The sequence below is a fragment of the Lygodium microphyllum genome, chromosome 29 (assembly GCF_053477565.2).
Source record: "Lygodium microphyllum isolate KBCC chromosome 29, Lygodium_microphyllum_v1.1.10, whole genome shotgun sequence".
NCBI classification, from domain to species: Eukaryota; Viridiplantae; Streptophyta; class Polypodiopsida; order Schizaeales; family Lygodiaceae; genus Lygodium; species Lygodium microphyllum.
The window spans coordinates 123,306,717-123,595,074 of record NC_141163.1 but is presented as its reverse complement, the minus strand read 5'-3'; the positions used below and the strand labels follow the sequence as shown (position 1 = coordinate 123,595,074).

Here is a 288,358-nt window from a genome sequence, read left to right as displayed (position 1 = left end):
ACACACACACACACACACACACACACACACACACACACACACACACACACACACACACACACACACACACACACACACACACACACACACACACACACACACACACACACACACACACACACACACACACACACACACACACACACACAGAGTTATATTTTGCATAGTGCAATACACGTGTGTTACATATGTGTGTACATATTATCTCTGTACATACTTATTAACTATTAGCATTCAATTATTTATCTCTAATGTATATCTTAATTGTAGATAATAATAACAATAGCTATATGAAAATTATTATTATATGTATATATTAATTATAATATAAATTATTCATTATTGATGTATTATTATATATGTATTTTTCTAACATAGTTTTAATGCTAGTTGTACACACACGCACACAAGCACACATGCACACACAGAGTTATATTTTGTATAGTGCAATACACGTATGTTACATATTAATATATAAATTTATTATATATGTAATTATATCTATATGATATATATGCATAATTTAATTATATACATGTAATATTAACTTTATATCTTTATCTTTATATGTATAATTTCTATTTGTGTATATAAATAGATTTATATATTTGTATGCATTATTTACGATAATTAATTTTTAGAATATTAAAATGAGAATATGAGAGAGAGAGAGAGAGAGAGAGAGAGAGAGAGAGAGAGAGAGAGAGAGAGAGAGAGAGAGAGAGAGAGAGAGAGAGAGAGAGAGAGAGAGAGAGAGAGAGAGAGAGAGAGAGAGAGAGAGAGAGAGAGAGAGAGAGAGAGAGAGAGAACCTAAATACAATACCTTTGTATGAACCCTCTTACCTTATGTCCCATATAAGCAAGTGCATGCATTTCAGTCGAGGTAATATTTTTAAATGATATAGTAATACATAACTTTCTTTGATAATATAAAATCTATTCATATAAGAGTAATTATCAAAGAGAGTGGTGTTAGTATTCTAAAATTTTTGTAAATAAAAGAGAAAGTAGGATCTTAAACATAAGTAGAAATTATGGCATCAAAATTTAAACTTCAATGGTAGAAACATGATTCAAATACACACTTCTAATTTTATCAAAACCAAATAAATGATGAGATGCAATAATTTCCATTGGCCTATGACTCAATGTATCTACAATCACATTGACATGACTTGGCTAGTATGGAATCATTAGATGAAAAAATTAAATTAAAATTCCCATTCAATGTGTTGATAAAAAATTAAAGATTGGTTCAACAAATGTTTTATGGCCTATTGTTCATGTTTTATGAGAACCTCGGAGTCCATAAGGTAAATTTCCTAAATATCCAAAACATAAACTGCAACCAATAATTCTTTATTATAAGTACTATAATTTTTATAAAAAAAGTTTACAATTTTCATAAGAAATAGGATGATCGTTTTGCATTAAAACTATGCATGTACCTAAATCTTTAGTGCTAAAACAAAGAAAGATTTGGAAAAATTGGGCAATTGATGAATAGGTGCATGGGTTAAAAGTTATTTCAAAGTGTCATGGTTTTTGCTAACTAGGTTCCCAATGAAAAATAATATTTTTATGCAATCGTATAGTCAAAGACAAAGCAATCAATGAAAAATTTCTAACAAATTTGTTGTAAAGCACATCTAATCTTAGAAAAGATTGAACTTCATACACACTCTTGGGATTAGGCCAATCTTTTGTAGTTTGAATTTTCTTAGGTTCAACTATGATACATTTAACAAAAACTACTTGTCCCAAAGATTTAAATTGATCTTAAAAGAGTGAGCTCTTATCAGGATTCGCTTACACGTAATTATTATGAAGTAAATGAAATACAATGTGAAGTTGTTTCTTATACTCCTATTCTAACTTATTGAAGACAAGTACATTATCAAAGAAAACGATTACAAAGCCTTGATAATCTAAAAAAATTCTATTCATCATCCATGTAAACATAGCTGGTGCATTATAAGACCAAAGAGCATAACAATAAAGTCATAGTGACCAAATTGTGTCCTAAATGCAATGTTAAATACATAAACTAAATCCATGTGAATTTGACGATATCCTAACTTGAGATCTATCTTGCTAAAAATTTTGGCTACTAGTCCATATCTGGCTAGCAAATATATTTTTCAATTCAACTTTAAAATTTACAATTCTATATTCTTTAGGTTCGATGAGCAACATATCATCCACATAAAGAATGATGAGCAGCAAGTCCTACCCTTCATTCTTAATGTATAGAGTGGAAGCAATTGGACCGTTCTTGAACTCTATGTTGTTTAGATAAGCATCTATCTTCGAATACCATGCACAAGGAGCTTGCTGTTTCAAGCCATACAAATCCTTGTTTAACTTGCAAACCAAGTGCTCTTTACCTTTGACTACAAACCTTAGAGGTTGTAATACATAGACATCCTCATGAAGGTCACCATTAAGAAATGTTTAGCAAAGCATATTACTACACAGTGAGCATATATAAAAGTAGCTCACTTTTATTAGCTCATTACATGAGAGTTATGAACTTAAAGTCCTGCTAAGCTCACCTACACTTGTAGAGCCTTCCTACACCATGGGGGCACTACCATTTTGGGTTAATCAAGGGTGTATCTCCCTTTCCCCATCTTTAGAAATACTTCTATCTATTTGGCATTGTTCTTACTCCTTTGGGAGCATACACATAGGTTTTAGCTTAGATCCTATAATTGCATTTCTTTGGTGACGTTGGCATTGTGAGATTTACTTGTTTCAAGAGATCTTTATAGTAGTCCCTATGTGATTGTTATAAACATTAGGATATTTGGACCAACACTAGTACTTCCTCCCTTTTTAGTATTTGTAACTTTTCTTGTATTTCACATTGAACAGGACTATTATTGTAACATTAATAAAAATATTTTAATATGATAATTATAGAAGCAAATTATGCGCATATGTGTGTGCACATAGAAACGTACATATATCTATGCATATCTAATGATATTCCAAACAAAGACACCCAAGACCCTACCTCTTGGAGTTTCGCAAACATCAAGACTCGTTGGTCCATCCATGAGCAATAGTAAGGTATGGGTGCATAAGACATTAGATGATAGCCATTCACGGACTTCAATAGGACCATAGTGCAACTAGCATAAAAGAGACCATTAGTAGAGCCTCCTGCTAGTAACAAGCTAAATAGGGTGACTATAGATAGTATTATAGAGCTGTGAAAAACTAGGACCCTTGAGCAAAGATCCCTACATAATGATGTTGTGTTGGATCTTTCAAAATGGTAGAAGAGCATCTTATTTGGTCTATTTTATTTCTTTTTGTTTTCCATGATGAGGCATTCAATGGACCATTTATAGGCATCATGCTGGTCTCATAGGTCACCTTCGTTCTAATTAGTTATTTTGGTCTCTAGTAGACATTATTCTATGTGTGGGGTGTGTGTGTGTGTGTGTGTGTGTGGTGCAAAAATCATATGTCTGCTATAAGTCTAAAAAAGAAATATGAGAAACTACATAATATTAGAGAGCCAAATCCTCCCTTGTATGAGATCACATAATCCATAAGAAACTGCCAATGAAGTAGGCCTCACGAATGCCCAAGATGACTATGCACCCTACATGCAACATAGCAAATTTAATTATTTTTTGAAGATTCAATTATGCTAGCTACCCCCTAAAGCATAGGAAGTGAATGAAAAGTTGTACATGTGGTTGCATAGAACTTGCTAGCTTGGGTTTTCCAAAAACCTAATCTCATTGATTCATGCTCTTCACCCAACAATGACACTCTTAACCTAAGATAGAAAGACCATATAAACCTTGCCATGAGACAAAACAAAAATCTATGTGGGTAGGTCTACTAAATTGTAGTGGTGAAAAAGCATAAGTCATTGGAAATGTTGTAAGTAGAAAGGGTAGCAATAATAGGAAGACCATCCACTACCTTCACCTAACAAACATCTTGCATATGAAGGGGCGTTATTGACCCATATCACCATCATTGTCCAACGGGTTTTTCATTTTTTGATATCCCATAAAGAATTACACTTACCAACCAACCATGATTGAGCTTTGGTAAGAAAAGGATATATTTGAATGATTAAGGCATGCTCCAAAATCAACTTATCCTTAATTCTCCAATCGTGCAAATTTCCCTCCTTACCTCCTCTCCCTCTCACACACACACACACACACACACACACACACACACACACACACACACACACACACACACACACACACACACACACACACACACACACACACACACACACACACACACACACACACACACACACACACACACACACACACACACACACACACACACACACACACACACACACACACACACACACACACACACACACACACACACACACACACACACACACACACACACACACACACACACACACACACACACACACACACACACACACACACACACACACACACACACACACACACACACACACACACACACACACACACACAAGGGAAACTATATTAGTAACTATGTGAATAAAGTACAAGAGTCACATGACTACTATAAGTCTAATGAAATTGAAGAAACTCCATTATACTAGAGAACAAAATTGTCACTAATAATAGACCTATGCACTCCATGATGAATGGTCAATGATAAACCTCTCAAGTGTCCAATATGATTGTGAACCTTGCATGTAGAATAGAACATGAATACGTTTTTATAGATTCTCAATAGTTGATCTAACTGGTTTTGGTGGTTAAAGTTGACAAACAATCTATATGTTGTATTATAAATGCATGCAAATGCATGTGTGCCATAGTATATTCTTTACAAGTTTGTGTTGCTATATTTTAATGATTTAATGGTTGATGGACACCTCTATTTTTCTTTCATTTCATTGTTAGACCTAGGTTCTTTTGATGATATAGTTGGGGTTTTGTCTTTGGTGGTGTTTGCTTTAGTGCATTGATGAAGTCAAGACTCAAGATGGAAGGATGACTAGCTTAAAGAGCATTTAAAATTCTCTCTCTTTCCAAGGTCACTAGGATGCTCTCTTGCTAAATGTGAGGATATATTGAGTGCTAAAATGATTTTGGTTTTTTTGATATTTTTTGGAGATTTCTCAGAGTTTGAGAGGTCCCCATGCCTACTCCACAAGTATCTATGGGTCCCTCTTGTTGGAGCTAACTATATATAGCTCACCCTATCTAGACTAGGTCTCACCTATATATATGTAGATTGTGATCAATATGAAATAGTCTTTGGGAGTGTACATGGTGTGTCTCTTCTCTCCCTCTCATGTCTCTACATATATTCTCTCTCTACATCTCAACTTTTATCAGAGTAGAAAGAACATATCGACGAGTTGCTTTGTTGCGTCTTACCCACTCATCATAAACAGTTTGCCATTCTTCAAAGATAGATCCTTCAGTTACAAGGGTATTATCATGAGATTGATCAATTGATTGAGGTGGACATTCATAATTACCAATAACAATATCATGTAAGTCATCGCCTTCAAGGATTAGCAGCATCTTTACTTGCCATCCAAGGAATCATTGTCCTCGAAAGTGAGGGATGGAACGTTGTCTAGAAGGAAATCCATTGATGATGATAGAATTTGACATATCTAGCTGAGAGAATATGTACAATATGAGATCATAGAATCTGCACACCATATACGAAATGACGATGAAAGTACATCACAACAAGTCGTACGCAGAAGCTATGCTGTAAAGAAAGATGTTTAGTTCAAAAAGCATACTCCAAAATAAAGAGACCCAAGATAGACAAAATGTGGGAAAGAATAGAGCGACCTAGAATAGATGATATGTGTGAGAGAATAAATCGGCCTAACAAGGGCCTAACATAGACGAGAATAAATAGGCCCATTGTATAAATCTCAACCATGAGCTTTAAAATTTCAATATCACTAATTGGGGTGACTTTAAGGTCAAGTTGGCTAATTATTGGTGACCTCTCATTCACTGAATTCTCCACTATAGGGACTCCTAAGTCCCTTGATGACCAGGTCACATTATTTTTAGAAAAATGCCTCAAAAATACTTCCATTTATGCAACAAGTGATCTCATAGCCCACCATGCCCATGCTCTATGAATTTGAGTATCACCTGCTACATTAGCTTGATTGTTTGATTAAATTTGTAGTGCTTCCTCTATAGATGCGAGGCTCTTGTCTCTTCTTAGAAGGGGCAATAAGGACGAGGTAGGAATAATCCAAACTAAACTCAAAGATAAAACCAAAACCAAAACTCAAAATCAAACAAGTGAGACATAAGGAAACTCCTAGTCATCCTTAAAACCTAAGTGGCAAAATGTACTAAAGAAGAACTAGTAATGCTATCCATGAGTATTAATCAAAGGTAAGAGGAAAATGTCCCAAACAAAAGACTTAGAACCTTGCCCATGTATTGACTAACATACTCTATTATGAGCAATATGAGCATGATAATGGGTAGCACAATCTGAAGAGAACTCCTAACTAGTGACAATATAAGAGGATTGCATGCTTAAGACTTATGCTATAGATGTGTTGAACCAATGTCCTTTGATCACAAAGACAAATGCAAGAAAAGAAATTCTAAACTAATACTTGTTATAGAGTTTCAAGATGAAGAAGAGATAGATGAAGAGGAGCAAGATGAAACGGCTAATGAAAAGCTTAATGAGGATGCACATCAGCCCATCCTTGATGAATGTATTCTTGTACCTAGGGAAGAATATCATGTTACACTTCATGTAGTTGATCATGGATTCTCATTTGACTTGGATGTTTATGATATTGATCTTGCAAATGATGGGGACATATTTTCTTTTAACCTGGGGGAAGTTGTTATGATGTATGTTTCTATGGAGTATACCTATGAAGATGACTTCTTTAGCATATTACCATTTGATCCAGGAGGATTTCATGCTATCACTTGGGTACATTCAACCATCTTAAAAAGTTGTATCGTATTTTCTTTCTAAAGTTTCAAGATTTGAGGACAAAGCTTTTTGAGGCCAGCATGGCTTGTAATGTTGGGATAGTTATCCTTAGTCTTTAAAATTAGGGTTAGCCTTTAGGGTTTTCCTATAAAATGGAAAAGTATGCCAAATGTAGGGGTCTCTTATCACTTTGATCATTTTCAAGTTTCAATGACCTTTCAAGGTTCCTTCCACTATGGCATGGGTGTGTTCATGTCCCATCTATGCAGGCAGTGATTATCTAACCCCACCATTGCAAGAGGTGAGTTTCTTGTTCATCTTCCATATCACATCCCCATGTGCTTCTTGATTCATGACTATGGTTTTTTCTTGGTCATGTGCCAATGATATCTGATTATGGTTCCATAGATATTTTCTTGGTTCATTTGCAAGTATTCTATGGTTAGATGCTCCCTTTCTTAGATTTGTATGATGGGTTTATAGCTTGACGATATTTTCCTTCCTTGGAAGGAGAGGAATAGAATCTCAAGCTCTCTTTTTTGTTAGTTCAAGTGAAGAAAGAATTAGTTGAAGACTCGAATTGAAGACTTGGAGCTAAGGTTTCAATAGTTTATTGTGAAGGGACATTGTAGTGGTCTTGGTACCTCTTCATATCAAATATATTCTTTGGAGGGTGGTCCATGATCAACATAGGATTGTGGATGATTATTCCATCGTATCTTTATATGAGAGCATATAAGAGACTGATTGTGAGAAAGAGATAGCTTTTTTCTTTGATCAATCTTTTGTATATTTGAGAGATTGGAAGATTAGGAGAGAAGAAGACTATAGATACATTGTTAAAGATATGCTTTGAATATTGTGTAATCATTTTCAATTTATATAACCTTGTGGATGAGTTCTTCTTCCTTTTTTGTTGTTGAAATGAAGAATACGATGTGGCTTTTTGAATCTATTACCATGAGAGAGATATTCTATGATGTTGCATGAAGTCTTGTTTCTATTTTCCTTGTGTGATTCTGCTATTACAATATATATATATTCTCATAGAACGTTCCTCCTTTCCTTGGTGTTCTCTCAAGAGCTCCACTAGTGAGACCATTCACCTCTTTAGAAAAGCACTAACTTCAAAGATCCTAATAATAAATCCCCCAAACTGAAGTCTCAAAAGAGGCCACTATAGCATGTAACCCCCTTTCAAGCTCTTAAATTTTCTTGCTCCACAACCTTTTATAGTAGCCAGTGGCTTTATTTTATAACTTCTTTTTTGATTTGCAATAATGGAACAATAATGTTCTACTTTGTTCATTGTTCATTATTAACTTACATTCATTTATTATTATGATAGTGTTGTTTTTCTGGTCAAGGTACATATGTTAACTTTAGTTTTTTTAAAACCTCTAGTTTTTGAAAACAAAGGAGGAGGTAGGCCTAGGTGGACACTCTTGAAGTGCATGAAATAATTGCCATAATAGGTATATTGAAGGTTAAAGTCCAAGAGGCTTTTACAATATATTTGCATCTCTAATGTAGTTTACTTCATTGAATAATTCAATATAGTGGTTAAGTTTATGGTGTAAGTTTCAATGTTTCTCAAGGCTTTGTATACACATAATTTATACATTGTAGAATTGGACTAGATAGTAAAGATCGAAGAATTGGAAGATGAGATAGAAGTACCTATCGATTATAGTGGAAGAGATGCCCAAATAAAACTAGATGAAGTGAAGGAAGATCCAGGTGTTGCCCATCTCGTGATCGAGGAGATTTCACTAAAGTGGTCAAGATGGAAGCATGTGGTTCAAACTTTTGTAGGGTCAAGAAACTTATCATTCTTGATCTAAATGAGTTGCTAAATCAAAATAGATATTTCAAGGAAAGATGAACAAACAAGAGCAATTACACACCCTAAACCTCCAGTCTCAAAGACATTGGATTTGCAAGATTGACAAAGCGGATGTGGACTTATTCACAGGTGGGGTGCACAACAATTTCTGTGGGATTTAAGACAAATTGTTGATGTGATGAATTGGAGCTCTTGCTCTGTGCAAAGCATTGACTTCATCATGAAGACATGTTGGCTACGAGTTTTCAATGATAGACCTTATTAGTTTCTAGATATTTTCTTAGAGTGGAATTATGGAAAATGTAAATTTTTGGAGGCGACACTTGATATGCTTTGAAGGATATTAGAGATAATCCAGTGCTTCTTTTTCAACTCTCTCAATATGATGGTAGTCACACACTATTGGTTGATGATTGTAGGTACAAAACCCTCTATGATGTGAGTGGGAGAACTATATAATCTCTCCCACTTTTGATCCATTGATGTGGAGCATGACACATACTACCTTACCTGCATACTTTGGTGTGGTTGTGTAGATGGGAAATAGCCCTACACTCCTTGCAATATACAAAGAGCAGCCCCTCAAAAATCCCAAGGATCATTTTCCTACTCTAGTTTACAACCACTTACTATCATGAGATAGTGAATGAATTATGCTATGTCCTCTAGATAGCCTAGAATGTACTATGACCTCTGGATAGCCTAAAATATGCTATGATATGTGGATTCTTTGATGAAGTTCTTCATCACCCTTGCTTCTATGCTATGCAAAGTAAGTTAAAAGAGTTGGAAGAAATTAAATTGAGAAATGTCTACAACATGTTGAATCATGTGAAGATTCCAAGATCTTCAAGTGTGTTTTTTGTGAAGAAATCAATGATGTTGATATTGGATGAATGAAGAAAGTGGGGGGGGCGGGGGAGCATTGACATCAGCATATCTCAAGCTTCCAAGCTTATGGGAATCTACAAAAGAAACCTATATACAGCTAAATATCACTTGGCAATGGCAAGTGAAGCTGATGGTTTGCACCCTGCATTTGCATGTCATACATAGACAAGATAGACAGAGAATCCACATCTCTCAAACTGTCAAATACTTAAGTCCTTTAGTTTTGGATGGATGAGACAAGGATGTATCCCAACAAAAAGGATGTTTGTACCAAACAAATCACTAGATGTTCACATATGTAACATCCAATCCACCTTTTGGAGGAGTCTCAGGTAGTGATTTGTTTTGTAAATATTAATGTTTATTGGTACTACAATGTAATTTAGGTGTTTTGCACCACTTACTAGTCATACTATAATGTTAAGAAGTTTTGAAACTTTAACTATACTAGCTTCCAACAATTTCGAATGTAGTTTTTCCTTTAGTATATCTTTCTTTTTAAAGCAATGATGTTGATGAATGGTGAAAGTATGGGTGAAGCTCTGACATGAGGATAGCAGAAGCTACCAAGCTTGTGGGAATCTAGAAAAGAAATTATATACAACTAAACATCACTTAGTAGAGGCAAGTGAAGTTGATGGTTTGTTACTTACATTTGATAATTTAGTATAATGGTTTGCAATAATTTAAGATGTTATTTTGCTTTAGTATTTCTATAGATTTCTAAAGCACTTTATCCTTGTACTTACATGATTTTTTTTTCTTTGAATTGGTTTTTATTTTATTGGAACTAGTTACAAGTTGTGCACTACAAATCTTTTCTATCTCTAAATTAGCATTTTGTTTTATAGAATACTCTTCTATCTATGAACCAAATTTTCATTTTGTTGGAGCTAGGTACAAGTGGTGTGCTACAACTCACAAGTGGTTGTAAACACCAACAATGTTGTGCTACCACTAACAAGAAATGGATCACCAAAGACAAGTGATGATCTACCACTTACAATTGCTATGCTACCAATCATGGGTTTTGTAAACCATAATCACTTATAAATGCTTTGCCACAGTGTGCTACCATTTATAAGCCATGTGTCTTCTATTGGAAAAGGTGTGCTATAACATGGTGCATTACCCCTTGTAAGTTGTCCCCTCTACAACTTGCACAACTAGAACACTACCGCTTAAATGTGGGGCACTATCATTCATAAGTGATGAGCCTCCATCCCCTACAAGTGGTCCAATACCACATAAGAGTATTGCAAAAAAATTTCAAGAGGTTTGGTACCACTTACTAAAGGTCCAACACCACTACTTAGTAGTATACCCCTTGTAAATATGTTCTAAAAGACAATCTAAAAGTGATTCCCTACCACTTACAAATGCTTCTCTAAAATTTACAAGTGGTATACACCACTTGCAATTGGTCCCCTTTCACTTACAACTGGTTCTCTATCACTTGTAAGTGGTATGCTACCACTTGCAATTGGTCCCCTATCACTGAGAAATGGTGCACTACAACTCCCAAGTGTTTCTGTAGAACTTATAATTGAAGTACTACCACTTCTAAGTGGTGAAATACCATTTCTAAGTGATCTCCTTCATATTACAAGTGATGCATATAACTTTCAAGTGGTCTTTACCACTTATAAAAAAAAGATCATCATCTCAAGTGCCCTACTACCACTTACAAAGATTTATGCCCATAGTGCAAGTGCCTTTACCACTTATATGTGGTGTACCACCATTTAAAAGGGGTTCCCTACCACTTCATAACTCCAGCCCGTAGGTAGTGCACCATCATACCCAAGTGGTTTGCAATCTTCCAAGTGGTCCTCTACGACTTCAAGGTAGTGCATATCACTCCTAAGCGGTATGCTACCAAAAGGTTTGTCACCACTGATCAATACTAAGCCACTTACTAATATTTGTTGGCTAAATTCAAATGGTTTTAGATCACTTGTTTATGCCCGTTGTTTGTTGATGGAGGCATATCCTTCGTTTGTGGCCACCACTTTCACGTTTTGTACTACCATGGACAAGTTGAAGGGAGTGAACCCTGAAGTGGAAGCATGGAGCGAAAGCAAGAGCTATGGTGGAAGGAGAAAGAGCTATAGAGAGAGAGAGACACACACAAGATGTGGGAACTCCAACATTCATAATGTGTGATTGGCCTTCCCTTATTCAAATTTCACTAACAAGAGGTGCATCGCCACTGATGAGTGACGCTCTGCTAGTTACAATTGCTATGCTACCAATCATAGGTTATACATCTAACCCATAATCACTTATAAAAGCTTGCCACAGTGTGCTACCACTACTAACCTATGTGTCTCCTATTGGAAAAGGTGTGCTATACCATGGTGCACTACCACTTGTAAGTTGTCCCCTCTATGACTTGCACAACTAGAACACTACCACTTAAATGTGGGGCACTATCATTCATAAGTGATGTGCCTCCACCTCTTACAAGTGGTCCAATACCACATAAAAGTATTGCAAAAAAATTTCAAGAGATTTGGTACCACTTACTAAAGGTCCAACACTGCTATTGAGTAGTACACCACTTGTAAATATTTTCTAAAAGACAATCTAAAAGTGGTCCCCTACCAGTTACAAATGCTCCTCTAAAATTTACAAGTGGTATATATCACTTGCAACTGGTTCTGTTCCACTTACAACTTGTCCTCTATCACTTGTAAGTGGTATGATACCACTTGCAATTGGTCCCCTACCACTTAGAAGTGGTGCATTATGACTGCCACGTCTTTCCATAGAACTTATAATTGAAATACTACCACTTCTAGTTGGTGAGCTACCATTTTCAAGTGATCTCCTTCACATTACAAGTGGTGCGTATAACTTTCAAATGGTCTTTACCACTTACAAAGATTTGTTGTCCCCTTTACGACTTGCACAACTAGAACATTGCTGCTTAAATGTGGGGCACTATCATTTATAAGTGATATGCCTCCACCTCTTACAAGTGGTCCAATACCACATAAAAGTATAGCAAAAAAATTTAAAGAGGTTTGGTACCACTTACTAAAGGTCCAACACCACTACTGAGTAGTATACCACTTGTAAATGCTTTCTAAAAGAAAATCTAAAAGTGGTCCCCTACCAGTTACAAATGCTCCTCTGAAATTTACAAGTGATATACACCACTTGCAAAACTGGTCCCCTTCCACTTAGGACTGGTCCTCTACCACTTTCAAGTGGTATGCTACCACGTGCAACTGGTCTGCTACCACGTAGAAGTGGTACAGTATAACTCCCAAGGTGTTACCATAGAACTTATAATTGAAGTACTACCATTTTTAGGTGGTGAGATACCATTTCCAGGCGATCTCCTTCACATTACAAGTGGTGCATATAACTTTCAAGTGGTCTTTACCACTTACAAAAAAAAGATCATCATTTCAAGTGTTGTGCTAGCACTTACAAAGATTTATGTCCATTGTGCAAGCGTCTTTACCACTTATATGTGGTTCACCACCATTTAAAAGGGGTCCCGTACTGCTTCACACTCGAGCCTACCATTGGTAGGTAGTACACCATTGTTCCCAAGTGGTTTGCAACCTTCCAAGTGGTCCTCTACCACTTCAAGGTAGTGCATATCACTTCTAAGAGGTATGTTGCCAAAATTTTATCCCCAATGACCATACTAAACCACTCACAAATATTTACTGGCTAAATTCACACGGTTGTTTGCAGATCACTTGTTTATGCCCATTGTTTGTTTATAGAGGCACATTCTTTGTTTGTGGCCACTACTTTCACTTTTTGTGCTACCATGGACAAGTTAAAGGGAGTGAGCCCTGAAGTGGAAGCATGGAGCGGAAGCAAGAGCTATGGTGAAAGGAGTAATACATACATACATACATACATACATACATACATACATACATACATACATACATACATACATACATACATACATACATACATACATACATACATACATACATACATACATACATACATACATACATACATACATACATACATACATACATACATACATACATACATACATATATATGTGTGTGTGTGTGTGTGTGTATAGAGAGAGAGAGAGAGATAGGGAACTTTAACAGTCACAATGTGTGACTAGCCTTCCCTTATTCAAATGTCACTGAAAGGATAAAGAATGAAGTGACAGTGATGGGCACCTGCCACTTGTAGGGTACATGTGTGCAGGTATCTAATACATGGTGTGGGTATTGTTAGTGTAACTAATACATTGGTGGCTAGGCACAAATGCCTTTACCCTCAACAACCTTCCGCTTAAAGGCAAATGTGTCCCGATGAGGAGAGAACAAGAAAAAGGTAACAAAGTACAAGTGTACATAGAGTATAATAGGATGAGAAAAGATGCTATCTGATCCAATGCCCATCAGCTTTCTTAGAAAGGAAAAATGCTTCCATGAGAGACTTTTAGTGAGCAGATATGCAGGATTTTGATTAGTTGAGATCTTGACAACAAGCTCAATGGACTCGTCCTTACACAACGACCTCTCTGATAAAGTGGTAATGCAGCTTAATGTGCTTTCTCTTCACATGGAAGATCGGATTCTTAGCCAACTAAATAGCACTCATAGAGTCCAAATGCAGTGTAGGGATCACATTAGTAATGTCAAGGTTAGACGGCCTAACCAAAGAGCCTCCTTACAAGCCTCAGGTGGCTGTAATATACTCAATCTCATTGTAGTAGATAGGACCGTGCATTTTTGCACCATGGACATCTAAGAAACAATACCTCTAGCAAAGGTGAAGACATAGCGGGGAGATGGACTTCCTACTGTCTACATGTCCTGCGTAATCACAATTAGTGTATCCCATGACTCATGTATCTTGTCTACCATAAGATATACACATAGTTGCTGTGCCCTTCATGTACCTCACGATACCCTTGGTAGCATTCAATGTCGTTTGCTAGGTGTAGCCATATAATGTGCCACAACTCCCACTACAAATGTTATGTCTCAGGGCAAGTGGCTATCATGGCATACATCAAACTATCCACTGCAGATGCATAAGGGATCTTGGTCATCTCAGCCTTCTGGTCATCATCAGACTACTGACAATCGGCGTGATTAAGTTCACATGAGAAGGTAAAGAACAACCAATAGGCTTAACATTATGCATATGAAATTGCTCAAGGACCTTTTGGATGTACTCCTTTTGTGACAAGTAAAGGAGCCCCTTAGAGTGATCATGCATAATGTGCATCCCAAGAATATATGAGGCCTATCCCATGTCCTTCATCTCAAAGCTCTTCTTGAGTTGAACTTTTAAGGCATCCAACTCATTGTGAGCACTCCCAACAATCAATATATCATCCACATAGAGTACCAAAATCATAAGGTTGCCATCATGAGCCTTCTTCGTGTATAAACATAGATCCACATCACTACGAGAATATCTTTGTGAACGTATAAAAGCATCAAACTTGTGGTACCATTCCCTAGGTGCCTGCTTAAGGCCATAAAGGATCATTCTCAATCTACGCACCACATGGTCCTTGCCACGTTCTGCAAAGCCCTTAGGCTTCTCCATGTAGATCTTATCACATACGTCCCCATGGAGAAAATACATCTTGACATCCATCTGGTAGATATCCAAGTCAAGCTGAGCACCCAAAGCTAGTACCAAGTATAGGGTAGTTATCTTCACAATAGAAGAAAAAACTTTATCAAATTCCATACCATGTTTTTGCTTGAAACCCTTAGCAATCAATCTAGCCTTGTATGCCGAATTGGGGTATCTAAGGGTACTTTTCAACTTGTACACCCACTTGCATGGCAAAGCATGCTTTTCGCTTGGCAAAGAAACCAAATCCCATGTATGATTTTTCTGCAGTGAGTCATACTTTGACTACATGGCCCTCTCTTAACAGTGACTATCACCTCTACATATGGCCTCATCATAACTAAGAGACTCACCAACATCTATCACAAGAACATAATCCATAGAAGGTGCAAATCACTCATGCTATTATCTATATGTAGTAGAGCGCCTCAAAATAGGTTGTGGGGCATGTACATCTTGTGGAGCATCATGGACTTGGGCAATTGGAGTATGAGTCGTTGTTGTAGACTATTTAGGTTGCTATATAGTAGTAGGAGGGTCCTCCTAAAATATCACACTGTGTACCTCAACGACATGCTTAAGCTGCTTTTGCATTTTCTCCTAATGAAAAATAACATCATGGCTGTGGATAACCTTTCAAGCCTGTGGATTCTATAGGTGATAGCCCATCTGACTTGCATCTCCATAACCAAGAAATATGCATTTCACAGACTTAGGATTTAACTTATTTTACTTATCCTTAAGAACATGGTAGAAAGCCTCACAACTAAAGACATGCAAATGAGCATATGATGGAGGCTTTCCAAACCATACCTCCTTGATAACCTGATAGTCAAGAGCAGTACATGGGGACTGATTGATCAAGTGTATGATAGTAGTAACTACCTTAGTCCGAAAATGCTATGGTAAGCTTGCATGGCTAAGCATATTATGGACTCGCTCCTAAATTGTCCAATTTATGTGCTCATCCATACCATTTTGGGGTGCAGTGTATGGGGCGGTCAACTGACGCTTAATATCCATTTTGTCACAAAACTACTCAAAGGATTTAGAGACATACTCACCCCCATTATGTGACCTTAGAAATTATAGCCAATACCTAGACTGGTTCTCAACAAGAGCAAGCTAACATTGAAATGTAGATACGATATCTGATTTTTACTTGATGGGATATGCCCAGATCATATGCGTATAGTTATCAACGAAGGTAATGAAATACTTTGGACGTCCTAATGACTTGCAAGGCATGGGACCATATGCATCCAAATGAACAAGAGGCAAAGGTTCATCCATGTATGTCATACTAGAATTTTTATGCATATTACATGTCTGCCTACCATGTGAATAATGATCACAAGACTCAAAACACTTATAGAGTCGAGGGAGGGAAGATATTGCAAATGGATAAGCATTTTCATTCCTTTCAAAGACATGTGCCCAAGGTGACGATGCCAAAGAGATACATGTGGAATTGCATCCACTGCTAAAACACGGTCATTTGACCTAGATACTAGTAAGGGATATAGAGTATTGGACTTAGCACCATGTGCAATGACAAAATTCCCATGGGTAATCTTCCATGAGGAATTACCAAAAGAGACAACATAACCTATATTATCCAAAGTGCCAGTAGAGATAAGGCTCTTTGTGAGAGCTCGTACATGACATATATCATGAAGAGTGTATGTGCTACCTAAACTAAATTGGACATCACCAATACCAACTATCTCTAATGCTAGGTCATATCCAATCATATTGCAGTAGGAGTGAAACCACTCTTTATGAGGGGTCACATAAAAAGAAGCCCTTGAATCTATCAACCAACATTGAGTATATATTCGCGAAGTATCAGTCACCTGTGAAGCATCAAAAGAAAAAGTTGATGGTATGAAATCATCATCAGAATTAGTCTGCGCATGGCATTGATCTCTTCAATCTTGATGTTGGACTTACTAGGGACAATGTTGTAATCATCATTCTTGTCTTGCACTTTACCCTTGCTCTTTTCCTTGCGGTTGTCCTCGCATATTTTATGGCACTGTGGCCAAATATGATCTACTTTCCCACAATAATGACAAGTCAGTGTGAGGACTTACAACCATGGGTATTACTGCGAGACTGTCCACATGACTGAGAATGAGATTGCTGAGAGTCTCTCCCATGGTGGTTATTACTATTCCTACCATTATGGCCTCTAATTGTCAAAGCATGAGAGCTGTAGGAAGCATTGACATTCTTTTTGTTAATCTTTTCATTCAAGAGTGCATCCTCTATATCCTATAACTTTAACCCATCAGTAGGCATGTTTACACACATAGCAGTATGAAATGTATGCCATGATTTAGGCAGTGTAATCAGAGGAACAATGGAGGGAGATTACCCTTTAATTCAATCCTTTACGAAGATAGATGACTAAGAATGAAATGAAACTCATTTAAGTGGGCTAACATGGAAGCGCCCTCCTTTATGCAAAGGTCCATGAGCTGCTTCAACGAATACAATTGAGAAGTAGGGCTTTGCTTTTCATATACATTGCGAATCTTATCCCAGAAGTCCCATGTGGACTGCCCATTAGAGATAACATTATAGAAAACTTGCTTAGAGAGTAACAAAATGATTGTGGACTTACATAGCTCATCCAGTTTAGCCCAATCATCTGCATCAATATGTTTGGGCTCGACACCCTTATGTTTCAAAGGCTTAATCTACATTTTTTGCACTAAAACTTGCTAGATTTGGGCCTTTCAATAGCTGCAGTTGGTGCCATCCAACTTGCCAATATTAAAGATAGTAGTGTCATGAGAACCACTAGCCATATTGGGACCAAACAAGTGCACAAAAGGGTAAAGTAGGCTACTATAATAACCTACAAATCAACCCCAAAACTATTGCCAAATCAAGCTGAAAATAAGAGGTACTATTAAAGTAATTAGCTATCCACAGATTGTAGGTAAGAAATTGTCAAATCCAAGTGACTGCCCTCAAATAGAATGCATAGAACTAAAATGATAGATTGTTGTAGTAAATTGTAGAAACATGCAAACAAGCAAATATTAATAATTGAGAAAAGAAAAGGGAGGAATAACTAGCACTAAAGACTATCACAACTATAGTGTGTTAGTAACTATACATGCAGGGGGCATAAACATCATCCACAAGGTAGGTCTCAAGGTAAATGAAGAGAATTACCAAATACATAACCCAGTGAGCAAGGCTCAATACATAACCCAAAAGCATATAAATACAATTGACAACACTCCGACAGACATAAGTGCGAGGTCAAAGACAAAAGATCAAATTAGCCCACGATAGGGAAACTACATCCAATGAGTATCAAGAGAGCATGTACATGTCACAAGGAGTCCCATTGTCTCACTCTAATAAGCTCAAGCTCAACTACATAAAACAAATGCTATGTAGTACATCCAAGTGTCAAGTAGCAGCTCCCATAACAAGTCAAGCAAGCAAAGCTCAAAACCTTATGTGAGTAGCATCCATACATCCAAGATCCAAGTAATAGACATTAGGAGCATCAAACCCAATGTAGTTAGCAAAGCTTTTACTATAACATGCAATGAGGTAAATGACAGCCAATGTCAAGTGTCCAAGCTCCAAGATAGCTCAAGTGCAAGTCAAATGCGAAGCTCAATGTCCATCATAACACAACCAAGAATGTAGCATCCACATCTAAATACATCTAACAAATGGCTTATGTATCATCCAATGATAAGAGGCATAAAGTGCCTCAAAATGAATGCTTGCTATGAGAAATGACAGTCAAAGTCAATGAGACCAAGCTTCAAGCTTAGCTGAAGATCATTCTAGAAGCATAGCCTAGTATGTAGTATCAACCATTAACATTAGTGGAGCATGCTGAGTAGTTGGTAAGCATCAACGAGTAATAGGCATGAAGTTTCTTTGACAAAATGACATTAAGCCTTGCTTATTATAGCAATGAAAGCCTTTGTAAAACTGAGTAAATGAGTGCTCAAATCAATCCAATAGCATGCTAAGACATTGACATAGCATCCCTAAGTGATCAGGCATCAGATGAACATCCCGAAAAGCATGAGTGACCTCGAGACAATGAGGGAAATGCTATCCAAAATTGTATTACATCAAAATGTCACAAACTATGAGTGAATGGGTGAACTTAGGAGCTCAAAATAATGCACAAACTCGTGTCAAAGGTGCTAGGTATGATGCCAAGTGATTGCCCAAGGTCGAAAGCAATGCCATAAGCTGCAGATGAGGTGGGATGGAACAAATCTGATCAGGAAGGGGGCAGCCCAGTTAGTGCGAATTGCGCTTGTTGTCTTAGGCCTACTCTACTGATTGTGTTGATGCCAATGGGGCACAAGGGGAGCTCAAGGGTAGTTCAATGAAGCTCTAGAACATGGCTAGATAGGCTGAGAAGCATGTGAACCATAATACATACCACTTTAAGTTAAGCCATGGCTAGCATGAAAACTGTGAACTGTAGGTATTCTCCACAAGCTAAAGCAATGCCCGGTGAGGCTCAAGCTCTTGGGGAAGATGGATTTGATACTAGTTGAATGGAGTGATCCCTAAAGTGGAGGTAGAGAGTGGAAGAAAGAGCTATGGTGGAAGGACCAAGAGCTATAGAGAGAGAGAGACACAAGATGTGGGAACTCCAATAGTCACAATGTGTGACCGGCCTTCCCTTATTCAAATGTCATTGAAAGAATAAAGAATGAAGTGACAATGATGGATGCCCACTACTAGTAGGGTATAGATGCGCGGGTAACTAATACTATGATATTGGTTTTAATGTTGCCACATCACTCTCTTGTGGTATGAAACTACTTGTTGGTAGTGGCATTGTAATAATTGTTAGTGGTGCCTACTTACTTTTATGTAGTGTTAGTTTATGAGTAGAACATTTGTGATAAATGTAGTTCTTAAACCTGTTGACTTTTTTTAGTTGGTGATCTAGAATTAAATATCATTAATTTTATTGCTAATAGTAATGTTCTTGTATATTGTAGGTTGAATTCTATATTAGATTCAAGGCAAAGTATATATATATCCAAAATTTTGAGCATTGTTTTGAGTCTCTGAAACTATTATTTGTCTGGAAATTGAGGGAACACTATAGTGTTGCTATATTGTACACAGTCAAATGATTTTCCTCATAGAGGTTGTACATCACATGCAAACTCAAAGTTTTGATATCCATGGTTCTTGCTACATATGGAGTTGTTTTTTCTGCAGTTATCATGATGGAGTTGTTAGCAATGGATGTCTTGCATCCAAGAACACAAGTAATAGTACGGATTCACTTTGGGAGTCTATCCTTTACTCTATTCCTTCTTATCATAGTCTCCATTGCCATAAATGTTCAATGGAAACATGTAATGGATGTGGTGTAAGTAAAATTTAGTTTTGTCTAAGAGAAGATACTTGAGTAGAGTGAGTAAGTACCTATCAAGGTTCTTTCAAAATATAGTGCATACTAGTGGATTAGAAAATAAAGTCAAGGTCTTTCAAAATATAGTGTGTGTACTAGTGGATTAGAAAATGAAGGCAAGAAGATCACCATGAAAGACATTTTCCAAAAAAAAAAAAAGCTACATGTAAAACTTTTGTAAGTGTATTAAGACCACTTGAAGAACTATGTCATCCACAATTTTGTATTTAGGTGCCAAGCACAACAATTTAAAGGCAACATTTCTTTGTTTCTAGTTGAGAGAGTTGTCTTTGTTGTGGACTTTGTAGAAAACTACTCCTTCAAGGAGATAAATGAGATCCAGTCAATGCATTGGTACACTAAGCAGGTCAATAGTTTTGTTGTGATTACTTATTTCCATAGTGCATCGAGTGCAATAAAGAAGACCATGCACCTTTTTGTCCTAGACAATAAACAACATGACACTTGATAATTGCTTATTTTGTGCCATTTTCACACTATTTTTTGGTAAAATTGAATAAAAATTAATTAAAAACGAGGTTGTAAAGCCATATTTGGGCTGTGCTAAGGTGGAATTAGAAGTTGAGAGTCGGGATATGTTTAGATGAAGAATGTAGGAAGCAGAATAATAATAAATGATAGAAGGCGGATGCAAGAAAATTTTTAGTGAAAAGCATAGATATTTTGGAGACAAGTAGAATTATAGGTATAATTTAGCATGCATACATGGAGTTTGGATCAAAAAGCTATGGGCATGGACAAATTAGGTCCAGAGATGTGAAGAGATGTCAAAGGAACTAGTTCAGGTGGGAAAACTATCACATTTGAAAAGAGATTATTCAATAAGTTGAGGGGGGGCGGCTGTTATGTGAAGAAGGGAGTTGAAGAGAGAGAAAGAATACAAGAAAAAATGGGTGCCATCATTGGGGAGTGTGTTGCTGATCTTGCTGTAGATGTTGCCTCATTTCCGGCATGGATTGGCTACATTTGATCCTCTCTTACATCTCCTCTAGCCTCATACCATTCTTGATCATGATTCTTGAGTGTAGAGAGAGAAATTTTTAGCAAGATTAAGGAGAGATTAGTGCATATTAGTGAGAGAAGCAAAAGATTAAGGATTTTCAAGATTACTGGAAGTGAAGGGAGAGAAGGAGAAAGTACCAGCACTCTCAAATATTGGTGGATCATCCTTACTTATCTTCTTAATCACATGTATGAATGTTTTCATTGAAAAGTGAATAAGAAATGGATAGAATGTATGATTTATGGTTGTATACATTCATTTTATGATCTCTGAGGGTGAAATGGAAGATAAGAATTAAAGTTCTTGCAGTAGTTGCATTGAAATGTAGAGAAATGTATGAAAATAGGATAAAAACTATATTTTTAGGCCATAATTAGGTAAAATTAAGAGTTTTGTATAATGTTGATAAGAAGTAAATTAAAAAAGAGTTAGAATGCATTGAAAGAAACCTAAAAATGAAGTTTTATATATTAGAGATGAATCTACTAAAAGATATATGTGATTTAGTATAACAAATGGTAGTTTTTGATTGTAATTAGTGATAATTAAGAGTATTAATAAAAGATTAAGGATGAGGATCCATAATAGAGTTAAATTAGGTCATTATGTATTTATCTATTAAATCTTAGTTTAAATAAAAATTTAAATTTAAATTATTAAAGTTTAACGATAAAAATAATATTTTAAAGGTTTTTTGATAGTAATTAGTAAATATTAAGAGTAAATGAAAAATTTTATGGATAAAATTTGTACTCAAACTAAATTTAGTATAAGGATTGTCTGGTCAATATGGTTTTATGTATTATGATCAGATGTAATTATTATAAATATTTTTATTTTTCTAAATAGTAGTAATGAAAAATCAGTAACTTTGATAATGAGTGAGTTAGAAGAAAGATTGAAAAGAGACTATAGTTTATTTATTGTCTAGAATATACTCATAATTTTTTTTAAAGAATGGACTTCATTTGTATGTACTTCCTTTGTTAAATATAGTAAAGGATTAAAATAGCAATTAGTAAATATTAGTGATAGTATTAAGCTATTAGAAAAAATTAAGTATGGATTAAGAGTATTTAAGTAAGTTTTTTCTATGGTAGAAATCTTGAAGATAATGGAATTTATATATCATAGGTTGTAGCTCAAAATGAAAGTTAAATAGTGATGTTTAGTAAATTGTAAGTATGCAAAGAAAGTTATTAGTTGGACTACTAAGAAAGAGGATAATATGAATTTTATGCTAATAATTTAAAGATGAAGAATATATAAATATCCACTTTAAATCTTAATTAATACAATGGCTTTACACATAGCCATTTTACCTGCATATATGGGGGCTTTCTACGGGGCCGTCAACGCCTTATTTGTGCAGCATTGTTTTCTCTTGTATGTGCAATGACTTAGAGACCACAAGCTCCGCTTTATAAAACATTAGGCTTGGTTAGATGGTGCAACTTCACAATTGAAAGCAAAGTGACCATTTTACTTTCTTCCTAGATATTGAGGTCTTACAAGCATGGAAATGCTTGGAATTTTTTTTGCTCAGGACATGGGAAGGGAGAAAATGATGGGGCTAGGGCTATCATCAAAAGGGCTCTTAATCATAAGAAACTAAAGCAAAATAGTGTTTGCTTGACTTATGCTAGTGAAGTTGTAGATATATAAGTTAAATTTATGTAAGAAATGTGAAAAATATTATCTATTTCTTTCTAAATACTGTAGTCTTCAAAAAGTGAAACTATACTTCCCCCATTTAATGCATGCAAGGTTTGGCATTATGAAGCACTTACTGAATCTAGAAGCCGAAAAATGTGTGACAAAGAGTTTAATTTTAGATGCATCCTAAAATCATAATGAAAAAAATATTGAAATATATTGCTACATTTATAAAGAAGTGCTTTGAGCTTTAGTCCAAATCACCAAGAGAACAACTATGATGTTTCAAAGTTTGGCATGAAGCACCAAATATTAGCTAGCGTGTAGCGCTAGCCCTGGTGTGAAGTGCTAGGAGGAGACTAGTCTTTGTAAATGATATGTGGATAAAATCCAAAGAAAAGAGCATCTCTAGAAACTAGGAGTGTTTCAGAGGTACATGGCATATAGATTATCACTATAACCCTTAAAATGCCAATTTTGGATGAAGCACTAATGCAGTTTAGTGTGGCGTACTTTGTCTAAGAATAAATTGTCACAAATGTCATCAAGGTTAATTGATTATGGAATTATCCCAACCTTTTAATCCCAATGGGATTAGGTGCTTCTTAGGAGACACTAGGTACTATGGACACTTTGTTTTAAATTATGCAATCATCACAAGACCTTTATACAAGCTTCTTGTAGTGTTCATATGCATTGTAGTTCATGAGTCCACATATTAACCATGCTAAAATAGAATGCTTTATGAATGGAAAGGAACTATTGTAATGGTTTAAAGTATCAAATTTGGCACTACCTATTAGCTATCCCATTGATTTTCTATGTTGATTATCAATCATTACTTTATCTCCTTAGCAAATCATGCACATCAAAATTTTCACAAGGGCTTTTCTTATTGCTTAAGTTTGAATTCTCAATAGTGGTGCATAAGCAGAAAAACATCGCATGGTGAATCACATGTTGTGAATGGAGAGACTACCTTGGGTATTGATGACAAGCCTTCTAGTCCCCACTTGTTCAAGATTGTCTAAGAAGAGCCTAAGTTACTTAGGTTTGAGAATGTACATTGATCAATTGACAAAATAATTTAGATCTTTGTTGGATTAAGGGTTGCATAAATGCACACACACAACTTGGAGAAGAGAAATCTGGAGAGCACACAACAAAAAGTGTATTGAGTGGTATTAGTAGAGAAGAGTTACAAGCCTACGCATGCCCTAAAAATGAACATGCATATATACAAGTTGGGGGAACAAAATGTCCTAGAGAGGAAAAACTCAATAGTCCTAAATGGGCTCACACACATCACTATCATTGCTGGGATTGGTGAACATCGCCAACCTTGACCTCCCAAAAGACCCTACTAACTTCACTCTTTTGCTTGTCATCCATAGTAATTACTCCTATAACACATGAACATAAATATGAAAAGAGTAAGTTCAATTCATATTTTTAAAATTCAAATTGTATCCTTGACAACATGTATACATATATTGACATTTCCTCACACTTTCATCTTGTGCAAGACCTAATACTTTATTTCAATGATTTACATCCCCCCTCTCTCTCTCACATGGCCAATGGACAATGGGTGTGGGTGCATGGGAGACATGTGGGTCATGAGGCATCGGGCTCTTCAAGGGGGCTCCCTGCATTTGGTGGGGATGCTCTACGAGCACCATGTGGTGCCCCTCCACACATGCCACGTGTCCCCCTGCTCCCACCTTTGCTTAACAATAGTATAGATACATTATTCTATAAAGTAAACACCCAGTAGAGTGAGAGAGAACTTGTTTCTTGGGAAACACACCAAGAGCCCAAAGAGAATTATCATACAGATGGATTTCTAAAGCTAACATAAGCCCAATTGATGGGACAAATGGATGGGTAGTTAGGTTTTCAAAGTGACTTTAATGGCCCATTTCATCCAAGAAAAATGAGTTTTTCTCAAGATGGAAAGTTAGCATTGAATAAACCATTTCTCTCTCTCTCTCTCTCTCTCTCTCTCTCTCTCTCTCTAAATACACATACACACATTAGAAATGAATATAAATACGTATATAACTTATAAATGTATATAAAAAATATATATCAATAATTATATAACATGTGTACTATAGTAATAATTAATACATAACATGTTATATGTACACATATAATAATTATATGCATAATACCTACATATATAATTTATATATAGTACATATATTTATATATTATAATATGTACATAAAAGTTTGTATATATGTTAAAATATATATGTTAATATGTTTTAAATATACCTATTATTACATTTATATTATGATAATTATTATATACATAATACATGTGTATATAATATGTATATTTATAATATATGCGTGTGACATATATGCTATAATAATTCATATATTTAAAACATATTAACGTATATTATGTGTGTGTGTGAAATGTATATATTTATATATAAAAATACATAATATATATGTATTTATTTTAATGTATATATATTTGAACATATATACACATTTATTTACTTATTTTAATGCATATGTATATAAACATATATAAAAATACTGAATGCATATACTTGCAGTAATTCCTTGATTAAGCACTTAGCTATAGCAATCAACAAATGAATATAACTTGAAATGCACAAATTACCTTAATAAGCTCGGACATTGGATACTTTGTTGGCCCCAAAACTGGTGTCCCTTTTGGTATTTCTTTAACTTGATTGCTAATGGAATGAGTACAAGATGAGATTCACAATCTCCTTTGCTGTTCCAAAAAACCTCTTTACTATAGCAACAATCAATAATCAATTCATGCCAATTTTCCCTTTATTTTTCACCCAAGACTTACACAAATGGAACCACCACAACTGGCCAAATGTTGCCCCAAATTATAGTGAATGGGCAAGCATATGAATTCCCTAACAATTACATAAATTTCAGGTGCTGAATGCAATGTATGATGCGATGGCTTCACCAATTGGCATGAGTCTCGAGGTGGTTGGTCAAACCCTAATTTAGGATTTACAATAGAGATATCCTTGTGTTCCACCAAATTTAATTGAAATCCGATCCAAGAGGCTTAGAAATGCTGAGATTGATTGAGCATGTAATGGGCTGCCAGGATCCTAATTTCGTAGATGGCAGATTAAGGTGGAGGTGAGAGAATGCTAGAGGAGAGAGAAATTTAGGAAATCTTCATAAGAAAGGTCTTCAAATTGGCTACAACATGTCAAATACTACCAATGAGGTGAGAGAATGCTAGAGGAGGGAGAAATTTAGGAATTCTTCATGAGAAAAAGGCCTTAAAAGTGGCTACAACATGTCAAATAGTGCCAAGGTTTATTTTTTTGGGTTAATTTTTGTTGTTTCTATGAGCCAAATGGTTGATTTTGTGGATAATTGATTGGCTTTTGATAATGTTGGAAGTGTTTTGGAGAGCTTTGGATTAGGTTGAGTAGGTTTGAGAAGCTCATGATGATTTTTAATTGAGATATGATGTGCTGATTGGTTCTGTATTGTGTCTATTTGGGTCTTATAGGTCTATTTTGCCTTTGATTTGATTTGCTTTTTTTTTTTGTTTGTGAGGTTGATATTGTGAATGAGTGTTTTCAAGAATTATTGAGAGTGTGTTTGAATGTTTTTGATGGCTTGAGTTGATTTTGGTTTAAGCTATATGGTTTTTAGGCCTTATATAGATTTTCTGTAGTATATTGTTGAGCTTTTGTATGTGGTTTGTAAGTCTTTATTTGCCTCTGTAAGTGTTTTGTTTGATGGATGTTTAGCTTGGGGATATTTTGCAATCTTAGAAAGAGATGAATGAAAGCTCTTTGAAGCTCAAAGAAGCAGAAAAAGTAGCTGATGAAGACTTGAAGTGAAGACTGAAGTGATAGTGACATTGATGAGCTTTGAAGGGTCATTGTAGTGTCTCTAGTGCCCCTTCATATCAGACATACCTCTTGGGAGGTGTAAACATGACTAAGGGAGGATTATTGAGAATTATTATTTTTTATTCTAGTGTACTATTGTGAGAGAGCATATGTGAGAGATATTGTGTATGAGAGATAGCCAAATTTCAATGAAAAACAATGTATCTATGAGTGAGATTATGAGAGAGATTGAGAGAAAGCCTACAAAGACTATGAAGATGATGAAATATGAATACTATATGATAAAATTCATTCAAAGTTAATCATTCCTTTGTGTTCTTTTGGTTCTTGGATGGTTTCTATGAAGAAATATGTTGAAGATTTGTTGTGATAAATTCGTGGGAGATCCATTATATGAAGATTTGTGGTTTTTGGTATTCTTTTTCTTCTTATGGTTGATTAAAGTGTGAAGAGCATCCTTATTGGTGTGAAAAAATAGATTTTCATGTAGTAGTTTTTTTGTTTTCTTGGTGTTCCTCTTGGGGCTCTATGCCAGCTCCGAAGCCTCAAAATTGCTGTCACTTGCTTTGCTGATTGGTCTTCTCTTGCCCTTGTCTACCTCAAAAGGTCCTCTAATGGTTGTAGATCAAACCAACAGCATCTCCTCCCACTCTTTTGTAGGTGAATGCACTGAATGCCTCTCTTCAGCCTCCAAAGACATTTTTCAGTCTTGCATGGGCATTTTTACCAAGTGGTAGCCTTCTAAATCAATTTTCTAGGATTATCCAATCATTTAATTAATATTCAAAATTAAATAATTCTAAAAATTAAATTCAATCATTTTGACCATGCCCAAAATTAAATGTGCCCATCCATAATTTAATTGGCTAGGCCATTTGTAAACTGAAGTGGTCCCCGATCTTTTTGCTAACGCTTAGACTGATATTAATTAATTAATTAATGCTACTCCCTAGTGTCATCACAGACACTTATTGGTCAAACCACTGTCCTAGGGTCACATCTAATATCAACAACTGACCACCAAAATCCAATCGGCATAACTTATCACAAATTTTGCCTTTGATACCCAATGCATCTTAGGGGTCCTTAGCCATGAAATAATTGACATGTGCAACACATGTGCTAAACAACCTTGCACATCTGATTAATAACTTAATCAAATGTTATTGACAAGATTAAAGCATCTCAAAATTTCATGTCCTCGTGAGACAAACCTTAACGTAAATGCAAGTAAACATATAAATAAATATATAACACATATATATGTTTTAATATGTGTGTGTGTGTGTGTGTGTAAACATATGTATCCTCATGTTTCTTCAGCTTTCTTAATAAATTTTGGAACAAAAGATATACCATTAAGGTGCCATATCTTTTAGGGAGGGGAGGGAGAAGTCGAGATGGTGGGTTCTTATTTGCGCTTTTCTACTTGTAATAGGCAAAAGGGCATAGACAATGTTGGTAGCCCCACTTTTGTTCAAATTTTTGCCAACTAACATTGGCAATACTCATTGAAGCCCATTCAAGTTGTTTTTGTAACCTCCATTTACCATCTCTCGATTGTTGGTATGTCTACGGCCCCAACCTTTGCAAGTTCCTTAGCAACATATAAATTTTTAGGTGGTCCTCTCCTTGCTCTATTGGGTCTCAGATTTCAACATAACTTTTATTAGTACTATTTGTGTTGGACTTGGATGAGTTGGTGGAAGAATCATCCTTTGAGGGTAGCTTACTTGCCTTACCCTTCACATGAAAGAGAAGGATTTTGTGTCTATTGTGATTTATTCCCAGCTCATTGTGATCTAATTTTTCCATCAAGATCTAAGTTTAGCTCTATTATCCCTCGGATGGACAGGTTAGGAGTATCATTTCATTGAGGATCCAACTTGAGTTTGCACAATACCATGGTAGTTCATTATCATAGTCAATGATTTCATAAGAAGGTAAGAAATCTACTACATATGATGGTGATTTTTCCATATCATTTTGCCCCATGAGAGGAGAGTTGAAATGAGATTTGAGGTTATGGACCCTAGCTCACTCCCATTTATAAACCTCTAATAGGTTTTCTAGTGGACACAAGTCATCTAGGGCATTCTATATTAGTCTTTGCTAGGGTGGATCATGTACGCAATTCATCACTCGGATGAGAATGTTCTCTCCCTCACTTTTCATGTCTACACCTTTGCTAATTGTTGCATGCGACTAGATATTTTGAACTCTTCCTCATCCAAGAATGGCAAGTTAAACATTGCAAGGATATACATCCAAAGATTGCATCTTGGTCCACAAGAGAAGGCTTCTGTGTTTCCACTTTGACTCCAAATTCTTTCTTCCTATTTCCAAAGAACAATAGTTTATATACCAATACTCTACTTGTCAAACATCTCTTATTCAAGGTTTTTGAGCAAGTCATAATCAACCCCTTTTCATGAAAATGAACTTGATCAAGAATTGCACATTTGCATCCTTGACAAGCCGATATATGAAACAAATTTGATACCTAGAAATAATCATTGGAGATGTGTGAGTGAGTGAGTGAGTGAGTGAGTGAGTGTGTGTGTAGGGACACTCTATAAGTAAAATTATATATCTACCAAAACCCTTCAAATCAACACTCTACCTCTTTCTATTTCATCTCACAATAAAATTATATTTGAGCATTAAAACAAATAGAAACACACATACACAAATGTTCTCTCCATCTCTATTTTTAGCAATTGTTTAACTAAAAATGAAATAAAGGGAAGGAAAGGGAGTAGAAGAAAACATTTTCTTACAACAAATCAAACTTTACTACAAATCAATATCAACATGTCACAAAGTTCATTTTTACCAATTGGAAACCAATTTACAACCTATTTCAGACGCACAAATGTAAATTTAAGTGGATGTGTCTATTCACATTAGGACCCCATCCTTGTATTTGTACAATGATCATATTTATGCGTGAGCAAATCCATGAAATCCAAGCTCAAATGTTTCCCACCTTGGGATTCTCCTTAGGAAGCCTCGTGTTTATGCATATACTCGTTTCCAGAAAGTGAAGTAACCACAATACCTCAAAATTCTACAACCCAAAGACAGAGATGGTGATAGATCATCCATAAATCTAGGCTACAATAGGGATGCGTTGCAAAGATTAATTATAGCAAAAATTTTGATGCTATGCAATTCCCTTGGGTTTACTTTTGTCTTCAATATTCTCATTGGACTATTTTTGTATCATGCAAACATTGTCCACATTGTCCATTGCTTTAATTTCTATTGTGTTTTTTCTTGTGGTTGTTTTTAATTTGATTCATTGGATCACACATTTTTCATTGCATCTCCATACATCATTACACCTTTGACTTGCCTGTCTTGCGATGTGGAGTTTCATTTTAGTGATTGGTGGATACATGTTTTATTAATTACTAATACCTCTAATGATGTGCCTCTTTTACCCTTATATTTTGGCTCAATTAAGAAATGTGCACTCCTACATATTTAGTGGTATCCCAGCTACTTAGTCATTAGACACATTTGTATGAGGTTTTCACTACTATTACTAACCCCTTTATTTAACGAACCATTTTTGGGGTTTTGGAGTGGTTGCCAAGGGATATGAACCTTGATATATTAGATTCTTCTATATTAGGTTCATGCATGGAGTTTATACTCAATGCTCATGTCATGCATGATGCTATTGATTCTATAATTGCTTATTCTCATATGGCATATTCTATTTGTGTATGTTGAGATCAAGGAGAATCATCAATGCTTGATATTCTTGACTTCGTAGTCAATAATTCTCATATGGGTAGGTCACTGCATTCTGAGGAGTTGCATGACCTATGCTTTTGGTGATATTGCATTATCTTTGAATGGGTTCTTTTTACTGAATCTTCTACAAATGCAAAGCCATGTAGTTTTTGTTAAGTTTGTATTTGTTGTGTTTTGTATGTTTACACTAAATACTTAATATTTGAACCATATTTGTTGTAGGGAGTGAGACAACATTTAATCTTGCTACTAAGAGTTATATTGTAAGATTTGCACTACTTCCTTTAAACACTTATTGCTTGAGGGAACCAATGAGTCACAATGGCCATCAAGAAAGTGAAAAAATTAGTTCTACTTAGAATGCCTCACTTCTTTGTGCCTAGTTGATTTCCTATTATTTGTTTTGATGACACAATCTCTAGTTGAACACTCATCTTTTCTTGCATGGTTTTCCATGTGATGGTGCTAATTATATATTTGCATGGCAATTAGTACCACAATGATTTTTACTCGTAATATCCTTGACTTGAGTTGAGTGCAAAGTGAGATCAATGGACCACACATGAACTGAGTTTGATTATATGGATATTCTCTAGAGTGCATTTTAAAGCACCATATAAAAGTAATATTTCATTATATGAAGGTTTTTTTGAATTTGTCAATCGTACTATTTATAGTGTAACATCCTTACATGTTTGTCACAATCAACTTATCTTTGGTACGAGGAAATCAAAACTCATACCTAAACTTAAGGCATGCATTTGAGATTATGGTTTCTGTAAGTTGTGACTATGTCACAAGCGTAGGGTAGTCGTTTTGGTTTTGTGAATGGGAAGGGGAGAAGTTATATGATAAAATGAAGGTGTCCATCTTTGAAAATGGTTTCTGTAAGGCATGGTTTTGATATAAGTATATCTTACCCCTATATGTTTCTGTGAGAAAAAAGGGAGTAGTTAGACAATATCAAAGTTGCTTCTCTTTGCTCACAGAAAATCCATTGTGATTGAGTGTTGCAACCTTGTAAGCTTCACAAGCTTGGAAACTTTGTCAAACTCAGTTAGCATGTCTCACAAACAAGCAAGCTAGTATTCTCAATGTGATCAGGAACATGCAATTTCTAACATATATTCTATTGTTGACCATAGGCAAGGGGGATGATCTAGTTCTTAGCATGCTTTCATAACTTGACTTCTTTAACCACGTTGAGTTTTATTAGTTTGTATAAGAGAAAAATGAAGATTTATTGCATTCCATCATTAGTATGTTAAACTTCAAGAATAACTATGGGTTTAAAATGCCAAAATGGTGTATGATATATGCTTTTAATACATCTAGTGAAGAATCCTTAGTTTGTCTCTACTCTCTTATTATGTTCCAAATTTATTTAGGGAAATGTAGTTGCTCCATGTTGACAAAGGGAGGACATAAGTCCTTGCATTATGAGTGCCTATTCTATGTGTTAGAATTTGTACTTATACTTACAATCAAAAGGACCTTGGATAATATAGATGATGTATGGAATGAGCATTTCATAACCAATCAAACACTCATAATAGTTGACAAACTTCACACTAATAGAGGTAGAATGCATGCTTGCTAAACAACTCCCATTAAAATGATAAAAGTATTGCTTGAATACTTTGTTAAGAGTGATGATATTAACAATGCTAGAGTGATGTCAAGAAGATGATGAAAACTACTAGATTACAACAAGAAATAAGCTCCAAACAAGCGCTTTTTGGTGATTGGGGCAATATGAATGAATAATTCTACAAAATTGGGCAACCAATTGCACATTTAGGGTCAAATGGAACTACAAGAACAAGATCCTTTTCGAGAGAGCTAGGACCCTCATTCAATTTGTATCTTTGTAGTCAATCATCTTAAGGATGATTTGTATTCAACTAATATTTTGGCCAAAAAGACTAGTCTGTTTGCTCTAGTAAGAAAGAAGCTTTCTCTATTGAGTTCATCTCTGAAGAAATGTTATATATAATATAGTATTATTTTACATTTAGAAAAACAATAAAGCAATTAGCTCCAAGTGGTTGTTTGAAAGATTTTATTAGAGTTGCAAGACAATACACAATAGCCTAACTTAACAATTATAGACTTGGATTAACTAGCAAACTCAAGTATTTGGCTTTAGTTTGCACATTCAACTTTGCAAGGCATAATTTTGGATGTCCACAAATATATTGATAAAATACAACATACTTATTTAGCTTCAAAAACTACTAGTCTTTTTGACCAAATGTTTACTTAGAGTTACATTTTGATTTCTCAACAAGTATGCAAATGTAAAGACATAGGTGATATTTGTGTGACTCACATGCTCCTTTCCTCGAGTACACATAATGTTTGCAATATGAGACCTTTACACACGATGACTCAACCTTTGTCTCTGAACTCTTGGCCAAGTTTTGCACAATGTATATTTTATATTTAAACAACATATCTTTAACTTGATTTGACTTTGATTTTGCTTGAAACTATGCTATGGGGTATGCAAGTGTGGTAGTGGTGTCCAAGAAAAGAAAATATGACACTAGTTTGTTTACAATGTCTTTGATTTGTTACACATAGAGGAAAATTTAAAATGTCTATTGTTAAATAATGGTGGTACCTCTTGCCACAACAATTTGCATTTTTGTATTCTACTACTCAAATATTGCAAAGGAAGCAAGAGTTTGTTTGTTCCACCTTTACCCCTTCCTCTCCTTGTCCCCTGCTTTACACAAACTTTTATCTAGATTTTTGAATGTCATGCATTGTGTTTGTTAATATTGCCTATAATGCATATGCTCTATGAATGGAACAAAAACCTAAAGGTTATCTAAACGACTAATGCATATGCTCTAGGGATAGAACAAAACCCCAATGGTTCTCTACATTATGTAGTTCAATAGTGCACCCGATTGGTTCTTGTCTTAGAAAGTGTGCATATTGATTTTGGCTTTAAGTAATAGAATGTTGTGCTTGTAAGCATTCATTCATAGTTATAGTGATTTGGGGGGGGGGGGGGGGGATGTATGTGTGTGTGTCCAAGATGGGATAATTTGATTGTTGAGTTTTATTCAACATTTTGGACTCATGTGATGGATATTTGGTTGATGATAATAAATTAGGCTTGGCAACATCAAAGATTGCTCGATTAACGAAAACACGTTTAATTAGACTTGCACCAAAAAAGCAATTATTTGAAACATTCAATGGCTAGAGACCAATTACACTTATGCATATGTTCTCTGGAAGCTTATTGTAAAAATTGTTGATTTATCAAAACAAAAATATTTTGCACTAAGGGTTACATCTAAGGTAATATTTTTTAATTTCTAGTAGAATATAAATAATAATAAAGAAAATATAACGATTACTTTTGAGTATGCAAAATATACTCAACAAGATGTGTTAATAACATGACATGATGTGGTGAATGCTTCTGATACAATACATTGGGATTTCATCTCTAAGACTATGATTAGATTAGGCTTTGGCTACAGGTTGGCTTATCTCATTTTTCTTGTTGCCTTCAAATGAAATTTCTTAATTGGGTGATTAGCTAGAGATGGTTGTTCTTTGAGAGGATGCAAGTAGTAAAGACATAAATAGATGACCCATTTTTAATGCCTTGAAATGGCCTTGCAAATGTTTCTATGGTCATGGATATATTGTCTCTATTTGGGCTAGTTGTAGGATTACATATGAATTTTTTGCAATTAGTTGAAATAGGAATATGACACATTGATGATGTAGTTGATGAGATCAACATGGACTGCTATTCATCATAAGCATATTTGAAACAGGAATATGACACATTGATGATGTAATTGATGATATCAACATGGACTTCTATTCATCATAAGCATATTTGAAGAAAAATCATGATAGAGTATCTTTTCAACCAATTCCTTTTCTAAATGAGATTGACAAACTTATGGCTGGAAAGTAATACTCTTGGCATTTAGCCACTCACATTTCAAGGTATGCCATCTATAAAAATTTGAGAGAAAAATTCAAGCATGTTCATATCCCACTAAATCAATTTAGCATTGGAAATATGTGTTCTCATACTTGATGTCCAAGAACCTTTGAGAGCTTATAATGTGTTGAAATGAGGAATATGACACATTGATGATATGATTGATGAGAGATGGACATGTACTTCCCTTTCCTAGAATTGGTATGCAAGATGGACTTCCATTCATCATAGACATTTTTGGAAAAAAATCATGTCTTTAATATAGTATCTATTCAACCAATTCCTTTTCTATATGAGGTTGCCAAAAGCAATAATCTTCGGATTTGGCCACTTACATTTCAAGGTATGCCATCTATGCATATGTTAATTTTGCTATGTATTAATTAGCATGGTAGGCAATTAAATAATTCATTCAAAAGGTGGAAATGCATTCTCATTTACATTGGAAAAGTTGAACTACCCTTGAAGTAAATGCTATTTCTTGGGAGATGTTTAATGGGAGTATTACCAATAGGCCAAAAACCTAAATGCCACATTGCTTCTTGTTGCTTGAGATGGTTGAATCTCACTGAAACCATTCTTCACTTTCTTTGGCGTTGCTCGATTACCAAATATTTTGGATAGAACTTTCTAAACATAATTCCTACACATAGATTTGGTATATTGTTCGGTTATTTTGAAAATCATATTTTTTCTATCAAAATGTTCCAAAGTTCATCACAATTAGGTTAGATTTTGAGTGCAATACTCATTTGAACTATAACTTCTTAGGAATTAATCCATTTTCAAATGATCACTGTGAGGTGGCATGGATATTACTTATGTAGATATGATTTATCATCATTTTTATGTTTAGAAGAAACTTTTTCATGAAGTCTATTCCTCTTAACATTGTAAGTTATGATATAATGAACATTAGTTTTATGTGTTTTTGCAAGTGTATGAATATAGTGCTCACTATTAAAATAATAAAAACAATCATTTGTATTCAATATTGTTTACTGCAGCATAGAGGAGCGGGAAAATGGAGTAGAGGAGCGGAAAAATGGAAAAAGGAGATAACCGAAAGGGCACAGGACAAAGGAAGGAAAAGGCGCCCCGGATGGAAGTCAGACCCTGAAAAATTTGAATGATGACCTCTCTATAAGGCCTCAATGTCGCCTCAAGAAAAGAGAAGAGTAAAAGTGCACCATTAATTGTGAAAGTGCTCCCGAATCCTTGTAAAAGAGTGCCATGCTCACTCCTGTGCAAATTGTATGCACTAGTTGGGAATCGGATAAGTTAGAACGGTGGGAAATAGGAAAAGAGGGCCTAGGCTAATGGCCGGCCATGTAAAAAGTGGGGATGGCCGCCCAAAAAGTAAGGCATGTATATAAAGTTCAAAAGTGAATGAGAAGATCATTCTTGTGTGTGGCCAAAGCTTCTTCTTCTTCTTCTCTTGTTTCTTGCCTTCTTGCTTGTGCTTAAGTGAGGGATTGAGGGAGTGTGAGGGAGTGAGGGAGTGAGTGTGTGAGAGTGAGGGATCGTGGAGAAGAAGCTTCCTATCTTCTCTCTTCATCTTCTCTTCTTCTCTTCTCTTCTCTTTTCTCATGCGGCTATGGAGGATGGAGCTTGACGGAGAGGGCTTGAGGTTGCTTGAGCTTGCCGCAAGGATCGTGGAGCTACCAGAGTGCAAGAGAGAGGAGGGAACTCGATTGAGCATCAATGTAAGCTCACTACACCCGTAAGGTAGGCGTGGCGCGTCGGCTATGTGAGAGGTAGCCATGGCCGCTCGGCTTGAAACGCTTGATCAATAAGCGGTCCGTAGGTCTCGGGGTAGAGCTTCGTAGCTCCCCTTCAAATATTTCTCTCACAAATCACAAGAGCATAGTTGTCTTTGACTTTGTATTCCAAATGGGACTTGTAGCACTTGATCCTTGTGTTTCTACATCCTCCCTCCTCTACTAATAAGTGCCTTTTCCACATACCTAGTTTATGGGCAAAGCATAATACTACAATTTAACAAGTGCATTGCTACCCACCATGGAAGCAAGATAGTCAAGGAAGATGCCATGATGAAATGACTTAAGCACTACTAGTCCTCTTTAAATATTGTAGCTATAGGTCCTTGCCTTCGTCTAGTGCCAAGATAATTGTTAGGCCGTCTCCCTTTTCTAAGGCTAGCTCCCAACATATTGATAAGTTGCTTTGCTAGTTCTACTTCTGTTCTCTTTGTTTACTTCTCATGACTTAATTCATTACATCTCATGGACAAAGGTCTCATTGTTACACTTTCCTTTATCCTTAATAGTTGCAACTTAAGCCATTGGCACTCCATGTTTGTAACTAGTTGATGAAGAGTGCCGTGGATGTTTAGAGAAGACCAAACTAAGGCAAATGCTAGAAGAAAAAAAAGTTGAATTACAGAAAGGCATCAAGAAAGGAAAGAATCAAGTACATTTGGAGTTTGGAAACATACAAGATAAAGTTGAGTATTTAAGCAATCAAAATGTTTCAAGGAAACCAAACTATGTATCATGGATGAACTTACATCAACATACCTCAAAGCGCAACTACTTGAAATTGCCAAGATGAAGGTAGTTGAAGCACATCAAATTGATAGTTTATTGAGGTGGCCAAATCATCAAAGAGGGGATTAGAAATCCTAGGCACTAAATTACTTTTGGACCATGATATATTAGAAACTTTGATAGCTTTAGTTGGTTTTCTTTTGGGTGCTAATGGTACCTTGGTGTGGGTTTCTTTTTCTGTCAATGGCTCCTTGAAGTGGATTATAACTAGAAAGTTTGATTTATGTCTCTTTGTTCTATATGCCTTTGAGGTATCTAAAATGATGTTAACTCTTTTTTTTCTTTCTTTTCTCTCTTTATTTGGCATGAAGTTATTTGCAAACTTGGATGTGGAACAAAGAATGACTAGATTATACTTGATAAAGATTGGGTTATAAAGGTTTAGACTAGTCAACCTTTGACTCTCTAAGGGCAATCCGTTTCCTCTTCTTGAACATCCTTCGCATCCTCTTCCATGCTCGATATTCTCCACTCCTCTAATCTTTCTTCTTTTGCCTCATAGCTTCTTCCAAAGGGCCTTACTATAGATGCCTTTTTATACCCCTAAATTCTCATCACATCTTTATGGCCCTACTACACAAGCCCCACGTATTGGCTAAATAGCAATGAGTCATTATAGATTTTGAGAGTGAGTAATTGACCCATGTGATGGATGGATGGTTGATTGCTTTTTGAACTTGACCCTCCTTGATGTACAATGTCAAATACTTTAAAACTAATTTGTACCTTATTTATCATGTGGGATCATCCCACTACTAATTCAACACCTCAAGTTTTGGATTTTGTGATGATAATGGTCCTATAATAGGCCTCACAATTACCTCACAACAATGTGTAGCCACTTCTGATGTTTGTGTCATGTCAAAGTCAATCATTGTTTTGAAGTTTAATAAGGACTCTCTAAGGTCCTTTGAAACCTCTCTAAAGTCATTCGACTACCATACCACTAGTTTGCCCTAAGTTAGCTTGATAATGTGATAAATCAATTGAGGGGGGGATAGGGATGACCTCAAGCTTCTATTTTCCTCTTATTTATAGGACTAGAAGATCTACTTGCCATTAGGGTTTCAATCTCACATCTTCTCTGAAGGGAGTGAGCCCTGAAGTGGAAGCATGGAGTGGAAGCAAGAGCTATGGTGGAAGGAGCACGAGCAAAAGAGAGAGACACAAGATATGGGAACTTCAAAAGTCACAATGTGTGGCCTGCCTTTCCTTTATTCAAATGTCATTGAAAGAATAAAGAAAGAAGTGACAGTGATGGGCACCTGCCACTTGTAGTGTACAGGTGTGCAAGTATACAAGTACTATTAGTGTAACTAATACATGGGTGGCTAGGCACAGACGTCTTTACCCCTAAGAACCTCCCACTTAAAGGAGAATGTACCCCTAGTGAGGAGAGAACAAGAAAAAAAGTGACAAAGTACAAATGTATATAAGTACAACAGGATGAGGAAATATGTCATCTCATCCAACACCCATCAACTTCCTAAGGAAGGCAAAACGTTGCGTTGAGAAACTTTTAGTGAGTAGATATGCAGAATTTTGCGTAGTTGAGATCTTGACAAGCTCAATGGACTTGTCGTCAACGAGATCTTGAATAAAGTGGTAACACACCTCAATGTACTTTGTATTTGTATGGAAGACCACATTCTTAGCCAACTGAATACCAGCCATAGAATCTGAATCCAGTGTAGGAACCACATTAGTAATACCGAGGTCTACCACTAGATGGTCTAACCAAAGAGCCTTCTTGCAAGCTGTAGTGGTTGCAACATACTTTGCTTTTGTAGTAGATAGAGCTATGCATTTTTGCACCATGGACATCCAAGAAACAACACCTTCAACAAAGGTGAATACATAGCTAAAGGTGGACTTCCTACTGTTTGCATGTCCTATATAATCAGAGTTAGTGTATTCCACGACTCTTGTATCCTGGCCACCATAACAGATGCACATAGCTACTGTGCCCTTCAGGTATCTCATGATACCCTTGACGACATTCCAATGCTGTCGGCTAAGTGTGGCCATATAGTGTGCAACAACTCCCACTGCAAATGCTATGTCAAGATGAGTGGCTATCATGGTATACATCAAACTGCCCATTGCGGATGCATTAAGGAATCTTGGCCATCTCGACCTTCTACTCATTAAACTACGGACGATCGACTTGACTAATATTCACATGAAAAGGCAAAGAACAGCCAATAGGCTTAACATCCTATATATGAAACTGCTCAAGGACCTTCTCGATGTACTCCTATGATAAGTAGAGGAGTCTCTTAGAACAATCGCGTGTAATGTATATCCCAAGAATATATGAAGCCTGTCCCATATTCTTTATTTCAAAGCTTTTCTTGAGTTGACATTTCAAGGCATCCAACTTATCATGAGCACTCCTACTAGCAATCAACATATCATCCATATAGAGGATCAAAATCATAAGGCTGCTATCATGAACCTTCTTCGTGTATAAAAACGGATTCATATTATTACAGGAATATCCCTGTGAATGCATAAAGGTATAAAACTTGTGGTACCATTCCCTAAGTGCCTGCTTAAGGCCATAAAGGCTCTTCCTTAATCTCCACACCAAGTATTCCCTGCCATGTTTTACAAAGCCCTTAGGTTGCTCCATAGTCCCCATGAAGAAAACCCGTCTTTATATCCATTTGATAGAGATCAAAGTCAAGTTGAGCAACCAAAGCCAGTACCAAGTGTAGGGTAGTTATCTTCACAACAAGAGAAAAAACTTCATCAAAGTCCACACCATATTCCTACTTGAAGCTCTTAGTAACCAATTTGGCCTTGTATCTAGGCTTGGGGAGTCCAAGGGTATTTTTCAACTTGTATACCCACTTGCATGGTAAAGCACACTTGCCACTAGGCAAAGGAACCAAATCCCACATATGATTTTTCTTTAGTGAGTCATACTCTGATTGCATGGCTCTCCCCCAAGAATCCCATGTATGATTTTTCTTTAGTGAGTCATACTCTAATTGCATGGCTCTCCCCCAAGAATGAATATCGCCTTTGTGCATGACCTCATCATAAGTAAGAGGCTTATTATCATCTGTCACCATAACATAATCCATAGAGAGCTAAAACTACGCAGATTGTTGTCTATCTTTGGTAGACTATCGTCTCAAAGCTAGTTGTGGGACTTGTACATCCTCTGGAGCATCAAGGACCTAGGCCACTGGGGCTCAACTGCTACTGCAGGTTGTCTAACGGGCTGCACAATAATAGGTTGCACCTCCTACAATATCACCTTGCGTACCTCAATAATATACTCAGGCTGCTTGTGAAATTTTTCCTTATGGAAAACAATATCATGATTGCAGATAACCTTTCGAGCCTGCGGATCCCATAGGTGATAGGCCATCTCACTTGCATCCCCATAACCAAGAAAGCTGCATTTCTTAGAATTAGAATCTAGCTTATTGTGCTTGTCCTTGGGTACATGGTGTGAAAGCATCACAATCAAAAATACACAAATGAACATATGAGGGAGGTTTTCCAAACCATATCTCCTATGCAATTTAATAGTCAAGAGCAGTACATGGAGACCAATTTATCAGGTGTATGACGATAGTAATTACCCTAGCCCAAAAATGTTGTGGTAAGCTTGCTTGGCTAAGTATATTGTGAATGTGCTTTTGAATTGTTCTATTCATATGCTCAACCATACCATTCTAGGATGGGATGTATGGGGCAGTCAACCAATGCTTAATACCCCTCTCATCACACAAAACTACTCAAAGGCTTTAGAGATATACTCACCCCCATTATTTGACTTTAGATATTTCAACCTATACCCAGACTGGTTCTCAACCAAAGGAAGCCAATGCTGAAATGTAGCTAAGACTTTCGATTTTTGCTTAATAGGATATACCCAAACCTTATGTGTATAGTCATTAATAAAAGCAATGAAGTACTTTGCACCACTTAACAACTTATAGGGCATAGGACCATATGCATCCAAATGAATAAGAGCCAATGACTCACCCATGCATGTCATACTAGACTTTTTATGCATATTATATGTCTGTCTGCCATAAACAATGATCAAGACTCAAAGCACTTATAGTCAAGGGATGGAAGATACTGTAAATGAGTAAGCATTTTTATTCCTTTCAAGGACATATACCCAAGGCGATGATGCCAAAGAGATACATGTGGAACTACATCCACTGTGAAAACATAGTCAAGTGACCCAAATATAAGCAAGGGGTAGAGAGTATTGGACTTGGCACCATGTGCAATGACAAGATTCCCATGGGTAATCTTCCATGAGGAATCACCAAAAGAAACTACATAACTTTCATTATTCAAAGTGCCAATAGAGATAAGTGCCGGTATATGATGTACATTATGAAGAGTAAATATGCAACTTGAACCAAACTGCAACTGGACATCACCAATATCAACTATCTTGAGCGTCAACACTAAGTATACCCTGACAAAGCATTAGTTAGTTGGGAAGAGTGCCCATCACTGTCGCTTCATTCTTTATTCTTTCAGTGACATTTGAATAAAGGGAAGGCTAGTCACACATTGTGGCTGTTGGAGTTCTCACATCTTCTGTCTCTCTCCTTTGCTCTTACTTCTTCCACCATAGCTTTTGCTTCCACTCCGTGCTTCCACTTCAAGGCTCACTCCCTTCAACTGTTATCAGAGTCATTACATTGGCATTAAGGAGCTCAACCCGACATTACTTCAGCTTACATTCAAAAGTTCTCATTGGCAGCCATGGCTTCTTATTCGAATGTATGATTTTGATAGTCCGTGTCTTCTAGGCTACTTGCAATTGCATTGGACCTCTTCAAGGCTTTTCTTCGCAAACCCTGGAGCTTGCCTTGTCCCCCATTTTCCTCAACACACCCAATAGTACCTCCAAGATAGGCAGTGTGATTTGCGCTTGTTTCTAGCGTGATCTCTCTTGCTCAACTTGGTCACTCCTCCAACCTCTAACAAGATCCTGGCACTCTTTGGCATACCTAAGGATGATTGGCAATACCTCCCAACACTTGTATTTGGCATTGGGCATCAATTAGAGCTCTTGGAATCAGTCATTGATTCATAGTTTGTGATAGTTTGCTGCCATATAGTTCAGTACATCAATTCATTCATTGTCTGGAGGTCACATATACTTCTTGAGATGTCTATTTGATGTTGAATTATCTAGGGATGTTATGCCAATGTATTAGAATGCTAAGGGATTGATTTGAGTACTCTTTTGCTCAATTTCACAAAGGTTTTTTACTACTATAATAAGCAATGCTGAATGCTATTTTATGAGTGAAAGCATATGCCTATTACTCTCAGGTGCTTATTAACTACCTAGGTTGATGTATCGATGCTTATGGTTCATGTTATATGCTTGGGTATGCTTTCGGCTTGCTTTTGAGCTGAGATTGGAGCTTTGAATCTTGACATTGATTCACTCACTATTATATCTGATTATTTGATGCTTTAGTAAGAGCTTTGTAAGTTACTTGGGTTGGATGCTCCCGAATATATGCTACTTGGATCTTGGATGTATCAATGCCTTCCACATGATGCTTTGAGCTTTGTTTGCTCGTCTAGCATTCGACTTTCGTTCCAGTGGGAGTCACTTGTTGACATTTGGATATTAAATTGAGCATTTGGTTACGAAATCAAGCTTGAGGATCTTACAATGAGATCGTGGGACTTGGTGACATATACATGCTCATATCATATTTTATGTATGCAATTGATGCTTAGTGGGCCGATGTGATATTACTTTTGGGCCAGCACCTATCTCTGTCATGATGTTGTCAATGATGTATATATCTTAGCTGGTTATGTACTGAGCTTTCGCTACATTGCTCAATCCATTGTGCCTCTAGTTGGTCTCTTTAGTTACCCGTGAGATCCACTCTATACATGATGGTTATTTCTATGTGATGTATCTCAATCTGACACACTGATCCTTTGATATCTCTCAATGCCAGTTGCATCTTCACTCATTGCTAGTTGGAGCTATTCCCTCGCAGTTGCAATTTGTCTTATCTCAGTTGTGATTGCCCCTCTTTTGACATTGATTTCTTATTGATGTGCTTTATTTTCAGCATGCTATAATTGCAGTTTATTGCATTGTTTATACGAACAATCACCTTCATTTGATAGTTCTTTGCATTGAGTTTGTGGATAGTTCATTATTTGGTCAGTACCCACTGTTTTTAGCTTGATTTGGCAATGATTTTAGGATTGTTTGCAATAATTACAGTAGCCTTTTTTGACAGTTTGTGCACTTGTTTGCCTTTGTTATGGCTGGTGACTCAACTAAAAGTGCTATCTTTAATATTGACAAGTTGCATATGGCACCAACTATAGCAACTGGAAGGCCCAAATCTGACAAGTTTTAGTGTAGAAAATGCAAATTAGACATTCTGAAACATAAGGATAACAAACCTGAACTTATTGCTGCAGATGATTGGGCTGAATTAGATGAGCTATGTAAGTCCATTATATTATCCCTTTAAGCAAGCATTCTATAATGTTGTCTATAATGGGTAGTCCGCATAGGAATTATGGGAAAAGATTTGCAATATTTATGACAACCAGAGCTCTGCTTCTCAGATGTATTGGTTGAAGCAACTCATGGAGCTATTCCCTGGCAGTTGCAGTTTGTCTTATCTCAGTTGTGATTGCCCCTCTTTTGACATTGATTTCTTATTGATGTACTTTATTTTCAGCATGCTATAATTGTAGTTTATTGCATTGTTTATGCGAACAGTCACCTTCATTTGACAGTTGTTTGCATTGAGTTTGTGGATAGTTCATTATTTGGTCAGTACCCACTGTTTTTAGCTTGATTTGGCAATGATTTTAGGATTGTTTGCAATAATTACAGTAGCCTTTTTTGACAGTTTGTGCACTTGTTTGCCTTTGTTATGGCTGGTGACTCAACTAAAAGTGCTATCTTTAATATTGACAAGTTGCATATGGCACCAACTATAGCAACTGGAAGGCCCAAATCTGACAAGTTTTAGTGTAGAAAATGCAAATTAGACCTTCTGAAACATAAGGATCACAAACCTGAACTTATTGATGCAAATGATTGGGCTGAATTAGATTAGCTATGTAAGTAGATTATATTATCCCTCTAAGCAGGCATTCTATAATGTTGTCTCTAATGGGCAGTCCGCATAGGAATTATGGGAAAAGATTTGCAATACCTATGACAAATAGAGCTATGCTTCTCAGATGTATTGGTTGAAGCAACTCATGGAGCTATTCCCTGGTAGTTGAGTTTGTCTTATCTCAGTTGTTGTGATTGCCCCTCTTTGGACATTGATTTCTTATTGATGTACTTTATTTTCAGCATGCTATAATTGCAGTTTATTGCATTGTTTATGCGAGCAGACACCTTCATTTGACAGTTGTTTGCATTGAGTTTGTGGATAGTTCATTATTTGGTCAGTACCCACTGTTTTTAGCTTGATTTGGCAATGATTTTAGGATTGTTTGCAATAATTACAGTAGCCTTTTTTGACAGTTTGTGCACTTGTTTGCCTTTGTTATGGCTGGTGACTCAACTAAAAGTGCTATCTTTAATATTGACAAGTTGCATATGGCACCAACTATAGCAACTGGAAGGCCCAAATCTGACAAGTTTTAGTGTAGAAAATGCAAATTAGACCTTCTGAAACATAAGGATCACAAACCTGAACTTATTGATGCAAATGATTGGGCTGAATTAGATGAGCTATGTAAGTAGATTATATTATCCCTCTAAGCAGGCATTCTATAATGTTGTCTCTAATGGGAAGTCCGCATAGGAATTATGGGAAAAGATTTGCAATATCTATGACAAATAGAGCTATGCTTCTCAGATGTATTGGTTGAAGCAACGCATGGAGCTATTCCGTGGTAGTTGAGTTTGTCTTATCTCAGTTGTTATGATTGCCCCTCTTTGGACATTGATTTCTTATTGATGTACTTTATTTTCAGCATGCTATAATTGCAGTTTATTGCATTGTTTATGCGAGCAGACACCTTCATTTGACAGTTGTTTGCATTGAGTTTGTGGATAGTTCATTATTTGGTCAGTACCCACTGTTTTTAGCTTGATTTGGCAATGATTTTAGGATTGTTTGCAATAATTACAGTAGCCTTTTTTGACAGTTTGTGAACTTGTTTGCCTTTGTTATGGCTGGTGACTCAACTAAAAGTGCTATCTTTAATATTGACAACTTGCATATGGCACCAACTATAGCAACTGGAAGGCCCAAATCTGACAAGTTTTAGTGTAGAAAATGTAAATTAGACCTTCTTAAACATAAGGATCACAAACCTGAACTTATTGATGCAAATGATTGGGCTGAATTAGATTAGCTATGTAAGTAGATTATATTATCCCTCTAAGCAGGCATTCTATAATGTTGTCTATAATGGGCAGTCCGCATAGGAATTATGGGAAAAGATTTGCAATATGTATGACAAATAGAGCTATGCTTCTCAGATGTATTGGTTGAAGCAACTCATGGAGCTATTCCCTGGCAGTTGAGTTTGTCTTATCTCAGTTGTTGTGATTGCCCCTCTTTGGACATTGATTTCTTATTGATGTACTTTATTTTCAGCGTGCTATAATTGTAGTTTATTGCATTGTTTATGCGAGCAGACACCTTCATTTGACAGTTGTTTGCATTGAGTTTGTGGATAGTTCATTATTTGGTCAGTACCCACTGTTTTCAGATGATTTGGCAATGATTTTAGGATTGTTTGCAATAATTACAGTAGCCTTTTTTGACAGTTTGTACACTTGTTTGCCTTTGTTATGGCTGGTGACTCAACTAGAAGTGCTATCTTTAATATTGACAAGTTGCATATGGCATCAACTATAGCAACTAGAAGGCCCAAATCTGACATGTTTTAGTGTAGAAAATGCAAATTAAACCTTTTGAAACATAAGGATCACAAACGTGAACTTATTGATGCAGATGATTGGGCTGAATTAGATGAGCTATGTAAGTCCATTATATTATCCCTCTAAGCAAGCATTCTACAATGTTGTCTCTAATGCGCAGTCTGCATAGGAATTATGGGAAAACATTTGTAATATCTATGACAAACAAAGCTCTGCTTCTGAGATGTATTGGTTGAAGCAACTCATGGAGCTATTCCCTGGCAGTTGCAATTTGTCTCATCTCAGTTGTGATTGCCCCTCTTTTGACATTGATATCTTATTGATGTACTTTATTTTGAACATGCTATAATCGGAGTTTAGTGCATTGTTTATGCGAACAGTCACCTTCATTTGACAGTTCTTTACATTGAGTTTGTGGATAATTCATTATTTGGTCAGTACCCATTGTTTTTAGCTTGATTTGGCAATGATTTTGGGATTGTTTGCAATAATTACAGTAGCCTTTCTTTGATAGTTTGTGCACTTGTTTGCCTTTGTTATGGCTGGTGACTCAACTTAAAGTGCTATCTGTCATATTGACAAGTTGCATATGGAACCAACTATAGCAAGTGGAAGGCCCAAATCTGACAAGTTTTACTGTAGGAAATGCAAATTAGACCTTTTGAAACATAAGGATCACAAACCTGAACTTATTGATGCAGATGATTGGGCTGAATTAGATGAGCTATGTAAGTCCATTATATTATCCCTCTAAGCAAGCATTCTATAATGTTGTCTCTAATGGGCAGTCCGCATAGGAATTATGGGAAAAGATTTGCAATATCTATGACAAACAGAGCTCTCCTTCTGAGATGTATTGGTTGAAGCAACTCATGGAGCTATTCCCTGGTAGTTGCAGTTTGTCTTATCTCAGTTGTGATTGCCCCTATTTTGACATTGATTTCTTATTGATGTACTTTATTTTCAGCATGCTATAATTGCAGTTTATTGCATTGTTTATGCGAACAGTCACCTTCATTTGACAGTTGTTTGCATTGAGTTTGTGGATAGTTCATTATTTGGTCAGTACCCACTGTTTTTAGCTTGATTTGGCAATGATTTTAGGATTGTTTGCAATAATTACAATAGCCTTTTCTGACAGTTTGTGCACTTGTTTGCCTTTGTTATGGCTGGTGACTCAACTAAAAGTGCTATATTTAATATTGACAAGTTGCATATGGAACCAACTATAGCAACTGGAAGGCCCAAATCTGACAAGTTTTACTGTAGAAAATGCAAATTAGACCTTTTGAAACATAAGGATCACAAACCTGAACTTATTGATGCAGATGATTGGGCTGAATTAAATGAGCTATGTAAGTCCATTATATTATCCCTCTAAGCAAGCATTCTATAATGTTGTCTCTAATGGGCAGTCCGCATAGGAATTATGGGAAAAGATTTGCAACATCTATGACAAACAGAGCTTTGCTTCTCAGATGTATTGGTTGAAGCAACTCATGGAGCTATTCCCTGGCAGTTGCAGTTTGTCTAATCTCAGTTGTGATTGCCCCTCTTTTGACATTGATTTCTTATTGATGTACTTTATTTTCAGCATGCTATAATTGTAGTTTATTGCATTGTTTATGCGAACAGTCACCTTCATTTGACAGTTGTTTGCATTGAGTTTGTGGATAGTTCATTATTTGGTCAGTACCCACTGTTTTTAGCTTGATTTGGCAATGATTTTAGGATTGTTTGCAATAATTACAGTAGCCTTTTTTGACAGTTTGTGCACTTGTTTGCCTTTGTTATGGCTGGTGACTCAACTAAAAGTGCTATCTTTAATATTGACAAGTTGCATATGGCACCAACTATAGCAACTGGAAGGCCCAAATCTGACAAGTTTTAGTGTAGAAAATGCAAATTAGACCTTCTGAAACATAAGGATCACAAACCTGAACTTATTGATGCAAATGATTGGGCTGAATTAGATTAGCTATGTAAGTAGATTATATTATCCCTCTAAGCAGGCATTCTATAATGTTGTCTCTAATGGGCAGTCCGCATAGGAATTATGGGAAAAGATTTGCAATACCTATGACAAATAGAGCTATGCTTCTCAGATGTATTGGTTGAAGCAACTCATGGAGCTATTCCCTGGTAGTTGAGTTTGTCTTATCTCAGTTGTTGTGATTGCCCCTCTTTGGACATTGATTTCTTATTGATGTACTTTATTTTCAGCATGCTATAATTGCAGTTTATTGCATTGTTTATGCGAGCAGACACCTTCATTTGACAGTTGTTTGCATTGAGTTTGTGGATAGTTCATTATTTGGTCAGTACCCACTGTTTTTAGCTTGATTTGGCAATGATTTTAGGATTGTTTGCAATAATTACAGTAGCCTTTTTTGACAGTTTGTTCACTTGTTTGCCTTTGTTATGGCTGGTGACTCAACTAGAAGTGCTATCTTTAATATTGACAACTTGCATATGGCATCAACTATAGCAACTGGAAGGCCCAAATCTGACATGTTTTAGTGTAGAAAATGCAAATTAAACCTTTTAAAACGTAAGGATCACAAACGTGAACTTATTGATGCAGATGATTGGGCTGAATTAGATGAGCTATGTAAGTCCATTAGATTATCCCTCTAAGCTAGCATTCTATAATGTTGTCTCTAATGGGCAATCCCCATAGGAATTATGGGAAAACATTTGCAATATCTATGACAAACAGAGCTCTGCTTCTCAGATGTATTGGTTGAAGCAACTCATGGAGCTATTCCCTGGCAGTTGCAGTTTGTCTCATCTCAGTTGTGATTGCCCCTCTTTTGACATTGATATCTTATCGATGTACTTTATTTTGAACATGCTATAATTGGAGTTTACTGCATTGTTTATGTGAACAGTCACCTTCATTTGACAGTTGTTTGCATTGAGTTTGTGGATAGTTCATTATTTGGTCAGTACCCACTGTTTTTAGCTTGATTTGGCAATGATATTAGGATTGTTTGCAATAATTACAGTAGCCTTTTTTGACATTTTGTGCACTTGTTTGCCTTTGTTATGGCTGGTGACTCAACTAAAAGTGCTATCTTTCATATTGACAAGTTGTACATGGCACCAACAATAGCAACTGGAAGGCCCAAATCTGACAAGTTTTAGTGTAGAAAATGCAAATTAGACCTTCTGAAACATAAGGATCACAAACGTGAACTTATTGATGCAGGTGATTGGGATGAATTAGATGAGCTATGTAAGTAGATTATATTATCCCTCTAAGCAGGCATTCTATAATGTTGTCTCTAATGGGCAGTCCGCATAGGAATTATGGGAAAAGATTTGCAATATCTATGACAAATAGAGCTATGCTTCTCAGATGTATTGGTTGAAGCAACTCATGGAGCTATACCCTGGCGGTTGAGTTTGTCTTATCTCAGTTGTTGTGATTGCCCCTCTTTGGACATTGATTTCTTATTGATGTACTTTATTTTCATCATGCTATAATTGCAGTTTATTGCATTGTTTATGCGAGCAGACACCTTCATTTGACAGTTGTTTGCATTGAGTTTGTGGATAGTTCATTATTTGGTCAGTACCCACTTCTTTTAGCTGGATTTGGCAATGATTTTAGGATTGTTTGCAATAATTATAGTAGCCTTTTTTGACAGTTTGTGCACTTGTTTGCCTTTGTTATGGCTGGTGACTCAACTAGAAGTGCTATCTTTAATATTGACAAGTTGCATATGGCATCAACTATAGCAACTGGAAGGCCCAAATCTGGCATGTTTTAGTGTAGAAAATGCAAATTAAACCTTTTGAAACGTAAGGATCAGAAACGTGAACTTATTGATGCAGATGATTGGGCTGAATTAGATTAGCTATGTAAGTCCATTGTATTATCCCTCTAAGCAAGCATTCTATAATGTTGTCTCTAATGGGCAGTCTCCATAGGAATTATGGGAAAAGATTTGCAATATCTATGACAAACAGAGCTCTGCTTCTCAGATGTATTGGTTGAAGCAACTCATGGAGCTATTCCCTGGTAGTTGCAGTTTGTCTCATCTCAGTTGTGATTGCCCCTGTTTTGACATTGATATCTTATTGATGTACTTTATTTTGAACATGCTATAATTGTAGTTTATTGCATTGTTTATGCGAACAGTCACCTTCATTTGACAGTTCTTTGCATTGAGTTTGTGGATAGTTCGTTATTTGGTCAGTACCCACTGTTTTTAGCTTGATTTGGTAATGATATTAGGATTGTTTGCAATAATTACAGTAGCCTTTTTTGACAGTTTGTGCACTTGTTTGCCTTTGTTATGGCTGGTGACTCAACTAAAAGTGCTATCTTAATATTGACAAGTTGCATATGGCACCAACTATAGCAACTGGAAGGCCCAAATCTGACAAGTTTTAGTGTAGAAAATGCAAATTAGACCTTCTGAAACATAAGGATCACAAACCTGAACTTATTGATGCAAATGATTGGGCTGAATTAGATGAGCTATGTAAGTAGATTATATTATCCCTCTAAGCAGGCATTCTATAATGTTGTCTCTAATGGGCAGTCCGCATAGGAATTATGGGAAAAGATTTGCAATATCTATGACAAATAGAGCTATGCTTCTCATATGTATTGGTTGAAGCAACTCATGGAGCTATTCCCTGGCAGTTGAGTTTGTCTTATCTCAGTTGTTGTGATTGCCCCTCTTTGGACATTGATTTCTTATTGATGTACTTTATTTTGAGCATGCTATAATTGCAGTTTATTGCATTGTTTATGCGAGCAGACACCTTCATTTGACAGTTGTTTGCATTGAGTTTGTGGATAGTTCATTATTTGGTCAGTACCCACTGTTTTTAGCTTGATTTGGCAATGATTTTAGGATTGTTTGCAATAATTACAGTAGCCTTTTTTGACAGTTTGTGCACTTGTTTGCCTTTGTTATGGCTGGTGACTCAACTAGAAGTGCTATCTTTAATATTGACAACTTGCATATGGCATCAACTATAGCAACTAGAAGGCCCAAATCTGACATGTTTTAGTGTAGAAAATGCAAATTAAACCTTTTGAAACGTAAGGATCAGAAACGTGAACTTATTGATGTAGATGATTGGGCTGAATTAGATGAGCTATGTAAGTCCATTATATTATCCCTCTAAGCAAGCATTCTACAATGTTGTCTCTAATGGGCAGTCTGCATAGGAATTATGGGAAAATATTTGCAATATCTATGACAAACAAAGCTCTGCTTCTCAGATGTATTGGTTGAAGCAACTCATGGAGCTATTCCCTGGCAGTTGCAGTTTGTGTCATCTCAGTTGTGATTGCCCCTCTTTTGACATTGATATCTTATTGATGTACTTTATTTTCAACATGCTATAATCGGAGTTTATTGCATTGTTTATGCGAACAGTCACCTTCATTTGACAGTTCTTTACATTGAGTTTGTGGATAGTTCATTATTTGGTCAGTACCCACTGTTTTTAGCTTGATTTGGCAATGATTTTGGGATTGTTTGCAATAATTACAGTAGCCTTTTTTGACAGTTTGTGCACTTGTTTGCCTTTGTTATGGCTGGTGACTCAACTAAAAGTGCTATCTTTCATATTGACAAGTTGCACATGGCACCAACTATAGCAACTGGAAGGCCCAAATCTGACAAGTTTTAGTGTAGAAAATGCAAATTAGACCTTCTGAAACATAAGGATCACAAACGTGAACTTATTGATGCAAGTGATTGGGCTGAATGAGATGAGCTATGTAAGTAGATTATATTATCCCTCTAAGCAGGCATTCTATAATGTTGTCTCTAATGGGCAGTCCGCATAGGAATTATGGGAAAAGATTTGCAATATCTATGACAAATAGAGCTATGCTTCTCAGATGTATTGGTTGAAGCAACTCATGGAGCTATTCCCTGGCAGTTGAGTTTGTCTTATCTCAGTTGTTGTGATTGCCCCTCTTTGGACATTGATTTCTTATTGATGTACTTTATTTTGAGCATGCTATAATTGCAGTTTATTGCATTGTTTATGCGAGCAGACACCTTCATTTGACAGTTGTTTGCATTGAGTTTGTGGATAGTTCATTATTTGGTCAGTACCCACTGTTTTTAGCTTGATTTGGCAATGATTTTAGGATTGTTTGCAATAATTACAGTAGCCTTTTTTGACAGTTTGTGCACTTGTTTGCCTTTGTTATGGCTGGTGACTCAACTAGAAGTGCTATCTTTAATATTGACAACTTGCATATGGCATCAACTATAGCAACTGGAAGGCCCAAATCTGACATGTTTTAGTGTAGAAAATGCAAATTAAACCTTTTGAAACGTAAGGATCACAAACGTGAACTTATTGATGTAGATGATTGGGCTGAATTAGATGAGCTATGTAAGTCCATTATATTATCCGTCTAAGCAAGCATTCTACAATGTTGTCTCTAATGGGCAGTGTGCATAGGAATTATGGGAAAATATTTGCAATATCTATGACAAACAAAGCTCTGCTTCTCAGATGTATTGGTTGAAGCAACTCATGGAGCTATTCCCTGGCAGTTGCAGTTTGTATCATCTCAGTTGTGATTGCCCCTCTTTCGACATTGATATCTTATTGATGTACTTTATTTTCAACATGCTATAATCGGAGTTTATTGCATTGTTTATGCGAACAGTCACCTTCATTTGACAGTTCTTTACATTGAGTTTGTGGATAGTTCATTATTTGGTCAGTACCCAGTGTTTTTAGCTTGATTTGGCAATGATTTTGGGATTGTTTGCAATAATTACAGTAGCCTTTTTTGACAGTTTGTGCACTTGTTTGCCTTTGTTATGGCTGGTGACTCAACTAAAAGTGCTATCTTTCATATTGACAAGTTGCACATGGCACCAACTATAGCAACTGGAAGGCCCAAATCTGACAAGTTTTAGTGTAGAAAATGCAAATTAGACCTTTTGAAACATAAGGATCACAAACCTGAACTTATTAATGCAAGTGATTGGGCTGAATTAGATGAGCTATGTAAGTAGATTATATTATCCCTCTAAGCAGGCATTCTATAATGTTATCTCTAATGGGTAGTCCGCATAGGAATTATGGGAAAAGATTTGCAATATCTATGACAAACAGAGCTCTGCTTCTCAGATGTATTGGTTGAAGCAACTCATGGAGATATTCCCTGGCAGTTGAGTTTGTCTTATCTCAGTTGTTGTGATTGCCCCTCTTTGGACATTGATTTCTTATTGATGTACTTTATTTTCAGCGTGCTATAATTGTAGTTTATTGCATTGTTTATGCGAGCAGACACCTTCATTTGACAGTTGTTTGCATTGAGTTTGTGGATAGTTCATTATTTGGTCAGTACCCACTGTTTTTAGCTTGATTTGGCAATGATTTTAGGATTGTTTGCAATAATTATAGTAGCCTTTTTTGACAGTTTGTGCACTTGTTTGCCTTTGTTATGGCTGGTGACTCAACTAGAAGTGCTATCTTTAATATTGACAACTTGCATATGGCATCAACTATAGCAACTGGAAGGCCCAAATCTGACATGTTTTAGTGTAGAAAATGCAAATTAAACCTTTTGAAACGTAAGGATCACAAACGTGAACTTATTGATGTAGATGATTGGGCTGAATTAGATGAGCTATGTAAGTCCATTATATTATCCGTCTAAGCAAGCATTCTACAATGTTGTCTCTAATGGGCAGTCTGCATAGGAATTATGGGAAAATATTTGCAATATCTATGACAAACAAAGCTCTGCTTCTCAGATGTATTGGTTGAAGCAACTCATGGAGCTATTCCCGGGCAGTTGCAGTTTGTGTCATCTCAGTTGTGATTGCCCCTCTTTTGACATTGATATCTTATTGATGTACTTTATTTTCAACATGCTATAATCGGAGTTTATTGCGTTGTTTATGCGAACAGTCACCTTCATTTGACAGTTCTTTACATTGAGTTTGTGGATAGTTCATTATTTGGTCAGTACCCATTGTTTTTAGCTTGATTTGGCAATGATTTTGGGATTGTTTGCAATAATTATAGTAGCCTTTTTTGACAGTTTGTGCACTTGTTTGCCTTTGTTATGGCTGGTGACTCAACTAAAAGTGCTATCTTTCATATTGACAAGTTGCACATGGCACCAACTATAGCAACTGGAAGGCCCAAATCTGACAAGTTTTAGTGTAGAAAATGCAAATTAGACCTTCTGAAACATAAGGATCACAAACCTGAACTTATTGATGCAAGTGATTGGGCTGAATTAGATGAGCTATGTAAGTAGATTATATTATCCCTCTAAGCAGGCATTTTATAATGTTGTCTCTAATGGGCAGTCCGCATAGGAATTATGGGAAAAGATTTGCAATATCTATGACAAATAGAGCTATGCTTCTCAGATGTATTGGTTGAAGCAACTCATGGAGCTATACCCTGGCGGTTGAGTTTGTCTTATCTCAGTTGTTGTGATTGCCCCTCTTTGGACATTGATTTCTTATTGATGTACTTTATTTTGAGCATGCTATAATTGCAGTTTATTGCATTGTTTATGCGAGCAGACACCTTCATTTGACAGTTGTTTGCATTGAGTTTGTGGATAGTTCATTATTTGGTCAGTACCCACTGTTTTTAGCTTGATTTGGCAATGATTTTAGGATTGTTTGCAATAATTATAGTAGCCTTTTTTGACAGTTTGTGCACTTGTTTGCCTTTGTTATGGCTGGTGACTCAACTAAAAGTGCTATCTTTAATATTGACAAGTTGCATATGGCATCAACTATAGCAACTGAAAGTCCCAAATCTGACATGTTTTAGTCTAGAAAATGCAAATTAAACCTTTTGAAACGTAAGGATCACAACGTGAACTTATTGATGCAGATGATTGGGCTGAATTAGATGAGCTATGTAAGTCCATTATATTATCCCTCTAAGCAAGCATTCTATAATGTTGTCTCTAATGGGCAGTCCCCATAGGAATTATGGGAAAACATTTGCAATATCTATGACAAACAGAGCTCTACTGCTCAGATGTATTGGTTGAAGCAACTCATGGAGCTATTCCCTGGCAGTTGCAGTTTGTCTCATCTCAGTTGTGATTGCCCCTCTTTTGACATTGATATCTTATTGATGTACTTTATTTTCAACATGCTATAATTGGAGTTTATTGCATTGTTTATGCGAACAGTCACCTTCATTTGACAGTTCTTTGCATTGAGTTTGTGGATAGTTCATTATTTGGTCAGTACCCACTGTTTTTAGCTTGATTTGGCAATGATTTTAGGATTGTTTGCAATAATTACAGTAGCCTTTTTTGATAGTTTGTGCGCTTCTTTGCCTTTGTTATGGCTGGTGACTCAACTAAAAGTGCTATCTTTAATATTGACAAGTTGCATATGGAACCAACTATAGCAAGTGGAAGGCCCAAATCTGATAAGTTTTAGTGTAGAAAATGCAAATTAGACCTTTTGAAATATAAGAATCACAAACCTATACTTATTGATGCAGATGATTGGGCTGAATTAAATGAGCTATGTAAGTCGATTATATTATCACTCTAAGCAAGCATTCTATAATGTTGTATCTAATGGATAGTCCGCATAGGAATTATGGGAAAAGATTTGCAATATCTATGACAAACAGAGCTCTGCTTCTGAGATGTATTGGTTGAAGCAAGTCATGGACCTTTGTATGGAGAGCATTTCTATGTCAGCTCACTTAAATGAGTTTCATTCCATTATCTCATGTCTTCGCAAGGGATTGAATTTAAGGATACTCTTCTTTCATTGTTTCTCTTTGTTACACTACTTGAATCATGGGAGACATTTCATATTACTATGTGTGCCAACATACCTAGTAATGGGTTACAGTTGCAAAATGTAGAGGTATACTCTTGACTGAAGAGATTAACAAAACAAATGTCAATGTTTTTCATAGCTCATGCTTTGATAGTTAGAGATAATAATGGTAATGACCGCCATGGGAAAGACTCTCAGCAATCTCTCTCTCAATCACATGTGGACAATTTTGTAGTAAGTCCAATGGCCGTAAGTCCAATGGTAATGGCCGTAAGTCCAATGGCCGTAAGTGCTATCTTTAATATTGACAAGTTGCATATGGCATCAACTATAGCAACTACAAAGGTCCAAATCTGACATGTTTTAGTGCAGAAAATGCAAATTAAACCTTTTGAAACGTAAGGATCACAAACGTGAACTTATTGATGCAGATGATTGGGCTGAATTAGATGAGCTATGTGAGTCCATTATATTATCCCTCTAAGCAAGCATTCTATAATGTTGTCTCTAATGGGCAGTCCCCATAGGAATTATGGAAAAACATTTGCAATATCTATGACAAACAGAGCTCTGCTTCTGAGATGTATTGGTTGAAGCAACTCATGGAGCTATTCCCTGGCAGTTGCAGTTTGTCTCATCTCAGTTGTGATTGCCCCTCTTTTGACATTGATATCTTATGGATGTACTTTATTTTCAACATGCTATAATCGGAGTTTATTGCATTGTTATGTGAACAGTCACCTTCATTTGACAGTTCTTTACATTGAGTTTGTGGATAGTTCATTATTTGGTCAGTACCCATTGTTTTTAGCTTGATTTGGCAATGATTTTGGGATTGTTTGCAATAATTACAGTAGCCTTTTTTTGATAGTTTGTGCACCTGTTTGCATTTGTTATGGCTGGTGACTCAACTAAAAGTGCTATCTTTCATATTGACAAGTTGCATATGGAACCAACTATAGCAACTGGAAGGCCCAAATCTGACAAGTTTTACTGTAGAAAATGCAAATTAGATCTTTTGAAACATAAGGATCACAAACCTGAACTTATTGATGCAAATGATTGGGCTGAATTAGATGAGCTATGTAAGTCCATTATATTATCCCTCTAAGCAAGCATTCTATAATGTTGTCTCTAATGGGCAGTCCACATAGGAATTATGGGAAAAGATTTGCAATATCTATGACAAACAAAGCTCTGCTTCTTAGATGTATTGGTTGAAGCAACTCATGGAGCTATTCGCTGGCAGTTGCAGTTTGTCTCATCTCAGTTGTGATTGCCCCTCTTTTAACATTGATTTCTTATTGATGTACTTTATTTTCATCATGCTATAATTGCAGTTTATTGCATTGTTTATGCGAACAGTCACCTTCATTTGACAGTTCTTTGCATTGAGTTTGTGGATACTTCATTATTTGGCAGGACCTAGTGTTTTTAGCTTGATTTGGCAATGATTTTAGGATTGTTTGCAATAGTTACAGTAGCCTTTTTTGATAGTTTGTGCACTTGTTTGCCTTTGTTATGGCTGGTGACTCAACTAAAAGTACTATCTTTGATATTGACAAGTTGCATATGGCACCAACTATAGCAACTGGAAGGCCTAAATCTGACAAGTTTTAGTGTAGAAAATGCAAATTAGACCTTTTGAAACATAAGGATCACAAACCTGAACTTATTGATGCAAATGATTGGGCTGAATTAGATGAGCTATGTAAGTAGATTATATTATCCCTCTAAGCAGGCATTCTATAATGTTATCTCTAATGGGTAGTCCGCATAGGAATTATGGGAAAAGATTTGCAATATCTATGACAAACAGAGCTCTGCTTCTCAGATGTATTGGTTGAAGCAACTCATGGAGATATTCCCTGGCAGTTGAGTTTGTCTTATCTCAATTGTGATTGCCCCTCTTTTGACATTGATTTCTTATTGATGTACTTTATTTTCAGCATGCTATAATTGCAGTTTATTGCATTGTTTATGCGAGCAGACACCTTCATTTGACAGTTGTTTGCATTGAGTTTATGGATAGTTTATTATTTGGTCAGTACCCACTGTTTTTAGCTTGATTTGGAAATGATATTAGGATTGTTTGCAATAATTACAGTAGCCTTTTTTGACAGTTTGTGCACTTGTTTGCCTTTGTTATGGCTGGTGACTCAACTAGAAGTGCTATCTTTAATATTGACAAGTTGTATATGGCACCAACTATAGCAACTGGAAGGCCCAAATCTGACATGTTTTAGTGTAGAAAATTTAAATTAGACCTTTTGAAACATAAGGATCACACACGTGAACTTATTGATGTAGATAATTGGGCTGAATTAGATGAGCTATGTAAGTCCATTATATTATCCCTCTAAGCAAGCATTCTATAATGTTGTCTCTAATGGGCAGTCCCCATAGGAATTATGGAAAAACATTTGCAATATCTATGACAAACAGAGCTCTGCTTCTCAGATGTATTGGTTGAAGCAACTCATGGAGCTATTGCTTGGCAGTTGCAGTTTGTCTTATCTGAGTTGTGATTGCCCCTCTTTTGACATTGATATCTTATTGATGTACTTTATTTTGAACATGCTATAATTGGAGTTTATTGCATTGTTTATGCGAACAGTCACCTTCATTTGACAGTTCTTTGCATTGAGTTTGTGGATAGTTCATTATTTGGTCAGTACCCATTGTTTTTAGCTTGATTTGGCAATTATTTTAGGATTGTTTGCAATAATTACAGTAGCCTTTTTTGATAGTTTGTGCGCTTCTTTGCCTTTGTTATGGCTGGTGACTCAACTAAAAGTGCTATCTTTAATATTGACAAGTTGCATATGGAACCAACTATAGCAAGTGGAAGGCCCAAATCTGATAAGTTTTAGTGTAGAAAATGCAAATTAGACCTTTTGAAATATAAGAATCACAAACCTATACTTATTGATGCAGATGATTGGGCTGAATTAAATGAGCTATGTAAGTCGATTATATTATCACTCTAAGCAAACATTCTATAATGTTGTATCTAATGGATAGTCCGCATAGGAATTATGGGAAAAGATTTGCAATATCTATGACAAACAGAGGTCTGCTTCTGAGATGTATTGGTTGAAGCAAGTCATGGACCTTTATATGGAGAGCATTTCTATGTCAGCTCACTTAAATGAGTTTCATTCCATTATCTCATGTCTTCGCAAGGGATTGAATTTAAGGATACTCTTCTTTCATTGTTTCTCTTTGTTACACTACTTGAATCATGGAATACATTTCATATTACTATGTGTGCCAACATACCTAGTAATGGGTTACAGTTGCAAAATGTAGAGGTATACTCTTGACTGAAGAGATTAACAAAACAAATGTCAATGTTTTTCATAGCTCATGCTTTGATAGTTAGAGATAATAATGGTAATGACCGCCATGGGAAAGACTCTCAGCAATCTCTCTCTCAATCACATGTGGACAATTTTGTAGTAAGTCCAATGGCCGTAAGTCCTCATTGACTTGTCATTGCTGTGGAAAAGCAGGGTATATTCAGTGTTAGAGTGTCACAAGATACGCGAGGACGTTAAGAAAATGGCAATGATAAAACACATGATAAAAATGATGATCGCAACATTGTCCCTAGGAAGTCCAATGTTAAGATAAAAGAGATTAATGTTGTAATTCTGATGATTATTTCATACTTGCAACTTCTTTTCTTGATACTTCACTTGCAATGTATAAGTGTGTGGGTATTATCAGTGTAACTAATACACGAGCAACTAGGCACAAACACCTTTACCCCCAACATTCTCCTCAAGCACAAAAATTAGCATAAGCTCTAAGTAACCAAGTTGGTTAGTAGAGTGTTGGAACCACAAGGTCTATAGCTTAAGTTGCAAGATGTATGATATATGCTTAAGGTCCTAATCTTGGCCATCCATTCTTATCAAAACTCTTTTGTGCCTAGGACACTCTTCCATGTTTTCTGGTCTTACGAATATCAAGCAAATTGGATAACTTATCTAATGTCGGACTCAGGCTTTGGGCTACTCTTGGTCTACTCCAAGACTTCCCATGATTAAATACTATTTGTAAAATCTCTAAGCAAGGGATTAGGGTCCTATTGGTTCCCCACACATTTTTTAAAAGGTGGAGTGCTCTTTAGTTTTGAAAGGAAATAAATGCTATGTGATGACACTATTATCAAATTTGTGCTTCTTATCATCTTGTCATAAAAGCAAAGGCCATTGCAATTTTTTGCCTTAAGAAGAGGATCTGAAAATTTTGAGATACAAAATGAAATGGATTAATACTTGTATACTTCCAAGCCATTATTGCTAGTGAATGAGTGATGGCATCAAAATGACCTCTTGCTATCCCTCCATGTGCTTCTTGTAGCACCTATTCCATCTCGTAGTCAAATGTATCTTCTCAAGGGACAATTCTACCCTAGCCTATATAGTTGTCTTGCCATCATTTGGAGAAAAATAATTTACCTCAAAACTTACATGAAGGAGCCAATGAGAAGGTGAGGTCCAAATGCAAGGCATGTCCACCCTCAATTTTAAGCCACAAACAAAGCATATTCCTAGATGTTACTTAGGTGTCATTTTTTCAATTTGCTAAAAAGTGCCACATCATTGCCTTCTAGTATTAAACTATTTGAAGCAATGCAAAACACACTATATAAAGCCCAATAAACATAATACCAGATATAAGGATTGGGACAATTCAATGCTTCCTAGTCTCATAAATCTAATCATATATTCAAAACTTTTGATTGGATATCAAAATGAGAATCCCCCAAGCTTTACTACTTTTTTATATGTGCCATAAGAATGGTCTCCTTACCAATTGTTCTTATTAGCTATGCCTTCAAGGAATATGAACGTATGATGGATAACACTTGCAAAAGTTAAAAGTAAAAGCGTTATTGTCATCTCTTCTCATCTCTTGCATTGGAGCTTTTTCACCTTGTTCTTATCCACCCATATAGTGTTGCATGAACATGTAGCTTCCATTATATGCTTCTCATGAAGCCGTTAAAATTTCTTTTTGGGTAAACCAGTTTTTCAACAAGGTGCCTCATATGGGTCGGAGAGATGAGTGCTGGCCCATCCCTGGGGACATATTCAGCACCTAAAAAAGGCTGCCCTAACGTAAGTCATTACAACTACTTTAGTATAAGGAGGTAATCAGGAGTAGAGAATAATGAATACATACCAAAATGACAAATCAAGGGTCGACTCTTGACACATGCCATCATTGTACCTCAATTCACTGTATAAGCTTGACACAGCCTGCAAACATTGCATGGTGGCAGCTGCTAAGTGCTTGCTGTATTCACAGATTGATGTTAACAGTTAGTGAGCACAAGATACACATTGCATATGTCTACACATTTGATTAATTGAGTTCTGTAGGAGCACCTGCAGCTTCAAAAATTTGATTATTTGAATTCTGCAGGAGCACCTGAAGCTTCAATGTGAGATCTATATGCCATATACAGAGCATCCCAAAATGCAGGGATAGACTGTTCTTTATTGACATCTTTGAATGTTGGAAAGAAGTTCACATCCACAATCACATGGTCACGAGTGCCCACTTCAACCTGTAAGGAAATCGCAGCATTCGTTACATCAATGATATTTTCAATGAGGATCTATATGACTGTATTACCTTGTATCAGGTACTGATAATACTTAAGGAACTTGTCTTTTCATATTGTTGGTCACAATGAGAACCATTTGGACAGAGTTTGGTGATAGTGAAAAGTTGAAAGCAGAATAAAGTCATCATGTTCCAATCGAAATGGAAGCTAGCAAGACTGTACCTTCCATCTAAAATATAACCCCTATGATTTGGATTTTGCAGGTCTGATTTGAGAGACTTGATGATGGCATAGATGGGAAATTTTGGATAAAAACCAACCTTGATAGCTGCCACTTCTGGCAATTATTGAAAAAAGAATCAACTAGAGACCTAAAATGTGGCCCATGGGATTTCGCAACATGCCCCTCTTATTTTGCAAGGAAACTAATGAAATCAATAGTCTCCTTTCTCAGGCACCTACTGCGAATGATCTCCAAATGAAGGAACTGGTAAGAAGAAAATTTCCTTCAAAATCTTCAATCCCTGAGGCTGATGCTGGGGGGCTGTGGCAGAGGCCGTGGCTTTTCCTGAGATTGAGGCTGAGACTTTGCTAGTCTCAGTCGTACTCATGATTAGACATCATGGTGGTGCTTGAAATGTCAGCTAGTCTGAGAAGTAGAAGGAAATTTATGAAATGTATTAGTTGAATCTAGCCTGCCTTACAAATCAAGGACCATCTATGTACCTGGGCATTCTGATACTAGGCTTCACACTGATTTACTAACACGAGATCACCAAGCCAAGGTAAGTGAAGATACCAGGCAAAGTGAACGGGATTGTTATAAAAGCTCAAGGATGATGGTATATTGCCAATAGACTCCTAAAGGAGACATAGAAGGCACAACTTCAACCACCATTAACAAAATTGAATAGAAGTAGTTTGCAGCAAGGTTCCATAAACTCCTATTTCCATCTCCCCTCTAAACCATGGTCCCAAGAATCTAACATTTTCCAATTAAGGTTATCTCCATCGCAAACCTCTTCTTGGTCTCAAGGCCCTTAAATTTTTGGCCGGAAACTACTCTAGGAAAACTAAATATTGCCAATGGTCTCCTGGAGGAATCATATAAGACGCAACATCATCCACCCCTTAACACAGTAAGATAAATTTGTTAACCTGTCTTATTTCAGTTTATCATCTCCTGGTTTTGAGCTCCCTCAGATTTTTCGGCCCTTTCTAGAGTATGCATTTCAGTGCATTACACTCTTTAGTTAGTTTGTGTGTTCACACTAGCTTTTTGAGAGAGCTAGTTAAGTGCATTTCTTTTTCAGTGACTTGAGGCTGCATCCATAGTGGGGCGACCAGCTATTTGCTGGCAATCAGCATTTCCTGCAGTAAATTTATTGGCAGATGTAGGTTGGCCAAACTTAGGCCATCCTTTTGTAGTAGTTGGCCAATTTTGGTCATGTTTGGCTATGTATAGCTGCTCCAATTCATTGGCAGCTACCTTGTTTTGCAGATTTCAGCACTCTCCATCATCTAATGGCATTCGTCCATCATTTGGTGCTTGTCTTTGTCATCAGTCTGATCTGGTGTCCTCACGACGCTTTGGGCTGCGTGTAGGGACTGATCAATCTGCTTTGTATTTAGCATTCTTTCGTGTTTAGTGTATATTTCTTCTTCCATTATTATTTTTTGGAATAGGTAATTGTATTAATTATACAAAAAAAAGTATCGGATTACAAGATTACAAGGTGTAGGGTGGCTTTGGGCCATCATACTACATAGACTAGATACAATAGATTCGGCAGATACAAAATGACAAATGTGCAAGAGGGACACTAGAGCTAGACTGGTTGCTTCACAAGGGATCAAGAGTTTTGATGAGATTTTGTTGCATGGGCCTAGGCCTTTGTTGCCAATGTCTGTAGTACTTCATCTTCAAAGAAGTATCCTAGTACTGCAAAGGGATTGGGTTGTTGAGCTAAAACATGCATTACATGCTAAATTAGCCTCTTGAACAGCCCCAAAAATGCTTAATTAATGAAAAACCCTAAAGCAGGGCTAAAACAGGGAGCGGTTCGAGAGTGTTAAAACAAGGAGAGGTTCGAGGTCCTAAAAATTTCTATAAATAGCTAGGCTGCCCTCCATTTAGTCTAATCTTGTTTTTGCATATCTCAGGTGATCTAGCTTTGCTGCCCACAACCCATTCCTAGAGGACATCTCATCTCAACTGAGGCTGCTTTTCACCGTCTACATTCATCTTACACATGTTTCCAGCTTTCTCCACACAGTTTACACACTTCATTGCTGCGAACAGCCAGGCTGATCTGTCCTACTGCTGTCTTTGCTGCAGCCAGCTGCCGACCTGCTGTCGACGACCATCTAGAGGCTGCGTTTGCTGCAGACCAGCTGTTGCCACCCTCCTAAGTGCTGTGTTTTGCTACTGTTGCTGCTGCCTGACAGTCGTCCTACAACTTCCCAAGGCTGTGTTTTGCAGATTTCTCTCTCTTCTGCTTGTTTGACACTAATCTGGCATCACTATTTGTTGTTTTTGCTGCTGTTGAACATCTAGAGGTTGCCTTGCTATGTTTTGGGATTTGTCAAGAGTATAACACACTCTCTAGCTCATTACCTCTGCCTTGGTCTTTGAGACACAAGAGTTTGGGGTGCAATTTTCATTCCCTGTATGGTTTGTTTGTTGCATGAGCATTGTATTATATTTATTCATTCATTCAGAATATCACTATGTTCATTGTCTCTGAGTTACCCTAACCCTAATTGCGTTTTGTTGAGTTTATGGTTTGTCGTACGCTTTCATTTATGTTTCTGCGTTAGGATATTTCTTTACAAGGTATCAGAGCGAGGATCTCTTTGATGAAACCTAGGCCTTTTGAAAGCCCTTTGCAAGAAGCATGAACAATAGGAGGCCAAGATGAATTCGAACACGTCTTCACCACATCATGATGCTCCTGAGCCTAGCACATTGAGAAATGAGATGGAATCGACCTCACAGCTTGCTCCTCCCACTTCCGACATGGTCAGAGAGACTTCGGACTACTAAGGAGTCCATAGACCATACAAGATCTCACTAGCTGAATATGATCTTATCCTTATGTATGAAGCTCAACAACAAATTGAACGTAAATTTGAGTTTTTCCCTTTAGATTCGACGCACTAGTCTAATGATTTTACAAGAAGGATAGAACGATGGAGGTTCATCCTCCCATCCACATACTTTTCGGATTTTCATGGCTGGAAATTCATAGTTTGCCTCCATGGCATTACCTAGTGGGCCTTCTAGTCATTTTGTTGTGCCCCGGCTGTTGCCGAGGAAATACTTAACATTGTTTCTTAACAAGCTACCGAGGAAATACTTCCATTCTTGAGGCACGTTCAGCTATTCAATCAATTTCATAGTCTTACCTCTATAGAGGGGGCTCTTGTTGCTTTCTCTCAAAAGAAGCACCAACAAGGGAAGGGTAAACATAATAAAAACTCAAATCAAAATAAAAAACAAAACCAAAGTCAAAATCAAAATCAACCTAGGTTGACCCAACTCCGAATCATCTCTAAAACTCGAGTGGTAAAATGTATCGAAGAAAAATTGGTATTGCCAACATTATCAAAAGGCTGACCACTTTGACAACTAGTATCAATCAAAGGTAAGAGAATAGCACCAAAAGCTAAGATTGAGGCCTCCACCACTTAGACAGGCAACCCCTAAACGACAGGGGACTTAGGGTGGCAACCCTTAGCAAAAACAAAAACAAAAGCAAAGTCAAAATTAAAATCAAACTAGGTTGACCCAACTCATCTCTAAAACTCGAGTGGTAAAGTGTATCGAAGAAAAATTGGTATTGTTAACATTATCAGAAGGCTGGCCACTTTAACGACTAGTATCAATCAAAGGTAAGAGGATAGCACCAAAAGCTAAGACTAAGGTCTCCACCACTTAGACAGACAACCCCTAAACAACAGGGGACTCAAGGTGGTGGCAACTCTTAGCAAGGGTGGTGGCGAGGCCAAATCCATGCTACCACTGGTTAGCTATCACATTCGACAATGTTCTCAATGCTAGAGAGCTTGTCTATTTAGTCTATTAAGGTTCACATTGTCTTTGTAGAGACATTTGAGGATGTGAGTCTCATCCACATCTATGAGTTACCTCCTGATGAGGTGACTTTGGAGGCCCACTTGTCACAGCCGAGTACTTTAACTACTCCTTGGATTGTGGACATTGGAGCTACTTATTATATGATTCCCATTGAGGATATTTTTATTTCTTGAGTCCCTTATAACGAGAGAGTCCAAGTTGGGAACAACTCCTCGATTAAGATTCAAGCTCATAGTTGCGTCAGTTTTGTCACTGAACAGATCTCGGATTGCGCAACACTGGATGATGTATACTATGTCCCCCACCTTGGGGTGAAATTGTTATCCATTCAACAGCTTTGCTAGTTGGAATGAGTAATATTTTTTTATAGCAACCATAATGGAGGTCCTTGACTCTCAGACTGGTTTAGTGATTGCTTGCAGTGAGGCACAGTCTAGTGGGCTGTACCACATGACACAGTTTCTCTTCGAGTTGATAGCTGAGGGTTCTCAATTCCATTACTTCTAGGCTTTAGCCACTGCATTGGAGTCTATGAGCGTTGAAATTCTTTGGCATTTTTACTTAGGATATCTCGAATACAACTCTCTTCACGAGTTGTCACGTTGACAGATGGTTGATGACCTTCCATAGGATGCACTTTCTCAAGCATAAGTCCGATGCCTTTATATATTTATCTGCTTAGGTGTTGCTGGTGCATAACCAGACTAGTCATCGTACAGGATGCATGAGGAGTGACAGTGGGGTGAGTTCATCTCCCACGAGTTTTTCTCATGCTAGCTTACCTCTACCAACTCTCCTTCACAGAATAGAGTCATAGAGCATAGGAACCGGACCATGAACATGGCACACTTTGTTCGCAACAGATCTCTTTAAGCACCTTTGGGTTGAGGCTATTAATACTTTGGTGTACATACCCAACTGGTGCTCGATTGCGGCTGTCCCTCAGAGGACTTTGTATTAGGCATTTTTTGGCTCTTGGGTTGTAGTTTCCCACTTTAGAGTCTTTGGGAGTTGTGTCTATGCGTACATCCTTGATGATAAGATAGGCAAGCTCACTTCCCAAGCTAATCTTTTGATCTCCATAGGATACTCCTTCAAAGCGAAAGCCTATTGTTTGTTCGCTCCTCAGACAAACAAGGTGATAATTAGGAGAGATATAGTATTTGATGAGAGGGATATTGTGCAATTTTCTACACCGTACTCTGAGTCATTTCCTCACATTATTCCCTTGGAGATCATGCCTTCTAAGCCAAGTCTACTGCTTGCCACCTGCAGATTCTTCCGCTTCTAGGAACTCTCTATAAGATCCGTTACCTCGTTGATACCAGTACACCATGTGGGATTCATGGATCCTTTCACCAAATTCCACTCCCGAGGGCCCTCAAACATCTGCTCGGCTTGCATCTCAAGTATCATTTGCGTCACTGTTTACAGATGATTACATAGCGCATTTTGAGCCGGATGGTTGGTAGGAGGCTCTTCAGCATCCCCAATGGTGTGAGGCCATGGAGAAAAAGATAGAGAATATTAACTGAAATGAGACTTGGACCTTGGTGGATTGTCCAAGCCACAAGAAAGTCATCGGGATGAAGTGGATTTTAAGGATTTAGCAAAAGGCTGATGGGACCTTAGACAAGTACAAGGCTCGCCTTGTGGTACAAGGGTTTGGACAAAAGCAAGGTATTGACTATGAAGAGACCTTTGCCCTTGCTTTACGGTTGATATCGTTTCATTTGTTGGTTATGCTCGTCATTCACTATGATTGGCTGATCTATCTTATGGACATCAAAAGTGCCTTTTTGAACGGTGATTTGGAGAAGAAAGTCTATATGGGACAGCCACCTAGATTTTCTTATGTTGACGGGAAAGATAAGGTATTTTGCTTGTGGAAAGCTCTTGATGGGATGAAGCAAGTACCATGGTCTTGATTTCAAAGGATGGATGAGTTCCTTCAAACTCATGGATAGCATTCTATCCAGGGGGTCAACTATATCCTGCTATATGTTGATGATTTACATATCAGTGGTTCATACTTTGCTACCATAGCAGAAATTAAGGCTGAGCCTTGTGCTACCTTTGAGATGATAGACCTTGGTTTGTTGTCTTACTTTTGGGGATGGAGGTAGTTTGATCTGGGGAAAGTATTTTTGTGTCACAATACAAGTATGATCTTTAGTTAGTGGACAAGTATTCCATGCCTCTTGATCCCACTATCCATCTTTCTAAGGATACACTAGGTCAGCCCGAGCATATCTATAAATCGGTGGTAGGGAAAATTCTTTGGTTAATTCATACTAGGCCAGATTTAGCTTACTCAGTTTGCTTAGTCAATATTTCACTGCATCTAGGGTGTTACATTGAATTGCATGTCTTTGTGTTTTGAGATATTTGTGGTGTACCTATTCTTATGGCCTGACTTATGGTTCTGGTTTATGTTTGCAAGGGTACACTGATAGGAGATCTTGGCATCCGGTGTTCCCATGGTGGCTACCTCTTTACATTGGGCATGACACCTATCTGTTAGGCTAGCCGTAAACAGGTGATAGTGGTGGCTTTCACAGCCGAGGTTGTGTATAAGTTTTCCTACTGTTGTCTATTGGGACAGCCAAAGTGTCATTGTCCTTGCAAGCAATCCAATTATCATCCCACGAATGCAGCATGTAGGAGTACACTTCCACTGCACCAGAGAGAAAGTTGAGCTAGGTACCATTTGTTTAGAGTTTGTAACTTCATCATATAACTTTACAGACATATTGACCAAGGCAGTCAATTGGTTGGTCCTTCAGTATTTACTACCCAAGATCGGCCTGGGCACACCCTCCCCTACTTTAGATTGATGGGGAAAATGTGATTTCCTCCAGCTCTCCCTTTCATTTTGAGAAAGGGATAGTGGTGATAGGATATTGTTATAGTTTTTTTTTTTTCAGACATAATGTATATTGCACTTTATATCTTCATTTACAACATTAAGATGATATGATTGTAAAAGGATGCTTGGGCAATTGAACAATTTCCCTGTGAGGACATTGTTCAAGTGGCATTGTTATATAGCATTTTGGATGAGCATAATCATACCCATATTGCCTCTCACATAATTCCAATGCATTGACATTCTATTCTTATAAACATGCATCTATGTACATTTATCTCTTTTCGGTCTTTTAGAGTGGTTGACTCAGGATCCACTATATTCGTGGCATTGTATATGGCAATCTCCCTTGCTTGCTTAGTTTTGCTAGCTTGCTTTTCGCACATCTTTTTTGCCTCTTCACATATCATCCATATTTGCTTCGCCCATCCTTAGCCCATTCCTTCGTCATCGACAACCAGTAGTGGTAGGGATAGCTTGCTTATTTTATGAAGGTCTTGGGTCGACCATTTGTAAGTCTCACATTAGTAACATACCCATTTGTTAGTTTCCCATCAGTAACTCAATCGATTTCAACCCATATTTTGTAAACAAACACTAAAAAAAAACCCAAAAAAGTTCGTTGTGATTCCATCTATCTTTGCAAGACTTGATAGGTCACTAGGTAGCCGATGTCTAGTTCGCCGATGTATTGGCCTCTCTAGGGTGACCACTTGGACTCCCTTGGTAAGATAATTATCGCCTTTGTAGTCTTGGTATGCAATTGGGCATTCGACATACACCTTTTGTCCAATGCCCTGGCTACTTTGGGGTGGGGTGCCTTGGGGTAAAAACACCGAAACAAACAAACCTTTGGGTACACCTTCCTTTCTAGCTCAGTTTTGGGCTTGAGAGGGGGTGTTGAGCTAAAATGTGCATTACATGTTGAATTAGTCTCTTGAATAGCCCAAAAAATACTTAACCAATGAAAAACCCTAAAACGGGGAGCGGTTTGAGAGAGTTAAAATGGGGAGAGGTTCGAGGTCCCGAAACTTTCTACAAAAAGGGAGATTGCCATCCATTCAGCCCAATCTCATTTTTGCAGATTTTAAGTGATCTAGCTTCACTACCCACACCCCGTTTGTTGCAGAGCACATCTCAGCCAAGTCTACCCATCACTGTCTACAACCATCAAGCACCTGTTTCCAGCCTTCTCCATGCAGTCTACACCCTTCATTGCTGCAAACAGCTAGGCTGATCTCTCCTACTGCTGCATTTGCTGCAGCCAGCTGCCACCTTGCTATCCATGACCATTTAGAGGCTGCGTTTGGTGCAGACCAGCTGCCGCTAGGCTGTTGCCGCCCTCTTGAGTACTGTGTTTTGCTACTGCTGCTGCCACCTAGCAGTCCTACACCTTCCTAGGGCTGCATTTTGCAGATTTCTCAATCTTCTACCTATCCGACACTAATCCAACGTCACTCTTTGCTGAGTTTGCTGCTGTTAAACATCTGGAGGCTATCTTGCTGCGTTTCAGATCCATCAAGAGTACAACACACTCTCCAGGCTGTCTTGCTACGTTTCAGATCCATCAAGAGTACAACACACTCTCCAACTCATTGCCTCTACATCAGTCCTTGAGACACAAGAGCTTGGGGTACAGTTTTCATTCCCTGCACGGTTTGTTTACTGCATGAGCATTGTATCATATTAATTAATTAATTCAGATCATCACTATGCTCATTGTCTCTAAGTTACCCTAAACCTATTTGCATTCTATTAAGTTTATGCTTTGTTGTATGCTTTCATTTATGTTTTTGTGTTAGGGTATTTCTTTACATGGGTCTTTGATGTTTGGCCCATGAGGAAGAAGGCACATCTGCAGAGTGGGAAGTAGAGCCTAGACATTGGTGATCCTATGGAGCGATGACTATAACAACAACATCAAAGGCTAGCTGAGCTAGAGGGCCACAGGCATGTGGCGAAGACTGGCTTGATCACTGCTATTGTAATTGCTGTTTGGAGAGCGGTGGATCCTTGGAATGAGTATGAACTCAAGTAGTACGCACATTAGAAGATTTATCTTGGCGATAAGAATAAGTACGGAGGGAGTTCTATAAAGAAGGCTCAATAGATGCTAAGGGCACAAAAGTCTCCTTCGCTTTTCCCTTATTGCATAGGGCTTCCGTCCATCCTTGCCTTTTCAAATTTGAAGAAGAAGCTATTTGCTTGCCTTTAGACTGTGACTCGACCAAATAATCTATTGCTGGGCAGAAGGTGGAGGCATGTTCAGTCCTTGTCCATAGGCTGATCCACCAGGGTACTCTTTTGGTATGGACATTTAGCCGTGAAGTGACCCTATTGATCACATGAGAAAGAGTGAGCGATGAAAGTACCCCACTTGAACTTGAACCAAAGAGGCCGCATAGCATTGCAATTGAGGCGCAACTAGTTGGGTATCTTTCTGGCAGTATCCCACAATATGCACAATCTATTTTGGTTGACTGCCTTCAGACTTGGGGGTACCAACACAAGGCCTATTTTTTGAGTAAACATTGGAAATTTGTGATTAGATGCCATGAGACAATATGCACCAATTGTTTATCAAAGAAAAGGAGCTATTTATTGAAGAGAAGATCCCACACCGAAGTAGAAAGGAGCAAAACCTCAAAATCGATATGGACCAACGACGGATCTTGGCTAGTACGAGGATTCGACCGATGAAGAAGAGAATAACACCTTGCTCATGAAAAGCAGAAAAGGAGTGAAGAACCTCTTGAGTATTAAAATGGGTATCCAAGATCTCCTCCTCTGCATAGGCAGGAATAGCTTGATGATTATGCTTGTCATACTCCTCCAAGAGAGAATTTGCAAACTCTAGCAACTGTTCCCAATTTGGTTCTTGCAAATCCTGCAAGGTAGAAGCCATCCAAGCATATGAGCAAGGCAATGAATTATGTGGGCCATGGGCCTTAGGAGTAGTAGTAGATTTATCGTGGAGATGCTGTGTTTGACAAAGTTGACAAGTGGCTGAACATAAGGGGGAGCGAACTATCTCATCGGTGAAGGACACCATGTCCATGTTTGGATCCAAGGCTGCAACAGCCTGATCCATATCATCAATACTCAGGCCCGCTATTAAGGAATGGGAGCAGTCAATTGTTCATTGTCTCCTGCTCTTTGTCGTGTTGCCGTGCCCCTGTGTTGTCGTGTTTGCATGCCTGCGGTATTGTGCTGAATAGGTTGTGCATTGAGCAACGGCCTTCAAGTCAGACCAGACTCTACCTTGCATGCTGCAAGGTCTTCCGTCCAGGCTGTGTCAAAGGAGGTGCGTACTGCAGGGCAGCAAGAGGGGGAGCTTCATTGCAGATTTGCGCTACAAAGATGGCACATAGGCACGCGTGATATAGGGTGGCACCTGCTACAGGGATGGACATGTACCTCTAAAACAGGCAGGGTGGACACTCTAGGGAGGGTGAAGATAGTAGACGTGCAGGGCACAGCAAGTTAGTCACTTCTCTCTCCTCCCCCCTCCCCCTCCTCTCTCTTTTTTTTCGTAAAACCACCTTTCTCTCTTTTTCTTTTTTTTTCGTAAAAGGTAATTGTATTAATTACGAAAAAAGTACAAGATGACTTGATTACAAGATACATGACGACAATCTAAGCCATCATGTGAAAAGGTTCTAAGTACTACAAGTTACAATGTTATGGCAAGGATGCAGATGAAATTGCCATATGCCAGGGACGTAAGTCCTCCCTAGAGAGCAAATCAGAATGCTGGAGAAGATCCAACTGCCAATACAAGAGGCCCTTAAGCCTCACAATATGCCACTGAACATTATATGCGGAGTCAAAAAGAAAAGCATTCCTAATGGTCCAGTTATGCCAACAGCCCCAATATCGAAGAAAATGATACATGAGCTTCATATGTGGCTGTGCAGGAGTGGGGTATTTGGGCTGCCCGAAAACCCAATCAAAGGGGCGCAGGGTGAATCCAACCACTCCTTGCCAAACAGCCGACAAAAATAACCAGACTTTCTTTGCAATGGGGCAAGAAATAAATCGGTGGCGGGCTAATTCCACAGCAGTGGTGCAAAAGAAACATTTGCCATTGGAGATTCGTCGCTTGGAAAGAGCCGACGCAAGCGGAAGACCACCAATCATCACTCTCCAAATAAAGACTTTACATTTGAAGGGTGTCTTGTTCAACCAGCCCTCCATCACTGTTGCCCTCCACCATGACCGGGATTTACGTAATCCCCATAAAGCATTCGCTTTGGTAACTAGCCATTGATGATCTTTAATCAGAATATAATAAACTTGGTTAGCAGAAGCATTGCTTAAAGTCAGCCGGCCTTGTAGGTCCCAATCTTGCCAGGGATGATCTGAAGCAAGGGCAGGAAAGGGTTGTCTGCTCTGGAGCATCCGCAAAAGCTGTTCCCATAAAGGCCTATATCCCCGAGGGATCCTGAAAAGCCTCCTAGCTGTACGAAAAGATATAAGCACATTGCGACTGGCAAGGGTGGCATCCGGAACCGAAGACAAGCCCAAACGGGCCATCCAGTTGAATTGTGGTCTAAGCTCATGTTTACCTTCCCATGCAAGTAAACGCGAGACTGCCAGCAATTCCAATTGAAAAGAGTTAGTAGCCAAGCGATCCTCCGCTGGATGCCACTGAGCCTTCTGGAGGACCCGTTTCCAGGAACATACCAAATGAGTAAGCAGCGACGAGGAAGAACTGGAGAACCGCGAATCAGCATTAAGAACATGCCACCAAGAACTCCTGATTTGGGTATTGCCATGTAGAAGCCCATGGCTCTCAAGGAAATAACGGGCTATATCGACCCATGGATGATGATCCGAGCACATGGCGCGGAAAAGAGACCAATGGAGTGCCTGCATGTGAGTTTGGGCATCCAAAATAGCTCCGCCACCCATGCGTTTGGGGGTGCACGCATGCGACCAAGAGATCCAGGAAATACTTGCATGCAATGAGTCCTTTTTCCATAGCATGAAGCGAATAGACTGAGTAAGAGCATTCAGAGTCGTAGTAGTCCAGGGCAACAATGGCAAGAAATATGTGAGCATTGGCAACATAATTGTCTGGGCCACTTTGAGGCGAATATGGAAGGGCTAGGCTTGAGATTTCCAATACATAAACTTAGCCACCATTTTCTGGGAAATCCACTGCAGAAGCTGCTTTGGTGGAACGTCAACACCCAAAGGGTACCCAAGGTGCCTAACAATGGAGCCACGAGGAACAACCAGACCCTGCCAATCCAAGGACTGCAAGTCCGACTCCGTGCAGCTGAGAATGGCTGATTTGAGCGCATTGATACGAAGGCCGGACGCCTGACCAAAGATGCCCCAAACATCCAACGCTCGTCGAAGGTTGTCCTTGTCCGCACGCAAAATCATAAAAGTATCATCCGCTAGGGATTGGCTAATGAAGTGCTGTCCTGTAGGAAGCGACAGACCGGCCAACTGAGAAGAGGCTGCCATATGGGATAACATGGAAATAACCGGATGTGTCACAAGGGCAAAGAATAGAGGGCTCAAAGGGCATCCTTGTCTGACAGAGCGGGCAAGTACAAATGGTTCAGTAACACCTCCGTTCAGCATGACTCGCGAAGACGCTACAGCGTTGATGGTGTAGATTAGACGCGACATCTGGGGACCAAAGCCCATAGCAGACATAAGTTCAGCCACGAAAGACCAATCCAGATAGTCAAAAGCCTTTTCCAGGTCCAGTTGAATCAGTACTACCTCCTAATTAGAATGCCTTGCATAACCAATAGCCAGTTGAGCATTCAATACATTGTGCGGAATATTTCGGCCCTTAATGAAACTATACTGTAGAGGGTGCACAATGGCCGGGAGATGCTTATGAAGCCGATTCGCCATTACTTTGGAAAAGATTTTGTACATTGAACCCATCAAAGAAATGGGGCGCCACTGTGTCAACTTAGATGGCGAAGGAACTTTGGGAAGCAGTTTAATAAGGCCTTCTTTCCATGAGGAAGGCATAATCCCCGTTTGCCACACCTGCTGAAACAACGCCTGCAATGGCTTCGCCAGTTGGGTAGCAAAAGCTTCAAAGAACTCATTGGTGAGACCATCCCAACCCGGACTTTTATCCTTGGGCAAGTGTAACAAGACGTCCATAACCTCTGCCTCACAAATATCGGACTCCATAGTAGCTTGCATGTCCTGCGGAAGCTGATTGCGGACCAGGTCATAAAAACCCAAACGGGCCTGAGTGATTTGGTCTGAAGGTGGAGAAGTGGAGCCGAGAAGGTCACGGAAATAATTCCTGCACATATGCACAATAGTCTGCGGATCCAGGATAAGGTGGCCTTCTGCATCCTCGAGTCTGGTCATATTCTCCCGAGCCGGAGAGGCATGGAGAGCTCGAAAGAACTTATGGGTCTGACATGCACTATCTTGCAGAGTCTCTGTCAGATGTTGCAGTTTGGCTTGCTGATATGATTTCAAGTGGAATTCTTTAATAAGATCAGCCATTCGCATGGCCAGTGCGAGCAGAAATGCATCATCCGGAGTGTCCACCAGCGGAGAACAGACCAAAGCCAGCATATCCTCGGCTGCCTTGCGACGCTGCTGACAAAGAGAGGCATGATAGATCCCATACTGCCGAGCAACCCGCTGCACATTAGAGAGCAATCTTTCAAATGACGCAGTGCCCTGAGAAGAGAAGTCCAAGAGGAATCTGTCAATCAATTGCTGCATATAGCCCTGAAAGATTGCATGCTTCAGGTAAGACGAATTGAAACGCAAAGGGAGTCTCTCCAGAAATTGCTTGAAAGGTGCAACGGGTTGTGCAAGCAGCTCAAGCTGCAGAGGGAAATGGTCCGACAAGGCATATTGCTGTAGCACTTTTATTTCGAGTAGCTCGGGAAGAAAATCATCATTCTGCATGATATATATACGGTCCAATCGCGACCATGTTGTTGCATACTGGGCAGAATGGAAAGTAAACCCTGTAGAAGACGGGTGTAGCCAGGACCAGAGATCTTGCTTGAGAACAGCAAGAGCCAACGCATGCCACATACGACTTTTCGGCGCATCCATCACCGAATGCTCCGATGTGGACTGGGAAGAATCAACACACATATTGAAATCCCCCATGAAGAAGCCCCGTCTGCCAAGTGACAAGGAGGTCTGCAAAGTCTACCAAATCGCCCGACGAGATAAGGAATCATTCGGAGCATAGAGGCCAAGTAGCCATAAGACTTTCCCTTCGAATAAAATTTCAATCACCAAAAAACGGCCATGAACATCATTTTTAATAAGAACCGGCTGATATTTGTTATGGACAATCATGAGCACACCCGAATAATGCATGGCCTGTGTCCCTGCATAAAACAATCGAAAGCCATGGCAATCTACCACTTTTCCGGCTTCACCGTGACTCTTGTGCTCAACAGCGCACAGGACATCCCACTGATTTTCATGCAATACAGTCCACATGGCATGTTGCTTGTATCGAGAACAAATTCCTCGCACGTTCCACGTGGCTATTTTCATGTGTATTCAAAACAAAATCACGTACGAGGCACAGCTTGCCTCGATTTGACTTTGTCAGCAAGAATGTCCAGGACGCCCTCGTCCAAGAAATCTGCCAACACTGCAAAAGAGTTCCGAGGACCAGATTTGGAAGTAGACAGCATATCTGCTGGCTTGGGGGTGGAACGGGGATAACGACGGTCCCACGGGGTAATGACATTACCTCTGGTATCAAATGCCAGCTTAGCAGGGGGACCCTTTGGACGATCCGAATACATTTTTCTGGCGGGCTGATGAAGGGGGGCAGAGGAAACCATAACAGGAGCAGAGCGCTCGGAAGACATTTCCTTCCTGTGCATATATGTACGCATGGAATCTTGTGAGGTAGCAGGCACAGTGTTCTCCATGCCAGCAACAGCCCTGTTGGCTTTTTTTGCACGTACTTCAACCCAATTAGTGGCACTGGAATCTAGACCCGAAACCTGTTGTTTACCTTTGGCCAAAGCTTGGGGCTGATGGGTAGCATCCAGTGACGGGGCATCACACACCATATCTTCCATGGGCGGCGCAGCATGGCCAACATCAGAAGTGTGTTGTTGTTCCGGGCATTCGGCCATAAAATGCCCCAACTGTCCACAGGAAAAGCAATGGCCTGCAAAATTGCCCCATTTCAAACGAAAGTGTAACGGGTGCATGCCAGAGCAATTGAGGCATGACCAGGCATGCCTTTTTCTTGCAGTGTCCCATAGCATACACAAGCGGTTGCGATTCACAGGCCTGAGACTGGGAGGGACCAGAACAGTGTCCACAGCGGCCATAGCATCCTTCAATAGTGGCCAATAAACAGCCGGACAATTTTCCACCTCTACCCACACAGGGCATTCACGTTGCAGCAAACGCTGAAAATCTGCCATTGGACGCCATGGAACCACATGAACCAACCGGCGTTCAAAAAACAAAGGCAGTTTAGACAGGAGAGCAGCGCGGTGCGTCTCAGATTTCAACAGGACCTCAAAAAAGCCCCGGGAGCCAACAAAAATCTCTTCAACACATTCCCCTTGTAGCAGACTGTGCAACCATTGGCGAATACGGGAAAGCAACGGGATTCGACCAATGAAGAAGAGTATCACAGCGCGATCATAAAATACCGAAAAGGAGCGTAGGATAATTTTTGGGTCCACGGTGGCGTCCAGAACATCGTCAGGTGCAGATTCAGAAAAGACTTCCTGATTATGTTGAACATAATCTCCAAGCAAAGTGTTTGCAAATTCTAGCAAATGCTCCCAGTCCACTTCCTGAGAGTCCACAGGATCCGAAGCAACCTGAGCATAGGACCGATCTTGAGAAACACCTATCTCTTCCGAAGTATGCTTGGTACGTTTACCCGCAGGCTGGATGTCGGGACCAGGGGGCATCTCTTGGTTGCACGGAACCATATCCTCAGGTTCCTCAGCATCAGAATCCGGGCCAAGTGCTGCCACTGTTTGATCTCTGAAATCCAGATCCAAACCAGCCATCGTATATGATGATTTTGAACTCGAAGGAGGACTGGCCCTCTCTCTTGCCGGCTCTCTCGCTCTCCCTCTTTTCTGTACAGAGACGCTGTCCAGGGGTGTACTCTGCAAGGACAGCGAATGAAAACGGAGCTTTACCTGTCACCGTGCAAGGGCAGAAGGGAAAAACAAAGGCTTGGCGGTCTCCACGGCAGGACGGGACAGGCTGGGGTGCCGGGCAGGGATCCATCAGCAGCGTCCGGGGACAGGGCATCAGTGGCAGGCGACTGTGGACAGGGCGTCGGGGACAGGGCGGCTGGCCGTGGACAGGGCGCCAGGAGTAGGACGCGCTGGCGGCTCCAGGAGCAGGGCATCTGCTCCTGACGGCGCCAGGAGCAGGGCGGCAGAAAGAGGGCGCTAGGGATTCCGCTGGCGGCGCAGGGAGCAGGCGCGAATGTCAGAAACAGACGGAGATGCAGGGGTCGACGAGGTTGAGAAAATGCGAACGACAGGCGAGCAGAGGCGAGGACGGTGCTGACGCGAACGGGGGGTGACGACAAGCAGATCTTCAGACTGCAACGACGCAAATCGAGGCGACAGCAGGGCGCGCCAGACCAGGCGATGGCTCTACCTCTCTCTCTCTCTCTCTCTCTCTCTCTCTCTCTCTCTCACACGCGCGCTACAATGCAATCTAATGCAGCCTGATTTTTTGACTCTCTCTCTCCATAACTATTATGACCACATTCTCTCTCCACGATAGCTGTAGTAAACAAAGATTTCTTCTTCTTCTTCCATTCTTTGCTTTCTCTTCAGTCTCTCTTTGTGTCCATGTTCTTCCGTTGTGCACTCTCACATGGTATCATTGCAAAAAGAGAGGACCTAGAGGTTCTACAAAGAGGAGACCACACTCTACTTGCAGATTCGTGCAGATTTATCACAAAGAATGCTGATTTTCTGCATTGTTTGGGCCTTCTACAAAGTGTGCAGAGCATCTACAACTTGTTTAAGTACATAGCTGATTTCTCTTCTGCTCGGGCAGCCTAGCATCAAAACATTGCACTTTGTTGTGTGTTTTGCAAATTCTTTGAAGGAAGATAAATTGCCACTTTCTTTGGTCTGATGATGAAGAGCATAGCAGCTAAGAAACACGTTTCTTTGAATTTGAAACTTACGAAACGTTTCTTAAAGTATGAAACGTTTTTGAGAGTAAAAAACGTGGGCATTTTTAACTTTTTAAATTTTTTTGGTGAGTTGGAACGCAAAACATGGTTTTTTTGACAAAAACTAATGGATAACGTTAAACATGATGATGATGGTGTGTAATGACTCATGAGGGCTCAAGATTTTGGATAAGAGACTGATTTTTTTGTGATTTTGTTCAATTATTGGACTTTGTCAATCTAGTATCTATTCTTGTCTTAAGATTTGAATATTATACGACTTTAGTCTCATGTATGAGTTATTTATGATATATTACGATCCATTCTTGATTTTGATATTTTGTCAGTTTGTTTTAAAATGAGAATCATGATGTTGCAACTTGACTCAATCCATATTATAGATAGGCTATTTACATGTTAATTTCAATTTTCTTTGTATGATATATATGAATCATAATGTTTGAGTTCTAAACCATAGTATGGCTTGTCCAAAGACTAACTTTGACATAAGTGACAAGTCAATATTGGATCATGGATATGTAACGTATAATGTATTATTCTCAATTGACTCTATTATCACTCAAGCTCAATTAGCCATTCTTTGTTTAAGAGAGAGTTCCATAGAGGTTTAGAACCTCTTTCCCCAGTCAAAACTATTAAAAATCCCTATATAAAAAAACCCGCGTTTCTTATTTTACCGCCTCTTGAAAGAATCTTAAGAAACACGTTTCTAACCTTTATTTTCTAAATGTTTCTGACTGCTATGATGAAGAGGACCACCATTCAAAAGATTGACACTCACATTGGTTTGATCGTTGCAATGATCATCACGATCATGAAGATTGCAAAGATCACTACGAAGATGACATTGAAGATTAGTTCCCCGATCCCACAAAAATTGACACTCTAACCGGTCTGAAAGATCGGAAAGCATCATTCCCCTCCACTCCTAGGCTACTATTAATGTACCTTGTTTGGCCATTATGGCATGATCTATGTAGGTGCTCGTTCTTCCATCTTTGCCCAAGGAGGATTGACTTGACGGCACTGACTACCCTCTTTGGTTTTGCAAAGTGGAGTATATATTGGGTACCTTCAATCTATGGATCTTTGTTACTACCCCAATACTCCACCAGTGGAGGATTCCCATATTGATTTCACTATTGATCAAGTTTCTCTTTGGGATTGGCTCAATTCTCAAGCTTGATCTTTTCTTTTCATGAGTTTGCACGATTTTGTCCCATGTTTGCAAGCTTCGGACTCTAGTGGAGGTTTGGATGAAGTTGCCTTCTCTCTATCAGTTGAAGACCTTTGCCCATCGTATTATCATAGAAAAGAGACTCTGGATGTTAGATAACTCTCCTTCCAACATGGATCACATCAATAAGATAGAGGAGTTGTAGGATGATCTTGCATCCCTCGGCAAGAGGATTTCATCTGAAGATATGGTGGTGATCCTTATCACCCATTTCTCATCTCCAAAGTATGATGCCTTCCACACTAGCTTATTGACCTATAGAGTTCAAGAGACCATTTTGTGGAAGGAACTAGCTCCGCTTGTTTTGGAGCACGAAGAACGACTCAAGGAGATTGGAGCCAGTGGATCCGACTCAAATAAGAATTTTTGCTGCAGATTTGGGAGGGGCAACAATAAGGACAACAGGGAGGTCCACAACAAGGAGCAAGATGATAAGAAGGATGAGAAGAAGTCAAAGGTGAAGTGTCCACATTGTGGGAAAGTAGTAGTATCTAAAAATTAGAAGAATCATAAAGCATTAATGTTTTTTAAAAGTTTGAAAAAAAATTATTTCAGGAAAAGTTTGCTTTACCAACGACATTAAGGACACACCAAGGATGGTGTTTTAAACACGTAGTATAGGTACATCTCCTTGCAGTAATCAGCCAGTTTTGGTCATGATCGGCTATGTATAGCTGCTCTGGTTCATTGGCAGCCACCTGTCTTGCAGATTTCGGCACTCTCCATCGTCGGATGGTGCACCTAGAGCACCACTAGGCAAAAGAATAGCATTCGACAAAGGCACTTTTTGCAGCTATCAAAGGAGAGCTTCATGATCAGATCAGGGTACATGGATTGACATAGGCTATTTGCCATGCATTGTGCTATTGGCCACCTGGGGACCTCTTGAATCTTCACATCTCCACATCAGCTCCAACAACAAGACAAGGAAATTCTCTGAGAAATAGCTGAGGTAGTGTCTAATCCCGTACCATGATTTTGGAAAGGAGATACATAAATGAGAGAGGTGCAACACGAAGATAGTCATAACATGGCCTACCGAGAAGCTCAGGGACCCAAAATAAGGCATGGTTTAGAGGTTCATGTGCATAGCTTAAAGGCTAATAAAAAAGGCAACATGGCTTCGAGGCACTAAGCATGTGACCAGAGACCAAGTGCCTAGGTATAGCCTTTGGGCTCGACTCAAAGGTCATGCGTTTAGATTCAAGAAGGCCCAAATTTCCGTGATTAAATTTGGGGAAATTTCAAGAAAAATCAAAGAAGCGCTGATATGACTTGAAAAATTTGAGTGATTTGAGATGAGAATTGATCATTGGTAATAAAACTTGATGAATTTAAGTGATTTGCGGTGAGAATTGATGGTTGGTGCAAAAAGCCTCAATTTTTCCCAATGAAAATTTGGGATTTTAAGCTTACATTGGAAATGCCCCAATCCCTAACAATCCAATGTTTGAACTTTAGTTAATCAAAGTTTAATTGTAACTCTAATTTAAACATTATTTGGTGGATGACAGGTTGTGTCAGGGTTGCCTCCGTACGTAGTACGGACTGATCGGTATGGTATCGTACATATCTGTACGTTTTAGTACGAAAAAACGGGCACTTTTTGGCCACTCTCCTTTAAGTCTACAACTTTCTTTTTTTCTTTCTCCTTTCTTTTTTTTTCTTCTTTCTTTCTTATTTCTCCCCCAAGCCTCTCTCTCTCTCTCTCTGTCTCTCAAGCTTCTCACACCCTCTTTTTCTCTCAAGCCTCTCCTCTCTCTCTCTCTCTCTCTCTCTCTCTCTCTCTCTCTCTCTCTCGTAAAAGGTAATTGTATTAATTACGAAAAAAAGCATAAGTTTACATGATTACAAGATACACGGTGGCTCTACGCCATCGCGTGCAAGAACTCTCTCTCTCGCTACAAGAAGTAAACAACTCAAGAGTTACAAAAAGTCATGGCAAAGAGGTAGCGGAAATTGCCATATGCCAGGGAAGTAAGTCCTCCCGAGGGAGCAAGTCAGAGAGCTGAATAAGATCTATCTGCCAAAGTAAGAGACCTTTAAGCCTGGCCATGTGTCCCTGAACATTAGAGGTGGAATCAAAAATAAAAGCATTCCGAATGGTCCAGTTGTGCCAACAGCCCCAATATCTAAGAAAGTGAAACAAGATCTTCATATGTGGCTGTGTCGGTGTGAGGTATTTGGGCTGCCCAAAAACCCAATCAAACGGGCGTAGCGAGAACCTGACCACCGCGCGCCAAACTGCTGACAAGAAGGACCATATTTTCTTAGCCAGAGGGCAAGAAATAAATCGATGACGAGCCGATTCCACACTGGTGGTGCAAAAGAAATAATTACCATTGGAGATGCGATGCTTGGAAAGGGCTGAAGCTAGCGGAAGATCACCAATCATTACCCTCCAAAGAAAGACCTTATATTTGAAAGGGGTCTTGTTCAACCAGGCTTCCATCACCGTTACCCTCCACCAGGACCGAGATTTACGCAATCCCCATAGAGTATTAGCTTTAGTGACCAGCCATTGATGATCTTTAATCAGAAGATGATGCACCTGGTTAGCTGAAGCCTTTTCCAAATTCAGGTGGCCTGCAAGTTCCAGTCCTGCTAGGGACGATCCGAAGCAAGGGAAGGAAAGGGTTGTTTGTTCCGTAGCATCATCAAAAGCTGTCCCCATAAATCCCTGTATCCACGAGGGAACTTGAAAAGTCTCCTGGCTATACGAAACGCTATCAACACATTGCAACTGGCCAGGGTGGCATTTGCTACTGAAGTCAAGCCCAAACGTGCCATGCGGTTAAATTTTGGTCTAAGCTCATGTTTCCCTTCCCAAGAAAGCAACCGTGAGACTGCCAACAATTCCAGTTGGAAGGAGTTAGTGACTAAACGGTCCTCCGTTGGATGCCACTGAGCCTTCAGGAAGACCAGTCTCCAGGAACATACCAAACGGGCAAGCAAAGATGATAAAGGACTAGAGAACGGAGCGTCTGCATTAAGAAAATGCCACCAAGAACCCCGAATTTGGGTATTACCATGCCGCAGCCCGTGATCCTCAAGAAAATAACGGGCTATAACAACCCACAGGTGATGATCCAAGCACATGGCGCGAAAAAGAGACCAATGGAGTGCCAACATATGAGTTTTGGCATCTAAGATAGCTCCACCATCCATGCGTTTCGGGGTACATGCATGCGACCAAGAAATCCATGAAATGCCTGCATGCAAGGAATCCTTCTTTCATAACATGAAACGAATATACCGCGTAAGAGCATTCAATGCAGTAGTAGTCCAAGGCAGCAATGGCAAGAAATATGTGAGCATTGGCAACATAATTGTCTGAGCCACCTTGAGGCGAACATGGAAGGGCCAAGCTTGTGACTTACAATACATAAATTTCACTGCCAGTTTTTGTGAAATCCACTCCAGGAGCTGCTTTGGCGGAACATCAACGCCCAAAGGGTACCCAAGATGCCTGACAATGGAGCCATGAGGAACAACCATTCCCTACCAGTCCAATGACTGCAAATCCGATTCCGTGCAGCTGAGAATAGCTGATTTCAAAGCATTGATGCGAAGACCAGAGGCGTAACCAAAGAGAGCCCAAACATCTAATGCTTTACGAAGATTATCCTTGTCCGCACGCAGAATCATAAAGTTGTCATCAGCCAAGGACTGACCAATGAAGTGCTATCTAGAAGGAAGAGCCAATCCAGCCAACTGCGAAGAAGCTGCCAGATGAGATAACATCGAAAGAACTGGATGAGTCGCAAGGGCAAAAAAGAGAGGAAAAGGGAAACCCTGTCTCACGGAGTGGGCAAGGACAAAAGGCTGGGTAACACCTCCATTCAGCATGACTCGCGAAGAAGCCACAGCACTAATGGTGTAGATCGACGAGATATCCGAGCACCAAAGCCCATAGTAGACATAAGTTGTGCAACGAAAGACCGGTCGAGATAATCAAAAGCCTTTTCCAGGTCCAATTGAATCAGCACCACCTCTTGATTAGAATGCCTTGCATAATCAATAGCCAGTTGCGCATTTAATACATTATGCAAAATGTTGCCGCCCTTAATGAAACCATATTGGAGAGGATGCACCACGGCAGGAAGACGCTTATGGAGCCAATTCGCCATTAGTTTGGAAAAGATTTTATACATAGAACCCATCAAAGAAATTGGTCGCCAATGTTTCAACATAGACGGCGAAGGAACTTTTGGAAGTAGTTTAATAAGTCCTTTCCATGAGGAAGGCATGAACCCCATTTCCCACACCTGCTGAAACATAGCCGTCAATGGTTTTGCCAATTGGGTAGCAAAGACCTCAAAGAACTCATTGGTGAGACCATCCCAGCCAGGACTTTTATCCTTGGGCAAGTATAACAGAACATCCATAACCTCTGCCTCACAAATGTCTGCCTCCAACGTGGCTTGCATGTCTTGGGAAACTTGATTGCGGACCAGATCATAGAAAACTGAGCGGGCATGGGTAATATAGTTTGAAGGTGGAGAAGTGGAACCAAGAAGGTCGAGGAAATAATTCCTACACATATTCACTAGTCTGCGGATCAAGGACCATTTGACCTTCTGCATCCTGGAGTCTGGTCATATTCTCACGAGCAGGAGAGGCATGGAGAACTCGAAAGAACTTATGTGTCTGGCAAGCACTGTCTTGCAAATTCTCCATCAGATTTTGCAATTTGGCCTGCTGATAAGATTTCAATTGAAACTCTCTAATAAGAGCAGCCAAACCCATCTCTAGTGACAACAGAAAAACATCATCTGGAGTGTCCACTTGCAGAGAACGAACCAAAGACAGTAAGTCCTCCGCTGACTGTTGATGCCGCCGACAAAGAGAGGCATGATGGATCCCATACTGTCGGGCAACCCGCTGCACATTAGAGAGCAATCGTTGAAACGAAGCATTGCCCTCAGAAGAGAAGTCCAATAAGAATCTGTCAATCAATTGCCGCATATAGCCCTGAAAGATTGAATGCTTCAGATAAGACGAGTTGAAACGCAAAGGGAGTCTATCCAGAAATTGCTTAAAAGGTGCAATGGGTTGTGCAAGCATCTCAAGCTGTAGAGGGAAATGGTCTGACAAGGCATATTGCTGCAACACTTTCATTTCGAGCATCCCAGGAAGAAAATCATCTGTCTGCATGATGTACATGTGGTCCAACCGCGACCATGTAGTCGCGTACTGTGCAGAGTGGAAAGTAAACCTTGTAGAAGAAGGGTGTAGCCAAGACCAAAGGTCTTATTTAAGAACGTCACGAGCCAACACATTCCACACACGACTTTCCGGAGCGTCCATTACCGAATGCTCCAATGTGGACTGCGAAGATTCCACACACATTAAAATCCCCCATCAAGAAACCCCTTCTGCCTAGAGACAAGGAGGCCCACAAAGTATTCCAAAGACCCCGGCGGGATAAAGGATCATTTGGAGCATAGAGGCCAAGTAGCCATAAGATCTCTCCTTCAAATACAACTTCAATCACCACAAAACGGCCATGCACATTATTTTTAATAAGAACCGGCTGATATTTTTCATGCACAATCAGAAGCACCCCAGAATAATGCATTGCATGTGTCCCAACATAAAACAAATGAAAGCCATGGCAATCCACAACTTTTCTTGCTTCGCCGTGACTCTTGTGCTCAACAATACACAGGACATCCCACTGATTCTCATGCAATACAATCCACATGACATGTTGCTTATGGCGAGAACAAATGTCTCGCACATTCCACGTGGCTATCTTCATGTGTGTTTAAAAGGAAAATCAGGTACGAGGCATAGCTTGCCGCGATTTAACCTTTTCTACTAGCATGTCAAGGACTCCCTCATCCAAAAAATTAGCCAACACAGCAAAAGAATTCTGACGGCTAGATTTGGAGGTGGACGGTACATTTGTTGTCTTGGGGATGACAACTTCTTAGCTATAGAAACTAGTCCTACAAATCAAGCCATGATTAGCAAGCTTAAGTTTCTCAATGAAGCTCAAGTATGGTGGAAATAGTGGTGCAAGGATCAAGGAATATCTAAACTAGCCACCACTTGTTGGGAGCAGTTAAAGGAAGCAATGCATGGGAGATACCTTCCACCAACCTATTGCACCATGAATATGAATGAATTCTTTAACTTTCACTAGCAAGGATTGATCTTAGAGGCTTCTCATTCAAAATTCATTACACTCTCGAAATATGCACAATCTATGGACAATGCTCAATAAGTGTCCAATTTTTGCCATGGGTTGAATTGGCCTTTGGATACTTGACTTGAAGCAATGTGATCTACAAATCTTCAAGATGCATTGCTTCACGCCAAGCCTCTCTACCAAGAGATCCAATCCAAACCAAAGGATGGAAGATATTGGAGGCAAGGTTTACCAAACAAAAGACTGTGTACCTTCATTAAGACAATTCAAGGTTAACAATAAACTCACCCAAGAAAAAGGGCCAAGGAAAGTGCAACACGAAACTTTGTTCCCACAATAAGAAACAATGATGCTTAACAATGCTATCACTATAATCAGCCTAGACATTTCAAGAGGGAGTGTCCAAAATTGAACCAGAATTTTTTTCAAGGGAAATTTTGCAGTCAGTGGTGTGCAAATCGGGTGCTAGATGCGCGTGTAGTGAATGCAGGAAGTCCCCAATAACAAACAACTCTACAAAACCTTCATAAAAGCAAAAAGAGAGTTTGCACGACATGAGACAAAAAGACCAATTGGATGCAATCTCCCCCCATGCCTTGTGTGAGTGCTTCACAAGGCATGTATTTATAGATTTATTTATCTCCAAGCTAAAAAATAGCCCACTTTACAAATAGCATGCTTTTGGCTTTTGTGTTTTCTTTTTCCCAAATATAAGGTAAAGCGTTTGGGCATCCAAAAATTGGGATGTGCCCACAATTTTCCACTTCAACCCACACCGGCCATTCATGTTGAAGCAGGCGCTGAAAATCTACCATTGGGCGCCATGAACATGGATCAAACGGCGATCAAAGAACAATGGCAGTTTGAACAGGAGATCAACACGATGCTTCTTAAATTTCAACAGCACCTCATAAAAACCTCTGGGCCCAACAAAAATCTCTTCAACACACTCTCCTTGTAGCAGACTGTGCAACCACTAACGGATACGGGAAAGAACTGGGATCCTGCCAGTGAAGAAAAGTATAACAACACGTTCATAAAATACTAAAAATGAGCACAAGACATTTTTCGGGTCCACAGTGGCTTCGAGAACATCTTCAGTTCCAGAGTCAGAAAACGCTTCCTGATTATGTTGCACATAATTGCCAAGAAGAGTGTTGGCAAACTCCAAGAGATGCTCCCAGTCAACATCCTGAGAGTCCACAGAATCCGAGGCAACCTGCGCATAAGAACGATCCTGATGATCCATTGTCTCATCCGACGTATGCTTGGTGCGTTTGCCCGCAGGCTAGAAGTCAGGACCAGGGGGCATCTCCTCTATGCAAGGAACCATATCTTCGGGTTCCTCTGTATCGGAATCCGGACCAAGAGCTGCCACCGTCTGGTCTATAAAAGCCATATCTAGACCCGCCATGCTGTATCACTACGTGGACCGGTCAGCGGTCGAACAAGGAGCTCACGGGGAGCAAAAACGGCGCCGGCCTTGCTCTCTCTCTCTCTCTCTCTTTCTCTCTGCTCTCTCTCTCTCTCTCTCTCTCTCTCTCTCTCTCTCTCTCTCTGTGTGTGTACAGATCAGTGGGCACGCTGTCTGGGACGCTGCCTCTCTGACGACGGTCAGGTTCAGGGTTTACAGGAGCTGGGCGCCTCTGCAGGAAAGGACAAGCACATGTAGGTCGTCAAGTTTAGGGTTTACAAGCGCTGGGCGCCTCTGCAAAAAAGGACAAGCACACGCAGGCGGAGCCTTGAATAGCAGCACAGGCGAAGGAGACGGGGCGGCTGCAGACGTGGCAACGCGACAGGCAGTAGATAGGGCGGGACGGAAGGCGGGACGAAACAGGGCAACGCTCAGGGCCGAGACATAAGAGACGCGGGGCCACGTGACGGAAGGGCGACGGCAGGGACCCCCGCGCCCAAGACAGGCGACGGACGAGTGACGCTTATGCCGTGGCAGACCATCCCGTCATCATTCTCTCTCTCTCCTCTCTCTCTCTCTCTCTCTCTCTCTCTCTCTCTCTCTCTCTCTCTCTCTCAACCTTCTCTCTCTCTCTCTCTAGCCTCTTCCTCTCTCTAGTTGCACTAGTACCACGTACGAAAGGTTTGATACTATACCATACTTTAGGTACCATACCTTACGTATTAGTACCATAAGGTACCAACTTAATGGATGCATCTTTCCCATTCGAACTACACTTTGGGACGAGCTAAATGCTCCTTATATTAATATGATTCTCCCATGAGATTAGGTTATTTGAGATTCAAACAATTTCTCTCAACCTTCTCTCTCTCAAGCCCACACTTCTCTTATTTGTATGATCATGCATGTATGATGTATCCACTTCCATCTATGTAGTTATAAGTTGTAGGTAGTAGCAGCACATGTTGCGCATTCCGCATTAGGTTTTGGCATGCTACCCTCAAGTAATCTTATATACTCTAATAGCATTGCTATTTATACTTGAAATATCTATTATATTATCTTTAGTCCAAAATAATCAAGTTATTTTTTTTGTCGTACTAATATCGTACCGTACCTTATAAAATCTTAAGGTACCATTTAGTATCGTATTTTATCATATCGTACTGTATCGTACCTTTCGTACCTAACAACTATGGGCTGTGTTGGTGACGGGTTGGGCAGAGTGACATGGCAGAACAGCAGAAGATGACCCACGGCAGCGTGATGGACACGGGCAGCTTGCCAACATGTTTGCAGGGACATGACTGTCGTCAGCTGGATGCAGTAACATGTCGGTGCTGAAGGACAGATGGCTAAGCAAGAAGCGTCGAGGGTGGGCAAGCAGGGCAGGTCAAGACTGGTGATCAAATTCTTCTTCTTCTTCTTCTTCTGTTCTTTCTTCTTATGTTGCTGCTGAAGACAAAACTGGCATACAATAGTCTTGGGCTGCTCTGCAGGTAGCTGATGAATGCAGGGTTCAGCAGGGCAACACAGCCATGGTTTGCCTTGATGGCTATGTGTAGGCAGAGAGCCGGTAGGCATAATGGGCAGCAGCTGGAGTGTGTTGTCACAGATGTTGGCACATTGTCTGAGCTGCAAGCTCAATGGTAGAGGAAGAGGGGTCAGTGGCTCTGATACCACTGTTGGGTATGGAGCTCACGTGTGTAACCAGCCGGCTATGGAGGGTGAAGCTACATGTTGGAGTGAGAAGAGAAGAAAGAGAGAGAAGTGAGAGTGAGTGAGTGAGAGATCTCTTACATGTACACCAAGACAAAATGATGTGATAGATTGATGAAAGTACAAAGCTTAAGGCCTCATTATATAGGCCTAGGGCTTCTCATAAACCTGACCCTTATTTAATGCTGGGAGGTGTAAAAAATGTTCACATCTTTAACACATCCATACACACACATAATGTGTGTCCCACATGGGAAAAAATAACTAACAACTCCAACCTTGGTATGAGCACCCCCATTTTATGTAGGTATGTTGGTTAGGGCTTCTAATTTAATTGGTTTCAAGACCAGGTTACATGTAGAGCTAGATTTTTCTGGTGAATACTAGTTCCACTCATCATCATCGATGCACAATCCAGTCAGGCCTAGTTTGACCTTCACATGATAGAAAGATGGATCCTATCTCCAGCTGGTGTTTTTCAACAGCACTGTCTCGTACTTCACAATATGACAGATTGAGATAGTAGAAGGTCACCCATCTCTGAATGGGGTCTCCTGCCTCATCATCTTTCTCCAAAGGTGCCACAACTCAGCTGAGGATTAGTTTATCCCTTGCGTTGTACAACTCTCGAATACGTGTGATTAACAGCATCACCTCTCAGAGATCCTAACCTCAACTCCACCTGTACAATCCTGTACAGTACAAAATCATCATATTTCTCGAAAAGCAGTACCTGTGTTCTTTCCACACTGTTATGTAATGTCTTAGAGAGACTTATACATTGTCATTGTGTACACAAATACAAGTTCCAAATTGGACCCTCGAAACTCTGCCTTACCAGTCCAGCCACTCCTGTAACCGGATAGGTTCCAAAGGGACCACTCTCAATACAGAAAACACTCCAATCCCTTTTGTACTTGATGATAACTCGTACATGTGTAAGGATATACTCTATGCTATCCTTTTGACTGGCCACAACTGGAACTCCAGTTTTAAATCATGTACTGTAGATCAAAACTCATTCGATTCTTTTACTCTATTACTCTATTCTAAACATGTGGTACAAGGCCCTCTAACTATTATAAACTATACAATTTTGTGTTGTACTAGGAATAAAATTCTTATCATTTTCTAGAGAATGTGTCTAAGATCATAACTGTTAAGTTCAGATCTCCAACCATAGTTGCCAAGCATTTCCAAAAAGGGGAAACAAAAATGTGTTTCAGAGTCGTGAAATAAAGTTTCCATCTCAGTCCAAAACAGCGAAATAGGAACCCAAAAAATGTACAAGTAAAATATAAATATATAAATGTATGCCCACATTTGTGTATGTGTAAACACTCGTAGTACACGCTACTACTTTAGCCTTTAAATAAGTAGATGCTTACATATCCAAACATGTACATTTGCACTCACTATTTAGTAGCTACTTGGTGCTAGCAAAGTCGGTACTTCTTTCATAGTTATGCAAATCTTATGTCATCCCGAGCATCCTCTCACTATAGATGGCTTTAAAGAAGAGAAAATGACACAAACACATGCAATAAAGGTAGAATTTGAAGGCTAGAAATGAATGTTGACAAACTAAAACACATTGCCTGTCGGCCAAAAACAGAAACATGATATGGGTAAAGTTTAGGGCCTCTCCACCTTAAACAACAAAACCAAAATCTAAAACAAAACCCCAAAAACAAAAAAGGTCATCCCAAAATGTGTTCGGAGTTCTTGAAACGTTTCCATTTTGGGGGACTTAAACATCATTTCCGCTAACTATGAATCCAACCCAATATCCATGGATTACTCAAAATCGACTCAATAAGCGACAAACTTATTCATAAACCAAAAGATTAGCACTATTCTTTTTGGTAGCATAAAACCAGCCATTGTGTGTTTGTCTACTCGCTATGTAATCTCATCAATGCTAACCCAAAAGGCTTGCTGTTTATAACACAACTATCACATGCGTCCCCCTTTGTCTTCCTAGTAAGTGGTCTAATCTAAATATGTGATCCAAGATCAAGTATTTATTATGAATCCTACCTGTGCTTTTGCTCCATGTCCTAGCCATGCATGTCCATTAATCTTGGACTCAAGCATCCTTTCTGGAATGACCATGCTCCAATCATCACCTCAAGCTAGTTATAGAGACATAAAGACTCTCCAACTTTACAGATAGAGTTGTTGGGAGGCCAGCATGAACAGATAATGGTGCATACTGTGAAATTGGATATAACGAAGCTAGTATGGGTTCAAGGACTGATTCAAATGATACTCTATTCTTTAATGGAGGTCGCTACTATTGTCAAAGCAAGCAAATAATACTTCTTAAATGTGCACCAGAAGTGTGGAACAGAAGAATATACCACAATAAATGTATGAGGCATGTGTTTAAAAACTTACAACAACATCAAAACCAAATATTGTAATATTGAGCTTCTCTTTTAACCATGTTGCGGCTGCATGCACTAGATCTAGGTCCAGCTCATCATTGTCATTACATGCAGCTGGGGGCATTCCACTATCATCAGAAGCAAATGTTGTTGGAAGAGACTTCAGGCTGATTCAAAAGATGCAAAACAAGGTGTTGTGAGCCGCCATCCACTCAGTAATAAAAAATGTACACTGCAACAAGATAAACATGAGGTTTCAAAATCATGCATAAGCTGCATAGCTCAGTTACTTAGAGAAACTCAGGAAAGTACAAAACAAATTCTGTTAGTACAGTAAGTACACGTGCATGCAGTTAACCTGTGTCTCGTAAAAATTCAAGCCTGAAATACCTGTCAAAAACAACTGCTGCAGGCACATGTAGTTCACCAGGTGCAGCATATAATTTCCTTGCATTGGGTGTTGATTTTCGAACAGAATAGAACACCTTGCTTCCAAGGACATAAAATTTGTATTGCCTTGATCCATGATCAATATATTCCTGGTGAGTGATTTGTTGCACATAAGAATCATACATGTTTGCAGAACCTGCCATCTTCAGTGATGCACACTACTTAAAGTGACTGCATAATCTCAAATAAGCACTGCAAGAAACACACTTGTGCGTGGGTATCACAAAGGAAAAAGACACTTGCCCATGGGTTTGTGTGCATCAAGACAACTTCACAACAACAAATGCCCATTCTTTGTTTATTGATACTTGAATGGATTAGATTTTAAACGTTGGGATCATAACCACCCTTCCTCATCCCAGTCTTGGCTTTTTGGGGATGGGGATGTGTGTATGGTGTGAATGCAGGTAGCACATTAATGAGATAATGAACAATGGTGTGTCGGGTGGGATGTTCAACTATAATATAAGAGGTCTTTATGATCCTAATAAAGGAAGGTGCTTTTTTGACAGTATGTACATACTATGAAGCCACATATTGTTGCCTTCGAGAACATAATCAGCATATTTGACTGGTCAGTCTGATCACTTTGCTGGTTATGGTATATTTATGGTGCATGATGCATTCAGTCAAATGGTTCATGCAGCGGTCCTTCCGCTACATGATCAAGACCATTAGGATGTGGGTATTGTTTGGTTTCATTTTGCCAGATGGATGCTAATAGTATTTCAAGAGAGATTGCTTATGGGTCAAGAAAAGTTAATGGTGCAAGAGCTAAACATGTCTATAAGTATCTGATGGCAGTTAATCGATATAGAGTTTTAGAGGATGTTGAGAATATTCTCGTTCATGCAAGCACACTATCACTAGAAATGATCCATGCAAACTTGAAAAATGGATGACCAGTGCACAGCAAAAAGAAAGTTTAGAGAAAGGATGCCCATCCAAAGAGTCCTAAAGAAAGAATGTGATGCACGAAAAGGGAACTATCAAAAGAGTTAAGAAACGGAATGGGCGAGCATCCTAATGAGGCATGAATTGGAACAGTGTTATGTGCATTATTTTGGAAACATGCTTGCAGACCCTTCTTGCCCTGTATTATTCTTGGTGCTACTCCCTTGTGTCATTCACCTACTTAGTTGGTTCTCTTCTAGAGTGTTGAAGGATCAGCTTCAGCCTTCAGGTTCTCCAATCACTTGAACTACGATGATGACCTCGGAGAGTCCCTCGCATAGATTTGAGGGTTGTAGACCATTCTCACTTTGACAGGCAGCTAGAGATTTAGATGAGTGCCTCTAGGAGACCAATTTCTTCTTCAAAGAGGCAGCCTTGAGGAGGAGAGATTTTTCCAGGAAATGAGAAAGTTGTCTAGTAGATTGGATAATGAGAAAGCATATATATGTGCATAGAGATTGTATTCCCTCAGAGGAGCAGGAATAGTACTAAATACCCAAAATTGGAGATTCTGTGTCTCTATAAATCATACATTCATACAAACATAGGGTTATTGTGGAGGAATCTCGGTACATGTAAGATGGCATCCCTTCAGGCGAGGCTTTATGAGAATGTTTGATGGTGTGGGATCCTTGATAATCTTGTGGGTGATGAATAGTGCCAAGGGAGCAAGGCTGCCTAGGTCTACATAGTTTGGTTTCTAGAGATGGAGAGGACTGCTAGAGCTTCATTGATAGAACTATAGAGGGAGGAGAAGAGACATCCAGGCTGTAAGTGGGTGGCTGAGACGATGCATAGATTGGAGTATAGGTTTGACTCATATCACATTGCAGGGGTAGCTGAGATCACATAGTGGAGGTTGATCACCTTGCTTTGGAACTGCCTTTAAAGACCCTTGCTAAGTGATCAGCCTTTGACTCCCCTTTGATATCAAATATCATCCCACCCTACTCAGACAAGTTTTGTTTGGGAGCGCAACATGTTGGACAACATTTTACCTTTTGGAAATCCACTAGTTTGGCCAATCAAGGCTTCATTGAGCTTCTTCTCAATTTCAAGGTGTTGACTGAGTAGATTGGGAGTTTTTGGAGGGTAGAGCAGTGGGCCATAGGTGTCAAAGCTCTCTCTCTCTCTCTTTTTTTTTTCGTAAAAGGTAATTGTATTAATTACGAAAAAAATACAAGATTACTTGATTACAAGATACATGACGACAATCCAAGCCATCATGTGAAGAGGTTCTAAGTACTACAAGTTACAATGTCATGGCAAGGATGCGGAGGAAATTGCCATATGCCAGGGACGGAAGTCCTCTGTAGAAAGCAAATCAGAACGATGGAGAAGAGCTAACTGCCAATACAAGAGGCCCTTAAGCCTCACAATATGCCGCTGAACATTATAGGCGGAGTCAAATAGAAAAGCATTCCGAATGGTCCAGTTATGCCAACAGCCCCAGTATCGAAGAAAGTGATACATAAGCTTCATATGTGGCTGTGCGGGAGCAGAGTATTTGGGCTGGCCAAAAACCCAATCAAAGGGGCGCATGGTGATACCAACCACCCCTCGCCAAACAGCCGACAAAAATAACCAGATTTTCTTAGTGACTGGGCAAGAAATAAATCGGTGGCGGGCGGATTCCATAGTAGTGGTGCAAAAGAAACAGGTGCCATTGGAGATTCGTCGCTTGGAAAGAGCCGAAGCAAGCGGAAGACCCCCAATCATCACTCTCCAAAGAAAGACTTTATATTTAAAGGGTGTCTTGTTCAACCAGCCCTCCATGACAGTTGCCCTCCACCATGACCGGGATTTACGCAATCCCCATAAAGCATTTGCTTTAGGAACTAGCCATTGATGATCTTTAATCAGAAGATGATACACTTGGTTAGCAGAAGCTTTGCTCAAATTCAGCCGGCCTTGTAGGTCCCAATCCTGCCGGATGATCCGAAGCAAGAGCAGGAAAGGGTTGTCTGCTCTGGAGCACCGTCAAAAGCTGTTCCCATAAAGGTCTATATCCACGAGGGATCCTGAAAAGCCTCCTAGCTGTACGAAACGATATAAGCACATTGCGACTGGCAAGGGTGGCATCCGCAACCGAAGACAAGCCCAAACGTGCCATCCGGTTGAATTGTGGTCTAAGCTCATGTTTACCTTCCCACGAAAGTAAACGCGAGACTGCCAGTAATTCCAATTGAAAAGAGTTAGTAGCCAAGCGATCCTCCGTTGGATGCCACTGAGCCTTTTGAAGGACGTGTTTCCAAGAACATACCAAATGAGTAAGCAGCGATGAAGAAGAACTGGAGAACCACGAATCAGCGTTAAGAACATTCCACCAAGAACTCCGGATTTGGGTATTGCCATGCAGAAGCCCATGGCCCTCAAGGAAATAACGGGCTATAGCGACCCACGGATGATGATCCGAGCACATGGCGCAGAAAAGAGACCAACGAAGTGCCTGCATGTGAGTTTGGGCATCTAAAATAGCTCCGCCACCCATGCGTTTGGGGGTGCACACATGCGACCATGAGATCCAAGAAATACCTGCATGCAATGAGTCCTTCTTCCATAGCATGAAGCGAATAGACTGAGTAAGAGCATTCAGAGTCGTAGTAGCTGTGGGCAACAATGGCAAGAAATATGTGAGCATGGGCAACATAATTATCTGGGCGACTTTGAGGCGAACATGGAAGGGCCAAGCCTGAGACTTCCAATACATAAACTTAGCCACCATTTTCTGAGAAATCCACTGCAGAAGCTGCTTTGGGGGAACATCAACACCCAAAGGGTATCCAAGATGCCGGACAATGGAGCCACGAGGAACAACCAGACCCTGCCAATCCAAGGACTGCAAATCCGACTCCGTGCAGCTTAGAATGGCTGATTTGAGCGCATTGATACGAAGGCCTGACGCCTGACCAAAGAGACCCCAAACATCCAATGCTTTTCGGGCATGAGTAGTTTGGGCTGAAGGTGGAGAAGCGGAACCGAGAAGGTCACTGAAATAATTCTTGCACATATGCACAATAGTCTGTGGATCCAGGATAAGGTGGCCTTCTGTATCCTCGAGTCTTGTCATATTCTCTGGAGCAGGAGAGGCGTGGAGAGCTCGAAAGAACTTATGGGTCTGACAGGCACTATCTTGCAAAGTCTCTGTCAGATGTTGCAATTTGGCCTGCTGATACGATTTTAACTGGAATTCTTTAATAAGATCGGCCACCCGCATGGCCAGTGCAAACAGAAATGCATCATCCGGAGTGTCCACTAGCAGGGAGCGAACCAAAACCAGCAGGTCTTCCGCTGCCTGTCGACGGCGCCGACAAAGAGAGGCATGATAGATCCCATACTGCCGAGCAACCCGCTGCACATTAGAGAGCAATCTTTCAAATGACGCAGTGCCCTGCGAGGAAAAGTCCAAGAAGAATCTGTCAAGCAATTGCTGCATATAGCCCTGAAAAATTGCATGCTTCAAGTAGGACGAGTTGAAACGCAAAGGGAGTCTCTCCAGAAATTGCTTGAAAGGTGCAATGGGTTGTGCAAGCAACTCGAACTGCAGTGGGAAATGGTGCAACAAGACATATTGCTGCAACACTTTTATTTCGAGCATCTCAGGCAGAAAATCATCATTCTACATGATATATATACGGTCCAACCGCGACCATGTTGTTGCATACTGGGCCGAATGGAAAGTAAACCCTAGAGAAGATGGGTGTAGCCAGGACCAGAGATCTTGCTTAAGAACAGCAAGAGCCAACTCGTGCCACATACGACTTTCCGGCGCATCCATTACCGAGTGCTCTGATGTGGACTGGGAGGAATCAACACACATATTGAAATCCCCCATGAAGAAGCCCCGTTTGCCAAGTGACAAGGAGGTCTGCAAAGTCTGCCAAAGCTCCCGACGAGATAACGAATCATTCCGAGCATAGAGGCCAAGTAACCATAAGATTTCCCCTTCGAATAAAATTTTAATCACCAAAAAGCGGCCATGAACATCATTTTTAATGAGAACAGGCTGATATTTGGCATGTACAATCATGAGCACACCCGAATAATGCATGGCCTGTGTTCCTGCATAGAACAAACAAAAGCCATGGCAATCCACAACTTTTCCGGCGTCACCGTGACTCTTCTGCTCAACAGCGCACAGGACATCCCACTGATTCTCATACAATGCAGTCCACATGGCATGTTGCTTGTGTCGAGAACAAATTCCTCGCACATTCCACGTGGCTATTTTCATGTGTATGCAAAACACAATTAGGTACGAGGCACAACTTGCCTCGATTTGACTTTGTCGGCGAGAATGTCCAGGACTCCCTCATCCAAGAAATCTGCCAACACTGCAAAAGAGTTGTGAGGACCAGATTTGGAAGTAGACGGCATATCTGCTTGCTGGGGGTTGGAACGTGGATAACGATCGTCCCACGGGGTAATGACGTTGCCTCTGGTATCAAAAGTCAGCTTTGCAGGTGGACCCTTTAGACGATCTAAATACATTTTCCTGGCGGGTTGAGGACGGGGGGCTGAGGAAACCATAGCAGGAGCAAAGCGCTCGGAAGACAACATTTCCTTCCTGCGCATATATGTACACATGGAATCTTGTGAGGTAGTAGGCACAGTACTCTCCATGCCAGCAACAATCCTGTTGCCTTTTTTTGCACGTACTTCAACCCAATCAGTGGCACGGGAATCCGGACCCGAAACCTATTGTTTACCTTTGGCCAGAACTTGGGGCGGGTGGATAGTATCCAGCGACGGAGCATCACACACCATATCTTCCATGGGCGGAGCAACATGGCCCGCATCTGAAATGTGTTGTTGCTCTGGGCATTCGGCCATAAAGTGCCCCAACTGTCCACAGGAAAAGCAATGGCCTGCAAAATTGCCCCATTTCAAACGAAAGTGTAACGGATGCATGCCAGAGCAATTGAGGCGTAACCAAGCAGGCCGTTTCCGTGCAGTATCCCATAACATGCACAAGCGTTTGCGATTCACAGCCCTGAGACTGGGAGGGACCAGAACCGTGCCCACAGCGGCCATAGCATCCTTCAATAGCGGCCAATAAACAGCCGGACAATTTTCCACTTCTACCCACACAGGGCATTCACGTTGCAGGAGGTGCTGAAAATCTGCCATCGGGCGCCATGGAACCACATGAACCAACCGACGATCAAAAAACAAAGGCAATTTAGACAGGAGAGTAGCACGGTGCGTCTCAGTTTTCAAGAGGACCTCAAAAAAACCTCGGGACCCAACAAAAATCTCTTCAACACATTCCCCTTGTAACAGACTCTGCAGCCATTGGCGAATACGGGAAAGCAGCGGGATTCGACCAGTGAAGAAGAGTATCACCGCGCGATCATAAAACACCAAAAAGGAGCGGAGGACAGTTTTTGGGTTGACGGTAGCTTCCAGAACATCGTCAGGTCCGGAGTCAGAAAAGGCTTCCTGATTATGTTGAACATATTCGCCAAGCAAAGTGTTGGCAAATTCCAGCAGATGCTCCCAGTCCATCTCTTGAGAGTCCACAGAATCCGAAGCAACTTGCGCATAGGAACGATCCTGAATAACGCCTATCTCTTCCGAGGTATGCTTGGTACGTTTACCCGCAGGCTGGAGATCAGGACCCGGGGGGATCTCTTCAGTGCACGGAACCATATCCTCCGGTTCCTCAGCATCAGAATCCGGGCCAAGTGCTGCCACCGTTTGGTCTATGAAATCCAGATCCAAACCAGCCATCTTGTATGACGAGCTGATCGCGAAGGAGGACTGACGCACAGGGCAGATCACTGTCGGCTGAGTTAGAAATTGGCACCCCTATAAGCCGGTTTCGCACACGGCGGAGGACGACCCTCAGGACGTCACACGATCAGGTTGCAGGCGTTAAAAGTCTAGGGCGACCACCACGGTGGCTGACTGGCGAGGGCAGCGTTCGACAGGCGAGGGGGGCGACCGACAGGCGAGGGCGGACAGCAGGCGTGGGCAGAAATCAGGCGTGGTCAGAAGCCCTGATGCACAAGGCGAACGGGCGTGAACCAGGCGCAGAGCCCGCAGTGCACGCGGGCGACAGCAGGGCTGGAGGCGCAGCTGACGGGTCGCGAGATGCAGGCGGCGAGCCTGTGGGAGACGACACGCGGGCGGGTACAGGCGACGACAGGGAGACGTGTCGGCAACAGACGTGGTGGCACGATAGGCAGCCGACAGGGCGGGACGGAAGGCTCGATGAAGCAGAGCGACGCGTAGGGGCGAGACGGCAGATGCGCAGGGCCACGTGGCAGAAAGGCGACGGAAGCTTAGTCGACGAAGGACAGATGCCCGCGACCACAATCTGCCATTGCGCTCTCGAGTCCGCCATCGCTTTCCGTAATTCTCTCTCTCTCCTCTCTCTCTCTCTCTCTCTCTCTCTCTCTCTCTCTCTCTCGTGAAGATAATTGAATTTAGTAAATATTTACATCAGACCATCAGGTCAGCATTCTCTCTCTCTCTCTCTCTTTTTTTCGTGAAGGTAATTGAATTAAGTAAATATTTTACATCAAACCATCAGGTTGGCTTAGAACTCTCTCTCCGAAAAATATATACATCAGACCATCTAGTCAAGATTCTCACTAAATCTCTTACATTCTATTACATCAGACCATCAGGTCCTCCAAGAAAGTGATGAAAGACTATCAGGACCCAATGAGCCTCTCTTTTTTTTCGTAAAAGGTAATTGTATTAATTACGAGAAAAAAAAGGTACAAGTTTACATGATTACAAGATACACGATGGCTCTAAGCCATCGTGTGTAAAATCTCTCTCTCTCTCTAAAGTACTAAACGACAAAAGAGTTACAAAAAGTCGTGGCAAAGACGCAGAGGAAATTGCCATATGCCAAGGAAGTCTGTCCTCCCGAGGGAATAAGTCAGAGTGCCGAATGAGATCTATCTGCCAATGCAAGAGGCCTTTAAGCCTAGCAATATGTCCCTGAACATTATAGGCTGAATCAAAAAGAAAAACATTCCGAATGGTCCAATTGTGCCAACAGCCCCAGTATCTAAGAAAGTGAAACAAGATCTTCATATGCGACTGAGCCGGTGTGGGGTATTTGGGCCGCGCAAAAACCCAGTCAGAAGGGCTTAGCGAGAAACCAACCACTGCTCGCCAAACTGCGGACAAGAGTGACCAGATTTTCTTAGCAAGAGGGCAAGAAATAAATCGATGACGGGCCGATTCCACACTGGTGGTGCAAAAGAAACAATTGCGGTTGGAGATTCGACGCTTGGAAAGGGCTAAAGCAAGAGGAAGACCACCGATCATCACCCTCCAAAGAAAGACCTTGCATTTGAACGGTGTCTTGTTCAACCAACCCTCCATCACAGTTACCTTCCACCATGACTGAGATTTACGCAATCCCCATACAGTATTAGCTTTAGTAACCAGCCATTGATGATCTTTAATCAGAAGATGATACACCTGGTTAGCTGAGGCCTTTTCCAAATTCAAGCGGCCTGCAAGGTCCCAGTCCTGCCAGGGATCCGAAGCAAAGGCAGGAAAGGGTTGTTTGCTCTGGAGAACCATCAAAAGCTGTCCTTATAAATCACGGTATCCACGAGGGATCCTGAAAAGTCTTCTGGCTGTACGAACCAATATCAACACATTGCGATTAGGAAGGGTGGCATTTGCAATTGAAGTCAAGCTCAAACGTGCCATATGGTTAAATTTTGGTCTGAGCTCATGTTTGCCTTCCCAAGAAAGTAATCGCGAGGCTGCCAACAGTTCCCGTTGAAAAGAGTTAGTAGCTAAGCGGTCCTTTGCTAGATGCCATTGAGCCTTCTGGAGAACCAATTTCCAAGAACATACCAAGTGAGCAAGCAAGGATGATGAAGGACTAGAAAACCGAGAGTCTGCATTAAGAACATGCCACCAGGAGCTTCGAATTTGAGTATTACCATGCACAAGCCCGTGATTCTCAAGAAGATAACGGGCTATCAAGACCCACGGGTGATGATCCAAGCACATGGCACGAAAAAGAGACCAACAGAGTGCCAGTATACGAGTTTCGGCATCCAAAATAGCCCCATCGCCCATGCGTTTGGGGGTACATGCATGCGACCAAGAGATCCGTGAAATACCTACATGTAAGGAGTCCTTCCATAACATGAAACGAATGTACTGAGTAAGAGCATTCAATGTAGTAGTAGTCCAAGGCAGCAATGGCAAGAAATATGTGAGCATTGGCAACATAATTGTCTGAGCCACTTTGAGGCGAACATGGAAAGGCCAAGCCTGTGACTTCCAATACAGAAACTTAGCTATCAGTTTCTGTGAAATCCACTCTAGTAGTTGCTTCGGCTGAACATCAACACCCAAAAGGTACCCAAGATGTCTGACAATGGAACCACGGGGAACAACCATTTCCTGCCAGTCCAGTGACTGCAAATCTGTCTCAGTGCAATTGAGAATGGCTGATTTCAAAGCATTGATATGAAGACCAGAAGCATGACCAAAGAGAGTCTAAACATCTAATGCTTTGCGAAGATTATCCTTATCCGCACGCAAAATCATAAAGCTGTCATCAGCCAAGGATTGACTAATGAAGTGCTATCCAAAAGAAAGAGAGAATCCAGCCAACTGAGTAGAAGCTGCCATACGAGATAACATCGAAAGAACCGGATGAGTCGCAAGGGCAAAAAAGAGAGGACTCAAAGGGAAACCCTGTCTCATAGAGCATGCAAGGACAAAAGGCTCGGTAACACCACCATTCAACATAACTCGCGAAGAAGCCGCAGCACTAATGGTGTAGATCAAACGAGCCATTCAAGTACCAAAGCCCATAATAGACATAAGTTCTGCAATGAAGGACTAGTCCAAATAATCAAAAGCCTTTTCCAGGTCCAATTGAATCAATACCACCTCCTGATTAGAGTGCCTTGCATAGTCAATAGCCATTTGCACATTCAAGATATTATGCAAAATGTTTCGGCCCTTAATGAAACCATATTGAAGAGGATGTACAATGGCAGGAAGATGCTTATGGAGCCGATTCGCCATTACTTTGGAAAAGATTTTACACATAGAACCCATCAAAGAATTTGGTTGCTAATGTTTCAACATAGACGGCGAAGGAACTTTTGGAAGCAGTTTGATAAGTCCTTTCCATGAGGAAGGCACGAACCCCGTTTCCCAAACCTGCTGAAACATAGCCGTCAACGGTTTCACTAGACTGGTAGCAAAAACCTCAAAGAATTCATTGGTGAGACCATCCCAACCGGGACTTTTATCCTTGGGCAAGTGTAACAAAACATCCATAACCTCCGCCTCACAAATATCTGTCTCCAAAGTAGTTTGCATGTCATGTGGAACCTGATTGCGGACCAAATCATAGAAAACTGAGCGAGCATGAGTAGTTTGGTTAGAAGGTGATAGAGTAGAACCAAGAAGGTCTAGAAAATAATTCCTACACATATTCACAATAGTCTGAGGATCAGTGACCATTTGACCTTCTGCATCCTGGAGTCTAGTCATATTCTCTCGAGCGGGAGATGCATGAAGAGCACGAAATAACTTATGAGTCTGACAAGCACTATCTTGCAAATTCTTAGTCAAATTTTGCAATTTGGCCTGTTGATAAGATTTCAACGAAACTCTTTAAGAAGATTAGCCAAACGCATAGCCGATGGCAGCAGAAATACATCATATGGAGTCTCCACCAGTAGAGAACGAACAAAAACCAATAATTCCTCCGCTGCGTGTCGACGCCAACGACAAAGAGAGGCATGATGGATCCCATACTGCCGAACAACCCGCTGCACATTAGAGAGCAATCGTTTAAAAGAAGCATTGCCCTCAGAGGGGAAGTCCAATAAAAATCTATCAATCAATTGCTACATATAACCCTGAAAGATTGAATACTTCAAATAAGACGAGTTGAAACGCAAAGGGAGTCTATCTAGAAATTGCTTAAAAGGTGCAATGGGTTGAACAAGCATCTCAAGCTGTAGAGGAAAATGGTCTGACAAGGCATATTGCTGTAACACTTTCATTTCAAGCATCTCAGGAAGAAAAGCATCATCCTGCATGATGTACATGCGGTCCAACCATGTAGATATGTACTGCGTAGAATGAAAAGTAAACCTTGTAGAAGAAGGGTGTAGCTATGACCAGAGATCTTGCTTAAGTACGGCAAGAGCAAACGCATTCCACACACGGCTTTTCGGAGTATCCATCACCAAATGCTCTGATGTGGAGTGTGAAGGATCAACACACATATTAAAATCCCCCATCAAGAAAACGCGTCTGCCAAGTGACAAGGAGGTCTACAAAGTATTCCAAAGATCCCGGCGGGATTAAGGGTCATTTGGAGCATAGAGCCCAAGTAACTATAATATCTCAGCAGATCGGCACGATGCTTCTCGGATTTCAACAGGACCTCATAAAAGCCTCGGGGCCCAACAAAAATCTCTTCAACACACTCCCCTTGTAGTAGACTTTGAATATAGGAAAGCATTGGGATCCTGCCAGTGAAGAAGAGTATACACATTCATAAAACATTGAGAATGAGCGCAAAACATTTTGGGAATCCATAGTGGCTTCCAGAACATCTTCAGTTTCAGAGTCTGAAAATGCTACATGATTATGTTGAACATAATCACCAAGCAGAGTGTTGACAAACTCCAGCAAATGCTCCCAGTCCAAAATCCACGGAATCAGAAGCAACCTGAGTATAAGAACATTCCCGATGATCCTGATGATCCATTGTATCTTCCGGAGTATGCTTGGTGCGTTTGCCCGCAGGCTAGAAGTCAAGACTAGGTGGCATCTCCTCTGTACAAGGAACCATCTCCTCTGGTTCCTCTATTTCAGAATCCGGACCAAGGGCTGCCACCATTTGGTCAATAAAATCCATGTCCAGACCAGCCATGTTGTATCACCACTTTAACAAGAGACCTGAAGCTATTTACAAGGCGCTCTCTCTCTGTGCAGGTTGTTGTACCTTAGGTCCTTTGCATAAATCTATACTCTGCAGTACTGTTTGTACAGACTTTTACACAATCTGTCTCCTTCTGGGATTAGAGCAGGCCGTCACAGACAGATCCTCGGAGTCAGACACAGGGCAGGGTGCCACAGGAATGTCAGGATGCAGATCAGGTCGATGATGATACACAGGTGTGCTGGGACAGAGTGCGAGCAGGACAGAAAATGGACCTCTGGAAGGCACGGGCAGGACTCGAAGTGTCAGGCAGGGTAGACGGGACCCTACGCTAATCTGCGGCAGGAACTCAGGCGGCACGCAAAGTAGGTGAACAGTTGCGCAGGTCAGGGGAAACACGTCCACAGGCAGGTAGGCATGTGCGCAGGTCTGCCATCGCGCTCTCTCTCTCTCTCTCTCTCTCTCTCTCTCTCTCTCTCACATCAGACCATCAGGTCAAAAGACTCAAGACTTTAACACAAAGAAATCACACAGAAAGGACAGCTGGAGTAGAGTGAACAATAGCCAGCTAGGGAGCAGCAATGTCAGGAAGAACTAGGTCAGCTGATATCATAGAAGAAATCTGCCATAGCACTAAACCTTGAACATGGGCCACATGACAATGGATGCCCGAAACTGAATAAAAAATAAAGGCATTCCGAGTACGCCAAATATGCCACAGGGCAGTCCATCTAAGGAAATGGAAAAGACAAGAATAATCAGAATGCAAAGAAGACACAGAGGGCATCTTTCCCATAATCCACGAACAAGCTGTTATCCGGATTTGAGTCGCCGAGAACTACGTGGGAAATAAAACTCCAGATTTGTTGAGCAACTTGGCAAGAGACAAAAAGATGAAGCAATGTTTTATCACATGTAGTGCAGAATACACAATGACCAGCAGAGATCTTTCAAGCACGCACTTCTCTTTGCCATCCCGAATATGCCATAATTTATTAACCTTTCTAGTGACCCATCTCTTGGCCTACAACATTTGATGATATATCTGGTTAGTAGATCTCGTCTTGAAATCATCAAGAAGCACAAACATCCAGTCATGCCATGGATACAATGGCTATAGCGCAAGCAAAGGAGAGAACCTTTGAAGTCTGACCTGTATGGATGATTAGATGTCACAATATCCATGGGGCACCTGAAAGTGCTGACGAATACGCCGAAAAGAATAAAGACGGAACTCCCCAAGAATAACACCATTAAGAACTGTCTGCAACCCCAAACGAGCCATCTGATAAAACTTGACTCTCTGCAAATCTTTGTCTAGCCAATCCAACAACTTGGAGGATGCCAGTACTTCTCCTTGTAGTGAATTCACATCCTTACGAATATCAGGAGGGTACCAAACTGAAAAACATAAGATCTCCTGCCAGGATGCAATCAAATGAGAAAGGAGAAAAGACTGGGAGACCTTAATAGGCCTCGAGGAATTAAGCACATGCCACCAAGAAGCATGAATAATCGCGCTACCATGAGGGATGCCAGTCTTTTCAATGAAAAAATTAGCAATATTTGACCAAGGATCTGACCAAGGATGACTCTATACACATAGAGCTTGCAAAAGGGCCAACCTCAAGGTTGCCATATGCAAATTAACATCCAACAAAGTTGCACCCCCCATCCGTTTAGGCGTAGTCACATGCTGCCACGAAATCCACACCTGTCCCAAAAGATTGCCTTTCTTTTTCCACAACATGAATCTGATAGCCTAAACCAATTCCAAAAGGGACTTCATAGTCCAAGGAAGCAATGGCACAAAGAACGATATCATACTGATCATAATACATTGAGCAACTTTAAGTTTGACATGTAAAGGCCAACCTTGAGATTTCCAGTACATGAACTTGTCATGAATCCGGGAGGCCATCCAATCCAATAAGGCACGGGGAGCTATCTCCACACGATAGGATATCCCAAGTGTTTGGTTATATTTTCCTTTGAGATCACAATTCCATGACAGCCCAAGGCCTACAGATCATTCTCCGTACAAGAGAATAGTGTAGATTTCTGAGTATTAATATGAAGACCCGATGCCAAAGCAAAAAGATTCCACGCCACCATTACCCAATTAACATTAGTGCAATCAGCCTTAAGGAACATAAAAGAATCATCTGCCAAAGATTGACCCACAAGTTGAGTACCACTAGCAAGAGACACGCCAACTATCTCGCCTTGATTAGCCAACTTATCCAACAATGAGAGCATCGGGTGAGTGACCAAAGCGAATAGCAAAGGGCTGAGAGGGCAGTCTTGCCTAAGGGACCGAGATAAGGCAATTTCCTTTGTGATTCCTCCATTAAGAGCAATAAGAGCCACAACACCTTGAATAATGGTATCAACAAGAGAAATCATGCGAGGACCGGATCCCATTGTAGACAATAATTGCCGCAAAAAAGACAAGCTAACATGATCAAATGCCTTCTCAATATCAAGTTGAAGCATAACTACCTGCTGATCTAAAGCTTTGGCATAGTCAATTCCCAATAGAACATTCAAAATGTTATACATTATATTCCGACCTTTAATGAAACCATATTGACATGGATGAACCAGGTGCGCAAAAACTTTCTGCAATCAATTGGCAATGATTTTGGAGAAGATTTTATATAGCGAATCCATAACAGAAATGGGTCTGCATTGTTTCAAAGTGGTTGGAGAGGGAACCTTGGGCAACAATCGAATGACAGCAATCTTCTAGTCTAAAGGCATCATACTAGAATTCCACACTTGCTAACATAGGCGAGTTAATGGGTCTTTAAGCTGCTCCACATGAGCTGAAAACAACTCATTAGGAAGCCCATCCCAGTTAGGACTTTTCCTTCAAGGCAGGCGGGACAGGACTTCTTCCACTTCATCTTCTGAAATATCAGCCTCCATTAAATCCACCCATTTTGGTTTAACCTCATTACTAACGAACTCGCAAATATATCAGCGAGTAGTGCAAACAACATCAGAAAAAATCTCTTGCAAACCTAGCAAGGAATTATAAAAGTCGACACTCATCTGAATGATGGAGGCAGGATCAGTCACCATAACACCTTGCTCATCCATTAAACACACAATATTTTCTCGAGCATATTTTTGGTGCAAACGAGCAAAGAATTGATGGGCTTGACAGTTATTATCGTATAAAGCTTCAACTCTGGCCAGCAATTGGTATTTTGCATATTCCTCTTCCTAAAGAGAATGAACCTTGCCTTTCAACCATTCAATGCATGTGAACAAGTCATCATTAGAATACCCTGGTTGACTCAAAGACAAGGAGTGAATCAATAAAGATTGGGCATGCTGCAATTCAGCTCGTAAAGAGGAAGCATGCTGAATACCATACTGAAGGGATAACTCTCACGCATTATCCCTAAAAACAGACCATGCGTCCCTCCCTCTAGATAGAACCTTCAAGCTAAAAGAAGCGATTAGTTGTTGAACACATTCTAGAAACTGATTCTGCTGTAGAAAAGATTGATTAAAAGAAAGAGGCAACCGAGCAAGGAGAGCCTTAAATACATGAACAGATCTGTGGGTCATTTCCAAGACCAAAGGGTAGTGATATGAGAAGACATGCTGTCATTCCACCCACATGTCAATGACTGCAGGAAGAAAGGAATCACTTTGGCAAATGTAGATCCTATCCAATCTGGCCCAGGTGTTTGGATGCTGAAAAGAACGATGGGTATATCCTGATTGTGATGGATACATCCAGGACCACCTATCCTGTTTCAAAGACACAGCTGCATGGGCATCCCAAGCCTGTCGCTTAGGACCATCCATGATTGAGTGCAGCGAAGTCCCCTGATCCCCAGATACACATGCATTAAAGTCACCCATGACAAAACCTTGACGTGCCATGGCAAGGCAGTGCAGGTCATCCCAAAGTTGACAACGTTTCCTTGCAGTAGAAGGAGCATGCACACCCACCAACCACAAAAACCTCTCCTTCATATAGTATTTCCAAAATCACAAACCGGCCATGAGGGTCTTGAGAAACCAACGATGGTTGAAGGGGGGATTTGACAGCCAACATAACTCCAGATTTATGTGGAGCTCAACCACTGAAAAAAACTACATAATTCTTATAAACATAAGAAGATCCAACCAAAGCGTGTCGTTTATGCTCCACAGCACAAAATACATCCCAATTTCCAGCAAACACAACTTTCCACAACCGATACTGCTTACTACCCAAAGAGATACCTTTCACATTCCACATAGCAATTCTCATGATAAATCAAAAATGAGAAAAACTACTGAATCACCACTTTCCCTTTTCCTTTTATATCTAGAGCTTTAGCTACCTGAAATCTCTCCATCTCATTTCGGATCTGCAAACTAGCAATCAAAGCACAAGAAGGAAACTGCAGTTGCTGTGAACAAAAAACATCCCTAGGAGGCACAAGTCTAGCCCGCGCATCAAAGCGCAAAGTAGAATAAGAAGTCCTTTTATCATCCACTGCCGGTGCACATGAAGATTGAGGATTCATGTAAAACCCCTTACCTCTGCATTGAAAGGTTTGAGTGATTGGGTGCAACGGTAGGTGGGTAGGAGTCGAGCGAGAAGCCTGTCTGGCATTACGTCTAGACACTGAGACCCAAGAAATCCTCCCAAGGAGACACATTCCGCTCAACCGCAAGCAAAGCACGCTCAAGACCAACTTGAGAAACCTTCTTCTTTCCTTCATCACAACCGTGTTGGGGAAGCATCTCAGGATCAGCTTGTGGCTACTAAAGTATGGGCTGAGGATGGTGGTCTTGCATATCCATGTCTAGATCTATAGTTCGCAGCAAAACCTCAGGATTTTTGTCACATTTTGAAATGAAATGGCCCAATTGACCACATTTGAAACAGTGTCTAGCAAAAGTATCCCATTTCAACTCATAAAGCAATGTTTGCAATCCTAGAACCTCAAAACAAATTTTAGTCGGGCGAGGTTCCTTGTATCCCAAAGCATGCATGCCCTGTTCCTATTGCGGAAGCTAGCTGAGGCTTCACCAACACCTCACCAAGGGTTCTCAAAACCAGAGGGAGGAGTATCCACAGATGTGCACGAAAATCAACCACCTCCACCCAAATTGGGCATGCTTGCCTCAACACCTCCTGAAACTCGGCCATGGGACTCCAAGAGACCATATGAACAAGGTGCCCATCCAAGAACAAAGCAATGCACTGCATAATGAAAGCCTGCACTTCCGAGGAACGAAAAAGAATCTCAAAAAACCCCTTCGAACCATCATAAATCTCTTCAACAAGAGGGGCTTGCACATGCCCTGAAGCATCATCTTTGCACTGTTCAATACTTACAAGCATGGACTGCAACCAAGCATGAATCTTGGTGATCAAGGGAGTCCTTCCTGTAAAGTAAAAGATGGCTGCCCTCTCATGGAAAGCAACAATTTGTTGTAGGACCAGTTCCGTTCCCATGACTGTAACTACATGATCTCCATCCGATAAAGAGTTAGCTTTACCCTAATTAACATGGACATAATCGGACATAAGATGATTGGCAATGGCCAACATGAACTGGAGAGACCCATCAGTTTGTGAACAAGAAGCATGAACCTCAAGCTCAGGCAAATTTAGGGGACATAATACCGTTTCTTCAACCGACATATTTCGATGTTTACCTATCTCATCCCCATCGCCGGGTCAATGGCCTGGAATCCTCAACCAACGAATCACCATGCAAGTCCGCTAGCAAATCTTGGCCAGATCTTGATCATTCCCATTTCCTATATGTTGGTCGAGAAAGGCCATACCGATACCATTTGACACCTGCAGATTTTCCATCACAGAACTAGGTGTTGAGCACGAACTTTTTTCTAACCCCTGTTGCACGCTGGTGGACCACAAGTTTACTCTCTCTCTCTCTCTCTCTCTCTCTCTCTCTCTCTCTCTCTCTCTCTCTCTCTCTCTCTCTCTCTCTCTCTCTCTCTCTCTCTCTCTCTCTCTCTCTCTCTGTGTCTGTGTTAGATAGTCGGCCCCCACAGGAGGAAGAGGAGGGCACATAACAGATCAATCTATGTGTGCAGCGTGGCCAAACGTTCTGGACCAGAGGGTCAACGTTGGAAGTTCCAGGTCAATCCGATGGCGTGTGTGCAGGTCCACCTAGCGGCAAGGAAGTCAAGACGCAGGTCCAATGGCGCTAGGGCCCAGACACATAGGCGACGAGGGGTAGAAGGTCGGCGCTGCCAGTCCCCGCCCGACCTAACAATCAGTGCAAATCCTCACGACAGGAAAAAAGGTGACACGCAGGTCAGATGGGCGGCGTTAGGGCCAGATGCATAGGCGACGGCATCCTCTCTCTCAACGTTCCATCCCTCTCTGACATTAATCTCTCTCTCTCTTTCTCTCTCTATAAAGCATAATTGTATTAATAACCAAAACATAATCTCAAAAAGACAACATGACCAATAGAGAAGCCGAAGAAACTGTGGTGTGCCAAGACAACTATCACTAGAATGAGAAACGAACATAATGATTTAATTTAACTTCATGAAGATTTTCATTTAAAATGAACTTTGATTCTAGTATCCCTAGGTCTTGGCAAGGTGATGTTGCACTAGCAATCAAGGATTTGACAATATGCTTGCAATGGACAAGTGTACATATTGTGTGGTACAAGCACAAGGCAAAAGTAACAAGGTACAATGTGAAACTTTCATTAAATTTGAAAGTTTGCACCTTAGAATTGAGTTACATTGAAAGTTTTGCCCAGTAAGCAGCTCACTTATAGCATTTGAGTTATAAAGCATGCCCCAAGCTAAGTTTGGTTCAGTAAGTCATTAATTATCCCTAAAATAAAAAACGAGATTTGATTAAGGAGTAGCTAGTTACTCATTTGGAAATCTTATCTTGGCTATTTAGGGATCCTTCTCTCTCATTTTTTAGTAGCCTAAGTTGGTAGTTTTCTCTTCTTTGCTGTAAAAATTGCAAGTTTCAACCATAAAATATGAGTTGACAGCATGGATATAGTATGGACAAAAGCCAATCTTCTCCTCTTGGCATGGGGATTCCACTGAGCGGCCTTTGAGATAGATTTTTTAAATTATAGCACTATGGGCTTAGATCCTCTCTTCTCCTTTGAGATCTCAAGCCTAGTGTAATTTCTAGGCAACTTTGTCACAAAGAAAGCAATGTTCTCACAGTTTCATCATAAGAAATCCCTTGGTTTGTGAGAGAAACAACATGGGATTGCATGAGAACTATACAAAATAGTTGTCTAGGTGAATGCTTTGCAAAATTGGGTTCAAACATTGACTGCAATTTTTAGGGTTTTGCAAGCTAAAGTGTTCGTTCGCATGTTTGAACACTCTACAGTTGGTTGCAGGCCAACATTGAAGGTGAAAAGGTCATTGTGCATTCGTGAATTAGTTGTGTCACGAGAAATCGCTGAAATACAACCATTGTAACCAATTTCAAGCATACATCAATAATCTAGAGAAATACCAAAAGGGGCACCAAGCTTTGGAACCAACTGTTGTCATGTGTGGTACAAGAGCACTCTAGCTCTAGTTGTGTGTGGATTTTAATTGCTGAATTTATTGTTAAGCTAAATTAAATGTTTGCTAAAATGTGATCTATTGCCCTTTGGGTTTCCAAAGACCAGTTTCAAAAGCAAATCTTGTTGAGGGAGAATGTCTGCCAGCTTAATCATGTCAAGCTGACAATGAAGAAGGCCTCTCAAGTGGACTATATAACTTTGCACTCTTAAAAAAGAAAAAAAAATGAATGCATTCTGCATAGTCCATATGCGCCAACCACCCTAGAACTATAAAAGTGAAAGAGCACTCATATCAGGCTGCATAGGATTTGAGAACTTGGGATGTCCAAAGACCCAGTCCTTGGTGACGGGAAGTTTCCATAGATGTCATATAGAAGAAATACGAAATATGACATTTGGAGAGTGCAGAGGCAATAGGAAGAGCATGGCCAACAATGAACATTTGCCAAATAAAGATCTTGTATTCGAATGGCATTTTGTTGAGTCAACTTGTCATCACCACAAATTTCTACCAAGTTTTACCTTGATGCACGGCCCAAGTGTTGTTGCCCTTTTGGGCAAGCCAATCCCCATAAATAATGATAGGCTATAGGAACATGAAAGAAGTACCAAACTGACTTGAAAAACATGACAGCAATGCTTGTAGGCAAAAGAGCATCAGCAATAGTGATGAGTCCCAAGAAGATCATTCTATTCAACATCATCCTCTGTTCCTGTTTGCTGTCCCATGAGAGAAGTTTAAAAAAAGCCAACAATTCAGCCCTAAAGGAGTTTGCTAGCTCATGACCTCGAGGTGGGTGCCAAGATGATTTAAGAAGCACTAATTTTCAAGAAAGAAACAATTGATTTAGAAGCCCAGAAGATTTAAAACAAATAGATTGTTTATCATTAACCGCATGCAACCATGAAGCAAGAATGGTGGTGTTCCCATGCTTACTACCCCGATCTTCAAGGAAAACCTAGCATTCAACGACTAAGGCTGCTGGCCCTCACAAAGCCTTGAACAGTGACCAACGAAGGGCAATCATATGCAACCTCCCATTCATTTCCCAATGACCATTCATGCTTTATCCAATAGGAATGATCAACAATCAAGCAACTTGCCATCATCAATACCATCTTTTATAAGTTGTCACCCAGAACATTGGCATCCTTGCTATCTATCATAGTGCCAACTCATCATCATTAGTACTATCAATTGGAACATCCTCATCTTCATCCAGAGTTCTTCATCAGCAACATGTATTACTCCTTTATCAAGACTATCACTTCTTCATAGCTACACCATCAATCATCCCAGCATTCCGCGTCCACCTTTGACATAAGTGCCATGGGACTAGCACTTGTCTGAAAGGGGGATAATGTTATCAGAAAATGTCAAAGGCTATAATCAAAGGAAAAGTCAAGGAAAGTCAAAGACAATTAAAGTGCAAGTGCTAGAATTATTTTTGAAAGGATATTATTTTTTGGTACTTTTATAATTATCTTTGGGCACTTGTATTATTTTTTGTACTGAATGGACACATCATATTCATGGTTGTATTATTTTGTGAGAGCCAAGCTCACTTCCATGTACATTGTATAATCTCTTGCACTTGTATTTGTCGCAACTGCAATTGTTGTATGTGCTGTCCACATGGATTTGTAATCAAAATAGTGTAGGCTAGGTCTAATTAGGCTAAGGTAGTAGCATACTTCAAGGATTGACCCGCCTAGATCCCAGAAAGTGGGTAAGATGCCCAAAAGAGGTGCAAACCTTGATTCATAGTTGTGGAAACCCAAAAACACAAAAAAGGTGATACCCTAGAGAAGTGACCTAACCCTAACCCTAATTTTGATCTATGGAAGGGTGGGAGATCTCAGTTGTACTTGCCCTTTTCGTGCATTTATGCTGTAGAAGCTCCATAGTTGTCAGGTACGAAAAGTACGATATAGAACGGTACGATAAAATACGGTACTGAATGGTACCTTAAGATTTTATAAGGTACAGTATGATATTAGTAAGAAAAAAAAACTTGATTATTTTGGACTAAAGATAATAGAATAGATATTTCAAGTCTAAATAGCAATGCTATTAGAGTATATAAGATGAATACTTGAGGGTAACATGCCAAAACCTAATACTGCATGCGCATCATGAGCTACTGCTACCTACAACTTGCAACTACATAGATGGGAGTGGATACATCATACATGAATGATCATACAAATAAGAGAACTGTGGGCTTGAGAGAGAGAAGGCTGAGAGAAATTTTGAATCTCAAATAGCCTAATCTCATGGGGGAATCATATTAATATAAGGAGCATTTAGTTCATCCCAAAATGCAATTCGAATGGGAAAAGATGTATTCATTAAGTTGGTACCTTATGGTACTAATACGTAAGGTACGGTACCTAAAGTATGGTATAGTATGAAACCTTTCGTACGTGGTACTAATGCAACTATAGTTGAGAGAGGAAGAGGCTACACAAAGAGAGAGAGAGAGAGAGAGAGAGAGAGAGGCAGGCTTGAAGGAGTGGCCAAAAAGTGCCTATTTTTTCGTACTAAATCGTACGGATACGTACCGTACTGTATCATACGGATCATACCGTACAGATCAGTTCATACTACATATGGAGACAACCCTGAGAAGCTCTGTCAATGCAACTATTGAAGCTTTCCATTCTCTTCTTCTATACTCTCATCTTGGTTCCAGTGTTGAGAGTGAGTGAGAGAGAGAGTGTGTGAGAGATGTGTTAAGAAAGGGATTGAAGGAAGGTGAAGCTCTACATTATCATCTTTCTTTTCTTCTTATTCTATATTAACTTTTCTATTATTGGTGTGCTTGGTGGTGGATGTAAAGGATCGACCGCATTGGATTGTGTTTCTTGGGTCATGAAACTAACTTCGAGCCTTCAAGATTCTGGACTACAATACGGGAAGGTAAGATAGGTGAGTTTGCTACACCTCGAAGCTAGTCTTGTGTTCTTGCTTTCTTGGAATGGAGAAGAGGATGTATGGTTAGTTAGAATAGAGTGTTGAGAAAACAAGATGATAGATTGTTACCAAAGCAAGTTGTAGCTTTTGAAACAATAGAATTCCATCCAATGTCTCGACTGTTGTGTGCTTAGCCCAGCATTTTGGTTCCGTTTCCAGGACCTAGGATGGTGCAACTGTTGAGGTTCTCACAATCCTACTATGTGAAAGACTAGGAGACTTGCTGTTGAGCATAGCTTGATCAGTTAGGGCGATTGATCAAATATGTTTCTGAAACACATATGACTAGGTTAGGGAAAGGAGTTATGGAGGAAGAAGAACAATAAGAAGAAATCATTAGGTTTGGGAAGAAAACACAAAAGAAAAATACACAAAAACTCAAAAACTCAAAACACAATCACAAAACTCTTTACTTTTCTTGCTTGGACACATTGTGTGGTATTATTCAGACTCATTGATGCACCTCACTTGTCATGAATAATTGGTTGGATGTGTGTTAATAGAAGAAAAGGCTACCAAAAACTTATTTTTCTTTATTAAAAAATACGACGACGCAAAACACACATATACATGCACAAAACTCACCCCATGGGAAGGATTAACATGAAACACAATTGCAATATGGAGAAGTGAGGGAGCAGAGGAGATACATTGCACCATCAAACTTGGCACCACCAGATACATCTCTCTTTTCACTCTGCTGCAATTCAATGGGTTGAGGATTTGAGGGCAAATGCAAGGGAAGGCTAGCACCTAGCTACTCGAGAATGCAATATTGCTGGAAATTCGTTTGGTGAAGTATTCTCAGCTGCCTTGTTTTGTGTTTTGTCTATTCTCTACAATGACTGCATGTCAATGGTCGTGCAATTCAAGAGCCACATGTCAGCTTGACTCTATTCATGTGTGTTGATAGACCATTAATCACATGTGGCTATCTGTCGGCTACTAAAGCCAGGCTTTTAGAGGACATGAAGGTGCAGGTAGAGGATGGAACGCAGGTGCTTGACTCCCTAGGGCGGTGGATTCCTGGCGGTAACCCTCCAGAATTGTAAGCAGTACGCTCCAAGTTGGCGGACAGTCATTATGTGTGTTTGATATTGACTGATTGACTCAGGCTACAGTTCATCTATGCAATGTCATGTCATCTTTCATTGTTTTTTTAAAAAAATTATTGACTGAAGGCAGCTTCTCTCATTCAACAGCCTTTGCATCTTCATTTTGGGCAATTCAACTTCGGCGACTAATCATTGCCTCAGCCTGTGTTGATTTAGGTTGGCAACCCCTTATCTTGGGCAATGCTATGAGTGATGACTTTCTTGCTAAAGTAGCCTTAGATGTCTAGAAAGTGTTTTGTGCCGTGGGTACTTGGCCTTGGCCACTAAACTAGGTCACTCTGCATACATTTCGAGCTGCATGCTAGGTCGGTGATAGATCAATGGAGCCTTCCTCTGGACCACAGGGCGTGCTTTTGACCACACCTTCCCCTTCACTCAACCACCCCTCTCCGGTCATGCACAACTAGCCGTCTTCCCACCCATTTGTGCAAGGGTTGCCTAACCATTCCTACTAGCTTTGCTAGTTCATTAGCTCCACATTAGACCCACTCCCACACTAGCTACTGTACTCCCACACTACTACCCCCCCTTCCATATTAGGACCTTGGACTTCACTTCCACACTACTTCCACACTAGCACTTCACTTCCACACACTAATAATTCACTTTCATACTAAGCACTACTTCCACACTAGGAACTTAGCACTTTACTTCCACACTATCCTGTTTCCACACTTGCACTCCCATACTAACCCTACTCCCACACACTAACTCCAACCCCCACACATACACCTCTACCCTCTACTCCACACTTGTCCTAGCATTCTTGCATTGGTCCTTGTCATCTGATACCCCCTTGCTTTAGGAACATCCTCCTTTTGCTAAGGACATGAGCCTTTCACCTAAAGGGCACAAGGTTTTGGGCACATAAGCAAAAGGGTTAGACCCTACACTTTCCCATCTTAGAGGATCCACCATCTATAGCCACAATAGGATCCCAATCCCTCGCACAATGCAAATTGCACCTTCTTTGCACTTCCATCCCTTGGGACTTGCCTTTGGATCAAATAGACCTCGGTTCCAACTCCGAGTGTGTAACACCTTCCACGACAACATTAGCATTTGCATGTATAGGTAGAGCTTCACCTTAGGGCATTCCACTCATAGGACTTGCCACATTCTCTTTTAGCTAACACTTCTTGCACACAAGTGTGCAAGTGCATTTACATTGCAACACTCCTAACCTACCCGCAAGTTTCCTTAAAGAGTGTGCATGTTTAGACACAACTACTAACACACTTCAACCCTCTAGGTTTAGGCCCCAACTACTTGCATTCAACACATTTGATCACATCTAGGGTTAGGTGTTCCTTGGTTAGGGTCCTCACATCCTTAGACCTAACCCTAAGCACGACATTCCTGGGTTTATAGCCCTAAGATCTAATTTAAACTGAATTAGGCACAACCACTAGGCCTAGGTGACCTAGGTTGCATTCCACACAACGGTTGAGGCATTTAGGCACAAGTCAAGGAAGTGCAGCTACATTGTTGACTAAGTATCCAAGTGTACTAAGCCAAATTTCAGTCATTCTAAGTCACATTCAAGGAGTACACCAAGACCAAAGAACTATGAGGAGAAGTTGATATCTAAGCCAAAAAGTTTCCACGCCATCAGTTCCAATTGATTGCGCCTCATTTTTCTTGAGCCAAACTCAAGTGAGTTTCAGTCACTCATTGACCAAAAGATCTATTGAGAGACTTGCCTTTAAGGTACTAACAGAGGATCTCAAACCAACCTCACGCAACACACTTGGTTGCTCCCGTTCCATTCTGGCTAGAAGGGCAACCACTTAGGAAGCTAACTCCCACCAAGAATCAAGCACAACAACATCCTAGCTTGTAAGGTTAATTGGATCACAATCCCCGAGGATCCACAAGTATCAAGGGAATGAACCAACCAGGTGGATTATTGAATGACAAAGACACATCAAGGAAAAGCCAAGAACAATTACACCTAGTGTAAGAATAAAGAGAGGGACACTAAGTCAATAATTTGAGAACACAAAGTTGCACGACATGAGCATGATAAGATTGACGGTCCTAAGAGGAATTGACAAGCCCTGAGATTCGAAGAGGAGTACACACACAAGTCCAAAACTTATTCAAGGATTTTTTCGTCTAGCTACTGAGAGCCTGATACTCCACTGACATGCATAATAGTGGGCTAGATTGTGAAGCCTACAAGTTCTAAAAATTGGTGAGTCAACAACAAAGAGAGAACATTCCCATTCAATTATTTGTCCACAAGATGCCAAAGCTAGCAACAAAAGAGCCATGGCCACCACTAGTGGACCGAATGAAGATCGATAAATTCACAAAGGCTAATCTTAGGTGCATTGAGTACAGCATTAACACATGTATCATGATTGTCCAACACACAAGGCTCCCTATAGTACCCTAACCAAATCTATCTTGCCTAATATCCAAAAGGCCAAAGCCATGAACATTGACTTGGAAGATGAAGAGTTAGAGGTCATCAATGATGCTCTCATTGATGAAGGTTATGATTACAACATTTTAACTTATGAAGTATGGAATACGATTGGACAACTTGAACTTGTCCCTACAAACACAACTATCAAACCTTATGGAGGATCACCATAATCTGTCCTAGAAAATGAAAATTTCTTTTGACCATAGAGACTAAAAGCATTCCCATCATTTTCTATGTGCTTTCAAATCGAGAAGATATGGGGAAAGAAGTCCTGCCTGGAAGACCTTTCAAAGCATGCAACCAAATGCAAACTGGACTATGTGCACACCAAATACACTTGAGCTTGCCAAGCATCAATATTTTCATTGCTTTCAGTAAGGGCAATGTTGCCTTTTCTCAAGGGAAAGGCAAGTAGCTTGCTTTAAGCGACAAACAAAAACCCTAGTGAGGATGGCCACAGAGTTCTGAAGGAACTACTCCAAGCACACAAGGACAAGAAGAAACTCCTTTGTTTGAATCCTCCCAAGCCAAGAGAGAACACCCAAGTTGCTAGGAACAATATACCCATTGTTAGGAAAATGACTGCATCCAGGAGAAAGAGGGGACCTTTGACATATAGCCAAAAGCATTGACGCAGAGTTAGTATAAAGTTGTGATGGGTTTAAAAAGTGTTGTTGTGTGCTCAAGAGTATTATATGTGGAAAATTATTGGATTTGGTCACTGAAACCACTGCACAATCACCTCCATTGATTGTATCCCAAGTCCCCTCGAAAATAGGGAAAGAGAAAGAGACCAAAACATACATCTAGGTTAAGGACCAAGATACTTGAGGAGACAATTGGCAACTGAAAAGCTAATTCTTGTGACACATAAGCCCACAATTCCGAAAGATATCTTGTTCTCTTTCAGTATTTGCATTGAGCTGGCCTTTCACATATATTGAGGACACATAATGCATCTATATTTTATTCAGATACAAGAATCCATTGTTATGTTGGCCACATATGGGGATTTGTTGCTATGCCAATGGTTTCAGGCAGTCTTATTCTTCAAGAAGTAGCAGCTCCATGGACGGAGATTATCCATTCTACTCCAGTTCAGCCTCCATGAAGTCTCTTTCTGCTGTTTGTCTAATGGCTTCTTAGGTGGCTTTCTACATGTCTTTTGACTTCAGCTGGTAGGCCTGAAGGACCCTTATACATATTACTTTTCTTTGAGTCAATACTTTTCACACAGAGAGAGAGAGAGAGAGAGAGAGAGAGAGAGAGAGAGAGAGAGATGCTGACTTGAATAGTTGAGGGGGTAGGTACATCAAGTTGATGAAAACCCTCAAGCTTGAAAACAACTGCCTACATTGCAAAGTGGTTAAAATACTCAGAACCCCATTGAGAAATTCATCCAGAAAAGAATATCAATGGAAAAAAAGAAACAAGCAATGAATTTCTCATACATATCACAACTTAAGTCTTTTATCTTTAGATTGAGTTTCTTCTTAACTATGCTGCTGGCTTTTACATTAAGTGCATTATCTTTACATTGGTTTTCATTTTATGTATGCTACTGACTTTTACACTGAATAGTCCTATCTATCTGAACCCATTTAAAATTTACCTTTTTACAATGGAAATTTTCTTCCACTGAAAACCTGAATAGCAGCTTACTTTCTCATAATAATGTTTAGTTTCCTCAAAATGGGAAAAACTTACCAAATGTGGGCTTTCAAGAATTGTCTCTATAAACACCTTCAAGAAAACTAAGCATAAGAAGAAAACTGAAACCATTTAATGACTTGATTTGGGATTTTCCAACTGTCATGCTATGTCATATTGTGTATGACTATTAGAAATGTTTTGTTTTATCAGAGACTCAATACCACCCTATGGAGTTCCATGACTAGACCTCCAAGTTTTGAGAGAGAGAGAGAGACTTTTGAAGAGCACCCCGAGAGTGATCATTGAGAGTATGAGTAGACATTTGAGGGCCCCCTTTTCAGAGAAGGAGCTTGGGGATGCTTTACTACCTTCCCTTCAAGCAAGTGCCTAGACAATAATGGATTGGACAGGGCTTTCTTTTTGAGCTACTGGAACCTACTCAACATTGGACTTCTTGCAACATTCCAAGAGATTATGGTATCATGAGATATGCTAGAGAGGCTGTCCAAGAGTTTGATTTTCCTCACCCCAAACAGAAATGGAGACGGATTGAAGATTTCTCATTGGAGACTGATCACTTTGCTTGGAACTATGTATAAGATCATTCTAAAGTAGTAAGCCTGATGCTATCTCCTCTCATGCCAAACATCATAGACCCTACCCGAACAAGTTTTATCCAAGGGAGATGGGAGATGAGAGATGAGACAAGGAGTTTAAGAGACTATGATGAGGAGGAGAGATGCTTTTCTCAAGACTTGGAATTTTGACACTTTCTTCCACTGTTAGCCAGACATGGTTTGGCACTATAAACCTCTTGGTCAGTTATTCACTTAGGCCTTCTAATTGACTTCACTTTTATTGTATATATTTTGTGGTTTGGGAAGTCCCTTACGAGGATAATTTGTACTTTGCCTTGGGATACTTTTTCCATAGGGGATTTATTAATAAAATGATTATTTTCTAATGAATCTCTTCATGACAGCTTCAATTGGATCAACCTTTCCCTTATAAGATCTAATGAGATAATGATTTCACAATTTGTGTGTGCACATACATACATGTACACAAGTGAATGTGTAAGCAACAATGGCTTTAAGAAAAAAAGGGACATGTACATGTGTATAGGAGCATGCACACATACATGTCCGTGGGAAGAAAGCAAGGTGTCACTTTACATATGGATGTTATTATAGCAACTGCTCTCAGTGTTACTATTTCTCAAAAAGCTACCCAAAATGGCCCCAACATGTTGCTTGAGGAGCTCACATGATATAAAGATCGTGCCACATATACTTTGGCATTATCCAACCACTTGAGATTTACTTGAGTCTTGTATATTGTGCATGCAGTTGCAAGTTGGACTCTCAAGATCATTAGTGTGCAATCACTGATGAGCTGCCTAATGGATTGCTGTTGCCGCTGCCCCTCCATGATCCATCCTCTCACACCACCCTTTAGTGTGCGCTCCCCAAACCCAACCCCAACCCCAAACCCCCCCCCCCCCCCCCCCCGTGCTAGCCATTGGCGTTGTACCCCCTCCCCTCTGCCCCCACATGCCACATCCCGTGCCTCAGTCCCCTGCCGTTCACATCCCAAAGGCACTACGCACAAGCTCTACTTTCCCCGCAAGCCCCTTGTGGCCCCTTGTGCTACTCCTCAACCCCCTCCCCCTCAAGCCCTCACCCTACCTTGCCGCCATTCCTAGCAATTCACATGCGGCTTCTCACCACAAGTGCCTCCTAACTCGCCCCCACAATCCCCTCCCCACCTGCCTACTACCACCAGGTCACATCATCTCCCTTCCAGACCATCCTCACCCTCTTCTTACTTCTCCACTGTAACAAGTTTCTACCAACTATTGCCTCTTTGCAACAACGTTCACCCTGGTTGAACAACAACACATTTGAAAGGGTCTCAATGAAGACTCGCAATGAAAACCTTTAGTCTAATGTTGGAGCACTCCACAGGTGCCCCCCTAATCAAATGCCTTGCGTGCCACTCTCACTAAGAAACAACTCGTTTGTCCGTACAATGGATAGGGAATTGAAGGAGACTATTGTCACACAGGGACATAAAATTTTGAGATGCTTTAATCTTGCTGATAACATTTGATTAAATTATTAATTAAATGTGCAAGGTTTTTAGCACTTGTTGCACATGGCAGTTATTTCATGGTAACATGCCAAGGACCTTGAGGATACAATGGGTATCAAAGGCAAAAGTTGTGATAAGTTATGCCAACTGGGTTTTAGTAGTCAATTAGAGTCAATTTTGACCCTAGGACAATAGTCTGACCAATATGTCCCAATGGTGACACAAGGGACTAGCATTAATTAATTAATTAATTAATGCCATTCTGAGGGTCAACATAGATTGGGGACCACTCTAGTTTGCAACTAACCAGGCCAATTTAATTATGGATGGGCATATTTAATTTTGGGCACGGTCAAAAGGGCTGAAATTAATTTAATGACTAGATAATGCTGGAAAATGGGTTTAGAAGGTTGCCACTTGGCAAAAATGCCAATGCAAACTGAGAAAACGTTTTTGAAGGCTGGTTCTCAACCATTCAGTCAGTTTTCAACATGTGAAAGAGGAAGAAGGTGCTGTTGGTCCGAATTCACACCTGTTCTTAACCATAGGAGACAATAGACAGTAGCTAGTAGGTCAAGAACAGTAGGCGACAGCGATTCTAGCACCAGGAGCTGCTGGCGACAGCATTTAATGCAAGCAATAGCAGATTGGAGGACTCCAAGCAGCAGGTGATAGCATTAAATACCGATTGGTGCACGATGCAGGCTAAATTTGGGGTTTTTTTGCGTGAAATTATGAATTTTCTCTCTCTGGTATTCTCACCTTCTCCCGTCAATTCTCAAGATATCTCAGCATTTCTCAGCCATTTGGAGTAGATCTCAACCATACTTGGTGGACAACAAAGGGAATTTTGTTGTAAACCCTAAATTTATGCAGAAATTAGAGTTTAGCAGCTGCATTGGAAGCCCTCCCTATAGGAGAAGGCATCGTACATTGAAATCAGCACCTACAATTTGTGATATTGACAGGGATTTCAGATGCCACGCCATCCATTGTAAATTTGGGGCAACATTTGGTTAGTTGCGGTTCGATTAGAGCAAGTCTTGGGTAAAATTCAAGGGGCAAATTGCCCTTGCCTAATTTGTTTGTTGATTGCATCTACAACAAAGGGCTTTTGGATTAGCCAAGGAGATTGCGGAATCTTGTCTTGTAATCAATCCATTGGCAATTGAAGTTAAAGAAATACTAAGAGTGGCACCAGTTTTGGGGCCAACAAGGTGCCCAATGTCTAAGATTATTAAGGTAAATTGTGCATTTCAATTTGTGTTTATTGTTGATTGTTGTAGTTAAGTGCTTGATTAGGGAATTACCACCCTATCCAGAAGGAATGATCTTTGGACAAGTTGTAGGCTAACAAGTTTGTTCCATGGTACGACAACTTCACAGTGTAGAGTTTTGTACTTCATAAAAAATTTCCCTAATATCCGATCCCCCTTCTTTTCCTTGGATTGAGAGTTAACTTTCAAGTACCACCAACAACTGGTGGAGGACTTTGGGTAGTTGTTTGGAATAATCCCCCCTCCATTTGCTAATATAGCGACGTACGTAGATGGTCCCAAGATATGGGTGTGGTGGAGGACACTAAGAAAATCACTAAGTTCTTGAATATTGAGCATTGTGACTGGGTAGGTCAAATAGTGCCTTCAAGTGCACACGCTTTGAGGCCAAGGCCATACGTCAAGTTGTCGCACAAGTGGAGGAGGATAGTTTTAACGGGGGTCCAGCGATGCATGGGTAGGAGGCAGCTAGGGCCTCAACAAGCCATGCAGCCCACAACACCCTCAGCCAAGGGTAAGTGGTCATGCTCATGCTCATGTCTCCCATTAGAGAGGGTTACTACAACAATAGCACCATCCCACCACAGGAGCATAGGCATGTTCCTAGCCCCCACCCCCAAACATCCAGCATAACCCGCCTCACCTCCATCACCACAACCCACCCCACCCCTTGACTGAACACTTGCTTCCCCAGATGGGTGAACTATGCCTTCTTCCTCCATACCACTTTGGCAATTGAACAATGGCATAGGTGGAGGAGGTCTTGAGGGATCGGGTGTCTAAGCATGTCTCTCAGTGGCTTGGAAAGACTAAGCTAGAGTTATTTCTAGAGCACTAGCCAATGTGCACAATGGAGATTAATTGGTGGCACAGGGTAGAGATCCCATACCTTAGTATGGTCCTCCAGGCCTCACTACAATGGTGACTACCATTGGATGTGATTGAGTGGTCGTTTGCTCAAGTTGCTCAATACTATCAAACATCCAATGCACACTTGACACCTTGGCTCTTGGAGGTGCTTGTAGTGGCACGCGAGCATAGTACCCCGAAACAACATTTCAGGGCTGCCGAAACGGACCGGCCGTTTCGGTCCGAAACGGAAACGGCAAAACCGGTGTTTTGGCATCCTGCGGTCCGTTTCAGGCACACTCCGGCTCCCACCGCCGCCACCTCCTCCTCCTCCTCTTCTTCTTTTTTGTCTTCTTTGTCTTCTTCTTCTCCCCATTACCTAAAGGCTAATCATGGCGTTGGATCCATATTGAAGACACGTCGTTCCAATCAAGGGATATGAGGGCTCCGACAGATCAAAGAAGTGCCGGTGCAACCATTGTGGATTGGAGAAATCGGGAAGTATAACAAACATGAAAGACCACTTGGCATGCATTCCCAACAAAGACATTGTGAGAGCAGAGGATCGAGGTACAGCTGGGATTCAGTAGACAGTGTGAGAGTGAGAGACAGAGTTGAAGCACGACCGCAGCAAATGTCTCCTCATAACCAATGCCCTTTTTCTGTGCATAGCCTTTAGCTACCAGCCGTGCCTTGTATTTATCAATGGATCCATCTGCTTTTCTTTTCAATTTGTAGACCCATTTCGTTCCAATGGCTTTCTTTCCAAATGGCAAGGACACCAAATCCCAAGTTTGATTCTTAGTAATAGAATCTAATTCAGCTTGCATAGCTGCCATCCAATGCACACTGTGTTGTGCATCCTCATAACATTCAGGCTCTTCATTATCAAAAGTACTTGCTGCCATAATAAACTCCATGGTATGTGCTGAATCATGCAAACGAGTTTGCCTTCTAGTACGACCAGCCATGGGTGCATCCAAAGGACTATCTTGCATAGTCTGCAAATACCATCTAGGTAGCTGTCTAGCATCCTCGCTGTGTGCAAGCTCTTGCTGAATTTCAGTTTCAGCATGATGCTGAATATTTCGATCAGCCAATGGCTGAATTTCTGCACTTTCCATAGGAGCAGCTGGCTGAACATTAGGTTCATTTTCTGAACCTCCAGCTGAATCACCAAAAGTAATGGGCAGCAGCCCTTCAAAAACATCACGGGCAGCCTGATATGTGTCCAAACCAGCCAAGGATAATTTTGATTTTTCATCAAAAACAACATCCCTGCTGACAAAAACCTTCTTTGTAATGGGATCATAGAGTCTGTAGCCTTTGCTCTCATTGCTATATCCCATAAAAATGCACTTAACAGGCTTGTTGTCCAATTTTCTTCTAAGTACCTGTGGAATATGGGCATAGGCTAGACACCCAAAGGTACGAAAGTGACCAACAGAAGGTTTACGGCTGTTCCAAGCCTCAAATGGTGTGATGGTCTTCAAGGCTTTGGTAGGGCATCTGTTCAAAATATGGCAAACACACATGACTGCTTCCATCCAAAAACTATGAGGCAAGCTCTTTGCCTTCAACATACATCTGGCCATCTCCATGAGTGACCGATTTTTCCTCTCTGCTGTGGAGTATAAGCTGTAGTATACTGATGGACTATGCCCTTCTGCTGCAAAAAAGAATTCAGCATAGAGGACATGTATTCCTCCCCTCGGTCCGAACGGAGAGTCTTAATTTTGCATCCAGATTGGTTTTCAACAAGTGCACTGAAAGCCAAAAATGCATCATACACTTCTGACTTCTTTTTCAAACAGTAGACCCAGCAAAAACGTGTGAAGTCATCAATGAATGTCACAAAATAATAACAACCACCCAATGACATGGTCTGCATAGGCCCACAAACATCTGAATGCACCAACTGCAATCTGGTTGTTACTCTAAAAGCAACATTACGAGGAAATGAAAACCAATGCATTTTCTCAAAATGCATCCCTCGCATAAGTGATCAGGTCTCTCCAAGAGAGGTAAGCCATCCAGCATCTGAGTACACTGCAAAAGCATCAAGCTGCCAAAGTTTACATGCCCCAAACGAGCATGCCACTCCGCCTGTATCATAGCAGGAGTAAGAGTGGATGTCAAGTATGTTGACTGATCTACTGAAAGAGCATCCAACTCATATAAACCATGACACAAAGATCCTGTCAAGACCAAAGTCATGCATTCTTTTTCTCTAACCATGCAACGGTCATCATCAAAGATGGCCTGCATACCACAACGTGCCAAAGAAGAAATAGAAAGCAAATTCTTCTTTATTCCAGGCACAAACAAAGCATCCTGCAGGCGGAGAATAGAGCCATCAATGGCTGTGAGCTGAATCTCCCCAATACCACGAACAGGGTATGATGCATTATTGGCACACTGTACCGATTTCCCAACGGGAGGTGCACTAACTGAAGCAAACAAATCTCTGCGAGATGTAATATGTCTAGAAGCACCACTGTCAAAGAACCAAGTGTCAGCATTCTCTGTAGAGCTAAGTGCTCTATCGGCCCAAGAGATGTCATAACTGCAAGTGTAAAAACAATAGTCCCTGTCCACAACAAAGGACGCGGACTCACTAGCAGTGGAAGAAGTAGTAGAAACAGACATTCCTAACTCCTTCTCTTTGGCAATGCGCTTTCTGCACTCAGTGATATAGTGGCCGGGCTTCTTACAATAATGACATTTTCCTTTCTTTGCTTGCATCCCCCCTTGTGACTGATTCTGCGATGTGCCCGAAGTGCTAGAACTCTGTGGAGCATTTTTCACCTTGTTGTTCTTGCCTTTCTGTCTTGCCACAAAAGCCTGCTCAGAGACTATAGCATCCACACCACTATTTTTCCGTGTTTGCTCCTCCTCTAGAAGCAAACTAACCAATTGAATGAAAGTGAGTGGGTGCTCGGCAATCCTCATGGTGAGGTTTAATGCAGTATGAAAAGACAAGTACGAAGGAGGTAAGGAATTCAAGGTGGTGGATATCAACTGTGCATCCGAAAAATACTCATCTACATTCGTGAGCTGCTCCCTCAAGTCCTGAATCTTATTTTAGTGATCCTGCATAGAATCACCTTCATGCATCTTTAGAGTTTCCAACTCTTTCTTCAAGAAAGAGATCCGAGTCTCATTCTTTCCTACAAACATATGCTCCAAAGTCAACCATGCATCTCGTGAAGAAGATGCCGAACGGATATGAGGTATGATGGACCGCTGAACTGCCAGAGCAATCAGCGACAAGGCCTGTGCATCACAGGTATCCCAAGCTTTTTGAGCTGTAGTTCTTGGAGGAAGTGGCTGCGATGGAGCGGGGTGAGGTCCCCGCTGTCCACATGCGCCATGGGGAGGAGGAGTAACGGGAGCTGCAACTCCCGGTCGAGTTTCCTCTCCGCTGACATAATCCCATAAATTCTTGGCCACTAATACATTCTTGATCATGAATGACTGAAGGGAATAGTTGTTTCCGTCCAGTCTATCTTCCTTGGATACATACGTAAAGACATCACCTCCCTGATTTGACACGATGACAAATTTCCAAAGACAAAATGAGCAATGTCAAAGCAGTATGAACTGGAAACCTGCAAATTTCCAGAAATTGCAGCAAACACGTTTCTACAATTAATGTGCAAGGGCGTACTCTGACAGAAAACTGTCTTTTAATGCACGCTTCCCAAGGTGCAAACAGTGCACTGCAACACTGTTATCTCAAAATCCCCAAAATTTTTTGCCAAAATTTCTGTCAAAACAGTCTTTCTGTGACTGTACCAGCAGTTCAAATGCAACTGCCCACAAAATAAACAAAAGCCCCAAAATTTCTGATGATCCAGTCCAGAAATTTGCATGAAATTTATCCCCCGCTTGTTCTGTGCTTGTCGCGTGTGAACCTCCTCTTCCAGAATTGTGTTCTGGGCTGAAATTTTTTAAAAAAATGTTTACAATTGTACCTGATGCAGAGCAGGCTGGTGAGCAGACGCAGGTTGCTAACGTGGACACGTCAGACTGCAGGAGAACAGTCGCGAGTTGTTGACGTGGAGGTTTCAAAACGGCGGGCAGGACGGGCTGACGTCTAACTTGCGAGCTGCACGTGGTAGGTCGTCTGGCGGGCGTCGTCTGACGTAGTGCTACTGACGTGGACGACAGGCAACGTAGGACAGTCGAGTCGTCTGACTAGCAGACTGCAGGCGAACAGTCGAACGAAGGCTGCGCACAAAGGAACAGCGCGTTGGTGAACAGCGCGCCTCAGTGCTGACGAAACTGACTGCTGGCGAGACTGACGACAGGTAGACTCACTGCTGACGTGGGCTGGAGCTGGCGTCGCCCTTCAGACTGGTGGCGACCGGCGAACGTGCTGGAGGCAGACGTGCTGGAGCGGAACTAGCGTGGACTGCAAACAGCAGACTGCAGGCTGAAGCTGAGCTCTGATACCAAATGTGAGAGCAGAGGATCGAGGTATAGCTAGGATTCAGTAGACAGTGTGAGAGTGAGAGACAGAGTTGAGCACGACACCCAAGAGAATAGTCTGAATAAGTGTAACCTGAAAGTACAAAGTACAACCCTTAAACCTTAGGGTTGTAGGGGGTGTTCACACCCGACACACACTAAGTGCCCAAATGTGTGTAACATAAGCACATAAGTACATACGACAATAAGACCATAAGTCTGGGGGAAAAAACCTCTCCTACCGAGAGTAAAAAGTGCCCCAGTGTCCTACTAATCACCGGCACTCCCATATGAGCGTAGGCGTAAGTAAGGCGTGAGTCAAATACCCAACAGACATCGGGCCTTGTTGTCTAGACTACAGTTGCCAATTGTTCATTGATATTGATACTTATTACTCAATAGTTACTAGAAACTAGAGACTAGTACACAATGCTCAGTGCTCACTAGACTTTGGAGTTTTAACCGGTTATTCACATGATGTAGTTACATGTATCATTGTATCTTGATTTTACTTATTATGCATCTTGATTCTTGTTCCATTGTTCTTGATGTCAGTCTCTACTGTTCTTGATGTCAGTCTTCACTACTCTTTAGATCATAGATGATTCATGAGTCATAAATTATAATTCATTTGTTGCCTTGAGTTTTGAAAATTGAGTCTCAATTGTGTTAAGCTGTCTTAAGTTTCAACCATTGAGTCTTAACTCTTCAATCTTCACTCGTGAGTCGTGACATGTGTAATGAATCATGATTTCAATCATATGACATGGACTGAAAAGTTTTGTATGAAATTTGGGTACATCCTGTTGTAGGCATTGATATATTTAGATACGCACAAAATACTGTATTTATTTTAGTGTACAATCCGAAGCGTTGTTTCCCCGTTTCCAAAATTTGGCTGAAACTCCAAAACTCCGGTTTTTCCCATTCTCGTTTTCCCCATTTCTGAAACTCCCCCGTACTATGCACAGGAGTGAACATCAACCCCCTCCTTTGTTCTCTAACCGCCATGGGGGAGTCAACTTCGCCCTCTAAGGCCACTGTCAAGCGCGAGTGTATGCCATACAGCTTCCCTTTTTCAACGTCTTTGACCATGCTAAGCACTATTGCCTATTCAACGAACTCTGGATTTTCCCCATGAGCCTACACCTCGCATCCTAGAACATGAACAACCTTCACTATAGTGGGGCAAGAGGTCCCAAGAAGTTGATTGTCTAGAAAAAGCTTCTGCCAACCATTGCTGGACAAATCAACATTCTACTTCTACAAGAGCATAAGCTCACCCCATCCCAGGTCAACAAGGTGGGGAAGATACTTGCAAGCAGCTCACACACCTACTAGGAGCATTCTATTGGTGCCCACCAGAGGAGTGGTGGAGTTTGTATTTTGATTGGCCCAAGCTTGCTAGCTTCTATGTGGGACCATGGGACAATTGTGGCTAGGAGACTAGGCTACAAATGGGGGACTCTTGCCTTGGGATCTTTATCTATGCACCCATACAGGTCCATTCATGCATAGGTTTTTGGTTGAACATTGTGGCACACTGACCAGAGGTGGACTTCTGGATTGTTGGAGGCGACTTCAACAACCTCAAGACATTAGAGGATCAACAAGACCAAGGCATAGATTTTCAGGGCATGGCAGAAGAGGAGCAGGAGGCCTGGGAAGGCTTTATCCTTGCAGTATGAGCTCATGATGCCTGGAGGGACCCAGCATTCAGCAGGGGTGAAGGCTCCCTAGATTTCTCTTAGGGATACACATGGCTAGGTGGTGTGCTCTTAGAGCAGCTGGGCAAGTTCTATGTAGGAGAATCAGGGTGCAGTCGAGGAGGGAAGGTGGGGCAGCTAGCAACCTTATCGGATCATGCTCTGGTTCTCCTCACTCTCAATGCCCCTACTTCAGCCCTCGATCCTTGCTCCCACCATACCCTGGATTCAACCTATGAGTGTGAGGAGATGAGGAGAGATCATGTAATTATGGGCCAGGGAGTAGGCACAGGATGGACAGATTGCAGAGGCCCTAGGACAGTCGAGTAGGATTTGTAAAGAGGTGGCGCTCCAGGTTTGTCAACAGTGTTGGAAGGAGAGGGCCCTTCGAAGGGATCTAGCAGTGCTATTCAGAGATTGCTACAAGAGTTTTCTGGTGATCTTATTCTCCACGCCCAAGAGTTGTAGGGGTAGAGGACGTTCTCGCAAGCCTAGAGGATAGGAGGTCAGAGTTCTCTTGCATCACCTCAGCTGCTTTTTAAGCATGGAAAGGGTATATGATGTGCAGAGAATTCTTCCAGTTGCACCAGCCATGCAATTCAGGAGATCAAATCCACAGCTTCAATGACTAGTATGGGAGGGTCCATTTCTGCCCAGAGGAGGTGATGGGACTCACCACCAGCTTCTACAAATAGCTTTTTTGTGGGGGATGGTCTTAATTTGAGTGACTCAGTGCAAACGACAAGTTTGGGACTCCATCCCATCCCTAGTCACAGGGGAGATGGGATGGTTCCTCCTTAAGGAGAAGCTAGCCTATGCTTTCTAGGGCAGAAATGCCCTGGAGAGGACGGGTTGTCCCAGGCCTTCTTCTTTGCACACTGGGAGGTGAAGGATCCTCTACTATGAGCATTTCAAAGATGTTCAATTCCTGAAGGATCCTGGGCAGCATCTCAACAGAACTAGTCACAACCTCCCCAAAGGGGGAGACCGCTTGGAGCTGTCTCAGTGGCAGCCAATCACCTTGCTACCAGTTGCCTATAAGGTGCTGGACAAGATGATTGGCAATAGACTCTTCAGTTCTGGAAGGATGTCGGGCAACATCTCAACATGACTAGTCACTATGACCTCCCCAAAGGGAGAGACTGGTTGGAGCTGTCTCAGTTGCAGCTGATCATCTTGGTGTCAGTTGCCTATAAGGCACTGGCCAAGATGATTGGCAACAGCCTCTGCTATATTCTCCTGGACATCATTCATGGCACAGACAGGCTTCATCCAAGATCCTATCTTGGACAATTTTTTCACATACTTTGAGGCCATACTCTGGTCAAAGGGGTAGAGGAAATCTTCTAGAGGTAGCGGGTTTTGCAAACCCACTCACTGCAAGTCTCTTGAAATGATCTTTCTAGTAATGGCCAAATTCAAAAACTTTTCCAACTATGAAATTGAAGCTGGTTGAATGATATCCAAGATACTTGGTTCATGTGTTTACTAGAAGCATGAGCCTTCAGATGTCATTGTGTTGATACATGAAAGCACACAAAGATACCACATAACTACCTTACCTACTAACACAACTTTACAGACCATAAAGAATAGTCCAATCCCACATTGTCATGTGTAGCTACCTAGCTAGAAAAAAGACAACACAGCCATGGACCAAATTAGAAATGATGCTTCAGCAAAAGGTCAAAATATAATCAATTATATTTCACTGACCGCTTACACTCACTATAGCCAAGTAAGATACCTTGTAGAGAGACGCTTCTTTCTTTCATACTGAAATTTGCACAAATGTTTTAAAGTTTATGATGGTAGATAGTGGAATAGGACATGTTACGCAATCTAGACAAGTGTTCATAGCAAAAGAAGGGGCATATCCTGCTAAAATCACTTGGACCATTTCATTATATTCACAAGCTGCTATACAATAAGAGTGTTTTAAATTTGATCCACAATGTACTGGAAGATCGGAAAATTTGGAAAATGCGCACCATCTTGTGAGCATTCGGGACTCCACAAGCCATTTGAGGTTTGACAATCGCAGGAAGTGCTATCTTAGAGGCCTTCAACATCTCTGACAGGTCAGGATTGTCATACTTTGCAACCTAAACAACAGCACAACAGAAAAACTATCATTTGATACAGATTTGCTGTCTATTTCTTAGGAGAGAGAAACCAGAAAACCGTGTTCATCCAATGCATGAAAAGGGCTTGAAGCCCAATCGCCATGTATTAGTGGTCAAACTTCCAACTAATTACCACAGTTCACATTTCAAATCCAAAGTGGTGCAGTTTACTCGGGATTGGGCCAAAATAATTGTTTGTTCCTTTTTCACTGCCTATGAAGAATGATTTAGGGCCAGAATGTATTAGTGGTCAAACTCCCAGCGCATTACCACAGTTCACATTTCAAAATCAAAGTGGTGCAGCTTACTCAGGATTGGACCAAAGAATTGTTCGTTCCCTTTTCACAGCCTATGAAGAATAATGTAGGGGCCAGAACTGTAGAAATGCACAGTTGATTGCCCATCAAACATAATTGTGCAACTAGATTCTGTTTACAAGAGGGATCAGGAACTTTAGTCAAAAGTAAGTGAACAATCAGATCACTGTACTTGAGAGCATGTGTTTCTGGGCACCTCTTACAGTTTGTGCAACATCTTACAGGCTTATTACCAAAAATGCTATTTTTCATATACATTGAGGAACTACGCAAAATGTCTTATATGACATAGGCCCCCTCTTCATGGGGGGTAAGAACAGCTTCAGAAGTATTGACATTGATTTAGGCTTCCTTCACTACAAGGAAACAATATGCACTTTTCATCAACTCAAATTCTAGTTCTTAGCAAGACCACCTTCAATATAAAGATACATAATGCACATTTCATGAGCAGTCTATCAAGTTATGGGCTTCCACATGATGTTAACTTCCATTCTTGCAGCTCTTACCAAGGCCAGCTATAAAGATGCATGTCACTTTACTGGAAAGTTGAAAACCCTAAAAGATACCATTACACCATCATTACAATACACAAAAAGAGTTACAAAATAGTAAATTCTTGGCTAATTCACATGGTTGCTAGTCTGGTTCTCAATAACAGCATTGTTAGACTAGGAGTATGCACACAATGTCATTGAACTGGGCTGTTTACTACAATATTGTTAGACTAGTATTGTCCACCACAATGACTTTAACCAGGAGAAACATTGATAAGCAACAGCATAACCGTGATGGATACATCCCTTGGCCATAAAGTGAACAGCTCATGTACCATAGCAAAGTGTTATAGAACACTCATACACGACCACCACATTGTTCAGCTACAAGAACACTCAATACCATATGGCTTGAACTAGCCTAGAAATTGCTCTTTTGTAGTCTATTTCAGTAAACAAAACCTTGCTTGAATAGTGCTCCTAAAAAATTGCAGCTCATCTGATTTATTCTCAGCTTGTTGATCATGCAAACATTGTAGGTCATTTTTGTACAATCTTCCAGGCAAGATAATTTGCTTCATAAGAAGAATGGGTTGCTAAAAATAAACTAAAATATAAAAGGAAAAGTATGTGTTATTGTCCAATGAAAATCTACCTTCAAAAAATGAGGAGTGCGAATGGTCAAGCTTGTTGAGGCTATGCACTCTGAAATACCCTGGAGGATGTTTTGAGTCAAAGCACGATCCAGAAGAGGGAAAATTTTCTCAATTGGGTCAATCACACATATATGAGGACGCCTTTTAAGAAACCTGCATCAACTATAAACTTAGATCAATCACATGTTGTCTGACAACACACATTAACCTAAGATGTATAGAATATACAGCCAATATTTACACCCACAAAGCCATGCTATAAATCTGGATATTAACAAGAGCAGTTAAGGTGGATATGCCTTTAAGCCCATTGCAGTTACTAGACAAATGAAAACCATTGTTGCAACACAAGCATTTCATAAAAGGGAATAAGGACACCATACAATGTAAATTTCTAGATTTACAGTCTTGAGATTTGTAAAACAAGAATAGCTTTTAAGTTCCAAGATATTTTCTCCTACCAATTTCAAAGTCAAGTCAGCTGACAGAATTACTTGAACTGAAAACCACGAGGATACAACATCTCTCCTGCCACTTTTCACTGAACTTTGCAACTACCCCACATTGTTTTTGAGTGCCACTGACAGCCCTGCTCTTCCCTCTGCCACATGCTTCTCTCACTAGCCTCACTCTTCCCTCCACCCCTGCTTGTCCCTTGCCACCATCTCCTCATGCCAGTTCTCACATCTCCGAACCTACTCGTACATTCCTATCTGCTGATGTGATGCTTTCCTCCCTGACTGCGTACCGCCTGGAAGCTGTATCACCTGTGCCTGCCACCTTCCCTGCTGCATTTTTTCTGTCTTCATAGCAGGACTCCTCCCTCACACTATCTCCCGCCTTCTCCACCTCGCCTTCTCCACCTGTGTGTACCAGTCACACATGCTGCCTGCTAAACATCTCTTCCTTTCTCATTGCCTTCCAAGCCAATTTCAGCAGACATACTCTTGATTGTGCTCTCCTGCTGCTCTCTTTCTTCAAATCAGGTTTCCCCATGTCTTCTGCCAGTTTTTTTTGGTTAGGCTTACCTCCATTGAGGCTGCCCAGCAGTTAGTTGATAACTCCCAATTGGTCTCCAGGAAAGGGTCATCCACATGCTGCCCTAGTAAAGCAGCTTCAACATTTCAGGCTTTGTCCTTCACTAAGAGATCCTTTGTCCTGGTCACCCTCTTCTTGGGGGTTGCAAAGACTACAGATCCGATTCAGTATAGCTAACAAGGGAGGATTTGGCTGCATTAATACGAAGACCACAGGCTTGGCCAAAAAGTTTCCATACATCCAATGCCATGTGGAGGTTTCTCGTTCCGCTTTGAGAATCATGAATGTGTCATATGCTAGAGATTGGCCCACAAAATGTCTGCCAAAGGAAAGAGAGAGACCAGCCAGCTGCCCTGTGGTCACCAAGTAAGAAAGCATGGAAAGGACCAGATAGGTCGCAAAGGCAAAGAACAAGGGGCTCAAAGGGCAACCTTGCTGATTGTGCCAAAGTGAATGGCTCAATGATCCCACCTTTTAACATGACCCACGAAGAGGCATCTGCGCTGTGTGTATCAAATGAGACATACGTGGACCGAAGCCCATAACATGCATGAGCTCTACCAAAAAAGACCAATCTAGATAATCAAAACCTTTTTGAGATCCAATTGAATCAGCACTTCTTCCTGCTTGATACTCATTCGGGTGCACAAGGGTAGGGAGGTGCTTGTGGAGACGATTGGCCATGACTTTAGTAAAAATTTTGTACATAGATCCCATTAAAAGAAATTGGCTGCCAATGTTTTAGTATCGAGGGCAATGGCACTTTTAAAATCAGCTCAATGACCCCCACCTTCCATGAGGTAGGCATAATTCCTTTCTCCTAGATCTATTGGCACATGGTTGCCAAAGGTTTGGCAAGAGTGGCAGCATAGGCTTCAAAAAACTCATTAGTCAAGCCATTCCATCTTGCACCTTTGTCTTGGGTAGATGTAACAAAACATCCATGACCTCTCCCTTTGAGATATCTCTATCCAAATCATTATGCATATCTAGGGGCACTCGATCCCTGACCAAGGCATAGGAAGCTGAGCAGGCCTAGGTGGTCTATTGAGTATGAGGAGACAAAGTACCAAGAAGGTCAAGGAGATATTCTCTACACATACGCACAATGGATTGCGGTTCTATAACCATCAAGCTGTCTGCATGCTGGAGGTGCACCATATTTTCTCGAGCCAAAGAGGCGTGCAGGCCTCGAAAAAATTTATGTGACTAGCACAAATCATCTTGTAGGTTCTCAATCAAGCTTTGCAAGTTGGCTTGCTATTAAGATCTCAACCGAAATTGTTGGATGAGATTTGTTAGCCTTGTGGCTAGTGATAGTAGGAACAGATCATCTAGGGAATCAATCAACAAGATGTGGACCAATGTCAACATTGCTTCAGCCATGTGTTGGCACTCTTTGCAAAGAGAAGCATGATGAATACCATATTTCTTGGCAACCCTCTGCACATTACGGAGCAGTTGCTGATAGAAGTCACTACTCCCTGTGGGAAAATCAATCAGAAACTTGTCAATCAGTTGTTCCATATAACCCTTAAAGACCAATTGCTTTAGATAAGATGAATTAAAATGCAATGGGAGTCTTCCCAAGAATTGTGCGAAAGGGGTAACAGGGTGGGCAAGTATGTCGAACTGCAAATTTGACAAAATGTATTGTTGCAGCACCTAGATATCCAAAATCTCTAGCAAGAAAGCATCATCATGCATAATTTACATACAGTCTAAGCAGGACCATGTGACCGAGTACTGTGCCCAAATCCAATGGGCGGAGCCAGGACTAAATATCCTACTTCAAAACAACCATCTCAAAATCATGCCACGCATGGTTCTCAGGTGCATCCATCATTGAGTGCTCTGAGATAGATTGCAAATGACGAACGCACATGTTGAAATCTCCCATCAATATTTCCAGTCTACCTAGAGACAAGCAAGCTACCAGCCGATCCCATAGATCCCGTCAAGACAAAGAGTCATTGGGTGCATAGAGGCATACCAACCATAGGACCTCCCCTTCCAATAGAATTTCAACAACCATAAAATGGCCATGGATGACGTTCTTGACAAGGGTCGACTCGAACTTGCCATTCACGACCATAAGCACACCTGAACAGTACTGAGCTAAGCTCCTTACATGAAACAACTAGAGGCCAAGGCAATCCATGATTTTGCTAGCTTCATTATGATTTTTATGCTCAACAACACATAACACATCCCATTGATTGTCGTGCAAGATGCACCACATATCATGCTACTTGCTGTATGAACAAATTTGTGTACATTCCAGGTGGGAAACCTCATATGTCATGACCAAAGGATTTCAATGTCCAGGCTGATTTTGCCTCGACTGCAGTTTCGTAGCCAAAATATTAAGGGTGCCCTCGTCCAAAAAGTCAGCCATTACTGGAAAAGAGTTTAAGTCCCTATGCTTCGCTTTGGAAGTGGAGAGATTATATCCTTATTTAGGAGCGACCATTTGGTATCAACAATCCCAAGGGGTGAGTACTTTACCACGGGGATCAAAAGCAAGCTGCATAGGTGGGTCCCACAAACGATTAGCAGAGGGCTTTGGACTAGAGGATTTTCGAGGGTCCATCGAAATCACAACATTAGCAATAGATACTAACAATGTCTTATGTTTTCGACGCGCATAAGTGCATCACGGGCCTTGTTAAGTGCTCCGCATAGCTGCTGCCGTGTGCACATTAGCCTTTTTCCCTCTCCTAGCATAGACATCAATCCAATCCTGGTCGGGAGAATCCAAAGGTTGCACAGGTTGTTTCCCTTTATCCAAAGCAAGGTGCACTCAGGCCTCATTTGCTTGAAGGCCATCAACTATAGAAACATCATGGACTAGTGCAGCCGAAACCCCCTCAACAACAGTGGTCTTTTTTGGAAATTCAGCCATGAAATGCCCCAGTTATCCACATGAAATTCTAGAACGATTTCAACGGAGCTAGTTGGGCCTTTTGCATGCACTATCCCACAGTATGCACAAGCGGTTACGATTGGCAACCCACAAGCTAGGGGGAGGGGGAACCAATACCGTGCCAATCGCTCCCATGGCATCCTTAAGCAATGGCTAGTAGATTGAGGGACAACATTCAACTTCAACCCATATTAGGCATTCCTGCTGTAACACCCGCTAGAGGTTCACCAATGGTGTCCATCCCACCATATGCCCAAAGCGTTTGTCAAAGAATAGTGGAACTTTGGCCAGAAGGTCCTCCTGAGCCCTTGTCGATTTGAGCGATATCTCATAGAAGCCTCACGTGCCAACAAAAACTTCTTCAAAACAATCAACTTGCAAAATGGAGTTTAGCTATTGGCGGATCCAAGAGAGCACCGAGATCTTGCTAGTGAAAAAGAGAATGGCCACTCTTCCATAGAAAGCCAAAAAAGAGCACAGAACACTTTTGGTATCCATAGCAACATCCAGCACATCCTCTTTATCCTGGACTGAAAAGGATTCGCGGTTGTGCTAAACACCTTCACCCAACAATGTATTGGTAAATTCCAAGATATGTCCCTAGTCCAGGTCTTGGGAATCTTCAACCATGGAAGTCACCTGCACGTAAGAACAAGTAGCATGCTCGGATTGTGGAGGGGCTTGAAATCAGCCATAACATCATTGGGGGTATGCTCACTGCATTCCATCACTGCATCAGAGACATGCTTAGCGTGTTTAACAGGGGGTTGCACATCAGGGCCCGGTTGGACATTGGAAAGGGGGCAGCCACATCCGTACAAGGAACCATTTCTTCTCCCTATTCATCATCCAAATCAGGCCCCAAAGCATCCACCACTTAATCTATGAAGACCATGTTGAGCTATGGCATAATGTGCGATCTCAGTATTCAGCTACTGTCCACCCTCCTCTTCCAACTACTGGAATTCTCTGTCACGACACAGTTTGGGTTTCTGCTGAATCACTGTGTCTGCAGTGTGAAACAAGGCAGTAGGTAGGTTATGTGGCCGGAGAGCGGCACTGTAGGTCCCCAACGATATCCAGGAGACTGGCACGCCGGTCCTTTCTAGCCCTCTCACTTGCTTTGTCAAACGGCCTGTGCAGGAACAGTGGATAGTGCTCTCTTTCTTTCTATCGTTGGCTCACATAAACCCTGCCCTTGCATGATGCTGAAGCAGGATGACAGGCCTGTGTCCTAGCAGGCTGGCAGCTCTGTGTGTGTGTGTGTGTGTGTGTGTGTGATTGGAGTGCCATTTTTGACATTCCTCTTGCTTTACAGGAACCTGTTCGGGCATACAATCTTATGAAACTGGGAATTAGGTACATACAGGATGTGGTGGATGATCGGGGATATACTTTATCCTTTCCTCGGGCCATGACCTCTTATGCATTGGGAATGCATCATAGGTTTATATGGAAGAAAATTGCTGATTTACTGCATCCCTTTCTACCAATTCCACCTATGCTTGATACAGACAGGCTTATGGATTGGCAATTACAGCCATCTACTACATGCATTCGTCCTGTCTCTCTTTCTGTCTTAACTTCCATCAAAGTATACAAGCTTCTTCAGCCTGCCCCATGGATTCAGCAGCATGCTAATTCTCTGTGGCACTTAACGAAGTCTCTTGCATGGTGGCGGAAGAATCTTAGGATGCTCTAGAAGTGTAAAATGCCACCGAAACAAAGGCTTTTTCTTTGGAGATGTTTGACAGGCACACTATTAGTGGGGGTCACACTTGCTAAACGTCACATTGCATCATCCACATGTCTGAGATGTTTGGCTCCCTCAGAGACTGTCCCTCATTTATTTTGGCATTGTCCTTGTTCCAGGATCCTCCTCAGGAGAATTTCAGATTCGCTTCGGCTTCGTTTCCCGAGTCATAGCTTTGGGAAACATTTCTGGCTCTTTGGCAGATTTATGCGTTCTTCGTCTCAATACTCACTCTTTCTTTTTTGGGTGAGATATTGGGCTCTTTGGACAATCTGGAGTGATCATAATTTGGCATACTTGGGTCGCCAAAATCACCAGCAATATGAATCCTTCCGAGCCTCACTGCGGCAATCTCTATATGATGCCAGCTATGAGGGTGACATGGACGCTTCCTGCATAGAGCTTTTCTTTTTATGTTTCTGATAGTTTGGGATAGCCCCCTTTTCCGGGGGTCCCCAGCTTGTAATTTGTGAGCACATAAATATACTGCACTGGATATTACCCAAAAAAAATATGTGTGTGTGTGTGCGCGTGTGTGCACATCACTCCTGCAGCCCAAGGCTGCACGAGGACAGGGCAACCAGCTGATGGGTAGGTAAAATGCAGGGAAGGGGTGCAGATCAGGTCGCAAGAACTGAGGCAAGGCCAGCAACGATGGGGGAGCCAGCTCACAAGTGACATCGTGCAGGTCCCAACTCTCTCTCTCATAATGGGTTGTTTATATTAATTACAAAAAAGTCACAGGATAACAAGATTACAAAGTTCAGGGTGGCTCTAGGTCATCATATATAAACGAGATACAATGGATTCAATAAAAGCAAAAGGACGAGTGTGCAAGAGGCACCCCGGGACTCAATAGACATAGGATCAAGAGTGTTGATGAGATTTTGCCGCATGGGCTTGGGCCTTCGCTGCCAATCTCTCCAGTACACCATCTTCAAAGAAGTCTCCTAGCACTGCAAAAGGATTGAGCCTCTAAGGAATGGCTAGTGAGGAGAAAGGTCCATTTCTAGGGTGGGAGGTAAAACCTAGGTACTTGGAGAGAGAGAGAGAGAGAGAGAGAGAGAGCTATTGCCGAAGAGTCGCGATGATGCCGCCTGCATGTCCCGCCCTGCCGTCAATCGACTAACTGTCGAACCTGCCCGCCATCGCTCCTGCCCGCTGTCGATTGTCAGACCAGCGAGTCCTGCTCGCCATCAGTGCCCGTCCGTCCTATCCGCCATCCGACCTGCTCGCCATCAAGCCTACACATCGGTCTTGTTCACCGTCAGACACGCCCGTCGCCTGCCCTGTCGCCTGCCTCTGACAACTGCCTACACTGCTGCCTGCCCCGTCGCCTGCCTCTGAAGCCCCGTGGGCTTTGCGCCTGCGTTTCGCCCTTTCGCCCTGTGCGTTAGGGTTTCTGCTGACGCCTGGCCCCTGCCCTATGCCTCCGACTGTCCCCCTCTGCCATCGACTGCCCGCCCTGTGTTCCACCCTCCTGCCCCTGCACTGTTAGGGTTGTGCCCTATTGCACGCGCTCGTGGGACAGGTCACGACTGAGGCGGACAGGGTCGCGTCTCCTGCTCTTCATCGTGCGTCAGTCCTCCGTCGAGATCCAATCGTGTTACAATATGGCTGGTCTGGATCTGGATTTTATAGACCAAACGGTGGCAGCGCTTGGTCCGGATTCTGATACCGAGGAACCTGAGGATATGGTTCTGTGCACCGAAGAGATACCCCCTGGTCCTGACATCTAGCTTGCAGGTAAACGTACCAAGCATACTTCGGAAGAGACAATTGATCATCAGGATCCTTCCTATGCTCAGGTTGCTTCAGATTCTGTGGACTCTCAGGATGTTGACTGGGAGCATTTGCTGGAATTTGCCAACACTCTGCTTGGCGATTATGTTCAACATAATCAGGAAGTCTTTTCTGACTCTGCACCTGACGATGTTCTGGAAGCCACTATGGACCCGAAAACTGTCTTGCGCTCCTTTTCGGTGTTTTATGATCGCGTTGTGATACTCTTCTTCACTGGTAGAATCCCACTACTTTCCCGTATTCACCAATGGCTGCACAGTCTGCTACAAGGGGAATGTGTTGAAGAGATTTTTGTTGGGCCCCGAGGTTTTTTTGAGGTGCTGTTGAAATCTGAGACGCACCGTGCTGCTCTCCTGTCAAAACTACCTTTGTTTTTTTATCACCGGTTGGTCCATATTGTACCATGGCGCCCAATGGCAGATTTTCAGCGTCTACTGCAACGTGAATGCCCTGGGTTAAAGTGGAAAATTGTTCGGCTATCTATTGGCCACTGTTGAAGGACGCTATGGCCGCTATGGGCATTGTTCTGGTCCCTACAAGTCTAAGGGCTGTGAATCGCAACCGGTTGTGTATGTTATGGGACACTGCAAGGAAAAGGCCTGCTTGGTTACGTCTCAATTGCTCTGGCATGCATCCGTTACACTTTCGTTTGAAATGGGGCAATTTTGCAGGACATTGCTTTTCCTGTGGACAATTGGGGCATTTTATGGCCGAATGCCCGGAGCAGCAACACACTTCAGATGCTGGCCATGTTGCGCTGCCCATGGAAGATATGGTGTGATGCTCCGTCGCTGAATGCTATCCACCCACCTAAATTTCTGGACAAAGATAAACACCAAGTTTCGGGTCTGGATTCCTATGCCACTGACTGCGTTGAAGTATGCGCAAAAAAAGGCAACAGGGTTGTTGCTGGCATGGAGAATACTGTGCCTACTACCTCACAAGATTCCATGCGTACCTATATGCGCAGGAAAGAAATGTTGTCTTCACAGTGCTCTACTCCTGCCATGGTTTCCTCTTCCCCCCGTCCTCAGCCCACCAGGAGAATGTATTCGGATCGTCCAAAGGGTCCACCTGCTAGGCTGGCTTTTGATACCAGAGGCAACGTCATTACCCCGTGGAATCGTCGTTATCCCCGTTCCATCCCCAAGCCAGCAGATATGCCATCTACCTCCAAATCTGGTCCTCAGAACTCTTTTGCTGTGTTGGCGGATTTCTTGGATGAGAGAGTCCTGGACATTCTCGCTGAAAAAGTCAAATCGAGGCAAGCTGTGCCTCGTACCTGATTTTGTTTTGAATACACATGAAAATAGCCACGTGGAATGTGCGAGGAATTTGCTCTCGCCACAAACAACATGCCATGTAGACTGTATTGCATGAGAATTAGTGGGATGTCCTGTGTGCTGTTGAGCACAAGAGTCACGGAGAAGCCGGAAAAGTTGTGGATTGCCATGGCTTTCGTTTGTTCTATGCAGGGACACAAGCCATGCATTATTCGGGTGTGCTCATGATTGTACATGAGAAATATCAGCCTGTTCTTATTAAAAATGATGTACATGGCCGCTTTCTGGTGATTGAAATTTTATTCGAAGGGGAGATCTTATGGTTACTTGGCCTCTATGCTCCAAATGATCCTTTATCTCGCCGGGAGCTTTGGCAGACTTTGCAGACTTCCTTGTCACTTGACAGACCGGGCTTCTTGATAGGGGATTTCAATATGTGTGTTGATTCTTCCCAGCCCACATCGGAGCATTCGGTAATGGACGCACCGGAAAGTCGTATGTGGCATGAGTTGGCTCTTGCTGTTCTTAAGCAAGATCTCTCGTCCTAGCTACACCCATCTTCTACAGGGTTTACTTTCCATTCTGCCCAGTATGCAACAACATGGTCGCGGTTGGACTGCATATACATCATGCAGAATGATGATTTTCTTCCTCAGATGCTCGAAATGAAAGTGTTGCAGCAATATGCCTTGTCGGACCATTTCCCTCTGCAGCTTGAGCTACTTGCACAACCCATTGCACCTTTCAAGCAATTTTTTGAGAGACTCCCTTTGCGTTTCAACTCGTCTTACTTGAAGCATGCAATCTTTCAGGGCTATATGCAGCAATTGATTGATAGATTCTTATTGGATTCTCCTCTCAAGGCACTACTTCATTTGAAAGATTGCTCTCTAATGTGAAGCGGGTTGCTCGGCAGTATGGGATCCATCATGCCTCTCTTGGTCGGCGGCGTCGACAAGCAGCGGAGGACCTACTGGCTTTGGTTCGTTCTCTGTTGGTGATGCGGGTGGCTGATCTTATTAAAGAGTTTCAGTTGAAATCGTATCAGCAAGCCAAATTGCAACATCTGACGGAGACTTTGCAAGATAGTACGTGTCAGACTCATAAGTTCTTTCGAGCTCTCCATGCCACTCCTGCTCGAGAGAATATGACCAGACTTGAGGATGCAGAAGGCCATCTGGTCCTTGATCCGCAGACTATTGTGCATATGTGTAGGAATTATCTCCGCGACCTTCTTGGTTCCACTTCTCCACCTTCAGCCCAAACTACTCAGGCCCGTTCGGTTTTTTATGACTTGGTCCGCAATCAAGTTCCGCAGGACATGCAAGCTACTATGGAGTCAGATATTTGTGAGGCAGAGGTTATGGACGTTTTGTTACACTTGCCCAAGGATAAAAGTCTGTGTTGGGATGGTCTCACCAATGAGTTCTTTGAGGCTTTTGCTACCCAACTGGCGAAACCATTGAAGGCTTTGTTTCAGCAGGTATGGGAAACAGGGATCATGCCTTCCTCATGGAAAGAAGGACTTATTAAACTGCTTCCAAAGGTTCCTTCGCCATCTACGTTGAAACATTGGTGCCCAATTTCTTTGATGGGTTCTATGTATAAAATCTTTTCCAAAGTAATGGCGAATCGGCTCCATAAGCATCTCCCTGCCATTGTGCACCCTCTCCAATATGGTTTCATTAAGGGCAGAAACATTCTACACAATGTATTAAATGCGCAACTGGCGATACATTATGCAAGGCATTCTAATCAGGAGATCGTACTGATTCAATTGGACCTCGAAAAGGCCTTTGATTATCTAGACTGGTCTTTTGCTGAACTTATGTCTGCTATGGGCTTTGGTGCTCGGATGTCTCATCTAATCTACACCATCAATGCTGCGGCGTCTTCGCGAGTCATGCTGAATGGAGGCGTCACTGAGCCATTTGTCCTTGCCCACTCTGTCAAACAAGGGTGCCCTTTGAGCCCTCTCTTCTTTGCCCTTGCGACTCATCCAGTTCTTTCAATGTTATCTCATATGGCAGCTTCTACTCAGTTGGCTAGATTGTCGCTTCCTTCTGGACAACACTTCATTAGTCAATCCTTGGCTGATGACAGCTTTATGATTTTGCGTGCGGACAAGGATAACCTTCGAAAAGCATTGGATGTTTGGGCTCTCTTTGGTCAGGTGTCCGGCCTTCGCATCAATGCATTCAAATCAGCCATTCTCAGCTGCACGGAGTCAGATTTATAGTCCTTGGACTGGCACGGTATGGTTGTTCCTCGTGGCTCCATTGTTAGGCATTTTGGGTACCCTTTGGGTGTTGATGTTCCCCCAAAGCAGCTTCTGCAGTGAATTTCTCAGAAAATGGCAGCTAAGTTTCTATATTGGAAGTCTCAAGCTTGGCCCTTCCATGTTCGCCTCAAAGTAGCCCAGACAATTATGTTGCCAATGCTCACATATTTCTTGCCATTGCTGCCCTGGACTACTATGACTCTGAATGCTCTTACTCAGTCTATTCGTTTCATGCTATGGAAGAAGGATTTCTTGCATGCAGGTATTTCCTGGAATTCTTGGTCGCATGCGTGCACCCCCAAACGCATGGGTGGAGGGGCTATTTTAGATGCCCAAACTCACATGCTGGCACTCCGTTGGTCTCTTTTCCGCGCCATGTGCTCGGATCATCATCCGTGGGTCGTTATAGCCTGTTATTTCCTTGAGGATCATGGGCTTCTGCATGGCAATACCCAAATCCGGAGTTCTTGGTGGCATGTTCTTGATGCTGATTCGTGGTTCTCCAGTTCTTCTTCATCGTTGCTTACTCATTTGGTATGTTCCTGGAAACTGGTCCTCTAGAAGGCTCAGTGGCATCCAGCGGAGGATCGCTTAGCTACTAATTCTTTTCAATTGGAATTGCTGGCAGTCTCGCGGTTACTTTCATGGGAAGGTAAACACGAGCTTAGACCACAATTCAACCGGATGGCACGTTTGGGCTTATCTTCAGTCGCGGATGCCACCCTTGCCAGTCGCAATGTGCTAATATCGTTTCGTACAGCTAGGAGGCTTTTCAGGATCCCTCGTGGATATAGGCATTTATGGGAACAGCTTTTGATGGTGCTCCAGAGCAGACAACCCATTCCTACCCTTGCTTCGGATCATCCCTGGCAGGATTGGGACTTCGAAGGCCGGCTGAATTTAAGCAAGGCCTCTGCTAACCAGGTGTATCATCTTCTGATTAAAGATCATCAATGGCTGCTTACTAAAGCGAATACTCTATGGGGATTGCGTAAATCCCGGTCATGGTGAAGGGCAACTGTGATGGAGGGCTGGTTGAACAAGACACCCTTCAAATATAAGTTCTTTCTTTGGAGAGTGATGATTGGTGGTCTTCCACTTGCTTCAGCTCTTTCCAAGCGACGAATCTCCAACGGCAACAGTTTCTTTTGCACCACTATTGTGGAATCCGCCCGGCACCGATTTTTTTCTTGCCCCATCTCTAGGCAAGTCTGGTCATTCTTTTCAGCCATTTGGCGAGCGGTGGTTGGTTTCTCACTACGCCCCTTTGATTGGGTTTTTGGGCAGCCCAAATACCCCACTCCGGCTCAGCCACATATGAAGCTCATGTATCACTTTCTTCGATATTGAGGCTGTTGGCATAACTGGACTATTCGGAATGCTTTTCTTTTTTATTCCGCCTATAATGTTCAGTGGCATATTGCTAGGCTTAAGGGCCTCTTGTATTGGCAGCTAGATCTTCTCCAGCATTCTGACATGCTCTCTAGGGAGGACTTACGTCCCTGGCATATGGCAATTTCCTCCGCGTCTTTGCCATGACTTTGTAACTCGTAGTACTGGAACCTCTTCACATGATGGCTTAGTGTCATCATGTATCTTGTAATCAAGTAATCTCGTATTTTTTTTTCGTAATTAATATAATTACCTTTTACAAAAAAAAAAGAAAAAAGAACCTAGGTACTTGAGATCCCACAGAGTGATCATTCGACCATCAGCAGCAAAAGCCAATAGGGCTGGTGGATCACATGCACGCTATTGTTGTTGTAGTTCTTTGAGGCATAGCAAATCCTTGGGAGTAGTAGAGACTAAAGTAGTCAGCACATCCTGATGATGCGAATAAGTGCAGAGAGGGTCCAGTGATGAAAAAGGGCCAGCAGGTACTGCAAGCATAGAAGTCTCCTTGGCTTTTCCTTTGGTGTGGCAAGCTTCCGTCCATCCCTATGTCCCTAGATCTGAAGGAGGAGCTAGCAGTTCGGGTTTGGAATGGTTGGAATAATCTAGTGCTCAACAAGACAAGGGGGCACATTTTGGTCTTTATCCATAGGTTGGTCCACCAAGGTAGTCCTTCTATTTGGACATTCTACCAAGAAGTGACCTAGTTGACAATAGGAAAACCAATGTCTAGCAAAAGTACGCCACTTGAACTGAAACCAAAGAGGCCGCATACCATTGCAATTGAGGCACAACCAGTTGGCCTCTTTTTGGTTGTATTCCATAGCATGCACACCCTATTTCTGTTTGTTGCCTTTAGACTAGGGGGTCTGAATACATGACTCACTACAGCCATAGCATCCTTGAGGAGGGCCAATTAACAGCTGGGCAACGCTCCACTTCCATGCCTACTTGAGCAGACATTGGAAATCTACGATTACACACCAAGAAACAATATGCACCAACTGTTATCAAAAAAGAGGGGCTGCTCATGAAGAAGGAAGTCATGTGTGAGGGAGAGCAAAGCGCAACCTGATACACAGAACAGTGAAAATCTCCTCCACACCATCAGTTTGGAGAAGAGATACCAACCGACGGATCTTGGTGAGGACATCTAGCTAGTGAAGAAGAGAATAATACCTCGCTCATGAAAGGCAGAAAAGAAGAGGAAAACCTCCTGAGCATTCACTTGTGGTTCCAAGATCTCTTTCTCCATGCAGGCAGGAATATCCCTATGATTATGCTCCACATACTCCTCCAAAAAAGAGTTAGTAAACTCTTAACTGTTCCCAATTTGGCTCTTGCAAATCCTAGGAGGAAGAGACCACCTGTGCATATGATTGTGGTGGAGAATCACCTGGATTAGAAGCCTCAGGGGCAACTAAAAATTCTTCATGCTTGCTATGTTTGATAGAAGGCTAGACGTGACATGGTGACAAAGCCATCTCATGAGTGCAGGGAACCATATCTTCTTCTATTGTGTCATCTTCGACATCCATTGTCGGATCTCCGACCACAAGAGGTAAGTCAGCGTAGCCCATGAATAGGTATTAGCCTTGAGCAGAGAAGGTGCACTAGGGCCCTCCAAAAGGCAAGGCCACAAGGCATAGCAGAGGTCGGAGGCGTACTGCAAGCAGCCCAAGCTTGGTACATGGCAGGGCGGTGGAAGTGGGTATCAAGGCAGGGTAGGCATGTGGCCTATAGGACAAAAGGGACACAGGGTAGTTGTGCACACTAGGCAAGAACCTTCACCATACACAATTGCGAGCAACGACAACAGTAGGAAAGGGCTAGGAGGCTGCAGCCAAAAGGACAAGCAACCACGTGTGGGGAGGCAAGGCAGCTCCTTGTGCATGCGGCGCAAATGCCTCTTTTTTTTTGTAAAAGGTAATTGTGTTAACTACGACAAAAAGTACAAGATTACAAGATGCAAGATGACTCTACTGTTGAGAGACCCTTCACCCGCAGTTTGCATTTCTGTGTTTTGTGTTTAGGGTTTGCAACCCCAAAAAGGGGCACCATCCTAGACTGATTCATTCCTTACGGCTAATTCATTCAGTACGTCACCTCTTCTCTCCAACCTCTCCACTACCCTCACACCCCTTCAGGAGGACATTGCGGTTCGTGGTTCGTGGCTGTCTTCATCATCTTCCTTGTGCTATAGCACCCTTGTTCCCTTGTATCACATTCACTCCATGATTCAGAACTTCATCATTCCATTCATCTAAGTTTCTTCTCTCTTCTCTTCTCTTCTCCATGTTTTCCGAGTTCACTCCGTGTTCCTCCCGCAAACCCTACTGTCTCGCTGGTACATCATCTTTTGACGTGGTATCAGAGCTGGATCTGCTCAAATAGTGGCAAAGATCTTCCACTCTAGTGACGGCAAAGACCGGTGGTGAGTTCGGCATCCACTTCTCTTCTTCTTCCATTGCATCAAAATCTCGTTTTTGTAGGTTTCAGGTGCTTTCAGATTGCTGCCCACACCCCTTTCGCAGAGGACACCGCAGTCTCACTTGTCCCTTGCTGTCATCTACAGCCCGGTGCCTGTTTCCAGCCTTCCACTAGTGGTTTGCAGCTGCTTACAGCACAACAATTGTTGTTGATCACTCTCCATTTAGAAAACAATCTCTTTTTTGCAGATTTTAGGTATTACAGCTTGCTGCCCACACCTCGAACGCAGAGGACATCGCAACCCAAGCTGGCCATTGCTGTCTACAACAGTCTGGTGCTTGTTTTTAACCTGTCACACACTATTCGGAGCTTATTTTAGCATGCTGACTGCTACTGTTGGTTTATCCTGCATTTTTTATTCTTTCTCTCTCCTACAGCCTGCGTTTTTAGTCTCTCTCTCCTCGCCTGCATTTTTCTACTGGTTGCAACCTCTTACTGCTGGTAGCATCCTCCTCTCACTGACAACTCACTTCCAACCCTTCCACTGCTCTCCTAGCCCTTGAGGCGGACATTGCAGTTCATGGTTCATGGCTGACCTCTTTCTTCTTCAGCAAGGCACACTGGTACCCATGGCTTCTTTACCAACAGATGACCAGACTTGTGGGTGCTCCTACTGTGGCATCACCGGACACACCACCAATGCTTGCCAACTTCAACCTTTGCTCCCCATTCCCTTGGAGTATATGTGTCTTCCACCAGGCACTCCCTGTGCCACCTCTCCTTTCTGGGCCACAAAGATCATTCTACATCGGCTATCAGAGTACCATGCTCAAGGCAATAAGACGCATCCGATGCACACTAAGTCCTTTCGAGCATATGGAGGATCGATTGGAGCTATGACCTCCTGGAGATCGTCACAATGCCAACAGTAGTCTTCTTCCACCTATTTTCAAGTACAGTGGCTACTACAGCCCGCGGTTTTGCAATTCGCTTCATCGAGGAACTGTGATTGTTTAAGACCGTCTCCTCGTCAGTCTGCTCCTTCAAGAGACAGTGGCTGCTTGACTCCTTCCTCTTCTTCGGCTTCTTGGTTCGCTCCATTGAGAAGTAGCGACTGTTGCCCACTCATTGCTCAGTATGAGCCCCACCCTTCACCCTCACCTACTCAGGTTCAAGAGGCCACCCCTGGGAGTTCTTCACCACCCCAGATACCTTCTTTCTATGACTGGCGGCACTTCCTTCATCCTCAAACACTTCGGAGTCCGTGATCCATGAGTTTTTGGATTTCCTATCTACCTCAAAGGGGGATTCAGAGGGGAATGATCTTTCTTTGCCTTCTGAGGGGGCATCTGTGAAGGAAACTGCTAGGGTTTGCACTGAGGACACACAGAGTGTACAACCACGACAAAAACACAAAGAGACAGACACAGACACAGAGGGCAAAACTCAAACCCTAAACGCAAAACTCAAAACTCAAACACAAACAGAAAAAGGAAGAGAAAGAACACAACTCTGAAGTGAATGAATACTGTAAATGAATGTAAGAGTGTACAATGTGCTCAAGGGCAGAGCAATGTCAGAGTGTGACATCCACCGAAGACGGATCCCAAGTCTGTGACCACTAGTCGGAGTGTAGGAGTGCTGAATAGTGAATGGCAGCAGGCTGGTCACCAAAACGCAGCAGTCTGGAGGCTAGAAACTAGTAAATGCAGCAGTGTACCACGGATCGAACAGTCAGAGAGGAAGTAACCATTTTATAAGAAGGGATTAAGGATCTCTTATCAGTTATTATGACTTGGCCATTTGACAATTTCAAGGTTGGCCATCTCAAATTCATCAGTTTTCCCTGGCTCTCATATTTACTAGACCTTTGTAAGGTAAGGCTATTATTTTGAGCACCATATCTATGCTGCATGTAACTAGGCACACAGGTCATGGTCTTGGAGGAAGCCATGGCTATTCAATGAGGTCCATCAACTTGAAACTTACAAGAAATTAGCTTTCCTCCTCTCCAGGAGATCAGATGTGCTGAAAATGATTGGGTTCTGTTCTATGCATTTTTTACACCTTGTTCAGAGCTGAGGGGGTTAGGAGACGAAATCATCTTAAAATAAATTTCAATTGTGAGGTTCAAAAATCAAAACCTAGGCTCTCAAAGTGAATCGACCTCTGCCCAAAGCATTTCAAAAATCATGAATTCTTCAAAAAATGTGCCATAAGAGATACTTTTGAATAATGTGAAGCAAAACATTGCCACTGACAATCACCAGTTACTTGATTGGTATTGACATGAAAACACTCCCATCCCTCAACAAGAAAGATAAGAACAAATTTTTTAGTTGGGAAGTTTGTATCATAAGCTCCGGGCTTGAGATTCACAGACTTGAGCTCTGTTGCTTCTTACACAATCATTCTCCAAGTCTCCAGTTTTAAACTTCTGTAACGGGTCATCAAGAGAAAGTGCTCACATCCAGGAGCTCAAGGGTAACAGAGATACCTCTGACACACCTCCACAAACATGCCAGATCAGACTGGATTTAGTAGGTAGTTTATGACCATTTTTGGTTCTGAACAAAGCTGCTTTGATTTTGATTTCTGTTCTATTTTTAGTCTGAACTAGGTATGTCAAAATATAGGTTATTTTGGACTTTCTTCACAAAGTTCAAGTAGAAAAGTAATGCAAGCTGATTGATGTTTAGTGTCAAGGTCAAGCTTGGCTTCCCACATGGGCTGGACCTGCTGGGTTGTGTTTTGAAACTCTGGTTGAGAGCTACTGCCTTGCTTAACTCATTTCTTCATTTCAAACGTCTTATATATACCTACAGTGGCCTTTCTTGAGGAGATGTTAAGCTGCCACATCCAGTCAAGCATGTCATTTAGAGAGCTCTTGTTTCGACAATGAATATAATGATGAGCAGATCAATCTTACCAGCATGTGTGTTTCTCAGACTTTGATTGGCATGAGGTGGCTTTGCTAAATCCTTCAGCCTTATTAGGTATGCATGAAGACTAGGCCCTTGTCTTGCCAAGGGGGATGCAAGCATTATAAACACCTCCCTCAGCATCTTGTTTAATTTTACACTAAGCTGAGAATATACCTGATGAGTTGTTGCATGGAATCTGAGAAGGTAAACTGATCTTGCATATGAACAGTTTCTCCAAGGTTTACATTCATAATTTCATCAGTAGGCTTATATAGTACTATATCCACATTTTCCAGTTGCTGGGGAAGAGGTAGGTATAAGTTCAAAGGAAAGAAACTGAGGTGCTGCTTTGTAGGAGAAAATGGGAATGCACCCCGCTGCAAAATGTTCACAAGCAACTAGTAAGTACTATGAACACAACAAACGATTATTTGAAACTTTGCAAGAGTAAAAGTCTATTATGTTCACCACATACATACCTATCATCCTTTCTTTTAGACATCTATTACTGAGTGGAAAGGCTCAAAAAGGTAAAAACCAATCATGAAGGACAAGAAAAAAAGATACAAAACATGCTCACTTCTGGATTGAAACTTTGCAAGAGTAAAATTCTATTATGTTCACCACATACATACCTACCATCTTTTCGTTTAGACATCTATTACTGAGTGGAAAGGCTCAAAAAGGTAAAAACCAATCATGAAGGACAAGAAAAAAAGATACAAAACATGCTCACTTCAGAATCCAGAGGCCAAGGGTAAAAAATAAAAGGTAACACGAAAGCTTGCTTTACTCCAAAGAGCAGGGAATAAAAGCTGTCTTGTAGGGAATTTTACAATGGCTAGTAACTGCTTTGCTATACTATTGAGCAGCAACCAAATAAAAAATAACATTCCCTAGAGTGAAGATGGCAATACAATAATGCAGGAATACTGCCCTATTCTATTGTAAAACCATTCTCAAAAAATAGCCATTCTGTACTCCTCATCCCAATATAATAATGCAGTCAGATAGAGAATGTTGCATGTTTTCACTCCAATCCATATGAATTACCATCACTAAGCCTTTTCTACATACCATACCATTATGTCCATCAGAATCCCAATGTTTTGGGTAATATATTGGAACCACCCCCCCTGCCTGAACCCGCACCATGTCCTCCTGCCTAAGGATCTGGTCCCCCGCCCCTCCGCCCTCCCCCCCCCCCCCCCGGGCTTTTCCCATACTATGGGACCGCGGCTTTGTCCGATAGGCCTAACACACTCAATCACCTTGCTGCAAGCTGGACTACAGCGGTGTCCAACACCTCCCCCACCATGTAAACAAGCTTTCCCCACACACACCCCTCGCCATCGGCCTCCCCCCCTCCAGTTGCTCCCTTCCTCTGCAACAACATCCCCCCCCCCTCCGACAATGCAACAGCGTGAGTGGTAGGCTCTCAACAGGGACGTGCAATGGAAACCTCTAGTCAGACGCCAGTGCATTCTACCAGTGCCCCCCAGTCAAACACCTTGCGCATCATCCTCTCTAAGGAACAGCTCTTGGCCGTCTAGGCCACAGAGTTGGAACTGAAAGAAACAGCAATCTTTGGTCAAGTCGTTGGACACTCCCCATTGAAGGCCCAATTGCGGGATTGGCTCCGCTCCACGTTGCGCATTGGTACAGCGCACATCATGGAGGAAGTCCTCATGGGCCGAGGGATCTTCATGGTTCGACTCACCTCTACAGACGCAGCCCGTGAGTTAGTGGAGAGCTCGCCCTATGCCTCCATGAAAGGGGTCATCCACATGGTTCCCTTGTATAGCAGCTTCACAGTGGAGACCTTTGCGCTCCACAACAGTTTTCTCAAACACCCAGTCACCCTACTTTTCCCCGGACTAGCCGTAGAGTACCGCCAGTTAGTGGAGGACTTTGGACGACTCTTTGGCACAGTTCTTCTTGCTTCCTTCACGGATACAGTGACAGCTACAGGAGTTCCAAACGTACGAGTGGCCATGAAAGACAAAAGGCATACCAAAGCTCCTAGAAATTGAGGCTAGAGGTCACTCCTTTAGGCAACAGGTCATTGTGACTGGGCAACCAGAGCAGTGCCCACATTGCCACGACTTTGGGCATCGGGCAGCACATTGTACGCGTTTCGGGGCCAAGACGGCTCCGCTGACAAGCCACAGGTGGACGCTGACGGCTTCACACGGGTCCAGAGATGACAGAGAGGGAGACAACGGGGGGGGCCGCAGCCAGCTCCTCAGACCCAGCCTCGACAGCAGGGAGTAGGAGGGTGAGTGACGCCCCCTCGGCAGAGCACTCCGCAGCCCGCCCCCCTCACTTGAGATCCCATAGCCCCCACATCCCTCCCCCCTCCATTTCCCATTCCCCCCCCCCCCCACTGATCCTGGCCCACAGCCCCCCCCTTAGAGGGCCACCAGCCCCCCCCCCCCCCCCCCACACCCACCACATACCTCCGACCATCCCTTCATCCCCCGAACCCCCTCTTCCCCCCCACCACCTCCCCTGTCGAGCACCCCCCCTGATCCGCACCCAGTTTAGGTGATCCCCCCCAGACCCACCCCCCCTCCTCCCATAGGTGGTGATGAGCCACACACGCCTACATCCTCCTCACACCAGCAGTGCTCACCCTCCCACATAGCCACCAGCTCATCTACCCCTGCCGCCCGTCACACTTTCCCGAGACAGGCACAGCTATTGCCACAAGAGTTCTTCCGCAGTGGCCCAAGGTCCTACCTCAGAGTTGTGAAGCGCGAAGAGTTCCCACTACCTCTTGAGGTGGGGATCTTCGTGGTTCGCAAGTCAAGGAGGGGCAAGGTCCATCTATTAGCACCACCGGATGGACCAATCTACGTTTTTTTTCTTCAGTCCTCTCACTCAGAGGATTGGACAATGACACAAATAGAGGAGGAGCTAAAGAGTAAGGTGGCGGACCACACCTCCTAGTAGGTGGGAGAAGAAGTACTAGCATTGTTTACATAGCAGTGGCCTAGTTGCATGATGGACATTAACTGGTGGGCTGGTGCCGAGGTCTGGTGGATTGGTGCCGAGGTCTCACACTTGAGCATTATCTTCCGATTCCATCCACAGTGGAGACCTCCGTGGGATGTCATCGAGTGGCCCCTGGCACAGTCGGCCCGTTTCTACCAATGTATAGAGTCACGAATCTCAGCATGGTTGATAGATGTATTGATAGTACCACCTGGAGCATCTCTCACCTCTATCGCCCGGCCAAGGGCGATAGAGGCGATAGACCGGCGGCAAAGCATACTTGTATGCCCCATAGTTTTTCCTCCTCATCAACAGCCGCCACACCGAACAGATGCCTGTTTGGTCAGTCACAAGTTTTCCCATGAGCTTACACCTTGCATCCTGGAATGTGAATAGTCTCCACTACACTAGGGCACGTGGTTCCAGGAAGTTGATTGTGCGGCAAGAGCTACAGCCTGCCTTGCTGGATGGATTGACATCTTACCTCTACAGGAGCACAAGCTAACTCCCACCCAGGCCCAGTGGATAGGAAAGGTACTCCCAAGCAGCTCGCACACTTACTGGGAGCACGCCATAGGTGCCCACGGTAGGAGTGGAGGCGTATGCATCTCTATTGGCCCGAGTCTCACTGTCTGTGTACGAGACCAAGGGACGATAGTGGCAAGGAGGGTTCTATGGATCAGATTGGATATTGGGGACTCGTGCCTTGGAGTCCTCAATGTCTATGCCCCTACAAAGGTTAGGGCACGTAGCAGGTTCTGGGTGGAGATCGCGGATGGACTCCCAGAGGTGGACTCCTGGATCGTTGGAGAAGACTTCAACAACCTAAAGGCTTTGGAGGACCAGCAGGGCAGAGGAAAAAACTACCAAGGCATGGTTGGGGAGGAGCAGGAGGCATGGGAGGTCTTTCTACTGGTAGTAAGAGCATGCGATGCCTGGAGACACCCTGCCTTCCACAGGAGGGAAAGGTCGCTGGACTTCTCTTGGGGATACATGCGGCTAGGTGGAGTCCTGCTGGAGCGGCTAGACAAGTTTTATGTGGGAGAGTGGGGAGGCTCTCGTGGAGGCCAAATTGAGCAGTTGGCGGGCACCACGTTGTCTGATCATTGCCCGGTTATCCTAACCCTTGATCCCCCAGCATCTGCCCTAAACACACGATCGTGGTGGATCCCTGACTCGATCTATAGGAGGGAGGAGATGACAAGACAGATAGAGCATAATTGGACCAAGGACTGGAGTAGGAGGGACCGGATTGCAGAGGAGGTTGCAAAGGTCCAAGCCCAGTCGAGCAGAATCTGCCAGGAAGCAGCCATACAAGCCACGCAGCAGAGTTGGGAGGAGAGAGCACTCCGGCAGGACCTTACAGCCACGCAAAGATTACTACAGGAGGCACTAGGGGATCCCACCCTCCATGCACAGGAGGTGCGAGCGTAAGCAGCCATTGCTGGCCTTGAGGACAGGCACTCGAAGTTCTCTTCCACACCTCAGCAGCCTTCTAGGCATGGAAGGGGGACACGATGTGCAAGGAGTTCTTCCAGGTGCACCAGCCTCGCACCGCAGGAGAGCAAATACGCAACCTTCGCAATCAGTATGGAAGGACTCGTTCTAGCCCAGACGAGGTGATGGAGATTGCCACTGACTACTATAGGCGCCTCTTCCAGCAAGAGACAGCCTTAGCTAGATCACATCCCGTCCCTCATCACAGAGGAGATGGGACGCTCCCTCCTAACCCCCTTCACACAGAAGGAACTAGAGGAGGCTTTGCATACATAGGACAGGGAGAAATGCCCCGAAGAGGATGGCCTTTCTAAGGCCTTCTTCACTACCTACTAGAAAGTGGTGAAGGACCCCCTATTGATGGCCTTTGAGGAGAACTTCACTTCAAGACAGATGCCCGGGAGTCTTTGGACAGGCCTTATCAGTCTTCTCCCCGAAGGGGGAGACTGGTTGGAGCTTTCACAATGGAGACCAATCACCTTATTGTCAGTAGTCTATAAGGCACTGGCAAAGATGATTGGTAGGCGACTATGTCGCCCCGTGCTTCCAAACATCATCCATAACGCACAAACAAGCTTTGTCCAGGATAGGAGCATCTTGGACAATGTATTCACCTTCTTTGAGGCAACAGAGTGGGCTTAGCACAGTGGGCAGAGATTGGCCGTACTACTCTTGGATTTTGAGAAATCTTATGAAAGGGTGGACTGGGATTTCCTAGAGAGCACTATGGTGAGGTTGGGTTTTCCCCAGGCTTGGATTTGCGGGGTCTCCGCACTTTACAGATCGGCTACCAACAGGGTTCTCATAGGTGGTAGGCGTGGGGAGGAGTTCCGGTTAGAGAGATCGGTTCGGCAAGGTTACCCCCTGGCCCCGTACCTGTTCCTACTCTTTGTAGAGGCGATGTCCCACTTTCTCAGGTCACGTGTGAGTGGACTACACCGCCTCCAACTTCCAGTGAGAGAGCAAATTGAGTTGTTAGACTCAGAGTATGTAGATGATACAGCACTCTGCATAGAGGATGATGAGCTGATGCTGAAGAGAGTGAGGCTGGCTTTTGAGATGTTTTGCTTTGCAATGGGAGCGAAAATCAACTAGCAAAAGTTGGTTGGTTTCCTCACAGACCCGGACTCTAGCACGGAGTGGGGCATCCACCTAGGATTTAGATGGGTGAGCAGAGGGCAGCCCGCCTGGTACCTAGGGTTCCACATGGGACTCGACATCACTCCTGCCCAGCAGTTTCTTCCAATCCTCGATTGTTTTTGGAGAAAGATGACCTACTAGAGCACGGCTCGCCTCTCACTAGCCGGCAGAGCCCTAGTGGTTAACCAGGTCCTCCTAGCAACGGCCTGGTATATCGCCTCGTGTTGATGCTTTTCCTCATCCTACATAGTGCAGCATCGCCGCCTAGTGCGGAACTTCCTTTGGTCCGGGTCAAATGGCTCCAAGGATTCCACAACCAAGGTGGTGTGGGCGACCATCACACGGCATCGGTCAGAAGGAGGGCTTGGGATCATAGACCCAGAGTATCACAGTGGATTGTAGACCGAGGCTTGGCGGGGAGTGGAGGCCGTCCCTGAGATGGATCTTCACGTCAGCCCAGATCACCCCCCCCCCCCCAAGATCACCTTTCCTACATAGCTTGCTCTGTGTGTGGCATGGTCTCCGTAAGCCCCTAATCCAGAGCCCCCAAAGTTGCTCCACGCCCTCACATCCAGTGGACTGGTTAGGAGGATGGCCCAGCTCGTACCATCAAGACATGGCAGGAGATGTACAGGATGGTGGACAAGGAGGTGCTGCCACAAGTATCAAGCTGCCAGAGAGGAGTGGAGTTGAGGAGAAGGGAGATAGATGCAGCAATACCTCTGGAGTGGCTTGCTTCCCCAATACGATAGCTAATAGAGCCCGAGGAGGTATAGGCTACCAGGTTTCCAGCAGGCATTCCCCTACAGGTGGCAGATAGAGTGGGCGGCGCTCCACCTGGGATTTTCTTCACCATACAGGAGGGGGGGCGTCTGGCTCATGACAGAAGACAGCAGGATGAGGGAATAGCTGTCTTTTGATGGAAGAGGATCCGGGTGATTGGCCTTCAGGAGAAGACATGGCGGCTGGACCCTTTTGTCTTTTGGCAGGAGCTCAGGGAGTGGCGTCTCTGGATCTGGGAGAGCAGGCCACTTGATGAGCTAGAGTGCGATCCGAGAGAGTGGCTACGGCCGGCCACTGCGGTCGCCAAGAAGCCACAAAGGCTCCTAGAGTACACCGCCAGCATTGGCAGACACGTACTGATGCATGAGGATATGGATTGGGCGCCGTCACGTAGCAGAGACTGTGTGGAGCACAGCATCACGGAGCCTTTCCGACGGACCTTCTAGTGCCACCTATGGGATAGCTGGAGGCCAAGGAGGGTATCGTATTTTTTATGGCTAGTGGCACATGGAGGCTTGGCGATGGGAAGCTAGCTTGCCCAGATGCAGAAGGAGGAAGGTTGTAAGCGCTGCAAATAGTATCCTCTAGAAACCCCAAAGCATTGCCTCAGGTCGTGTGAGGCGGCGCAGCTCGTGTGGAGAGGAGCATGCTGCATCCTTCGCCATATAGCGCCCAGCCTTGGATGTATCTCATGGGGAGCTTTCTGCTGGCAAGCGGTCAGCCAGGGCTGTCACCCTCTATATAAGGCCGGAATGCAAGACATAATATTCATTATCGAGGCAGGGTCCTATGTAGTGGTCGGTTTAGAGACTCTACGCATCCGCCAGGTGCTGGAACCCACAGCAGACCGCTCTAAGGTATGGAAGATCATAGGAAGCCTTGCTGGTTGGCATATCTGGAAGACGCGGTATCAGGAGGCTTTCGGCGGAGAGAGACTTTTAGTACATGTGACCTTAGCAGAGCTCTGGACCTCCATCATCCACTCCCTTCACGGCCGATGAGATTAAGTGTAGGGCAAGTCCAAGGCTCATCAGGAGCTCCGAGGTCATTTTATGCGCACTTGGGGCAATCAAGTCCTGTTTTTCGTGATGTAGGCAAGCAACCCCAAATGGCGATACACCCCCCCTCCATGGCTTCTTGCCCCCATACCCCCCGGACCGCCTTGAGAGGCTTTGTATACATGATGTATTTGTAACTTTGTTCGTCAACTCCAACTAGTCTGTTGAGCATGAGCACTCCCTTGTAATCTGTTCTTTTTTTTAGTAATATAATCAGCCACATTTTACTTTGAAAAAAATAACCCTAAAACGGGGAGCAGTTCGAGAGAGTTCAATGGAAACCCTAAAACAGGGAGCGGTTCGAGAGAGTTTAGTGGAAACCCTAATTTTTGGGACGCCCTTCCACATCTATAAATAGACAGGCTACCCCCATTCTCGTTTGTGCAGATTTCTCACTCCACGTGCAGATTTCAGCCATCAACCTCCTCCCACATGGCTGTCCAACCCTTGCGACTACTACCACTCCATCCATGTTTACTCCTGCTGTTGGCACCTTTATCCATGCTGACGTCAGTTGCTGGCAACATCATCATCTGCTGTGATCTAATCATCCAGTCATTGCCAGCCACATAAAACTGGATGATCAGATCGCAGCAAATGATGATGCCACATCATACACTGTTTACAGCAGACTGTGTGCAATTTCCAGCCTCCGATCGGCAGTGCACTTCTACGTTTACCAGTTTCTAGCCTCCAAACAGCTGTGTTTTGGTGCCAGCCTGCTGCTATTCACTATTCAGCACTCCTACACTCCGACTGGTGGTCACAGACTTGGGATCCGTCTCCAGTAGACATCACACTCCAACATTGCTCTGCCCTTGAGCACACTATACACTCTTACATTTTTTTACAGCATTCATTCACTTCAAAGTTGTGTTCTCTCTCTCCCTTCTTTTGTTTGTGTATGAGTTTCTGTGTTTGAGTTTTGAGTTTTGCGTTTAGGGTTTGAGTTTTGCCCTCTACGTCTGTGTCTGTCTCTTTTGTGTTTCTGTCGTGGTCGTACACTCTGTATGTCCTTAGTCCAAACCCTAGCGGTTTTCTTCACATGGTATTAGAGCCGGTGCTCTTGTAAAGAGTATCCTACAGATATTGTGGAGAGCTAGTCTTTGTGCGAGGCTCACAATACGACTCGTAACCGAATCACAATGTCCCAGACACCTTCTCCAATTCCTATGATGTCTTATTAGGCTTCTCCATTATTGGAGGCCCTGAGACGGCATTATGGACTCGGTGAGGAGGACGACACTCCGCCTTCACCAAATTTCACTAACAGGACAAAGGAAGACTTTGAGGAGTACTATCACAACAAGTACGGTGATGTTTACATCCCTCCTACCAATTTTGCTCCCACATTCAGACCGGTTGGTCAGGCTAGCCATCTCTCCAATCATGGAGGACATACGGTATTCGGAACGTCTGGCGATCCATCTTCATCATCTCAGCCAGGTCCAATGTCAAGTTTGTACAATTCTTTTGAGTTGCATGAATCAAAACCCTTGCTTGTTTCTTCTTTTGAGGTACAGGATCCAAATGGCTTTGCGTATGCGAACTTCAATAGAGAGGGCTCATGAAGTAGACAGAATTTAGGTACATCTACAGCTTCTGTTTCATTTGAGCATATCACACACACTTCTCACTTCCCTCCCATCCCATCCTCTTCTATATCACACCTTGATCACCTCTCATCATCTTTCCAAAACCTTCGATTACACTCCACATCTGCATCACACGACCTAGGGGTTGGATCCGCTCCTAACACCTTTTCCTTCTCCACCCCATTCTCTACCTCTCTCCACCATGGTACTTCGTTAGGGGGAATGCCACCCTTTAACACAGTGCCTCTCACCTTTCAGCAAAGAAGCACACCCATAACTCTTGGGATGACTGTGATGGGCATCCCTCTCACTATGCCCAGCTTCACATCTTCCATGACCACTCATACGCAGGGGTTTTCATCCTCAGCTTATGATGCGTCTTCACACTCTCCTTGCATTACACCTACGCAGGGATTCCCATCTTTTTCTCACCGTGTTCCCGTCACACCTCCTTGGGTTCCTCATGTGGCTACCATCCCCATGCCTAGTCAACCCAACCCTACATATGGATCCACCTTGCACACTACACGCATGCCTGGTAGGCACTCTAGGGCTCATTCCCAAGTGTACTCCACTCCCCCATTCTACCCACACTACACTTTTTCACACTATCCATCTCCGAACACTACCACTCCTGTTGCAACGGCCAAGAATGCCTTCACGGATAAGACACATTTTAACGGGTCAAATTTCACCACTTGGTCTAATTTCATGCAACAAGTGCTTGAGTCTCAGAGTCTGCCAGACCCTTCACTAGCTCACCCTGATTACATCCGTCAATGGAGAGCCCGCAATGCCAGAGCCAATGTTGAGTTGATGCAGGGATTGCTTCTTGAGTTTCACTCTCAGTTGCAACACTTTCCGCTCGCATCAGAGCATTGGAGTCACCTTCTCGACCGCTATGTGGCTCGTGATCGTACTCGGCGCATCAATCTCGACTTTGAGCTTCAAGAGTTCTCTATTAAGGAAGGGGATGATCTGAAAGTCAAGATGGCTGAATATAGGCGGCAGTTACTTGCTGAGTTTGCCACTACTAGCTCTCCAAAGTCAGATGACAATCACGTTACATTCTTCTTGAATAAGTTGCCCGAAAAGTACTTCAATTTCATTCAGCACATCATCTCCCAACCTCGATTGCCAACCTTCTACGAGTTTGAGTGTCAGTTCTTGCATTACATGAGGCTGCATGATCAAGTCCAAAAGAAATCCTAATCACAGCCTTCTTCAGAGCAATGGGGGTTGGTTGCCTATTCTTTAGGAGGGAAAACCACGAGTGGCAAGAACTCGTAAGATGCGAAGGCAAGCCAATCAAAGGGTGACTCCTCTTCCTCAGAAGGAACCAAAGAATCTAGACCTATCTGGCAACAACTCCTAAGAAAAACCAGTTTTGCACACAGTGCCAGAGAGCAAGCCATGTGGACGAGGAGTATTGCTCCAAGGCCCAAGGTCTTCCACCTAAACAGCCTCAGCAGACCGCTGCAACTGCACAGTCCAGTGGGGCTACACCTTCCGCTCCTGCTTCATCTTCTCCTTCGGCACCCGTTGTTGCTGTTGGACATGTGGCTCGAGTACAGCCTCATCAGCCCATCTCTTTCAGCACCCCTGAGGGCTGGCTGATTGGTCTGCAGGTTTCGATCCCGTTGCACTTCATGCATCCATCTCACCTTCCTTCCCACCTCATTAGGCGTTTCCTTGGCAGAGCCCTGCTACTGGACGTATGCGATGGTGGCCACCTTCTTAGACTCACATGTTGTCTCTAGGTCCTTTCAGATACCCTAGGTTAGTCTAGCATTCATTTTTCGCACTCTTAGAGTCGGACCCATAGGATTCATTGTCCTTAGCTTTTCCATTCATTTGTCTTCCGCTACATTTACTCACACACATACACATTCATTGCATTTCTTTTGAGTTAGATTTTCTTTCTGTTATGTTTTGCTTTGGAACATCTCACCACTAACCTCTGTGTTTGCAGATTCTCATCTCTTTTGCAGGGTTTTGTCTTTCAGTGTAGGGCTAACTTACAGATTGCTTTCGTCCTACCTGGGCTAGAGACGTGGGGATGCGCAGCGTTCCTTTCATGGTTTCATCATCCTAGAAGTACTTGCTCTTCTTCCAAAATGGTGAATTTCCCTCCCCAAGCAAATCGTGCAGCATCTCTCTCGATGCTATCATGGCAGTGACTTCTACCTTGCCCTTCTAGCGGGGCGCTTCATCTTCTTTCATTCCTTATGGTTCTCGACACCACACAAAGACTGACATCAAGCTCCTCTTTCTTCTTCGGCATCAACATCTAGATTGAGAGGGGGTTCCTACCCTTCTTGGTATTATACAGGCTTCAGCACTTTGTCTTCGACATCGGCTTCTCCCCCCTGTTGTACCTTACCCTTTGCATTGCATGATTTCATCATCTTTGTACTACGGCGCTTGGGCAAGTGAATAATTTTCCCACGAGGGACACTGTCCAAGTGACAGTCCAAGTGGCACCTGCTGCATGAGCATTCTTCAGCATGTAGCATACTTTCCATCTCATTGTGCAGAGCACCACTTGAGCGGATCCTAAGCTCTTTCCACCGGCGGCTATTGTTACCACACTACCATCCTCCTTCATCACATGGATACCTCATCACCTATTTTTCCTCATCATCGATACCCTGAGTGGTTGGGTTACCTTGTTCTGTTTTGTGATGTGTTGGGTGTACCCTTCCTACTCCCGTCTTCTTAGTCACTATTACTCAATCGGTCACATCCCATAAATTTTTCCTCGCTTATTCAAAAAAAAAAAAATCATGTAGTTCCATCCACCTTTGTAGGGCTTGGTAGGCCACTGGGCAGCCGACGTGCACCCTTTGTCCGATGCCTTGTCCTCTCTGGGGTGAATTCCCTTGCTAAGATAACCATCGCCTCTATAGTCTTGGTAGGCCACTAGGCAGCCGACGTGCACCCTTTGTCCAATGCCCTGGCAGCTTTGGGGTGGGATGCCTTGAGGTAAGTAAATATCACAATGACTGGCCTAACCTTCCAGCTCAGTTTTGGGCCTCAGAGGGGGTGTTGAGCTAAAATATGCATTACTTATTGATTAGTCTCTTAAACATCCCCAAAACACATTTAAAAATGCTCTTTTAGAGTAAAAACCCTAAAACAGGGAGCGGTTCGAGAGAGTTCAGTGGAAACCCTAAAACAGGAAGCGGTTCAAGAGAGTTTAGTGGAAACCCTAATTTTTGGGGCACCCTTCCACATCTATAAATAGACAGGCTGCCCCCATTCAGCCTTATTCCGTCTGTCTCACTCCACGTGCAGATTTCAGCCATCAACCTCCTCCCATGTGGCTATCCGGCCCTCGCGACTACTGCCACTCCATCCGTGTTTGCTCCTGCTGCTTGCACCTTCATCCATGCTAACGTCAATTGCTAGCGACATCATCATCTCTTGCGATGTGATAATCCAGTCATCGTGAGCCACATTAGACACTATTTCAGCCTGCTGTTTACAGCACACTGTGCGCAATTTCCAACCTCCGATCGGTGGTGCACTGCTGCGTTTACCAGTTTCTAGCCTCCAAACTACTGTGTTTTGGTGACCAGCCTGCTGTCATTCACTATTCAGCACTCCTACACTCCGACTGGTGGTCACAGACTTGGGATCCATTCTCCGGTGGACGTCACACTCCGCGACTGCTCTGCCCTTGAGCACACTGTACACTCTTACATTCATTTACAGCATTCATTCACTTCAGAGTTGTGTTCTCTCTCTCCCTTCTTTTGTTTGCGTTTTTCTGTGTTTGAGTTTTGAGTTTTGCGTTTAGGGTTTGAGTTTTGCGCTCTGTGTCTGTGTTTGTCTCTTTGTGTTTCAGTTGTGGTTGTACACTCTGTGTGTCCTCAGTGCAAACCCTAGCAATTTTCCTCACATCAAAGTACTATACCCACTAGTCCGAGATGAGAGAGTACTGAATAATGAAGGGCAGCAAGGTGGTCACTAAAACGACTGTGTTTGAGTTTTGAGTTTTGCGTTTAGGGTTTGAGTTTTGCGCTCTGTGTCTGTGTTTGTCTCTTTGTGTTTCAGTTGTGGTTGTACACTCTGTGTGTCCTCAGTGCAAACCCTAGCAATTTTCCTCACATCAAAGTACTATACCCACCAGTCCGAGATGAGAGAGTACTGAATAATGAAGGGCAGCAAGGTGGTCACTAAAACGCAGCAGTCGGAGGCTGAAATCTAGTAAACACAACAATATACCACCAAAGAAGGCTGAAAACTGATCACCCAAGGCACAGAACTGTCAGGTGACAATAGGAGAGGTGCTTGCTAATGTAGGCAGCTTGCTGGAAAACAACAGCGCAGGTACTGCAGCAGTCACCTCATGGGAGAGATGGCAGCAGCTTGTTTCCTTGCACCAAATGCTGAAAGCACAGGTTGATTAGGTGCTATGATGTTGTAGCAGATGGAGACCTCCAAATAGCAGGGCGATGGCTGAAAACAGGCTGCCTAGGGCTGGATAGTGATGGGCCACAATCATTGATGGCTGGACAACACATAGTAGGTGCCTGGTGGCTGATGGCTGAAATCTGCATGGTAGAGTGAGAAACTTGCGCAAAAGAATGAAGACTAAATGGGGGCAGCCTGTTTACTCTCTCGAACTACAAACCATTTTTGCGTTGTTCATTACATAGCATGTTTTGGGGCTATTTAACGAGCTAATTAGCGCGCAATGCATTTCTTAGCTGAACACCCTAATCCATTGTTTCTTAGGGGTTCTATAAGAGCTTGAAGAAAGAGAGACTGAATAGTGACTACAAGTGTTTCCCCAACATGATTTGCATCCCCTTAATGTTGGGTTTGACTCACACCTAGGCTCACAAAGGAGTGTCAGTGATCCACATTAGGACACTGTAAAACTTTTTACTCTCCTTATGAGAGGTTTTTTCCCTTAGATTTATTATCTTCTACTTTATGTGCTTATGTTACACAGTTCGCCCACTTATCGTGTTTTACACCTTTCGGGTGTAAACGCACATTAACAACCCTAAGGTTTAAGGCTTGTACTTTGTACTTTCATTACACTCTTTGGTAATTGCATTGGGAATCGTATTGTGTCCTCTCGCTCTCTTCACTGTCAACTCTATACTCTCAACTGAGCTTCGATCCTCCATAGCTTACATTTGGTATCAGAGCTAGGATTCAACTTAGATTCAGCTCGGTCCATCTTAGCCTCTCTGCAGACTCGTTTGCTTCAGCTTTCACCACGGCCTGCTGTAGCTCCCACAGTCTCCAGCCCTCCCACCCTGTCCAACTAAGCCCCGCCAGCAGCCAGCGCCTGGCCATCACCACCTGCAGCGCCTGCAAATCTTCCCAGCCATCTCCAGCGCCAGTAGTGCGAATGCTCTCAACCCTGCGCCCTGCGCAGCCTGGGTTTTTGCATTGATTGTGTTGCTGAGCACTGTTTGTGCATTGGACAGTTTTGGCAGAGTGTGACACAGATTTGTCAATTACAGTGTGGTGCAAGGTTGTCACGTCCGATTGCGTCCGATTAGTACAGTCTGATCCTAGTACCGTACTAATCGGACTAATAAGTCTTGGACCTACGTCCGATGAAAGAAAAAATACATATAATTTTAAAGGGAGAACTTGAAAGGACGAATAAGATGGTGGGGGAGGGGAGATTTTTATAGAAAGGGAGAGAGCTTTGGGGTTTAGGGTTGGGGTCCGGGGAGGGAGAGAGAGAGAGAGAGATATCAAGGCAATTTCCTCTGTGTCTTTGCCATGACTTTTGTAACTTTTTTGTCGTTTAGTACTTTGTAATATAACATCCATTACAAAAAAAAAAAAAGAGATCAAATTCTGAAATTTAAATGGTGGCCCATCATCCACGGGAGAGGATGGTTGCATTGTGCCATAATCCATTGTGTGTGTATGAGAGAGAGAGAGAGAGGGAAGGAGAGTGAGTTTTTAAATTTGTTAGTTTAAAACTTTAATCTTTAATCTTTTCTCTTGAGTCTTTGTGTAAGAGAAAGAAAAGAAGAATAGAGAAGATTCAAGAAAGAAATGAAGAAAAGAAAGGTAAGAAAGAAAACAAAGAAAAGAAAAAAGCGGGTTACATGGCCTAAAAATGGTCAAAAAAGTGACCATTTGTTGGCCACAGGGCCTAGGTGTATGGGACCTACTGCCCACGTAACGGTCGACCGTTAGGAGTCCGAGGTCGGCAGACATGGCACAATCAGGCGACTCATCAGCGGGGAACGGACCGGACGGGTCTGGACGGGACCGGACTTGGTGGACGAGACTGGACGGGTCGGACAAGTTGACCCGTCCGTCGAACGTGGATAACTTGGGCGTGGTGCATGCTTTACCTCTTGCTCTTGTGCTCTTTGAAACAGTGACATTTACTATGGCCAATCAAGGACAGAGTGATGTATTCACGTATGTATCCAAGAAGGATAGATTGGACAGCAATAATTATTCACTCTAGTCTTTCATGATGAAGAATGTGCTAATTGCAAAAAATCTATTATGTTAGTGGTGAGAAAGTCCATCTTGGAGTTGTGGAACCTGCAACCCCTCCTACAGGAAGACATGGTCAAAGGCCTGCTCCAGCTTGGCCACTTCCCAAGAGATTAGCAGCACAAAAGGCTTGGGACACACGGGATGCTCAAGCATTATCACACTGATTGCATTGGCAATTCAGCGGTCTATAATCCCACACATACAATCTGCAACTGTGATCCCACAATATTATCCTTGCCCCGAGTGTATGAAATGTCAAAGTCACAGTTTTGTAAGGTTGCTACCCATCGCCTTTGCTTAGGAGTCAAAGTGGACTGAGTCAAGAAGTACTAGAGGACTCGGTGGTCGCTTTTCACTTGGAAGCAGTTGCCATACAAATAGTGGTGTCATTTCTTGATGGCATGGAGGATAGCCAACATCTCCTGGTCATATACATTCATTTGCATCTCCTTCTCATCAAGTTTGCAGCTCTTAAATGCAATCACACCATGCTCTTACAACAATATTGCACCAATACCCTGGCCACTGGCATCACAATGAATGGTAAACAGCTTAGAGAAGTCAGGGCAAACAAGGATGGGGACTGAAGTAAGCACGTCCTTTAGCTGTTTAAAGCTATGATCAACAGTGGCATCCCAAAAGAATGACTCCTTTTTTAAGCAATTAGTCAAAGGTGTTGCAATGGTGGTATAGTGCTTAATGAAGCGTCTATAGAATGAAGAGAGACCGAGGAAGCCACGCAAAGAAGTGGTGGTGGAAGGAGTGGGCAAGTCTCTAACACAATGTACCTTCTTCAGGTCAGCCTATATGCCATTTTTGCTCACAATGTGTCCCAAGTACTCCACAGATGTCTGCATGAATGTGCATTTGCTCTCCTTAGCAAAGAGTCGATGCTCTCTCAATATGTCAAACACTCTTCTAACATGTGTCAAGTGCTCCTTGGATGACTTGCTGTAAATGAGGATGCCATCAAAGAAAACAAGCATAAATTTGAACAAAAAAGATTGTAGGATTTTGTTCATGAGGCTTGGAAATGTGGCAGGGGCGTTAGTCAACCCAAAAGGCATCACTAGGAAATAGTAAAGTCCACGATCAGTCCTAAAGGCCGTTTTGACCTCATCTCCCTCCCTCATACAAATCTGATGGTAGCCAGAGCGCAAGTCAATCTTAGTGAAAAAGCATGCCCCTTTCAACTCATCCAGCAAGTCGTCAATCCGTGGGATGGGATAGCGGTTCTTCACCGTGATTTTGTTCAAGTCTCTCTAGTCAATGCACATGCGAAAGGAGTTATCTTTCTTCTTGACTAATAGGACAAGGGATGCATAGGGGGAAGAACTCGGTTAAATGAAACCCATTTCGAACAACTCCTTGACTTGCTTTGCAACCTCTTCACACTCACACTTGGAGAGTCAGTAAGGGGGCTTGTTTACTGGATTAGAATGGGGTTCTAAGTCAAGTGGGTGGTCCACTTGTCTCTTAAGAGGAAGGGTTGTAGGCATCTGAAATAGGTCATTGTATTCCTCAAGTAAGGCCTACCAAGCTGAATCATTAGATATTGTAGAGGGCTAATCGGAATTGTCCTTATTCAATTGCAAACGAGCTGAAAATCAGCATGATCATAAACTCCCTCTAGGTGAATAGGCTGTCCATGCATCATAAACTCCATGTAAAGCTAAGAGAAGTCCATAGCAATTTTCCCCGATTGTTTCATCCAATCACAGCTCAAGACAACATCAATGGGGCCCATATCTAGGGCAATCACATCAATCAGTGCCACATAATATTCAGCCAAGCATAAGGGAACTGCGGAACATACATGTGTGCTGATTTCTTCTTCTCCATTTGCTACTTGGACCTTCAAGGGGTGGTGTAGTGCCATAGGGGTGCATTTCAACCGATCAATGGCTGATTTATTGACAAAATTGTGAGTGCTACCACTATTCACAAGGATGAAGACATGCTTTCCATTGATATTGCCTTGAATGTGAAGGGTGCTGGGGCTTCGGGAACCCATCCAAGCATCCAAAGAGATCGAGCAAAGGGAAGTGATAGGTGGGTGGGATGTCAAATCAAGTATCCGTGATGGATCGCTGCCCGGGTCGAAGGGAAACCCATCCTCCGAGTCATAGAACTACTCGTGATCAACATCCTCCGCAAGCTCAGCTTGGTCAATGGGCAGGTCATCCTTATCATTGTGTCAATCTTCCATGACATACATGCTATGAACTTTGACCTTGGCTGTCTTGTATGGGCATTTGGAGGCATAATCTATAGTACACTTATCTCCACACTTAAAGCATTGGCTCTTTTCCTTCTGTTCCTTCACAACACATCCAGTGAAATGAACTGTTGGCTGTTGGATCCATGGGAAGGTGATGCAGTGGACTGTTTATTTTCAGAATACTCATTCTCAACATTAGAGCCCAATGCTATCCCAAAAGTGCCCATTTTTCTTTCAACATGGAAGACGGGGTAAGTGGTACTTTGGGGTTGTTATTGGGCATAGAAGTGCCCCGAAAATCACCTTTGTATGGGACTGATCGTGAAGGAATGCGGAGCTATCCAACAACTTGCTGAAAATGTTCATTCTTACGGTACTTTCTTGCATCTCTCTCAACTAATTCAATTCCATCAAACAGTGTGGTAGGTTTTTGAGCCATGACATCTGCCTATAGGCTCGGTTCCAACCCATAGATATACTTGTGCAATTTAGCATCATCGCTAATGCTCTCCACATACATGGTCAAGTTCATGAACTGATTTGTGTATTCACATACAGTGAGGTTACGTTGGTCAAGAGAGTACCATCGTCTTGCCAACTGCTCTTTTTCCACAGGGGACACAAAAACTTGGACCATATGCATTTTAAAATCTTCCCGGTCAATGAACTGCTGATTCTCTCGATTGATATAGCGCCACCATGTGTGGGCAAATCTTTCCAAGTGGAGAGATTAAAAAAGGATTTTCTGATCATCAGTGCGAGGGAAGATATATAAGTAGGACTCCAACTTGGACGTCCATTCCTCTATGTCAGATGGTGAGAGGGATTGCCCATTGTACTTTGTGAGGATGATCTTGTCACACAATTCATTAGGGCCATGCTGCCCGTGAAACCCTTGTTATCCATACATCCCGTGGTGGCCATACATGCCTTGCTGTCCATACATCCCATGTGATACATTAAGCCCATGTTGTCCATTATAACCATGCTGTCCATGATTGCCAGGTTGGCCATTTGTACCATATTGTCCTTGATGGGGCTGATTCATATGGGGTGCATGGGGGCTCCTAGGGAGAGCAGGGAAAATTCGACCAAGGGTGGGAAAAGGCCTCAAATGGGTGTTGGCTGCATGGTGGACGGGGGAATTCAACAAGGGCTCATCATGCCCATGAGAGGGTTCATCTCGTAGGTGGAAGGGGGAAATTCCCTTAGCACAAAGTATACCCTGTGGACCATGCAACGGTTCCTAATGTGGAGAATGTCTAGACTCACACCTAGAGTCATTGGCCTTCTCTTGGGATAAAGCAGTCGCTAATTGAGTAACAAGAGTAGCAAGCTACTCCAAGGTTTGTTGAATCTTCCAATTTGAGAGAGCCATGTGCTCGATCACTTCATCAAACTTGGACATCATTTGGCAGTGGTTGGTGACCATATCATAAGAGAGAGGAGAAGAGCTGAAGAGAGAGAAAGAGAGCAAGGAGAAGAGAAAATAAGTCTAAAAGAGGAGAGAGAAAGACAAAAAAGAGGAGAGAAGGAAGGAGGAAGCCATGGAAGCAAGAGATGAAGGTGAAGAGTATAATCTTGATAATAACTAATTGCCCTAATCTGGGGCTCTTACACCTTATATACCCCGGTCAATGTGACTGGGTGTCTAAACCCTAGTCGGTGTATATCCCGCTTGTTACACTCTCCAAGTATCAAGCATGGCAAAAGTTTTGAATGGTTGTGTCAAACTCAAAACATTCCACCATGAGGCCTGGGAAGTAGTACACCCATGAGAAATGCCGATACCCTCAATAAAGAACCTACAATTGTCTGTCCAAGGATGATGCTGAACACATAAAGATTGCAAGAGGACAAACCACAAGGCTGTCATATGAGTTTTGATATCCAACAAGGCAGCACCTTCCAACCGTTTTGCCATAGTAACATGTTGCGAGGATACCCACACTTGACCCAGATGATTTCCTTGCTTTTCCTAGAGCATAAAGCAGATGGGCTGCACTAATTATTGCAATGACTTTTGCATCCAAGGAAGCAAAGGCAAGAAACAAGAGATCGTGATGATCATGATTGTTTGTGCCAGTTTCAGTCACACAAGTAAAGGCCAACCCTAGGATTTCCAATACATAAGCTTATCATGAATGCATGAAGACATCCAATCCAATGGATCCTTAAGCTGGTCAACATATGCTGAAAACAGTTCATTACGCAAGCCATCCCAACTAGATCTTTTCCTACACAGCCTCAATAACATCCATCTCCATAAAATCTGCCCATTCAAGCTTCACCTGGTTACACACCATGTCTAAAATATAATGACACGCAACATGAACAGCAGCAATGAGAATTTCTTGTAGACCCAACAAAGAATCATATACTCTAGACACATCTGAATTACTGAGGCTCAGTAACCACAATGCCTTGTGTATCCAACAAGCGGACACTATTTGCACTTGCATATTTTTTAAGAAGGCAAGCAAAAAGCTGATGAGTTTGGCAATTGTTATTATGCAAAGCATCCAAATGGACCAATAGTTTATACTTTGCATATTGCTCATCCAAATCAGTTCTAGAATAAGGCCATCACATCCATTTCCATTTACCAAGAGAGTGCAAAGCATTATTCAATTTAACACACACACATATAGAGACGCATTCACACACACATACATATATGCACACGTACATGCATGTGCTCATCACATTGAGAGATTTTGTAACTTAATGGAAAACATATTAACATTTTCTTACCAAAAAACAATGGATGTGACTAAAGATTCTACCTTGATAAGATCAACTTCCCGACTCCACTTCATGGTATACGCTACAACAAACACTTCATGACATATTGCCTATTTACAAATTAGACAAACCTTGTTAATCTTTGCCATTGGACAGAAACTATTAAAAGCATAAAGGCCACAATCAAAGCTTCTTTTCAAACAAAATTATTGACATCTATTCTCATAAGTTACCAAAATTAGGATATGTATGCAAGCATTATGATCCCATAAGATACTAGTCACATGACGCACAATTATGAAACTCATTGTGAATAAAAAATTCAATAATTTTCTTAAATGCACACAGTTTTTCTATTTCTTTTTATGACAACCTGACACCACATAAGGTGTGACAGTTTTGGTGTCATGGACTCTTTTTCTCCTTCAGATATGGTGCACAACAGCTCATCTATACTACACCTTTCTCTAACATGGGAGATATTCTCCCTTCTGAAATTTCTGGTAAGCACTGGATTCAAGTAAAGTTATTGATTGCGTATACCCAACTAAGATTTAAAATAGTCAAGCATCGCAAATTTTCAAGTAGTACTTACAGGACTGCACATTCCTACCAAACCATACTAGAGTTCATCTTTGCATACGTTTAAGCATGAGGCTTCATAAATATGATGAAAATTCAAAAATTGAGTGCAGTCTTACTGTGTCAGGAGACAAAAAGAACCTCATGATATTTTCCTTGGAATATTTGGCAACTGCAGGAATACCTTGTTTATGCTTGCAATTTGATAAAAGATGTCTTCAATACAGTTGATATGTCTAACAGTAACTGCTCCTTGTGAGCTTGTGCGGCCTGTAATATGCCATTATAACAAAATGGCATAGCCATATCTCATGTCAATGCACATATTCAAAAAACGTCAATCAAATCTCCACACAAACAAAAAACTTTGTCGGTCCCCAAATACGCATGCATGTTGCCATCTATAAATAGCAACTAACAAATGAATAGATCATATCAAAACTTTAAAAACCTATTTAGTAATTACACTGCCTGGGTTAAATCTACATGTCTTGACTCTTAAGTTTTAATACAACAATGCAGCAGGATAAAAATGAGCACGCAAATCATTTTGTTTCAAGACATTTATGACATGAAACTTAATCAATCTAATTTGACAAACCAAAAGGGCTGAATAAGCTGTTACAGAACTTGGTAAAAGGGATGTCCAGGATGGAATCAACAAAAAGAATCCAGGAATGTGACACTTATAAAATAGGTTAAGTCCAGCATAATTAGTCAAAATAAGAAGAGCTAACAACCTCTAAATGCATCCTCTCAATCTTCACAAAAAACATGAAAAACCAAAATACCTGATGTGAGACATATATGCCATCCCTGACTCAGAAGTCCATCCAAAAGAACTGCTGGTAATGAGGAGGTCACAAATAGACAGCTATTAGCAGACATTGCCCACTCTGAGATAAACTTTTCCAGAGCTGTATTGAGCCCATCGTGTTCCGAGTTTCCTATTATAAGCATTGGCCATGAAGCAGTCAAATTCACAAGCATTTCCTGTACAAAAGAAAGGTTCAGCTCAGTCCATCTGAATACAGATGTAACAGTGCAACAAACACAAAAATATTGGGACCCAACGGTGGCAGTGATTTTGGCGTCCATAAACAATCAACTCTATTATACTCAAATTTACAGCAATGCTTGGAAAAATTTAATCAAGACGGTCAAAACGATTAACATGACTCAAACATTAAAACAGTTGGATAATTATTGTGCTGCGAAAAGCGAAAGCCTAACAAAAAGCTCCACACCTCATTAAAATCCGCACCTCATTAAAATCATATTAGCATATTCTCCTAAAGAAATTAAAACAAACCCCATTAAAAAATATTCCACATGTTGTAGCCAGCTACTGGTTCAGCCTCTGCTTCTGGTGAATCAAATGGGGCTCGATTGATTTCTACTAGATAGGAAATAAAAAATATAATTGATACAAGAAACAAGAGAATACGAAACCATATCTGCTCTTACACCATAACAATCTCACTAAAATTACACTGAACTCTTCTATCGCGGGGTTCAGCTTTTCATTAACATAGGATTATTTGTTAGTCACATTGCGTTTGCTGGCTGTTTCCCTCTCGACTTCAGATCTTAGCACCCAAAGTCTGTCCATACAAACCTATGGCCTGTATTCGGAGTTTCCTTGAGGTTGGTTAGGCTTGAGGCCACCCTAGCCCATTGAGTGCTCTATCCCAAACCATAAACATTGTACGCTCTACTGCAATAGATTTCGCAGATAACCAGCTATAAAAGCATTTCTACATCTTTATGAAACGTGGACTGGAATGTGGCCGTTCTTCACCCAATGCCATTTTGACCTCGATGTGTGAAAAGCGCCTTTTTCTGCCATAGGTACTAGAAATTGCTAGGAGACATGGTTGGACAATCCGGATTGTTTTCGCATAATGCTGCAATCACATCACATTGATGACCGTAAATCACCGCTATGAGGCTGAATTCCATCAAGTAGCACTTTTTTGGAGTAGACAGGCTCTAAAATTGCATCTTTAGAATAAAATCCAATAAAAAAAACTCCCTAGCCATGCCCGAAGTCATTACCTCAACCACGAGAAGGGGGATCTTTAGTCCATTATAAAGGATTTATCAGTCTATTGGCATGGCCATTGTTTACTTACTTTGCCCTTTTGATCATTAAGCTGCCCTAATAGCGCCATAGCAAGATCAACTTGGCGCGATTAAGTTTTGATTTTGATCTCATTTTGTTAAAATCATATGGGATTCTAGCAAAGCCACATCTTTTTTTCTTTTTTTTGTTTTGGGGGGGGGGGGGGGGGGGCGCGGGGGGGGGGGGCGCATTTGCACTCGTTACTCACTCAACAGGGCACAAATAGGTAACACGATATGTGAGAGCAAGGTATATTATTGTATTATTCAATCAAAGAAACAGTACAACATAGGCATATCCCAGGATTACACCCTCGTGACGCCGCACATAAGAGGGTTCACCACTGGGTATAGGAAATCACACGTAGAGTGGAAACCAAGCAGGGCTCGGAGTCACTACTCCTCCCTATATAGGTATTTCCGGTAACAACGCCATGGTATAGCTACAAAGCCCTTACACTCACCCTCGCTTGCTGGATTGTTGTCCTTAGCAACCTAAGGGTAACGTTCATTGTGACTCATCCGCGATCTTAACACAACGTTTGCTAACAAGCTGACCAATGTCTGCTGGTCTAGGACTTGGTGAGACATTCGCGAGGTCTTAAAATAGTCTATGCTATCAGACTGGTCAGTGTCTGCCACACTAGGACTTGGGGGTCTTAATACTGCTTTTTCTAGCAAGCTGGTCAGTGTCTACCCATCTAGACTAGGTAGGGGCCCTTTGGGTTTATTGTTTGGGTCAACCCTCGACTCAGGTACATTTGAGGAGTGGAGGCATTACTGGGCCTATGATTTGGGGACCATTTTTTTGTGAAGGCTTGAGAGGCGTTGGAAGGATTGGTGGGATTCTCCTTGAGCGAGATGGCGAAGTTGTCTTTGCCACATTCGTGCGTCTCCACTTTCGAAATCCAAGTGGCTTCCTTGAGAGGACGCCCGTGCCACTTGGTGAGATACTCAGGGTATTCTTTTTGTTCCCGGCGTCGAAGGAATGCTTCTACTTCAAAGGGGCCGTTGGAATGGAGCATTGGTACGTGCCGCCTCCATTGGTTGTCGAGGTAGAACCTGCGCAGAAGACGAGCATGAAAAGCATTATGAACATAGACACTTTCTGGTAGGTTGAGTTTATAGGTGACTTCGTTCAACACTTAAGTGATGCGGTAGGGTCCATAGTAGCAGTGATTGAACTTGGGGCTCATATTCTTTGGCAGTGACATATTCTTAGAGCTGACCAAGACCATGTCGCCTTTAGTGAAGAGTATGGCCTTTCTCTTTTTGTTGGCCTGCTCTGTCATGGTGATTTTGCTTTGTTCGAGGCTCTACTTGGCCATTGCATTCTAGTCTCTCCATTTCTTCAAGAATTCCTTTGCATCTTGATCTTCAGCTTTGGCCACTCCAGATGCTAAGGCAAGGGGTGTGATGACTTCTTTTCCTATGGCCAATTCAAAGGGTGTGTAACCTATGGCAGAGTGGATGGAGTTGTTGTAGTGGAATTCCAGCACATCGAGGTACAAGGCCCAATCCTTTTGGTCCACCAAAGCATAACTCCTAAGATAATCTTCAATGCCTTGGTTGACTCTTTCTGTTTGCCCATCTGTCTCAGGATGGAAGGATGGTGAGAATCGCAACTGTGTTTCCATGGACTTGAAGAGTTCCTTCCACATGTCACTCATGAATCTTCCATCTCTATCTAACACTATGGCTAAGAGTAGGCCATGTAGCTTGAATACATGTGTAAAGAAGAGGCGGGCTACCTCTTTGGCATTCAATTGTGGTTTGGCACGGATGAAGTGGGATTTCTTGGATAAGTAGTCCACCACTACAAAAATGATGGTGTATCCATGGGATTCGGGGAGCTCCACAATGAAATCCATGCTAATTACATCCCATGGGCGGCTAGGTACTAGCATAGGTTGAAGCAAGCCGGTTGGCTTAGAGCATGGTACCTTGACGAGTTGGCAAGTAGGACATGTCTTGATGTAGTCAATCACTTCTTCCTTCATGTTGCGCCAAAAGAACTGCTTCCTAAGGGCCTCCAGTGTCTTGCTCTATCCTTTGTGTCCTCCTAGTTTTCCATCATGTATTTCATGTAAGATGAGTTTCTTCAGCTCCACATTGTTGGGGATATACAATCTCTTTCCTATAAATAGAATTCCCTCCTTGAGGGTGTACATTCCATGCGGTGTCTTGTCAGCTTCCACATCTTGTATAATTTTGTGCATGTCTTGGTCCTGTTCCAAGGCTTCCTTCGCTAATTCCATGAAGTTGCTATTGACCACACTAACCGCTTTCAAGTCAGCTTTCCGGCTCAAGGCATCTGCTATCTTGTTGGTGGAGCCGGGCTTGTGTTTTATCTCCAAGTCAAATTCGGCTAGGAAGTCTAGCCAGCGAGCTTGTTTGGCTGATAGCTTGGGTTGGGATTGGAAGTATTTGAGGGAGATGTTGTCGGTGAAGACTATTGTGTGTTTATCTTGAACATAGTGCTTCCATTTTCTGAGATAGTGGATGACTACGAGCATTTCCTTCTCATGTGTGCTCCACCTGGTTTCAGCATCTGTAAACTTCTTGGATTCATAAGCTATGGGGTAGCCTACTTGCACCAGTACTCCCCCAATGCCATAGTGGGATGCATTTGTGGAGATCTCAAAGGGTTCGATGAAGTTGGGGACTTTCAAGTTAGGGGTTTGACTCATGCATTTCTTCATCCATTCAAAAGCATCCTGTTGCTCCCTACCCCATGTAAAAGTATTGTCTTCCTTGGTGTGGAGGGATAGGGGTGTGGTGATGAGGTTGTAATCCTTAATGAACCTTCTGCAAAATATTGTAAAGCTGAGGAACTCCCGCACTTCCCTTACAGTCTTTAGTACAGGCCATTTTTGAACAGCTTCCACTTTCTTGGGGTCCACTTTGATACCATCTGCTCCTACAATGAAGCCTAGGAATTCTAACTCTCTTACTGCAAACTCACATTTTTCTAGTTTGGCATATAGCTTATGTTGCCGCAACTTCTCAAAAACTAAGCATAAGTGCTACTTGTATTCTTCTAAGGTTTTGCTATAGACTAGTAGATCATCAATGTAGATAATGACAAACACATCTATCTCGGGTCTAAAGATTCCATCCATGAGGCCACAAAATGTACCTGGTTAAAACTACCACATCTAGTGCGAAAAGTTGTTTTTGGAATATCTTCTTCTGCTATGCGAATTTGGTGGTAGCCTGACTAAGGTCCATGCGGCTAAAGTACTTGGCTCCGTGTAGTCTATCTAAGAGGTCCTCCACTAGGGGCATGGGATATTTGTTTTTTATGGTGATTTTATTAAGGGCCCTATAATCTACACATAGTCTGAGCCCCCATCCTTCTTCTTAACAAACAACACTAGGGCACCAAAGGGGGATTTGCTGGGGCAGATGAAACCTTGTTCTTCTAATTCATGCAGATGTTTCTTCAATTCCATGAGTTCTATGTGATTCGTTCGATAAGGGGCTCTGGCTTGTGGGGCGGATCCTAGAATGAGCTCGATTTTGTGATCCACATCTCTTCTGGGTGGGAGGCCCTTGGGTAGTTCTGTCGGCATTACATCTTTGAACTCCTCGAGTATTTCTGTCACTTCAGTGCTGCTGGTTTGGGGTTTAGGCTTCTTAGTGGTCTCCTGCTCAATGGGTCAAATCATACACAGATAGACCATGTCTCCTTGCTTAACGGATTTCTCCACTTGCTTGGCACTGCATGTCATGATACGTGGTCTAATAGGGTTCACTTGACACGATGTTGCTTGGGTTGGCACCCCTAGTTGATTTGCGCTTGACTTCACTGTTTGGTAAGCAGCTCCAGGCTTGTTCTCCTTCATTTGCACTTTGATTGGTGTTCTACTTGGTAACTGCATTCTTTCACAAGGTACTCTAACGCCTTCTCCTTGCATATCTAGCATCATCTCATTCACTCCCTTTCCAAACAATGCAATGACATATTTATCATAGAATTCCAAGCCTAAGATAACTTCAAAATCATCCATGGGGATTACTAAGAAGTTGAGCTTTGCTTTCCATTTCTTGGCTTCTACTTGTACTGCAAAGACCTGTTTCACTTCTTTGACCTCTCCTTGTGCAAGTGTTACTGTCAATCCTTCTAGGGCCTTGGACAATTTCAATCCATGTTTGGTTGTGCACTCCGGTGTGATAAAGTTGTGAGTGGTCCCTATGTCCACCATAATAGCTTGATTCCCTTCACTCACTCTGCCTTTGACGTATAGGTGGTGGACTGTTGCTACCTAGTGGCATTCACCTTCGACCCGCTTGACGAGGTTGTCTTCCACGGGGAATCTGTTTTAATAGTGTGGTCCTCCGCATTTGAAACGTATGATTCCCTGGTTGGGCCTAGGGGTCTTCACCATGATGTGTTTGATCCGGTGGGACCATATGATGCACTTGGAGTCGGCCTGTAGTGGTTGTTCCCCCATCTGCCACTTGCTCCTCTTGGTACTAATGTGGATTGTGACACGGCTGGTGTTATGATAGCAGTGTCTCCGCGTCTCCATGAACTGGCCTCTAGGAGCATTGGGTCTCGGGATCCATGAGTTATTGTTGAGGTTGGTGTTGAATCTATTCTGGTTCCCGTGGGCCATCTTCTTGCCTTCCAAATCCACTAGTCTTTCAGCCATTCTCATGGCCTCAACTAAGCTGGTTGTCTCTCCTACCTCTCTACGTCTCTTCTAGCCCATTCTTGCAACTCAAATAAGAATCCATGCAGTTTGGTATCAATGTCTATGTTGGGCAGTTGCAGCATGATTTACTTGTATTTGCTGATGTACTCCATCTTCCCTTGCATTTGCTTGAGGTTTCTTCATTCATCTCTGACTTTGAATTTTTCCATCTTTGGAACAAAGTAATCTTTGAGTTCTTCTTGGAGTTCCTCCCATGAAAAGATGGTATGTCCCTACTCCTGTTCCAGCAAGTACCAACTAGTAGTGCCCTCCTCCAAGTAGATGGCTGCCACCTCTACCTTCCTATCTTCGGTGATCCTGGCATATTTCAAGTATCTGTCCACCTCTGCGATCCACTTCTTCAGAACTAACCTGTCTCTCTCTCCTTTGTACTTGGCAAGTTGGGGCATCTTGAATTTGCCATAGTCGTCTTCTGAGCTATCACTATCTTGCTCTTCTCTATGGCTGTGCTTCTTGTTCTTCTTCTTGTCCTGCTTCTTACTTCCAGCTTCTACTACCTTCTCCTTGTCTTTTCTTGTATCTTGCACCCTCTTAGAAGTCTCCTCTCTCCCTAATCTATCCATCTCCTCTTGTAGTTTCTGCCTTTTCTCCTCTTCTTACTATTGTAACACCCATTCTCCATAGCCTTGCTCTACTTCTAATTTTCTTCTCCTTTCCTCTTCCTCTTCCTTCATCTGCATGTTCCTCCAAATTGACTCTAGCATGCCTGACATGGCCTCCAACTATCTCTCCAATCCAGCTACCTTCTCCTCTTGAACTACTCTTCTTCCTCTCTTCCATTGTTGGGATGGGTACATTCTCTCTGTCGTCCTCCATGTGGTCGGTGGGGTTGTCGACACGGGGAAGCCGTGTTTCGCCTTTGGGGTGGTGGTTGTGCCACAGGCAAACCGCGTCATATCTTTAAATGGCTGATAGTGTTGAGATTGTCGTGTCGGGGTGTCATGCTAGGGTCAACGCGACATGGTGCGACGCGACGGGGGTTGACGCGACGTGGGGCATCGCGATACGAGGAGACACGAGGTGGGTCGTTTCAGCTCGTTCTCTTTGGGGCACTAGATCTTTTCTCCTGCTTTCGTGAGCACTCCTTCACTCCGAGCAAGAGTTGCTTTGATACCAAGTGTGATGCACCTGCACTCCTTACTCACTCAACACGGCACAAAAAGGTAACACGATATGTGAGAGCAAGGTATACTCTTGTATTATTCAATCAAAGAAACGGTACAACATAGGCACATCCCAAGACTACACCCTCGTGACACCGCACATAAGAGGGATCACCACTGGGTATAGGGAATCACACCTAGAGTAGAAACCAAGCAGGGCTCAAAGTCACTACTACTCCCTATATAGGTGTTTCCGGTAACAACGCCATGGTATAGCTACAAAGCCCTTACAGGGGGGGGATGGGGGGTGGGTTGGATATTGCTAGAGATTTAGAGAAGTGTTTACATGAGATCTCCACCTTCTCAAGAGTCAAGAGACAAAGAGAAGGGATACTCTCCTTGAGAGGGTTGGGGGAAAGGGAAGAGGAAGAGGAGAGGAGGTAGCAATCTTCTAGCCTCCATCAACTACCTCTGACTACTACAACCAAAGAGAAGAGGAGATAGCCTCTTCTCTTCCATCACTATTTGTGATTAGAGTCAAGCCCCACTCTTTGACAAAGGACTTACCTATCTTAGGGGAGATTATCTATACAGATGGCTGCCTCAAAGGGAGACTAGTTTACATTTTGGGAACTATCGTAGGAGATTCAAAGGCAAAGACTATGGCAGGTGAAAACACAAACTTCAAAGGATAAGAATAAGGATAATGAAACCAGTCTTCCTCCTCGAAGAGGGTGGTAATAATCTGATTAATCAATAATTACAACAAGTAATTAAAGCACATAAACTGAAATGCGCAATTTACCACTTCATCTTGGAGAATGGACAACTTTTGCCTCCAAAACAGGCTCAATATTTCTTTATCTTCTATTGCAAATGAATGCTAATCTCCTCCACTGATCCAAGTGCCACTTGCTATCATAAATGACCACCAAGCCTACAAACTAATTTGTCCCTTGGATTGCTGAGGGATTGACCTTCAACTGTGATCCTGGGTGACAAATTCAGTCCCAAATGTTTGCTGGCTGAATGGCCTATTGAATCTCCTGAAATCTCTAACTTTCAATGACTAAAATTCAAGTCTCCAGGCCTTCAAATCTGAGCACCTCCCTGACCAACATAGGAAAGCCTTAGGATACAAATCATACGTAGAATATTGCACGCAATCACTTAGGTCCATCTAGCGCATGTATGTACACACACACTGCACAATGCACGTCACACGCATGCACAGTGCACATACACCTAGTGCACACATATGCATGCATGTTGACCATCCACACACACACACATTGTCACATTACCTTGTAATCATTCACCTGCACACTCAAAACACAATCACACTTTGCATACACAAACATTAAACTCGTCCAAGTTAGTGCACACATTAATCTAGCTTACAGCAGAGATTCATGAAAATCTCCATCTCCAAAGGCTGAATTTGCTGGAAACTGCTGAGGAAGAATGAGACTGAATGCTGAGAAGAGAAAATTTAGACTTCGGTCACAAAGAACAAACTTATCTCTTCTCTGCTGCCCTGCTCTAGCAGCCTCTGGAGCTATGGTCTACAACCAAGGTGCTGCTGCCTGGTCACAAACTCCCTTGCCTCGCTGTCTCCTACTATCCAGAGGCCTTAGGCTGCTGTAGCTTGCTGCTAGTGGTGCTCCTGCTAGCTGCAAAGGGGCCAGAACTATTGGCGACCTGCTCCTACAGCCTCATCCACAACTGAACCACCTAAGAAATGACTCTCCCTCTCTCTATCAACCTCCCATTAGCCTTTCCTCACTTGCATGGGCAAGTTTTGCAGCAGCCTATAACATTCAATTTCCAGCATTATCCAGTTTTATTAAATTATTTTTTCGAATCTTAAGTCTGAAAATTAATTTAATAATTATTATGGCTCAAAAAAATAATCTGACCAGCCAACAATTAGATTGGCTAGGCCAATTTATCACCCAAGTAATCCTCAGCTCTCATTATTCTCAGAACTAGTATTAAGTAATTAATTTATGTCAATTCCCTAGTGTCACCACTAATACTTAATGGCTAATTAAATGTTCTAGGCCAAATTCTAACACCCAAGTACTACCCAATACCTGTCAAGCATCCATCAAATTATTTTCTTTCAATTTTCAACAACTTGCTACACTTTTGCCTTTGGCATCAACTGATATCTTGGGGTCCTAAGTCCCACATTGTGAAATAACTAACCTATATCTCATATGTGCAAGTCACATTTGCACATATGAATAACTCTTTATTCAAATGCTAAGGAAAGCATCAAAATTTCACGTCCTTGAAAAATAAAAAGAAGAAGGACAAACCCGAGAAGGATAAGGATTCCACCTCCCACAAGTGTGGTAAGACTAATCATTGGAAGAAGAACTGCCTAGGAAATGACTAGAAGGAAGACAAGAAGAAGAAATCCAAGAAGAATTCTGAGCCGTCTAGAGCTAATGATACTCCTATGTCATTGACGTTTCTCCACTTGGAGATGTTAAAGAAAGCTTCCTCAAAAAATGCAACATTGATGGTCCCCATTGCTCATGAATGGATCGTGGATAGTGGCACTTCTACTTGACTCCATCCGAAGAAGGCATCAATTGCTTGCGTACAGTGCAAGGCAATGTCTATATTGGAGAAAGCTCTTTCATCCTAGTTCGTAGTGTACGAGAGATTCAGATAGCTAGTCCCCCAGCAATAGATGGTGAACATTTTACCAAATGGGTTGCAAGTGGGGGCAAGCAAATGAAACGTGGTGTCCCCAATGACATTCCTCCAAGGTGGAACATTCCATGTAGGGAACGTTGTCAAAAACGTGGGAGGAAATGTTCCGAAGAAGCAGTCAAAACGTGTTTTCCATTCCTATCCATTAAGGAACAACATTCCCCCATTCCAAGCCCCCATTCCCTCCATTCCATGTTGTTATGCCTAGGACCTGCAAGGCCTCCCACAAGTCCATACAAGCTTGATTGCAACCTTGGCTACAAGCCAATATTTTCATACATGCCATGTTGCGTTCCTAGTTGTGTATCACCAAAGATATTACCCTAGAATTGCTGCAAACCAGGCTGTAAACCAGCACCATAAGTTCCTTGCATACCAGGGCAACCTAACACATTGCCATGGCCTAGAACATTGAACCACATCCAAAATAGCCTAGATGTCTAGATCGTTGTTGCATAGTTGGCTGCTCAAATGCATGCTGAAAATTATTCCTATTGGGTATTTCACTCACACCTCACTTACGCCTACGCTCACATCGGAGTGTCGGTGATCAGTAGGACACTGGGGCACCTTTTACTCTCAATAGGAGAGGTTTTTTACCCTAGAATTATGGTATTATTTCGTATGTGCTTATGACACGCACTTACGGGCACTTACCATGTTCCGATGTGAACACCCCCCTACAACCCTAAGGTTTAAGGGTTGTACCTTGTACTTGAGTTTACACTCTTTCAGTCTATTGCATTGGGTGTTGTGCTTCACTCTCTACTGTCTATTGTTTTCTGTTCTGAGCTTCGATCATGTTGTCCTCTCTCACATTTGGTATCAGAGCATTGGTTCTGCTCTGCTCTACTCAGCTCAGATTCAGCTCAACTTTGCTCAACCTTCTGTTCTCAAGTTCTTGCTCTGCGTCTAGCCAGCTTCATTAGCAATAACCAGCACTAGAAGCGCTCCTGCAGCGCGCGTGTGCCAGCTTGGGAGCCCACTAGCCTACCTATACCTGCAGCTACGCCCTTGACCGGCGAACCCATCTGACACCTCTTGTTCACCCGTCGACTATGCCTCTGTGCTGTTCGTCACGATAGCCAGCAGCTCCTTGCCCAGTGCCACACGTCGCCTGCCAACTGTAGCACCCCCACGTTCGCCAAGTCAGCCGAGCATTGCCTGAACACAAAGGCGCATCTAACATCTGCCGCCTAACACATGCGATAAGCGCCGAAGCATCCGACGTCAGCTCCCCCCCCCCCCCTCCCCACGTAACCTACAGACAGCACGTCAAACAATACATGATTTTTCTGTGGTAAACGTTTTTTTTTTTAAATTCCAACACAAATTTCTGGAAGCAGGGGTTCATACGCAACAAGCACAACATTCAGAAACGTATCTGGGACACATTGGATGCCAAAAAAAAAATTTGGGTACATTCATCAAAAATTTTGGGGCTTTTATGTTTTCTGAGGACATTGACGTATGTACTGCAATTACAGTCATTGATAGACTGTTTTGAACAAATCTGGGGCAAGAAATTTTGGGGATTTTGCTGGTATAGTGTTGCTGAACACTGATTGCACGTTGGACTGCATGCATAACACACAGTTTTGACAGAGTGCACCTCTGTACACTAATTGCAGAAAGTTATTTCATGCAATTTCTAGAAATTTTCAGATTTCCAGTGTAGTCCTGCTTCGACATTGCTCTTTTGCATCTTTTTGGTAATTGAAAATCATGGAAAATCAGGGAGGAGATGTTTTTACCTATATATCCAAGGAGGACAGATTGGATGGAAATAACTATTCACTTTGGTCCTTCATGATGAAGAATGTACTTGTGGCCAAAAATCTTTGGGATTATGTCACTGGAGAAGAAGCTCGACCTGGAGTTGTGGCTCCAGCTACTCCTCCTCAAAAAGGACGTGCACCACGGGCACCTCAGCCTGCTCCACTTCAGCCACTTCCCCAAAGAACAACAGCTCAAAAAGCATGGGATAAACAGAATGCACAGGCTTTGTCGCTGATTGCATTCGCAATTTAGCAGTCAATCATCCCCCACATTCGTTTAGCAACTTCTTCACGAGAAGCTTGGCTAACTTTGGAGCAGATGTTTGCAAGCAAGAATGAAACTCGCATCTCTTTCTTAAAGAAAGAGCTAGAGACATTGAAAATGGATGAAGGTGATTCTATTCAGGATCACTTGAACAAAATTCAGGACTTGCAAGAGCAACTCATGAATGTTGATGAGTACTATTCGGATGCACAGATGATATCCACCACTTGAACTCATTACCTCCTTCGTACTTGGCTTTTCATACGGCCTTAAACCTCACCACGAGGATTGCCGCGCAGCCAATCACTCTTCTTCAGTTAGTCAGTTTGCTTCTAGAGGAGGAGCAAACACAGAGGAATAGTGGTGTGGATGCTATAGCCTCTAAACAAGCTTTTATGGCTAGACAGAAGGGCAAAGGCAGCCAAGTGAAGAATACTCCGCAGAGTTCTGAGACTTCTGGCACATCCCAGGCAAACAAAAAAACAAGGGGGTACACAAGCCAAAAAGGGCAAATGTCATTATTGCAAGAAGCCAGGCCACTACATCACTGAGTGCAAAAAGCGCATTGCCAAAGAGAAGAAAAAAGAGTCACGAATGTCTGTTTCTGATGCTCCTCCCACTGCTACTGATTCCGCATCCTTTGTTGCAAACAGGGACTATTGGTTTTACACATGCAGTTATGACACCTCTTGAGCAGCTCAAGCATTTAGCTCTACTGAGGATGCAGACACTTGGTTTTTTGATAGTGGTGCTTCTATGCATATTACATCTCGCAGAGATTTATTTGCATCTGTTCATGCAGCTCCAGTTGGCAAGTCTGTACAGTGTGCCAACAATGCATTATACCCTGTTAGAGGTATTGGGAAGATTGTGCTCACAGCCATTGATGGCTCTATTCTCCGCCTACAGGATGCTTTATTTGTGCCAGGTATAAAGAAGAATTTGCTCTCTATCTCTTCTTTGGCACGTTGTGGATTGCATGTCACATTTGATGATGACCAATGCATGGTGAGAGACAAAGAACACATGACTTTGGTCTTGACACGCACTTTATGTCATGGGTTATACGAGTTCGATGCTCTTTCAGTTGATCAATCAGCGTATTTGACATCCACTCTTACTCCTGCTATGATACAGGCAAAGTTATGGCATGCTAGGATGGGGCATGTGAACTTTGGCAGCTTGATGCTCTTACAGCGTACGCAGATGCTAGATGGATTACCTCTACTGGAGAGACCTCTTGAGCACTTGTGCGAAGGATGTATTTTGGGAAAAATGCATTGTTTTTCGTTTCCCCGTGATGTTGCTTTTAGAACAACAACCAGGTTGCAATTAGTGCATTCAGATGTGGACCTATACAAACAAAGTCATTGGGAGGATGTTACTATTTTGTGACTTTTATTGATGACTTTACTCGATTTTGCTGGGTCTACTCTTTGGTCAAAAAGTCAGAAGTGTATGATGCATTCTTGGCTTTTCTTGCACTTGTTGAAAACCAGTCTGGTTGTAAAATTAAGACTCTCCATTCGGACCGAGGGGGGGAATACATATTCTCTATGCTGAATTCTTTTTTAAAGCAGAAGGGCATTGTCCATCAGTACACTACTGCTTATACTCCATAGCAGAATGGGGTTGCAGAGAGAAAGAATCGGTCACTCATGGAGATGGCCAGATGTATGCTGAAGGCAAAGAGCTTGCATCACAGTTTCCGGATGGAAGTCGTCATGTGTGCTTGCCATGTTTTGAACAGATGCCCCACCAAAGCATTGAAGAAAATTACACCCTTTGAGGCTTAAAACAGCCGAAAACCTTCTGTTGGACACTTTCATACCTTTGGGTGCCTTGCATATGCACATATTCCAAAGGTACTCAAGAAAAAGTTGGATAATAAGGAGCTTAAATGCATTTTTATGGAATATAGCAAAGAGAGCAAAGGCTACAGACTCTATGATCCTGTTTCTAAAAAGGTGTTTGTTAGTAGGGATGTACTATTTGATGAAAAATCAAAATTGTCCCTGGCTGGTTTAGATACATATCAGGCTGCCCGTGATGTATTTGAAGGGCTGCTGCCCATTACATTTGGTGATTCAGCTGGAGTTTCAGCAAGTGAACTCAATGTTCAGCCAGCTACTCCTTTGGAAAATGCAAAAAATCAACCATTGGCTGATCTGAATATTCAGCAAAGTGCTGAAACTGAAATTCACCAAGAGCTTATGCGCAGTCAGGAGGCAAGACAAATGCCTAGATGGTATTTACAGACTATGAAAGATAGTCATCTGGATGCACCCATGGCTGGTCGTACTAGAAGGCAAGCTCGTATGCATGATACTGCACATACCATGAAGTTTGTTATGGCAGTACGCACACTTGATGAAGAGGAGCCTGAATGTTTTGAGGATGCACAACAGAGTGTGCATTGGATGGCAGCAATGAAAGCTGAATTGGATTCTATCACTAAAAATCAAACATGGGATTTGGTGTCTTTGCCATTTGGGAAGAAAGCTATTGGAACAAAATGGGTCTACAAGCTGAAATGGAATGCAGATGGATCCATTAACAAATACAAGGCAAGGCTTGTAGCTAAAGGCTATGCACAGAAAAAAGGCATTGACTTTGAGGAGACATTTGCTCCTACCTCCCGTATGACGACCATCAAGTCTATGGTTGCTTTGGCTGCTCATTATGGATGGACTGTGCATCAGTTGGATATTAGAACTGCATTTTTACATGGGGAACTTCATGAGGAAGTATATGTACAACAACCCATTGGTTTTGCAGTTGAGGGCTTGGAACACTTGGTATGCAAGCTGAAAAAAGCTTTGTATAGTTTGAAACAAGCTCCTAGAGCTTGGTATGCAAAGATAGATGCTTTCTTGCTTCGCCAAGGGTTCATAAACAGCTCATCTGAGTCTACCCTTTACGTATGTAAAGAGGGGGGATCCATGCTGATCATTTGTCTTTATGTTAATGATCTCTTGCTTACAAGGACACATGCTGATCAGATTTCAGCATTTAAACAAAATTTATAGCAAACTTTTGACATGTCAGACTTGGGGTCTTTGCATTATTACTTGGGCATTCAGTTCATACATGATGCTAGAGGTATTGGGTTTATCACAATCAAGATACATTGATAAACTTCTTGAGAAGTTTGGCTTACAGGATTGCAAGCCAGTTTGTACACCAATGGAGCCTGGACTTAAATTGTCATTACATGATGACAGTGATTTGTTTGATATACACACATATGCTCCAACAGTTGGATGTCTTATTTACTTATGCAACACTAGACCAGACATACAGTTTGCAGTTTCAGCCTTGAGCAAATATATGCATCAGCCACGCATGTCACATTGGCAAGCTGTTAAGCGTGTCTTCCGTTACTTGCAGGGTACTAGATCTCTTGGATTGCTTTATGCCAAGGGGGGGGACCACTGCAGTTACATGCTTACAGTGATTCTGATTGGGCTGGTTATTATGATTCACGTCACTCCACTAGTGACAATTGTTTCTTTCTTGGTTCGTCTTGCATATCTTGGCTTAGCAAGAAACAGTTCACTGTTGCTGCATCGTCATGTGAAGCTGAATACAAGGCAACTTTCACTACCACAGTTGAATGCGTATGGATTAGACGCTTGCTTGCTGATCTGGATGTATCTGTTACAAAGCCTACTCCTTTGTTCACTGACAGTCAGAGTGCCATTGCAGTGGCACGGAACCCAGTATTTCATGCACGCACAAAACACATTGAGATACATTATCACTTTGTCAAAGAGAGGCTACATGCAGGTGATATTAGCCTTGTCTATTGTCCTACCACCAGTAATGTGGCAGACATCTTCACCAAAGCTCTTCCTCGTGAGAAATTTGAAGCATTTCGCCATGCTTTAAATTTGATCTCCTTTGGTGACAGACGATCCTTGTACTCTTGATCACTCTTCACTCCAGGGGGGGTTTATTGGATATTTCACTCACGCCTCACTTACGCCTACACTCACATCGGAGTGTCGGTGATCAGTAGGACATTGGGGCACTTTTTACTCTTGATAGGAGAGGTTTTTTCCCCCCAAACTTATGGTATTATTTCGTATGTGCTTATGACACACACTTATGGGCACTTACCGTGTTCGGGTGTGAACACCCCCCTACAACCCTAAGGTTTTAAGGGTTGTACCTTGTACTTTGAGTTTACACTCTTTCAGTCTATTGCATTGAGTGCCGTGCTTCACTCTCTACCGTCTACTATTTTCTGTGCTGAGCTTCGATCCTGCCGTCCTCTCTCACAATTTCCTTGTGTGTGCACATTAGCACCATGTCCATGTACAGACTATTGAAGCAAAGCCCAATGAGCATTGGGTTATCGACCACTAAATGGCATAGACTAAGCCTACTACCCTTGTTACATCCTTGGATATCCGGATGGGTGCTAGTATCACTGGTCACAATGGTCATGAAGTGACTTAGTGTGAATGTACCATGGGCACTATGGGGTTAGGGCAGCCAAGTCTTATTTATAGGACTCAAGGCGCTATTGTGGTATGGGATGCCAACCCTTGGGATATGATCGTGACCCAGAGTGCTACTAGCCCCCAAGCTTGAAGGTGAGCTCGTTTGGCTCTATGGCCAAGAGGTGAGTCTAATATCTAGTCCCTTTTATCTGTGGATATGGCTTGTGAAGTGTCTTGTGTGCAAGTTTGGGTCCCAGGGGAACGTTTCACTTGTGCTCTTCTAGTACATCTAAAATACAAATGCTCTTCTTGTACTTTGAATTTTGAGGTCCAAGCATTACGTTGAAAAAATTTGGGTGTTGAGTAACATGTGCAAATGCATTCACTGCATTTATCAATTGCACCTGAAGCATTACATTTGTGTCATCTTCCTTCTATAGCTTTGGAAGTTCCACTAGAAGGAGATACATTCACCTATGTAGTATCAATTGCATTAGTGTACCGTTGTCCATAGAGACAACCAAAGCTCACCCCCTTAGGAAAGATGGTGATATCCTGGCCATGAAACCGTGGCTTGTAGATCTAATCTATGAAGTAGTGAATATAAACCTATAGCACACACATACTATGCGATTCAATAAAGAAAATAAACAACACAAAGAGCCTGATAGCTAGAGCACTCTTGCACCGTAAACGACACAAGATTGACCCTCAAGGTGAGCGCCCCTTATGGTATTTTGTTCATATTGAAGATCAACCTTTACACGAACCACTGGAGGCCCACCCATGCAATCAACATGGCTCTCATAGACTAGCACCCTTTTTGCCAATTATTCCTTGCTTGCTTGGCTCTTCAATGGACCAAATTTGGTCAGATTACTTTGTCCTCAATTGCTTCGCTCTCACCAACCTTCACCAACAAGGTTTGAATCTATCTCAATTGCACACTCAAACCAATGTGTCTTCAAGCATACAAAGCTGCAATCACTCCAATGTTGACCAACATGACATTGAAGAATGCACCGATAGTCTTTCATTACTGCCACGCTACAACTGATGAGGAATTCGCATGAATCTCAGTCCCAAACTGATCCAATTCATCGAATCGGGCCTCAACCCTAATTGTCCAACAATCTTAATGTTTTGCCCTAACCAATGTACCTTCAATTCACTATCAAATTGAAATAATTCAAAGTTGTAAACCTGATGTCCATAAAACCTAATCTTTGACACGCATTTGCCTTGAGATTGGATGTTGATTTTAATGTTTTCATTGATTCGAAAATTAGACTTGCATGAATGAATACATTTTCCCTAATGTTTGCCTTGAATCTTCAATGATTTAGGAAAAATTGGGGGATTTTGGTTGGAATATCTTCAACAAGCAATTCCACAGCCCAAATGAGTGATTTCTGCAAACTGTAAACACCAATCTGCTGTAAACAGCAACCCTAATTCTGATCTTCTATTTTGTAGAGCTTGCACAGCCCAAGAGAGAGAAAGGAGAAGAAAGATTTATTTCCAGTTGTCCAACACCTCGGGATGGCTGTAGAAACACTCTCCTCTTGTAGTTATTCATTAAAAACTAGCAAGCATGCATCTCCTCTTGCTGCTATAGCTCTCCAAAAACCAAAATGGGAGAAAAGAAGCACCCCACATAGCCAAGATTCAGTTTCCTATGTAATAACTAGCTGCTCCTTAATCCAATCTCATTTTTTATTTAATGTAGCTCGATTCTAAAGTGTAAACTTTCAATTTAGTGAAAGTTTCACATTGCACCTTATTCCTTTTGCCTTTTCCTTGTACAGCATAGCCTGTACACTTGTCCTTGACATGCCTCAATGTCAAATCTTTCACTAGTCCAATGGTCACCATGCCAAAAGCTAGGGGTACCAAAATTAGAGTTCATTTTTAGTTACATCATTTAGCTAATTTGTCATTCTAGTGACACGCAAGGCAACCCCCCTATAGTGGAGAGAGGGTGGTGGCAACAAAAACAATCAGGGATAGTGGGAATCTCACAATCGCACTATCATTGGTCGACCATCACTATCTATGTCTTTCTCGACTCTCAAGGGGATGTTAAACTGGTCTGTCGTAATAGCAATGGACTTTAGTTCTCAAGCCCACCTTGTCTTTGTAGAGAAATCCAAGGTTGAAAGCTTTGAAGTGGAATTTTTTCTTGGCTTATACTCCTATTACGCCACTTCGTGAAGAATTTTGCACATATGGCTTCTCCCTATCATGACATTACAAAGAAGAAGAGCTCCTTCCAATGGAGGGAGAAAGAGAAGACAACCTTCACAAAGCTGAAAGCAACCATCACTTCTAGATCTTCTTTTTTTTTCAAGAGAAAAGTAAAAATTCTATTAACACACCTCAAAACAGAGTGTCCCAAGGCTAAAAACCCAATACAAAGCAACCTTGTAAGGGACTTCCATATGAAGAATTATATAACAAGGGAAAGTCTATTACAAAGCTTGAGTGAATAGTCAATCGGGAGGTCTATAATGCCAAATCATGTGGGTCTAGAGGAGGAAAAATGTGCTAGAATCCCAAGTCTTGAGAAAAGCATCTCTCCTCTTCCTCTTAGTCTCCAAGTTACACTGTATTCTCTCCCATCTGCCATGAAGAGTATGCACAATCTCTATCCAAATCCTGGAGAGAGTCTCTACATTAGATATGTCCAAAAAATCAATAGCCTAGCACATCTAGTTGTCCATATGTACCAGGTAATAATGCTAGCTATAAGCTCCCATCTGTAACAATGCCCCTGAGTCCAGAGTATCTATGAGAAATCTAGCATGGAAGTCCTACTCACAAGCCGCCCCAAGATGAGATAAACCTCACAACCCTATACATCCTCATACCCACAAACTCGCCCTCTGTCAATGACCCATGCAATTGTCCCACACCTAGCAATCATAAGATATGTAGTCCATGAAACACCATCTTGAGGGCTCTCCTCCAAACCTCCTGAGCTCGTGGACAATCCCATAAGCAATGTCTTCGAGTCTCCTCATGCTCCCCACATCTAGCACAAGCAATAGGGTCTCTACCATAGCCAAGCCATGTACCAACTGCTAAACTCCTATATGCTAGTAACCAAAGAAAGAGTGAAATCTTTCTTGGTCTAAAGTTGTCCTCCAATGTCGCTATGATATACCCTCGATAGTCTAGTGCTCAACTGCAGTAGCTAACATCTCTCTGGTCCTTCTCATCTGTATTCTCCTCCCCAACCTAGTAGTATGGCCAAAGAAGGGGACATCATTAGGCATCTCTACGAATAGATCTCTCCATACCCACTCCCTAGAATCCCACTAAAGCCTCTGTAGCAACCTCCTATATGCCCAATGTCTCCATCCATCTTTCATCTAAGTCTGAGGGTTTGGGTCTAAGTACCAAGTCCTATCACAATGAGCCACAACTCTAATCCTTTGGCGAGAGCATCTTGTGAACTCTACCTGATCCAAATCCTCTTGCCTAAGTCTACCATCCATCTCTCTACTGAAAAAAGTAAACAAACTATCTCCACTAGTAGCTACCAGTGCAAGAAGGATCTCTCCTCTAGTAAAGAGCCCTATCGATGTCCAATCTATCACTGTGTCATTTCTCCATTCAAGGTGTACCACCACCCTGATGCTAATCTCCCCCAAGATAGAAGGGTCCTCTCCCTAATGGTGTGTCTCTCTCTGTCTTGAGTAGCTGATTAAAAAGAAGTGGCTGCCTCAACTTCTCTTCAACACTCACTAGGTCAATCTGACAAAGTCCTATAGATACTGATCTCCATGCCCGTATAATAGATGCAGCAAATCTAACCTCAAAACTGTTCCCAAGCCCTATAGCTTGGATATGCTAAGATAGCTTGTGTGTACTAGGTTGCCACGGCCCTCCATAAGCACGGGTCCGCTCTTTCTCAAGCTCTTTTCCATTTCAAGAACAAGAAGCAAGCCACATCGATGTATTGATGCTCGTGAATGGAGAAAGGTTAATTTCCCATCTTTCTATTCTCATGTCATAAAAGAAATCGGTTACTCTTATTGCATAATAAGTGATGCATATGTACATGTACGTCTTTTCATGATCTTGTGAGAGTGAGAACCACTTCTCCTCACTCTCTAGTTGACTATGACTAAGCTCTTCCCTAAAGGACTTAGGCAAAGCAAAAATAGCTTCCTTCAAGAAGGTTGACCATCTTCAACCCTCAATTTTGTCTCCATTACATTTACATTTCTATGGCTACAAATTGTCATATTTAGCTTTAAGTATTTGTTTACTCCATTTCTTGAAATATTAAGTCTTGAAAAACAAGCGAATATTATAATTGTTGAGCATACTACTATTGGATATTTGACTCACGCCTTACTTATGCCTACGCTCATATGGGAGTGTCGGTGATCAGTAGGACACTGGGGCACTTTTTACTCTCAATAGGAAAGGTTTTTTCCCCCAGACTTATGGTCTTATTGTCGTATGTACTTATGTGCTTATGTTACACACATTTGGGCACTTAGTGTGTGTCAAGTGTGAACACCCCCTACAACCCTAAGGTTTAAGGGTTGTACTTTGTACTTTCTGGTTACACTCATGCAATCTATTCTCTTGGGTGTCGTGCTTCAACTCTGTCTCTCACTCTCACACTGTCTACTGAATCCTGGCTGCACCTCGATCCTTCCATCTCACAACTACATTGTTCGGGGTGTTTATAATTGCCCTACCTTTGAGCATCTTGTACACTCTTTCCATCATTTACAGCATTGATTCATTCACTTCAAAGTTCTCTTTCTTCTCTATTTGTGTTTGTGTTTTTGTGTTTTGCATTGAGAGTTTTTGCATTATTGTTTTTTACTTGCACAACACTCAATCTTAAATATGGAAGTTCAGCAATTAAAAAGCAAATCAAACAATGGAGCTAGAATGCTCTTACACCTAGACGTAAAGAAAGATTGGCCCCAAAGCCATGTGCCCCTTGCCGTATTTATTTATCATTACTCAAAGCCAAAACACAACTACCTATGACTACTCTCACTAGCCGAGATCAAGAACACCAAATCTGAGAACAGTTGTGGATCCTCAAATGCACAAGAAGACCGATCCCCCAAAACTACATCTTGCCAGAAAATCCTCTGAGACAAAATCTCTTGCAATAGATCTCTCTCGGCTGCCACCACTCCCAACAAAAAAGCACAAAATCCTGCAAGAAAGCCTGGATTGGCTCCAAAACCATTCAAGCAGCACTAAAAGTGCATCGTTTAGTATTGGACAGCATCGCCTACACAAGATCAGTCATCACGTACCTGCAACTGCCATTGCTTGCCCTAAAACAGCATCACCAAGCTGGAAAACATCCCCATCTGCACTTATATTAGCTTCACCACCACTTTGGACAGCACGACCAGCACCTAGGTAGTAGGCTGGCATGGCCAGCAATAGTAGGCAATGGAAGTACTGATGGTAGTCAAGATCCACCCGCATAGAGCCCTCGTGTATGAAAAGAGCTGTATTCTTCCACCTTTCATCTATTTCTCCTACTCTTCATTTTTTCAGCTTTGAATTAAACTGTATATTTAAATCAAAACTTAATTATTCAGCGGTTAATTTGTTAAATTTAAGTGTCCCAGCCCAAAACTTATATCCACATCCAAATATGATGAATTTGTGAGAGTGCACAACGGAAGTAGGAATACGAACACACACACACACACACACACACACACACACACAGAGAGCAGAAAATGAAGGAAGAAAGACTGCACTGACTGAAATGAATGCTGGATACAAAGCTGTGGACTCATCAGTCCCTGCACGCAACCTGAAGCATCGGTGAGGGCACCAGATCAGGATGGAAAAGATGGCAGCAACAATGTCGGAGAGGAGAGGGAGCAGTGTGTGCTGAATCTGCAAAGAGAAGTGAGTGAGAATGATTAGGGGGGGGCTGCTATATATAGCCCCAAAACTCCAGATCTGACCGACCTGCTGGCGGCAGCTCTAAACTTGGCCGACTGCCCAAGAAATGGGCCGACTGCATAAAAAATGCCCTATTTGGGCAGACTGCCACCCAAAAAAGAAATGCACACTAAAATAGCAATACCCTAGACTGACAGAGCTCCTCTGTCTCTTGCCAAACTCTGACAGGAGCTCACAACCAAGAGATGACAGACTAACATACAAAATAGGGCAGGCTAACACCCCCTCTTAGATCTTGGGAGAGACTGAAGACCTAACAATCACATGTGATGAAGCAAAGAAGCCTGAGACAGGCTTCGTGAAGAGATCAGCCACATTGTCCACCGTGGGACAGTAGACCATCGCCAGCTCCTAATCCATGATCCGCTCTCGAACATAGTGGTGCTGAACCTCAATGTGCTTCGTGCGAGCATGAAACACCAGGTTCTTAGCCAAGGCAAGGGCACTTTGGTTGTCCACGCGTAGCTCTGTAGGTCCTGGCTGTGGAAAACCAATGTCCGCCAACATATGACAGAGCCAAATTGCCTCCATAGTGGTCAAACATAAGGCCCGATACTCGGCCTCTGTAGAAGAAAGAGCCACAGTAGGCTGCTTCTGGTTGCTCCAAGAGACAGCGCCTGATCCAAGGGAAAATGCATAACCTGTAGTGGATTGTCTCGAAGTCACGTCACCAACCCAATCAGAATCACTCCATCCAGAAAAAGTGACCCCCTCTCCATACATGATCCAAAGCACCTATCTGTGAAGGGACTCCCCCTCACCAGTGGAAGGTAGATCCTCCTCATCAGAAGAAGACTCCCCCTCTAACAGTTGAGTATCCCTAGAAGACTCCGGAAGGGAGGTTGAAGAGGTAGTAGAACTCAACAAGGAAGTCACGTCCGTCAAAGGTGGAAGGGAAGCCACGATAGAGGGTACAGAAGGAGGAGGAGGGGGAGGAGGGAGAGGAGCCAAGGACAAAGGAGTGCTAAGAGGCAACTTGGAAGGAAGAAGAGGGATAGAAGATGGGGGAGGGTCAGTCGATGACGAAGTATCACCTGTAAGAGAACCATCATTAGGATCCTCAGAGGCCACAGCCTCATCGAAGATCACATCCCTCCTCACCTCAATCTTCTGTGTCGTGGGGTCGTTGAGCCAATAGCCCTTCATGGTCGTGCTATAGCCCACGAAGATAAGCCTCTGTGACTTCGAGTCGAACTTTGTCTACCTCTTCTTCTTGTCCACATGGACATAGGCATCACATCCGAAGATGCAAAAGCGACACACAAAAGGCTTCCTCCCAAAGAAAGCCTCAGAGGGAGTCATGTCTTGTGAGGCCGAAGTCGGAGAACGGTTGTGGATATGAACCGCAGTAGCCACTGCCTCACCCCAAAGGGAAGAAGGAAGACTCCGATGCTCCGGGCCATCTCCACCATGGTCCGATACGCACGTTCCACCACACCATTCTCAGATGGTGTATTCGGATGGGAATACTCCACCCGAATACCGTGACCCCTGCGAAACTGAGAGAAGAGGTGAGAAGTAAACTCACCACCGTGATCCACTCAGACACCACGAACTTTGGAAGTAGTTTGCCTCTCGGCAAACACCTTCCACTCGCAAAATCGAGAGTACGCATCCCTCTTGTACTCCAAAAAATATGGCCACACATAACGACTGAAGTCGTTAACAATCAACATCAGATACTTGGCCTTCCCTAGGGAGGCCGTGCCCATAGGTCCACAAAGATCGATATGAACCAACTCTAGTGGAGAAGAAGCCTTCCTGGAAGCAACCTGTGGGTGAGGTTGCCTATGCTGCTTGCCCCTCAAGCAATTGGGGCATAAAGTGTGAAGAGGAGGGAAATCAGGAAGTCCCTCCACCATCTTCCTCCGAGAAGCCCACGGAATTGCATCAAGATTTAGATGCCCATAACAAGCATGCCAAAGCAACCCAAGCTCGTGGGAAGCCCTCACAGCTAAGGTTGTGAGCTTGTAGAGCCCACCCTCCTGTATACCTATCCAAAGAGCAGCACCTGTAGAAGCATCCTCCCACAGTGACTGCATCCTGGGTGAAGATGAAGCGGGTACCGAGCTGTGTAAGACCATGGACAGACAAGAGGTCAAAACCCAAATCGGGTACATAAAGGACTTTTGATAGAAGAAGGCCACCTGTCTAAGAACAAAGGTAAAGTCCCCACGCCTCGAATAGGGACAGTAGAATTGTCACCAATGGTGACAGTGCCCCCTCGAGAACGTACATCCTGAAGCCAATCCTTCTGAAAAGTCATGTGAGAAGATGCTCCGTTGTCCACAAGCCAAGGCTTCTCCTGAGTGGTAGAAGCTAGAGCCATATCCTCCACCTCAAACAAATGTACGAAGGCAGACCCTATGTTAGCGGGGATAGCCTTCGAATCCTTTGAATCCTTCTCCTTCGACTTCAAATGGGGGTACTTCTGCCAACACTTCTCTTCGCGGTGAGTACCCTTTCCACAGTGTGGGCACTTGGGCTTCTTCTCCTTCGAATCCTTCTGGTTCTCTTCCTTCTTGTCCTTGGCCTTCTCCTTCTGCATCTTCTTCTTCCCACCACTTGTACCTGTAGTAAAAGCCTTGGTGGAGCCAGATCCGTTGGCCCCCACCTCTCTAAGTCACTCGTCATGCTCAAGACAAACGGTGAAAGCTCCTCCCATAAGTGTTTCTCGCGGGTCCTTGATGTGATAAGACTAGTGTAGAAGACATCAAACTGAGGAGATGGCAACCGAGTCAAAAGAATCATAGCCATGTCTTCAGAGGAGATCTTCTGTCCAAGAGAGGCAAGCTCACCCCTCATATCCTCCATCTTCATGATGTGCTCCTTCATACAAGGAGAAGCATCACGACTAAGCAGCCGCAACTTATTCTCAAGGGAGATCTTGTGGGAAAATGTCTTGTGCTGATACAAAGACACAAGCTTCGCCCACACTTCCGCCACGGTTGGCGACCTGCAAACATGTACAAGAACAAAATCTTGTAGACTCATAAAGAGAGAGAAACGGGCTCGAGAGTCGAGCCGATCCCATAAGAAGGCAGCATGGTCCATGGAGACCCCATCATCAAGGTCCTCCTCGGGACGAGGAATAGCCGAAGAAATAAGCACCCATAGATCAAAAGTGTCGAGGATGCACTCCACCTTGCACGACCATAGGGAATAGTTGGAACCATCCAACTTGTCTTCCTTGGGAATTGGTACCTAGATAGAGGGAATTAGGGAAAGCATGCGAACATCCGATGGTGCCTTCTTAGTAGATGGAACCCTCTAAGATACATGGACAAAGGAAGGATGGGTTCGAGGGGACTCATCCCGTCTCCAATCACGAGACTCCCAATAGTTACGTCTCCATTCAAAGGAGTGACGAGAAAGAAGCTCCTCTTCCAAGTCATCAACGCCTGAAAACTGGTAAGACATCCTTCAAATCTGTAATCACCAAGCAAACTGCAACAAAAGACAAGCAGAATGGGTCACCTGGTCAAAGGAGACCACTGAAAATGCTGTCACCTGCACAAGGAGAGAGAAAAATCTGCCACCTGGACAGAAAAACTGCTGCCTGTCCTCCAGAAGAAGTCGCCTCCTCGTCAGATGCTGTTGCGAATTCCCAAAGGGCTGCGTTTGCTGAAAACGCAGGCTGCAACCACCTTGAAAGCTGACGCCTCCACCTGCAGAAGCACCAGAACAGAAAAACGCAGATTGTGTTGGCTGCATTTCAGCCTAGGGCTGCATTGCCTCGGCTGCACCAGGTGGAAAGAGGGCTGACTGCTGGCTGGTGGGTGTCCGTAGCTGCAATGGAAACTCTTCGCCGTGCTCTCAGTTAGGCGATGATACCATGCGAGAGTGTGCAACGGAAGTAGGAATACGAACACACACACACACACACACACAGAGCAGAAAACGAAGGAAGAAAGACTGCACTGACTGAAATGAATGCTGGATACAAAGCTGTGGACTGATCAGTCCCTGCACGCAGCCCGGAGCATCAGTGAGGGCACCAGATCAGGCTGGAAAAGATGGCAGCACCAATGTCGGAGAGGAGAGGGAGCAGTGTGTGCTGAATTTGCAAAGAGAAGTGAGTGAGAATGACTAGGGAGGGCTGCTATATATAGCCCCAAACCTCCAGAAATGGGCCCACTGCATAAAAAATGCCCTAATTGGGCAGACTACCACCCAAAAAAGAAATGCACACTAAAATAGCAATACCCTAGACTGACAGAGCTCCTCAGTCTCCTGCCAAACTCTGACAAAAGTTCACAACCAGGAGATGACAGACTGACATACAAAATAGGGCAAGCTAACAAAATTAAACAAAAATTTCATTAAGATTCATTTAAATTGAATGAATCTAAATGTATGCATAGATGTATACATTAATTAATTCACTTTTTATTCACATGACCTTCATCACTTGTAGACCAGCCCATGTCCAACATGTCTCATGCAATGTCCTAGATCCACCTAAAGAGCTAGAGATAAATCACATCCCTATCACATAACTCCCTCTTGAAAAATAGCAACCGTCCTCAATTGCATCCAAGTGTAACTGAAACACTGCAACCATACATTGGCAATACATGTGGCCAAGAATTCCACACAACCTTCGCAATTGTTTTATTGCCACTATAAACCATACCCACGTATTCCAAAAAGAAAACTAAATTTTTCTTTCATAAAAACTTTCCAATATAGTACTCATAGTTGCATTAAGTACCCACGAGTTGTTACAACTAGAGTATCATGACCATGTTAGCAGAATAGTCAGTCCACGTGAGAGTTTGGTTGTGTTTTATTAGGCTGTGCATTTCTTTCACTTGGGATCATTGGGCCCTAGTTATTTTGCCATGTTTTATGGGGGACTAGTCAATTTTCACTGGCAATCTACATTCCTTGGCTCTTCAAATGCTAGGCAACCTGATCCTATTTGTTGGCTATTATATCTAGCTCCCTCCTCAAATATGATCGCCAACATATTCTGTTACCTACACATCCCATTGGAGACAAGGAACAAGTGTCCATGCCCACTCAGCCGGTGACTCATTGTTGTGTTCGACTCTCTCATGTCTTAGTATATGGATCCCATTTCCCGAGCATTCTTCTAAGTTCTTTCTTTGCATTGTTCTTCTCTATTTTTGCAATCTTTCTTCTCTCCTATGTTGTGCAATCTATTACAGTAGTTTCACACACTTCCACCATTGCACCCACTTCGGACATGGTATCAGAGCTCCATGTTAGGCCCTAGAATATTGTTTTCTCCTGTTGTAGGTCTACCAACTACTATTGCTGATCATCTATGTCCATTGCGACCACTTTTCAGCCTAGGCAACATCAGTGAGGCTCCATCGACCATGCAAACTACAACCCTCTATGGTTAGCTCCAACAAATGAAGTTCGAAGCTAAAGATACTATCCAATCTTTCTTGCTTCGTGTTACATAGTTGTACAACATGCAATCCACCCTTCCAAAGGCTCATCTTGTGGGGACTGTACTCTATAAGCTCTCTCCAAAGTTTGATGGAGTTGCCAATGCTTTACAAGCCCAAAAATCATCAATGCCAATGAGCTCATTCATATGTCCTCTATACAGCTTGAGCATGAGTCATCCTTGAGGTTACAAGGGAGGCTTCCATCTCGACATGGTGGCCATGATGAGGTATTTGCAGCTTCAGAGAGGAGTGGCAAAAAGAAGAAAACGAAGGCTAAGTATTTTCACTATGGAAAGACAGGCCACTTAGACAAGATTGCAAGGAGTTAGCGGCATCATGAAAGAAGCAGCAGCAGAAGAAGTAGAATACATACTTGTCCAATGAGTTGTCATCATCCTCCGATGATGCCAACCCCAATTCAAATCCTCTACTTAAGGCCAAAGCTAAGGCTTAGGCTTGGAAGGGGTCATCTTCTACTACAAAGAGAAAGGGCATCATTGCCCCTGCTTCTGCTATTTTCTAGTGATGATGATGCGATCATCCCTTGCAACTCTCTAGTGTCAAAGTGGGCGGGTGGGAGGATGGTGAGGTGGGGCAGTTAAGACTCATCTACACAGGTACACAAGTGTAAAGGATCCACAGAGAGAGATTTCCCAATGCATTGCTGGCAAGTTTTGAAATCCTAGAGTAGGCGTTGGCATCTAGGTTTATGATGGGCTATTTTTTTATAGAGAGTGGGATTGGCTCCTAGTTTGGGCTCACATGAGGGGACACTTTGGCAATCTGGCCAAAGGCAGGGAATCGTGGTCACATATGCTCAAAGGCATTGCCAACAGGATGATCACGTATGCTACTTGGCATGCATTGTTTGACAAACATAGAGAGCTACTATGATTCATCTCCACTTTTAGGAGCTGGAATGATCAACATCAACATCCAGTTCTCTCCAAGACACCTTGGAGGTAGCTTGATCACCCACTACTTGGATGTCCACTATCCATTCTAATGGTCATTATTGTATGTACTATGATGAGTCATTATCATTGTATCATTGTACTGTACCAGATCACCCAAGATCTAAGACAGGGTGTTAGCAGATCAATCAAGCCATGAGTGAGTCTAGTTGTGTTTTGGTGGGCTGCGCATTTCTTTTTCACTAAGGATAGTAAGCACCAGTTATTTTGCATCGTTTTATGCACCACTGGCCATTTTGACTAGCCGTCTACATTTCTTGGCTCTTCAAATGTTGACCAACATGATCCTATTTATTGGCTATTTATAGTCGGACTGCCTCCTCCCTAGATATCATTGCCAGTATATTCTATTAGTTGCAAGTCCTTTTAGAGAGAGGAAGCCAATGCCAATGCCCACTCAACCAGTGACTCCCTGTTGTGTTCAACTGTCTCGTGACTTGGTATATGGATTTCATTTCCCGAGCATTTTTTTGAGTTCTTTGTTTGCAGTGTTTTTCTCTATCTTTGCAATCTTTCTTCTTTCTTGTGTTGTACAGTCTATTACAGCAATTTCACACTCTTCCATTGTTGCACGGACTTCCAATAGACCACTCATCATAGAAGTCCCGAAGTAGGTATACTACCAGCCAACAATACCTCTAATACGTATATAGCATCACCATGACTTCTAGTCTTCTAGATATTAGAGCTGATTTGCTTGTGAGGGAGCGGAAGTGGTACCCCCCTCTTGAGCACCAAAAATTTCTCCAAATCTACACTCTGGTGGACCTGTTTCAGAGGTTGGCTCCAAATCTACACTCTGTTGGACTTGTTTCAGAGGTTGGCTCTAGTTGGAATGTCTCTAGGTAAGGCTGCAATAACTGCGGTAGATCTGGTAAGTCACCATCCTTCATCCACTTCACATCCATCTATGCATAATTCCAAAACTATGCAAGATAGCAAAGCGAAACTTTACCCCTTACCTTTATTTGCTTATGTGCAAATATCCATAAAAGAATCAAGATCTCATCAAGTTCCTCCACCTCTAGTTCAATTTAATTAGGCATTTCCTCTAACATATCTCCATGGAAAGCTCGAAGAAGACTCACACAGAATGCACTATGAATGTTCCAATGATCCAATAGCTTCAACCTATCATCCATATCAAAAATCGTCTGCAAAACCTCTTCAACGCACAAAAGTACACTACAATCATGTCCAATTGTTCTCTATGGCCTCTTTATGTTTTTCCTAAGTACTACAATAAACCCAATGCCTTGCGACATACAATGCAAATCCCTTACTAAAGCATCTAGCAAAGTGAGCCAAAGAAGGTCTTGACTGCTTTCATTGTAGCATCAATACATCAACACCCCACAAGTCTAGGCCTCAATCGCTATGTAGCACCAAAGAAGACTATCCATCGTCAAGAATCCATCCTCAAAAAGTATAGTGCACAATTTAAAGCAAGTATTCAAAGATACCTACAAAATTGTTCTCTCTAATGTCACCACTTGTCCATCTTGCATCAAAATGAAACAATTTGTTGTTCTAATATGCATCATAGTAGACAGCAAAAGCTCACGCCCTCTATCCATCCACATCGAGAGTGCCTAATTCTTAAGTGACTAGTAAGAGTAGAGTCCTCTTGGCCATGCCTTCACAATCTGTAGCCCAAGAATTGATGGCACCCCATCAACCTACGCCCCTGTCTTAAAACATGGAAACTCTAACATGAGCTATGACATGCATATCAATGTAATTCATATGTGTAAGTATATTTTTGCATATGTGCATGACAAGTTTGAAGATGTCATATAACCAAGTCAACAAATCAACTTTTGCAAGACTAAATGCCCATCAAAGGGAATTATTATTAAAATTGAAAAGGCGTCAAGAACATTTTTAGCCCATTAGGAATGCATCATATGGGGTACTTTATATCCTACATGCCCTTGCCTAGAAAGCCTTATAGAGTCACCTCATAAATATACCCTAGACTTATTATCAATGCGGGTGATCTATTGACATTTTAAAATGTATTATCTACATAAATATAATCACAAAGTGAGTCTTAAGATTCCAGATAACATTCTAGAGGTTCTTATGCATATATCTCTCAATGCTTATAAGAGAATCACAGTTACGAAGTTTGTAGCATGAAATGAAACTAGGAACAAATTAGTTGAAAGCCTTTTCACTGAAAATTTTCACTATAACGAAAACAAACCAGCTCACCTTCTTTGACCCTCCACCATAATTGACTAAAATGCCCTGTCAAAACAAAGACAGAATAGTAGACAATGATAAGGAGCTTTCAATGCGTTACTGTATCTAATTCACATTTAAATTGAGCCATGCCTCCACAAAAGCATTTTAATTTCTTTCATGATTGTTTTGGCAATACCTGATGGAGGTCTGAGTAGAAGAGACGATCCAAGACAGTTTTAATACGGGGCTCTAGGGAAATTCCTCCATCAAACAGAAGATCTGCGTCTAGTATCACACCCTGGATACCTCGACCTTCCATAACAGAAGGGCCACGAGATCGCACTGGCTTCACTTACTCTTCCAATGTCGTACAAAGCCTGATAGTGTCTGTATTTTACGGCAACGTTTTCTACCACAAGACGATTTAACTTTGTCCTCGTACCTTTTCACGTACAGCACTGCCTTATGTCAAGCCTTTTTGCACCCTACTGTTGTGATCCCACACTTACCATGACAAGTGCAGTGAGTTGTCCAGCTGTTGTGATCCCACACCTACCATGACAAGTGTGTTATGCAAGCCTTGTGTGCCTCTAGCTAACCTCTTGCATACAATCTAATGGTTGTTACAAATGGGTTGGTTTATCCTAAGATTCTCATTGTTGTTACTTGCTCTAATGTCTTCCATCAAATCATGCTTCTTCTTTTTTTGTTTTGCAACCTAAGACTATCATTTCTTAGTTATTTGTGCTACTCTCAAGAATGAAGCACACATAAGAGCTAAGTAGTCCTGGAAATAAAACTACCTTCTACATGGCTGTGGACTAATAGTGTTGATTGAATGAATAGCATGCTTACTTGTTTCTTAGGATTATATTAGTTGTAGTTTGATGACGATTTTCGAGATAATGCTAAATTGTCGAAAATGCAAAGGTACTTATTTCTTTATCGATTATAATCTCACAATAGCACTAGAGATATTAATCCTAATTTCTTTGAAGTGCACACTTATTGGTTTGATCTAGGCTTTAGAGATAATCCTATTTTCTAAAAATTGGCCTTGAACTTTGTTTAAGGTGTGTAAACAACTTTCAAGTGTAATGCTTCCTTGTATATATCAATGAATATGGCTCATGTATAACACCTTTAGATTTTTGGTCTAAGTCAGTCCAATGTCTTTTATAGAACCTCCCAAACTCAACTTTTAACAAGCATAATTCTCATTTGTAAGGGTACAACAAGATCACTCAAATTTTAAAATCCTCTTATTATATTAAGAGGAGGTCTGATGCAATGCCTACAAGTGTTGTGGTCGCAACCACGTGGTGCCCACAACCCTGCCTACACACATCGAGCAACCCCGACTGCTCACATGCCCATGACACCAAAACTGCTCATCCACTTTAATTATTAAAAATGTTATTATTTGTATTTACTAATATTATTAAATAGATTACATTTTAAAAGTTTAAGTTTTAATAATTACATTTTAAAATACATAATATGAGCGATATATAATTTAACATGTTAGTTCTATATATTAACAAATGTAATACATACACACGCACACACACATACATATCGTATGTTATATATATCATATATACGTTTATTAATATATATGTATATATGATATATATGTAAGGTACAAGATGTGTGTATACACACCCACACTCCCACACACACACACACATATACATACATACATGTGTGTGTATGTGTGTGTGTGTCCCTTGGCTTGCAATTGCAAGAACACACACACACACACACTCTCTCTCTCTCTCTCTCTCTCTCTCTCTCTCTCTCTCTCTCTCTCTCTCTCTCTCTCTCTCTCTCTCTCTCTCTCTCTCTCTCTCTCTCTCTCTCTCTCTCTCTCTCTCTCTCTCTCTCTCTCTCTCTGTGGGATTAAAGGCCGCCTATGCCTAGCCGCTTGTATTTACCTTGTACTTAGTGCATGTACACCTGTACCCTGCAAAAGTGGTGGCTATCATCACTGCCATCTTTATTTCTTATTCTTCACTATGATAGAATAATAAAGGGAAGGCAAGTCACATATTGTGACTATTGGAAGTTCCCACAAACCAGTCTTTTATTATCTTGTTTAAACCCAATAGCTCTTGCTCTAGCCAAAAGGAGAAGGCCCCAAAGAGTAGCTTGCTTTCTAGGGGGCTTGTCCTGCTCAACTTTCTTCGGCCATTTTGCACCAACACTTCTCCTGGTCTCTACTTAGCTATTGGGCACATCTTCCGACACTTTTGGCTCCGTCTTTAGCATCATTTTGGAAAAGCAATCATCAACCATTGACTATCATTTGTGGACAAACTTGCTTTCACTGTTTGGGATAGAAATCATATGAATATTTATTCTTCGTTGATGTTTATTCATTGAGAATTCAATGCTAGAATGATGTATTCATGCTTGGGGATGCTCTAATATATGGGTGATTCCACACTCTAGGTACCATTGGTCTACTTTATTCTCCTTAGATTGTCCTTTTCTTTGGGGATAGCATGAGGATACATGTCTTGTTGTCTGTAGTTCTAGCAAGCTATGGTTTCTTGAGGCTAGATCATTCCTCACACTCTTCCTCATTCTAACATCATGCTTGGCATAGGCCTATAATCCATGAGGATAGGATGACCCTCTTCATTGTAACAAACAAAGGGGTTAGTGTACTCCTTGTCTTCTGTTGGTTCTTTAACATAATGGATATGAGTATCACTATGAGGATGACTAACAGTGGCACTAAGCCCAGTGAAGCAAGTTTGCACCTTTTCTTCAAGACACTATCCTAATGCTCACACCTGCTTAGAGTCACCCATAAGGTTATTTGCTTCGCAATTTTCTCAAACTATTCCATGAAGTTGTAAGGGTTGTGTCCAATGTAATATTTATCCAATTGCTTGGCTACTAATGGAATTTTTTCTTGATCTTTATTCCCAATGTGTTCCCTATTCTAGCTAAGAGGGTCTAAGCAATGTGTATACCTACTTGCAATATAGTAATATGGTCAAAATGGTGTCGTTGCACAAGATCCGATAATGAATCATGTGAGGATCCTACAACTTTCACATTTGACAACATCCTTCAAACGCTATCCATCACTATTTGCATGGTTGCAAGCTACTGTATGGTATCATTGTTGATGTCCAACAATTGGTTGAGGGTGTTTTCCCTTGCTCCTATTGTTTACATTTTTCCTCCATGGCCTCAATGGTTATGTTTAAGATATCAAAGTTAGTAGCATACTGGAAACTATTGATGTCGCTCAAGGCTCCTAGTGAATTTTCCATCATAATTGCTACAATCCTTATTATCTCTAGAACTAGTTGAATGACTTGATTGATAAGGTCATGAATAGGGTGTTTTTTGTGTCGATAGATCGACTAGGAATAAAGTCTTTGGTAGTAGTTGGAAGCTCACATCCACTTTGCAAGCTCATGCACTATATCATGGATTTAAGTCCTCTGTTTCCTCTAGTTGGTTTAGGTTTTCTGGAGCCCCAGGAGGAACACCAAGAAAATTGGGAATCTATTACAAGAAAATCTATATTGTATCATCACGAAGCATATTCTTTATATTTATATGACCACAAGAAGGAAAAGAAACACCAATCTTCATGCAACTTATTCTCCCATGGATTTAGCTTGAACAAAATAGATTATGCTCTTCATATTTTTCATAGAATTCATTAAGAGACCACAAAAACACAAGAGAATACACCACTTTGAATGAAAATCATCACATAGTATTCTTATTCAACAATTTCATAGCTTTCTCTCACAATCTCTCACTCATAGATACATTGTTTTGCATAGATTTGGCTATTTCTCACACACACTCTCTCTCAAGGGTACAATGGAATAATCAATAATAATTATCCATAATCCCTCTTTGTTAATGGATAGCTCTCCCAAGAGGTATCTCTACTATAAAAGGTTACTAGAGCCACTACAGCGTCCTTTCGCAGCTCAACAGTGTCACTACCACTTCAGTCTTCACTTAAGTCTTCAACATTTACTTCTTCCACTTCTTTGATTTATTTTGAACTTGTATTCATCTCTTCCAAAGGTTAGAAAACTTCCCCAAGCTACGCATTCATCCCATAGAACACTTATAGAGGCATACAAAGCAAAAATAGAATAAAAACAGAGGCTCTGTAGAAGGTCAATAGAGGGTTAATAGAAAGTCATCAGAAAGAATTTAGCTAAACTAAAACCATTCAAAACCGTTAAGAATCATTCAATAAGCTTCCAAAAACTCTCAAACTCCATCAATCATAATTCCATTCTCTCATACACAAGGAAACATAGCAAAACAAAAGCTCAATAAACTCAATCAGGACCAATCAAACACTATTAGAACATCATATCTCTACTGAAAAACATCATGAGCTTCCTAAACTTATTCAACCTTATCCAAAACACTCTTAAACACTCCCAAACTAACTAATCAACATACAAAATTTATCAAAAACCAACCATTTAGTCCTCAAAAACAACAAAAATTTGCCAAAAAATCAAGTCATCTCGACCCTTAACATATCCTGACACTTAGTTAGGGAGCGCCCTCATCGGGACCTTAGAAAGAGAGAATAGAAGTTCAAAATATAGTTCAACTTGATCTTCATCGTTATCTTTACGAAACACCATCCAAACACGACCCCAACTTATAACTTGCATCTAATAAAGAATGCAACGAAAGGAAAACATCCTATCCATTATCATAGCTTAGAAATAGAAAAGCATGACAAACTTTTAAAGGATATAAGAGGTTGGTTTTCGCCATAAGCATCTATCCATCAAATAGAATTATGAACCACCATCAACCAACTTCTCAATCAATTTCATCTTCATCTTTAACTCCACGCAAGAAGGATAAAACACCACATATACACCATAGAATATCTACAAAACTCACAAGACACAAGACAATGTAGTCTAAATGACACACGCTCCCAAAAAATGAAGAGCAAAGAGAAAGATTTTCATTGAAAGGATCAATACATCTAAGAGAGTGTCCACATGCTATATAGGATGAATATATTTTTTCTTGAACTTCATACTCAGCTTGAGATGTTCCATACTCTTGTTCTCATCCATAAAATGTAGAGGCACATTTAAGAGGAACTGTAAACAACACATCCTTTCCAACAAGATATAAACCTAGTAGGAAAAGCTTAATAATACAGGACATCCATTTGAGCAACAATCACATCCTCATTCGGATTAATCATCAAGTTTGGAATACACTTTCTAGTATTTAGGTGAGACTATTGATGCATAAAAGTAAGATACTAACAAAAATGAGACACCAAGCATACTAAAGTATCCTCAGAATAAGCATGTGCTCTAGCAAATTGAAGATAAGAAGCATAACATTGCACAGAAGTGTCCCAAGAACCATGAATGATAGGCCAATTAAACACCGGTCTTGTCAAAGAATCATTCAATGTCTACTACTATCGACGCAGAATATCATTGTTATATCTAGGAGTATCCATAATTGATTATGGAGGAATATTAATATAGTCAGATAAAGATGGTAAAGGGATAATAGGAGAATAGTGAAGAGTTGGGTAAGATAAATCATAGAATGAAGATATTTGAAGGGATAATGTGGGTGGGAAAGAAGGGAAAGAAAGCAAAAATTTCTAAAGAGATTCTATTGAAAAAATAGAAGGAATAGGTGGGACAATAGGAGTAGGCAAGGATATAGGATCAGCAATAAATGGACATGTAGTAAAAATTGGAATTTGAGGGGAAACGACATGGGTAAAAGATAAGAGAGGGATACTATCTGGATTAGATCGGAGGATGGAAATATACAAGGGTAATCAATAAGAAATGAAGGAATAAGATAGGATATCATGAGGATCATATGGACAGATGGAACATCGGAAATCAAAAGTTGAAAAGAAATCCTCAGTGAATAAGGGATTGTTATCAATATGGTTCAAACATTGGGATCTTAATGGCTGAATATCTGACTTGAGAAAGGCACTCTGTTGATGGCGAGGATCTGGAACATCCTCCTCCAAAGGAGGATGCCAAGCATAGCCTTTACACGACAATGTCTACTTATGATAATTCTTTAGACGCAGGGGATAAGGAAGGAATTGGTTGCATAGAAGGACTTTGTAAAGTAGAATGAAATTGAGCCAATTGTTCCTTAATCTATTGAATCTGAGTATTACTATATTCTAGGATGGTATTAGCTGATGTAAGCTCTTATGTTTGGACAGCTATCAAAGCTTTGAGGTCTTGAGACTCCTACAGCAACCTATCCCTCTCCTTAGTCACAGTAACCACTTGGGATTCAAATAGTTTCAACCAACTGAGTTTGCAACTTAGAAATCTCCTATTTTTGGGCATCAATGATCTTAGTCTGCTGCTCTATCTGTGTACACAGGTCAAAAAATCTTTCTTGAGCATAAGCTAGCTCATTATTCGCTTTATATCAACTCCTCCTTGGACTGGTGAACTTCTTTATAACAAGAAGAATAACGTTGTTGGATACAAGTAGTAAACCGAGAATTTAATAGAACTTTGGATATCTTTGCACAAGAAAGGAATTGCATCTCCTACCATTAGGCATCATACAAAGGAATGGAAATTTCCAAAGTGCCATCTCTATGTACTCTCAAAAGATTGGGCATTGTGAGGAAAGCAGCCAGCTGACTGCTAGACTAAATAGGAATTGAGACTAAGGGAAGAGCTAGGATTGATTCAGCCATTTGTTTAAGTTCGTTCCTCTGAATGACCACAAGAGGGAGGGGATCAAGATCCTCAATGATAACATCAATATCTTCAATAGGATGAGGAACCTCTAGAGGATCAACTAATAATGTAGGAACTTCCTTTTCAGGGGCAACATATGCCAAGAAAATAGAAAGATAAGAACCAAACGTGAAATTAGTCACATTACCCCTCGGTGCTTTGATAAAATGCTGATCCATCTTTGCAAGGAGATATGAACTCCAAGCAATGGTAATTCCTTTTAACACCATTCGGGAAGCTATGAATAACTCCTTTGAAAGGTAGTTAGAGGGGGTTTTGGCAGAGGCATAAACTTATCCTAAAGGAATTGGCATAATTGCTTCTAGATAGGATTGGAGATCATGGATATATTGATTTCCTAAAGTAGTAATAACCCTCTTAGGATCCAAAATATCCTGGGTGGTCTACTTGTGCAACAATTTCAGAATATCCTCATTGGAGAACAATTATCAAGGAGTAGGAAATGGTTCCCCTCGATATGGTAAGGAGACAGAGCTTTGCCCAAAGCTTTGCCTAGGCTCTTATGCATCATGTGGATAACTGTTCCCCTAACAGGACCAGACCTCTTATTGTAAGTGGCTAAAAACTGATCACATACATCTAAATCCTTTGGAATAAGCGGCAATGAAAGTGTCACAAATTTGGATAATCCTGCCTTAATAATAAGGTCCAAATCCAGCAACAATGAATAGTCATGAGACACCAAGGGAAGATATTGGATCACGGGGAGGAGTATGAGGCGCCATTCAAATGGTTCACACACACACACACACACACACACACACACACACACACACACACACACACACACACACACACACACACACACACACAGACAACCACAAAGAATGTATGCAAAATAACCAAAATAATATGAGATAAGATATTGACCATAAAAAACACTCACGGACTTGGCCAACTAACCAACCACCCTAAGCAATCTACATCCTAGAAAAATTTCGGCATGATCTTTGCACTTATGCGACCGAAAGTTTCATGCAATGTATACAAACAAATACCCAATATCCCCGTATTAGGCATAAAAGAAAAAGAATACACATCGTATCCCTAACTCCAATCAAATAACTAGTAAAAAATACCATTAAACCAAAATCAAATGTTGACTAAACCTCAATTGACGAAGACGACTGATAGGGACTTCAACTGGCTGCAACCACATCACCCACCCCACATAACGCTTCTTTGAAAAAGGAAACGTGCAATGTGAAGGGAAAGGGGGATTTAATTGTACGTTTCTTTTACAAATTAATTATCAAAGGGTGAATTTTTATTAGGTGATAAACCTTAATAAGAATACAATGTTTATTTTATCTATTAAAAACTTATAAGGTTGTATGGTGGTTTTAACGTTCTCATACTATGTCTCGACTTTGGTCTCTAAATGCAAGTTCCTTTTTACAAATTAATGTGTGTATAGCACTTTTGTTTTAGTGCGTGCATTTGTGATGGCGGGTTTATTTTATTATAAATTAAGAATGTGTGTTTGGCGCACAAAGCGTGTGCTATGTGAATGATTGGTTCTTTTTAATTAATTAAAATGTATGTTTAGTGCACAAATGCATGTGGAAAATATGATAAACTAGTTCGTGTTTTTTTAATAATTAATTGTGATGTTTGGTGCAAAATGAAAAAAAAAAGAGAGGAAAGGAACGTAATACCTAGAAGAGGGTGTGTATACAAATGAATTCAGAATATGCAATCAATAAGCGATGTGATACAACCACAATGGAATCCAAAAATATTTATCTTTGTTATGTTTTTTAAAAATAAATTAAATGATATTTTGGTATAGTTTTGTATTATTATTATTTGGATTTTTTCAAAAAAAAGGCTAAGAATTAAACATGGGATCCATTTTATGTTTTGATATTTTTAAAAATTTACTCGGCTATTTTATGAATTTGAAAAAAAAATATCAAGAATTTATTCATTTAGTAACTTAAGCTCTTTTAAATAAATATTTTTCAATTGTTGTTGGAAATTTTAGCTTATTTTTGTGATCCATAATTGTGAAAGGATTTTTGGGAATTTTGGCATATTTTTTCTGAAGTTTGTATGATTTTAACAATATTTTACTGAATTTGTATGAAACTTTAATTTTTTGAATTTTTTATATTTTTTATTTTTAGTTAGCCATTTCAATTGATAAAAGATTTGTCAAAATTTCAAAAAAAAAAGCATTCTTTTGGTAAAATTTTCAAATTGTTTGGATTTTTAATGATTTTTGATATTTTTAAATATTTTTATGATTTTTCAAATTTAAAAAATATGTGAGAAATATGGTACCTGGTCACAGACTACATGACTGTGTATGAAGAGTTGCAAGCTCTCTATCGTGTCGAAAAATCACACGCATGTCCTCAAGCATGAACGATCGCGATCAAATATGTGCTCACGAGGTTAAAAACCCTGCACGTGAACAACACATTAGGGGCATGACACACAAGACAATAGAATAGTGGGTGGTCACACGCAAAAAGAGGAAAGGAAACGGGAAAGGGTAAAAGAAACGGAGTGGGTAATTGTTGTTTAATTGTTCAATGGGTATTGACGTTCCATGTGTTTTTTTAAAAAAGTTTTTAGTTTAGTTTTTTTATTTGTTTAATTTTTTATTTAGTTTAGTTTTTAGCATTGATGTTTGTTTTGAAAAAAAAACATGGGCAAGGGGTAAGATACGTGGGTAGGGCACATGGGTAGGTGGTAGTGCATGTGGGTAGGCTGCCACGTGGGAGGGGAGGGAATGGAGGAGAGCAGGTGCATGGAGGATAGGAGGCGAGTGGTGGATGAGGTGCAAGCTGGACCTTCTGTTTGGCGAGTGGTGGACTCCAGCGATGGGCGGCGGGGTGACTTTGGTGAGCAAGGCGACTTCCACGACATCGTTGTATAGGCAGGAATGGCTTTTGCTGTGTGGCACGACTCCATGGTGGAGCGGCACAATCCTCGAGGGGCTCTGGGAGCGTGGCGAGCGGCGCCTAAACATGGCATCGTGGAAGGAGAGAAGGGAGTGTCAAGATTGTGGGAGAGAAGGAAGGAGTCTCACTTGAAGCTTTCTTGCTTGCACAATGGGGGAATACACACAAGGGTGGAGGCTGAAAACAGGTTTCCTCTTCTTAGTTGTGGAAGCCAAAAGAACTCTAGTACAAAGAAATAGAAGAACCCTATATATGGGTCTCAAACCAAACTCAACTAACTAAGGTGGCATACTAACTGAGCCACGAACTAGAGTAGATAAGGATAGCTGTCATATAGCTATTATTCATGGGCGGTGTACCAACCGCGTCTGCAAGTGACAAGTCGGTGACATAAATACACAACGGTCACCCTGGCGTATCACTAGTGGAGCTCGATATCTCAACACTCCCCCTCGAGCTCAATCCCAATTCTTGCACACCAAGCAAGTCTCTGAACTTGCGCAGCTTCTCTGCGCCCAATGCCTTCGTGAATATGTCAGCTACCTGATCCTCTGTGCTGACATAAACTAGATTAATAAGACCTAGTAAAACCCTCTCCCGCACATAGTGATGATGCACCTCAATGTGCTTTGTTCTAGCATGATAGACTGGGTTATTTGCCAAGTGTATACTACTCATGTTGTCACAATAAATGACAACTGGCCCATTTGTAGACTGATGCATATCATAAAGTAGCTTATGCAACCAAGCTACCTCACATGCAGCCATTGTTGCACCCCTGTACTCAGCCTCTGTGCTCGACAAGGCAACTGTAGGCTGTTTCTTGTTGCTCCAAGTGACTGCAGCACTCCCAAAAGAGAACACATATCCACTGGTAGATCGTCTATCAGAAATACTACCAGCCCAATCAGCATCAGTGTATCCATGCAACTGTATCTGAACCCCAGTCTCATAAAATAGTCCATACTGCAATGTGGACTTCACATACCTGAGTATGAGTCTAGCCACATCCAAATGTGGTTTCCTTGGAGCCTGCATAAACTGACTTACCAATCCAACATCATAGCTCAAATCTGGCCTGGTAATAGTCATATAAATCAAACTTCCTACTATGCGTCTGTACATAGTAGGGTCTTCTAGAAGCTCACCTGCATCTGTGCTCAGCTTCACATTCTGCTCCAAAGGAACTGAAATAGGCTTACAGCCTGTCATCCCATATTTGGACAGCATGTCCAATCCATACTGCCTCTGCAAGAGCTGTATCCCACTTGGTGATCTAATCACCTCAATGCCCAAGAAATAACGCAGCTCTCCCAAATCCTTCATCTCAAACTTTTGCTTCAATAGCATTTTCACATGAAGGATATCTTCATCACTGTCACCTGTCATAATCAAATCATCAACATAAATGACAAGTAGCATAATACCTTTCTCTGTTTTTCTCACATAAAGTGAGAAATCTGCCTTGGAAATCTGAAAGCCAATAGTGACAAGATATTGTCCTATCTTGTCAGACCATGCTCTAGGTGCTTGCTTTAAGCCATACAAGGCTTTCTTCAACCTGCAAACAAACTCAGGATGAACAGCATGCACATAACCTGGTGGCTGCTCCATATAGACATCTTCTTGCAAATCACCATGCAAGAAGGCATTCTTTACATCCATCTGATGTAAAGACCATCCCTTTGATGTAGCCATAGCAATGACTGCTCTTACGGTTGCTATCCTTGCAACCGGACTGAATGTTTCTTCATAGTCAATGCCATATGTTTGTACATACCCCTTGACTACTAATCTTGCCTTGTATCTATTCACAGAACCATTTGCATTGTGCTTCACCTTATAAACCCACTTACAGCCAATTGCATTTTTACCTTTAGGCAAAGGTACCAATTTCCATGTAGCATTTGCTTCCAAGGCATCCATTTCTTCATCCATGGCTTTCTCCCATTTTTCTTTTCCCATGGCTTGCTCAAAAGAAGTGGGTTCTGGTTTCTGTATCACTTTGACCATATATGCATAGTGAATGGTTGTAAATCCATCATATTTCAGCCTATCCACAGGATACCTAGCTCTCGTAGACCTGCGCAAAGTAGGTTCACTCCCAGGTGCTCTCAAAACATCCTTGGTCTTCCTTACTCTAGGTGTAACAATAAAAGGAATACCCAACTCATCATCAATGCTCTGTTCTGAGCCACTGGATTCACCATCCACATAAGAGTGACCTGCATTCACATCAAACATGGGCTAATCAACCTTCTCTTTTCCTTTTCGCGATACCTGCATACCACTATCTACATTGCTTTGAGAAGATTCTCCTGATCTCAATCTGCCTGTCCATGGCAAAGAATGTGAACCATTGCTAGAGGACGCTCCAGGTCCACTAATATTTTGTGACTGCTGCTGTGAATTCTGTGCAGCATTACCATTTTGTGCATCTACATCATCAATCACATTTACTGGTTTATACCAGCTCCTCATCTCATCAAAAACAACATCTCTGCTCACTGTAAACTTATGAGTAGAAGGGTTATAGCATCTATACCCTTTTTGCTGCAGAGAGTAACCAATAAAGATGCACTTCTCAGCTTTTGGATCCAACTTGGATCTCAACTCATCTGGCATATGTACATAGGCAATGCAACCAAAAATTTTCAAATGAGAAATATCTGGTTTCCTACCAGTATACCTCTCCTCTGGAGTCATTCCATGTATTGCTGCAGTGGGAGTCCTGTTCATTATGTAGACTGCTGTAGCAACTGCTTCAGCCCAATAAAAATCTGGCAAGTCTTTTTCATTGAGCATGGCACGAGATACCTCTCCAATATGCCTGTTTTTCCTTTCTGCAATTCCATTTTGTTGTGGGGTATGACTGCATGAATATTGCTGCTTTATGCTATGCTCCTACAGGAACCTTGCAAACTCATTTGAGAGGTACTCTCCCCCTCCATCTGACCTTAGGCATTTTATTTGCAGGCATGTTTCTTTTTCAACCATAGCTTTAAGGGTTTTGAAATGCCCAAACACTTCACTTTTCTTTTTCATAAAATACACCCAAACTTTTCTGCTATAGTCATCAATAAAACTGACAAAATAATGACAGCCTCCAAGAGATGCAGCTTTAGTAGTCCACACATCAGAGTGGATTAATTCCAATGGCTTCTTACTCTCTTGAACATGTCTAGGAAATGGTTTCCTTGCCTGTTTTCCAAACTGACAGGCTTCACAAACCTTATGCATTTCTGCAACCTTGAATTTGAGCAATCTTGTAATAATATTTTGGGCCTGCATTGATTTAAGTCAATGTACATTAACATGACCAATGCGTTTATGCCAGATATCAATATCTGCAACTACACCGGTCCCATGTGCAAACATTGCTGCACTCAATTCAGGCATGTTTGCATCCAATGTAAACATTCTGCCCTTCTTCTTTCCTTTTGCTATCAAGCGACCTTTATTTTTCATATCCTCAACAAAGCATCCATGAGGATTAAATTTGACCTGCAAGCCCTGCTCAACCATTTGACCAACAGAAACCAGATTCTTGGTGATATTCGGGACATGAAATACATCAGACATGTATTTCTTTTTCCCATCCTGCATAGACAAAGGAAATTTTCCAATCTGCACAATAGGATGTGCAGTATCATCACCAGTCTCCACAAGTCTTGGTTTTTTCATTTTCCTTGCATCCTCCATCCATTCTGCATGACCTGTCATGTGGTTTGATGCACCTGAGTCAACATACCATACATCATTGCTTTCTTCTATACTTGTCACAGAATTGTTCATGTGCTGCACCATAAACAAATGCTCATTTCTGTCATCACCCTGTCTACTAGAAGATGCATAATTACCTTGTTGCAGTTTCCCATTCATGATGTCATTTTGCTTTTTATAGCAGTCTTTAGCCATATGACCCATTTTACCACAGTAGTAGCATTCAACATTACTGTTTGCATTTTGGCCTCTTTGCCATCCACCATGACCTCTTTGGCTCCCCCTGCCTCTAGAGTTACCACGTCCTCCTCCATAGGACTGGTTTTCTTGAGTTTGCTGCATATTCTGATTTCTACCACGGCCTCCAAATCGGCCTCCTCTACCTCTGCCTCTACCTCTTCCGGCATTTGAGTAGAAGACAGCTTCTTTTGAAGTTCCTCCTGAAGAAGATGCACCACCATTTCTTTGCTCCTCAGAAATTAGAAGAGCAATCAACTCCTCAAAATCAGGAAATCTTTCACGGACAAAAATGGATGTTCGGAACTGTGCATAATCCTTTCCTAGACCATTCAGGGTCACAGAAACTAAGTCATCATCTTCCACTGGTGACCCAATGGAAGCAAGTGCATCTGCAATCTTCTTTACCTTCATGTGGTAGTCATTGATGCTCATATTTTCTCTTTGCACATTATGCAACTCTTGCTTGAGCTGCATTTTCCTGGCTTGCGTATTTGTGCTATACATTTTTGACAAAGTATCCCATGCCTCCTTTGGCGTACTTGCATCTTGAATATGCACAATCATAGAGTTTGAAATGCTGATAGACAACCAGTACATAACTTTCTTGGCTCTCTCATGCCATGCTTTAAATGCCTGCATTTGCTGTTGATTGGGAACATCAGGAAGAACTGGTTCTTCTTCATTTCCTACAACAAATTCCCAATATCCTTTTCCCATGAGGAAGTTCATCATTCTAAACTTCCATGCTTGGAAGTTGTTCTTGTCAAGCTTTTCAGTGACAATCTGTGAAAGAGAATCAGACGCCATTACAGAACACTGCAAAAAATTCTGTCACTGCAAAAAACACAGTTTCACCCTCACAAGGGAAAATCTGCAAAACTAGCGAAAGTGGTATTTGACCACACAGTCACTTCCTAGTGACGATTTTGCATCAACAGGCAACAGGGATGATTCTGTAACTCCCAATGTCTTTGGGCACAAGCATACGATGCAATTTCTACAGTAACTTTTCACTGACCTGTAGAACAGTGGCTGCACAGCATAAAACTGGGCCTTTTCCTGAGTGCGTGCAGAAAATTTCCGCCTCCAAAACAAGCCCCGAAATGGCCTCAAATAAAAAAACAAGGTCGCCATGAGGGCTAAAGCCCTCTTTCCACAGCATATACTGCCCTCTTGCTTCACCGCGAAGGGCGTCTCAACCTGAGACAATGTCTCTTGCAATTTCCGGCTGTGTTACCTGCAGAGATCTGCTCCCAAAACAGAAAATGAAAGCAACACTGCTCCTCTTACCGGAACACCACGAGCTTGGCTTGCTTTCTTAAGCTCCTTACCACGAACAAGGCTCTGATACCATGTCAAGATTGTGGGAGAGAAGGAAGGAGTCTCACTTGAAGCTTTCTTGCTTGCACAATGGGGGAATACACACAAGGGTGGAGGCTGAAAACAGTTTTCCTCTTCTTAGTTGTGGAAGCCAAAAGAACTCTAGTACAAAGAAATAGAAGAACCCTATATATGGGTCCCAAACCAAACTCAACTAACTAAGGTGGCATACTAACTGAGCCACGAACTAGAGTAGATAAGGATAGCTGTCATGTAGCTATTATTCATGGGCGGTGTACCAACCGCGTCTGCAAAAACTGACAAGTCGGTGACATAAATACACAACGGTCACCCTGGCGTATCACGAGTGGAGCTCGATATCTCAACAGGGAGGAGGTAGGAAGGAGAGGTGAGGAAGAAGAGGGGGAGACGTAAGGAGGAGGAGATGGGGAAGATGAAGGAGAAGAAAAGGAGGGGGGAGGCGGGAGGAGGAGGAGGAGGAGAAGAGGAGGGGAGGGAGATAAGCAGGAGGAGATGGAGGGGGGAAGGGGGCAGTTACGCAAGGGTGCGGGGAGAGAGAAAGAGGGGAAAGAAAGAGAGAGAGAAAAGAAGAAGAAAGAGGAGAGAGAGAAGGGGAGAGGGGGGTGTTGGTTGGGGGGTGGGAATTGGTTTTTTTTGTATTTTATGTTTTTTTTTTGCAATTTAAATTTAAATTTTGTTTAATACATTTGTTTTTCGTGACAAACAATGAGGATCCCCCCTCGTCTCGCACATGAATGCGAGCAGGGGTGGGGTAAAAAATTTGTGACGGCAGAGTTGACACGGTAGGCGAGGCGTACACGTGGGAAACGAACGACATCACAAATGCGAGTGCTCGCACAAAAACACACGAAATGTCAAAATACAAATTAGTGACAAAAATTAATAACAATTAAATCAAGCACCGGATGAACATATAGAAGAAAAAAAAAGAAGTTGAAAGATGAGATGAAGAGGATGGAAGAATGAAACAGGATGTTCGGGGACAATTAAGGGTGTTCACATGGATAAAAGAAGAAAATCGGACCGACAAACACACATAATAATTAATATTGAAAAATTTGTCGGCCAAAAGAAAGGACAGATAGAAGGAAAAATAGCCAAACTGATATGTCGGATAGGCCTATTACATCAGAACACAATTTCGACATGGATAAGACCTGTTCGCATGGGAAAAAGAGAAAAAGCACACTAAAAAATGGGAATAAAAATTAATACAAAAAAATCCGATGATTGAAACAAAGAAGAATGAAAACAAAAAATGTCTATAAGGAAGTCACAGATAAGATGGGGAAGGTACTGAGGGCAGGAGGGCACGTTCGAATGGAAAAAATGGTAAAAATACATATGAAAACGAAGTTGAAAATTAATACGAGAAAATCCATCCATCAAAATAGAGTGCAACAAAAAGAAAAAATGTCAAGGAAATTTGTGAGATAGGGTTGTCAGGTCAAAAGGCAATTTCGATGGCGTTAAGGGGCGATCACATGGAAAAAATAGGAAAAATAAGAACGAAAACGCACAAAAAAATTAATAGCATAAAATCAGTGGGTTGAACATGATGGAGGGAAAAAAAAAATGGTGTAGGGAGCAAGCCAGACAAGGCTATCTAATTAGAATTGAATTCCGAGGTGTATAGGGAAGGTTCACATGGAAAAAGAGCCAAAATCATACACGCCCGAAAATACGAAAATATTAATAATGGACAACAGTGCTTTAGAAGGATGAGTAGTAAAAAGGAAAATGGTACATGGAAAGTTTTAGGTTAGGGTTGTCATATCATATTGCTATTGCAAAGTGAAAAATGTACATTCGCATGGAAAAATATCAAATTTAAAGAAAATTCATAAAAAATTAATAACTCATGACTCGGGGCTCGGAATAGGGGACTGTAAAAAGAAAAAGTGACCAATTCAAAGGGACAAACATGCCTATAAGGTCAGATTTTAATTTTGGAAAACGTAGGATGCGTTCACATGAAAGAGGTAATAAACAAAGGATAAGGCCAAACGGTCAAGGAACACGAGGTAAAAATAAGACAAGTGGGTGGGGAAGGGACCCCATCAGGATAAAACCAGGACATGGTATGTTTGAATGATTGGATAGGGATGTTTCCACGAAGATATGCAAAACAAATGTACAGGGACGCATCCCCATACTTAAGAACTTAACAGATCAGATAGACTAATCAACAAGGACCTACCACTAGACCATGACTCATACACATTCATCCCCACACTTAAAACATGACCAACACTTGTAATCAAAAGGGGAAGGGTTAGAAAAACTTGACCCGATTTGCAGATGGTCAAGGTGAACCGTCACTAATACGTGAAGGATTATAATTGTCAACGGGAGGTACCACTGCCCGCCATATCACACTCGTCCACCAGCATGATAGGGACCATGTAGTAGCACCTAGGGAGGTAGCTTTGTTGATGAAGAGCCAGTTCAATTGTCGAATGATAGTAGAGTATCCAACACTCAATCTTGACAGTCACTCATATTGAAATGATAAATCAGTCACTTGCTCCATAACTCACGTCATTTGATAAATAATTACCCATATCTCATACCCGTTTAGAAATCAACAAGAGGGATGGTTCAAAGGAATTATGTCAACATACACAATTGATGGTGCATTAGTGCGTCCAACCCATCAGGCATAGGTGCAAGAAGGAAGGCTAGGGAGCCTTATCGTGCAGTGCACTAAACAGAGTGATGTGTGTGTATTGATAATGGGGAGGAGGTCTATCTCATGTTGTGTGTAGAGGCAAACGAGAACATACCTGACTCCAATTGTTGTAATGTTCCTCAATCCTCACCTCTCAGTTGATGAAAGAAAAACTTAATCATGTTTAGCCCCCCTCTATCTCATGCTCTGTTGATGATTATAGGAGGGCAACCGAGTTCCTCATACCCATTAATATAAGCCTCACTGCCACTTATGTATAGGTTGTATACCTTGTTGTGTGCAATTGATGATGCAATAGTGTATCCCTCCCTGTGTTGGCATACAGTGTGAGAAGGAAGGCCAAAGGAGCCTTATAGTGCCATGCACAAGAACAATTTGTGCTTTGTGCATTGAAAGGCCCAACCCGTGCGTGCACAACACTCCATTCACACATGAAGGGGATACATTGGCAGTGGAGAAGGAGAAGAGGAAGATGCGGGAGAGAAGAGCACACACAATGTAGGTGCTATCCAACTGAACTGATAGTCTTATTGCACTATCATATTATATATGAATAAAGAATGGGCGATCACAGTGTATACGGGCAGGCCCAAAGGCCTTTTACCCCAACAACCTCCCACTAAAAGGTCAATGTGGCTGGGGAGTGAAAACAAAGAAAAGAAAAGAAAAGACAAGGTGAGGACTCATGACCAACGCCCAATTGGAAAGCGAGTTGTCCAAGAAGTGTTGGGAACCTTTGCAGAAGAAGAGTCAAGCATCTCCGAGTCCATGACATCCGGGAGATAAGCGATCTCGTAGCTCCATACAATGGAGCAATCCAAGAATGCTTCTCATGAAGCAAGCACAACTCATCAGTGCATGGCTGTAAAGCATCAGAGTTGTGCATAGCATCACCATAGCACATACAAGACAACGGAGAGCATTCAAACTCTCCAGAGTCAATCACTAAAAGAGAGCCAACATCTCGGACACTCGTCCAATGGGGTCAATATACTACATGTGGCCTCAACGAAGCGGAAGTTTGCTGACATATGGCCAGCTATCTAGCTTGCAAAACTACAAGAAAACGACTCTCATGAGCCTGCAAGGAGTCTAGCACAACTGACCACCAACATCTTGACCCTGACTGCTATGCATAGCTACATCATCTGGGCCAATAAGTACCTCATTTTCAACATAAATAGCTTGCTGTAATGGCACTGTAGTTGCTGTAAAATCAGCCATAAAGCGTATTGAATGCTCATCAAGAGGCCTGAGAGTGTCTGCGTCTCATACAAGACAGCATGATGGCTACATATGACCTGTTGGGCATCCAAATCCCATAATGTGTAGGCCTTAAAGTCACCATCTCCATAACCAAGGAGGATACATCTATGTGACATAGGCTCATGTGGCATACATATAGATGCCTGGCAACCAAATATCCTAAAGTAATCATAGGAGGGCTGTATGCCACTCCATGTCTCATGGGGTGTAATATGATCCAAGGTCAAGCACAACGTCTTGTTAACCAAATATAGTGTTGTCATAAGGACCTCAGCCCAAAAGCCATAAGACAACCCAACTGTGGTAAGTATAGAAGCAACCTTTGCCTATAAGGTCAGGCACATGCCATGAGCAATCCCGTAATACCGTCAGCACAAGAAATCAATGCCATACTGCTGACAAGAGGTTTGAAAGCTGGGAAAGAGAGCATGATTCTCATAATCCATTTGCAAGCACCTAGGCTTGCTACTAGCAGAATCCATAAACTGACGCTCCACCAAGTGATTGGGAAGGCATAGATCCATATACTACACAATGGACAAGATCTAGAGGAGCATGCCTCGTACGATTGCCATAAGCCAAGGGGGCTCTGCAAGGACCAATAGTACAATCATGGCAAGCATCAAGATCTGTAAGTGACATAGGAGGCAACAATGAGTCTAAACGAGACAATATCTCCATCTCTCTATGGTGCATATGACCTAGGCGATAATGCCATAACAATGTATGTGGTATCTGGATAACTGCAACCATAGAATCTCCCACATGAGAGACATGCACTGGGTAATGAGAACCAACTCTAGAACCTTTGGCCAAAACCAAGCAACCACGATAGATCTTCCATGACCTATCCTGAAGAGAAACAGTATATCCTGCATTATGCAACTGACTGATAGAAATCAAGCTCTTACTGAGCATGGGAACATGTAAAACATCCTCGAGTATAAGAGAAGTCCCATTAGGCAAAGCTAGGTATATGTCCCCTATACCAAGAATAGCATAAGCCTGCTCAAGGCTCAAAGAATCCATGGAGCTCAAGCAGTCGAGGGCTATCCCAACGGAGAGAACGTGCTCATAAAGATAATCATCTGCAAGTACATAAGTGGTAGAAGCATGTTGCAAAGGCTCATGAAACCTCAACAGATGGGAGGACATAAAGGCATCAACCAAGGATGCAAAAGCTCCCACATGAAGAAGAATTGTAGCCAATGCATGACATAACCAACTACAATACGGTAAAGCATAAGACATCTGTCATAAGAGCATATGGTATTCAGCCATGAAATCAGCCCATAACCATAATGGCAAACATGACTTTGCAGTACATTAGACCACATAGTAGCATCCAAGTCTATGCAAGACCGGTAAGTGGCATAAGATCTTGCAATGGTCAAGCTCCAGGAGAAGCCTAAGTATCTGTACAACAACATCCAAATAAATGGCTCTGTGTAGTACATGATAGTAGATAAAGTGCATAGCTAGGTAAGCATCAAGAGCAACTGCTCTCTGACATGTATGGGCAAAAGCAACCCAACTAAAATAGAAGCTAGGCAACACAGAAGTAACAAAGCCATAACTGCTAAACCCAAGCACTATCAAGAAGTCCACTGATCAAGGAGTAATCCACAAAGAACCAACCATCAATGAGCAATGAAATCTCAATGACCAACTGCCAAGACAATGGAGCAAGTACTGCTTAAACATGTATCTGTATCCAAGCAAATCCAAGATCCATAATCGGGGCATTAAGGGCCAAATAGCATCCAAGCTGCATAAGTGATAAGCCAACCAAATGCAAACTGCTCCACAAAATTCTCAAATGCAAGTTGAGTCAAGCCCAAACATTTGCCATACTGTATAGCCGAACCCAAAGGCATCCCATCAGACATCAGTCCCATAATGGGTAGTATGGGGCATAAACCTTGTTAAGTGAAATGCTAGCTGTAAAGAAAATGACAGTGAATCAAGAATTGAGCTCTACTCTTTGCTCAAGAAGCATGCGGGAGCATAAACATCAAAGTGGCATCATTCGCACCCGTAAACCATAGGCATAACCAAACTGGAGGTAAAATAACATGTCAACTAAGCTAGCATAAATTCCAACCAACAACGAAGTATCTGCATCCAAATCAAGGCTCAATAGCTCTCAAATAGCATATTCAAGCATAAACCATGATGACCAAGCATCAATACATCCAATAAGACATCCGAATGTCAACAAAGAGCATTATGTATGCTTTCATCCCTGATAAAACCTTGTTGCCCAAACAATGTATAGCAGTAAATCCCTACATAAATTGAGCTATGGAAGCTCAAACCAAGTCCCAAAGCATCTCAAAACATTGGGCACATATCGCAAAAGCATTTGGGCATCAAATTCCAAACCTCGAGAGCATCACATAAGCTAAGAGCATGACATTTTCTTGCTATAAATCAACCCAAATCTTGCCTGATTCGGGTTCTAGATGCTTGAGATATGAGAAAAAATGGGATTTTTGAGCCAGATTTTGAAACAGGCGCAAAAAAAATGTGAGCTGCTACTGTGGGACTTGTTGGTTATGCTGAGGATAAGGGGGCAAATGGGGGCATACAAGGTGCCCAATGAAGCCAAGGAACACCTGTAAAGAGCCTATGAGGGTCGGGGAGAGGCGGGATATGAAATCTTTCGTCGGGGGGAAGAAGCCATGGCTGGCATTGAAGCTCCAAGCTCTAGGTCTTCAATCCAGGCTGAAGAAATGCCGGGCCAAGCTCCATGATCAAGCCTTGATACCAGTTGAAGGGGATCCAATGGCAATGGAGAAAGAGAAGAGGAAGATGCGGAAGAGAAGAGCACACACAATGTAGGTGCTATCCAAATGAACTGACAGCCTTATTGCACTATCATATTATATATGAATAAAGAATGGGCGGTCACAGTGTACACAAGCAGGCCTAGAGGCCTTTTACCCCAACAATTTTTTTTTCTTTTTTCCTACTCCCGAGGGTGTTTTCACATTTTCTCAAACAATAGGTTAGCATGATTGGAATCGAAGTCCTTTTCTCACTTTTTTTCTTCTTTGCAAGCAAGAAACTAGTAAGAATATCATGTATCAGAACCATCCTCACCACCTTTGTTGGATCAAATGGAAAGGGAGCAAAAGAGGTGTGGGAGATGGTTGTGGGAGGCTAGAAGAATGAGGTCACCTCATCAAGATAAGCATGAGGGCTATCAGAAGCAATATGCAAAGCCTTACTAATCAACTCGTAAAGAATGAAGGGGGCTATCGGTAGTGATTGTCAGGATCCCCAGGGAGGGTAATACTTCCTGAGGCAATAGCCATTAATCAAGAAGGGATTATTAGAAGTATCGATTGTTTGCACTTGGACAGAGCCATTAGGATTTAGGCAAGTACCATATAGGGGCCCATCCATCGTTGTTGAAGCTTTCCTAGAAGCTTACCGAATCTGGAGTCATAAGCAAGGGCTAAGTCACCTTCCTTAAACTCCTTCTACTTGATGAAACTATTATGATAGGCCTTTCTTCGAGCTTCCGTGGCTTCCATGCACTGTAGGGCCATCCTACAAGTCTCATCTAGATATTCTAGATGCAAGAGATAATGCTGTAGGGACTCGTCATCTCCCAAGCGCTCTTTGATAGCCACGCACAAAGAGGGTAGCTCCAATTTAACAGGGAAGACAACTTATATACCATACACCAACTGAAAAGGGGTCTGTCCTGTAGCAGTCTTATAGGAGATTCTGTATGCCTAGAGGGCCTCTGTAAGTCGATCATCCCAATCACAATGATGTGTAGCAATCGTCCTTGTTAGACATGAATCTTTGAAACTTCTTCCTCATTTGTGCCTTTTGCTAGTAGGATAGATTCTTCTAGCTCGCTTTTATAGTCTTCTTCTGCAATGTCCTCTTCATCCTCTTTAGACTCTGTTTCTTCCTCTGTGGGGGCTCTGTAAGAAAAGAACAGATCCTCTATTGTATCTGCCTCTACTTTTGTGTTTGTCTCTATCTCTATCTCTAGCTCTAGCTCTGTCTCTACTATAACCATGCAACAAGGAGAACAATACATCTATGCTTCTATCTCACTATCTGAGGTGATTTCAAAAGTCAATTTGGGTTCAAATGCTTTGCTTCTTTCGGCAATTGGCTTACAATGCCCATTGTCAAGGACCGTGTCTTTGTTTCCTTGGGAAATATCTATTTGGTGGCTTCTTCATCTCCTGATATACCATCTATTACTTGATTGGAAGAGTCTATTAAGATTTCAATGGAAGTGGATCCATTACATACAACTTCAACACCACTTTACTGGGTCCTCTACCTAAGGTTAGGGTTCCTTTGAACCAATCCATTCGTACCCTTGCTTCAAAAAACCATGGTCTTTCCAGCAATAGAGGATATGAGGTCCTATAGGAATTTGGTTTTACCACCAGATAAGTCAACCAATAGTCTCTTCCTGCAAGGGTTATCTTCACATATGGGAGAATTTCCAAAGGCTTAATTCTGCTTTGGTCTGCTAGTGTGATAAGCCACGGTGTAGGCTGCATTTCTTACAAGCCTAGATTCTTCATTGTTGCATTCGTCATTATGTTCACTGATGAACCTCCATCAATCAAAGCATCTGCTATAAAGCATCCTTCAATCCATACGCCAATCTCTGGGATTCCAAGATCCAAGAAGACATTAGCTACATCTACTTTCTTTATAGGCTTTGGGGCTTTGTTGGACTTGGTTGTTGTTGAGGGAGAAATCCTCAGGCCTATTCTTTTGGTCAATATGCTTTTGAGTTTCTTTCGACAATTGGAAGACAACATCAATAATTGTCGAAATGTTAGGTTTGGTTTGAAGGTGTCTGGGTCTTTGACCAAGTCATATTCTTTGATAGGATCCACGTGCTTCTTAAATTAACTAGAAAATGGGGCAACACCCACTTTTATCTTCACTCTTTCTTCTAGAGGTGGCAACATCTAGACTTCTTCTACTATAGGAGGTACTTCTACCTTCTCCATCTCTTGGACCTCTGGTCCTGTCTTTGTATCTCTCTATGGCACTACAGTGCTTTGTACTTCATTTTTTTGCTCTGGACTGTTTTGTTTCTCCTTGGAAAGGTTGAACTTCACCATTTTGGTAGAGATAATGTTCTCTTTTGAAACTATGGGTTCTCTTTTCTTAGCATGTGTTATTGTGGTAACTTCTAATTCTACCAAATTAGAGGCATCCTTGGGTCTTCTGTTGGGTATCAAGGGTAGTTTTTATAGGAGCTGGACTAGGATAGTCTTTTGCAATGTGGCCTTCTCCTTTGCATCAATTGCATAAGGGCTTATAGTCCATAGACCTTCTAGGGTTTGTACATTTTGGTGAGATATGTCTCTTTTCTCCACATTTGTAATACTCCACTTTTGATCTCTAGCCATTGCCAGACTGTCGTCCTTTGTAACTCTGAGAGGGAAACCTCCTTAGGCCGAAATTAGGACCGCCAAACTTCCTAGGCTTTGCTTCAATATCATGGTTTCTCATCTTAGATTCCAACAAGTTGAATCTTGCTTCTTCGTCTTTTTTCCTTCTTTCATGCATCTCCTTCAGAGAGCAGATATCCTTTGTATGGTTCTTTCTTAAACAACACGAACAACATGCTCCAAGAATAGTTGATTATCTAGTATATTCAGTGGCTAAATGTCCTTCTTGATGCTATTTCTTGATGCTTGCACTAAATTGGACAAGTAGTCCTTCAAAATTTCACCTCTCTAGCATTGTTAGCCGCACGCACTACCATGAACTCAGCTACATGAAGATCAAGGTCTTCATTGTACTCTCCCTTAAAGATAGGCAATGAGACTACATTCTCTAACCTCATCAATATTTTTAGGACGGATGAGACTGGGAAGGGGTCCTTGAGTTGCCATGGGGACTTCTATAAAGAGTACCACTAGGGCATCAAAGGAGGCTTTTGCTGCTAGCTCATTCTCACCTTTGATTTTTGCCTTCGCTCTTCTCACGTACCTTTGGACTCATTCTAGTACTTGCCTCTTGATCACGTCATTCATCAAGGAGTTAGCTTCACCTAGTTTGTCTGTACTCAAAAAAACAAAATCAGAAGGGCTTCAGTCTCTTGAGGACTCTCTTGCCAATATTTTTTCTATTTCTTTTCAACGTATCTGAGTTCAGCTTTCATTCCGCTACAAAGGGGAAGGCATTCAGTTTCAAAGGTATCAAAACTCATTCTTTTGAGCATCGTTGTGGTGCCATCATCATAGTAATGCTAGCTTCTAATGGTTTTCATAGTGTATGTTGTGAAGAACACTCTGTCTATTAGCTTCCAGTAGGTTGCTAATTGGACAAACAAAAGGTTGTCATTGTACGAAGCATCCCATGTATATTGCTATTGAGCATCTACGAACAGATTCAAACTCTTTTTCTTCTTATTCTCATGAACTTCCACTGACCACGGCTTCTGAAGCTTCTTCACAATATCACACTTGATGATGTCTAGAAACTCCTTAATGAATGCTAAATCTCCCATGGATAGTCATTCTCTTTGTTTTTGTACTTCAGTTTGCTCCCAGATAATTTGCCACCAAGATGCACGTCTCTATTGCTTCGATAGGGAGAGGAAATAGTCCATCACATAGAGCCTATATCATGATGTTAATATGTTTCTGCCATTGTGGGATGAATTTCTTATAGAAAGTGGCTTTGGCAATAAGGATTTTCAATTCTTTAGTGGTTGAAGGAACTTTGCAAGCATCCATTGAATTCTTCTCCTCTCAGCAACTCCATTTCGTTCATTTTCAGCATCTTTTGATGTTTGTTGATGGTAGTTTTTCTCGGCTGCGTAAAAAAAACATGGAGTCCTAAGGGGAACACTAAGAAAACAGGGAATCTACTACAAGAAAATCTATCTTGTATCATCCAAAGATCTTTTTCATATTTGGTGTGACCATAATAAGGAAAAAAATACCACGAACAAGAAATCTTCACACAGCTATGTAGAAACAATTATTTCACGGCTTTAACTTGAGCAAAATTGATCATGCTCTTTATATTCTTCATAAAATTCATAAAAAAATCACAAAGACACAAGAGAATTTATCACTTTGAATGGAAATCATCACATAGTATTCTTCTTCAAAGGTTTCATAGCTTTCTCTCATAATCTCTCACTCATAAATACATTGTTTTACATAGATTTTGCTATCTCTCATATTCTCTCTCATACATACTTTCTCTCTCAATAGTACAATGAAATAATCAAGAATAATCATTTATAACCCTTCTTGGGTTGTGGATACCCCTCCCAAGAGGTATGTTTAATATAAAAGGTTACTAGAGCCACTACAGTGTCCCTCCACACCTTAACAATGTCATTGTCACTTCAGTCTTTACTTTGAGTCTTCAATAGTTACTTCTTTCACTTCTTTGAGATATTTTGAACGTATATTCATCTCCTTCTAAGGTTGGAAAACTTCCCTAAGCTACACATTCATCCATTATCACACTTATAGAGGCATACAAAATAGAACAAAACAGAGACATAGGCTCTATAGAAGCTCAACAGACTCAATTAAAACCAATTAGACACTAACATGACATCAACAGAACATGTCAGAACATCATATCTCCACTATAAAACATCATGAGCTTCTCAAACCTAATCAACCTCATCCAAAACACTCTCAAATACTTCTAAAACAATCAATCATTATATAAAATCCATAAAAAATGAATCATTCAGTATATCAAAAATAAACTAAAAATCAAGTCATTTCAACCCTTAACAGTGACACTAATTCAACGTAGTGGATAAAATCTTCCTGAACACAATTCATATGTTGCTCAAGGTACTCTTCCTCGGCAAAAAACCCATCACACAGTTTAGCATTCTGTTGTAAATGATCTAACTCTTCCTTAGACAATAAAAAAGACATCACCAAGGGGCTGGAGGAGGAATAGAAAGAGTAGTAACTTTCTAATTAAGTTATTTGATAAACTTCTTTTGTGACTCTACAATTTCTTGGGAATGCTGCAACTAGCCCTCACATATACCAAGCTTACGAGCTGATTCTATCATTTTCTCAAGAGTAGCATTTTTCTCCTTGATTAAGGACACATTCACTTCCTTTAAAGTGGCAACCTTAGCTTCTAACTCGTTAATCATGGCCTTCTATGCATCCATCAAAGCTGTGGCTGCAGTCATTTATGTATGGATATCACTCAAAGTAGTCTTTTCGGAATTTAAATCCTCCAGAGCTTTGCTAAGCTAACTAGTCAAAGAATCCACCTTGTCTTGCAATGAGGTATACACTCACGTATAGATTGTTTGAAGATAGGAAGTCATGAAAGTCTCCAAAGCAGAGTGAACACCAAAAACTAGCTGTGAAAGCATAGATCCAAAAAGTACTATTTGCAAGGAAGGAGGAATCTGCAGATCTAGTTATCCTTCCCGTTGTGATGCAAAGAGGTTGGTACAAGACAAAAATGAGGGAAGGGAGCTACCAGACACCTCAAGTATCTGAATTTGTACAACTGGAGTTGGAGCAGGTAGAGGATCAAAAGGACCCTATGTGCTGCACTTCTTTCGAATGATTCTAGTAGGGGGTACATCCGCTAGATCTAAATTGACTTCCATAGGAGGAGAAGGAACAAAGAGACTACTCTGGAAGTGGAATAGGATTAGGCATAGGAATGCTACCTTGAGGAGGTCCCAAAATGAATGATTTTCTGTAGAAAAACCCCATAGAAAATGGTACTGAGTTGACCTTTTGTGACACCTAAAAGTGTCGATCCATTTTGATTGGTAATGATACATACTGAATTACAAGTGGGGGTGTGGAAGAAGATTGCATTTAGACCACACTGGAGTATCCACACACGCAAAAACCAGGAAAAGGAGGAAGTATTCATGCAAAACCCACACATACCACCACTTAGATAGATGACAAGGAAACAAACATGTCAACAAAAAATTGATTGGACTAGTCATTCCACATCCTACGAAAAATTCGACATGACCTATGCACATATGTGACTGAAAGCTTCATGGTATGCATACAAACAGGCACTTGAAAACCCCGTAATCAAACACTCAAAAAAAAAATAAAATTCCACACATACCGTATCCTAGACACAATACATAATTTAGGACTAAGCCATTGACTTAGACCATCACAATAAATATAAATGGACAAGACCTTTGTCTCCAATCAAGAAAAACCCCAATCCTTGTAGGCATAAGGTGTATATATATGGTGCAATGAAGTGGGGGATGAAAACTACACGACTCATTGTTATTAGATGACTAATTAATCACATTTTATTATTAAATTATTCCATCAATGCATGATGAGTCATATTTACATCCAATCCCCACTTAGACTGACTTGATTGGACTAGACTAGGGGTCTCGACAAATGTAATTCATTTTTAAAAGTTTATATGATATGTGGGACAAAGCACATGCATGTATTGCATGTGCACTATGAATGGATTTTGAAGTATCAAATTAAGTGGGTTATCGTGCTAAGTGCTCGTGCAATGCGGGGCTCCTTTTATAAATTAGCAACAAATTCTTTTTAATTAAGAATTTATGAGGTGCATTTTATTTATTTTGTGGGTGTAATAGTTGGTTGATTTTTAAATACAATTATATGTGTGTTACGGTGCATGTGAAGGAGGGAAAAAGAAAAAAACTTGGTAGTGTGTGGACACCCACAAGGTCTAATGTGCAAAATCCCACTCCTAAACAAGCCAAAGAATAGGAAATTCCTCATAGGAAAACAACAGGGTGCGACTAAGGCCTCCTACAAGGTACGAAAAACCAAATACTAATACCAAAGTAAAAAGAACAGGGACAAAGAAGCGTTTGGCACATATGTGATTATGTGTTGGGGTTTTGCTTTGTTTTCTTTCTTTCATATATTTGTGTTTATGTGTTTTAAGTTAGTTGTTGTTTCTTTTGTTTTTGTTTTTTCTTTTTAATTTTGATTTTTCTTTCTTTTAAATAAATATATAAATGAGAGTATCAAAATGGTAACACAAATAATGAAAATATAAAAAATAATTTTATAATAATTTTTATACATTTAAACAACCATTATACACATACATACATACATACATACATACATACATACATACATACATACATACATACATACATACATACATACATACATACATACATACATATATATATATATATATATATATATATATATATATATATATATATATATATATATATATATATATATATATATAAATTTAAATTGTTTTTTAAATAAATAATTTTCAATATATTTTGTAAAATTATATATTTTTGATTGGTCATAATCATGATGAAAATTTATGTAGAATTTTTTGGATTGTGTTCTTTTTCTTGAGATTTTATTGAATTTTAATGATGTATTGAATTATATATATATATATATATATATATATATATATATATATATATATATCTATGTGTATGTATATATATCTATGTATGTATATGTATGTATGTATATATGTCTATCTATCTATTTTTATTGGAATTTTTTCAATTAGTAAAAATATATCCAAAATTTCAAAAAAATGTTATTTGCTTGTAACTTTTTTCATTTTATTTACATTTTTAATGGTTTTTAGACATTTGTTAATGTTTTTATGGTTTTTGCAAAAATTAAAAATGTCAAGAATATGGTACCCGGTCACGGATTATGTGTTGCTATGTGTGAATAGTTGCAAGCTCTCTATCGGAACGAAAAAAGTTGCATGCACGTCCTCGCGTGGGAACGATTGCTAGCACAACAAACATGCTCAAAAACAAAAACCCATGCACGTGAACGAGACGTTGGAAGGCGACACATGAATGTGGCACGTTGGGAAAGGTGGTCATACACTTGACGAGGAGAATTAAAAAAAAACACAGAAGAAGGGTTAAAAGAAAGGGGTGGGGGTAGGGTGAATTTTATTTTTTTGTGTTTTTAATTTAAAAAAAGGATTGGGTTTTGTTTTGTGTATTTCTATGTTTTTTTTAATTTTTGGGTTTTTGGATTAATATATGTGTTTTTTTGTTTTTAAAAAATTGAGGTGGGGGCTTTACCTTTTAATAAGGTGGGGGGGATCTTGTTTGGGGTAGGCAGGAAGGGGGGGGAGGGGGCGGACAAGGGTTTGGAGTGGTGGAGGGGGGGACCAACAGGGGGCGAGAAGGGGGGGTTGGGGAGGTAGAGGGGGATTGTTGGGCGACCGGCCATTTGAAGGTGGGGGAAACCAACAGGGGGTGGGCGACGAGTTGGAGAATGCACGGGCGTTGGGGCAAACCAACAGGGCATGGCGAACTAGCGGGATGTGGCAGTGGGCGAACCACACTAGCAACAGCTTCAGTGGTGGGCTGTTTGGCGGCAAGGATGTTGAGGGGGGAGAAGTAGAGGATGATGGCGAAGGCTAGTAGGCTAGAGTCGGAGATGTCTTGGGCAATTGTTTAGGCAGAGGCTCGATGCAAGCTGCTTGAGGGGACGGAGCGCGTTGAGGCAGCGGTGTTAGAGCTTTCGGTAGCAAGATGACAAGGTAGGCACTGTGCTGCGCAGTGATTAGCAACTACGGGAGGAGGGAGAGAAGGAGAGAGGGTGAAGGGGGAGGAGGAGACGAGGAGGATGGGAGCAAAAAGGAGGAGGGTGGGAGGAGGGGAAAGAAAAGGAGGAGGGAGGAGAAGAAGAGGGGGGAGGAGGTAGCGGGGGCGAGTAAACAAAAGGGGAGGAAAGGGAGGAGATGGAGGAGAAGGGGAAGGGGGGTAAGAGAAGGGTAGGAGAAGGAGATGTGGGAGAAGGAGAAGGGGAGGGAGGGGAGGAGATAGGGGAGAAGGAGGAGAGAATGATGCAAGGGAGAGAGAGAGAGGGGGGAGGGGGGGAGGGTTGGCATGGTTGGGGAGGGAGGGAGTTCTGTGTTTTAAAAAAAATTGTTGGTGTTTTTTTTGTTTAAAAAAATAAAGCGTGCCCTCCGTCTCATGGACGAATGTGGTAAGGGGGAAAAAAAATTTGCACAGACGGGAATGGTTGGACACAATGGAACCCAAACGTTGAAACACGACGTGGCAAAAGTTGGACACACGTATCGAAGCGAGAATCGGCCATTGACACGGCATGTGGGGGTGAAAATGCAAAAGTAACAAAAAATATTAATTCGACAAGATTTGAGCATCGGATCAAGATGCCATAAAAAAACAAAATCGGGCAGGACGATGGGGGGAATGCTATGGACAACGTGTCTAGCACGTTTGGCAATAAAAAGAGAGATTCATGCTGAAAAATATGAAAACTCAACCATAAAAACTCATAGAAAAATTAATTCCTCAAAATCTATCACTTGGAATGAAATGCAAATAGAAGAAAAGTCGTTCGGATGCCCATCACATCATAACATAGTTCTGACAAGAATAAGACACGTTCATATGGAAAAAGCTATAAAAACACACCCAAAAATTCGAATAAAAATTAATTCCCAACAATCTGTAAGTCAGAACATGGGGCAACAAAAAGGAAAAATGTTCAACGGATGGGGATCAACATGATTATCAAATCAGATTGCGAGTTTGGTGGAAGAAAGGTGCATTCACATGGAAAAAATAGGAAAAATGAGCACAAAAACATAGAAAAAAATTCGTAACATAAAATCAGTGGGCTAGAACATGATGGAGGAAAATAGAAATTACGTAATAGAGAAAGTTGGACAAGGGTAGCTAATCAAACTTGAATATCGAGGAGAATAGGGCAAGTTCACATGGAAAAAGAGCAAAAATCAAAACCGAGGATACCTGAAAACACGAAAAAATTAATAACTGAAAAACCATGCATTAGAATGACTAGTTAGCTAAAAGAAAAAATTGTAAAGGGGAAGGTATAGGTCGGGCTGTTACATCAAATCACTGTTCAGAAGTGGAAAAGATGCATTCGCATGAAAATACGTCAATTTGGCAAAAAATTCTTCAAAAATTAATAACTCATGAAGCGTGGCTCGGAACATGAGGCAATAAAAAGGAAAATAGCCAGATCAAAGGGACACATAACACTGTAAGATGAGATTTTAATATCGGTAAACATAGGGTATGTTTGCATAGAAAAGAGAAAAAACAAAAGATAAAGACAAATGGACAAGGAACGGCCCCAGAGACGGAGTGAAAATAGGATGGGTGGGTGGAGAAGGGACCCCATCAAGGTAAAATCAGGACATGATATACTAGAATGATTCGATAGGGATGTTTCCATGAGGATATGCAAAGCAGACATATCGGGACACGTCCCCACACTTAAGACGTTAATAAATTGGGTTGACTAATCAATAGGGGCTTAACACTAGACCGCAACCCATACCCGTACGTCCCCACACTTAAACCATGATCGACTCTTGTAAGAAAAAAGGGGTAGGGTTAGAAACACTTGCCCTGATTCGCAGAGGGTTGAGGTGAACCGTCGCTGACACATGAAGAGTCATAGTCGTCGGCCGGAGGTACCATGTCTCACCCTACCACACTCGTCTAGCATCGCAAAGATCATGTAGCAGCACCCATGGAGGTAGCATTATTGATGAAGAGCTAGTTAAGTTGTCGATGGCAAAGTATACAACATTCAATCTCGACAATCACTCATGTTGGAATGATAGATCGGTTACTCACCCCATAACTCATGTCACTCGATGGGAAGAACTGAAACCCATATCTCACACCCTATTTAGAAATTGACAAGAAGGATGGTTCAGAGGGAGTATGTCAATGTGCACAATTTGATGGTGCATTGGTGCGTCCCAACCCATTTGGCATAGGTAGAAGAAGAAAGGAAAGGGAGCCTTGTAGTGTAGTGCACCGAGTAGAGGGATGTGTGTGTGGTGATAGCAAAGGAGGCCCGTCCCGTAATGCATGCATCGGGATACGAGAACGTACCTAATGCCGATTGTTAGAGCGGTCCTCAAATCTCACCTCTCAGTTGATGAAAGGAAACTCAATCATGCACAGGCCCCCCTCTGTTTCACGTATGTTCATGAATCCAGAGGGCAACTTGTTTGTGAACCCCGTTGATCGAATTCTTAATGCCACTTGTGCGAAAGTTGTATGTATGGTGCGCAATTGATGATGCAATACTGCATTATGTCTTGTGCCGGCATACAATGCGAGAAGGAAGGCCAAGGAGCCTTATAGTGCCGTGCACAGGAACACATCATGCATTGTGCACTGAAAGGCCCATCTTGTGTGCGTGCAACACTCCATTCATACTTCTCATCTCTCAATAAATATAAAGAGAGAGGACTAGTCACTCACCCTACCCTCGGTCTCACGCTCAGTTGATAGATACAGGAGGGCAATCCATTCTCACATTAACAAGTTGAATGGCATCTTGTAGGTAATTTAGAAACATTGAAGTGTATGTTTAGTTTATCAAATGCAGTGAATGTAAAATTTTCGTGCATATATTGCATGCAAACTAGGAAGAAAGGGAAAGATGGAAAGAAAGAATGGCTTGCCAAAGCAGGACAACAAGGTGCTCCAACACGTGATCCAAAAGTCATGAGAAATGGAATGCTAGTTCCAGTGGATCCAAACTGGTGCCCTATTTTAAAAATACCACTAATAAGGGTTCACTTTTGCACATTGCATTGTTTGGTTAGAATAATTGAGAAGCTAGTATATGAATATATATGCTTTGCATACAAGATGCAGCTTGTGTTAGAAGCTAATGCTACATGCAAGAAGGTAGAAAAAGTCCTCTTTGAAGTTGGATTGCATGGGGGCCAAGTAGAAATAAAAAAGGACGAGAAAAGATCGAGAAAGAGTGGAAATATGCCTAGTAAACCATGCTTTGGCAGACCCAATGCTAGGAAGTTTATATCTCCACCTCGAGATGAGGAAGGCAATATACTTGTAAAACAACCAGAGAAGTATGAAGCATGGAAAAAGTTACACCTTGCTGTTCTGGATTGGAGCAATGGGGGACGAACGAGGATTGCAAAGGCAGAAGTGTGGATACACCTAGATAGATTAGCAGCTCTCTTACAAAAGTTGAGGTTTAGGGATGGTGATGCTAATACATTTAAAGAGACATGTGCTAAATTTCATAAGCCCATGGTAGAGGCATGGACTACAAACAACATAACACACTACATGGTCAGTATTGTCACCATTACAAAAAAATATCATCATTTCGAATTAGTTTGTATTTCTAATCTCTCTTCTTGGGCAGCATATACTTGAAGCACATGATCCTACTTTGTAGATCAAGGAAGTTTGGCAGTATGGCCAACTCAAGGCATGGAACGATCTCATTGGAAAGCTTGTTGTGCTTGTCAAAAGGCAATTGATCATGTAGGTGGCATCAATGATTTCAATTCTATGAGGCAATTATTACAATGGTGGTATAGGAGATTAGAGATAAGATATGAGGAAAAATAAAAGAAGTCCAAAACCTCTCAAGCAGAATTTATAAGTAGGGTAATATATGAAGTGAGAAAAGCAACATATGAAAATAACATAGCTAGACAACGCCACGCAGAACGGTTGGCAACCCAAGAGAGAGATGGCAAGAAATGTAGACCTAGATAAAGATAATACATTTGATGCATTTAGAGTCCACGAGAGAGCATAGGTACCCAGGATATGACACATCAATATTCCTATCTTTAACATGAGATGTCTTGCAAATTTTGTTTTTTCGAAGGTTTGTCACTGTGTTTTTCAAAGTCGATTTTGAACTACGTTTTTTAATTTTAAGGTTCATTTACACTACAGTAAGTTTAAAAGTTTCGTACTTAAGTCAAGTCTCTCCTTTCATTTTTTCCCATTACTCTTCACTCTACCCTCCACCTTTCTATCCTTCATCATCACAACCATGGCACTTTCCAAGCTTTCTATCAAGAAGGCACCTGCAAGAGTAAGAGCTCAACACTCTCCCAAATCTAGTGAGCATACTGTGAGTGACAAATGTCCCTTGGTGGCTGACAACAGTGGCCCTACTACAGCTAATAATGGAGGCTAATATGTCAAACAATGGTGGCCCTAGTGTGGTCAATAATGATGGTTCAGCTTTTTCCAGAAATGGTGGTCCACATGTTCAAGTTGCTCCACCTCCCACTACTGCTCCAGCTGGTAATACATGTCCTCCAACACATAACAAGCAAAGATGGAGACTAAGCACAACTTCGCTACGTGAGATAAGGAAATTCCAGAAGAGTGTCAACTTGATTATTCCTAAGGCACCATTCTCTAGGTTGGTGCGAGAAATACTTCAAGATGTGCAATTAGGGCATCATCACAAGTTCTTTTGAAGGAACCAGACAAGGAATGTGGGGCGATGGTCAAGCCATGCCTTGCTTGCTCTCCAAGAAGCAGCTGAAAGTTACTTGATTGATCTAATGGGTGATTTTTAACCTTTAGCCATTCATGCCCGACGTATTACTACTAAGCCCATAGATATGGTTCTTGTTCATAGGATCCGCAACAACAAGGATGCATTTAATCTTAATATCAACAATATGCTTTGAGAAGCTACCTTGTAATTGGATATAAGTTTTTAGCTCAGGTTTGGTTGTAGATTTTAAGGAGCTTAGTTTTGGTTTATCTTTCCAGTAGACGTTCAAGTATTTGGTAGCAGTGGTCTATAAAATGGAGCTAAATTTTGCCTAGCTCTAGTTGTCCTTGGTATTTCATGGTTTCGTAATGCCAAATCTGATATTTGATATTTTATTTTGCCATGATTCGCATTGTGCGTATTTCCAAGTTTCTAATTTTGAAAGTAGTTTTGCTGAGGATAAATTCAATGTGCAATCATGCACACATCAATGATCAGTTGTACATGGGCTGATGCACTATATCTTTACTGTATTTAGTGATTTGGTAACACTATATCCGATATGTGATATTCCAATTGACCCATGACTTATTTTTTTGTGAATTTTTAAGTTTCCAATATTTCATGTAGTTTGGTTGACAACACATTCAATATGCAGTTGTGCACACTCAGTGTAGTGGTGAGTTTTTATGTCAGTGAAGTGTAATCCAGTTAATGCATTTTCAAAAAATGATTGAACCATCAATTTTATAAATTGCAATTTGATGAAACTTCACCCACATGTCAAGCATCATAAAAACTCATGGATATTAAAAAATTGACCCCATCAGAAGTCTTTGGGACACCTGTCTGAAGGCTCGTGTCTGGGGCTCTGAATTCCTAGATTAAGGGTCCCAGACGCTAGTGTCCCAGAGACCTTTGATGAGGCCAATTTTTTTTTGGTACTTGATGTACCCTATAGGAGTCCACATGTAAAATTTTACATCAATCGGATCACTGGTCATATTTTTCCAAAGCCTGGATACATTAATTCATGTTTAAGGGTTTTTTTGAAAGTTTTGCTATAAGTTTAAAGTTTCACTTCATTTTACACATTTCACTTTTGAGTTTTGAGTTTTCTCTCCTAGAAGACATGGCATGCACCAAGTAAGCGGCCTTGAGACACCCCCCTAGAAATCCTATGCAAAGGCCACCTCCCCTAGCTCCACCACCACTACCACCATCACCATCACCACCTCCACCACCACCACCATTACCACCACCACCACCACCACCACCACCACCACCACCACCACCACCACCGCCGCCGCCGCCACCACCGCCGCCACCACCACTACCACCATGCCAGCATTGCAAGCGTCGATGGAAGCCAAGCACAGTGGCTCTTCATGAGATCCACTGTTATCAGAAGACCACGCACCTCCTAATACCAAAGGCTCCATTCCAGAAGGTAGTGCGTGAGATTATGGACAACATACTCATTAAGAATAGTAGGAGACACTTCCCATATGGAACATGCTTGCAACTACCCGATCGCTGGACTGCCTAAGCCCTCCTTGCATTATAGGAAGTTGCCAAAGCTTACGTCATCGACTTGTTTAGAGACTTGGTCTATGCAACAGTACATGCAAGGAGAGTCACCATCACTGATAGGGATTTGTGGATATTGAGGTTCTTCCAGCGATGGAAGGATAGTCCTCGTGGAGATCAACAATGATAGGGGTGTACTACCAAAACATATACGGAATGTAGCTTCCAAAGAGATTTTGTAAAAACCTGGTTGTAATGGATCCCATGTAAAATGTTATGAATATGAATACAAAAATTTTGTCATGTCTTATTTTTGTTTATTCACTTGTTATTTGTTTTATTTATGTCTTTGAGTTATCGTTATATGTGTTCGATCGAATACATGTTGCGCATGAACTCGATAGAACACTACGTATTAAATTTAGGATACGAATCGTGTTGTGTATAAATCCGATTAATAAATGTAACATTTAAGTAAAAAACAATAATAAACGATGCGTATGACAAACTACATTGCACACAAATCCAACAAATATCGATTTTCATTACTTCAAGAGAAGATTACAAATTACATTACATTGGTGATGAGATATCATTTAGCATTGAGTACATCTACTCTCTCCTAGTCTTCTTTGACCTAGACTTCCCATGGTTCTTGATCATAGGCAGCAACACATTTTGCCCTAGTAGTTCTTGCCTAATGACATTGGGGTCTTGAATACAAGTAACCATGTCATGGGGCACCATGGAAAAAAGTGGCTTGGACCTAGTACTAGAGAATAAGTAGAGGAGCTTCGAATATCGAAGCAACACTACTTTCTCCAAGCTAGAGTTTGTTGGGATGCTCTTGAAGGGCCCAGCCTTCGTTAGTACCCTCAACTTCAAGAAGTTCTTAGCAAAAGCCAGAGAGCATGCCTTATGGAATACAATAATGTCGCTCACAAGCTGGCCAATATACTCCTTCAATGCTGAGTCTTGCACCCTTCCTTGGCTACCAGATTGGCCACCTTGTTTAGATGAAAATTCATCTATATAGACAATGTTCTATATCACACAAGTTCAGTGTCGGACTCACTATGCATGGAGTGTGCTAAAGAAATATACATCAGATTTGTGTAGAAATTTACTAGTAGGTCCTCTAGGGCATCGGGAATGTGCACGCCGATCCCGACAAAATTTTATGTGCACACTCTCAATGCCCTAGAGGCCCTACTAGTAAATTTTTACACGAATCTAATAACATTAATCAAATAACATTACCTTCTCTGCATCATCTATTTGTTGCTGTAATGGAGCATCCAGGTCTGGTCCTGCAATTGGGCCACCCTTGTCTCTCTCTTGGGAAGGTACTACGTAGTTGGGTTGAGGTCCAAAAATGCTTTCTTGCAACCACTCGAACTCCTCATTTGAGATCTCATACTGTGGCGCCGCATTCTCAATCTGCTCTTGGATTCTCACAATGGTAAAGATGTCATCGACACTCATGCCATCATATCGAGCCACCTCATCAACATGGGCTGGTGCATCTTGTATATCAAAATCTATAAAATCATCAGGTGCATCATGCACCATGATACAATATAGCTCTTCTTCCCTTCGCTCTGAAATTTCTAGTATATCCTACATAAGTAAATATTCCACCCCCTTGATGATGATAATATGGAGAGAAGTGAGGGGTGGCTCATCGCTTGTCGGCATCTCAACAGGTCAAGGAGGTGGGTGCACAATGGCTAAGTTTTGTGCTACCTCTACTCTCAGATCGAGTGTGATCTCCTTAAGCTCCCTCTCGAAATACTCTAGTTGTGGCCGAGAGGGTGTGTCAATGTCTTCCTCAGTGTCCTCTTGCACCTTAGTGCACAAAACATATATGGAAAATGCTACATCGCACTCGATGAGATCCATCATGGAGTGGTCATGGGATGAGGTGGGCACTGCTTTGGCATAGAGGTGCTGCTCCACATGCATGAGGGCTCGATTGATTACCTTTGCATGGCTTGATCCAGCACGTAAATTATATAAGAAATCTATGGGGACCCATCTGAGAGCAGAATCTGGAGGAATAGAGCAGGTGAGAGGGTTTGCTGCATCACAAAATGATGCAATATACTAGAGCTAGGGTCTACAGTAGAAAGTGAGCTCTCTAGACTCAAGGTCGTACAAAACCTAGGGTATATCTGGTCTCCTATGTGTGCATAGCATGTGGAGCTAATCCATGCAGCGAAGGCGGGAGTGCTAGCCATGGCACACAAAGAGAGAAGAAAGGAGAGCACAAGTGCAGGGAAGTAGAGAATGAAAGTGAAAATGATCTTGGAGTTATAGCTTTTATGTATTTAGGGTTTTAAATAAAGGTTATTTTTTAACCCTAAAGTTTCAAATTAAAACTCTTACCTTAGTTTCTTTATTTCAATACTTTAAAGTAATCATTAAAATTACTCATACAGACAAATGCTTCTCGAATATACTTGGATCGCTGAGTATATTTAAGTCCAACTACAGAAAATATAGAAAATTTTTAAGAAAAGAAATCTAAAAGACCTTCAAAATCCCTTGGATCCAATTTACTATTTAATTTTAAGAAATGAGTAGAAGAGATGAGCTACATTATATCATTATGCAGAGACAATATTGCATAGATTATAGAACTCAAGCCTACAATTTAATGATGATTTTAACCAGCACGATTGACTAATTACAGTATGTATTATCACACGCTTGGATCAGAGTAAACTAAGATTATGTAAATTGAAAGTACTCAAAAGTTTAAAAAAAGTTTATATTCGTTCTTTATAAAAAAAATTACAAGGATTCCACTATCTCAAGGATATGTGGAGAAGCATATTGTTTACATGTCATGGATTGCTCACTAGGAATCCTGACTTTTCTATTATCTAACTTGAAATAAAAGTTGCAAAGGGACTCATTAGACATTAATTGGATTTGTTGTCTTAGAAAAGAAATGGGCCAATGGCTCTCTGTGCTAACCACAAAAGGATTATGACCATTCCACAAGATAACCACATCTATGAGAGCTGTATGTGTCTCATCTCGGGTATCTTGATCCAAGCTGATCCACTCCCCTTGCAAAAGTCACCATCTTCTATATCGAAAGTGAATGCATAAAGTTTGTCTAGCGATGAAATACTTGTAATAAAAACAAAAATAATGGTAAGTAAATGCGAATAACACAATAATTCATCTAAGCAAGACCTATGTCAATTAAATCACGGCATTCAAAGTCATAAAAAAGATTTACCTGAATGTGAGATGAGATTGGTTGACCCTACACTCAATTTTCTCATCAAAATGTGTTCTTTTGACTTGCCAAGACTCACCCAATAGTTGACTCATCCATTCCTCGGATGGACACTTGCATTGATAAGTAATCTTTGTTTTCTTCAGAACATCACATGAACCAAACAAATGTGCAAACAATGAGAATGGAATAAACCAACTAAGATGCATATCTTTGGAGCATGTGGTGGGCTTCATAGCATTATTGATGTCCGATTTTATCTTGGACTTACATGCTCATGACAACTCCAAGCTACCAATCAACCATTCACCACTATATAGTGGTGGCAATGGGACATGCTGCAGTCTTTGGCTTTCTATTACATACAATGAATTATAAAAAAAGATATTTTTAGTTGCAAGTTGACTTGCAGAGTTATTATCATAGATCAAAGAACCTATGTCTTCATGCCAAACATGTATCTTGCCGCTCAAACATTCCACATTCTACCATTCATGCAAAGTTGATGGATATAGAGTTGTCAGTAAAACAAGATTGAATTAGAACATTGCAAAGATTTTTAAAAACAACTCTGATACAAAAGAATAAACAATGATAAATTTACAAACTTCTTGTTTTGTTTATAATTTGCAATGTAGTTCTTGTCGGGTACGGAGATTTGTTTGTGCGTATAAACATGTTGGATCAACACTTTTGATACTGTACTTGTTCCATTAAACACTTTTCTGAACTCTAAAATTCTACCTTTCTAATGTTTACTAGGGTTTGCAAAATCCTTACGCTTAACCTTGAAACTCCCTCGAGTACTTGGATGCATCAAAATCCAATCCAACTTATAGTACTTATCACAAATCCAATTACCACCAGTATCTCTCCTATTGAAGATCTCCATTGCAAGTATATTACTGATATTTTTCCTTCGTGAAGACATCTATGATAACCAATTAGAAAAGTTACCTATTATCATATGTATTATTTGCAAATGTTCTCTCCAAATGAAATGAAATTTAAATGGAGCAATTTAAAAAAAACATTGTATATGTAATTCTTTTCACAAAGAAGCCCAGAGGTGTTGAACAAGAAGTTGACTTATAATAAGACCATTGTTCCTTCACTAACAAATTCCTAGAGTATAAAAACAAAAGAAATATCGAGTCAAAGCATACATATAACTTACATAGGCTTTGTCCAAATGAGTTGAAACTTAACCATGGAGCAACAGAAAAAGTGGCAATATACCTGTGGCTTTCTTTGTAAAGAAGCCCAAAGATGTTGAATAACTTGAGTTTTTAAAAAATCATTGTTCTCCACCCTCGAAGACTCTTGGAGTAGAAAAACAAAGGAAACCTCAGTATGCATATAGCTTGCATACATTTTATCCAAATGAGATAAAATTTAACTATGGAGCAACAAAAAAACAAGACAACATACCTGTAACTTTGTTTACAAAGAAATCGTAAGATGTTGAAGAAGAAGTTGAGTGTTCAAAAGATCATTGTTCTTGACTGTAGGAGACTTCTAGAGTACCAAAATAAAAGAAATCACATGTCAGAGAATGCAGATAACTTGCATAGGGTTTGTCCAAACGAGATAAAACTTTACAATAGAACATCCATGGAAGAGAACAATATACCTGTAAAGTTTTGTGAAGAAAATCTTATGGCTTTGGTAGAACAAGCTCTGCTCTCATGAAACACGTGAAACTCACTCTATGTTTGTGCAGAGGAAATGAAATTTCACTGGGTTACAAATAGGGCAAGCAACAATGAGGCTATAAGATTTCGTCAGGAAAGAAAAAGCAGGGAAAGAGATATGATAAATTTGAGAGGGGGAAACTGAAAAGGGGAGAAATGAAAAGTCAAACAAAAAAAAAGAAAATTCGAGTCATAAACTTCCAAGAAGTGTCAGCATTGTATTCCCCACATTTTTCCTTATTTTAATACTGAGGGAAGATTTGAGCCAAGATATGGCTAGAAGATTCATGTTACATGAATGAGGAATCCCAGCTCTCTCATTGGTTAGTCCATATTTCTCATAATGAGAGAGATATCTAGTAGGTAGAGGGATGTCAAAATCACGTGACAGTAGATCATGCATGCATGGCAAGTGGCAGTCTCATGATTTGATTGTAACATGTAACCGGGGTGCTTGCCCCTTTTCTTCCCTTGTTTCTTCTCTTGGGATGCATCCTCCATAACATGCTCAGGTGTGGCTTTTTCAGCCTCTTTCTACTGCTCCATTTTACTTCGTGTTATGTGTTTAGATGGGCTTCAAGAGGAAGGTCTAGTAGTGTCCTCGTCTTTTCTTTTCTTTTCTTCCACATGAGCTTCTTGATTATGAACCTCAGCCAAATAAGCATAGGCTGAAAATGAATCCAGTGGTGCACTCCATCCCGTTCTTCCTTGTATACTTCAACTTGTATCAACCAATACAGACTTTCCTATTTTGCCTTTTTCCATGCAATCTAATGCTTGCATCTAAATGCGAGATTTTGATTTAGCCATGCCTCCTTTATGAGCTTCATCAGTCCTTTCCATTCTCAACCCATATGTGGCTGCATTTGTGGCAACAAATGTCGTCCTTGTAGTCATCTCTTCAAACCTCTTCTGCATGCCACCATTTTCAAAATTTGGCCCTATTGGAAGACCAGTTTCTGTTGTATGTATTTTTCCATCTTTTCAAAAATTTAACCTTTCGTGACACCTAAAAATGTCGATCCATTTTAGCCAACAAAAAGGTTATCTAATTAAGCTTAACCCCTTCCAAGATTCTGATAGAGCTTAAGAAAAGTTCTTGGGACAAACACTTTAATGCAGGCTTGCTTGACATAAAGCGGTCCTAGAGGAATTGACATAATTGTTTCCATAAAGGAGAGGAAATATGTGCCGTTGATACTCCTGAACTAGTGATAACCTTGTTTGTTACTAGAGGAGTAGAGGTTTTCTTCTACAACAAGGCAATGATAACTGTAGTGGATAATAAATGATTACCACTAGACACAAGGGAAGCTGCAAAAGGCAGGAACAAGGCCTCATTGATAGTAGTAGGAGATAAACAAAATCAACGACCATAAACTAAATCCGAAAGCTTCTTGTAAGTCTCTAAAAAAGAGTAATAGAGCTTCGCATCCACTGGAGGGAACTTCAAGGCCACAAAGAGATGAAGACTAGCCTTTTGAATACATCGAGCATCCAAAAGAAGGGAATAATCATGGATTGGTAATGGTACATATTGAATTATAAGTGGGGGTGTGGAAGAATATTGCATTTAGATCACACTCAAGTATCCACACACACAAAAACCAGGAAAAGGAGGAAGTATTCCTGCAAAACCCACACGTACCACCACTCAGATAGATAACAAGGAAACAAAAATGTCAACAAAAAATTGACTGGACTAGACCACACTTCCCCAAGCATTCCACATCCTACGAAAAATTCAACATGACCTGCACACATATGCGACTAAAAGCTTCAAAAGGTATGTCTGACTATGAAAGGTCACTAGAGCCATTACAGTATCCTTTTGCTGCTTAACATTGTTATTGTCAGTTCAGTCTTCACTTGAGTCTTCAATAGCTACTTCTTCCACTTCTTCGAGCTATTTTGAACTTGTATTCATCTCTTACAAAGGTTATAAAACTTCCCCAAGCTACACATTCATCCCATAGAACACTTGCAGAGGCATATAGAGCAATAATAGAACAAAAACAGAGGCTCTACAGACTGTCAAAAATAGAGGGTTAATAGAAAGTCATCAGAAAGCCTTTAGCTCAACTAAAACTATTCAAACCATTAAGAATCATTAAATAAGCTTTCAAACACTCTCAAAATCAATTAATAATAATTCCATCCTCTCATACAGAAGGAAACAAAGCAAAACAGAAGCTCAACAAACTCAATTAGAACCAATCAGACACTATCAAAACATCAAGGACATGTCAGAACATCATATCTCTACTAAAAAACATCATGAGCTTCTCAAAATTATTCAAAATGATCCAAAACACTCTTAAACACTCCCAAACCAACTAATCAACATACAAAATCCATCAAAAGCTAAGCATTCAGTCCTAAAAAATAACATAAATCAGCCAAAAAATCAAGCCATTTTAACCCTCAACATTCTCCAAGATTGTTGTTTTCACTATTGTTTGTCTCATCACCCTTTCTTGTGTCCTTCAAGATTCATCCTTATGGTTTCTTTATTGTCTTATAAAGCAAAATTTTCTTGATATTAATTCAAAATATGTTAGAGTGCACTATGTGAATACAAGCTTTTTTCCTTTCTAAGCAATGTGAGTGTGATTGTAGTACCTTAATTTGCATCACCTTAAGATGATTAACCCACAAGCAAAAAAGTGTTTAGGTTTGAATTTCAATGGTTTGAGCAATGGGTTTTCAGTTGGGATCTCTTGATTGTGGTGTTTGGCCTTTTTAGTTGGTCCGATTTTTCCAAGGTTGTTTCCTTTTCTTATTTCTATGCATGCATTTTCCATTTATTTGTTGGTTGTGGTTTTTTTTCCTTGTTTACATGAGATTGTGTGTGCACACATGTGATGTGCTACTTTTTATATCCTAGTGTTGTGTGTTGTGTGCCTTAATGATTGTACTCGAGAATATGCAGGTGCATGTGCACATGTGCATGGGTGCATTGGGGATCTAAGGTGCACTAGAGATGTGTGGATGTATGTTTCGTGCACTAATGTGAATACTAGATAGATTGTGAGAAAGGTTTTTATTCCCAAATTTTGATTTCTTAAGTGATGGCAAGGGGCATACTTATACATGTGCATGTGTACATGTATAGATGTGGATACGAGTGTATGTGTGTTAGCCTAAGTGTAGTGGATGTTGGTCTATTTTTGGATATAGGGGTAGTATGTCAGGGTTATCACGCTAGGGTTATGTGTGGGTCACTATATTCTAAGTTATGTATAAAGGGTTTGTAGTACACTAGGGTCATGTACTAGTGCACTACTTCCCTGATATAGTGCACATGCATTAGGGTGATGTGGGTGAGATGTGGTAGTTAGGTACACCAATGTAGACCAAGTGTGCACTAGGAGTTGTGTGCAAGAGGGATATATAAAGGTAGTGTATGACTATGAGGGGACTAGTGCAAGGAGATGTCAAGGAGGCTTGGCCATGTGCCCAAACTTCTCTCTCTACGTGTGTGTGTGTATGTGATCTCTTTGAGGTAGAGCTTGAACATGTGCTCAAGAGTATATCTTTAAAATCTATTTGAGTTAGAGTTTGTCCTATTGGCAAGATATCTTTAACTTTCTCTTTGAGGTATCCTTAAGGAAAACCACGTACTCAAGGTTGGCCCAGTGGGTAAGATACTTGTAACTTAAGCTTGGGCTTGTGGGCAAGAGAGTTGCAACTCTCTCTTTGAGATCCGTTTGAGGCATAGTAGGTGTGAGGGATAGCGATATGCTTTGTATGTGAAAATCCTTAAAATAATAAAGATGTGTTGAATGGTCCTAATGTTGATCTCATAAATTGTAACGCACAGCACACAATGCATGGTGCATACACATAGTGTATAGCACCTAGTGCACATGTGCACTAGTGCACCACATTTCCAAGCCTACACAATGCACTCATATTTCATATTCCACTCACATACATCACAATACATAGGGCGCATCAATCCACCCTCATGCAAAGGTTAATACATAGGGCACATTAATCCACCCTCACATACATGACCTAGTGCACATGAGTTAGCCCACCCCCACTTTGGCACACTATGCATATAAGCACTACTACATCTTGCATGCTTGCACCCCCATAAGCCTCTTACACCTTGACCCCACCACTCGCACTTCATTGTAACATATTGCACAACATTGTGCACGCACAGTGCACTAGTCCCTCCATAGTCATACACTACCTTTCCATATCACTCTTGCACACAACTCCTAGTGCATACTCAGTCTACATTGGTGTACCTAACTACCACATCTCACCGACATCACCCTAATGCATGTGCACTATATTAGGGAAGTAGCGCACTAGTACATGACCCTAGTGTACTACAAACCCTTTATACATAACTTAGAACATAGTGACCCACACATAACCCTAGCATGATAACCCTGACATGCTACCCCTATATCCAAAAATAGACCAATATCCACTACACTTAGGCTAACACACATACACTAGTACCCACATGTATACTTGTACACATGCACATGTATAAGTAAGCCCCTTTTCATCACTTAACAAATCAGAATTTGGGAATAAAAAACTTTCTCACAAGCCATCTAGTATTCACATTAGTGCATGAAACATACATCCACACATCTCTAGTGCACCTTAGATCCCTAGTGCACCCATGCACATGTGCACATCCACCTGCATATTCTCGAGTACAATCATTAAGGCACACAACACACAACACTAGGATATAAAAAGTAGCACATCACATGTGTGCACACACAATCTCATGTAAACAAGAAAAAAACAAACCACAACCAACAGCTAAATGGAAAAGGCATGCATAGAAATAAGAAAAGGAAACAACCTTGAAAAATCGAACCAACTAAAAAGGCCAAACAACACAATCGAGAGATCCCAACTGAAAACCCATTGCTCAAACCATTGAAATTCAAACCTAAACACTTTTTTGCTTGTGGGTTAATCATCTTAAGGTGTTGCAAATTAAGGTACTAAAATCACACTCACATTGATTAGAAAGGAAAAAAGCTTGTATTCACATAGTGCACTCTAACATATTTTGAAATATCAAGAAAATTTTGCTTTCTAAGACAATAAAAAATCATAAGGATGAATCTTGAAGTCACAAGAAAGGGTGATGAGACAAACAATAGTGAAAACAACAATCTTGGAGAATGTTGAGGGTTGAAATGACTTGATTTTTTGGTAGATTTTTGATATTGTTTAGGACTGAATGGTTAGCTTTTGATGGATTTTTTATGTTGATTGGTTGGTTTGGGAGTGTTTAAGAGTGTTTTGGATAAGGTTGAATAAGTTTGAGAAGCTCATGATGTTTTTTAGTAGAGATATGATGTTCTAACATGTCCATGATGTTTTGATGTTGTCTGATTGGTTCTAATTGAGTTTGTTGAGCTTTTGTTTTGCTCTGTTTCCTTTTGTATGAGAGGATGGAATTATGATTAATTGAGTTTGAGAGTGTTTGGAAGCTTATTGAATGATTCTTGATGGTTTGAATGGTTTTAGTTGAGGTAAAGGCTTTATGATGACTTTCTATTAACCCTCTGTTTACCGTCTGTACAGCCTTTGCTTTTGTTCTATTTTTGCTCTATATGCCTCTGCAAGTGTTCTATGGGATGAATGTGTAGCTTGGGGAAGTTTTCTAGCCTTTGGAAGAGATGAATACAAGTTCAAAATAGCTCAAAGAAGTGGAAGAAGTAGTTGCTAAAGACTCAAGTGAAGACTGAACTGACAGTGACAATGTTAAGCTGCGTAAGGATATTGTAATGGCTCTAGTGACCTTTCATAGTCAGACATACCTCTTGGGAGAGGTATCCACGACCAAAGAGGTATTTTGGATGATTATTCTTGATTGTTTCATTATACCATTGAGAGAGAGCATGTGTGAGAGAGGAGTGAGTGAGAAATAGTCAAAACTATGCAAAACAATATATTTATGAGTGAGAGATTGTGAGAGAAAACTATGCAAAACTCGTAGAATATTGGTGGCAGACCCTCCATAAGGATGCCTATGGTTACTAAACATTGTGATGCTTGTCAAAAAATTGGAAAGCCTACCAAAACCAGTGCTATGCCACTACAACCCATGCTTCAACTAAAGCTGTTCCAAAAGTGGGAGATTGACATTGTTGGCTCCATCGATCCGTAACCAAAAGGAAATAGAACAAATACATGTTGAGTGTTGAAATGACTTGTTTTTTGGCTGATTTTTGTTGTTTTTGAGAGTTGAATGGTTGATTTTATGAGATGATTGATTGGTTTGGAAGTGGTTTGAGAGTGTTTTGGATGATATTGATTGTGTTTTGGAAGTTCATGATGTTTATTAGTGGTTCTATGATGTTTTGATAGGTTCTGATTGGTTCTGTATACCTTTTGTATAGCTTCTGTTTTGTTCTGATTGTCTTCTGTAAGGAGGGATAGAGTATTGATTGATGAAGATTGAGATCTTGTGAAAGCTTATTGAATGGTTTTTGAGAGTTTGGAATGGTTTGAGTATGAGTTATGTGGTTTTGATGAACTTCTGTAACCTTCTGTAGGTCTTCTGTTTCTGTTCTGGTACTATACTGTGACTGTTCTGTATGCTTTTGTATGTGTTTTGATGGATGGGAGTGTAGCTTGGGAAAGTTTTCTAGCCTTGGAAAGAGGTGAATACAAGTGCAAAAGAGCTGAAAGAAGTAGCTGCTAAAGACTCAAGTGAAGACTGGAGTGAAGTGACAGTAGTGAGCTATGAAAGGACACTGTAGTGACTCTGGTGACTCTTCATATCAGACATACCTCTTGGGAGGGGTATCCACGACCTAAAAATGATTATTGAGAGTGATTTTGAGAGATTGTAGTGAGGATATGATGTATTATTGATGGAGAGAGAGAGAGAGAGAGAGAGTCAGAGATAGCCAATTCTACAAAAAACAGAGTGATTGTATATGAGAGATTGAGAGAGAAGACTATGAAGATATTGAAGATGAATACTATGTGATGTATTTCCATTCAAAGATGGTGTATTCCTTTGCTTTCTTTGTTATATTGATGGATTTTTTGAAGATATTGAAGAATATGGTTGATTCTATTAAATCCGTGGGAGATCTACATGATGCTACATGAAGATTTGTTGTGCCTGGTGTTCTTTTCTTCATTGTGATCATATGAAACATAATAAACAAGATTGTTGATGTTACAAGATAGATTTTCTTGCAAGAGAATTCCCTTTTCCTTGGTGTTCCTCTTGGGGCTCCAATACATTTTGGTTTGTACAGACTATGTGATGAAATGGTGTGAAGCCAAAGCTCTCAAGCGGGATGATGGCAATAACATGGCTCTATTCCTATATAAGAACATCATCACCCTTTTTTGGCAGTCTCCTAGAGCTAGTAAGTGATAGAGATACTCACTTTCTCGACAATGTTATGGAAGAATTGACAAAGTTATACAAGATCTGCCATCGCAAGTTCACACCCTACTATCCGAAAGCCAACGGCCAAGTCGAAGTGTAATATGTCCTCCTTCCTCTTCATGACACATCTTAGCAGTCCATCGGAAAGGAGATCTAGAAAGCTTCGCCCAGCACTCCCATGGAATGTTATGGGGTTTGTGATCCAGGACTTTCCGTGCTGCCTGCCACGTAGCGGAAGTATTCTGGCCGTTCCCACTTAGGACCGACCTGAATCAGGGTTTCCCCTAATGGTCACTTCCTAAACAGCAACTAGCGTCGAAACCTAAGTGAACTACTTTACGCAAAAACACCAGGGCCGAAGTGGATTCACGTTGCACTTAGTTTAGGGAGAATGGGAAACGAGAGGGATGTAAGGCTCGACGTCTCTGCCATAAGGCATAGCCCCATTCCGTTTCCCTAAAATAGCATAAACCGGGATTATTATAACCTAGACTCTAGGTCAACGCCCTTGCTGTTCATGTCCTTTGAAACGATCTTCTTGCTGTCATTTATGATTGAGAAAAGTTCCCGGCCAACCGGGACCACCCATCCGTAGGACGGACCCATGGCCACATCCACCGCACTTCCCTCAGGTTGTTTTAGTTGTCTAATTATCTACCACATTTAGTTGAACATGCATCAAGTAGCTTCCTTAATTAGCCCGTTAGGCACCGGTTCTTTCACGTAATCTTAGCACTTGACATAAAAAAAATAGTGTCAAACAAGTTCTTTTTCAACAGTTTATCATATTTATCTTTGGAATACATTTTTATAAGTCGAGCCCGTAGGCTCATCCATAATCTGCTCGAAGGCTATCCAGCAATCCACAGGGATTACTAATCCAAGATTCCGCCCGTAGACTAGTATGCGGGCCTCGAGATCCAATCCCGAGTCACATTGGCCTCTTGTGCAGGGCCTGGAAGGTGAGGGATTTACAGTCGGAGCCCCCCTTGGCACCCAAGCGTCCTCCTGCTCCAAGTAGCGCTCAACGGAGAGACCTCTCGCGGCGGGTTCGGTCCACCTTCCCGACGCGGTTAACAACCCCCTTGGTTAGGGTCAGGCAGACAGTCGGGGGTAACTGAGGTTGCCTCTCCCTTCAGGCCTTCAACCTAAAGCATTAGATATCTTTTCATCTTTTAATTCCTTGAGCAAAAAAAAGTAAATAGTGCTCTTTAAACTGTTACAAGCACAATCATTTCCAGTGGTCGTTATTTTGGCCAACTGCTAAGGAGTGAATCCTTCTCTTCGAATGCGTCCAGCATTCGATCCGGGATCAATTGCGACTCGGCAAGATCCCCAAGGGTTTGTTTGTTAACCCTTATGTCCTTGGGTTAGGGCCGTATCCTATTAACCCAACTTAACCAATACCTTAAGTTCTATTAACAGAAAATATGTTGCTCCAAATTATTGATTGGTCCTTTGCTTCCAAGCAAATATCTATTCCCCTTATCTTGGTTACTCTTTCCAAGAAAGGTACTATATTAGGACGACTACTCATTCTCTTGCAAGATAAACTTGCACAAGAATCTGCCAATCTTATTTTGAGGAATTGGCCATTCTCTTGTGGTCAAACCACAAATCACGGAATCATGATTAGATAGGAAATAGGGTTAGGGTATCTTCATATCCAATCTGTTCCTAATTGCACTAGGCCGATTCCGTCGGTCCTAGGGTTCCAACTCAATCCGAGTTCCATTTTTTTAACGAGAGATCTTTAGGGTAGAAACCCTAGATCGTTTCTTGCAAGTATGTCCTATTGTCCCTACATTCTGTGAATGTGGGCATGTCTTTAGGGTATGAGAGTTTCAGCTTGGCAATAAGAGCAACTAGGTCACGTCCTCAACATGCTAAACCCTAGTTAGCACTTGGGATATGTTGCATCGATTTAACCATTCCTAAGCGAGTCCTTTGTGGTTTAGGTATTTAGGGTAGAACAATGTACTTGTCTATTCCTAAAATATTATCTTGATCGAAGACGGGAAAATTGGTTGCATTATGATACAACTCTCGTAAGCACACGATTCATTGCCTACCGTATGATTAGATTTACAAACACTAACTTTTTTGGTTAAGATCAAAGCGTATGTTTAAGTCACGGCATAATTTCCATTGATGCATTCACGATTCATGCTGATAGGCTTTAGGGGTTTATGTTAAAATGAACTATACAGCCTTTTCCTAACTTCATTTCTGAATGAGATATTCGTACGCTGAATGAGCATTACACAACCTTTCGTAGTTGATTGAGATTTATGCCAATTGACTAGAGTTTAATCTACTTCATGCAGCCCTAGAATCATTTCCATGCCTTGCAAATTCCTACGGTTGTTAGCAATCTTCCTTAATGAATCCTTGCGAAGAAAGAGACGTCTAATAATGCAACATGCAATTTTATCTTTCCATGCATAATCGAAGTGTACAACAATAATTTCAATTTTGTAAAGATGATCATTAGTTGATCTAAATTCGTTACTTTGCAATGCATAAAAACAACTTGCTAAGAATGCATAGACGTCTTATGTCCTTCTTTCATTCGTTTCTTTGAAAAATACAAATGACCAATTCTTCGATTGTGAGTCATTTCCTTTAAAATAGCCAAAAGTGCATCCTAATTCCATAACTTATCCATGCACAATTGCCATATTTCGACGTAAACAAAAATTAGGAAGAAAACCTAGACTTGTGGATTCGGTGAAATGTCCACATGAATGTTAGAAGATGATCCTCCTGTGGTTGCGCCTTGTGCCTTTTTAGGGGCCATTGAATTTGACTTCCTTGCCTTGGCCACTGCAGACTTATGATCTTGGCCCATCTCCCTCGCACGCGCAATTCCTTTTGAGATTCAGCTTCCTTGACTGATGCACCATCTTGCGGAATTGGGCTTTGGAAGGCCTTATAGGTTTCCTCCTCGAAGCTCGGAGGAAAGAGAAGTTAACTTTAGGAGGGTTCAATGGGAGAGCCCTTAAACCCGGCAAAGAGTTTGGGCTTGTGACGGGTACAATGGGAAAGGCTTTAAATCCCGGTTATAATGGGCTTACGTGAGTCCATGAGAAGGACTTTACAACCGGCAAAATGGCTTTTGGGGAATGTAAGGGAAAGGGGACTTGGAAATTCTGGATATAATAGGGCCTTCACGAAAAGGGATACAATGGATTTAAAAGACTTGTGTGGGAAGGGTTTTAAAAGGAAACCCTTTTAAAAGACTTGTGTGGGAGGCTTTAAAAGGAAACGGGGTTAAAAAAGCCTTATGGAAATGCTATGAAAAGGGGCTTAAAAACTTGGCTAATGTGAGCTTTATGGGGGATGTATGGGGGGAAAGGGTGGTTAAATCCCGGGGATGCAAGGAAAAAGGGGTTTTGAAGAAACTTGGGGTAAATGGCCCAAAAGGGACTTGTATGGGAAATTCCATGGGAAGGGGTGCTTAAATCCCGCTGGGAAGGGGGGGGTTTATAAAAACCGCTTGGGAAGGGGCTTATGAAAGCCCACAGGAAGGGGGGCTTTAAAAGGGCCCCTTAGAAGCTTCCCAAGAAGTTTCTGGGGATGTGGTGTACCCATGTGGATGAAGAGGAAGGCAGCAGATTTAGCAGCTGGTGGCGTCCGACTTCAGGCGGCGGCTCCCGAGCCCCGGCGGCGGCTTCCTCCTCCTCATGACTACCACAGCTCCCCTCCTCACAAGATCGTAGCAGCCTGTCGCGCTGTACTTCACGACTCCCTCCTTTTTGTCAGCTGCTGGTGGCAGCGTTTTGTCCCTCTCCACTCCACGACGGTCTTCAGCAGTGTCACAATGGCTTCTTCTTCCTCCACGCCTGGTCGTCCTTAATCAACCTCACGACCCTCTCTTTACTGTCAGCCTTACCACCCTCCTCCCCTTCACCCCATAGCGAGGGTTTATATAGAACAAGGAGGGGAGAGCTCCCTCCCACGTGGTGGCCCACATGGCTCCTCTTCTTCCACCTCTACTATTTTCCATCACAGCCCCATCCTCTTCCCTTCGCCATGCTTCGGCTGGGGAGAAGAGGATTAAAAAAATTTGCAATAATTATAACATTATCCTCTTGACCTCCTCCCAAGAGGAGGTTCACATGAAGATATGCGGGTTTCTTAAAACCTTAATCTCGATTTTTGCCAGTGAAGGGTCATGTTGTGTACAACATAAAGATCGCACCGTTCGTATCTTCAATGCTGGAATTGTCATTGCATGAGACTCACGCGGCTTGTAATATTTTTCAGCTGAAATATTACACGAAGTTACCAATCGCATCCTTTGCTCAACTCTGATAAGGACGACTATTGCACATTGCTTGTTTGGGATGATCGACTTATAGAGGCCCTCTAGGCATACAGAACCTCCTATAAGGCTGCTATAGGCTAGACCCCTTTTCGACTAGTGTATGGTACAGAATTTGTGTTCACCATTGAGTTAGAGCTACCCTCTCTATGCGTGGCTATTAAAGAGTCCTTCGGAGATTACAGTCCCTACAACACCATCTCTTGCACTTGGAATGTTTGGATGAGACTCGCAAGATGGCCCTGTAGAGTGCATGAAAGCCACACTAGCTCAATGAAAGGCCTAACGTGACAGCTTCATCAAGTAGAAGGAGTTTAATGAAGGTGATTTAGTCCTAGCCTCTGACCTCAGGTGTCAGAGAGAGAACTAGGGAGAGAAGAAGAGGAGAGAGAAAGACAGCAGAGGAGAGAGAAAGACTGTAGGAAGAGAGAGAAATAGAGTGACGAGGAGAGAGAAAGACTAGAATTGGAGAGAGAAAGACAGGAAAGATGAAGAAGCCATGGAAGCTTGGAGCAAGAAGGGAGAGAAAGATTGTAATTGTATTGATATGTCAAAAGATGTGAAAAATTACAACTTCTCTCCTTATATACCAGTGTCAATGTGACATGGCATATTATTAGTATTCTAAGTATTCCCAGCTTCTTACAATTAAGAAGCTCTTTGATTTGCTTGGCTACTTCCTCTCGTTCACATTTTGATAGTCTGTAAGGTGGCTTATTGATCGTCTTTGAGTTGGGTTCCAAATCAATGGGGTGATCCACCGCTCTCTTAGGAGGCAATGAAGTAGGTACTTCAAATAGATCTCTGTACTCTTCAAGAAGAGCTGTCAAGGCTGGATGGTTTGCTGAATTATTGGGCTGATCCTGTGTTTCTTTGTTCAAATGCAATACAAATATCTGTGAGCGCTTCTTGTACTCTTTCTTGAGTTGTTGAATGGTGATAAGCTGAAAATCAGATTTACTAGGGATCCCCTGTAAACGGATGAGCTGTCCATTGGAGAAAAACTCCATATATAACTGTGAGAAATCCATAGTAATCCTGCCTAAGGTCATCAACCAGTCACAACCAAGTACAATATCTATGGGCCCCATTTCCAAAGTGATCAGGTTTACTTTGACTTCAAAATTTTCAGCCATCTGCAAAGAAACCTGTGGACAAATCTGTGTGCTGATTTTCTCTTCACCATTAGCCATTTGTACTCTAATGGGCTGCTGTAAGTCGGTGGGAACACAATTCAACTTGTACAAAATTGATTTATTGACAAAACTGTGAGTACTGCCACTATCTATCAGGATGAACACTGGCTTTCCACATATGCTTCCCTTCATATGAAGTGTATTAGGGTTCTTAGATCCCGTCCAAGCATCCATAGAGATAGAACAATTAGTGGCAGCAGGCAACTCATTACAAAATCCACCAGGATCAAATGGGATATCACCGCCTGGATCAAAAGGAAAAGAGTCAGATGGATCATAGAAGTACTCCTGTCCACCATCATCCTCAAAATCTTCATTTTCAGCATTGATTGGGACTGCATTAACTTCATCTATGTCATTTTCAAGGTCCTCAAGAACTAGCATACTCTGAATTTTTGGCTTGGCATTTTTGTATACACACTTTGAAGCATGGTCAGGAGTATACTTTTCTCCACACTTGAAGCATAAGCCTTTGTCCTTTCTTTCCTTGTAAAGATCCATGGGAATATTTCTAGAATTTGTATAGGCTGAAGTAGACTTAGGCTTATTGTCACCTTGCTTAAATTCAACCTTTGGACTGTTTGCTGTCCTGAAATTGCCTTGAAGCCTAGAAGCATTAAATGGGGGATAAGTTGGTATCCGTAAGCTCCCACTAGGCATATGGTTGCTGCCATAATTGTTACCAACTTGCCCTTGCTTTAAAACAGTCCTTGACTGTCCATAACTTGGCTGAAATGAAGACTCTTTCCTATACTTCCTTCCAAAGCGCTCTGCAAGCTCAATAGCTTTGAAAAGTGAAGTAGGATTTTGCGCCATAACATCAGCTGACAAGGATGGTTCTAAGCCATACATGAACTTGTGTAATTTGGCCTCATCACTGATGTTTTCCACATACATGGTCAAGTTGAGGAATTGGTTTGTATATTCCCTTACACTTAGGCTCCTTTGTTCCAAGTTATACCATCTTCGTTCTAACTTCTCTTTCTCAAGAGGTGAAACAAAGACTTCAGCCATAAGTGCCTTGAAAGCTTCCCAATTCTCAATAAGTACATTCTCTTTCTTGATATACCTCCACCAAGTGTGAGCAAATCCTTCTAAGTGGAGGGAGGCAAAATGTATCTTCATGTCATCAGTTTTAGGAAATATGTCAAAATAAGACTCCATCTTAGAAGTCCATTTCTCTAATTCTGATGGTGAAGATGATTGGCCATTGAATTTGGATAAAACAATTTTATTCTTGAATTCTCTATCATGGAAAGGTTGCTGTCCCAAAACTGGCTGATTGGAATTTCTAAGTACAGAACCCCCAAAATGAGATTGAAATCTTCCAACAGGTGGCTGAGAATTACCCTGTAATCTTCCTGTTGGTAAAGCACCCCTAGAATGCTGAGTATGCAGTCCAAAAGCTTGAGTATTGGCGCCGTTCAAACTGCCCAAATAGTCATCATGCCTTTGTGAAGCTTCTCCTACTTCATACTGACTATTGGGAATACCTCTTCTTCCAATGATTCCATCTCCATAACCATTTTGGTTGGATGGCTGAAGTGGGACTGAAGGGTCATTGTTTGAACAAGCCTTCTCATTAGCTTCTTTTGATCCTGTTTGCGATGGCATCAATTGAGAAAATTTTGCCATAAGCTGAGCATTGGATTCTACTAATTTATCAATGGAAGCCTTGGTTTGGGTAGTTGATTCCATCAACTTATCAAGCATAGACTTCGTTTGTCCATGAGATAAAACCATTTGTTCCATTGTAGACTTTGTTTGACCAAATGATAAAATCATATGCTCCATTACTGACAAAATAGCTTCATGACGTTCCTTATGTCTTAGTTCATGGGCACACAAAGCGTCATTGAGAATACTAATCTCTCCTTATTGAGGCTTTTCAGGGTTCTCTTGAAATGTGCTTTCCATCATAGAATCCCTGATTTGCTGTGCATAGTCTTCCTGGACCTTATTTTTGCCTTTATGCCCTGCCATACTAGTGCAGTCCTGCAGTACCCCCTGTCAGTAAAATGCCTATAACTTTGGCTAGAAAACTCCGATTGCAAATTTTTTTTGTGTGAATCGAAGCTTACAATGCCCTCTTCGAGATGAGCTATAGCACACTATAACAGGTTTAGGACAGAAAATTCTGTAACTGACTTTCAGAGTCTGAACTGTCCAGTCCTGCACCCTGTTTAGACCTGTAAGTGCCCTGTTTTGACCCTGTAATGCAAGAAAGTAACCTCCAAAGGTTACCAAACCCTGCAAAGGGGTATATAGGACCTGTGGGTACCCTGTAGTACCTGCACCTGTACTTCAGTATCAAATGGTGTACCTGTATCCACCTGTAAATACCCTGTGGGTAACCTGAAAATGCCCTGTTTTACCCTGTTTTACTCCAATAGGTACTTGAGTCGTTGAAAAGTCTTCAATCTTCAATTCTCCACTCGCTGTACCTGTGTGAGGGATAAAACGGCAGGACGGGCTCCCTACACAGGCTCCGAATCACCGGGAGGTGGGCAAAGTTCCCCCCGGGTCGGTTGGTTGCACCCCTTCGGGATCTTCGATAGTGAGGGAGGGTCACCTCTCTTTTGTCCCACTATCTCCCCTGGCATCCACCTTTTTTCCTCGGTGGGAATATCAACATGGCAGAGGCTAGTGTACTAAGCAATCAGCATGATATGCATTTGGAAAATATTCATTCAGCCTTTCATGAGATGCAATTGATTGAGATAAAAGAACTTGAGATGGGAGAAGGGTTTTACCTATGCAATTCAGTGACTCACTGATTGCTAGTACTTACCCTTTACAATTTTCCCATTTAGGCAAAAGAGAATCAACCAATCAATTGGATTAGAGTAAGCAAAGGAATCAATCAATGTATTCAGTCCATAGGATTCAAATGTTATGCTAAAATCTCAGATTAAGGCCCTTCATTCACTGATTGAAACTAATATGCATTAGACAAGCATTGCATTCATGAATAGATGAATTCAAGCAAAGGTTGGCTGAGAATTTGATGAAAATGTTCAATTCTTTAATCTCTCAATCAAATGGCTTAAGCTCAGCAATTGGATTAATGAGAGAGATTAAAAATTGAAGAGAAATACCTTGACATGGCTGAAAATAACTTGCCAAATGCTTGATAGGGGTCCCGGTTGTCCAATGTTAGCAAAATAATCCAAGAAGCTTGCTTATCTGATGGTAGAGACCAATCTTGAGGCTTCAAATGCTTGAAATTGAAGCATTAAACCCGTTTCCCCCAAATTTTTGCTCCATTGAAGCTCTTGATCTTCAATCTTAAGCCATCCCGTGCTTAATCCTTGCAATTTGTTGAAGAATCCTTGCTGAAATGATTCCACGGGCCAAAAGGATGAAGAATCTTCAAGAAATTGTCAAGAAATAGAAGCTTGGGCTGAAGCTTTCATGGCTGCCCATGGACTGTTCACCTAGGGTTCAAGTGAGCTGAGGAGTCTTCAAATGTTGCTGAGAATCTGAATGTAGCTGAAGATTAATGCCTGGAATGGATGAAGAAGAGTGCCAAGGCTGAGGGAGAGCAAGCTTGGAGCAGGGCAGGGCTGGAATCAGCCCGAAAATTACACCGCAATTTTCGGGGCTGTTTCTGGCCTGTATACCTGCTCAATCTTGAGCAAGTAGGTGCTCAACTTGAAGCTCATGCTGAAAGGCTTCTATTCCAGGTGATTGTAGGTCAGGAAGATCAGAGATAAGAGAGATATGATCAGATCTTGGGGCTGAACCTCCATGGAACCTGCAGGAATTTCCAGGAAAGGGGAAAGAGAAACCCCTCTTTTCAAAGTACCCACAGTTTGTTCTCAAACTAAGCCCGGTTAACCATTCTTTACCCTAGTTACCTCCATTTTTGCATAAAATTTGATGACGTCCAACCATTTAAGCCTTTACCCGCCATATCTGACCTTGGATAACTCCAGATGTAGTCATTGCTAACTGTAGTTGTCCTGCAGCACTCCACTAGTCACTGTCTTGTACCATTTTTGTCTGAAATTGGTTTTGAAATAGGAAAATGAGAGTGAAAATGGAAGAAAATAATGGATCAAAGACTGAAGCTCTGATACCACTTGTCAGAGAGAGAACTAGGGAGAGAAGAAGAGGAGAGAGAAAGACTGCAGAGGAGAGAGAAAGACTGCAGGAAGAGAGAGAAATAGAGTGAAGAGGAGAGAGAAAGACTAGAATTGGAGAGAGAAAGACAGGAAAGATGAAGAAGCCATGGAAGCTTGGAGCAAGAAGGGAGATAAAGATTGTAATTGTATTGATATGCCAAAAGATGTGAAAAATTACAACTTCTCTCCTTATATACCAGTGTCAATGTGACATGGCATATTATTAGTATTCTAAGTATTCCCAGCTTCTTACATCAGGTTTGGCAAGCTTCAACAGCGTTGGATGCGCCCCTACAAGGTACTTGCAGTCAACCCTAATGGCTCTATCCAAGTGTTGACAATTGATGCTTATGATGATCCTTTCCTAATTAATGGCTATCACCTTAAGAAGTATTATCCTCCTTGGGGATCCTGATAATCACTGTTGATAGTCCCTTCATTTCTTACGTGTCAATCAGTAAGGTTTTGCCTATTGCTTCTGATAGCCCTCTTGTTTATCCTGATGAGGTGGCCTCATTCTACTAGCCCATCTCCATCGCCTCCCACCCCTTCTTTTCTCCGGTGAGGACTCTGTTTTTCCTCCAAGATGGTGCTCTTAGTACATGCTTTGCATAGGGATCATTCCTTGAATGCATGCAAACATATTCTAAATATTACAAGATGCAAACATATGTACAATACAATAGTTAGAATGGAATTGCGCCAATTGAATATCCCTGTCATGATGACCTATTCTTTGAGAAAAGGTGAAAACACCCTCAAGAATAGGAAAAAAGAAAAAAAAATAGAAAAAAATCAAAATTGTTATGGAATAAAAGGAAGAAATTCTATGTCGTAACAGGCCTCGTTTTCCAAGAAAAGGTGACACACACCTTTGAATGGGAAGCTTGTTGTGAAAAAGGTGATAAAACCCTGCAATCCTCTAGGATAGCTAAATCATTTGTCAATCTTCCAAAATGCAGTTTTAAAGTTGCCTCCATTGGTGCACTGTATCCTGCAACTCCATTAGTGTTTACCGACATTAAAATCTCATCTTGCAGTGCTATGTGTCCCTTTGACCTGACCATTTTCCTTTTTATTACCTCATGTTCCGAGCCATGGTTCATGAGTTATTCATTTTTGAAGAAATTTTTGCCAAATTGACATGTTTTCATGTGAATGCATCTTTTCCACTTCTGAATAGTGATTTGATGTAACAATCCCGACCTATGCTTCCCTTTACAATTTTTTCTTTTTACTACCTATCATTCTAATGCATGGTTTATCTGTTATTAAATTTTCCATGTCTCCAGGTATCCTCGTGTGTGATTTTTGCTATTTTTCCATGTGAACTTGCCCTATTCTCCTTGAAATTCAATTTTAATTAGCTGGCCTTGTCCAGCTTGCTCTCCTACATAATTTCCATTTTTCCTCCATCATATTCTAGCCCACCGCCGAAGCCGCCGCCAATGTGGTTTGCCCACCACCACATCCCACTTTTCACCATGCCCTATTGGTCTGCCCCAATGCTCGTGTGTCCTCCAACTCGTTGTCCACCCCCTGTTGGTTTCCCCCTCCTTCAAATGGGCGATCGCCCAACAACCCCCTCTGCCTCCCCAACCCCCCCCCCCCCCCCCCCCCCCCCCCCGCCTTCTCGCCTGCCCCCTATTGGTCCCCCCCTCCACCACTCCAAATCCTTGTCCGCCCCCTCCCCCCTTCCCATCCATCCCAAAACAAGCCCCCCCCCCCCCCCCACCTTACTAAAAGGTAAACCCCTCACCCCAATTTTTTTAAAACAAAAAAACACATGTATTAATCCAAAAACCGAAAAAAAACATAGAAATACACAAAACAAAACCAAATCCTTTTAAAAAAAAATTTAAAAAACACAAAAAAACAAAAAAAATCGCCATATCCCCACCCCTTTCTTTTTACCCTTCTTCCGTGTTTTTTTTAAAAATCCTCCTCCTCAAGAGCATGACTGCCTCTTTTGACATGCCACGTTCATGTGTTGCCTTCCAAGGTCTCGCTCATGTGCATGGATTTTTATTTTTGAGCATTTTTGTTATGCTAGCGGTCGTTCCCGCGAGAGGATGTGCATGCAGATTTTTTGGCTCCGTTGGAGAGCTTGCAACTGTTCACACATGGCAACATGTAATCCGTGAACGGGTACCATATTTTTGACATATTTTTGCAAAAACCATAAAAAACATTAACCATTGTCTTACAATCATTGAAAATGTAAATAAAATGAAATATTTTACAAACAAATAAAGTTTTTTGAAAATTTTGATATATTTTTATTAATTGAAAAAATTCCAATAAATAAATAAATAAATATAAATTCAATATATCATTAAAATCCAATAAAATCTAAAAAAACCAAAAAGTTCTACATGAATTTCCATCATGATTATGACTAGTCAAATATATATATAATTTTACAAAATATATTAGAAATGATTTGTTTAAAAAATAAAAAAACTTAAATTATATATATATATATATATATATATAGGTTGTTTTAATGTATCAAAATTCTTAGAAAATTATTTTTAACATTTTAATGATTTGTGTTACCATTTGGATACTCTCATTTATTTATTTATTTAAAATAAAGAAAAACAAAAATTAAAAAATAAAAAATAAAAACAAAAGAAACAACGTATAACTTAAAACACATAAACACAAATATTTGAAAGAAACAAAACAAAGCGAAACCCCAACACACAATCACCTAGGTGCCAAACGCTTCTTTGTCCCTGTTCTTTTTAATTTGGTATTAGTATTTGGTTTTTCGTACCTTACAGGAGGCCTTAGTCACGCCATGTTGTTTTCGTATGAGGAATTTCCTATTCTTTGGCTTGTTTGGAAGTGGGTTTTTGCGCATCAGACCTTGCAGGTGTCCACACAGTACCAAGTTTTTTTCTTTTTCCCTCCTTCACATGCACCGTAACACACATATAATTGTATTTAAAAATCAACCGTTTGCTATATCCAGAAAATAAAGAAAATGCACCTCATAAATTTCTAATTAAAAAGAATTGACTATTAATTTATAAAAGTAACCCCGCCATTACAGAAGTACCTAGCATGATAACCCACTTAATTTGATAATTTAAAATCCATTCATAGTGCACACACACAAGCGCTATATACACATTTAATTTGTAAATAATGATGAACACCAAAATCACGCATGCATGTGCTTCGCGCCACAGATCATATAACTTTTTAAAAATGAATTACATTTGGTGAGACCCCTTGTCCAGTCCAATCAAGTCGATCTAAGTAGCGATTGGGATGCAAATACGACACACCATGCATTAATGAAATAATTTAATAATGAATTGTGATTAATTAGTCATCTAATAATAATGAGTCATGTAGTTTTCAACCCACCCACTTCATTGCACCATAGATATACACGTTATGCCTACAGGGATTGGGGTTTTTCTTGGTTGGAGACAAAGGTCTTGTCCATCTATATTTATTGTGATGGTCTAAGTCAATGGTTTAGTCCTGATTTTTATATTGTGTCTAGGATACGGTATGTGTGGAATTTTATTTTCTTTTGAGTGTTTGATGACAGGGTTTTCAAGTGCCTATTTGTCTGCATAGCGTGAAACTTTCAGTCACATATGTGCATAGGTCATGTCAAATATTTCGCAAGATGTGGAATGCTTGGGGAAGTCTGGTCTAGTCTAGTCAATTTTTTGTTGACATTTTTGTTTTCTTGTTATCTATTTGAGTGGTGGTATGTGTGGGTCTTGCAAGAATACTTCCTCCTTTTCCTGATTTTTGTGTGTGTGGATACTCCAGTGTGGTCTAAATGCAATCTTCTTCCACACCCCCACTTGTAATTCAATATGTACTAATACCAATCCATGATTATTCCCTTCTTTTGGATGCTCACCATATTCAAAAGTCTAGTCTTCATGTCTTTGTGGCCTTGAAGTTCCCTCCAGTGGATGCGAAGCTCTATTACTCTTTTTTAGAGACTTACAAAATCTTTCCGGCTTAGTTTATGGCCGTCGATTTTGTTTATCTCCTACTACTATCAATGAGGCCTTGTTCTTGCCTTTTGCAGCTTCCCTTGTGTCTAGTGGTAATCATTTATTATCCACTACAGATATCCTTGCCTTGTTGTAGAAGAAAACATCTACTCCTCTGGTAGCAAACAAGGTTATCACTAGTTTAGGAGTATCAGTCGCACATATTTCCTCTCCTTTATGGAAACAGTCGCACATATTTGGAAAGAAGAGGTTGGAAGAGATGGCTACAAGGAAAACATTTGTTGCCATAAATGCGGCCACATATGGGTTGAGAATTGAAAGAATTGAAAGCAAAGCCTGAATTGGTTAATGCAAGTCAGAGTATACAAGGAAGAACATGATGGAGTGCACCAGTGGATTCATTTTCAGCCTATGCTTATTTCGTTGAGGTTCATAATCAAGAAGCTCTTGTGGAAGAAAAGAGAAGAAGAGATGAGGACACTACTAGACCTTCCTCTTCAAGCCCATTTAAACACATAACATGAAGTAAAATGGAGGAGTAGAAAGAGGCTGAAAAAGCAATACTTGAGCAGGTTATGGAGGATGCATCCCAAGAGAAGAAACAAGAAGGGAAGAAAAGGGGCAAGCACCCCAGTTACATGTTACAATTGAATCTTGAGACTGCCACAAACCTTAAAAAGGTCTTGGAAGATCACATACTTGGTAGTAGAGTGGAATTCACACTTGGCGAAATTCTTGGAATCGCGAAGCGTGAATTTCATGATGCAATCATTGATATGCTAAAATAAAAAATACAGTTTGATGGTGAATCTTTGCAAGCATTGATGCAGGTTGACAGAGATATAGAGAAACATCTTCAAAGGGAATATGATGATGCATTTAATGCTATTTTGGAACAGGTTGATGCTAAAAATGGGTTAAATGGGAGTGTAGATAGCAAGCTTGTGGTTGAAAATGGTATTATGGGAAATACTAAAGATAGAGAGAAGGCTATGTATAATGGGGATGTCCATCAACAAGCACATGAAGAAGAAGATGCTCATTTTATTCCAAGCAGTTATTATTAACGTACGCATTAGGCCCATGCTACAACAGAGACAATTGTTAAAGTGGGAGAGAGAGAGATGCCTTGCATAGCTCTCTTGGATCATGGTTCCGAAATCAATGTTATGGCACACAGCTTGTATGAGAATGAAGGTTGGCTAATTGATGTAGATCCGGGATGGCACATATGGGCAACTAACAATTCATCTGGGGATCTTTATGTGGCTTGTTCAAATGTACCCATGACTATTGGAGACATTAGGGATAAATATCATTTTTTTGTGTAGGATTCATGTAGTTATGCTGTGATTCTGGGGCAACCCTATATTTTGGAATCAAGGCTGGAAATAAAAGCCTTGGATGATGGTTCTTCATATGCTTGGGTTCGGAGTAAAGGCCATACAAAGGCGGTACAATTTCTCACTATTTGTGTGAATCATCCTCGCAATCGGGATAGGCTATGAGATAATCCCATGCCACCTAATGCATGAGAGTTTAAGGGGTTTTAGACAACACTACTGTAAGTGGAGGCTATGGCAGTGCTTCTAGGAAGATAATTATGCCTCCAAGAAAAGGGGAAACTATGTTTGTGTCTGGATTGCAAGAGTGGACAGCATGTAGTCTTGGCAATTTTAAGAATATTTCAGCCATGTGCAGGACTGAAAAGAAATATGTAGGATGGGCTGAAAAAGAACTGAAGACATATGGTTTGATGGCTGCAAATGAAGGTATGTCAGGGCTATTTTCAAGGCTGGTTGATGTTGATACAATGGCTGAAATTTCTGCAGCAATTAATGCTAAAAACAAGGTAGAAAAAGAGGTTATTTATGTTGACACTTTAGAGATGTATGAAGTCATTCAAGAGTTTGTTGAGCATGAATATGAGAATATGGAAGAAGAAGAGGTAGAAGATGAAGACAATGACATGGCAGAGGATACTTCTTCTAACACTGCAGATCTGTAAGACTTTGGTACGTGCCGAAGAATGTACAAGTTAGGAGGGGGTGGATGTCATGCCGCTACATGCACACAGTGTGAAAAACTCTAGAGTGAAGCTTTCTTATTAATCTAGAGAGTCAATGCCATATTAGTCATTAATGTTAGTGTCCGTAGTGTGGATGGTCCAAAAATATTAGATTTTTGGACAAGTTTAGCCAATTTTGATATTTTAGATATTATCTCTTGTAAAAATCCAAAAAATGTAGATAACTTCTAAAATAGGATGACATGTAAAAGAAAGCATGTAGCTTTCAGCCATTTTGGGAGGATTTTATGTAAAAAGAAGGATTGTGAAATTGCGTGACACGCAATCGCAGTTTTCAAGCAATGAATAACACTCCAAACTGGGAAATGGAGTGATTAGGCAGAATTTTGGGTAGGTGTCCTGCTATTTAATCCCCTTTCGAAGCCAATGGAAGCATCAGATTGGCGGTTTGAGTAGCATAGAGGAAGGTATTATTTTATGCACTTTTTTATCTACAATAGATTTATATTCTCATAATGCAGAAATAAATTGACAGGCTTCACCTCTGTGAGTATTATTCTACGTCTCCTATTTCTTTCAATCCCTTCTCTTCCATCTACTCCTCTCTTGGAATCTCCCTTCACCCTGCTGTCTCTTACCCCTGCAGTAGACATTCAACCCCAAACACTCCGACAATGTGTTGAATGGAAAAATGCAATGACTGATGTCGAACATGGTTCTCAATATGGATATCAAACCAAAAATGTGGAAATGACCCAAATGTTTGTATTTCTATGTATCAAGAGGTTGATGACTAGCAAGAAGTTCAAGAATTTGATGATAGCTTCAAGGATTGAATATGAACAATAGCAAAACTCTTTGCTGAATTGGCAAAGGATCCCCAGTTTACTCAATTCTTGAATACTCCAAGGAAGGACATCAAAGGGCAAAGAGAAGATTACCTCTTTTAAGCTTCGGGATAGTTGGAAGAACAAAAGGAGATGCTTGAGCCTTCTTTACAAGAGCCCAAAAAGCTTGATGAGCACAAACAGTTGGTATTCGTGGAACAACAAGTGCAAATGCATTGCCAACTTGGCAGTGCCAATCCATGAGAGTATGGATATCAAGGTCTTCATGCAAATGTAAAGCATGGGACAACAAGGTACTTTGGTGGAGGTACCGTTTTTCATACTATGGTTAGATAGGCAACACATATAGGAATGCATGGCACAAATTCGTATGGTATGCAATAGCCCATGTATGGCACACAACACCTAATCTATCTAGGTAGTGCAAGAGGAATGGATAATCCCATGTATGGTGGCATATGCATGATGCTTGGGGAAAAATAGGGTACAAGGACTTTTGTAGCACAAGGATTTGGTGTTGGTCATGCAAGTGTGTTTGATTGTGTTGGTTTTCATGTAAATACACTAAATGTAGTCTTTTTGCAACAGCCTATTTATGATAATTTGACACCCATAGGACCGCCAAAGGGCTATGATAAAGGTGGCAAAACTTATAAGTGTGAAGTTTGAGTCTTTCAATGGTGCACAAGATGGGCTGAAAGCACTTACTTTTATTCAACAATTTGATGCGGCCTATTTAGGAGGCAACTTCACATAGGCATCTAAGATACATAAGGCGACCACATTCTTGAAGGAAAATGCATTGCACTAGTGGTGTACACTTCTCATTTAGGGAAACACACCTATGATTTGGATCAAGTTCAAGCAAATGTTTGCTTCAAATTGATTGGCAAGTACCTTTGAAGTAGACATTTATGACAACATGGAATTAGTTGGATTCCAAGGATTGCAATAACCTAGATCATTAAAAAAAAGAAGCTTTGGGATACTATGTTGCATGTTACTTCTTATTAGTCACAATACCTCTCCATGAGGATGTGGAGAAGCATGTTTGTGGTTTGCAAAAGGGTATACATGATTTTTGCATAAAGTCCACTATCTCTAGCATGTCTCAACTCATAGGAACTGCTACTACAGTTGATGCATTACCAAGTGGAAAAGATGCAAGATTCAAAGACATTGATGCCAAGTAACATGTCAAAGGGGCTAAGGCTAACAAAAAGGGAAAATTTGAAGTAAAGGTTGATCATATGGCACATCTTTTTATATAGCATATGTTTAAGTACCATGGTGTGCTAGAGTAGATCATTAATGTTTGTGACCCATGGATGACAAGTTTGTTTTGGAAATGATTGTTTGAGAATATGGGCACAATGCCGAAAATCTCTTCATTCTTCCATCCACAAATTGATGCTCAATCCAAGAATGCTAACTCCACAGTTTTAGATATTTTGAAGTGCTAGGTATTAGACCACAAAGCATAGTGGGAACAATATTTATCGTTGGTTGAGATTACATATAACAACATGCTACATAGTTTCGCTGGTGAGACTCCTTTGAGGTAGTAGAGGGAGTAAGAAAGTGCCCCCTATTTTGCACACAAAAGATAAGATCGCTATGTGGAGAGCATGGAGGCAGCTTATCAAAAGGTTAAGTATGCACTTCAAAGATCACAAGATAAGCAAAAGAGAGCAGTTGATCATCATAGGTATGCTTTGCACTTTATAGAGGGTGATTATGTGTTGTTGTGTTTTGAAAAGGCAAGGTTAAAAAAGATGAAGGCCGAATACAGATTATATCCAAAGTTGAGTATGTGATACTATGGGCCATTTCAAGTGTTGGAGGGGATCAATGATGCATACTATAGGCTGAAATTGCCTCCATTCTAGCAGATACACAATGTCTTTCACATGATCTTGCATAGGGTCTTTTCATGGTGATGTGCCAAAAAATATATTTATTGAAATTCAAGCTCAGTCGAAGAGCTCAATGAGATACTGGTACCATAGCAAATTTTGGCACACAAAGAGCAAAAGATTAGGGGCAAGATTTCTAGACGATACTTGGTGAAATTTCAAAACTATTCACCAATGGATATTAAATGGATTGAGGAGGATGACTTGGAAGACCCCATCCTCAATTGTTGCAACTTTACCTTGATCCTTTCATGTTAGAGCCGACTTTAGATTGGGCTTGGTTAGTTTCGATAGAGCAGGGGTCCAGAGTATTACTTGATGCTCATGAGGGAGTTAGTATCTCTGCTCCTCAATCATGGACATCTCTAGATGTCATGGATCTCAAATATATTCAACACACATTCAAGGTATTGTAGCTAATAGTATGTTTGCTAGGAGATCACTATTCAACGTCCTAGGCACTATGTTTAATATGCATATGGTATGGTTTATTGTCTACATCTCTAAAATTGTACATTTGCATGAGTTAATGATCATCAAGGGCTGATTATGGAATGTTGGTTTTTATTGTATGGTCATTAATTTTTTATGATATTTTGTTGATTTTATTAATAGCAGCATATGTATTGTACAATTGATGTTTCAGCCATGGTTTATGCTATACTATGGTTTAATTTTGTCTGATTAATTGAGTTCATGATTAATACATCCTTTGCATGATAATATCACAATGTTTTTTATATTCTTTGTGAGTCTTATGTTATGCTATGTTGGCTGGTAATTTTCAGCATGTGTTGGGCATATAGAATGGTTGAACAACAGTGCACGATGTTGTGTTGACTATGATGCCTTGTGGAAATTCCAATGCAATACTTTGCTTTTGATGCATTTGGCAATGCAATCTCAAATGATAGCGATGACTTTAAGGGGGAGGGCTATCATGAGGACATGTATTTTTGGAAGTCTCACTTAACATGTGAATTAATGTTAATCACATGTTTGAGTAAATGTTGCACATGTGAGGTATAACTAAGGTTAATGCAAATTAATAAGCCAGGGATCTAAGGGAATCAATGGATGTCAAAGGAAAAAGTTGCAATTAGTTATGTTGCATAGATATTAGGTGGTATCTAGTGCCAGTTATTGGCCTAAGTCATTTATTTAACCATAAGTGTCAGTTGTGACACTAGAGATGTGGTGTTTAATAGTAGTTAACACTAATCTGATGTCCAAAAATGGCAAAAAGATACTCGAGGCTGAGGAATTTCAAATTTCTTTGTCATAAACCCTAATTTATAGCAAAAATCAAGGTTTTAACAACTGCATTTGGAAGCATGCCAAACATTGAAGACTCAAAGACTTGAATTGTTCAAGTTTGAAGGTGAGTTTCAGTTGAAATTAGGTGGAGGACTAGCAAGCCATCAAATTTGGGGCGTTTTCACTCTTCTTGAAGTGGGTGAAGGCCAAGTAAGTGCATGAATCAAGGACAAACTAGATTGAAGACTTGCTAGTCACTTTGGATATAGCAAGGGGAGTGTTATTTGGTCCCCTTGTTAGTTATATAGACCTTTTTACTTGTAGTCATGTTGCTCTTTGGAGTTTTGTGCCATTTTGATGGTGCCACCAATGTCGAAAGGGGGTAAAATTGTAGTGTTAAAATGCAATTTATGAACCCTCCTCTTCTATCATTATCTCTCTTTGAGGTAGCAATGAAAACCTGTTGCCCTTGTCTCGCCAGGCATGCATGATCTACTGTCACGTGATTTTGACATCCCCCTACCTACTAGATATCTCTCTCATTATGAGAAATATGGACTCTCTTTTTTGCCCCTTAAGGAGTGAATAAACAAATATAGGCCTAACCAATGAGAGAGCTGGGATTCCAGATTCATGTAACATAAATCTTCTAGCCATATCTTGGCTTAAATCTTTCCTCAGTATTAAAATAAGGGAAAATGTGGGGAATACAATGCTGACACTTCTTGGAAGTTTGTGACTCAAATTTTCATTTTCTTATTTTTTTATGTTTGACTTTTCATTTCTCCCCTTTTTAGTTTCCCCCTCTTTCTTAGGCAGAACTCAAATTTATCATATCTCTTCCCGCTTCTTCTTGTCTGACAAAATCTTATAGCCTCATTGTTGCTTGCCCTATCTGTAACCATGTAAAATTTCATTTCCTCTATGAGAGCAGAGCTTGTTCTACCAAAGCCCTAAGATTTTCTTCACAAAACTTTACAGGTATATTGTTCTCTTCCATGGATGTTCTATTGTAAAGCTTTATCTCGTTTGGACAAAACCTGTGCAAGCTATGCGCATTCTTTGACATGTAATTTCTTTTGTTTTGGTACTCTAGAAGTCTCCTACAGTCAAGAACAATTATCTTTTGAACACTCAACTTCTTCTTCAACATCTTACAATTTCTTTGTAAACAAAGTTACAAGTATGTTGTCTTGTTTTTTTGTTGCTCCATAGTTAAATTTTATCTCTTTGGATAAAATGTATGCAAGCTATATGCATACTAAGTTTTCCTTTGTTTTTTTACCCCAAGAGTTTTCTAGGGTGGAGAACAATGATTTTTCAAAAACTCAATGTATTCAACATCTTTGGGCTTATTTGCAAAGAGAGCCACAAGTATATTGCCACTTTTTCTATTGCTCCACGGTTAAGTTTCAACTCATTTGGACAAAGCCTATGTAAGTTATATGTATGCTTTGACTCGATATTTCTTTTGTTTTTATACTCTAGGAATTTGTCAGTGAAGGAAAAATGGTCTTGTTATAAGTCAACTTGTTCAACATCTTTGTGATTCTTTGTGAAAAGAATTACATGTGCAATGTTTTTTTTAAATTGCTCCATTTAAATTTCATTTCATTTGGAGAGAGCATTTGCAAATTATTCACATGTTGATAGGTAACTTTTCTATTTGGTTATCATAGACGTGTTCATGGAGGAAAACCATCAGTAACATACTTGCAGTGGAGGTCTTCAATAGGAGAGAGAGTGGCGGTAATTGGATTTGTGATACGTACTATAAGTTGGATTGGATTTTGATGCACCCAAGTACTCAAGGGAGTTTCAAGGTCAGGCGTAAGGATGTTGCAAACCCTAGCAACCATTAGAAAGGTAGAATTTTAGAGTTCAGAAAAGTGTTTAATGGAACAAGTACAGTATCAAAAGTGTTGATCCAACATGTTTATACGCACAAACAAATCTCCGTACACGACAAGAACTACATTGCAAATTATAAACAAAACAGTCAATTTTTAAATTTTATCATTGTTTATTCTTTTGCATCAGAGTTATTTTTAAAAATCTTTGATGTGTTCTAATTCAATCTTGTTTTACTGACAACTCTATATCCATCAACTTTGCATGAATGGCAGAATTTGGAATGTTTGAGCGGCAAGATACATGTTTGGCATGAAGACATAGGTTCTTTGATCTATCATAATAACTCTGCAAGTCAACTTGCAACTAAAAATATCTTTTTTTATAATTCATTGTATGTAGTAGAAAGCCAGAGATTGTAGCATGTCCTATTGCCACCACTCTATAGTGGTGAACGGTTGATCAGTAGCTTGGAGTTGTTAGGAGCATATAAGTCCAAGTAAGTCCAAGATAAAATCGGACACTAATAGTGCTATGAAGCCCATCACATGCTCCAAAGATGTGCATCTTAGTTGGTTTATTCCATTCTCATTGTTTGCACATTTGTTTGGTTCATGTAATGTTTTAAAGAAAATAAATATTACTTATCAATGCAAGTGTCCATATGAGAAATGGACGAGTCGGCTATTGGGTGAGTCTTGGCAAGTCAAAAGAACACAGATGAGACAATTGAGTGGAGGGTCAACCAGTCTAATCTCACATTCAGGTAAATCTTTTTTACTACTTTGAATGCCTTGATTTAATTGGCATAGGTCTTGCTTACATGAATTGTTGTGTTATTCCATTTACTTACCATTATTTTTGTTTTTATTACAGGTATTTCATCGCTAGACAAACTCTGTGCATTCGCTTTCGATATAGAAGATGGTGATTTTTGCGAGGGGAGTGGATCAGTTTGGATCAAGATACCCAAGATGAGACACATACAACTCTCATAGATGTGGTTATCTTGTCGAATGGTCATAATCCTTTTGTGGTTAGCATAGAGAGCCATTGGCCCATTTCTTTTCTGAGACAAGAAATCCAATTAATGTCCAATGAGCCCCTCTGTAACTTTTATTTCAAGTTAGATAATAGAAAAGTCAGGATTCGTAGTGAGCAATCCATGACATGTAAACAATGTGCTTCTCCACATATCCTTGAAATAGTGGAATCCTTGTAATTATTTTAAACTTTTTTTTAAACATATCCTTGAGAACTAATATAAACTTTTTTAAAACTTTTGAGTACTTTCAATTTACATAATCTTAGTTTACTATGATGCAAGCATGCGATAATACATACTGTAATTAGTCAATCATGCTGGTTAAAATCATAATTAAATTGCATGCCAGAGTTCTATAATCTATGCAATATTGTCTCTGCATAATGATATATTGTAGCTCATCTCTTTTACTCATTTCTTAAAATTAAATATTAAATTGAATCCAAGGGATTTTGAAGGTTTTTTAGATTTGTTTTCTTAAAAATTTTCTATATTTTATGTAGTTAGACTTAAATATACTCATCGATCCAAGTATATTCGAGAATATAATAATGTAGAACGAAGCATTTGTCTATATGAGTAATTTTAATGGTTACTTTAAAGTATTGAAATAAAGAAAATAAGGTAAGAGTTTTAATTTGAAACTTTAGGGTTTAAAAAGAACATTTATTTAGAACCCTAGATACATAAAAGCTATAACTCCAAACTCATTTTCACTTTCATTCTCTACTTCCCTACACGTGCTCTCCTTCCTTCTCTCTTTGTGTGCCATGGCTACCACTCTCGCGTTCGCCACATAGATTAGCTCCACACGCTACGCACACATAGGAGACCAAATATAGCCTAGGTTTTGTGCGACCTTGAGTTTAGAGAGCTCGCTTTCTGCCATAGACCCTAGCTCTAGTATACTGGCATCATTTTATGATGCAGCAAACCCTCTCACCTACTCTATTCTGGACTCTGCTCTCAGATGGGTCCCCGTAGATTTCTTATATAGTTTACGTGCTGGATCAAGCCATGCAAAGGTAATAAATAGAGCCCTCGTGCATGCGGGACATCATCACCGCACCAGAGCAGTGCCCACCTCATCCTAGGACCACGCCATGATGGATCTCATCGAGTGCGATGTAGCATTTGCCATATATGTTTTGTGCACTCAGGTGCAAGAGGGCAGTGAGGAAGACATCGACACACCCTCTTGGCCACAGCTAGAGTATTTCAAGAGGGAGCTTGAGGAGATCACACTCGATCCGAGAGTAGAGTCAACACAAAGCTTAGCCATTGTGCACTCACCTCCTTGCCATGTTGAGATGCCGACGAGCGATGAGCCACCCCTCACTTCTCTCCATGCTATCATCATCGAGGGCGTGGAATATTTACTTATGCAGGATGTACTAAAAATTTCAAAGCTAAGGGAAGAAGAGCTATATTGTATCATTATGCATGATGCACCGGATGATTTTATAGATTTTTATATACAAGATGCGCCAACACATGTTGATGAGGTGGCTCGATATGATGGCACGAGTGTCGATGACATCTCTGCCATTGTGAGAATCCAAGAGCAAATTGAGAATGCAGCACCATGGTATGAGATCTCAAATGAGAAGATCGAGCGGTTGCAAGAAAGCATTTTTGGACCTCGACCCAACTATGCAATTTCTTTCCAAGAGAGAGACGAGGGTGGCCCAGTTGCAGGAGCAAACCTGGATGCTCCATTACAGCAGTAAATAGATGATGCAGAGAAGGTAATGTTATTCGATTCGTGTAAAAATTTACTAGTAGGGCCTCTAGGGCATCGGGAGTGTGCACATAAAATTTTGTCGGGATCGATGTGCACACTTCTAATGCCCTAAAGGCCCTACTGGTAATTTTTTAAACAAATCCAATGGATATTACTTTAGCACACTCCATGCATAGTGAGTCTGACACTGAACTTGTGTGATGCGGGACATTGTCTATATCCTAAAAGTTTTTGCCCTTAAAAACAAACCTGGAAAAACTAGAAAAAGATGGATAGAACAGAGTACTACTCTGTTTTACAACTTTACAAATGGGGAATGAATGAAGTATGACCAACTACATGAACTGAAATTGAAGAACAGAAGTAAGCCTCAGCTATATACATGATTTGGAGTACTTCAAAGGCATATGGAGCCATAAAGTCTTCAACAAATAATCTCAAAACAAAGTAGACAGCTTGCTGTGTAAATAGACCATGCTGGACCAAATCTGCCATAACTTCTAGTAGAAATATCCAAATGAGACGTACCATATATCAAAACGAAGCTCTTGAAGAGTACTTTAAGCCTATGTAGATAGCTTAATTTTAAAAATTAGGCACGATAAAAGCTGTTCTAAAACAACGCGTTGTCCTGAACTTGTCTCCATCATTATTAGCTCCATAAGCAATAGGCTTTAGCCACCAATGTATCCTTCAAGAAAGGAAACTCATCCAATATAGAATCAAGTCTCCAAGAAGCTTCTTCAGGTGGTAAACCTCTCCATTTGATCAAATATTCCACAATAGAACGTGAACAAAGTTTCTTCTCACGCTAACCTCCTTTGGGATGTACTGAATAAGACCGTCTTCATCAATAGGTGGCAGGCAGCTCATCAATTGTATCCACTGGATCACCATAAAAGGGCTTGAGTTGGCTAACATGGAAGACATTATGAATCTTTGTGGAAGAGGGAAGCTCTAGTTTGTATGCCAAATCTCCAATTCGCTTAAGGATCTGGTAAGGGCCATAAAACCTATGGGCAAGATTATTACTAGATCCATCTTTTAATGTAGAGTACTTGGACTTGGACACCTTCAATAAAACCAACTCTCCTTCTTGGAACTCTAAAGGCCTCCTCTTCTCATCAGCATACATATTCATTTGATCTTGAGCCTTCCTTAGATTCACCTTACATTGCTGAAGAAGGGTCTACATTCTTCCTTCCCATGAAGATTGATCTTTTCATTAAAGATGACTGTGGGTAAGGGCACCTTGTAACCATACAAAGCCTCAAAGGGTGAAACTCCTATGCTAGCATGAGTAGAATTGTTATAAGAAAACTCAGCCAAGTGTAACCAAGAATCCCATGAGGTTTGGACATCATAGCAAAAATGGCGAAGATAAGTCTCCAACCATTTATTAACTCTTTCTGTCTGTCCATCAGTTTGAGGATGATAAGCCGTAGAGGGAGCCAATTTAGTGCCCATAGATGCAAATACCGCCTGCCAAAAGTTACTCATAAACTTTGAGTCTCTATCATGGAAAATCACCTACGGTAATCCATGTAGTCTAAAAATCTGCTCCATAAACTGACTGGCCACTTGAGAAGCAATAAACTGAATCTTGGTTGGAATAAAATGGGCTGCCTTGGTGAGTCTGTCTACCACCACATAAATACTATTCCATCCCTTCTTGGTAGTAGGTAAGCCAGTAATAAAATCCATAGTAATATGAGTCCATTTACCAGTAGGAATAGGTAATGGATGTAACAAACCTCTTGGCTTATGGGTGTTGTCCTTATTTTGCTGACAAGGCATACACTTCATAACAAAGTCCTTGACATCTTTCCACAATCCTTTCCAATAGAAACTTTTACTAATCCTGTCATAGGTCTTGAAAACTCCTAAATGTCCAGCTAGAGGCGAAGAATGTAGCTCCTCCATAAATTTTCACTTAAAAGAAGAAGTAGAGGGAATAACAATCTTGCCTTTCAACCAAATAAGGCCATTTTTAAGCTGGTAATGCGAGTTTTCTTCCATAAGACCTTGCTATAAATTTTAAAAAATATGGCTGAATTCCTCATCTAGAAGATAAGCCTCCTGTAATTCTTTAATCTAGTCATTATGCAATTCTGTTATCGCTGAAACTTTACAGGTTCACATACGAGAAAGAGAATCAGCCACTATCTTATCCTTGCCCCTTGTATGAGTGATGTCAAAATCATAATTCTGTAATGTAGCTACCCAACGACGTTGCTTTGGAGTGAGATTGGACTGAGTAAGGAAATACTTAAGAACCCTGTGATCACTGTGTACTCTGAATCGGCTGCCATATAAGTAATGGTGCCACTTCTTGATTGCATGCAAGATAGCCAACATCTCCTGGTCATAAACATTAATGGCCATTTCTTTATCTGTAAGCTTACAGCTCTCAAATGCAATTACTCCATGCTCCTGAAGCAAAACAACCCCTATCCCACGACCACTAGCATCACACTGTATAGTAAATTCTTTGGAAAAGTCCGGGCATACTAAGATAGGAGCAAAGGTAAGGAGTTCCTTTAACTGGTTGAAGCTGCTGTCTGCAAGAGAATCCCAAAAGAAAGCCTCCTTCTTCAACCTATTAGTCAAAGGAGCTGCAATTGCCGCATAATGCTTAATAAAACGGCGATAGAATGAAGATAAACCAAGGAATCCTCTAAGAGAGGTAGTAGTAGTAGGCGTTGGCCAATCTTTTATATTGCACCTTCTTGGGATCAGCCTATATCCCTTTTTCATTGACAATTTGTCCCAAGTATTCCACTTTAGTCTGCATGAAAGAACACTTATTCTCCTTAGCAAAAAGCCTATGATGTCTCAATACATCAAAAACCCTCCTCATATGTGCCAAGTGATCCTGTAAAGTCTTGCTATAGATTAGAATGTCATCAAAGAACACCAAGACAAACTGAAAGAGGAAAGGTTGTAAAATTTTATTCATCAGGCTTTGGAAGATAGCTGGAGCATTTGTAAGCCCAAATGGCATCACTAAGAAATGATAGAGCCCACGATTAGTCCTGAAAGCAGTCTTGACTTCATCACCCTCTCGCATGCGAATCTAATGATACCCTGATCTCAAGTCAATCTTCGTAAAAAATTGAACCCCCTTAAGCTCATCAAGCAAATCATCAATCCTGGGTATGGGATACCTGTTATTCACTATGATCTTATTAAGATCCCTATAGTGAATGTACATTCTGAAAGATCCATCTTTCTTTTTGACTAACAAGACTAGGGATGTATAAGGTGAAGAACTTGGTTCAATGAATCCCATCTCAAGAAGTTCCTTGATTTGCTTGGCTACTTCCTCTCATTCACACTTTGATAATCTGTAAGGTGGCTTATTGATTGTCTTTGAGTCGGGCTCTAGGTCAATGGGGTGATCTATTGCTCTCTTAGGAGGCAATGAAGTAGGTACCTCAAACAGATCTCTATACTCCTCAAGAAGAGCTATCAAGGCTGGATGGTTTGCTTAATTATTGGGCCGATCCTATGTTTCTTTATTCAGATGCAAAATAAATATTTGTGAGCGCCTCTTGTACTCTCTTTTGAGTTGTTGAATGGTAATACGCTAAAAATCTGATCTACTAGGAATTCCCTGTAAATGAATAAGCTGTCTATTGGATATAAACTCCATATACAACTGTGAGAAATCCATAGTGATCCTGCCTAGTATCATTAACCAATCACAACCGAGTACAATATCTATAGGCTCCATTTTTAGAGTGATCAGGTTTACCTTGGCTTCAAAATTTTCAGCCAACTGTAAAGAAACCTGTGGGCATATCTGTATACTGATTTCCTATTCACCATTAGCCACTTGAACTCTAATGGGCTACTGTAAATTTGTGGGAACAGAATTTAGCTTGTCCATAATGGACTTATTCACAAAACTATGAGTATTGCCACTGTTTATCAGAATGAACACTCGCTTTTCACATATGCTTCCCTTCATATGGAGTGTATTAGGACTCTTAGATCCTGTCCAAGCATCCATAGAAATAGAACAATTAGTAGCAGCAAGTGGCTCATCACAAGTCCCACCTGGATCAAACGGAACACTTCCACCTGGATCAAAAGGAAAAGAGTCGACTGGATCATAAAAATACTCTTGCTCAACTTTCTCCTCAAGATCTTCATTTTCAGCATTAAGTGCCATTGCATTAGCTTCATCCATGTCATCCTCAAAAACTAACATACTCTGAAGCTTGGGTTTGACATTTTTGTATATACACTTTGAGGCATGATCAGGTGTATACTTTTCCCCACACTTGAAATATAAGCCTTTCTCCTTTCTTTCTTTATAAAGATTCATAGGAATAGATTTAGGATTTGTATTGGCTGAAATGGATTTAGGCTTGCTATCCCCTTATTTGAAATCAACTCTTGGACTGTTTGCTGTCCTGAAATTACTTTGAGGTCTAGAAGCATTAAATGGAGGATAAGTTGGTACCCGTAAGCTCCCATTTGGCACATGATTGCTGCCATAAGTGTTACCAACTTGCCCCTGCTTAAAAATAGTCCTTGGCTGTCCAAAACCAGGCTGAAATGAAGATTCTCTTTTATACTTTCTTCCATAGCGCTCCGCAAGCTCAATAGCCTTAAAGAGGGAAGTAGGATTTTGTGTCATAACATCAGCTGATAAAGATGGCTCTAAAGCATGCATAAACTTATGAAGCTTAGCCTCATCACTGATGCTTTCCACATACATGGTTAGGCTGAGGAATTGGTTAGTATACTCTCTTACACTTAGGCCCCTTTGTTCCAAACCATACCATCTCCGTTCTAATTTCTCTTTCTCAAGAGGAGAAACAAATACTTCAGCCATAAGTGCCTTGAAAGCTTCCCAATTCTCTACAAGTATGTTTTCTTTTTTTATATACCTCCACCAGGTATGGGCAAATCCCTCCAAATGTAAGGAAGCAAAATGAATCTTCATGTCATCAGTTTTAGGGAATATGTCAAAGTAGGATTTCATCTTAGAGGTCCACTCCTCTAAATCAGATGGTGAAGATGACTGACCATTAAATTTGGCTAGAACAATTTTGTCCTTTAGCTCTCTTTCATGAAATGGTTGCTGTCCCAAAATAGGCTGATCATGATTACCATGTATGGAACCTCCAAATTGAGACGAAAATCTTCCAAGAGGTGGCTGAGAAGTACTATGTAATCTTCTTGTTGGTAGAGAACCCCTAGAAATTTGAGTATTCAGTCCAAAAGCTTGAGAGTTAGCTCCATTCAGACTGCCCAAATAGTCATCATGCCATTGTGAAGCCTCTCCTACTTCATATGGCTATTTGGAATGCCTCTTCTTCCAATAATCCCATATCCATGACTATTTTGGTTAGATGACTGAAGTGGGACTGAAGGGTTACTGTTTGAACAAGCTTTCTCCTTAGCTTCTTTTGGTCCCATTTGCATTTGCATCCATTGAGAGAATTGTGCCATAAATTGAGCATTAGATTCCACTAACTTATCAATAGAAGCCTTTGTTTGAGTTGTTGAATCCACCAACTTCTCAATGGAAGACTTCGTTTGATCAGTAGACAATACCATTTGCTCCATTTTTGATAAGATGGTCTCATGTCGTTCCCTATGTCTTTGTTCAAGGACGTACAAAGCATTATTAAGTATACTAACTTCTCCTTGTTGTTGAAGGTCTTTAGGGATCTCTTGAGGTGTATTATCCAACATGGAATCCCTGATTTGTTGAGCATAATCTTCATGGACCTTATTTTTACCCTTATGCCCTGCCATAATAGTGCAGTCCTGCAGTACCTCATGTAAGAAAAATGGCTATAACTTTTGCTGGGGAACTCCGATTTCAAATTTTTTTAGTTCAAATCGAATCTAAGAATGCCCTCTTTGAGATGAGCTATAGAACACTATAGCAAATTTAGGACAAAAAATTATGTAGCTGGATTTTTGAGTCTAAACTGTCCGGGCCTGCACCCTATCTAAACCTGTAAGTGCCATGTTTTAACCCTGTAATGTAAGATAGTAACCCCAAATGGTTACCAAACCCTGTAAAAGGCTATATAGGACTTGTGGATACCCTGTAGTACCTGCACTTGTACTTTAGTAATGAAGAATGTACTTGTAACCACCTGTAAGTACCCTGTAAGTGCCCTGTAAATTTCTTGTTTTACCCTGTTTTGGACATGTAGGTACTTCAACCTTTGGAAAGTCTTCAATCTTCAATTCTCCACTCATTGTGTCGGTGTGAGGGATAAAACGGCATGACAAGCTCCCTACACAGGCTCCAAATCACCGAGAGGTGGGCAAAGTTCCCCCCAAGTCGGTTGGTTGCACCCCTTCGGGATCTTCGATAGTGAGGGAGGGTCACCTCTCTTTTGTCCCGCTATCTCCCCCGGCATCCACCTTTTTCCTCGGTGGGTATATCAACATGGTAGTGGCTAGTAATCTAATCAATCAGCATGAGATGCATTTCTGAAATATTCATTCAGCCTTTCATGAGATACAATTGAATGGAATCTTGAAAGCTCGGATAGGGGAAGGGTCTTACCAATGCAATTCAGTGACTCACTGATTGCTAGTACTTACCCTTTTACAATATTTCAGCTTGGGTAAAAGAAATTCAGCCAATCAATGGATTAGAGTAAACAAGTTCATTAATCAATAGATTCAATCAATGGGATTCAATTGTTATGATGGAAATTTCAGATTGAAGCCTCTAATTTACTGATTGGAACTAGTATGCATAAAGCAAGCATTGCATTCATGAATGGATTGATTCAAGCAAAGGTTGGCTAAAATTTGATGGATATTATTCAATTATTTAATCTCTCAATCAAATGGATTAAGCTCAGCAATTGGATTAATGAGAGAGATTAAGAATTGAAGAAGAGTACCTTTGACATGGTTGATGTTGACTTGATCAATCTTCATATGCTTGATAGAGCCTTCGGTTGTTCAATGTTGGTAAAATAATCCCCAAGGCTTGTGTATTCAGTACTTAAGAACTATCTTGAAGCTTCAAATGCTTGAAATTGAGTCATTAAACTTGTTTCCCCCAAAATTTTTGCTCCATGGAAGCTCTTGAGCTTCAATCTTTGACAATTTCGTGCTTAATCCTTGCAATTTGTTGAAGAATCTTTGCTGAGATGATCCCACGGGCTAAAAGGATGAAGAATCTTCAAGAAATTTTTGAAAAATGGAAGCTGGGGCTGAAGCTTTCATGGCTGCCATGGACTATTCACCTAGGGTTTATGAAGAAGTTAAAGAACCTTGAATGGGGCTGAATGTTTCCATTTAATTGATGATTTATGCTTGCCAAGGATCAAGGAGAGTGCCAAGGCTTGAGAAGGAAGCATCCAAAGCAGAGAGCAGGCTAGAATCAGCCCAAAAATTGCACCGCAATTTTCGGGGCTGTTCCTGGCTCCATAACTGAGCCAAGCTGAAGCAATCTTGTGCTCATTCTGAAGGTAATGAAGTGAGGGATCTATTCCAGGAGGTTCTTGGCCAAGAAGATCAGAGGTTTGAGAGAAATGAGCAGATCTTGATGCTGAACTTCTATGAAACCTACAGGAAACTCCAGGAAAGGGGAAAGAGAACTCCCTCTTTTCAACGTAACCACAGTTTGTTCCCAAACTAAGGTCAGTTAACTCTTCTTTACCCTAATTACCTCCAATTTTGCATGAAGTGTGATAATGACCTGCCATTTAAGCCATCCTCCGCCATAACTGACCTTGGATATCTTTAGATGTAGTCTCTTACTAACTGTAGATGATCTGCAACACTCCACTAGTCAATGTCTTTTACAATTTTTGTCTGAAATTGATTTTGATAGAGGAAAATAGGACTGAAAATAGAAAAAAAAGAATGAATCAAAGACCAATGCTCTAATACCACTTGTCAGAGAGAGAATTAGGGAGAGAGAAAACTGCAGAAGAGAGAGAAAGATTGTAGGAAGAGAGAGAAGAAGAGTGACGAGGAGAGAGAAAGACTAGATTTAGAGAGAGAAAGATAAGAAAGAGGGAGAAGCCATAGAAGCTGTGAGCAAGATGGGAGAGAAAGACTGTAATTGTATTAATGTGTCAAAAAGATATGAAAAATTACATGTCCTCTCCTTTTATACCAATGTCAGTGTGACATGGCATAATATCAATGTTATTTACACTAAATCCTTATTCCCAGCTTCTTACAATATTGGCCAGCTTGTGAGTGACATAATTGTATTCCATAAGACATGCTCTCGAGCTTTTGTTGAGAAATTATTGAAGTTGAGGGTACTAACGAAGGCTAGCCTCTTCAAGAGCATCCCAACGAACTTTAGCTTGGAGAAAGTAGTGTTGCTTTGACGTTCGAATCTCCTCTACTTATTCTGTAGTACTAGGTCCGGGCCACTTTTTTCCATGGTGCCCCATGGCATGGTTACTGGTATTGAAGACCCTGATGTCATTAGGCAAGAACTACTAGGGCAAAATGTGTTGCTGCCTATGATCAAGAACCATGGGGTGTCTAGCTCAAAGAAGGCTAGGAGAGAGTATATGTACTTAGTGCTAAATGATATCTCATCACCAATGTAATGTAATTTGTAATCTTCTCTTGAAGTAATGAAAATCGATATTTGTTGCATTTGTGTGCAATGTAGTTTGTCATACGCATAGTTTATTATTGTTTTTTACTTAAATGTTACATTTATTTATCAAATTTATACGCAACACGATTCATACCCTAAATTTAATACATAGTGCTATATCAAGTTCGTGCGCAACATGTATTTGTTCGAACGCATACAATGATAACTCAAAGACATAAATAAAATAAATAACAAGCAAATAAACAAAAATAAGACATGCCAAAAAAATTGTATTTATATTCATAACATTTTACATGGGATCCATTACAAGAAAATAAACAAAAATAAGACATGCCAAAAAAATTGTATTTATATTCATAACATTTTATATGGGATCCATTACAACTAGGGTTTTACAAAATCTCTTTGGAAGCTACATTCCATATATGTTTTGGTAGTACACCCCTATCGTTGTTGATCTCCACGAGGACTATCCTTCCGCCGGAAGAACCTCACTATTTGTAAATCCCTATTGGTGATGGTGACTCTCCTTGCATGTATTGCTGCATAGACCGAGTCTCTGAACAAGTCGATGACGTAAGCTTTGGTAGCTTCCTATAGTGCAAGGAGGGCTTAGACTGTCCAACAATTGGGTAGTTATAAGCATGTTCCATTTGGGAAGTGCCTCCTACTGTTCTTAATGAGTATGCTGTCCATAATCTCATGCACTAGCTTCTGGAATGAAGCCTTTGGTATTAGGAGGTGCGTGGTCTTTTGGTAATGGCAGATCTCACGAAGAGCCATTGTGTCTGGCTTCCAATGACGCTTGTGATGCTAGTGTGGTGGTACTAGTGGTGGTGGTGGTGGTGGTGGAGCTATGGGAGGTGGCCTCTACATAGGATTTCTAGGGGGTGTATCCAGGCCGCTTGCTTGGTGCATGCCATGTCTTCTAGGAGAGAAAACTCAAAACTCAAAAGTCAAATGTGTAAAATGAGATGAAACTTTGAACTATTAGAAAAACTTTCAAAAAAACCTTAAACCTAAATTAATGTATCCAGGCTTTGGAAAAATATAACCAATGATCCAATTGACGTAAAATTTTACATGTGGACTCCTCTAGGGTACATCAACTACCTAAAAAAAGTTTGGCCTCATCAGAGGTTTCTGGGACACTGCCGTTTGGGGCCCTAAATCTAGGGATTCATGGCCCCAGACGTGAGCCTCTAGATAGGTGTCCTAGAGACTTCTGATGGGGCCATTTTTTAATATCCATGAGTTTTTATGATGCCCGGCATGTGGATCAAGTTTCACCGACTAAAATGAATTATAGCTACTATTAGAACCACATGGAATGCATCCATAAATTCTAAACCAAGAGTATTTTTACGATCCATAAAATGAATGATAACTTCTACTGTTAGAACCACATGGGATACATCCATAAATCATAAACCAAGAGTGATTTGACCATCAAGGCATAGTAAAGCACAAGTTGAGTATAAGCCATGCTTATAAACTCAGTTGCATCACATCACACTCATGTGCAACTCACATTAGGTGGAAAATATCAATAACTAATTTCTACCAATTACAATGACTAGTGCATACAATACTGACCTCATGATATACATACTATGAGCAAATAGTAAATTGGATGCAACTCTGAGATACTCTATAAATATGAGCTCTCC

General features: G+C 41.2%; 1 protein-coding gene across 14 annotated transcripts; it reads right to left on the bottom strand.

Moving 5' to 3' along the window:
- Positions 1-59,415: 59,415 nt before the first annotated feature.
- ITPK4 (inositol 1,3,4-trisphosphate 5/6-kinase 4) lies at positions 59,416-205,229 on the bottom strand. Of its 14 annotated transcripts, none has more exons than XR_015689478.1 (14): positions 204,794-205,227; positions 204,625-204,660; positions 173,666-173,867; positions 173,059-173,144; positions 172,334-172,402; positions 151,936-152,138; positions 133,931-134,084; positions 132,327-132,440; positions 119,571-119,633; positions 92,288-92,436; positions 91,908-92,064; positions 61,657-61,838; positions 61,451-61,527; positions 59,416-59,755 (listed from the first exon to the last, which is right to left on the bottom strand). XR_015689478.1 is itself a non-coding variant. In XM_087671452.1 (13 exons), exons 1-12 carry the CDS (start codon positions 204,914-204,916, stop codon positions 61,677-61,679), a joined length of 1,518 nt encoding a protein of 505 aa, XP_087527578.1. In that variant the 5' UTR covers positions 204,917-205,227; the 3' UTR covers positions 61,396-61,564; positions 61,657-61,676. The 14 variants fall into 14 exon arrangements, 4 of the variants coding, with proteins under 4 accessions (XP_087527578.1, XP_087527579.1, XP_087527581.1 ...); XR_015689473.1 differs by having other exon boundaries at positions 59,417-59,755; positions 61,451-61,564; XR_015689472.1 differs by lacking the exon at positions 59,416-59,755 and adding an exon at positions 60,959-61,376 and having other exon boundaries at positions 61,451-61,564.
- Between the last annotated feature and the right edge of the window lie 83,129 nt (positions 205,230-288,358).

Coding starts and splice junctions, on each gene's coding strand:
- ITPK4 (XM_087671452.1), bottom strand. CDS start 204,916: ATGGAAGGTCGAGGTATCCAGGGTGTGATACTAGACGCAGATCTTCTG. Junction 119,634..132,326: donor TCCCGAATGCTCACAAGATG/GTGCGCATTTTC, acceptor TTTGCAATGTAG/GCAGTTGTTTTCAAGCTTGA. Junction 92,437..119,570: donor CTACCCCCTCAACTATTCAA/GTCAGCATCTCT, acceptor ATCACTCACCAG/GAATATATTGATCATGGATC.